The 274,337-nt window shown below is 38.3% G+C and overlaps 2 protein-coding genes across 31 annotated transcripts; one reads left to right on the top strand and one right to left on the bottom strand.

Moving 5' to 3' along the window:
• Positions 1-57,439: 57,439 nt before the first annotated feature.
• PDCD6IP (programmed cell death 6 interacting protein) lies at positions 57,440-92,482 on the bottom strand. Of its 2 annotated transcripts, none has more exons than XM_018075686.2 (18): positions 92,141-92,482; positions 85,577-85,631; positions 83,755-83,824; positions 80,346-80,473; positions 79,593-79,746; positions 76,376-76,476; positions 74,640-74,771; positions 71,503-71,725; positions 69,957-70,080; positions 69,059-69,236; positions 68,556-68,667; positions 67,618-67,787; positions 66,633-66,881; positions 65,180-65,314; positions 64,207-64,301; positions 61,414-61,543; positions 60,838-61,043; positions 57,440-60,027 (listed from the first exon to the last, which is right to left on the bottom strand). In XM_018075686.2, the coding sequence occupies exons 1-18, from the start codon at positions 92,344-92,346 to the stop codon at positions 59,859-59,861; spliced, it is 2,637 nt and encodes an 878-aa protein (XP_017931175.1). In that variant the 5' UTR covers positions 92,347-92,482; the 3' UTR covers positions 57,440-59,858. The 2 variants fall into 2 exon arrangements, with proteins under 2 accessions (XP_017931175.1, XP_017931176.1); XM_018075687.2 differs by having other exon boundaries at positions 74,640-74,756.
• A 22,799-nt stretch (positions 92,483-115,281) lies between these two features.
• Positions 115,282-258,857, top strand: CLASP2 (cytoplasmic linker associated protein 2). Of its 29 annotated transcripts, none has more exons than XM_018075232.2 (42): positions 115,282-115,520; positions 126,661-126,739; positions 136,994-137,097; positions 140,450-140,541; positions 140,860-140,935; positions 142,431-142,528; positions 150,518-150,588; positions 170,103-170,249; positions 185,933-186,012; positions 191,176-191,268; positions 191,917-192,062; positions 193,614-193,749; positions 196,951-197,021; positions 198,155-198,214; positions 199,363-199,440; positions 200,008-200,175; positions 202,787-202,842; positions 203,921-204,091; positions 207,392-207,415; positions 210,256-210,273; positions 212,211-212,312; positions 217,417-217,587; positions 218,519-218,626; positions 222,790-222,852; positions 223,543-223,649; positions 226,939-226,962; positions 227,427-227,668; positions 228,270-228,333; positions 230,493-230,495; positions 233,468-233,631; positions 234,841-234,919; positions 235,075-235,125; positions 240,207-240,350; positions 243,973-244,116; positions 244,545-244,651; positions 246,003-246,156; positions 246,874-247,102; positions 251,438-251,631; positions 252,401-252,529; positions 254,108-254,314; positions 255,456-255,572; positions 256,622-258,857. In XM_018075232.2, the coding sequence occupies exons 1-42, from the start codon at positions 115,326-115,328 to the stop codon at positions 256,706-256,708; spliced, it is 4,653 nt and encodes a 1,550-aa protein (XP_017930721.2). In that variant the 5' UTR covers positions 115,282-115,325; the 3' UTR covers positions 256,709-258,857. The 29 variants fall into 29 exon arrangements, with proteins under 29 accessions (XP_017930721.2, XP_029817784.1, XP_017930723.2 ...); XM_029961924.1 differs by having other exon boundaries at positions 227,424-227,668; XM_029961932.1 differs by lacking the exon at positions 115,282-115,520 and adding an exon at positions 115,548-115,608 and having other exon boundaries at positions 227,424-227,668.
• The last annotated feature ends 15,480 nt before the right edge of the window (positions 258,858-274,337 follow it).

The raw sequence follows: 274,337 nt of genomic DNA, 5'->3' as shown, positions 1-274,337 counted from the left end.
TCCCTCTTCGCCCGAGTCCCTACCCCTATTTGTTTCCCTGGTTTTCTGCCTCATGCTCCACCCCATTTTCTGGTGCATTCTACTCCGGAGCTTATAAAACCCCTGCACACTTTCAATAAAGGAGCCATTGCACCTCAAACCTCGCCTGAGCCTCTTTGTGCAGTGCCCGGCCCTACATCCTTCCCCCACGGACCGTGGCAGCTGCATGTGGGACAGAGCAGCAGCCCCAGCAGCACTCAAACCAACTAACCCAAGCCCAGCAGGCTGCGGGAGGGGCTCCTCACTCGCCTGCCACAGCAACCACTCACGAACTGGGTGATTAAAGGCAAATAGGAGCATAGTACAACATCGAGCTTGCATTAATAAACAGGCGAGTTTGCATCTGTTTTGCCAGCATCACCCAACCATGCAGATGAGAGCCTGCAGAGAGTGCACAGAATTGCTGGCATCACTTGAGGTAAAGCCATTGTCTGTCATGGGGCACTGGCTGTCCGTAGTGACCCACTTTTCACTCATTTCATTTCATGAGCCTATTTATTCCTGTGACCCATTGAAAACCAACCCTGCACTCAGCCAGCATTTTGGGGAGGATCTCTTGCATCTTTTATATGCAACAAGAAGTAGTTCAAATCTCAGCCTTAACAGCAGAGTCACGACTAGCTGTTGCCTCAGCTCACTGCAGAGAAAATCCACCCATGTGCCTTTCAAACTCAACCTTCTCTAGTTTGCACTCATGACCTGTTCCCCCCCTCAGTTTTGACCTCATCCAAAATAGTTCCCTTTATCCACAGGACACTCACTTCTCACTTTATAATATTCAGCTGGGTATGTTTTTCATGGTGATGCTGCTTGATCTCCTGTCACAACTCATCTTCCACCCTTTTTTTTTTTAAGTCATTGTCATGTTACCAGCATTAAGAAAATATTTTTGATATGGGATAAATTCATACACTAGCTTGTGCTAACACATATCTTGTCAAGACAAAACTACCAGAAGTGCTATTCTGGGGGTCAATCAGGTTCCTTAATCCCCATTCTCTTCTCAGTTCTTCCTCAGTATATTCTCTTGCAGAGAGCAGCTTCAAGAGAGGATAGGAGAATAACTGGCTCAAATAATGCCCTCAATTCCTTGGACCTTTCACCTGTTAAGAGTGAAATAAAACCTGAAATAACCAACAGGGGGAAACTGGTTCTTACTTGTCTTGCTCTATTTTTGGGACATGTACAGCCCAGAACTGTACATGTAAATTCTTTTCAGAAGCGTGTAGATTTCCATTAAATCTATTTAGAAGCTTTTCCAGAAAAATCTTCCATAGAGAATGAACTTGGAGAGCAAGCACTTCCATTTCTTTCCTCACCTCATTAATTAATGTGGGATCATTGGCTGACTCCCACATAGAGATCTGCTGCTGAGCCAGTTTCTCCAGGCTGTTCTGCATATCGAAGCTACTGTCACACATTACCAAATGCTTCCCACTTGTCTAGATTTTTTTCTAATTACTGATAGAGGAGTAAAAGTATCCTAAATTGACCTTTTCCCTAATTTGACAGTCGCTCAAGTAGTCAACCCCTACACGTCCCAAGAAGATGCACTCTATCTTACCACAGAGTACTAAAAAGAAAATTTCATATCTTCATGCCTTTGGATACAAACTGTTCTCCCTGGATTGAGCCCTTGAATCAGCTTTTACTCCAATGTGCCTACAAACGTAAAGCATCTCTAGTACCCTCAAACAGGAATACTTTCTAGAGAAAAGTAGATCTCTTCCTCTACCCATTGTCTACTTTGTTTATCTGATGGCTGGATATTCTAGAAGTAGTATCTCTTTTTTCCTAAAAACATTCCTCATCTTTCTGCTTGTCCTATGTTTCTTTCTTTTTATGTTCTCACAGGTGTAGCAGGCAAAAAAATTAAGAGTTAGTACTGAGTTTCCCTAAAAAGTCAGCTTTGGTTATACGAAAATTAATTTTAGGTTTAAAATTTGAACGTTTTTGTAGTACCACTCAATTTTCCCCAGCAGTCAGGGCAACTTCCTAGAGATGTGGGAGTCTTAGATTGGAGTCTCTCTCCTGATCCTGAGGGGTTTAATCCATATCTTTTTTGCAGTCTTCAGCCACAACCTGCCTACGGTGCCCAACCGTCCTGTGTCAGTCAAACCCAGCGAGTGTGACACAAGTCACCAAGCAGGCAGCCATCCCTTTGCTCTCTCAATTGATTTTCATGTGTTCTGCATGAGTAGGGATGGTGTCACCAGAGGTAGAAATCCCTTGCTCCAGAGGACACACTCAAATCATGTTTCACGAAGAAATGTATTGTTCTGTTTCAAGCAATGATGTCAAGCCAGTTTGGGTTTTTTTCTTTTTTATAGGATATTTAGTGTTCTTGGAATTCAAGTGTTAACATAATTTAGTTCATGTTACGATGTAATTGGAGTGTTTAAATGGAAACCATCCTGTATTAACATGCATAATCCCATATTCCTAATAAGCAGAATTAACAGTTTAGTCTATTGTTCCTTCTCACACTATAATGGAGAGCATTACACCAGCAGTGGACCACCTGGAACAATACACAGCCTTAGAGGGTATCTGTTTGCAGACTTTGCACAGTTTTGAGGGAGTGAGATTTTAATAACAGTGAACAAGCCTCTATCTTCCCAGCTATTTGATTTGAACCATGACTTTTATATTGATACTTACTGTTTTACTAGAGTCAAATGGGCCTAAACAATGTGTACTCAGTTAATATTAAAAAGAAACAAGCCCATTTTCAATAAAGTTCAGAACTGGAAAAAGATTCAGTTTATGTTGCATAGATCTCCAGCTAGAAATTAAAATATCTGGACTTGGTTTAATTACATTTTAATGTGATCCCCAATAGGACTCAGTAACCTATAGAGTTTAATAACTTCAGCTCATTTAATGTCCTTTCATTACATTAGTGTGACAATACAAGAGCTAGCTTTAAGAACCTAAAACTGTATGCTTCCTCCTGGGCTTTCCCATATGTTCACCATCTTTAGCTCAGGCTCCCAGGATACTCATGCCAAGTCTTATAATATGTTCATAGCAGAAGAGGAAAACATCTTCTACTCTAATTTATATATCTACTCTTTGTAAAGGAGTGGAAAAAATTAATTTAATACTACAAAGTAATACTCTGGGTACCTATAAAGATTCAGTCTCATCTCTGGGAGAAAAGCCAGTCAGAGCTCCTCATCTGGCCTCAGCAGTAGGTCAGAAAAAGTGATAGGGTCCACACCTGAGGTTGAGAGTTGTTTTGTGATCTGAATAGCTGTCTAAATACAGACCAGTTTCAAATTTGGCACTAAATAATCACACAGTATAAAGACTTTTTGGAAGAAGAATCACAGAATAAACTAGACTGGAAGAGGTCTTCAAAGATCACATAATTGAACCTCTGCTCCAAACAGAGCTAACTTGCTGTAGGTTTACTGCAAAAGGCACATATGACCAAAAACTTATGCAGCACAGTGCCACTCCCTTCCTACAGGTTATGGAGTTTTAATTTTCATGTGTCACTTTTAGTACAAGAAAAGCATTCTAAACTATGTGGGGACTCCGTGTTCATACCAGTGGACTCTGATGTCTGGGCTTGCAGAAGAGCCTGGCCTTTTTGAAGGGCATCGTAAGAAAAGGTACCCTGCCATAGGAGCCACTCTCCACTGACACAACAGGTGGGATGCACATCAGCAAACTTCAGTGTCTACACTGCTACTGACTTTAACATATCCACCTACTATCCCTCTAAAATCAGTGGAAAGAAATAAGCCTCTCAGGCATGGTTTATCTGACCTATTTAAGTGCTGCTTTAGGATAACAGGAGTTACACTCCAGGATATATTGATTGTCCTGATTTGATCTCTACTGACTGTAAAGGAAACTCAGTTGTAGGCAGATGAATCCTAGCCTGTAACTGCTTTTACTCACTGCAGACTTTTTAAGCTAGAAATAATGGGCTTATGTGAACAAAGCAAGGCCAGATTGCACCTTTCAAAGCAAATACTACCAAAGGGAAATTGTAAAGGGAGGAAATAGCTAGAGCATTTTTCTACAGAGAAAAACGTGTATATATATATATGTATGTATGTATATACAGGCCTGTCCAAAAGGCTATCTAAAGAAGCAGATATTTCTCAGAGATTCTTCCAAGTATAATGTTTGCATCCCCAAGCATCTGCCCCCTTCACCACCAAGTGTGAACAGAGACTGGGGTTCCACTGATTCTGCCACCTTCAAGAATTAACCAAATTTCCTGTGCTTCTACCCTACTCAATACTTTGAGGAAAAATGCAACAACAATATGTAGTCCTTAATTGTTTTTCTATAATATGTTAAAAATAAACTGAATTCTTATGGGCCAGAAATAGAGAAGAGGGCCTCTTCTCCATGGGTTAGCAACACTCAGTACAGGCTGAAGTCCCAATGTGGTCATGCTCCCACATGTGTAGCCACCTTCATGTCCCACTGTGGAAAAATCATGATATAACTTCTAAACTGTACTAAATAAACCATGAACTGTTAGAAACAAAAAGACCAAAATTCTTCTGACTCCTACCTACTAAACACTGAAAACCAGTGCTATATTAGTGAAACCCTCCAGCAGTTAACATAATGCACTGAGTCCTGATGTACAGCTACCATGGGGTGATGGTGGTTTTTTTCTCTGATGTTTTTCATGTTCCTGTAAAAGCAGCCATAAGGAAATGGATCTTTTCAAAGTTCAAGGCCTGAAGAAACATTAGAATTAACCAACTTCTCCACTGGGAAATCAGAAAAGCAAGCAAAATATTTTTTGTCTTGTTGGGACCCTCAGTGGTAAGAGGAAGTTGACTAAAAACAGCATGGAAGGTATTCCCTAGGGAAAAGCTTTCAGCACATAGGAGATGTTTTTATGCTTGGTAACGCTGTGAACAAAGAAAACTGTTAATCCCAAGTATTATTGACATACTGGATGCTTATACTTAACTACATAACACAGCCACTAGTGCAATTGCTTTGTTTAGGATCACAAAGGCAAGGTTACCTAAAAAGTCTAGTGCTGAACAGCCCCCAAACTCTAAGGATAAAAACTGGATTTTAAGACTGATTCCTTCCTCGAATAAAATGAAAGATAATAATTCAAGGTCCAGACACTTCAGATCTGATATTGGTTTAATTAAGAACAGAATTTCACATCTCAGACATATGCCTAATTTAGCAGAGTCATAGGTGAAACACCCATATTGTGAATACCAAAGGAAGTTTCTACTTGAAATTACTCTGCCCCATGTCATAGGCCAAAAAAGACAAAGAGCTCTGATGATGGAAAGCCCCACAAGAGAAACAAACATTTTTGGGTCTACTTAAGTAATTTATGTATATAAACTTGGTCAAATACATCGCTGAATTATTACCAGATCTCAAAAGAAAGGAATTCCTCAGCTGTGCAAAAATGACCTACCACTTGGGCTAACAAATGAGCATTTGTATGTGCAGCAACAACATCTGATTTATGTAGTTGTCAAGTTCTCTTTAATTCAGGAGAATTTGATAACCGCATCAGATCTTGCTGCTGTGACAACAATCCTTTTATATTAATCCAAGTAGCATCTGTTGATGGGGGAAAAAAGTAGACACACCATTCCTTGACGATGCAGTTTATATATTCCCTACTAGAACTGATTTCAAGTAGTCAGAAGTTTAAAGAGGAGCTGTTTTGTGTTTCAATTAAGAAACAATTTGAGTCAAACGATCAATACACTTGTTTCTGAGGAATTACGTTCTCAGCACATATTTTTTATTGCATCCACAAATTGCATTCTGTGCTCTGAGTTAAGCTGTTGTGTGTATATAGTTGGGTAGCTGCATGCCCATGCCTTTGTGAGAAATCACAAACACCATCTCTGTCACGCTTGGGAGCACTGCACCCAGGCAAATGCCCCTACAAAGCATGTTTATATGCCAGTATGCCATGGCAACGCATTACACCACCTCACAGTTTTTCATTCTGATCTCTTTTCCTCTCCTATTCACCCGTACTGAAGGCATAATAGTGCTTACATTACTGTTTTAAAGTAGATACTAAATGAATCAGTTCAGGACTCCCTACAGGTTTTTTTCTTCTACCCAAGTTCTTAAGAGCAGTAAATACTCTCTTCAACCTCGCTAAAAGAGTAGAATGGTACAAAGGTGAGGACAGGGATAACTCTTAATGATGACAAGACACATCTTTTAGTTAGGCATCAAGTACATTACAACATAATTTACATTTAGGTCTCTCTCTTTAGTGGCCTTAAAAGTAAAAAAACAGAAGCCAAATACTATTTAAAAGTTACATCAACCTGTCTAAAAAATTTTAATTTTTATAACCTACATAAGAGTATTTAAAATGCAAGAAGCATATGACTCTAGACATAAGTATACAATGGCTCAATTCAACACAAAACAGGCCAGGTAGTTGTCATTACTGAAGTTGCAAGAGCAATTAACCTTATAGGACAATGACATTTGAAGTGTCTATAAAGTGGTAATAAAGATGTTCCCACATCGAGGGCCCATGTAAGACTTCGACAAAGTTTTATTTTCTGAAGGTGCTTTGTGTTTAACCGCACTGCATTTCTGGAGATAGCATCATGAGTTAAACTCGGCACCTTAATCTGTTTTTAAGGTTACCAAGAAATAGTCCAAATTTTCATTAAAAATAATTACTGTTCTGAAATTGTGATCTTTGACATCACTTGTTCACATCACTCCTACTGAGATAAACTCTATTACAATCTGCTTGTGGATATTCTTAATGCCACATTAATAATAGCGATCACAAGTCTTCTTACTATCACAAGCAAGCATACAATATTTCTTTTATTAGTTTTCTCATAATTTGTGATGTTTTTAATAAAAAAACCTAAAGTATCTTTATCTCTAACTGTAGCTAATAACCCCACAACTACAGCTGATGTGCTGAGAAGCCACCAGCCTCAGGTTTCTTTCCCACACAGTGAGAATAGCACTTCCTTACATTTCTAAATATGCAAAAGTCCCAAGAGAAGGGGGAAAAAAAACCCACAAAGCACTCTGCTACAGTTCCTGAAAGAGATCTTGAGAGCACAAAATGTCTGACCAAAAATCCAGGTGCAGAGATAAGAGGCATACCAAACCTTTTCATTCAGAAATGAGTATAAAGAGACTACTTCAGTTTCACAAGCAGCAAATGGACCACCATGTTCATGAAGGGGGAATGACTGCAATGGCCTTCATGCTGCAAACTACCAAAACATCACACAGCTGTCCAGAGAGCACAGATGATTGAAATAACGAACAGAACTACCCAGCTTAGTACCAAAGACTGTCCAACCTAGCCAGGAATTCAGTGTCACTGGTACAAAGTTATCTTCCAGGCAGCTTCAATAGCTACAAACCCCAGTGAAGTGAGGTGTTCTTCCATGGCAAAGCTTCCAAGGAAGAGCAATCATGCCAACACCCTTACAGCCTTTGATGGGGGCAAACAGTCTATCCCACTTTACTCTTCAAGTGCTGAACCTGATACTAAAGCGTGGGTCACCCACCAGCCTTTGATATTCCTGGGATATCAGCCACAAGGCAGACCTGGAGCAGAAGCCGGAGACTGGGTGGTATAGCTTAGAACATTTCAGATAAGGTCTCTTGTGGATGTACAGGCAAGTGAATCAAGTCATTGTTGCCCATTATGAGAATTTGGATATCATACATACATCCAAACTTGATTGAATCCATATATTCAATCCCAAACTTGAACATAAAAGCATGCTCTGTACTAGCTTCCAGAAACCTTCATTCTGGTGTTCAGGGCAGATGCCAAGCCTGGGTTTCTTTTCTACAAGTGTATAATGATCCTTACAAACTCTTGACTCTTTTATTCCCAAATGAATGCCTCTTAAACAAATATTGGCAGATCTAGGCAAAGTTTCTGTGGCTCTCATTGCCACCTCAAAAGTATCTTCCTTCTGCCCATTCAGATTCAATGGGCTGGTGCAAGGAACAAGGCCACAGCACGTATACAAAGCAGACTCCTTCTCAGTTGTCCATCATCCAGAGACAGCAAATCAGTTGTTTCAAGTCCTTGCAACAGAGTTAGCTGCTCTGTGGGACTTGCCAGGATGCCATGAATTCTGCAGCCTTCATTAAAGATCAAAACATTCAAAAGGCTGCTCACAAGCAAGGAAACTTGCCTTTCAAATTTACCAGTAACTAGGAATAGTTTTGTGTGTCCTAAGCATTACATATTGGTATTTTTCATTTCCCTCTGACCTTCTTATCCTGTACATTTACTAGGACACTTTAAACTGTCATCAAATAAAAACGGAGATAAGAGGCTTGTGGCATTACTGGTACCTAGAGCATCCCTCTCAGGTAGGTGACTGAGCATTTTACTGAAGTTAGTTAAATTAGACCATGAAAAGGCACTTAGCAGGATGTATTTTGCCCTTTTATATCTATGCAGATTCACAAACCTTTTTCACTTGAGAAATTAAAGACCCTAAGGCTAAATGGGAGTTTATGCCATTTTTTTTTGATTGTGCCCATGCCTTATGTGAAATTAGAGTTGTGATGCTTTCCAGTGATGACTTCAGGGATCCTATTCTCTCCCTGCTTCCTCTCTTCATAGCAGCATTGTCAAGTCCAATTTAATCCACTTTAAAACTATAAGAACTACACTTTCTTTTAGCAAAGCATAACAAGGGTGCTTTGCTAAAGAAGAACAACATTAGGCATCATAGTTCAGTCTTCAATGAGAGATCAAATCATATGTGCTGAAGATTAACCGGAACAAACCTTTTCATTGTAAGTGGTCACATGCAAGTCCAAGTGTTTTTGGAAGCAAATGACTGGCTTGCCTGGAAATACACATACAACAATTACAAGTTATTACTACTGCTTGGTCAGATAAAAGAGCCTATTAAGAATATTTATCTTGATTCCACCATGAGTTTCCTCTTCTCTAAAGAATTTGTTTGCATTACACTAACTCTAATCAGGGTTGCTCCGTGGTCAACAATATTAAGTTGTTCAATAAGAATAAGTTGCAAAGCACCAATAGCATTCTCCTCTCATCAGCTGCGCTTGAAGAACTGTATTTGTCTGGCTGTGAAGGTTAAATCTCTTTGGATAGGTTGGAAAGAGAACACACTGCATTCTATACAGCCATGAAAGTTCAGTGAACAGGGGACAGAAGAAAATGGAAATAGGAAAAAGAACCCACCACTCTTCTGCAATATAACTGTGCAAGTAACTTGCAGCAAAGAATATGGAAACTCTGACTTTGTGTCACCTGTCCAGCTGATACTTCCAAGGCAGGCAACAACCACTGTGGCCACTGAACAGCCCAACAAACTTTGCTTTTATGCAACCTTACTTTCTGTAACTGTCTTTATACTGCACCAGGGCTTCACAAATAAAAACACTCATTATCAACAGAGCAAACACCTACACACATAAAGAGAAGAAATGGAGTCCTGACCCAGAGAGAAAGTTTAGAAAGTTTCAAGAACTTGGCCACTAAATTTGAAACTCAAAATCAGAGCCCAGGACTGAAATTTCCTGTGCAGCACAAGCAGGTTCCCTGAGGCTAGCACACCAAGGAAAGACAGGTTATCTGCTATCAGTCAATAGCACATTCTTAAATGGAGGATATAGCTGAAGTTACTTAAACTTAAGTACCTCCTTGAAGTCATGAGTATCTAAGAAATCAACAGCCTAAACTCCTTTGAAATTCCCTCCTTTCCTTCATTCACTGTTATACAGACAACAAGCCCACTGTTTCCTGAAGGTGGTGGAGAACTGTGCAAGTAATGAAGCAACATCTTCAATTTGCACAGCTCTCCAGGAAATGGTGAATCTGGATTCAATTACCTTAGCTTGCAAACACTCACAACCACTTCTCCCACTTTCCATTATGTTTTTAAATAAGGTCTGCCTCGGAGCCTTTATCCACCCCGGTGATGTAGATGCCCAGGGAATACTCAACCCCTCCTTGGATCATGAGGCTAAGTGTGTAGTGTAGGTCATTCTCTTTTCATTGGGACTGAAGATCAGCTTATCACCCACTGCACCTTGTAAAATACTTTTCAAACTCAGTTTGTGAAATTTCAGTGTTTCACATTTTTCACCAGACAGATGGCAAGTTCTAGGTCAAGTTCTTTTTAATCCAAGTTTAACTAGCATCCTACCCCAGAAAAATTGTCCTTTATAAATGCTGATATGCCCATAGACTACATATGTCTTGACCTTCCTTTGAGAAAGAAAGAAGAAAAGACATTTTTGTGAAATTCCAAAGGAAAAGCAACATATGCATATAAAAAAAATGCACACTGAACCACAAAACACAAAAGAACTTCACATTTGACAATGCAACCTCAACTGCACATTCAGGTCAGTATTTTCAGTTGTTACTAATGTCTAATTTATTCTGGATAAATGCATGTTTGTGCTAGTCATCTGCAAGTTTGTGCTAGTCATCTGCAAGTTTGTGCTAGTCATCTGCAAGTTTGTGTAGTGACATTTTGATTTGGAAAACATGTTAAGATTGTTTGGTTGCACAATGAAATTATGTAATACATCACTATTTTCAAAGAAAAAACAATCATGTCCTAATATCATGTTTGATCTTTCAAATCATTTTCCAGGGAAAGCAAAGACTTTTTCAGCATGGCTCATCTTGTTACCAGAGTAAAAACTCTTCCAATTCTTCTTTGTTATCCTTATCCTCAGGTATAGCAACTTGAAATACTAACCAAACACATGCATACAATTCTCCTGTATTGCTTCTTATATGACCATTTACGTTTGTTGCTTACTAACTGCAGAGTTAGCCACAGCATGTTACATCTACTTTGCCCTGGTGCTAGTGATTCTATGGAAGTTAAGGACTCATCCTTCTAGTGGCTTGAGACTTAAAGGCCGTTTGGGGTTTGCGGTTTTATTTACAGCAACTGCCTGTCCTTTACTAACTGGCCATCTAATATTAGTGTCATGTAAGGTACTATCCAAAGCTAGGACTGTGGTTTGAGGAGATTACCTAATAAGTGGGCTTTGCTTAGGACATTTATTGTCCTGTTACCTGACAGCAAATTTGATTTGAAGCTAATGCAATAAGAAAAGCCATAATCACAAAAAGAAAGTATACAAGCACCTCTGTGTCTTTTCATTTTGTTTTCATGGAGGATATACCTCTTAGCACCTATATCATATTACCTTCTGGAACCAAACAAGTGAGAGCATAAAGCAAGATCAGGTTTTGTCAATTATAAATTAGACGAACATGTAAAATAGGCAAACATACACAGAACACACTCTTTTCAGAAACAAACAAACAAGCAAAGGGCAAAGACCACAGATATCAATAACAAACTTTAGTCGATTCTGTGTGTCCTCTCTATGAACTCTGTGCAGTAGTGGGCATGCTTGTGTGTGTTTTCCGGAGCATGGGATGCATCAGTCAGAAGAAGGTCACAGGCCCAAATACTGACAGCTACATGGCATGTAAAGCACACAGCCCAAACATCAAGACTGGGACTCTCCCTCAGGCGTAAACGACCCAGCAATCTTAGTGCTAGCAACCACCAGGTCCTATCAAAATGAAATTATCCAGCCAAGGAGCAGCCTGGAAAACAAACCAAGTATTTACATCTGCGTTCAGAACAGAATCCAGAAACGTCTTTCTATATAAAGATCATATTTTCTGACTTTAACATGTCCTTACTCTCCTTTTCGGAGGAGAACATGGGCTAATCAAATCTCCATTTCTGTTTGTTCTCCAACACTGATTTCATTTCATTAGTTGACAAAGAGTTCTTGATGTTAAATATTAATTAAATCTTCCACTCTCTTTTTACCTGTTGTACCAGAGTTCTCAACAGATCTTCCTCAGGGCTTCGCAATGGCCAGAATCCACCTTTCAACAGAAGCTATACATCTTATGAAAAGGGAGATGTTATTCTTTGTACATGACACATTGAACTGTATCCTCTGGGAATAGTCATAAGGCTGACCTGCTCCCTTTAGTCACAATCTTACTAAAAACACAAAACAGGAAAAGGTTGAAATTTTTTCCAGTGTTCTGTCAGCTTCTGCTTTGCAGAAAGAAAAGGGTTGCATTCAATTAATATGGATTCCTACTGAAGAGTTAAATGAACTAAGGCCTGCCCTCAGGGAGTCAGGAGTCTCTGCTCAACTAAAAGCTGTGCCTTCTTCCTCCTCACTAGCAAGTATCAACAGTGAGTTCTTTTCTCTCAGGTCTTGAAGTCACTCTTATGCTGTTACCCACACCAGCTTGAAGCTTCTTTTAATACCTGGCAAAGAAGCAGACCCTTCCAGGTCACCTTTAGCTCTTCTGCTCTAGTCTTGATTAAAGTAAGTGGATCCTGCCTACCTGTAAAACTTTTCCAGACCCAAGGCTTCTACCTCTTTTCCTATTTAAGAGATGTTGATGCACACACTCTTGTACTCCTAAATTGCCTACACTCATCAGCAGTCTTAACTCTCACTCAGTTATGCAGAGTGGTCAAGAGCTGCTTGCTCAATACACATTCTGCTTCTTAGCTAACTTTGAGTGCTGCTATTCATTCCACAACTACCCCACATGCTCTGGGAAAAGGCATAAAGCTGTAGGCACCATTTTACTGTGAAACATTAAAATAAAGCCTTGCTTGTGGTCTTGCACAGAGATTTCACCCCCAGGAAAAAAAGGATGTAACTAATCTAAGGCTTTGCAAACTCCTCTAAATGGCAGGAAGCTACGTGATTTAAAACATGGACAACCTCAATTGTGTCAATGTACAGAGAAGGAAGTCTGGTAACACAACTTTTCAATTAGCAAACCCAAATTGAATCACTTTAAGGGAACTACTCTTCATGCCCAGAGCATACAGGTAAGCACCTGAAATTTCTCATTTGCTTGAATGCAAATTCCAGGTTTCTGCTTTAAGTATTTCTAGATTGGGTATAAGCTGCTGCTGATCAACTTTTTTCAGAGCTTATCTCCTGATTTGCTCCATAGGAGATGCAAGTCTTTCATGTCACAGCTGAGTTTTTTCAGCTCCACATATAGATTTGGATGTGTTTGGCTGAGGAAAGCTATAAATCATTCCCAGACGTGAACTAAAATAATAGGTTCTCAAAACAAAGGTTTGTCTTTGTGTCCCTGTTATTGCCTTTTTTCTGACCAGATACCACCAGATTGCTTTAGTACAGGAAGCATTTTACAGCTGAAGTGGCATAATAGTAGCTTTGCATCCTTCTACATAGGCTTCAGTAATTCCACAGAGCTGAAATGCAAATCAATACATATTTCTGTATTCATCAGAGATTGGTGCCTTGGGACAGGCACTAGGAGTACTGTTGGGGGAGAACGGACACAAAATGGCAGTACAGAAGATGATTACTTGACAATGTATCAAGGTAAATCCCATCTTCGCACCAGGTTCGTGTCCTGTGTTCCCCTGAGGCATAACATTTCCCATTCAGATTTCTTTGAAAAGCATACTCTATGGTTACAGACCTCACATTTTTCCGTAAGCCTGGTCTTACATGTTGCTTTAACTAGTGTTGTTGGTCCTTTTTTGATCTTAAATTCATTTCTAAGACTTAAAAAGTGAAAGTGAAAGGCAGCTTCTGAAGAACAGAACACAATATTCATATGGAAAGTAGATTTCTGGCTCTTACTAATGTACCCTTCAATCTTAGATAATAAAACTGATAGGTTCTCTCCCTTCTTCAGAAAAGTTAGACAGAGATATCATCCAGAGTCTACAAAACGGGGCTTCAAAGAAATCTGTTCTGCCAAATAACAGAAAAAGCAATGGTGACTGATGGATGGGAATTGGTTAAACTGATTTCTGGGACACATTATGCATTAATAAATCTGAGACTGTGTGTTCATTGAAAGAAGTGTGGGAGGCAACATTAAAAACTTTTCAGGGAATGGGAAAAAAAGTTAAACATTATATTTCAAAAGAACCTACAGAAGGATTAGTACTAAGATCTTTTTATAAACACTAATTCTGAGCACTTACATGAAGATCAAGAAAATAGGCATCTCCACAGGAACTCCTGCAACTTATTTTTTGTTTTAGAAGACACTGCTGCTTTTCACTGCACTTAACAACAACCTTGTGCTATTTCTGAGGGTCCCTCTGCAGACCACAGCAAAGGTATTAGTGACAACACTGGTCATCAATTATAACACTGAAAAAAAAAAAAAAAACAAACAAAAAACCCAAATGCTCCTGCTTATAAAGAACAGAATCCCAAAAACTGAGAGAACTTATGCACCGAAAGTGAAATCAAACATGTGCCTCAACTAGGGGTCCTGAGAGGTGCACATTTCAATACCAGGCACAGGAGAGGTTTGGAGCTCTGAGGACTCAGGTTTGCGGATTATATCAGTTCTATCTCTGGCCTCCCAAGTGGCTGGCTGGATAAATTAAGATTAAAAAGTCAGGTAGGAAAAAAAGACTCCCAATCTGAAAAACCTGAGCCCTTGCAGCTCTCAGGAACAGAGGACTCACGTAGGCAGGTTGCTTTTCCTCAGTATGTTGATTACAGATGTAGGAATCTGCGAAAAGACTTCCATATGTAAAAACTCAACACCCTTTGGCATTTTCTGCATTCAGGCAAAACCTATTTATGCTGCAGAAGTGGCTTTTATTCTTCCCCTTCAGACACAACAAAAAAAAATATGTTTCTTCAGACTCATTTACAGAGTGACCCTGCCGGTACTGGCACGCTGAAGGCACTGTTAGAGGTTAGAATGCAAAATGATTAAGACAGCCAGAGAGCAGCTGTATGCTGGGGAAGCAATGTTTCAGTTGATAAAACAAGACTGCACTGAAGCCTGTGAACACAAGAACACACTGTTCTGTCAATAAACCCCTACCCTCTTTTCCTTCTTTGTTCCAGCTCAATTACAAACACATAGAATGGATGTTTCACGGTAGAGCAGGCTTATATATCAGTAAGTTCAAGTAGTCAAGCTCAGGTTCAGCCATGAAAACCTCCATGTTTTCAGTAAACTGGAACAAGCTTAAGTGAAGACAGAACGTGTCCTGCATTTTCTGTCGTTGTAATGTAATTCAGTTAGGAAGAAATCCTCATTTAGGCAGGTCCAGATGCAAGGGTACTTGCAGCAGTGGACAGGTTACACCACAAATTGATTGAAACTATTCGTGTTTCAAAAGCACATTATTATGGTCTGTGCATTTTAACAGAGTTGTTTGTGTCGTACATTCATCCTACAGCCTCGTAGAAGATGCATTTTCTAGGAAGCTAGACATTAGGCAGCATTCTTAAGATGAAGGGCATGTTATTATATGCTACATACTTGCATAAAAATGTGATCTGGGACAACTAAACAAGAAATTAAGAAATAACTTGTAAGCTTTATAAATAATTGAAAAGAAAATGTTCCAAAGTTTTGATGTGTCATAAAAGCTAAGTTTAAAAGGTGGAGAAATTATTTCAATTAAACAGAACAAATGTCAGCAATGAATGCCTAAGCATTTTAATGAATTCATCTGTAATACTATGATGCATGCTGAGGCACAGAGCCATAGGGGTATACACATACAGACAAGTTACTTGTGAATGTAATTTGTACTCTGTATAGAGACAGCTACTCAGACTGGGGAAGAATTTCTTGAAACAAAGTCCGCAAGAGCTCCAGAAATTTCTCTGATACCAAAGATGGATTGCAGAATTGTGATACATAAAGATGAAGCAGCAAACGGGTCCAAAACCAGGGAACCAGTTTGGTCCAAGTAGCTAAAAAAATTCCTTTAACTTGATTCCTAATACATATAAAGGATTTTTGCATCCTAGCAGTTCTTCTGGCTTAAATGGCAGCACCTCCCACCCTGCATGGGAGACATAATCTAAGCTTCTTTCCTGCAAAGTGATGTATTAGAAAAGTTCTTAATCAGCTGAAAGACATTTCTGCCTACGAAAAAATTAAGAGGGCAAAGGAGTATACACACAACAAACACAATGAGTAAATAGGCTGGTACCTAAATTATTTCTTCTCAAGAAAATGTGATTGGAAAAAGATTTGAAGGCAATAAGTTTTAAATTAAAACAAACAAACAAACAAACAACAACAACAAAAAAAAAAACAGTCTGCTGCCGGTCCATGGCAGTATCTGCATTTCAAAGACTATCACTGCTGGGACCCCAAAAATCACTGTCAGCGCTCCAGAATGCAACTGATCACCCACTGGTTGTTTCATCGCTCTTGAAGACATTTTAGTTCTGGATTTATTGTTATATTTGACAAATCATAAGCTCATCACATCATGGGTGATTAAACAATTAGAGATTGTGTCCAGCACTCCAGCTCTTTGAATCCAAAGAACCCAAACTGCAGGCTATATCCTATGTATGTTACCAGTATGCTGTATGGCACACTGTTTTATTGAGTATCATCTATGACACATTTTATACTTGGTTAATTATTTTTTCCCATAGCAAAAACACATTCACCAGCTATAGTAATTAGCAGCACCACAGACACAGCTCACATTATGAGCTGCTAACCTACAGATGTTACACTGTGAATTTTCCCAGCTACATGTTCTCCTTGTACAGAGCCATACACGTATTCCATAGCTCGTTCTTAGTCCTTTGATGTATTACTGACATCGTGCTCCTTAACCCTCTATTTCACTAACTGATCCTCTCTAAAAATCTGCATTACCTCAGTGGCACAGATATAGTAATTAGATTTCATATTTTTGAAACCTTCAATTATAATCTACAAATAAAGCCTTAATCAGTGCATTGCTGAGCTGTGAAAAGCATTGCCATGGAGGGTTTGGGTAAGGATTAACAGAAAGAATGATGTAAGCACACACAGTAACCATTTAAAAGTGTTAGGGATGTGACCTCTTCACATCTCATGATGTGAAAAGTACCAGCGGTACATCAGAACTAGCTTACAGGCAACTTTGTGTTCTTGCCTTCATTCCTGGAGAGACTGTGATATGGATCACACAATTGGCAGTTTACAACAATTCCTGAACTCCTAGGAGCGCTCAAATGGACTTTGAGTTAGGATAATCAAAATGACAAAAAAAATTTCTAAGCTCGAAGCACTTACAAGGAATATTTAACTTGGTATTTAGCATGACTATTTAACCTTTCCCAATATTTTCCAGCATTTTGTCAAACCAAAATAAGAGTTTTCAGAACATGAAGATAAAGCCTGACTCTCTTACTCCACAAAGAATGAGAATTATACTGGACCATGAAGACATATTTTTATAGACATCATTCCTCCTGTCCTCAGAGAGAGGATTTGGCATTACTGCCTGCTGTTACACTGCCTTCACAGGTTCCTGAGAAAGCTCAGTTGTCTTCCTCTGTCCTTCAAACACAGCAGGAGAAATGTCTGCAAATAACATCTTTCTTAAATTCTTTTGGCAAATGAGCAATCTAGGCAGGTACCCCCCTCCACCACCACCCCACATCATGAAGGTAGAGAGAAAAAGTCCCTCCTAAGAGACTGTCAGGTGAAAGATAACTCATGAAGTCCTGGAATCATATTCACTAAGCAAGATCAGGCCTGTTGGAGGCTTCACAGGACACAACTGGAATACCAAAGGCTTTAGAAGTAGGAAAACTGAACTCTGAACTAAGAGCTGACTACAGTGATTACAAATAGGGAATGGTGGAAGCTGCTAGGAAATCAGCACGAACAGAAAGTGAGCAAAACACTACACAGTTATTCAGCAATTTGTAAGGAATTGTGACTTCTGAGGAAAAATGTGAGCTACATGGACAAGGAATTATTACGGATCTGGCAGGCTACAAATAAAATTCTCCTTTCCTAGATTCAAGTGGTTAATTCAAAGTTGAATCTTTGAAAAAAGAAACTAGAAGGTATTGCACACATAGAGGAACAAAGTCTGATGCTTAAAATGAAGAAGCCATTCAACAATAACAGATAAGTCTGAAGAATAAGGAAACAAAACCAAATTTCCTCTTGTTTTTTAACTGTACATTTGAGAAAACTCCATCTTCTCTACAGCTCTCTGTTAGGGGATGGAAAGGCTGCAAATAGATCCCTAGATCCCCACCTTGGCTAAACCAACCCATGTACTTCACTCTCTCCAATATGTCTCATGGTCCATCCCCTCATCACATTAATATCCCTCCACTTGCCTCACTCCAGTCTGTTTCTTACACTGTAGACATGGGGAAAAACTGACATGAGGCACTAATAGTATCATATTATTTCCCTCCAAGGAACAAGGCCTTTTAGGAGGTGTGTTAGCAAGTGGTTTCCCCTTTTCATCAATAGAGACACATGGGTGAGGGAAGCAGCATATCCAGCGGTATCTGGTGAACTCACATTTGACATTCCAGTTCCACTGCATCATCCTCTCCACAAGGATTTTATATATTGAAATGGTTATTAGTTAATCTGACACAAGTGGAAAGCTCCTCGCAGCCTCCCCCAGACACAGCAACCCCTGACAGAAGTAACTGTGCTCAGCATCGCATTCTAAAAGTCACAAAACCAAAAAGAAGTGCTGAATAGTTTTAGAAATACAGTGTATGGGGAAATAGAGAATAAATGAACAGTAAATCACACCTTTTCTCGTATACCATGAATTTATAACAAAACAGAAAAAAGCATGTATAAAGGACTTTCCTAAGTTGAGTGACACTGTTCTAATTATACTAGATAATCTGGCAGCAAAGAAGTTTTTCCATATCATGCCTTTAAAGGATTTAAAGAAAAGAAGAAAGCCATAAATTACCTTAAGAACTGAATCACTCTGAAGATTAATGATATTTAGCCAGAAAAGACTTCAAAGACATTAAGCATCCTTCCAAAATCCAATTCACCCAGCCACCCAGGAACAAGCAGGTTGGTTCTGCTGAACAACTGGCAAGGAGAATACAGATTTCCTTGTTTATGGCAGTCAAACAAGAAGTTGAAGCCAGTAGACTTCCACAACAGTTCTGCAGGGCTTACTTAACTGTAGGAAAGAAGTCAACTGGCACTGTAGCTCCAAAAGGAAAAGCAAAGGGATGCTTTAAGCAGAAATCTTAAGAATTCTCTTGAGTTCAAACCCCTTCCCCAATATCCTGCTGCAGGCCACGGAGATTTAATTTTTTTTTTGCCTCCTGCCAATCACTAGAAGACTCCTCTTCCTCTCAGGCCCCAGGAACCAGCTGCTGAGCCAACTCTTGCAACTGGTTGCTCTGGATCTTCTGGAGCATCAGCTCGAGATGCGGGGTCTCACAAAAGCAGTTCAGTTCCCTTTTTAAGCATAAGAAAGCTGATGGGAACAGCACCAAGCTTTGGTAGTTGTTGGTTACCTTGACACCACCATTAATACAAGCCAAGTAAAAAGCAAAGAAATAGCTGACTTACTGAAATCTAAAAAACAACCGCCCCATTTCTAATGTCGTGAAGGACAAGTGAACAGAAATAAATGTGTGATTTTTCTCTTTTATCCTCTCATCCTAGGATGAGATCTAAGAGGCTTCTTACTCTTTGTTATACAGTTTTAGATGAGACAAGTGTGTTGTGAAGGCTCCGCTCTTTGAACAAGCCTTCAATCCTCACATTTCCCTCACAGCAGGAAATATACACTGAGGAACATGTTTGCCATAACACCCCATCCCTCCTGTGTTGCCTCCAGCTAGATCCAGATCTTGGTCTCTTTCTCACCCTTTAGGACTATGGTGTTTAGCTTAACTGAGGATGCAATTTCAGTAGGTTTCCCCCAACACCACCCTTCTCCCCTCTTCTGATGACTGTCCTCACTTCTTTGGGAATGCTTAAAGTACAGATTGATGAAATCCCTGTGAGAAAGCTATTAAAAAAAAAAAAAAAAGAAAGGGGAACATAATATTATTTCCATAGGCAGGTTATGGGCTGAAGAGGTTAGTACTGGATTAGAAGTACTTTTGACTTCTTAAATCTGTTTCACAGCCCACACCAAATATCCTGCTGCTCTGAGCCAGCCAAAAGATAAATTGGGGGGGGAGATACAGTATAATCACCAAGCAGAAGGAAACTGTAAATACAGCCATATAATGCCTCTCCAATACTGTAGTTTCATGCAGATAAATTCATTTTCTTTGCACAATAGAGCTCAATAACAATACCTTGAGATAAATACTGCAAACAATATGCCACTGCAGGAATAACCTAGTAGATTAGAAACAGAAAGGATTATGTAGAAGAGCTACATTGTTTATTATTATTTAGTGTGTACAGCAGGTTCCTGAAGGCCTCCAAGGAATGATAAACTCTGCACATTTAAGTGCTGCTTATTTCTTATACCACTGAACAGGCAGCCACCCTGTGACTGCTTTGTTGTCTCCCCTGGTAATTTTTTCTGGCATTTTTACACTATGTGGCATTTTCTTTAAAGTTATGGCTGAAGTTTTCAGATTACATAAAGAAAAGTTTTATCCTTCATAGAGTAACAAAAGTCTTGAAAATATGAATGCTTTTAGAATTAAAATGAAGAACAAAACCAGAAGACCCACAACGCCATACACACCACTGCAGGAGGGCAATGACATAGTGACACTGACACCTGGCAACCTTCTCTTCGGCTGAGGACCACACAGTTATCAAGTACTGGCTTATAATCTTTATACAGGTAGGTACATCCATAACAAGTTCCTGTAATATCAAGTATTTTTATAGAAAATAATATATACGTTCAAACTGAGTTGGATGAAAGGCCTCTGATAGAAGAGCTGCTTCAGAAGGGTCCCTAAAGCAATTTTCTAGGGATGGAAAACAAAGCCAAACACACACAAACAAACAAAAAACCACACACACACAAAATGTCAGTGTTTCTCATTAACAGGGCTAAGGATTTTTTAGTGCTGTAAGGAATGCTGTCTTATAGTATCCTGGGTTTAATTTGGTCATCTCAGACTCAGACATCAGAGAAATGCTATTTTGACACAAAAGCTCTAACTTCATGCAGGACACAAGGCTAGAGACGGCAATATTGGGCCTTTAGAGAGCTCCTGCTAAAGTTGCAAAATTCAATGAAAAATAGTACAGATTTTCCTTTTTGATAGGCACAAGGATTATCTTCCATCCCTAGAAAAATCTATAAAGTGATACTCTGTGAGAATACCTTGAATTGGTGTTTCAAAGGGCTTCTTTGGAAAGAATGATTTATAGATCACAAAGACCAATGGGTCTTTTATCAAAGAAAATGGATTCCTTTTCTGAACCACAAAGAAAAGATTGATGATATCCTTGATAACATCCCCATTTGTGAGAGATATGTAGTGCCAAAAGACAATAGTTACAGTCAGTTAATACTTTACAATACCCCAAATAACTCACGTACTAATTACAGATGAAGTGTTCATGGTGTTTTATGGAGGTTAGAAAGCAAAATTATAGCAGAGGGAAATTCATAAGGTAATTGATGTTATCCCCCACAGTATGTATTAAGGATGCCAAGGAGGGTTTTAAGTAATAAGTACACACGACAAAATAGCAAAATGGATAAAATGTGTCGGTGTGTTGTCTTATTTCCTTACCAGGACTAAGAAGGTGCATATATGTAAAAGTATGTTCCATGTATGAATGTTAAGATACTTCAAACTTGATCATACCCCTTTCTCAGCTAAGTGAAATTCCTATTATCTCTGTATTTAACGTACAGCATATATGTACAGGCTTTGCAAAATTATTATCCAGATAGGAGAAAAACATGTGAATTATATTACCTACAAGGTTTTCTAGAGGAAAAATAATAATAAAAAAAAACTAACAACAGCAACAATAATAAAAAAAGAAAATCTGGCTCCATTATTACTGATTTTTTAAAGCATTACTTTTCCACAGAGACAGTACCTAATACTTTAGGTGACAGATAACATTTATTCAGCCCCAACAAATATGAAATGCTTGTGTTTTTATGCAGAGGTAAATGTTTTTACACAGAGGTAAATGCAAGAGAGTATGGAAGAAAGTGGGCAACCCACACTGGTATTTACTGTTGTTATATGCTGTCCTCAGCAGGCACAACAGATCTGCAGAGATCAGAAACAAAGAACTTCCCAGATGGATGAGACTTGCCAAGAGCTGCACCACGCCTTTTAGTCCTCCCAGTGGTCAGTGTAGTTGATCTAGTGTTACCATCTCATGTCCATTTGCTGAAGCCTTACACATCACCAGAGGTGGGAGATTTTACTGTCAGGTAAAATACTGTAGGTATTTCCTCCATGCCTCAAATCCCTAACCTTTCTCTTCACCTTGTGAGCTTGTGATTGAGGCTCAGTCATGACCCTTGGTACTGAACAACTGAAGACTTAGCGAGTAAGAATTAATAGCACGTTATACTAAAATAGTGCAACCACACAATACACAGGTTTTCTGTTAGCTAAATCAGCTAGACTTTGTAATAAAAAAATAAAATTAAGAGTAAATATTTTTTCCACAGTGCCTTAAATTCCCACAAAAATTCAAGGATAATGCTATCTGTCATTAATTTTATCAGTGCCTGTTTCTCTAGTGTTGTGCCACTGCCATTGTGCAGGAGGTAGAGCCACAGGTGATAACAATTCTGCTTCTCTACTCTTTCCTTTTTTTCTTTTCACTCTTATTCTTGTTGTTGTCATCTCTGTGCTTTTTTCTTTTGGGTTAATGCAGCATGTCTCCAACACAGCCTTGGCAAATAACTATAATGTGATTTGGGTTTAGTGTCATTAAACCCGATTAGCAAGGAGTGCTCATGAAAATCCATAATTACCTCACAAAACAAAAAAGACATTTTTTTTGCAAGGGCACTACGAAGAACTTTACTTCCATTTAATTATTTGTGCTACTTGAGAAAAGCTATTGTCACATTGTTTTCATTTTGCACTTTTCTGTGTCTTGTAAATATCATAAAATACCAAGATCTGCTAAAAACATCAATCTTCTCTCAAAGCTGATTTCTAATCTGAAACCAAATATACAGTCTTTATTTTGAGAAAATAAAATAAAAAACCATAGAGAGCAAAATGCATCGTGATGGATGTGCTAGCACTTTGGGTACAAGGCCAGGCTTTCTGATTAAATCTATAATGATAAAAAAATTCCTAGCTGGATAATAGCACTGTGTGGCTAATACACACATAGCTAAACTGTTAAGCCTCCCAAAACATTAGTGTTGCAGAAGGTATTGCCCAGTAGTTTGTGTTGGGGACTACCCCACTTCAGCATGTCTTTGTATTTATTTTTGAGGGAGAAGAGGAGAATACTGCTCTAAATTTTGTGAGTAGAAACATGAGAAACTTTCATCTAAGACACACATCTAAGACATTCTTCCAAACCTTCATTTTTACTTAACATTTAGTAGAGGGCAATCTCTGCCTGTAGGTTTTTCTATCTGTTTTCAGTTGCAAATTCAGTCAAGATCAGCCTTTGCATCAATTGCTACTTGAAAACCTCATAAAAAAGCAGGCAGAAAAAGAGCCTTCCTTCCCTGCAGCATCAGGAAAAGGATCTGGGGCAGCTCTACTGCTGCGCTCCATGGGCAAGTATTCCCACAAACCTGTCCCCTGAGCTTTGCCGAGTCAAACGGCACTCTTGTTTGATTTCTCCAGTAATGCCTTCCTCAGAGAATGACCTTGCCTATAGCTGGCATTAGGAAAACCCAGCTTTCATTTGCACTATTTTAAGAGGTCCCCAACCTCTGTAGCTGTGTTAAATTAGAGGCTTGCTGACCAAAAGCCTGGTTGTATGCTGTTGGGTGTTCTTGAGCTGTGAATACCACACACTTCTTCCCATATAGCTCCCCTATCTGTATCCAGAGCTGTTTGCCACTGGATTAGTATTTCCCCATCTTCTACACAGGGACAAAGCAGCAATGCCTGTGCAATGGTTGTGCACATGCTGAACCCTATTTAGAGGCTTGATTAAGTATCCTCTGCACCTGAATGACATTTGGGTCCACAGCGTGGAAATTTGCCCTTGAAGTGCTCTAACGTACAAATTCAGAGATAGGGGTAGAAACACATGCTATAAAATAATATTTGAGGAACTCTCCAGCTCTAGGCAGCAAAGGTAAAAAACACTGACAATTTCAGTAGTAAATGAGAAATGTAAGAAGTAGACCAAAGTCACCTTCATGGAAGAAACAAGTAAGTAAACTCTGGGTTGTTCATATTAGAAGCAGGTAAAATTTGACCCACATGCTTGCTCTCTATATGCAATATGCTCATAATATCTAAATTACAGAAATAATAACAGGTTTACTTCAAAAGGTCTCAGGCTTCCCTGCATAGATTTATGGGTACACACAATTTCAACTGATAGAATACCTTGTTAAAACCCTGTGCTCTTTCCCTTCATTCCGGCTTTGATTAAGCCAGTAAAAAACAAAATCTACATATTAACACTTTGGCCGTTTTCTTTTTTGCTCCACCATACCAGAGGCTTAAAAACTCGGAGTCAAGCTACGACTCGGAATCATAGAAAGAACCTATGGGGATCATTGAGTCCAACTCCACGCAGAGCAACATACAAATTAAATTGCATATCAAAACCCTTGTCCAAACACTTCTTGAACATCAACAGTCTTGGGACTATAGGCACTAGGGAGCCTATTCCAGTACTTGGCCATCATCTCAGTGAGGAACTTTATCCTAAAGTCCAACCTGAACTTCCCCCGACACAGCTTTAAGCCATTTGGTCTCATACTGTAACTGGACACCAGAAAGAAGATACCAGCATCTCCCTCCCTGCTCCCCTTCATAAGTGAGTACTGGACAGCAAGGGAGGTCACCCTTCAGCCTCCTCTTTTCTAAGCCAAACAAACTTAGTATCCTCAGAACCTGAGACATGCCCCCTAGTCCTCTCTCCATCTTTGGATGGTTTAGTTTGGTTGCACGCCTTCGGACATATTCTTGTACTTTTCCATCCTTCCTATACTATGGAGCGTAAAGCTGCACACAATACTTGGAGGTGAGGACACACCAACACCAAGTATAGTTATACAGTCACTTATTTTGACTCGTTAGCTACATTGTGCTTAATGCATCTCAGGATAGGGTTGGTCCTTTGGGGCACCAAGATACATTATTGATTCATATTGGGATTGCCATCAACAAAAACCCCAAGATCTCTTTCTGAAGGGCTTAACTCTTCTTTCCCTATCTATACACACATCCAGAATTACTCTCTCCCAGGCACAGAATCCAGCATTTGTTCTTGTTAAATTTATGCACTTGGTGGTTGCCCAGCTCTCTAATATATCAGGATCTCTCTGTAAGGAATCTCTACCCACAAGGGAATCAACAGCTTCTCCCAATTTAGTACTATCAGTAAACTTACTGTGCAGTGAACTCCTATGTCTGGGTCACTGATAAAAGCACTAAAGGAAAATGGCCCTAAAATGAAGCCCTGGGGAACACCACTAGTGAATGGCTGCCAGCCAGATGCTATCCAACTATTACAACTCTCTGAGCCCAATTCTTCAGCTAATTGTTCACCTGCCATATTGTGTACGTGTCTAGCTGTATGCTGGACATTTTGTCCAGAAGGATATTGTGAGAGATAGTATCAAAAGCTTTGCTAAAATTAAAAATAGAAAAAAAAAAGAAATCGCATCCAATGCCTTTCCTTTCTCCACTAGGAGGATAACCTCATCATATAAAAGGATAATAAGTTAGCATAACTTTCCCTTAATGAACGCATGTTGAGTTTGACCGATGACTGCATTGTCTTTCAAGTAGCATTTTCAGTAACTCCCAGAATAAACTTTTCCATAATTTTACCAGACCCCAAAGTGAGGTTGACAGGCCAGTAATTATCAGGGTCTTCCTTCTTACCCTTCTTGAGAATTGGAACAACATTTTCTAGTTTCCAGTTGACTAGGACCTCTCCAGAATCCCAAGATTGTTGCTAAATAACAGAGAGGTCTCTCAGTAACATTGACCAACTCTTTCAGTACCCTGGGATGACTCCCATTGTGTCCCATATATTTCTGAGCATTCAGATGCAGCAGCAAATCCTATACCAGTTCAAAGTCAGCTGGGAGCTTATCACTCCCCCAGTTTCAGGCCTCCAACTTTAGCAGTGCCAGGGTCCATCAGTGTTAAAGACCAAGGCAAAGAAGACATTAAATGTCCCTGCTTTATCTTCATCCATATTTTTGAGGTGATCAACTTCATCAAGTGACAGATCAATGTTTACTCTAGTGGCTCTTTCATTGTTAACACATTTTTTTAAAGAGCTTTTTTTTTGTTAGCCACAACAGTACTGACAAGCTTCAACTCCAATTGACCTTTGGCCATACAAATTTTCTCCCTACAATAACGAACAGCATCTCTCCAGTCCTCCTGTATAGCCTGAACTTGTTTCCAAAGGTACATACACTTTCATTTTCTGCCAAAACTCCAAAAGGACTCTCCTGTTCAAGCCAAGCCGGGCTTCTGCCCTGCTTGCTTGACATTTGAAACATTGTAATTGCCTGCTCCTGCACTCCTAAAGACGGTTCTTAAAAAGCAACCAGCATTCATGGACCCCATTACCCTTGAAAGCAGATTCTCAGGGAACCTTACTAATTAGTTTTTCAAGCAGCCTGTAGTCTGCTCTTCCAAAACCCAAGGTAGAAGATCTGCTGACAGTTTTTCTTATATCAAAGATTTTAAAATCAAGCATTTCATAATGACTTGTGGTCAAGACAGCCACCAATTATCATCTCACCCATGAGACCATTTCTGTTGACAAATGACAGGTTTAGGAGGCTACCTCTTCTAGCTTGCTCCCTTAGACCTCATATCAAAAACTTATCCTCAACATGCTCTGGGAATTTCCTAGACTTACATTTGCTGTATCATAATCCCAGTTAAAATATGAGAAACTGAAGTCTCCCGTAAGAATAAGAGCAACTTATCTACAGATTTCCCTTAATGCCTTATAGAATAATACAGTGGTGTCATCGTCCTGGTTGAGTCATCTATAGACTCCCACAGTAGCATCCACTTTATTAGCTTTTCCTCTAACCCTTACCCAGATGCTCTTAACCATGTTGTCCCCAACAGCAAGCACTGTACAGTCCAACCCCTCTTTTGTACACAATGCTATCCCTCTGTCTCACCTGCCCATCTCTCCCAAAGATCCTGTAACTGTCCATCACAGCACTACAGTCACAGGACTCTTCCCACCAAGTGTCACTGATACCAATTATCTGTATCTCTGGGACTGACACAAAGCTTCTGTCCTCTCCTATTTGTTCCTCATGCTGTGTGCATTAGTGAACAAACATTTCAAATGTGCTCCAGTGTACTCAGTACATCATGGAACAGAGTGAAAGCCATCATTAGCACACTATCTCTCAAACATTGTCATGCCACCTCATTGTCATGCAATCTCACCTGATTCTAGTCCTTTTCCCTTCAGAACCTAGTGTAAAGCTTTTTCAATCAGTCCCACTAACTTTCCCCTACTGAGAAATGTAAATCCCATAAGCCCCAGCAGGTCTAACCTCCAAATTCTGTCAGAACATGAACTTAAGAGGCAGTTGTGGGTAAGCTAGGCCCACTTGTTGTTATTCCCTACTACTGGGAGGGATAAAAAAGAATACCACCCATGCTTCTGATCACTTTACCAATCTCCTCAAGGCCCTGAAATCTCTTTGGATCTCTTATGGACTTCTCAGCACAGCTTCATTGGTACACACATGAAAAAGCAGTAACAGATAATAATCAGAGGGATATACCAGGCTAGGAAGTTTTCTGGAAATGTCTTTAACTAGAGCCCCAAGGAGGCAGCAAACTTCCCTTAAAGGTGTGTCTGATTGACAGACTGGGCCCTCTGTTCCCTTCAGAAAGGACTCACCCATGACAGCATTTCTTCTTCACAGACATGGTCATGAAGTAGGGGAATAGGCTGACATGATCCCACCAACAGCTCTAGTATAGAATCACACAGTTTTGTAGGTTGGAAGATCAGCAAGTCCGACTGTTAATCCAGCACTGCCAAGTACTCCACCAGTCATGCCCTTAAGTACCACATCTACATGTCTTTTAAATACCTCCAGGGATGGTGACTCAACCACTTCCCTAGACAGCCTGTTCCAATGCCTGGCAACCCTTTCCATGAAGACATTTTTCCTATATCTAACCTAAACCACCTCTGGTGCAACTTGAGGCCATTTCCTCTTGTCCTATTGCTTGTTCCATGGGAGAAGAGATTGATCCCCACTTTGCTACAGTCTTCTTTCAGGTAGTTGTAGAGAGCAATAAGGTCCCCTATGAGTCTCCTTTTCTCCAGGCCAAACAACCTCAGTTCCCTCAGCCACTCCTCATCAGACTTATGCTCCAGACTCTTCACCAGCATCACCCACCTCTTCATGTCCCTTTCCTTCTAATTGCAGAACCTGCTGTCTGTTGTACAAGGGCACCTGAGAAGGCAAGGTAGACAAGAAGGAGCTTCTCCCACCACCCCAGGTAGAGATTTGTCTCCATTCACTTCTATCCATCAAGTCATTACTTTCTGCCTGGCGGGGAGAGGATGTAGGATGCCCCTTGCCATGTGTTCTACCCAGTTGACATTTTGTTTCAGAGAAGGAAGAGTATGGTTCTACCAGTGAACACTTAAGAGCCTTTATCTACTTTCCAGTGAAACCAGTAGAAAGATTTCAAAGTAGAAGCTGAATGGGGCACTACTTTATGATGTTAAGGTGAATATTACAAACCTGTAGAGCTTTATCATACAAACTGGGTTGATGGGAACATCCTTTACACTTATCCTTTCCCTGTCATCTAACAGCATTAAACACAAATGAAACTCACCTACTGGATTAATGATGAGCACAGACAAGGGACAGTCTCTTGATTTAGTAGCAATTGGAAGTTTAATACAACCTTCAAGTGTCATCAGCAAAGGTAATTCAGAAATTCTCCCTCTTTCATGACACGATTCTGTCAATTAGCTGAAAGCAGCAATTACCAGTCCTTTTCTCTATTATTTGTGAAGAATAAAACTTTCCAGGGATGATAAATGGCTCCTTGGAAAATACAATGCTCAGTTCTGCTAAATTTGCACTTTCCTGTTGGTTTTTGGTTTGAGGGGGTTTTTTATTTCTTTTTTCTTTTTTTCACATGACCTGTGAAAAGAAAACAGTAGGGGTTGATGGGGAAAAGAGGAGAGATAGGACACACATCATGGAAGGAAAATGCAAAGGGATGGTTTAAAGGCGAATACAGAGTTTTTCTCATTTAACTCACTGACCAGGGCAAAGATGTTCCCACACCTTCATTAATTAAACAGGAAAGTTAACATTGTTAGCAACATTAGGTACAAAACCTCATTTAAACTATTCTGAAACAAAACAGGGAAAAAAGCAAATGCATTCAGAGGATGACCTTTGAGAATTCTGGCTTCATTAACATTTCAAACAACACAAAATTAAGATAGGAAATAGACTGGCAATGCTGTTTGACTGCAGAAATATATATCATTAACATGCCTATAATTAACAGTATACCAATGTTTGTCCCATTGTTTCTGCTAATAATGGTGCAACATGCAAATGGAATTTCTCCTAACAAAATTGAAGGGGATATTTTAAGTTTATTCCACCTCTCAAGCATACTGAGTAATGCAAAACGAGGCCCTTTTTGCTCTTTGAAAGAATGTCCTCCATGCCTGCCCTCCCACACTCACATAACAATTGCAGAAGGCCAGTCATCCTTTCCCATCTCACAGCAGCAAGCTAATTGGAGAGCTACTAGTGACCCACGCAGGTGTTACAGAAAGCAGTTCAGGTGCTAACACCACCCCTTTCATGCAACATCTTAATGTTAGCAGTCCCAGTCCTCGGAACAGGATCATTTTCCCTAAGACATAACAGTAAAGCTCTACCCATTCCTAGTTGTTCAAAATGCTGAGTCCCTGTGCTGTTGCTTGGTGGCTGTCATGTGCCAGTCAGAGATGACCACACTGAGCATAATCATATGCCTCTGATATTCCCCACTTCTCCAGGGTGGGTAACTGAGCCTGCTCTTTGAAGTGCTTTGGGGATTGGGTTCTAGGCATAGTAAGAAAAATAAGCTATCTAAAACAAGGCTGAAAGGCAAATGCAGTAGATTCCCCTCTGTCAGGGCAGACCACCACTCTGGCTTGGTGGGCTTGATTCACCATAAGAGGAACACAGTTTGGTGCAACACAATGAAACTAGGCTGAGCTGAGGTGCCACCAGCAGTGCCACAGGTGGATCAGGCACAGCATACTTGAAGGTCAGAGCAAGATCTGGGAGAAGAACAGATTACCAAATTGCTCCTGGACTTCCCATGAACTTCAGCCTCCTCTTGGATAAATTAGAGACAATATCCATCTTCATGAAATAGACCTAGACCCTACCTTAAACTGTAGTCAATTAACTAACATTTTAATTGTTATATATGCATATACATAATTGATTTTCTATATTATATATATATTATATGTATATATATACTTGATATTTTAACAATTTGCAACCCAGAACAATGTGCAGCCCAGGGAAGCAAATGCTCCTGTAGCAAGCAGCTCCCATCACAGCCAGCTTAGCTGGTCTGCTCATCTTTGTTGCCAAGATAATGCCTGTTCATTCCCAATGGCATGGTATTGCCCTTTATGGGACTGTGTGATGGATTTTCTTTTTTTAACACTCACACAGAGACCATATGTAGCAGAATTTCTGCTGCTGTTTTCCCAGAGGTATTCTACAGTCTGTCAGACCTCACTGCTGGAAAATATCGACCTGATATTCAGTCTAGACTCAATTTCATTCTGTGTTCCCATGTTAGATCTTCTCAAATAATATTCATCCCTGTACTCCCAAGCTGTTGCAACTGTAGGCTGCTTGGTCATCAACTGGCAGGTTGTAGGATTTTTAATTTCTCTCATGTCAGATCAGCTTGAAAATATGATATAAGCGAGCCCTGCCTGATAGTAAGGCAAGATGCAGTAAGAAGTTCTTGACAGGGACCTGTCTCTTCTGACGGCAGAATGTGACAAACTCTTCAAGTGTCACTGCCAGTACTACAGTTCTGTGATTAAGTCAAGTTGCACATTTTCAATCTGTTCCCTGATTGTTCCTTTTCTATGCAGTCAAAGATTCTGAAGTAATAAGAAACACAGCTTGCTCTCTGGTAGGGGACTAGGAGGATTATCTAACCTCCTTCTCTTTGTATTAAGATATCATTTACATTACGAGTTTGCCCACAAAGTCACAGAAGGGGCAGACAGATACTTAGCCTGCTGATTATTTTGGTCATGTAATAAGTATGGACAAAAAAGTCCCATCTTCAAGCTGTTATACAATTACTGCTGCACCACAGATTATATTGCCACTCTACTAAGGGTTCAGGAAACAATTATTGTGGGGTGGAGAACTTAGTAAACAGTAAAGTTCAGGGATGAACCAGACTTGTTGATCTCAGCAGAGAACTACAATTAAAATGTAATATCAGTTAAGATGTCATATTTCCTGAAGTTCCCCTCCCCTTTACTGTTTATCAGTATTAAAAAAGGCAATTTTTATTTCTCAGGTCTCTAGATCGGCCAATGTATCTTACCAGCAGGAAAGATCAAACTATCTACCACAACAAGCTGCCCTTTCCCCATTCTTATATTATCAAAACCTATTGAGATTAAAGTCATAGGAAACTGGATAAAATGCATTGATTTGCTTCAAGTTCACAGGCTTACAAAGATTTGCTTCAAGTTCACAGGCTTACAAAGTTAGATTCTTACACAACTATAGTCACTTTTAATAGAAAAAGCAAAATACCAGAAGTCCCCTCAGTGGTAGTGAGAGAGTTTGAGAAACATTATATGCATTTGTTGAACAAACAATATAAAATGGTTTCCCAGGATGCCTTAAAACAGCAGACACTCAGAGAATAAGCATTTCCAGGGCTGATCTGTTTAAAGAGGAAAACTACTTACCACATTTTCCAAAATCAAAACTGGCTTTGAGCAGCTTTTCCTTCCACAGGACTCTTACCCAGTGTCTTCTGAACATACCAGTCAGCAGAGTGGTCTGAAGGTGAGGGATATTTCAAAATGCTTCACTGCTCCTCATACCATCACTCAAAAAAACCACTTATGACTAAACCTCAATACTACAGCTTTACCATACAAATTACATCAGTAATACTGATCTCAATGTTCCATGAGCAAGATGCTTCTAGATTGGTTAGCTCCTTCCCAGGTCTGAAAACCAGGAAAAGTTGCTGCATCATGCAGCCACCTCATGAATGTTCTCCAGTCTGATACTCCTGTTCTCCATTCACTTCAAACTGCACCAGTCATTCCACTTGTAGATCCTCTAGGACCAGAATAACTATTCCTTATGTGACAGAGTACTCCTTGGCAATTAGTTGAACTGATTTATTTGAAAAAATATCTTGGTACTTTCCTTGGGGTTGAACAGAGACTATAAAGTTAGGGATGTCCACAACAGAATTTTAAAAAGTAAATACATCAGTATTTCCAGCTAGTTCAACGTAGCTATGGCCTTTTCACAGGCAAGACTGAGCACTCTGAAGGGATTTGTACCTGACCAGAAGCCAAAATTCGTGACTTGGTTCCAAGTGGTGTTGAACACTTGGGGTAAATCACAACAGCTTGTGCCCCAGAGCATGTCACCTAGCAGATATATACTGTTTATTTAGTCAGCACAAGATCACTGAAGTTGCAAAATTCCCTGGGGCCTCCTGACACAATGCTAATGGGAGCAGCCCAAGGGACAAAGGAAAGAATAAATGGCTGCACAGAGAATAGTGCTGCTGGGAGCTCTCTGTGGCACTCTGTGTCAGAGCCCAGGTACACACCGCTGGTTTTTTCAGTACTGTCAATAAGATTTATCTCAGTCTTTCCAGAATTGTGCTCAAAAGCAGAGAAGTGACCCTTCCAAGCTCAGAACCATACAGGGAAAGAAGGCCCTCTAGGATTCACTCATCTTTTTGTGCTGCCTCCACAGACCAAACTCTGACTTTGGACGATCACTGGCACAAAATCCTATTAAACATACAGTGCAAGGAATTTAGGGGAACATTTTTCTTAGAAGCCTTTACTAGATAACCTTTATCATTCCTAGTCAAAACACCTTTCTTCTACTCACTAAAATCCCCTGCTACTTAAAAAGCAGAACAGCCTCAGGACAGATGTGTCCCTACAAAGAAACCTCAGAACAGAAATTTGGTGTCCATCCCTTCACTGATGAGTCATGTCCTCAAGGGTGACAGCCAAACACAGAGAAATTAAAAGCTTCCACTGCTTAAAGAACAGTGTGAAAAGGCAGAAAAGTGAAAGAGTGAAGGGCTGAAAATATTCGCACCTCAAAAGGGTTGATTTTTAAATTCTCTGCTTTGCCCACGTTAAGCAGCAGCATGAAAATTTGTGTATTCAGATGTATGTTTCAGCCAAGAGGAACAGGCTCAATAAATACAGCAGCCAGCAAGCTGCTGAGGACAGGTAGGCATAATTCTTTTTACAGCTGTAATCTGCTAACTGATAAAGTATATGACTGCTTGTGGTTCATTTTTCTATCCCTTTTAATAAGGATAATGCTAGCTACACATCCTTATGAAACTCTTCAACAGCTTTAAACTGCAGGAGCTGGGAATTGAGGGAAGTCAAACCATGAAGTTTCAGAAATTGGAGCTGGGCAATGATCTAATCCTGTGCTCTTGTGACTGCTATTTTTACAGGGTAGAGCTCTAGACAGAATCTAAATCTAGATGCTTCTGTTTCAGATATGGCATTTTCTCTGCCTTTTTCTCTGCCCATCTTCCCTCAGCGACTTCCCTCCCAACCTTAGGCCTGGCTATCCACACTGTAGGCTCTGTTAGAGGAAATCTTTGGTTAGAACAAGCAGATCAAATTGACTGCTGCTGCTGTGCTTAAGCTCAGCAGTGACCCGAGGTGCCCAAATCACAGTACCGCTCCCCTACACAGTAAGAGTTCACTGCCTTTCACAGGATACTCAGCTCTAGATTTCACTGTCAGTGTAACAGCAGCTCTCCTTTGAAGCTGTGCCCACTTAAAACTCAATCAAGACCTCATCCCGATGATGATTCATTAGTAGCAACACAGAAAACCTAAAGTACCAAAATGGATTCCTCAGCCCCACTCACATTTTCTAAAGGGAGCACTGCTAAAATATGTGCACCTCTGTCATGAGATTACCTTTCAATACTGGTATAGCAAGATGTATTGGTGAAAACCATTTTTCAGTGAAGGATTCATTTCCCCAAGCAGACAAAGACTGATACTACAGAAGCCAGCTTATAAAAAAAAGAAAAGAAAAAAGCCACTATGAAGAATAGGAGACCTTTTTCTTGGTAGGATTCAGTAAATGGTATGTTACTGCAAGACATATAGTTGCTCAAGCCAAGCACAAACAGAAACAAGGAGACAAAGCCAAGAGAAGACCAGTAAAAGTTCATGGGGAGCTTTTACACAGCAGCAGGGCATGTGTGAGATTCACAGAAAAGCTGATTAACACCAAACCACCTCTCTAAATTCACAGCAATGTCATATTTAATGAGCAGAGGCAATGCCATGGCAGCAGTAAACATCAAATCAAAATAGCCACAGCATTCCAGGAAAAAACTCAGACCTCAAGGGACACAGGCTAAGAGTGCACCAAAACACATCACTTATCCTATCTGCCCATCCAATATTTTTCAGCAGCAATGAGCAGAGTAGTCATTCTAGCTATCAAAGTATATAGGAAATGACAGGAGAACCAAAACCAAAACAGTTTCCAGGAAGATATATTCCTAAAAGAAACCCAACAATAAAAAAAAAAAAAAATCCCCATCCATCCCTTTTGACTTCAGAGTTCAACTCCATGATCCCTGTGTATCCCTTCCAACTCAGAATATTCTGTGAATTCTGTGATTGTTTTTAGAACCAGTTTCCCTGCAGAGATGTTAATGGACAACAATCAAGAAATTTAATTCTCACAGACTTCAAGTGTTCAACCCTAACCAAATATACTTACAGCAACATAAGGAATGAGAAAGAAAAACAAACACTGTGTTATGACAGACATCCATCCATAGCACTTTCCTGGTCAGGTTAACAGCTGGACAACCAGCAAAGAAACCAGCTGGGAGATAGCCAGGCTTGTTATCCTGCAGCAAAGCTGCTGTAATTTAGTGGGCATCTAGAGAAATCTGCAAGATTTGAGACACCTGAGAGACCACAGATATTTTGTGAAAAAAGAAGAGGAAAATCCCAGTATCTCAAGTGACAAATGGAAAGGGTAGAACAGTAGTGCAAGCACCTGCAGACATCAGCAGCTCTGCCAGCCCCTTCATACCTTTCGTGGGAGCTACAAATTAATCCACAAGGAACTGGTATGCAGGAGCAGTGAATCCCACCCAGGCTCTCTAGTTCTTAAATGAACTCTAAATGACTAATTAAAGGCCAAATAGTATTATCATTACTCACATTGCCCGGTATCTTACACCATGATTGGTCCCTTTGGCTTCAATTAGTTGCTATCCTGATGGGTGCCGACTAAACAAACGGATAAATGCCTACTCCTGGCAAATCCTGAAGTACTACCTTACTGAGTTTTCCTACCAGATGCCTTGTTGTTTTGCAGTTAGTTACCTCACTCAAGGTGAGCAACTCAGAGCTTTGAAAAGTCTCAATGCCACTCTTCTTGATTGAGAAATCTGCTTCTTCCTGGAGGCAAACATTATGAGTCATACCTGTACAAGCCTCAGCCTGACCTGGGAAGCAGCTGGCTCAGGTCACCAGAGGGGCTGCAAAGTCCATGGAGCACCTTCCCTCACCTCCTGACAAGGTGCCTGTTTTAAAAGGCTACACTGCTAATAAACAGCAGTATTTGGACTGTGACCTGGGGGAGCACACTGGAGAAATCCTTTTTTTATGTTTCAATTTTAAATTTTAAGAGAGGTGGGTTAAAAGCCATAATGTCAATTATGCTTCAGTGCAGAGCCCCTGATCAGAAGCCTACAAAACATTTCAAAAAGGCATTTTTTATCTACTCCTCTTATTTTCTTCCATTTTACTACCTTCTGCACAGGGCTGAATTGTGAACATCAAACATTGTGAATGTCAAACATAGTTCAAAACAAAAAGACCTAAGTTATTTATAAACCCCCAGGAAGGAAAATTTGTAAGAATCACCTGTTGGTTTTAATTTTGAAGCTTTTTTGGTACCTTCGGAAAAAGGGGAAAGAAGTTTTATTTTTTATGGCTTCTTGTATCTTCTGTTGAACACAGATCAGATGCTTTGTATTTCTTACACGGTCATTCCAGTTTACACTGGAATAAGACATTGGTTTGCATTATTTTTTTTTACCCTAATATCTTCATTTATATATAGCACTGGTCTTGCTCCACAGCAAAACCAAATTGACACAATGTTCTAGAAAACTTAATGTCTTTCAATTTCAGAAAAATAAAAGACCAATTTCCTTTTAGATTTTCCTCCTCCTACACCCCCTACTCAATAGACAGGTTTTCCTATGACCTCTGTGAGCAGAGGCCATCAAAGGGCTTTTGGTAGAGCAAGCTTGGGGGCAGCAGCATGATAGGAAAAGTTAAGTTATTTGATGAGAATTTCCCTTTTTCATCTGTAACTTCAAACTGTATCAATCGCTTTTGTCACCATGGATGACTAAGCAGACTGGACGTCTTTCCAGAATGCTCAAGATGACCCTGAAGGTCCTGTAAAGTTCCAGGCAACACTGCTAAAGCAGGGGAGGACCAAGTGCAGTCCCAGGAGCTCCCACGGAGACCAAGCAGTCACACAGAGCTCATTTTCTCATTTCCAGCTTTGCTGCTGGGCTTATTTGGCACTTGGGTAAGAGGATTTGTCTCCGCTGTGGTAAGTAGGGAAGTTACAGGGGAGCTCAGATTGTGGAAGTTTTAAATATCTCGTGAGCTTTTTTTCAGCTTGAGCCTTAGCTAGTTGTCAGACAAGCAGCAGGTGCCTTTGCTAACAAGATAGAGTGAAAAGGGTGAAAGCACCCAAGTGAAATAAGAGAAAAACAGGTTTAGCTCACCCTCTCATGTTCCTTTTTCAGATCTTCCCTGGTTGCAGGCTCAGGGTTAGAAGCCAGAATGACTCCACACCAGGGACAGCAGCCCTGCTCACCTGCCCCACCTTGAAGCCAGCAGTTTTTCTTTTCTTTTTTTTTTTGTGGTTTTTTTTTGTTGTTGTTGTTGTTTTTGGGGTTTTTTGTTTTTTAATGACTTAGCCAGCAGCCAAGAAATCTGTCAGTGAAGATCTAGAGGTCACATTAGTGTTGCCACCTGGGGTGAGGGAACACAGCTGATTGAAATGTGAAGTAAGTGTAGGCACATCTGCAAAAGATCATCAGAAGGATGGGAAAATACAAGTTATTCAAAGCATGAACCAGGCACTTCCTAAGTAGCCATTCCTGAAAATAAATGGTCCAATTTTGACTCTCAGCCATTCGTAATCACAGAGAAGAATATAAGTCTTGTTACTTTTGAAGACTGTAGCCATTTTATCACACCAAACCTCATAATTCTTGAAAAAAAAACCCCTATCAACTGGCCTCTTTCCTCAGCTATTCTCTCCCAAAACCCTGAACCTCAGACTGTGCATGCACAGCTCAGTTCAGAGCAGACCTGAACAGCCCTGGCAGCAACAGAGCATCTTCCTAACTCACAGAGGACTTCAGATGACCCAGGAAAGCTCATAAAACAAGACAAACATAGCAAAGATTTTCCTAATTAAATGGAGACCATCAAAAGTAATTTAAGTTTTTAAAGAAATGTTACAGTGTTTATAAAGGGAAGCTGACGCTGTTCAAATGGCTCCTGAGAGGACCATACCAACAGCAAGTTTGCAACATCTAGAGTATGTTTGTCTACCAGATACTTAGTAATATATCTATGTACACTTATTAAGTGAAAACATACACAAATCTTGGCAGTCTAGACAACCACCATGGATTTAACACATACTGTTCCTAAGTCTATTTATTTTCTCACATGCCTAGAGCAAGCCCAGAAGGCCTCGAGCAAAACCTTCTAGGGTGCAATACCACTGCCACAGGCAGAGGCAGAAAATAAATGACTTCGGGTGCTTTGGGAACATTAGCAGTACTGCAGGCAGAGAGGCAGGCAGTGGAAAATAAATACAGCTTAACAGTTGGAAATAGATTAGTTTTGCTCCTTCTGGCTTCCCACTGGGGAAGCGGATGGCAAATACAAGCCTGGAAAAGGCTTCCAGTCACCATTGCCCACAAATGAAGAAACTAGCCTGTTTCCTTTTAAATTCTTCAGCTCACGCTGTTAACATTGTGAAAAATAGGCAACAAGCTGGGGAGAAATCCTGCACTGCTACCGCAGCCAGCACCCTGAGAACACCCAGTTCTAGGGCCAAGACAATTTGGTCATCATGAAAAAGTAGGACAGAAAGGAATTCCTTGAGTTACAAAGCAAGCTCAAAGGAGACTGGTGGCTTGTAGACCCTTCATAAGCAGGCAGCCTTAGAGGCACTGTCATTCTGTAGGCTGGAGAAAGTACTTATTCCCACTTCCTTTTCAGGGATCCCATTTGAATCCAGTTGCTGAGAGGCTGGCATGTCCTGGGGGGAGGCATTGTTTCCACCTGCTGCTTCTCACTTGCTGCCTGTGGTCTCCAATGAGAAAGATCCCAAACAAAGCAGAGTTCATGTCTTTTTAGAGTTGGGCATGAGGAAAAAGGCCACTTTCTTGATCTGTCCACAGGAGTGGACAGGCCATGGGCCTGCCCTTACAGAGGTGGCTGCAGAAGTTTCTGCATTTGCTGTGGATGTTGACTGGGAACCACCTTATTTGGTTGTTTGCAGTTGCATCTCTCCAACCTGCATTCTTCAAGAATCAAATAAAATTCAAGTCCTCAGAACTGGCCTGGTACTTCTGTCTGCTCTGTTTACCAAGCCTTTTCTACTTGTTTTTAATAAAATGTAACTTAGAGATATTAAGAATGATTTCCTGTCTTCCATATACACTTTGCCAGCAAAGTATTTCCAGCTAAGTGAACATACTGCACCTAAGAACAGTTAAACTGCTCTAAGTCAATGTTAATCTGCCAACGCGCCTCATATCAAAGGCTCTATGAGTCCATTAAGTATCACAAAACAAAGAACAGCTTTTGAGCAGTGCTAGCAGTATGAAAACTCATGAAGAGAAATCTGAGTGTGACTATAGTACTACCTACCCATCTCAGCATCCAACATCATGCTAGGGCTTGGCTGTTCTCAATTATTTAAAAAGACTTCTGACTCTTCAGGCTTTGATATAATCAAATAATTCTATGGGAGATTTAACCACCTTTTATGATGAAAGAGAGAAAACATCCAGCCTTTCAGGCCTTAGAAAATATTCCCACACAAACCTCGAAACTCAGAGCAGAGAGTGAGAAGAAACAGTTCAGTTCTTCTCTTTCAAACTTCATGCTAGGCCAGCATTTGGAGCTGCCAGCACACTCACAAGCCATCAGCAGAGAAGCCTCACTGAGTGTTGCAATGTGTTATACTGCTGGCACAAGCAACAGAAAGACAAAAGGAAATACATGGCCTTTCCTCAATTTCTTCCCATGCTCCTAAGGTCTTCCTGAAATTCATTGAACCAAAGGAGATTCTCCATTAAAACATAAGTGACTTAAAAAGTTGTGAGTTGTATTTGATTTTTAGCCTTCTTAATGGAGAGATTTTTGAAGTAGCACTGTAAAAACACAGCAAGGAATTTTAAAAAGTAGTAGTTTGCATTATTAACATGAATGAATTTTAAAACTCCAGATTTACTTTTAACTTCTATGCTCTTCCATTATTAACTTTGCTGTATACTGTACTTGGCACAGCTCTATGTGGAAATATGCTGAACTAATTTAATATGAAGATGAAAAAGGCTTGGATGGTTAGGACAAGTTCACATCCATCTGTAGAAAAAATGTTCTTGCAATCTTTTTGACAACCAGGAATGAAAGAACATGCCTGTGTCTATTCTTATCTGGAGATCTCGGAGTAAGTGAGGACCTAGCAAGGTTCAGGAGGGACTGTTGGCATGACCCTAAGTCAGAGGAGTGCAGAGCAGTACAATCCATCCTCTTAGTAGCAGCCAGACCCACCTTTACTCAGAAGAAGGTACATCACCCCATGCAGGTGGGCTTGAAAAACAGGTGTCTGCAAGGGAAATGTTAGATAGGAAAAGCATCATGTTTGGGGTCCTCCGGGAGCACTCAGCAGTTGCCTGTCCTTGCTCCCAAACTGGCTCTGACTCCAGATGCTCCCTGTCAGGGGGATGTGGCAGGTTGGCACCCTCCAAAGCCTGGAGGATCACATCAGGTCATATCACAAGGCGAATCAGCCTGGGTGTCGTGCTATCAGAGCCCACTTCTTGCAGTTCAAAAGCTGTCCCCAGCTTTGGAGCAAGGTCAGCTGCTGGAAGCTTGGGGCTTCCCACGTGCAGCATCACGGCATGGCACAGGCAAAGTGGAGAGAGAGTGGGTGGACATCCAGCAGGGTGCAAGTGGAGAAGAGCTTCTATAACTTAGAAAAATAAGGTTTCACTGCACCATGCTGCTAAGGCTCAGCAGCAGTGAGGCTGAAACAAACTGTGTGTGTTTAGGGATCAAAGGAGTTTTATTTTGGTATGAAAAAGGGAGGAAATACTCAATTTATTAAAATTTTACTTTTAAAACTGCCTCTCATTTGGAAGCAGAATATTTAGTAAAATAAGATATGGCTGTATTGTGGCCAAGAGTAGGATGAATTCCTCTGCAGCAGGCAGAAATTTTTTGTTTTCTAGGTAAGAGAAGGTTAAAAAGGTCTTCATGTGGATGCAGGAAGACTTTATGGCATTTACAGAATTAGCACAGAAGAAAAATCTACAGTTCAGGGTATTTCTAGGATAGACTGCAGCAGAACTGCAGGGAAAAAAGAAAAAGGAAAAAACAAAAGCATGAAAAATATATATAGTTAAGCTACCTAAACAGCCAAAACCCAAAACACTTGGAAGCTGTAAAACTCTTCACATTGCAATGGTTTAAACAAAAAATATTCAAAAGGAGATTTTGTACTGTGTTCTTTGCCAAAATAGAGCCAACATTAATTAGTGGCTATTCAAGAAGGGTACTCTGAAAATGTTAATTAAAAAGGGTTTTCAATTAACAGAATGCAGTTTATAGGGAGATTCCTTGGAAGAAGATTAAGCCTCTGCTTTTGGGTGTAACAAAACAGTCATGAGGTCTAGTCTGGAAGCCATAATCAGCCTGTGTTGCTCACCCCTGATCTGCTGGAGTTCTTTGGGGGAAAAAGATGATCCAAGCCTTTCAACACTGCAGAGCTTCTGAAGATCTCTGTTACCAGAAATAAGACACTATTAGGCTGAACTTTCAGCCCCAGGTGAGTCACAGAAGAGAGAGATCAGCATTTTCTAGTCTGAGCATTTGATCTGAGGCAGAATTGCCGTTTGCTTCACGAGGAGCTGAATCCAATCCTAAATGCAACACTCCCATTCTGCACAACACATTCCTCCTGTTGGTCCTGACACAAGTTTGGCACAGCCATAATGAAAAAGACTTTTAAAAGCCTTTTTAAAACATTTTAAAAGTGAGTCCATTTGCAGATGAGATGTCATTCGAGAAGCTGCTTTCTGCTGTATGCAGATGCATTGTATTGCTGTATATATTGCTATATCTACATTGCTGTATGCAGTGCATTAGAGGAAAATACATGGCACAGCTAAGTTCAGACACCGGGATCATGGTGTAGCTCTAACAGGAGGGAAAGTAGGGCAGAGGAAGAGCGTCTCCTCTCGAGGGAAAAGCATTCTTGGTGATGAATGAGACAAGACGATTAATAGTCAAGGAAAGCAGATCAAACACTGAAAACTAAAATCAAAGCACTAATACTAGCTGCCTAGGCAGGTGCCACAAGCACAGAGTGTGGTACACAGACCAGGGCAGGCAGGATGGAGAGCAGCAAGCTAGCTTACTTCCGACTTCCTTACCAGATGGGAGAAGAAAAAAACCTGAAGGTCAGGCTGCAGCACGAAGGGGTGCAGGAGGAATCAAAAGCTACAAAGTCCAAGCTGAACATGTTGCACACAGGTAGGAGTAAGGGTCCTGTCTTTGCCATTTCACAGCCAATCCAAACGAGGACCCCAGCTTCACTAGCAAAAGGCACTTCACAACCTTTCCTCAGGACAAAGAACATTTGAGCCTCAGGACACTGGCACACTCAATTATGCCATGATCTTGTGTCTGAGAGCTGTCCACCTCCCAGGGTAGGCTTTAGGAAGCTTGAAGACTTACTGTGGAAAGGCAGAAGGTTTGATTTCAAAGCTGACACCGGAACTTGCACCAGAGGGTTTGAAGCACAACGTCCTTTAAACAATCATGCTGTCCTGCACTGGACTGTTAGTAACAAATATACACTGGAGAGAGAAAATGCACATCTCCTCAACACTGCTGGGGCGAAAGGCTCTGTGAATGTCATCAGATGAAACAATGCGGGTTGCAAATGTGCGTGGACCTCAGCCAAGACAAAGTACAGCAGTATCTTCAACAGTTCAAAAACTCGCATGTGAAACATAGAACTCACATAGGTCTTGGTACTGAAGTTTAACAGTACTGTTTGAACCGGATGCAGCTGCTGATTGGCCTTGAGTTTTGTACACAAGAGGCACAAAAGCTGGAGAATTGTCTTGCCAGGTACGCATTCCTGCTAAGTAACCCTGATTAATCCATCAAATAATGACAGCGTTCTGAAAGGATGAGCAATGCTGTGAACTTCACGCTTCAAGGCTTCACAGTTGAAAGAAATCATCTCTTGTCAGCTTACTGCGGGTTCAGTCAACCCCACAGATACCATATCACATAGGTTGAAATACCTTTCCAGTTAACAAATGTCCTTGTTGGCTGGGTCTAGGAGAATGCCTGTGAAAATTTATGAATGAGGTATTCCGTGCTGAACAATGCTCTCGTGCATGGTAGTGACTTTGAGGGATGCACAGACAAAGTGAGAAAAATATTCTAACTGCTGGAAGTAAAGCTGAAAGGTCATAAATGTGATCTAAGTCAGAAGTGTACGATGTGGAAATCAAAATATTTACTCAAGGGGGTTAGAGAACAGAGCAACATGGCATGTGGGATGTGCTTGCAGAGAAACCACAGTGTGTCACCACAGTCTTTCCTGGTTGTTGAATTTTCTCAATACCACCAATACAGCCCCAAGCAGCAGGACAGAAACCTGAGTTCATTACCTGGGACTGGGACTGGATCCCCAATGCTGGATACCCAGAGCTGATTTAGACAAAGAAAGCCAACACGTATGAACAATAACCATCTAGCTGAACTATACAAACAACAGGGTTTTGTACACACTGCTAACAGCCACAAAAATAGTCTTTATTGCTTCTCACCTCCCGTGTAGCCTGCCTACAGATGTTTTCATTAAGGTATTAGGTACAGCTCATTATAATGGTGTCAGGATACTTGATCGAGCATCACTGTTTACAGCACAGGAAGAGCACTAATAAACAGGAAAATTGGAGGTTCTTTTTCAAAAACATGGTGCCTAACAAATTGTTGAAACCTATACTCTGAAAAAGGCTTTGTTTTTAATAAAGGGAACAACATGACCCCATTGTGGCAATATGGATGTTCCCTCATTTTGCCTGGACTGCAGACACCAAAACAGTTCTCAGTGTAACAGCATTTATCTGGTTATTTTATAGTCTGCTGATGCAAAAGCATTCCAGATTTGTCAGATTCACTGAAGTTCATGCTGAACAGCCAAAAGACCTTGGAGAAAAGCAATGCAGTAAGCTCTCGAGCAACATCTTGGAAGTAAAGTCACAAAAGAAAAGCATGGCATAATAAAGACAAACTTGAGCTGTACTTGAAATCTAATTTTCTGCCAGGGAATTATTTAAAGTTTCTCCAAAACACTTTTTAGCAAAGATACTTTAGATGCCAGAGGTATAAGATGCATCAAGATACAGGAAGGTACTCCAATTAGTTGTACCTTTCAGACATCCCTTAACTGCAACAGGTAAGCACTGGCCAGCCTGAAGAGAGCAGCCAAAGAGGACCCTGCTTTAGGCTTTCCCTCAAACTGTGATACCTGCAGCTTATCAAGGTGACACGTTGAAGCTTCGTGGGTCCCCAGTTTTCCTCGTTTTTTGCTCGTCAGTTTACAGAGGCTGATTGCATTTACAGCTTTGATGAGGTCTGTGTATTTGTGAGACCACAAATTAAATACTGCTTCAGCCCATGAGGGGATATATGTAGCCAGTTTGGCACTTTGGTGTTTTACACCCACTCCAGCTCAAGGATCACTTTTCCATCTCTCAGATACCTTCTTTGTTAGATCACAGTGTATATTGCATTAGGAACTCACTCCCTGATCTGTAGTAAATTGCAACTTGCATATAGTAAGAGATACCTGGTCTGGGAGCTCTCTCAGATGGAACCTGCTTAGGCCCCCCTGCAGTAGTCCCTCCACAGTGATCATAGGACAAAGTGGTACCAGTCCTACACCAGTCCACGTGTACCCCTTAGAACAAAAAGGATGCTCCTTGCCCTCTCATCCTATTTTGGTCATAATCCCATAGCCCTCCCCACTACGGTTTTATTCCTCCAGCTCCTACCTCCTTATCCATACACAGACACTTGCCTGCACCTAAAGCCTGCAGACCTGGGCCTTGAGAGAAACATTTTCACCCCAATTGGTCCATGGAAGCACTGCTCATGCTGAGAGAGCCTTCTCCTGCAACTTGACAGCTACAGATGACTGAGAACTGCCTCCTCTTGTGTTGTGAAGCCCTTTCTAAGAAGGATAAGATCTAATTTTTGCCCTTGTGCTGCTGAAGTAGCAAAACCCCAAGCAAGGTAATTGGCAAACAAACGCTGAACCACTGGACAGGACATCCACAGCCTCTCAGAGGTCTGTTATGCCAGATTCATGAGGTGTTGTCTGGAAAGAGGCACATCAGCTGAGGGGGAGCTCTTATTTAAAAAAAAAAAAAAAACAAAACACAAAACTGTATTGAAAACAATATTGTAATATTATAGAAGAAGGTGAGGGAATTGTAGAGTACAGAAAAGGAGGTATAACAGGAGGTCTACGAAAGCTCATTGGAGGCTGGTTTTCTTATCACACATGAGCCCTGCCTGTTTTGTCAATAGAGCCTGTACCTGCATCCAAGCACAAAGCAAACTCCCACAACTCATCTGTAGTGCCGCTGGGTAACTTGAGCTTGGTTTAGAAGATGTTTCGTACCAAGAAAAAAAGAAAACATAAATATTTTTTTGGCACAGCACACCAATGCACTTGCATGTCTTGCCTGAAGCCAAAATGTCAAGCAAGACTGTAATAGGCAAGCTCTTAGATTACCTTGTTTTGAAATTTGGTTTCCTGAAAAGGGTCTGTGGTTGGTCTGAAGGGGGCAGAATTTGCAAGCAACTTCACTGGAAAGTTGCTAAAAAGCATCTCGCAGAACTGCCAACTGCTCATCAAAAGGATGAGCAGTCAACTCCAATGGATATACTAAGGATTTTACTGACTTTTGCATGACTTTGTCCAACAGGAAGTAGGAACGATACTTGTGTTTGGAAGAGGTGAAGGGATTGTTATGTTTCTTTGTTTCATGTGGAAGAGCCTGAAGCATATCCAATGACACTGCATTTTGCTTACCTTTGAACTCTAAATTTACCTCTTGGGACCTTGAAGGTCGTGCTGAGAAAAGAAAAACAGCAGAAGAAAGAAGCTTCTGAACCACATCAAAATACTTGAAAAATCTGATGGGAAGGGAAAGAGCACAGGAACTCGCAGTGCAGCCTTCTTCTCAGGGGTCTTTCAAAAAAGATAGATCTGGTAAATTAATGTTACTGGGATGATAAAATTCATATCGTACTGGGAAGGAAAGGGAAATAGCCCAGTAGCAAAAACAGAAAAGGTGAAAATATTTTAAGAGTTCTTCACTGCAGCACTTTACCTTCTTGTAATGTTTTGCCCACATCTCTCTGTACTGGTGTCTTTTGATCTGAGTGTCCTCTCTATGTTGGTTCGCAGTGGGCTGTAAGAAGACACACAGCGCAGAGCAAACCATAGAGCTTACACACAGACTGGAAGGAGATGGGGATTCAGGCTCCAGGGCTGACACAGCAAGAGTAAAAGGTGCCTTGGCTTTTACTACTGGCACCCTGATGCTGTTTGTAGCTCAAAACTTTGAACCTTAAAGCATTTTCATCTGCATTTCAGGAGTGCCTGTGCTATTCATCTGTCCAACTTGAAAGCACCAACTAGACTGCTCAGCTATTCATGCCAGCTACTGAAAGGCACGTTTGCCAAAACAATAAGGCAGAATCTAAAACCAGTGATGCTTCAGAGGAGAAAGAACTGCAACAATGCACCAACATTAAAAGGCCATCTGGAGAGAGAAAGTGGTACTCCAATCCCACCAGCACTCAGCTATCACAGAGTACTTACACCATGTTTTCATCTAATGACTGCATTAGGTTCTGAAATTTTTTTCTTCTTTTTGTATTTTTTCCTTTTTTTTTTCCTCTATTTTTCTTTCTTTTTCTCTTCCCCCTCCCCTTTTTTGAATCTGGGACAGTAACAAGCATATGAAAGTAATTTCCAGCTGCACAGTCTAAGTTCACCTGTCTAACCTTTGCCAACCTGCCAGCCCCAGCAGGCTGCACAGGCAGTGGCAAGCAAATCATCATTCACTCTCCACCAACAACATGTTTCCCAGACTTGTGTGTCCCAGGAGGGTCTGCTGGGAGATGTGTTCCTTGTGATCTATAACCAAAAATCACACGATTACCTTCATATTGAACCCAAACTCATGCCTGGCACACTGCTGGCTTAAATATTTAGTTATTGTTAGCACAGGTAGCAACTCTTCCCAACGCATTCGGGAAGAAGGAAGAAAATCCAAAATAAAGATTCTTGTGGAGGAGAGTCATTCCACATGTGACCCCGGGTGGTAAAGAGTCACAGTTACCAGAACTTATGCACGTGGCTGGAAAAATCCCTTCAACTCCTTGTGCAAGCAAGCTGCTGTACCGATGACCCAAAAGGTAATTCGGCAGCAGAATCAAGCACTGCCCAAACCTGCTCTGCTAAGGAGCAAGATTCAGCTGCTTATCTGCGTATTAACTTTGCCTTCAGGTTGCCACAGAATGGTGCCCTAAATTCTGGCAAAGCTGCTATACCTAAGTGAAGAAAAAACGTGAGTTTTTTTCCGACCCCCAGTTCTTCAAACTGGCCCCAGAAGGTTCAGCTCTTAGAGGATCAAGGCTGCTGTTCACCTGGCACCCCCTGCAGCCCAAGCCCTACAGCATCCTTGTGAGACTCTTACAACAGTGCTGCAGAGGAATGAAAGACTTTGTCAGGAATAAGCTAGCCCCTTCCATCGAGAAATATTGAATATTTTTGATAGTCAATACAAAGGCATTTGAAATCTCACTGCGGCTTCAAGTGCTTTAGCATCTGTAAGGTTAGCTCAGTGTATTCCTTCAAAGGTTTGCAGGTGCAGAATTAACCGAAATACATCGTCTCTCTTACAGGCATCGCCGTTTCTGATATCTTCAAGATAACCGCATGGATCAGGAGGATTATTGTGGCATTAACTGCTCTGATTACATTCCCTACAGTTTAATAACAAGAGCAGTGAGACTATGGGTGTATCAACAGTGTTTTGGATTTGTGAGCAAAGAAAGTTGGGGGTTATTAGCAGAAAGTGAGAAAAGAAAAGGTCACGCTCAAATGTGCCTCTTAGGATACAGATGACATTTTGTGGGGCAAGAAAAGTGATTTCTCAATATAGCATCATGGGTTTTCTGATAAGAAGCAACAGGGACTTTGTTAGGAAAGCTGTAGATCCATCTTGTTACATCCCATCCAGATTGCATTGTCTGGGAGCTTAACCTATAAAAAATAAGGCAACCACATTTTTTAACATCTACCTTTTAAAGATAGCAGCTATAGTGTGTGCACATTTTATGTTCCTATTTTTCTGCTGGTGTCTACAGTGCTGGTTTTGGATGGGGTAGAGTTAATTTTCTTCACAATAGCTAGCATGGGGCTATGTTTTGGATTTGTGTTGAAAAACGCAAATCCAAACAGTGGATAATTCAGTGTTGCTAATTCAGCAATGTTTTAGTAACTGATGAGCAGGGCTTACAGAGAATCAAGGCCCTTTTCTGCTTCTCATACAACCCCTCCAGCAAGCAGGTCGGTGATGCACAAGTATTTGGAAGGGAACAGAGCTAGGACAGCTGACCCAGTTGACCAAAGGGATATTTCATAATCTATGGCAGCTTTCCGGTATATAAAGCTGGGGGAAGAAAGAGGAAGTGGGGACATTTGGGGTGATGGTGTTTGCCTTCCCACCGCTATATGTGATGGAGCCCTGCTCTCCCAGGGATGGCTGAAGACCTGCCCCACCCATGGGAAGTGGTGAATGAATTCTTTGCTCTTCTTGCATGTGCAGGGTTTTGCTTTACCCATTGAACTGTCTTTATCTCAACCCTTGAATTTTCCCAGTTTTACCCTTCAGATTCTCTCCCCCATCCTGCCGTAGGGGGAGTGAGTGGCTGTGTGGTGCTTAGTTGTCAGCTGAGCTTAAACCACAGCATAACTGCACTAGCTCCTGGATTTTTTTAATCATTAAGAGGAAACATACTTTCATTGGATATAAAAAGCTAGAAAATGGGATCTCAGCAAAATGGTGGCTGTTAACTGCACTGTTGCTCCTTCTGTCTAATGTTTTCCATAGTGAGGTATCCTGCCCTCTCCACAGAAAGTTTTTGGTTCGTACTTAATGGAGGAAAGCAGAGAGATAGCTGAAGAACCTTACAGCTGAAATTACGAGCTACCAACGAGATTAAACATATATTTCCCAGGCACATTTACCAAAGATAATACAGAAGAAGTTTACAATGCTATTGTTCCAGCTCACTGTGCTTGTTAAAGTGCAGAAGACAATCTGTAGTTGCTTATTTTGTATCTAAGCAACTGTCAGACTCTATCTCTACTAATAAGAAAGGGTATAATTATATGCTGCTCCTTTAATTAGCAGCAGATGCCTATGTTTATGAAATAAAATGTAAGATTTTTCTAAAGTGCAGAGTTCTGTTTATATGCAAGTTGCAAGAGCACTTTTGTAGGCTTCTAAAGGCTTTGTTTCACTGTGGCAGCTTGCTTGAGGCAGGGCACGGGGCACAGGCAGTTATTGGTGCACATTAGACCACCATCTCAGAGCCCAGCTGTCCTGAGCACCCGTTTCTGAGAGCTGCAGGGCAAGGATAAATTGGTGTCTAATGTGCCTTTTTCAGACTCCCAGTGCTGGCATGAAGCAGGTTCTTGTCCCTGATTCAAAGACCAAGAACCAAGAATGCACAGCCTGCTTTGGGCTAACTACTGCAGTGCTCCAGAGGCTGCTTTCTGCAGGATGTGGTCGCAGAGCAACCAACACAGGGACAGAATCCTTAACATGAATTTCTGATCTCATCGAGGTGCTTCAGCAGCACATACTGATGCAATGCAGCATTTTTCTTCAGAAGGAATAACAACAGGGGCTACTGCTGAGGGTACTTCTTTGCATGTAAGAGAAAGAGAGTACCAACAAAATAAAATAAAATTTGGTCTTTCAGAAACTCATGGAGATATATGCAAACAGAACGTAGAGGAGAATAACCTTGTCCAGGATAGAAAGCACTTGTTAGATGAGTCTCTAATTTCCATTATTCAGTATTTTTATCCTTGTTTCCATGGAAACAGCACTTGTGCAATGATGCTGTCCTGCAAGGGAGTGAGTAGATGTACACATGTGTAAGTACATATGTGTATTCTTTCTCTGGCCTCCAGCAACTTTGAACAAACCTGCTAGTAAAACTGAGGTTCCAAGGAGAGTTAGATAGAAGGAGTCTTGTGAAACAATCCAGCTAAGGGAGAAGCAATCTTGTAAGTTCTCCAGCCAAAGAAATCTCATTAGGTAGTAGAGAACCTGCACAAGAGGAGAACAAGGCCATGCCTGTAACTGCTGCATCCCCAGAAGACGCTTCAGTAGAAAAGCCCATACTTGCATGGATATCCAACACCATCACACACAAGGACAGACCCATGGGAAATCTGTTCTTGGGTTTGGAAGTCAAGGGTCCTGTTTAGAAACTGTCAAAACACAAGAACATCCTGCCTGAAGGTTTGGGAGGCCAACAGAATAACTAATATCTGTCTTGTCTGATTGTCCATCCCTTGGGGTGCCTTGCCCTGCCACCTGCACCCAAAGAAAATGAAGCAGGTAACCAAGTTGGGCCCATCTTTTCATTCTTTCAAAATAAGCTATCCTGCTGCTGCAAGGAGCAGGGACAGGTCAGATCATCACGGTAAATTAAGGAGAAAAACTGAGCATCCATCAGGATATTCCTCGTTTCAGGAAGATAGGAAATCCTTCAGAATACCTTTATACTCATAGTTTTTATGCCCCTCTGTCACAGTTGGCAATCTAATTACAAGAACTAAGTTGACACAAGACCGCACCCTAGCAGGCTGCAAGAGCATGCAAGCGTATAACCCGTACCTTTGTCTTCTTTTACTACTCTTTCTAATCTCTAATCTGCTCTCTGCAAGAACTGCCAGCCATTTCTCTGCTCACTGCGGTAGATGCTGTCAGCAGAGACACACACCAGATGCTTTCCCACAGAGCCTGATTTTGCTCTTGTCCTCACTCTGTGGCTCTCAACCAGAAGTCAAGGTCATTCTGATTGCAAATTTCTGTTTGTTTTTGGTCTTCCCTGTGCACATAATTCACAGTATGCAAAGCAAAGCTGCCACAACAGGTATCGCTCAGAGCACACATGGAGGCAGAAGGATCTGTTTGAAGGAGAAACCTGCAAGCTGGAGCATTTGCATTTATTCAAAAGCTTTAGAGACTCATTTACTATGTAAGATATTTGTGACAAATATGTCTTAAATACACCTTAAGAAATCATACATGCTTAAGGCTAGCTGTATAAAATCACTGTGACCTGTATTAATCAGCATTCTAGAAGAGGAAAACTCTATTTACACCTATGGTCATTTTTAAAATGACTTGTTGAACAGTATTTTAGGATTATCCTCTTCACAACAGGGGCATGTAATTCCTGCTATACACATCGTTTCAATAACCTGCGTGCAGGTAACATTCAGTAACAGATAAAAATCTACTGAGCGTGCTCCACATGCCTGCACATTTTCTGTGCTGTGTGATATGGATATTATTGCAGCTGTGCAGGGAGCTGATCGCCTCACACCACCCCAAAACACAGTGAGCACAGCTCAAGGGAGGCACACCAAGGCACACGAAGTTTCGACTTGCATTACCTTGAGTTTCCAGCTCACCTCCTCATGCTCCTTTCCACAGTGGATGAGAGGCCACACAAAACACAGCCACCATGAAACCATAGGAAGTAAATGATTAGCCCAAGTACATTCATCCTGGACACACGCTCTGCCATAACCAGCCTATTACAGCATGTATAATATTCAAGGTCCTACTGTCACCTTTACATCGTAGCAGAAACTAGTACACATCCAATAGCATGGTCACCTTTCAGACACTTTTCTTTTGCTACCCAAGAGCATAAACAGCTATCCAAAATTGTGGCACTTGCTCAGATGGGAGGAGGAGAAAAACTCCTGTATATGCTATTGCCTCTTCTTCAGAGATTAGGAGACATATCTTCTACTAGCAAGGTTATGAACTGATGATGTCGGTCATTGCTATCAGTATTTCACACAACCTTCTCTCCTTCTGCCCCTTAATTAAAAATAATGGGCGCAAGGTGTTATTTCACAGAAAACTGGAGTGGGGGTGCAGAGATTCCATTATTATGCCCCACTGACAATCCCTGTAGTGAAATGTCATATGCTTAACATAGCCAAAGCTGGGGGGGCAGAAATCTCTAAATACAGAAAACCGTCTTCTAGAGACTTATAGGTAGAATTCCAATTTCTCTAATATTTTCAGAACAATGTCTTTCTGTAGCACAGCAAAACTTTTTCTTCCATCAGCTTGCATCATTTCGTCTTGACTCTTAACAATGCAGTTCAAAATTTTCCACACAAAGCCGATGATACTGGTGAGATGCAGAGATTTAACAGCAGTGCAGTGCATGGTGGATGACCAGGGTTTATCTTATGTCTTTCCATATAATGCCATCTAGTGCTAAGGAACTGCCAGGCATGCTTGGTTAGGTATTCCTTCTCTACATTCGGGGATTGGAAGCACCCTGCAAAGTTTTGTTTACTTCAAAGCAACAAGAAAAATTGTTTCAATGTGGCCATATAACAACACTGGAAAACAGCAAGGCACCGGGCAGGTTTTTTTTTTTTCCTCTGGATCTACATCTGTATCTGTGATAGATCATGTACTCCTTTCCTGCTTATGGAAATTAATACTTGCTAGAAACTGCTGGCTAATGAAAAATTTACTAATAGAATATGAAATGCTCCTTCACTAATGAAATGTAACTAGTGGCAGCAATAGGCTGAATAGAGAAGAAAGTCAGCCTTCTTACTTAAATAAGGAACTCCATTTGCTTTGAGATACTCCTATCTACCACCAGGACTAAGCCTCTTGTACCTTGACCTGCTGTCTCTCCTTTCCTTTATAGGCTGCAGGTTCACATCACCCTTTGTTGCCTCCAATACTGGAGACTGCCACATAAGCACCTACCTTGATTCCTCTACTCAGATTGGTCACTCCACGGATGATCCTACTCATTTCTAAGACATAAGTCCCCATTACAGCCAGCCTGTACCAACATTGTCAAATTCACGTGATCTGCTGTGTCTTCCCTCTTCCCTTCTAAAGAGCTTCTCTGCCCATCATCAACCCCCAGCTTTCACCCATTCTCTTTAGATCTTCAGACCTACTGGAAAAAAAAATTAGTTTCCTTCACCTTTAAATTCCTTTTCTGAACTCTCTCTCTCTCTCTACCTGTACAGCTAAGGCTCCTTTTTCTCTTCCCTTTACCACCATTGATTTTTCTTCTGTTTCAGTTAATTCTTAAGCCTTTCAACTTGAATTCAGTTTTCCTTGCACCACCTAAAATGTTATGATTTATAATTTCATGCTGTCAAAGTCCTAGGGCCTTTCTTCCATGCTTCCTCTGTTTCCTAAACTCATTTGATTTGCCTCCTGTTTCCTACACCATCAGCTGTCCCTCAGCTTTCCTTCCATTTTCTCCTGGCTCTTTCTCCTCTCTGACCACTTTGACATCTCCCCTCTCTGTGTCTTTCATCCTCTTGGTGCAACATCTGCTGTTAGTGTTGCAGCCGCCCCACAGTGCCAGAGCTGTTACTGCTGACACGATTTCCTCCTGCCAGCAACACGTGATCCTTTTTCCTACTCCCACTCTCAGAATGGGTTATGATAACACCCACCATCCACTTTGCTCCACTGTCACCTCATTGCAGCAGCTGTTTAAACCTAATCAGATAATTTTGCACAGCTCCAGGTAAGGAGCCATCTTATGTCAGATGTGGGGGTGAGCTCAAATCACACTGGATATATTCAGAAAGAGGCTGTCCAGGTATGCAAACTAAAGGTAGAAAATTCCCAAAGGCTGCATAATTCCTGCAAACCAATAAAACAGTTTAGGATGACCAAGGTCTTACCTAGATCTTCACCTTCACAGCACAGCACTCCGAGTTCGGTTTGCAGCTGGTCAGGACGGTGGATGTAGGCAGCTGATGTAATTCTCCCTGTTCTTGGCTGATTTCACAGTTCAGGCTCCCGGTCATTAACCATCAACACGTACATAAAATTGACGACGCCTAATTAAAAAGCTATTTGCTTGTCCTTCCAGCAACATGAACTTCGAATCTCTTTTCACATACATTCGCACCAAAGAGATCTGTTGGTTACACGGTTTCAGTCTGCCCTCTGCTGCAGGCTCAGCACACAACTCCGTGATGCTGCTGCACGGCCTGGTGCTGCTCATCTTCTGAGAACACTAACAGCACAGCCTGGCCGTGTCTTACAACTCAGATATTATGCATGTGAGTAATATATATATGTGCATATATGTATATTGGACTCGGAAGAGTTTAAGCTAGCAAAAAATAAGAGGTGCCACCAGGTATGGCAATGGGGGGACTTAAGAGTCTCTGGCAGGAAATACAGAGCAAAGAAACAAGAACTCTGTAGGCACATCTTCAGGCAGACAGCACTGCAGTTAACTCTCCAGGTGTAAGGTAGCTGGCATTTACACCTCAGCCTCCCACCTCTCATGCTATGTACTCTCTCACTAACACACATTGAAAAGCAGGCAGACCGATGGCAAATCTTAGTTAAATAAAATAATCTGTAAATGTTGTACATCCCAAAATACAGGGCAGTCATCTACTTCAGGCAACCACTCCATTCCAGTGAAAGTCAGTGTTAGCAAAACCTCGACACACGTGCCACAAGCAAGAGCCCTCCCATCCTCTGCTTTGGCCCCAGGGTTGTAGGTCCACAGAGGAACCCACTGCCAATGTTGAAGCTGGAGGGATTCCCACTGCTGGCAATGCACTTGAGGTAGGGTGGGAGAAGTTGGAGCTCAGCCATGGCAGAGGAAGCCATTTGCCCCCATACTGCTCATATAACAGCCCGTCGCTCTCTGCCCAGATCACACAGTCCTGCTTGATCCCAGCAAAGACATATTTGCAGAGTGAGCCCAGGCCAGGTTGTGTCATGGGACAAAGGTTACTTGAAATCAAAGATGCTTCAGGTGGGAGGACAAGAGCTACTTGACAAGGCAGATTTCCACAACAAGACTAGTCTGGCCTTTATCACAGGACAGCGGTTACTTGAGGCCAGAGGTTACTTGAGATCACAGGACAGATGTTGCTTGAGAACAAAGGTTAGCTGAGGTCATGGGTTACATGAGGTCAGAACACAGAGGTTATGCTAGTTCAAAAAAGTCACTTGAGGACAAAGGTTACTCAAGATTAAAGGTTTCTTGAGGTCACAGGACCAAGGTTAATCTATTCCAAACGTTAGTCAAGGTCAGTGGACAGAGGTTAGTTGAGGTCAATTGTTACTTCCAGTCAAAGGTTGAGACCACAGGTTAGTCAAGGTCAAACGTTAATTGAGGTCACAAGGCAGAGGATCCTTAAGGTCAAGGGCTACTTGAGATCAAAGGACGGATGTTCCTGAATGTCAAAGGTTCCACATCGTCAGAGGGCAAGTCAGTCTAGGATAAAGGTTGATGCCAGGGCCAAGTCTCTAGAGTGTTTTTGACACCTGGATGCTGTCAGCTGCACACATGGACAACACGTGCCCACAAGCAGGGGCCAAGGCCAGCTGGGTAGCAGGGCCCATACCGTGTGCTTGCTCACCACCTCAGCCTCCAAGCAGGGGAGTTGCAGGGAGCTGCCTGCTGGGAACAGCCGTTCCACTGCCCTGCCTGCCCAACTACACACCACACTTGGCTGGAAAAAGTGCACTGCTTCGAACAGGCTGCCTTCACACCAGCAAACACTCCAGCAGCTTACCAGCCCAAGAACAGCACTCCAGAATTCAGGAATGCTTTACCTTAGAAGTGGAAATGCAGACAGGTGTCGCTGTGCAGAGCTGCTGAAGGGATTAAAGGTGAAAGGGCTGAAGAGACCGATAGCAGTAATTTGTGGTGAAGCCCTGGTGCTGACTTTGCAATGTCAGTCATCTTTTCATGCTTGAGAGTAAGCAGTTTTTCTTTACAACCTGGTTAATACAATCGGTGGCCAGCTTCTCACGAGGATGTAGAAACAGTACTCAAAAGAAAAAAAAAAAGGAAAGAAGCACGATACAACTGAGATACAATTGAGGGTATGGGGGATTATTTTACTCAATTATGGGAATTGAATGCAAGATTAAAGTCATCATTTCAGATTAACACTAACTGTATGCTTACCAGTAAAAGATACTATAGTTCCAAATTTGAGACCCAACCACAAAAATCTCAACCCAGCTATAATGTTTTTGAAACATTATTACATTTTTTTTAGTTTAGCAGTACTATCACGACAAACAGGTCACTTATTTAAAAAAATAAACACTATTTCAAATATACCTTTCAAAAGTCATAGTAAACCTAAAAAGTTAGCATGTAACACTAGTCCAATGTAACAAATCCTTCCCATAAACAATACAAAAAAAGCAATTTGGGTGTTGTTGTGCTGTAATAGCTCATCTTTTCAAGTGCTGAAACTTTAAAAACAGTTTCTTGTAAACATAACGAACTCTTGAAAATTCAGGCAGCTTCATTCAACCAAAACTCAAACCCACAATTGGTCAGCTTAGTCTATTTTAATGTTCTGTTAGGATAAATACATGCCAGAAAACAGTTTCTGAGATGCAAGTCACTTCAGAACTGAATACATTTTAGAAGCAAACAAGTGCATCACTCAGCTAATGCAGACAAAAAATTTGCTTTCCAAAGAATTTGATTTTCAGCTGACAACAGGTGAGGTTGTTGCAAAATGTCAAGTTCATATACCACTTCAAAGTACTTTGAAATAGCAAAGGACTACATTCAGTGTAATTGAACCTAGGTCCCACAGATCAGCCCTAAAAAGCACTTAAAATAATCCTTCATCTCATTTGGGATGATAGTAAAAAAACTATCATTAGCTGGCAATGTCAAATTAGTAGTCAGCAAAGAAGTTGCTTTTTCACATGGACTGAAATCACACTAAAAAACAAGAAAAAGCAGAGGAAAGACCTACTAGCTCTGCAATAGTTTGGTATTTCACTCATGATCTGCAATCAGTTTGCTTCCTAAGACCTGCTTTTCTCATTAATTGCACTGAAAGCTTTTATGCAAGACAAAATAAATGCTTGACTTCAAAGTCTCCAAAAGGTCGTGATTGTAAACTTTTCTCTCCACACAGCAACTGCAATAATCATAGTATAATACAGTCTTTTTCTTTAAAAAAAAAAAATTAAAAAAGAAAAAAAAAGATTGACTTCTTGGAGTGTCCACAGGGACCACTTATCTGCTGTTAAAGTTAGCTGCCCTTACAATCCCTTAATTATGTTGCTACCCATGCTTTAATACACATGCTGCTGTGAGTCTCACGAAACCCAGCCTAACATAAGTTCATAAAAAACAAACTTTGAATCCAAGTTTCTGAAGGCACCACCTTACCTTTTCCTCCTCATTTAATCAGAAGAGAAATATGCTCCATCATCTTTGGAAAGAAACACAGCTACCAGGATCTGAACCTGGCTGTTATTGCAGAGTAGCTGCTGCACCGTAAAGCACCTGCACACACACAGGCCATGCTGTAGTTGACACGTCTTCACGACAGCACAAACATTCTTGGGGGCCCATAACTTATTTCCATCCTTCTCAAAATAACACTTGTCTGAAGCCAAAGGACTCAAGAGAAACACCATGAAATCAGGTTTTCTAACTGATTTTTTTAATAAACTATAGAAGAACAAGATAACATTTCAACCAAAGTCATGACAGCTGCATGCTTAAAAGCAGATACATAACATGTCTCTGGATTTTTCGGTTCTCTTAAGGAAAAAAAAAAAAAGGAGAAAAACTGAAAGTTGAACATAATGCATAGATTTCTACACATATTCAAATAATATCAGACTAAAGCAAGCAAAAACACAACTGGAAAAAATGTCTTGACAGTGATTCCAGATCTACAAAATTTTAAAAAGGAAATTTCATTTCTAAGAATCTTTATGCTGAACCAAGTTACGTTTTTATACAGCATGAAAATAAGTCTTATCAACTGAGGCACTAGAGACAAAACTTACTTACACAATAGCTCAAATGCATCTAATGTGTGAACTGAAAAACCTACAGGTCACAGCATACTAAAAATTTAGAATTTAAAGGTTGCATTAGACTTGCACTTGCTCACATTGACACAGTGAAATCAGTGGAAAACTACTGTTTTTTCAGTTAGAATGAAATCAGGTTCTGATTGTTATTTCCAGTCAGTTATCTTCCTAGCTTTTTCTCATTGTCCTCGCTTGCCTCTTATGCATTCTTATCAGGAAAAAAAATTGAGAGGTTCCTGTGCCACCCCATTCAACAGTGTTTATAAGGAAATGCAAAGCACCTGTCCTTGTGCACAGTTTCATCTGTGGTGCTGCAGTCTCTTACTTCATCATGTTCCCCACATCACCGAGCTTCTACAGGCTTAATAAATTTGTTTAGAATTAGATACTCATGTTCTATAAGGAATGCTTATTTCTACCTTTCAATTCGCATTTTCTATGGGTGTTAGGGAGTATTAAAGACAAGGAGTTTTCACACAGTAACCGGAGTGATCACACAGCAAGAGGAACTTGAGACAGAAAGAAAGGAGCTCATATGGATATGAATGCTGCTTTCTTTATGAGGAAGAATATTAATGATCCAGCGAGGTTTCCACCCAGATGCTACAATAACTGGCACCTCTAAACACCTACATTAAAATATACCTCGATATCTTAATCAGGCACTTAAATAGAAAAACAAAGGAATAACTTTTAACATAGGTACTATGGTAGTTATTCTGTAAGGCCAGAACATCTTGTATGAAGCACTCAGAAAATAATTGTCCCACAGAATCAAGTAACTCACATCAGGGGCTAAATGAATGGAGAGTCCCTCACTAGACAAGCCTGTTTTAAAAATAAAGACTGATAAATGGTTAGCAAATATTTGGTAGAAGCCATTAACCCCAAACTTAGATTCTTCACTATCTTATGTAAAATGTAGTGCAAGGCTATTAATCCCTTGAGAAGATGGATCCAAAAGTAAACATTCAATGTGCTTTAATTTACAAGATTTTCTTTTTCCCCACAAAAAAAAGTTTCACCACTGATAACAAGCTCCCTGAGGGAATACATCAATTTTTTCAAGGGAGAAAAAGCAATCATTTAAAAACAGAATCTGCAAAGCTCCAACAATCAATAGTTGCTCTATTTTGAACCATAACACATTTCTCATCAATGTTTCTTTGGAAAACACAAGTTAGAACAACTATTCACTGGTCCTGTAAAAGAACCCTGACCTCCCTTATTTTAAGTAGTATCCTGGAGATGACTAATCGTTGTTTAAAAATGGTAATGAATGTATTTTAGTTAAATACACTCCAAAGTTATAGGAAACTCCACCTGCGAGACTTCATCTACCAACACTTAAATGGTTAATTATAGATTCTGTCACAAAAATACAGAATCCAGGAAAAGAGATGGAAATTCACTTGTAAGGCTAAACTCTTGAGAAGTTATTTATGTTATGAAAGTTAAGGGACAAATGAAACATCTACAGACACATAAAACACATTTTTATGGTAATGAAAATGCCAACTGTTTAAACCATTCTCAAGTAATTTATTTTTTTTACTGATGATTTACAAGGCCTTGATTATTAGACAAAATAGCATATTTTAACTAAACTAAAAAAAAAATACAAACCAATAGAGTATAGAAGGAAATGCTATATGGTTCTGCAGAATATATCACACCCAGCGCACACACTGCCTCATTTTTCTCATCTGAACCTATCTGTTACTTACAGGATTTTTCAAACAAATATTTTGGTCTAACCAACATGTAGTGTACAGTTTCAGACTGTTGAATTAGGCTCTAATTCTGGCATTAGTCTACAGTCTAAACCACTGCAGTAGATCTTTCAAAGAGTTTAGTGTAATCAAAAACTGATCTAGACATTTTGGAGCAGTTAACAAGAGATAGGAGTTATAGCTGCATACAGTTCAGTATGGTACATTAACTGAAGCTAGAAGTTTTAGTATGCTTATTGCCAATTTCTCCCAAATTTTAACAAGCAGAGCTTCTTTGCAGACACATTATTGCTGAGGGTAATAAGGCTGTTGAACAAAAGGGTATCCAGGTTGCTGAGGTGGCGGATATGGTGCTTGTCCAGGGTTTTGATACATAGGCGAGGGTGCATATGGCAGATTATACTGCCCATACATGTACGGATTATAGCCCATTGGCATTGGCATCTGGCAGTACCTGCATGGGGGGGGGGGAATAAAAGCATACTTGAGTTGCAAAACATTGACAATGTTAATTTGCAAAAATAACTCATTAATAGATACAAAAAGACACGCAATCTCCATAAATGTTTTCTTTACATTTTCCTTTGAGTGCAGCAGGAAATGTGGTAACTTTCAAGGAGCAAACATGAAATCAGTTACAGTGCATGGAACAGAAATACAGGTAGAAGGTGGAGTAAAGGCAACCTGCTGGAACTAGAACTGATCTCAATTGATTCTCTTCTATTTAATAACATTGTGTGTATTTTAACATTTGCTGAGCCTGCTACTGAAGAAGACCACAGCTACCTTAAATTCCTTGGGATAACACCAGGAAGATGGAAAAAGGCATCAGAAGAAAGCACACTACTCAAGTGGAATTTTCTGTGTATTTTTCATCAAATTAGGCATGATACTAAGATTTGAAAAATTAGATATGCCAACACTTTTGAGATAAACACCACCAAATGATTAAGCAAGGGTTGGCAACAGTCAAGAAACCACAGTTAGAGGACTGCAGTCCTACCTTCCTTCTCCTTTAAAAAAAGCTGTAAAAACTCGAAATGAACCCTCCCACAAAAGGTACCAGCAAATGATTCCTACAAGAGTTACATGATTAAAACTAAAATTAAAAAAAAAAAGTCTTCTTGCCTCAAACACTAAACATATCTTCAACTGGAACAATAACTAATTTTAAAATGTAACACACTAATTTTAAAATGTCAAGAAAAAAGTGCTTTTAAATGACAGGATAATGAAAAACTGCTTAGGTACTCCCATAGCTTACCCTGGGTAACCGGGATAAGTTGGGTAAGGAGGTCCCTGTGCCTGTGAAGGTGCAGTGCTTGCTGCAGGTGCACTGGCTCCTGGAGTAGGAACAGGAGCAGCAGCAGGAGCTGCAGGTGCTCCAGGGGGTGCTGATGCAGAAGAGGAACTGCTTGTCTCTGAAATCACTGGTGGTGGTGGCCGTGCTGGTGGCTGTGGTTTAGTCCCCTAACAAGAGAAAGTGAATTAAGTTGGAGCTTCTTTATGTAAGTCTTGGAATCAAAAGCTGTGGTTATATGATTAGTTGATTTTTATTTTCCTTTTAAACAGACATTCTATATTTGGTCTATACAGATAATAATGCAAAGCATCTAAAAGGCAATAAGCTTTTCATTTCAAATCTATAAATTATTAACCCCAATAATACACATAATATACCTCTCTGCAAAGTCTTTAATTTTGCCCTCTATTTCACTTCAACACATTTCCAACTACACCACTATGTTGAGGAGTGATATAAGCAAATTATAGAACAGTTTAGAGTTCTAAAGTATGGACCTTCTACTTTCAACCCACTAATTCCATAGCATATATTTACCACCATGGTTCTTGGTGCTGGAGTAGGAGTGGATGCCGCTGGCTTACTTCCTCCTGCTGATGTGGTCTGATATGTAGGCAGGGGAATAGAGGGAGCACTGGGTTCTCTAGCAATGCTTTGCTGCAAATCTCTATTAAAAAGAAACCAGCAAACATACAGCTTAGTTTAAGCATTGTTTGTTATGGGCTTCAGCAAGCTAAGCCAAAAAGATGCAACAGAGTAAATCTAATATTTAAAGCATGATCACTGAGCTAGTTCAAACTAAATCTGGAGTCTAAATCACTTCCACAGAAACTACCCTCTAGCCAACCCTCTGATTAACTGTTATATTTATTTTCAATAATGTCTTTATGTTGTAACTCAATACTAGGTATAGATCACGGAATTAGCCAAAAGTTTTGGGAACAGAAATTACAGGATCATCAGAACATTTAGCAACTTGGAAGCTTTCCAGAGAAGCTAAGGAAACCTCATGTCTATGGAAAAGGATAACAGAAGAGTAAAAAAAAAAATGCACATGAAAAACTGCAATATCATTTATATCTGAGTAAATGTAACTATCAAAAAAAAACCTGAAAAAAACTTGGATGGCTCAGCATATGAGCTTTCAAGTTCTCTACTCTGTTACCTCTGGTGTTGGAATAAGCCTTGGTAAGTTACTTTTCATATCTTACTTTGGGTAAGATACTGGGAGGCTTTGGTGTCATGTTGTACTACAAGCTGCCATTAGACAGCATAATTTTGCACTTCACTTGTCATGAAAACTGCAAGGAAGGAGTTCTAAGAGGAATGCAAATCTCAATGCAAAGATTCAGTATTTGAGATGGGGCAGATTCTTCAGAGAGACTTAAAGAAGCATTTAAAATTTCAGAAAATTTTGCATAAAAATATCTGTGAGCAGTATGTAACAGCTAGAACTTGATAGCTGGCACTGTGAAACAGAATAAAGAGAAGACTGACAAATGTATACAGTCTAGTTAGCAGCAAAATACAGGATCCTATTACAAAGCAGCAAAGGTGAGCTCCAAAGAACAACACTGGCCACTTTTGCAGAAACTTCATAGAAAAACCCAAAACTGAAATAAAAACTCCAAGAAAACTGTCCTCATCATTACCCTGACAGCAAAAAGGAATGATGAGGACAAAGCTGGAAATACTGTCCTGATATTCTGTTACATATGTGTATGTATATCTGAAACTATTTCTTGTAGATAGTGAAGCAAGTATTCAACACCATATTATACAGAAACTAAAAACCCAAAACCTAATATCTTAGATGGCACAAGGGATGTAAGTAGTAATTTGCAATGTGATTTTAAAAGACAAGACCAATGTCTTACAGAACACGGGTGCCTTTCAGAGTGAAGTATATTTTGACCACAGAGTGACCAACTTCATTAAACATGAAGCTTAAAACACTATTACAACTGATCCTCCAACGGGCAATCATTATGGTGGGGGGAAAAAAAAACCCACACTGAAGTTCTAAATGAGAAACTCCCTAAAGAAATTTATTTCCACTAAGATGCAACCCACAATCAACATTTTTATTGTAGTTGGGAGGGAAGGGGGCAGGGAGAAGAGGTAAAACATACATTTAATTCCCTCAAGCTGTGGGTTGGGTGCACTAAGAAACACATTTTGTAGAAGCACACTACACATATCCCAAATGTGATCATTGCCCCTAACTGTGACTGAGTTTCATGTAACTGAACAGTTAACATGAGGCAGTAAAATATATCATGGAAAGACTCAGCTGAATGTTGTCAACACTAATCCTACAACTTTGACACTGAACATGGAGATGTGAGATATTCAGACCTATGCCTTGGTTAGGCAGCCTTCAGCTTCCAAATTACATGAATGTGTGAAGCCAAAGAGAGGCAGAAGGGGTTGTAATTAAGAATTCATTTACAAGCACAATGCCCAAATAAAAAAGAACAGTTCTACAAAGGATCAAGTTAGGAAAGGTAAAAATTGAGGGCTGAGCATCCCATTCATGGCACGCTACATGCATAGAACAACTGCAGTTTCACCAATTAAAATTTTAGTAACAACTACCTCTTTTTATAAAAGACTATGTGCTCTGCTAAAGAACACTAAGTAAAAGGTAAACCTTTTCAGTTATGCTTTCCTCTTAAGAGGAGAGCCCAAAAATCACATCTGAAACACACTATACTAGGCCAGATCGCATATGGGGGACAACAACAAATACTTTTCCTCATATGAAGGACAAAATCTGCTGCTCTCCCCAGCAGCGTAGGCAACCCACATATCTAAACAATGATAAAAAACCAGACCAGACAAGATCAGACTACAGAGCAGAAGTGTAATATCAGTGTAGAACAGTTTTCCCCCCATCACACTGGACACATGGAAGGCAATCATATGATGAAGCATTTATCTAATTTCTCAAACTAAAATGACAGCAGGAGCAGGGTGCAGAAATCTTTCCTCAAAGGAAAGAATAAAATAAAATGACTGAAACATACATGCCAAAAAAACCCCAAGAGTGAAATCATAACATGAAACAGATTCATGCTGAACTGTACACAGGAAAACCACAACAGACTTCAAAGATTTCCCTATTTATTTCTCCTATCATTGTTCTTGTTTTTCAGGGGAGGGAAGAGTAGGGTTAGCATTAAAGCAAAGAAGAGTTGAGAATCTTAACATACCTGTTCTTCCTTCTCATTTCATCAAGTACCATAATAAATATATCCCCAAAGATTAATTTCTGATAAATACTTAACCATTTCTGCAATGCTTTTAAACAACGCATTGAAATCTTACTTGAGCAGTTCATCTCTTTCAGTCTTGCGAGCAAAGACAATGTCACTGCACTTGTTTTGGAATTTCAGCAGGATTTCTGTCAGCTCATTGTAAAACTAGTAAAGAAAAAAACAAAAATCCAACAAGCTCAATCAACACCTTCAGATTCCATGCTAGTATACTTCTACATATTGATCCAGTTATGAGTGCTGTATTATGACAGTGCCAAGAACCTGCCATTCCAATAGTTTTCTAGTGCATTCTATAAGGCTTTTCAGAACCAAAATTAGTCAGCTGTTGCCCATCCCTGTAACATCATACTATTGTGGGGGTTTATGTGTGTGTATTTGTGTGTAAATATAAAAATAGTTTAAGACAACTATAAAAACGTATTGAGACCAGAGAAAAACTAGATCACTGCTGATGATGAATTATTTATTTTTGTAAAGGATTTTTTTTTCTTTTTCTTTTAATTTTACTGCTCTCAGTTTCATGCATTTCATTTGTATTGATATCTCAGAGGTTGGGGTTTTTTTCCTTTAGTGAGTTATCAATAAATCAGAAAAAAATACTTAATATAGAAGCAGTAAACTTAATACAGAAGCAGTAAGACACCTTCCAGAAGCCCCTCATGTATGCAGTATCAACATACAAAACACAAATTTGATAAGGTGATTAAATACCATGAGAGAACAGATTAATGAATTTCTTGGATAAAATGGCTCACCTGGGTGCTTCAACATCCTTTACTCAGCTGTAATTAACAACTTTTCCTATTGCTCAGAAAAGCTTACTTTTCAGATAGGAACAAAGAAGTATTTCACAGCTGTTGAAACAACCAAAATTCAAGCAACTCGCTTCAGCAGTAAAATCCTCAAACACATATCTCTCAGCTAGCAGATCTCCAAATTTTGTTATTATTTTTGATTCACATCTCATTGTGTAAATTTAAAAAAAAACAACAATCCTTCCAATCCCTTAAGCATCACCATACCTTCGTGCCTTCTTTTAAATTGGCTACAAGTTCCACAAAGTTGTCATTTGCTATAGCCAAGTTCTTCAAAACTTCTTCTCTTAAATTAGATTCGTTGTTTGATTGTTTCATCTTTGAAAAATCTTGATGTGCATTCTTGAAAGAAGAAAAAAAAATAAGCAGTGAAAATAATGCAAGCTAGTTCCATGTAAGATTCTGCGTGTTTTATCTTGTTTTTCCTCTTATTCATTGCTTCTACCTGTTTTCCTCAATACCTGCTTTTCCTCACCTTCCATCCACACACCGTACGTCAATACTTGTCATCTGCTAAGCACAGTGGCTATTATAATATATCTTCCAGAACTGTACAAATGTTAACTCACTGTCAGTAGACACCAGTTAATTATCTGTTCTGTTGTGGGCTGCCTTTAATAATTCTGAAGCTCATCCTGCAGACTCTTTCGGAGGCTATACTAATTAGGCTCTCTCCTGTACTAGCCTACATTGATATTCATAAAATCATACTGAAAGTTAGGATTTTTAAGAAGTATTATTTCAAATTTGGTTGACATTGGCAAGCTATTCGAAGGACAGGAAAGAGGAAAACTCACAGAAGGATCACCTACCTACATCTCATTTCTTTTGGGAAAATAAACAAACAAGCAAACTTAAAAAGACTACTCCAGCTGCCAGAAGCAGACAAACTTGAACTCCAGGACATTAAAAAATTAAAGTAATATCCATCAAGATGTCATAAGTATATTGTGTTAAAAGATATTCAAATATTAAATCCTTGATAAACATGGTGCACATGGTCATTTAAAAAAAAATTTTCCCTACTGTAAAAAGTCTCCATCATTAATCAAGCTGCTATTGTAATTTCTCCAAGCACTAAGACTCTCTTTTGCTAGGTGTTTCAGGTACCTGCCTCTAGTTTTACTGACAAATTAAGACTGAATTTATAAATAAACTTCAGGAAATTCTATTTAGTTTTACTTTGATGAGTTTTGCACATGCTGGAAGTCAAGCATATTGTAAACAGCAATTAGGAATAAACCAAAATATACTTCAGAGATGCAAAACTTTTTCTAGTAGACAGTATGGACAGGTCTCCTATTATACCAGAAAGAAGTATGAATGAAGGGAAAAACCAAAACAAACCCAAAAACTTCTAAATTCTCCAGTTAAGCTTCTTTCAAGGACAAAACCCTCTGCAGAACCAGGCCAAAAAAAGGTCCAAGAGAATTTACAGTGGAGCTCTGGGAGTATCTACTAAAAATTCTTATTATTTTTCAGTGAACACAGACATCCCTGTATTTATCAGTGATCAAGGAGTAAAGGAGTATCAACTGGCACATGACACAAGAACAAGCAAAAGAGAGGAGAAAGCAAAGTGAGATTTCTCAAGTACTACAGAGGTAGAAGTATCATTACTCTTAGTTTAAGAGGATGGAAAACATGTAAAGTGTCGTACCTGAATGTTTTTGAGAAGTTCTTCCTGTTTTTTCAGAGACTCTTGCACTTTCTGTGTGTAACTCCCATAGATTCTGTCCAACTCAGTCACAGAGATAGCCTCCTCATTTATTGCACCATCCTGTGCAAGTGCAGTAAGGAATTTGCTTGTCATGTCAAAATTTACGGATTTCAGATCATTTTCCAGCTGTTCTCTCTCCTTCTTAACTTCATCCAGATTGGCCAGCAAAGTTCTTAAGACATTAACAACCTAGGCAATGAAAATTGTCAGAAGTTAGCAGGTTTAGAGGAATTATTACGGAAGTATACTCTACTACTTGTTTCCATCTTGCATTCCTCACTGTCCTGCACGACTATTCCTTTATGAATGCGTTTAAGATCACAAACCAGGACAAAATACAACAAAACAAAGATCTTCAAGCATTTCTCAAGCTATATTCTCATCTAGAGGTTTGCTTTCACTAATAACGCTGAATTACTACAAAACGTTTAATTCTTTTTTAAGCTGATCAGATACCTTCAAACAGGATATTCTAAAATGGCAGTCAAACCCACCGACTTCAAATCACTATGAGAAAAATAATAATATTGCTGTAGATGAGCCATTAATTTCTTGGAAAGCAAGTTGGTGAAATTGCCTAGTACTTTAAAACACTGAGCCATATCTTAGATTGCTTATCTGTCCCAAGAACCCAAACACAACACCCCATCTCCATACATAAAAATATTCAAAGATTGCTCCATTTATAATAGTCAACCAGTCTTGTCTATGTCAATTGACTTTGTTCACACTAAGTATAACAAAATATACTCAAGCAGATTTTAAACATAAAGACAATTTCTTTTCCAAATGTTAGTTCCACCTGTATCAAATGTGACAGAAATAAGAGCAACTAAGGATCAGCTTCCACACCAATTCATGTAAGTTTACTTTGTCAGACGAGTAGCACTTCTTTTCAAAATAGAGACAAATTTCAATGCTTTACCTCATTTCCTTGTAATGTTTTTGCTGGGTTGGCAGAAGGAATGGCTGCGTTGAGTTCTGCCTCTGGCTTACACAGAAGTGCAATCGTATCCCGGTGAGACTGATAGCGCTCTTTAACCTGCCCATCTGCTTGCATAGCTCTGTTCATAATATTGTGGTAATTGGCTCCCTCTGGGGATGGGAGGACAAAAAAGGGTGTTTATATCATTTCTAAACTTGTTTTTATCCAAGTTTTGCACCTGAGCGGTTTTCATGCTTTTCAGCAAGTCTTCGTATATTTTTATGAGCCTGTACATTTATAAAGTTATTTACTAAGACTTTTATAAAACATAAGCTTCTAAGTTATGTTTTAAATAGAGTATAAACAAAGCACCTATAGTAATTCTCCAGTGAAGCACAGAAAGGAATGAACACTGGTTTGAACTACACCCCAGATTTAAACCCCCATAACTTTGCTCAACTGAGGCAGTGGTATCCTTACTAGCTTCAAAAAACAACACATATTAGGCACACATAAAACATGCTATAGTGATGGTCCTAAGTAGTTTGACTAATTGCTGGGGGAAAAAAAAAAACCAAAACAAAACACCACATTAAAGAGACAAAATCACGTTGATGGGAAATAAAAAAAAATATGTTAATATACAAAGAAAAATTTATTTAAGAGGTATTTAAGAGGTAACTGCAATCAGATCCTTAGGACAGTCATTTTTTACTACATATGCTTTCTGAAACTTAAGCATGCATGTACATGCCAAGGGTGAAAAAGCAGCACCAAATGCACTGCTATCACATCTCTCAACTCCAAATAATGGCACAGACTGCAATAAGAACATTTTGGCATAACCTTATTACCAGAGCATTGAAAACTACTTTAATTTACACTATAGACACCTTTAGAGGATCCCCAAAACCCAAAGCATGAAACATGAACTTTACCTGCCCTTAAAGATTTATAGAGTTCATTGGATGGCGTTCTCTGCCAACGCTCCTTGAATTTTGTTCGCAGGTCATTGTCTGTAGTTTCTTCTTCATCTAATAATCTCAAAGACTACAAGAGTAAAATGTTACAAGCATTATAAGCAGTTTTAAACATGAAATAGCTTCAAAATATGCAGCTAGTGTAGAAAACAAAAAAACGCTTTATAAATTTATAAATCCTTTATAAATTTAATTTAACAAATAAAAAACAGGTATGAAAGGCACAAAAATCACCCAAATTTCTTTAGAATGCTTTCCCCCTCCCACCCAACAATTTTAAAAGCAAAATACTTGTAAGGAAACATCCACATGTGACAGCACAGTTTTTGTATGGACTGAACACTAAAATAGCATATTTTTAAAGTACTATTAACAAGCATTTGGATAATTGTGTATTTTTTTTCTATTATCATTTAAAGAAAAACATTCAGTGGTGATGTTTTTCAAGATCAAGTGCTTACTTCATCTAAAATTTCTTTGTTCCTTTGCAGCAGTTCGGGCAGATCTTTGATCAGCTGATCAATAGTCTGAATTCCTCCCTGTTCAATCACAGACTTAGACTTGTTCAAAATAGACTGAGGAACAGTATCACCAGACACATCTTCGATAGCAGCAGGAAGATTGAGGGAAGCCAACACACTGAAAAAGTCAACATGTTAAATAAAGAAATTGTTTGTAGTTTTATCCTGACAACCACACTGCTATCCAAACAATCAATCACACAGTCAATTATAATGGAAACAAAGTGTAATGTACTTTTAGGCTGAAATTTCAAACTGAAAACACTACATTTATTACTAGCGTACACCTCACTAAATATATGTTTCAAAGCTCTTAAAAAACTAAAGAAATCCTAGTCTTTTAGTACTTAAATATGGCACACATATTAAGTAGTAACTGTCTGGTAGATAAAAGAAACAACTTCCTTGAGTTACATTCCTATCTATCAGCTTGAGATTATTTTTTAATGTTTATTTTTTTTTAAAGAACAAAATTTGGGGGGGGGAAACATAATGTATTCAGTAACTGATACAACACAATTAATACAAGCTGACCATTGGAATATGAAAATTATTCTAGATTAATGGTACTGGAACTTTTTCTAAGCAAATGTTGGACTCCTAAAAAATGAGGAAATATTGAAGAACAATAAATGCTACTTTAATAAGCTTTCAATTTTAACACCTACAAAAAAGTAGTTCTAAATACCACTTCAATTTTTTAAGTTGGCCAGTCTGCCACACAATAATGAAAAAAACCCACTGCTGTAATCTGGGTACCTGCAGGCTGCAAGGCAAACAGTGCATATAAGCTGTTCCATGACTCCTCTTGAGAAATTTAACAAGAGGCCATACTTACCCATTTGCCAGATTTGTGGCTTCTCTCATCTGGGCTATTGACCTGTTTACCAGATCTGCCTTCCTCTGGTTATAAACACTCACAGACTGCTGCACTTGCAATGGAACCATCTTCTCAAACAGGTCTGCAATTAAAGTAGTATAAATTACACAAGCTGCACTGTGAAAGTAAAAGGACACAAACATTTTCACAGTTCTTTTGTTCAGGTTGTATTACTGACCTAAACAGTTTAAGATACTCTTCCTCACTCCCCCACTTTTTGTCTTAAAAACAAAAATCTATTTCTACAGGTCTTTAGATTTCAGTTTTTAAAACTGAATTTGCATTGGAAATAATTTAAAGGCAATATATTTAAATCAGTTGTAGGATTGCAAGTCAGATTTTCCTTAAGACTTTATTTCTAATTTTGTTTCTTTAAAGGAAGAAGATGAGAAAGGGAAGAATCATTTTTTCACAACTCTGCTGCCCAGTCAAACTGAAATTTTTCAACTTTACAGAAGAACAGCAACTAGGTTAGTTAACACTGATACTGTTCCTTCTGAAATTAAAAAGTTTGGTTTAATACAGAAAATACAACTGCTGAGAAAATCTGAGAAATATCTTTAAGAAAATTGTACATTTCAGGTAATTTTCAACCTGTGCTTTATTACATTTATCATCAAGAACAACAACAAGAAACTGAAGAAGACAAACAGCAGCTTCAAGAACACTGCTGAACACATAACAGAATTCAAAAATTAAATGTTTATTTTTTCACATGACACATGAACTTTGGTGGCCCCATGTTTCACAAGGTAACAACCCATTGTAGCCAGGAGAATGCTGAAACTGAAACCAGTACACTGCTGAAAGCTCAAACAAAACAATATTTATTACAAAGAAGCGGCCAACAAAATGAGAACTGGAGGGAAAGAGGAGGGAAATAAGCCCTCGGTACAACTCCCCACTCACTCAGGTGTTACTTACCCCGGAAGCCTAGAATTCCCCATAGCAGAAGCTGCATCCTCAAGTGTCAGCAGCCTCACAAGATAGCGGGTGTCCCCGCAAAAGGCAATGTTGTCCTCCATGTGAAGCCTGATTTCACTCCCAGCAAGAGCTATCTGCTTTTTTATACAATTAACCTGTAACATCCACCTGAGCAAGTGTGGCCAGCATCACCCAGCTAGAGGCCTTTGGTCCCTCCCCCTGTTATGTAAGTGGTATCTCTTCTGCGCACACACGTATACATTGGAATTTCCCCATGCCTGCGTGCTACACCTTCAGGGGGTCTTTCCTAAACAAGTCTGGGGGCTTACTTCATCCTCCTCCTCTTCACTTTCTCTTTTAAATGCCCTTGGAGGGCTGTCAGCCAATAGTGGGCCCCAATTAATTTCAGTTTATACAAGATGCTTCCTTCTAGGATGACGTTCTCGTTATCAGTGCTTGTTTTCTTATAATTCAGCAGAAAAGAACAGACCCTCACAGGTGGCTGGGCCAAACACAGAACAAAAGTAGCAATATCTAATTAAGCATGAATACACCCATGCAGTCCACACACTTCACTTACCAGTGAATTTCTGACTGAGGGGTACAACAACTGGAGTAGACTTCACAAGACTGGCTTTTCCAATGGACTCCAAATCTTTCAGGTCAGGAACCCGGTCATGGTAAATGAAGTCATTGTCTTTTTTGGCAGCTGCAAGAGCACGGTTGATTTTGTCAACCAGATCTTTAACATTTATATATTCATCATAGCGAGATGCCACTGTTTTCACCAAGTCTGCTGCATGCTAAAAAAAAAAAAATTAAAATACAGTAAAAATAATAACTTTTCTTTCTCCCTTTCATATATGCTTAGGAAAACAGATGAGCTTCCCAGTTAGCCAAGTAACTACTATCAACACGTACGATCAATACTATTATTCCCTTGAGAAAATATTCTCTCCTCTTACATATCAAAAAGAAAAAATATTTTACTCATTAAAATATCATCTCATCAGGAAAAAACAAACAAATAAAAAGCAACCAAATTAATAGCTCACAATAGCCTCACTGTGACTCCCCAAAACCCAAAATAAGTGCTCCTGAGTTAGAGGCAATGATATCTCAAACACCTATTCACCAAAAAATCCAAATGTCATCATGTCATTTCCATGTTGTTTCATAAAACCCTTGCTTGCTTCCGCAGGGACTGCAAATTGCTCCTCAAGCCTTGCTCACATCCACAAATGAAGAGGTCAGAATCCTGCTTTTCACATCTGCCACTACACTGAGCTCAGAAGCTACAGAAGGTCTGCAGTCTCTTCATTCCTGCCTGCTCAGCCAATCCAGTTTTCCTACATACAGTTTATTCACATTTGTGTTGTGAGTGTGCAAAACCAAAATACTAAGAAGCAATTCAGTTGACATTTGCATAAACTCACAATTCAAAAAGTCAGACTTCTTGGGATTGTGAAGTGGAACCTGACCTACATTAGAAGTGAAGTGTATTTGAAGTTTGCTGAGACTTTTTGACACTTTCCATTGTGCCATAGGCCACACAACAGTAGTTTTGGTTTGATACAATGCTACAGTCTAACTAGCATTTGCCAGAAACAAAATGAGAGGAGAACAAACAGCATTAAAGCATATATAAAAAAGATATTACACCATTAGAGAGTGTACAAAGGAGGGCCAACTGATGATCCTGATGGGTCCCTTCCAACTCAGTATATTCTATGACTCTATACATACTTTTTAATTTGAAAGAATTTACATTCATGTTGGATTCCAAAAATTTGGATATGAGAAAAAGAAAATTGCTAGGTTTAAACAAAAGCCTTGGGTTGACAGAGACTGGGAAAAAACTTCCATCTAGAGTCCAGACAAGGATCCATTGATGTCAAGGGTTTGGAATGTCCTGCCCAAGCCCGGAGAAACCATGCCCTGATCTCATCAAACCTGTGCAGAAGACCTTTTGTGCTTTATCTCCCCCTCTGTGTTACCTGTTCCCCTCATGTAATCCCCCTAAGACAAAGTGGGTTTTCCCCCACGAGGTAATTCCTAAGACCCCAAGAAGTGTAACTTGGATTTTCCCCTGATGTCACCTCTGTGAAAACCCCAAATTGGGTAAGTCAGGTTTTTTGCTTACGTCATCCTCTTAAACCCCCTGTTTGTAATAAATTGTAAGAGTTACAATCCCCTGTTGAATATGTAGATGTAGATCCTAAACCCTTTAAATACGAACTTGTGAGTCCAATAAAACATTCCAGTTTCTTGCCTCCAAACTGGGATCGTGTTAGTTTATTGACTTCCACACATTCATCTCTCCCCCACCTCTCAATCAATTATTATTCTACCTTTTAAAGTGGGAAATAAAAAGAGAGATTACTTTACAGTAACTGAATTTTTCAAAAACTCAAAAAAAGGGTACTAAACCTCTAATTTAAATACAGAAGCAGGATTTTAATCACTGTGGAGAACAGGATATAATAATTAATACATTCAGTAAGCTATAAGTTAAGACAACACTTGTGTTTTAACTTGTGGCTAGGTGCTGTTCATGAAGCAGTCCTAAAATAAGTAATAAGGGAGTATTTTCCCTCAAGTTTCATGAAAAACAAACAAGAAAAATAACCCACACCTTTACTACTCAACATGAAGGGGTACTTCCTATAACACAACGTGAAGAAAAATCACAGATATAATTAATTTGCTATACAGGTTAACAATGACAGTAAATTTGATATAGCCAAACTTGTCCAGGGTAAGCACTAAAAAAAAAAAACCAAAAAAACATTAATATTCTATTACAGTAAAGTCCTAGAAAAGGAGGTCTGCTAGGCAGATTCAAAACTCAAGAATAAGCAACAGATACAGCTTCATGTATCATGTACTAATGCAGCCATAACATAATAACTTGCTATTAGAAGTTATAGACACTTCATTGTTATAACAAGCATATGAAAAGAAGTTTCAAGCTCCAACCTTCACCCAGTTGATAAGTGTAACAGTAACTTTCAAAATGTCAACATGATCATCTTATAGCCTTATATAAGTCTGTCAACTCTCCTGCACACCAGTAGATAGATATTGCACATGGATTCTACAAATCAGTCCAAGTGGCACTTCACATATTTATTTTCTCAAGCTTTAGGGGACTTGAAGAAAGGAGTTAATTTTAGCCATTTTTCCTCTATTGTGCTTAAAACATGAGAAGATCTTACTCATTACAACATCTATATCTGAGTCCCTCTAGAAACCAGATATAGAGGCAAAAACCTGTTAAGAATAAAAATAGAACTGTTGGTATGTTTTTCAAAAATTATTCAGATTTAAATCAGAATGGCAGCAAAGGAGTTATGTACAGACCAGATAGAATTTTATTATTGGGGGAATTTTTTTACTAACATTAATTAGGAAAATTTATTAACAAATCTGTCATATTAGCTATACTGAGATAAGAAGCCTATGCAATTGTAAAGATATAGATTTACAAGTCAAGCACTATCAGACTGTCCAAAAATCATTAAAATACATCTTTATAAAAGCTACAGAGATACCTCTCCTCTATGCAGCTGCTAATAATTTGATTCATGTGATAAACATGCTCTGCAATTTCTGAATATGTTTCATTCTTAGTTAATTGAATTTTAGAACTCTGAGTTAGCTTTTCAGGATTTGATGCTTTTCCATATTTTTCAGAGAAGAACGCGAGTTACTCACCTGTAACCTCCCAATTTCTTCACCAAATTTCTTCTGCTGCTTTGCCAGAATAGATTGATGATACTCTGCATTGGCCTGCATAATGCAGTGCTTTGCAGCCAGAACAGGAAACACCTCCTGGAAATAAAAATACTGACCAGGGGAAAGTCCAACCACATTAACCACCACAGACAACATGGGATGCAGGAAGAAAAAGGAAGAAGAAAAGGAAATTAGAATCACCCAATTAATGGTTTAGATAGGTTAAAACATTAGAGGTAAATGTCAGAGACCATGTGACTTTGCATGGATTGAATATTTTTTTTAATCCACTATTGTAAAATTCTTACTGTCCTTTATTGTAGATGAAATACAATTTAAATTCAAGCCATGAAGTCACAACATTTACTTCAGAGATTAGAAATGCATGCATGTATTAGAAAGGACAGTTGCAAGAAAACACCCAAATAACCCCAAGACAAAGCCAAGACAGTGCTCTTGAGAAATAGAGGTGAGTGGAAAGATAGGTCCTCTGGGTTTTTTTGATTTCTTTTTAATCAAAAAAAGTAATTACACTTAATACAGCAGCAGACCTTATCGAGAAAGTAACTCTACAGTTATGAAAGGAAAGAACAATTAGAGAGGACCGATAACAACTGACATGGAAGGCAATTTAGACTTCTATATAAATGCACTTATCTTTGCAGGAGTATCAACAAAGACATGAAGAAAACATTATGCTGCAGTTCACAGTAGGGACATGGTCTTAGATCAAGGATTTTGCCTTACTGTTTTATTTCTTAAATCAAGGAGCACTGGAAAACCAGAGTGATGTTTTCCCCCAGAGATGAAAAAAAATAAAATTAAAAAAGGGTAAATTTGGAAGAGAAAGCTGTCTGGGAGGCCTTGCAACTGGAGTTCGACACACCAAATCAACCTCTATGTCACACTCCTAAACATTAACTGTTCTCAGAACTGGTATTAATCAGCAAACCTTATTATATTCTTTGAAATAATCGAGAGATTACTTTGCAACTGGAACAGGGAGCACATCTACTGCTTAGAAAGGTACACAACAACAAAAGATAAAATAGTGGCCTCACTGCCTCTCAGAAATCATCATAAACATAATACCTAAGTGTGAAATATTCTAAGAGCATGAAAAAGAGATCTTTCTACCTCTTCCAAAACCAACAGCATTCAAACAGTCAAGACTAAATGGGATAATTTACAAGTATCAAGATTGATTTGGGGTGGAGAAAGAAGAGGAGGCAGGCAGAAGGACAGAGGACACACACTGACTTCCAATCATGTTTTTCACTAGCAGGTAAGTGAACAGCACCACTGTATTCATGCTAGACTCAACATGAGAGCAAATTTCACACAAAAACATTGAGACTAAAAGCCAATTAAGCCTCAAGAGAAAGTGTTAGTTTGAAAACAGATTTAGTAAGGCATTAAGTTCTAAGAACGCATCCCTAAATACCACCATAAACATTTCAAGTTCACTTTAATGAAATGTGTTACAAATAAACACACTTCATGTAATAAGATTTTACCTATTTTAAAAAACACACTACCTTTTACCCCCTAGATTTTTCAGTTTTTTCAAATTACAGTTTCATTTTCCTTAAATGTAGCAATATGTCAGCTCTTCTTGAGGATATATTTTAAGTGTATTTCATCAAGTATATTGTAAACAATAACAGTTATTCACAGTAACAACAGGTCCCACATTATTTCCATGAGTTACTAACCTTGGGCAAAGTATCTTTATATTGACACTGTTTGTAAGCATCACCATAGTAGTCTGCAGCTTGATTTGCTAGTTTAGCTATGATACCATCTTTCATTTTATCTGAGGGAAGAAGGAGAAAAAACAAAGAACAATTAAGATTATCATCAGTTTTTACAACTGAACAGGTGCCTAGTTCATCTTCAAACAGCAACAACTGCATTTTAAGGGTATAGCTTTACATTATAACTCCCAGTCTTCTCTCTTGACATCCAACAGCAGTTTCCAGAATTTCTACTTCAGTCATGACACTGAAGGTTCAGTCAGTTGTACCAGAAATCTTCTGGCAGCTGCTGGCATTTATGCAGAATTAAGAGAGATACTTCACCTCAAACCAATGCAAGCTGCCAATAAAAGATACAACAATCCCACTCTGAACTCTGGCAGCTTGTTCCAAGCCCTTCCTTGTGCCAGGACAAGCACTTGTGCAGCCAGTCAAAGAATTTACCTGATATCTAGCAAGCAAAACACAGCTTATTTTCAGCAGGATCTGTTCCTAACCCAATTCTATGTCAGAACTCGCAAAAACTGCAACAAGAGAAGAAGGGACCGGTCCTTTCCATTGCAGTCCACATCACTGTTAGCTTACAGCAAATATAGAAACACCATTCCTAGACATAAACCACAATTACTTCATATCAGAGCTGCACGTGCCTAGCAGCAGTGGTACTCCCTGCCTCACATCCTCACTCTGTTCCTGAAGCCCAAACTGTTAAAATAGGAACATTCTGCAAAAATCATTATCTTCTTTTTCATACAGGAGATAGGTCCTCTTATAAAGGAGATGAAGGTAACCTCTGGCCTGCACCAGCAATTCAACCTTCCAAAAGAAGGCAGGCAATCAGTGCAAACACAGGCTGTCCACTCTAAACAGCTGCCCTCACAAACAAGCATCCTCTGACTCAGGTCATTCTTAGGTACTGACAGACTGACGAGCATAAGTGGGGACATAAGGGGAGATTAGGAATTCTGCAGAAATTAGTCTGCCAAAATTAAATCAAAATAATTCCTAAGTGGTCTGTTCACACCAGCATATTCACACATCTATTTACAATGTTTCAGGCACAAACTATGATGTAATATATTTACCTTCTATGAAGTAAGTATGTTTAAGGTATGCCAGAAAGATCTTTTCACTGTGAAGAGGGTTTAGATAACAAACTACGACAAAGAATATCATGAGATCTACCAACTTACTTCTTTGCTAGAATGTTTCTGTCTGGTGCAGTAAATATTTAATAAAACCAAAAAAAATCTAAAATCTACAAAAAATTTAAACGAAATCTAAGAAACCTGTCCTTCTAGCTCCACCAAGTGTGCAGTAGTTGCATCTTCCTACATACAGCTTGTGCTTTAAAAAAAAATAAAAAATACTGGCACACTAACTGCATTTGCATTAATAAAGGAAATGTTGGAGGAGATTCATTTGTCCACGCAGACAGCTCAAAAATCTTTCACCATCAGAAAGGAAAAAACTATCCAACTTTTCACTTTAGTTTTTACTCACGTGTCTTTAAAATATTGCAGCTACAACGCAAGCCTTGAGACAGAACAGGAAACATGTGCAGACTTAAAGGCATTTAAAGAAAACATTAAGAAAGGCTCAGAAATAAAAAAAAAAAAAAAACTATCTGTAGTTATGTAGGGGAGTTAGATTTGACTGACCAATTTAGCTTTTGCCAAACACATCTTTTTTCTTTTAACTTGTAAATAAATTCAGTTCTATCAGAAATACCATTCCAAGTAAGATAAATAGTCAATGCAGCAAGAAACTAAATTTCAGTTTTCAGATCAAACTTAGAAGGATTTCCACTTGAAAAATAGGTTTTTGAAGGTAATCATGTTGTCAAACACAATTCTTCCCAAAATGTCTTTCCCCCCAGGAAAAAGAACCTCTAAATCTGGCAAAATCTACAGCCTTCATAGTCAGATGATTATTAACCTTTCTGTCCTTCAAGCACTGCCAGACTTGTGGTCTTAGGAGTAATCACAAAAATCTTCAGTTCACCAGGCACATCTGGTGTTTGGATTAGACTTGCTTTGTCTTTTTCACATTTTGGAAAAGAAGAAATCAAGAAGGTGACAGAAAAATCTATTTGTCATGCAAAATGAGGGAAGCATCTGCTCTGTCCTGAAGGAAAAGTTTCAGACATTTGTTATACAAATTTATTTCAGAGTAGAGACTAAAATACCTCCAGCAACATGATAAAGAACATAGACATAATTTATCATTTTGCTGAAGGACAACAGTTTCTTGTTGAGATTCTCTAAAGCCGGTAAGGCTACAAGAATTTTCAGAGATCTTCCCCATGAAAGAAAGAAACATCCCAGTTAAAATAACTCATGTCTTTCTCCACTGTATTCCAAATGACGTGGGGAGAGAGAGAGCCATTTGTGGGCAATTACATATGACCTCTATGTCCTTAGTTCTACTTTTACATATCTGTACATTCTAGATGCACAACTTCTTCTAAATAGAGAGAGAAAAGCAGCAAGAGATCTTGTATCAAAGATAGTACTGTTTCACAGGAAAATTCTTTGAAGCATAAGTTCTCTAATAGTTGTATTAAAATACCCAGACTCTGAATGAGTATTTCACAATCAACCTTTAACAATTAGGGAAATAATTTTTTGTTCTGCTTCCAGAATTTCCCTTTCCAGGATAAACTGGGCATTCCAAAAGTTAGACTTGGTCAAAGAGTTCCCCCATTAAAAGTAGGAGCAAACAAACAGAATTTGTTTCCCTCAAACTCCTAGGAAATTTCCTTTGTTTCCTAGCACAGTCATTCCTTTCTAAATTCTCATGAAATCACTCCCCAGATGAGATGGGGAGTACTTGCAAGACCCCTTATGCATAATTTCTAGTACTCTTACTTCTTTAAGACAATTTCTTTTGTTCTCAAGAGGGGAATGGAAAAAATATAATCCAGCAAAATCCTCTGTAAAGATGAAGACTAATGGTTTTGGACATAAAAAGGCAGATGGGACAACTGCATTGTCAGGTGAACCTTGGAAAAATTCTTAAGAAATATCTGTAATTCGTGTTTCATGACCTGCAAGGAGCAAGGGGAGAATCAATAAAGGCAAAAATAAAAGCTTCAGAAAGGTCCTTTACACACTCTTAATAGTGGAAGTTGTAACGTGAACTTAAATAGACAAGCAAAAAAATTAAAATATACCTCTTGTTGCTTTCAAAAAAAAGACTTCTTGGGCTTGAGCCAACATAATAAGACTGAGAGTCCCAACTGTGTCTGGAGAGATGTCCACTGTAGGTTCTCGATTCAAGGCTGACAAAACCGTGTCTTTAATGTGTTGAAAAGCACCACTCGCAAACTAAGTAAAATAAAATAAAATAATACATTACCATTCATTTTTTTCAGATTTTCTCTCTTACAAATATAATACATATAAAAATACAAGAAAAAAAGTCTTTGGTATATGGTCTCCCATTTATTTTTTAGCCACTAAAAATAGCTCCTGGTGACCTCTTGTTCTTGGAGCCACTTACACTGAGACACTTATCCTGACAGGGTATAAATAAAGGTATATTGATTACACCTAACGGCATAAAAACATGGAAATTCTAATGCATTCCATAAAGAAGAGATTATTACTGTATAACTTGTTAAAACTAGAACTCATACTAGCTAAAATTATTAAATCTTAAGCTGAAGGTTATTAGTTAACCAACATGCTTGAGGGAAGGAGTATGGGGAACCGTACAGAACTATATGCTCCAAATCTGGTAAAAAAATATGAGACAAGACCAGGTACATAACCAATCCATCTTTGCAATTAAGAGCAGGAAAATACATACAGATATATATTTTTTTATGCATGTGTATATATAGTTTTAAAAATGAGAGATACTTATTTGATGTTCTAAGATTACTAGTTGTGAATTCACAAGCAGAAGCAGGGAGCCTCTCTACCTGATAGTGCTTAGCTGCAGCTTTTAGTCCTTCATCGTTATCCAGATTCTGTTCTGCTGCAATCTGGCTTGCCAATGCTCCACAGTTGAACAAAACGCAGGTCTTCTCATATCCCAAACTTGCCAGAGCTGCAATCAAGACAGACAGTTACCCCAACTGTAAAAAAAATAATTTCAGTTCTCCAACATCCTACAGCCGAGGCCAACACTACTATTATCTGTAAAGGTATCAAAAGTTTCAAGCAAAAACAAACTAACAAAACCCCAATCATACTGAACTTTTAAAGTCTAAGTCATCTTCATTCTGAAGGCTTTACATAGGCTAATTTAGTACTTCCACAAAATGTTTCCATGTGAGGAACTACAGAAAGTGGCCTAAAGCATGAAAGCAGTAGTATGAAAATCTACACAAAATAATTTTCGAGTCTTTATAAGTAGAGTGCAGCTTTTTGGTTCTTGAAGCATTACTGAGAGATAATCTGAAATACGAACTTCCACACATTAATCACTTTGTAATAGCTGTCCAATTACAAAAACTTTTACATGGTCTGTCTTCCTAGCTATTGAAATATAGGGAATTTTTCATTCTCAAAGCTGTTGTTTTAGACTGAAAATTCTGAAAAATATCTTCATTATGCATGTACTGAAACACTTAAGGATTTACTTAACTAAAACTTGAGCTCACTAGACAGCAGTGTAGCCTGTCCGGATGCAACTCCTGCAGTACTTCACAGCCCCAGAGGATGGAGCCCACACTTCTAGAACTAGAAATACCTGAACAGGAGCCATTTTGAATATATTAATTGCTTTAAAAAGCTTATTTGCCATATGCAAGTGCTGGAAAAACCAAACACTGCAGTTATTAGTCTCCTACTGGTGTTATAAAGTGTCGACACTACTCTTGGAGAATACAGAAGAGACAACTACTGAATTTTCAGTTTCACAGACCCAGGTACAGTTATCCTTAAAACATGAACGCACTAAAGATGCACATTTGTTTCATTTCACTAACATCCAGTCTCTTTATACAGGTACAAATTCATTTAACACATCTCTGAAGTTTCTCTGTTAGAGCTCCCTGACCTGCACTCAACTCTCAGACAAGCAGGCATAAATCTGACACGCCATTTTTCCCATTTTGTTTCCCTGAGTGGAGTTGCACAGTCACTGTATCTCATGAAGATAACTTATCTAGCTATGTCTCTTCTGAAGTTTATTTTCCAGAAATTTTCTAAAAATAAGATCTTGTAAACTTAAACAACATTGAAAAGACTAAAAAAAAAACACAAAAAAGGAAAGAAAATATGGCTTTAAAGTTTCTGAAGTGCAAAACTACCTTAAATGCAGAATTACTTCATACTCTGGACTGCACCTCAAGTGTGATTTACTACAGTGAGAACAGCTGTTTACCAGTACAGATATTCCACAGACTCATCTGTTTATAGCACTACCTATTAACTTCGTCAACATATTTCAGATTACATGCCATGCTGGGAACTCAGTCACTTCCCAAGCAGTCACAGTATCAGCTGCCAGTGTCAGGTAGTGTCAGCTACCACTGTGATACAGACTTGGGATTCAGGGGAAGGTGGGAAGCAAAGAGTTCACCACCACAGCAAGAGTCAGAACTCTCAAGTCACATCCCTGCATCTTGTTCCCATGGAAGTCACAGGAGTTTTACACTGAATTTCTACCTGAAGACAGGCCCACCTCCTCTTAGAAGTCAAGAGGAATTTTGCTCCCTCAGCAACTGAAAACTTTGCTTTACACTGGGAAACCTCTCTGCTAATTCTGATCTGAAATAGAGATATACACATGGTGTAGTTAATCCGGATAATAGCATCTGGATAAACTGTGATACATCACTGTAAAGATATATAGTAAAAGACTTCTTTTGTTAATGTCTTTCCACTAAGATCTGCTTTAAAGTTTCAAAATAAAATTTATTCCACTGCCTGTTACCTGAGGATTTCTCACAGCTCAGTCAAGAATTTCTTTGGTATTTCACATGGACTGCTACATAAATCTCTGGCCATCTGCCTCACAGATTATTTAGACTAGCATATAATTAACCTTCAGACAAGCAAGCTTTCTCAAGATGCTGTGACATCATATTTATTCAAATTCTCAGGGTATCCTGAGAATCATCACCATTATGATTACTGATTTTTTTCCTCACAATTATTATAAATCTCTGGTGATTCACAAACTATGTTTAAGTCATAACTAAATATTCTGAACTTTACTATGAAACAGGTTCCATCCTCATTAAATGTTAGCCCCAAAGAAGACAGGATGAACCAAATTCTGAGAAAAAACCCACATCATCTTCATGAAGGTCTCCAGTTATCCCGAAGGGCTTCTTAGAATAGTTAGAAAAGAAAGCCAAGACTTGTGTATGCATACAAACGTGGTGTATTGATACTCGTACAGTTCACATAAGCACAACTTCAGCAGGTGAATGCAGAACATAGAAAACTGCAAAAACTTTCAGTGGTTGTTGACAGAGAACTATAGAAAGGATGCAAGAACTTTAAAAATAAAAACAGAGTAAGCACTCTAGCATTTTTTTCAGGCTTTGTCTAGAGCTTCAAAATTGCACTGCTCATCTTGTAATGTTAGTCAGGATGAACACTTAGGTATAAATAGAAATACTAAAGAATGATGACACATGACTGAACAGCTCCTCATTTAATTCAAAATTATTCATTCTCACTTCTCTATTGGCAAGTGTCCCAAATCCATTTAATGATCCTGAATTTGCCGTGCAGAATTGCCCCTATATGACTAAAACAAATCAAACCCCTTAAGTTTGCAGGAAACAAATACAATTTTTTTTTCTTTCCAAGTTTTCAAATCTGTATGAAAATATTTTTAAAAGAAGTGACAAAAGAATAATTTCAGAACATGGGCAAATCATTCTACTCTCTTGAACAAAATGTGGTATCAAGGCTCGGTTACTGAAGCCAGCTACCAACACTCCCCTTCTGGAGGGGACTCACTCACTCACAATCACATTTCATAATGATCTTACTAATTTAAACCAGTAAAAGCTGGATTACCAAAAACTTACTACTGAATCTTAATGTTAACACGAACAACTTTGATTAATATCAATTGGGGTTGTTCCCAGAAAAAGTCTGAGAAGGAGACAGTACAACTACTACCAGGTTGCAGATCTCTTTGTACCTCTGGGAATCTAATATTAATATCAATTTTATAATAATTCTTTGCATGGTGCCTATTTGTTCATTACCAATGTCGAAGTGATTAATTCATTACTAATATAGTTGAATTCATTGAAAGGCTATGTTGAAAATACTAGAAAGACTATTACCAATTCAACTATATAAAAATATTCTCAAAAGTTTAGTATCATTAATACTTGAGTTTTCGATATATTCACATACCCAATTTGGCAGAGCCTCCAAAAAGTGATCCTTTATCAAAAGCATCTTTCCAGGTAAATGTTACACAGACCTGAAAGTTGAGAAAAAGAAAGATCTTTACCTCTAAAATCAAAAACAAAATCTTCTTAAAATATCTCAAATTTACATACTTAGCCCTTACATTCGAATTGCATAAAACTTTTCATTCATTTGTGGCACTACAAACATTATGGAAGTTTTAGAAAATCAAGAGTTATTAAAAAAAAAAATATTCTATCTTTTTTCCTTCCTGCTAGTTTGCTCAAAACATTTCAAGTAGACAAGACAGAAATTCTCAGAATTATCTTTCAGCTCTGTTAACATTCTGAGCAACAGATAAATTTGTTTCCAAACCAAGACATTCCTTTCCCAATAAGTCTGATGGTTTGGTATAGTCACAGTTTTAAGGAAACAACCCAACCAGACATTTTCCACTGTTCCAAATTACTAGCCTATTTGGATCTGTTTTGTAATACCAAAATCCACTCATTGTTACGAGTGAATTCAATAGCAGCATTATCAGGAAATGCCCTCGGGAAAGAGAATAAAACAGTGTGTATTATTTATACTTCCAGCATATATTCCACAGACAATGCAAATGCTTAATAGAATCTGCTTTCAAGTTCCACAATTTGATTCCTTATTCAGCTGATCAACAGGTAGGCAACTTGTATCAAACCAGAAAAGACAGCAAAAATCCTCAGTTTAAAGTGCTTGGGGAGAATTACTTCAGAAGCTACAGGGTACTGTTTGATAATGTATTTTCCTCTAGCAGCAATGCTAGTAAAGGAAGTTCTGGTCCCAAGCTGTTCATTGCTGCTTCCACTGACTACTTCTTCCCTTGAATGGAACAGTTTACAGATATGGCAGATCTTGCTCTCTAAGTTCTCCAGTTTTCCTTATCCGAAGGGTTTGCAGATCATCATATCAAAACATTTGCACACTGAAAATCAAAGTGCTGTTCTTGGCTACAAGTGAATGCAGCTACACACAAAACTCATGTAGAAGTTAGAACAGTATTAAAATTATTCCCTTACTTATAACCTGTAAGACAGAAAGAAATTTTTCCTTTTAATCACAGTATTACCATTTAAATATGATTTAATGCAGAAAGAAATATAAATTCTGTCATATTTCTAAACACACCCAAAGAAAACCCACACCTTTTTCCACCAAAATACAGGAGCCTACAGATCTATTCGTTTCCTTCTGAGGAAGACTTCAATAGGCTACTACAGAGAAGTTCAGCTGAATTTCTCTGTAGGTTCGGGATTCTAAAAAAATGTGGCAGAAAAAAAACCCCTAAACCCTAATGAACACCATACCTATATAAAAACTATGTCATTTGTAGATACAGAGGCAGGAATACAGTGCTAAGCTCTTACATGGCTTATTCTGTTAGGTGTTGTGAATGAAACATCTGTGCTTCAAAAACCAAAGATCATATTCCATTCCATAGAAATTGTGTCTTAAAAAGCCTTTAGAACATAGTATGAAATAGACTTCTGGAAAAACAGGAATCAGCACAGCACAACTCTTTCTGACCTAAACAACAGTGATCACTAGCCAAAACCAAAATGTTTCTGAACCTGTACAAAGGCAGTTATGGTCACTAGAGGGGAAGTTTCAGTATAGACTATATGCAAGCACCAGCTAGAAAATAACCAGAGATTAAGAAAATAAGGCTCAAAGAGATTAAATGCCTTGTCTTAGAGAAGTACCCTGTAGAAGATTAGGTACAGGCTTGGAAGTCATACATCGTGGGTGCCACCATTCAGTTTACAGGTTTGGTAAGTCTTCTTACCTGATTTTCAGAGAATGGAAACTTTGGTTCAATTGAACACAGTTGATCATAGTATCTATAAAAAAAAAAAAGAAGAAATAGCTATTAGATAAATCAAATTAATAGTTTTGTTTCTTAAGCTGGTACGTAAGGTAAGGAAAAGAGCACAAAAATCCTACACACAACTTGTGAAGCTCATTTGTAACTATGGCAGATTTACAGGCCAGACAGAATTTCTGCCTAAAGGGATTTTTTCAGTAGAGGAACAAGTTCAACAGGAGGTAGTCTTTCACAGATAATGTGGAAACGCTGTCTTACTTCGATGTAAAAGAGTATCACAGACAAAGCTGCAGCAAAACTGACCCATTCCACTACCTGATGGAGGGTGGATTAGAAGAGAGTATCATGCACAGGAGTACATTAAGCCATGCTGCAAAAATAAATCACATACAGCACTTAACATTAACATGCTACACTGTACTCTCTTGATCTGAGCATTATAACCCACTCCCCTGCAAATTCAGGCTCAACCATTTCAACTTCAATGCCTTTGAAATAGATGCCGTTTGTCTTGCACGGCACCAACTAGAGAGCCTAATCCTTGATAAAACTCTTTAGTTGTAAACTTAGTTTTCATTAGAGTATATTCTAGCACTCACAGTGAATCAAAACTATAAGTTTCTCTGTGCCAATGTTTTGCCTAGTCACAGTGGAAGATGTTTATGAAAGAAGGCCAGAACGATAATACAGCAAGTATAGCATAGTCCTTCCCACAATCCATCCAGGCAACAGTAAGCAATTCAAAGTTTTCCAGAGTGGTACCCTACACCTGCACCAGTTGTTTAATATAACAGTCTGGATGCAGAATTCAAAACCTTTCAACTGCCAGCTGCTAAGAACACATAATACGTGAAGTCTGCTTCCTATACTCTTCCTGTAGCATATGCCATATGGGCGAACACTCAACATTATATTGGTCAAATTGTTTTTAAAGAATTTATATTCCCAATATACAAAACGCCTTCCAGTGATGACTTTCACAGTCTGTAAAATAGGATTAACATTGTTCCCGTTTCCTTACGTTATTAAATATTGATCACTACCGATATAGGCACAAAGCACATGCACAAGACCTATGTTGTGCAGTCAATAAATGTTTAAAATTTCAAGAAGCATTTTCAAAACTCATATACAACAATAAAAATAGGTTTCGTATATTCTTCAGTTAATTACATCTACTAGTGTATATAATACTACTGGTTTCTGAGTTCAACAGAGCCACTACAATTTAAGACACAATATACTAAGCCATATCAATATACTAAGCCATATCAAAAACTACAATAATCTGCAGGACCCAACAGGACCTCCACTAATAACCTTGTAGGGTTACAAGAAAAAAAAAGAAAAAAAAAGGAAAAGGAGAAAAAAGTCTGCAGATATTTACTGTGACAGCAGTTTAAACAAGATTAAACAATTTATCAAGTATATGTGAGAGGTATAGTTAAAAATAATAACAACCACTGAAGATCACTGCAATTGCTACATTTAAACACACTTTCTTCATTGCCTTCATCTGATCTCAACAGTTGTTTTCGCATCATATCCCAGAGAAAAGGAGACTTTGCATCCTGTTCATCCTGCCTCAATTTAATTTGTTAACCAAAAGCCACCACTAAAGCCAAGCTGTCTTCCCACATTCCACGATTACAGTGTCCTCATCTGCCATGAGGACACAGTCAAGAAGCAAAGCTTGTCAAATGTCCTTGGGAAGCCGGGTGTGCCCAAGTCTGAGCCGCCTGCAAACAGACTATTCTTTGTATGTCAACACAACCACAGAGAAAATAAGCTAAAGAGGTGTATGCTCCTCCTAAACACGCACATTGCTGCATTTAGCATCAATAAATACCAACAACATAGGGCTTTTCATTTGGTTTGTTTTAAACAAGATCAGAATTTATATTACTATTTTCTTTACTATTTTAAGCATGCAATGTCATTTCTTTTTATTAGAGAACTTAAAATTCTACTCAAGATTTAAGAGCTCTTTAAAGCTCTGAAGACAAAAAGAAAAACAGAAGACAAACGTGACATTTTCTAGTTTTATAAATGTAAGCAGTATAAATATAACGGTATAAACACATAAAATGGTAAATGAAAATGTTAACCCCAGGACAATGTAAAACTAGCAGTACAAAGAAAATAACTACAGAAGAAAAGACCACATTTGATGCACAACTCAGTTACACATAGAAAGATGAGGGTAAACACAAAGGTGTAATTTAAAACTAAATTTACAGTACTCTAACTAGCAAAACACAAAGAACACAAGGCACAACACAGCTGAGTGTTGTTTGGCTGTGCCAGTGATGAACTAGAGCTACAGCAGGGGGGGCAACACAGATCTAATGCTCAAAGTACAACAGTCTCTCATCAAAACAGGCATTACACACTTCTAAATGCTAATAAAAAACAGACCTCAAATGAGTTGGAAGGTTTAAAATCAGAATTCAATTAAAATATATGTATTGCATTAAGAAATTCAAATTCTGTTCCTCCTCCAAACAATCATAAAGAAAAATCCCCTTCAAAAGACTGTGAGAACAAAAGATCTATCTTTGCTCTTCGAGATAAGAACCAGAGTCCCGAACTCCCAGCGGGAAATCACAACTGCAACTTTTAGCTCTCAGAGAATTCGAACAATCAAAATAAAACCATGCACTACCCTTTCCACGCCCTCTTTCTTTTTTTTAAAAAACAACTGCAGGAGTTGTTAGCAAAATTAAACCAATTAAAGTTGTACCACCACCCCATGTTTCCAGAAAAAGGAAATTAAGTCCAGGCTAGCTTTAATATTAGAGGAAGCAAGGAACCCCTCGAAGCTATAATTATACTCAGAAGGAAAAAAAATAAAAAAGACAAATACCACTAAATCAAATCTGCTATGACAGAATTTAAGGAGAAACATCTGTACCAAGCACACCTACGTCACCTTCAGAGTGCTCAGATTCTCTCAAAACAAAGAAAGCTTGGAAGCAGGCTGAGGTCTTTCCCAGTTACACTATGCTCCTTTTCACTGGGTATCTCAAACACTTCTCCAAGACAAGCTTTGCATTCAGGAGTTGAACAACAGCACACCACTCACTTTTAAAGTTTTACTGGACAGTCTAGGAAATGTGGCTGCACTGAGTTAATTTCTTCCATAAAAGAAAAAAAAATCTGTAGTGACTACTCATCAAAACAAGGCTTCTAAAAATTACAAAACCAAGGGCAAATCCTAGATTAGTTAGCAGAAGATTAAGCCCTCATTTCTTAACAGCTACATAGTCTACAATGCTCTACTAGGTATTAGGGTCTATAAAAAGCCTCCAAGAAGTAAATGTATGCAAAGTAACATGTAAATCCATGTTTTAATTAGCTCTTCCAACCTTACTTCCTTAACAAACCAGTTTTAAACTTCAACTTCAATGAAAATCTTGCTGAAGTTGTTACTTAAACATAAGACTGAGTACCGCTCTTAAATAGCACCAGGAAAATATGAGAAATTGGAGAGGTAAGGAAATTTTCAGAGGAAACACAGGGCACCCAAGCATTTGTGTTCTTTGTATCATAAGCTCAGACAGATACTTCAAACTTCTGAATGTGCAGACAGACTTCTTAAAGCAACTGTGCCTTGCACAATAATTAACAGAATATATGTCAGAATAGTCTTAACGGTGTAAGAGCAAACTTATTTTCCAGCATATAAATATATGAATATAAATGGTCAGACGGGAACAAGCCACCCATAACTTGTTCAGAAATAAGGGAAAACATACATCTGATTGATTTATTTTCTCTAACTTATAGTTAGTTCAGACCTTCTCACTTTCACTACAAAATAAACAAATATTCTCAAGCAATACAATTTAAAATGCAGATGTTTTAAGAGAGGAGCTTCTGCATGGAAGGGATATCACTTCATGTTTACACTGGTGCAGAGCCACATTCAACAGCTCCTGACTACTGCAAGAGCATCTGGACCACCTAAATTCATCTGCTGGTCACTGATCACCAGCAGAGAACAGATCACTGCATATGGAACTGACTCAAAACTGGTAATTATGAAATTGCAAGTGGTTTCCTTTCATTATTCAGAGAGAAAACCTGAGGTGAAGTTGCACAGTATGGATAAATTCACTTAATAATTTGCTGGCACTAAAAGAGGGAGGTCCTGCTCAGTCCCTTGGCTTTCAGCAACACTACTTCTCTTTATTTTGCACCAGCCCTGATGTTCATCTGACCTTCCACTGAACTCATTCAAGATGCTCAGAATGCCATGTACACACTTTGCCTTCCAGAAAAAGCATAAGGACCAGAACTGAAAAGAGGGCTGCCTTCTTTTGGTCATGTAGAACAACTGCTAAATAGGATGAAATGATAAGTGTGGCTGGGCCAAACAGGGATTTCAGACAGAAACTAATGGCAAACCTGACTGGTACCTTCAGAAAAAGAAGCTCATTTCCAGCATTCAAGGAAAGATAATAATATGCTTTTCAATTTGGCTGGCAAAGTCCCTCTTTCAGTTCATAGATGCTCACAGTTTCCCCAACCTTCAACAGGCATAAACACAAGTAGCTTCAAAAGCATACACAGCAATAAGACAGGAACAGAACAGGAAACTACAAAGATACTGTAAAACATGATCAGTACAGTCATAGTTTTTATAGTCCAAACACCCACTGAAGGGCTGATAAGCTCAAAAAAATCAGTAACTTATTTCACAATACTTGCCTTCTTTTAACAAGGCACTTGTTTCTTCTCCATTTCTCTTCAGTTTTTAAATTTTATAAATAAGATATTCTAGTGAACATCAAGTGTATTTTTACTTGTTCATAATATTACAGAAATGTGTCTACAAGTATCACTTCTCCCTATAATAGAAAATTCCTCTATCTTTTTTCCTTTAAAATAAAAAAAACAAGTTGCTGCCACTATGTAAAAATGCATTTTTGATAGTGCAAATGTTTGATCCCAGCTTTGTAAATAGAAATGTGTACTTAGTATTAATCTAGTGAATGAATCATAGTGACCTCAGTGAGCAGATGAGCTGCAAATACATTGGCTCAAAATATTTCCAACACAGAGAAACAGAACAACGGGCTTACCACAGTAAGGCACAGAATTCATAGGATTGGAAGGGAACCTCTGGAGATCATCTAGTCCAACCCCCCTAGAGTATGTCACACAGGAAGGTGTCCAGATGGGCTCTAAATGTCTCCAGAGAGGGAGATTCCACCACCTCCCTGGACAGCCTGTTCCAGTGCTCTGCCACCCTCAATAGAAAGAAGTTCTTACACTTTAGTTTTTGGCCATTGCTCCTCATTCTGTCACTGGGCACCACCGAAAAGAGTCTGGTAACCTCCTCTTGACACCCACCTTTGAGTTACTTATATGCATTAATGAGATCCCTTCTCAGTCTTCTCTTCTCTAGACTAAGCAGGCCCTCCTGCAGTCTCTCCTCATAAGAGAGATGTTCCAGATCTCAAATCATCTTTGGATGGATAAAAACAATTACTGGACCCTCTCCAGTAGTTCCTTGTCTTACCTGTCAATACTGCAATCCATAAATGTTCTGTAGATAGGAAAGAGCGACTGCTTTTGCAGACGATGGAGCAGTTTGTCCTAACACAGGTTTTATGCAGATTACCAGACAGAAGGCAGTGATGAATCTTTTGCTCATGATAACTACAGCACCACAGAGGCCCCACTAAACTTTCTGACAGCGTTAAGTAGAAAAAAGAGGATGTGACTTTACAAATAAATCAAGAAGCTGCTAAACATAGCAACAAAGCAACAAAAACATCAACACGGTAACAAAAACCAAAAACAAACCCACACTCAAAACTGAAAGGGAAGTGAAAAGAAAGCTGTAACAGCAAAAGGTAAAAGTTTTCCTCTCTCGGAAAAGCAAAATGGTCTGTTGTGGGTACAAACAAAGAGAGAAAATTTATGTCCGATATTAGGAAGAAATTCTTTACTGTGAGGGGGTTTAGACACTAGAACAGGTTGCCCAGTGAGGTTGTGGATGCCCGATCCCTCACAGCATTCAAGACCAGGTTGGATAAGGCCTTGAGCCATCTGGTCTAATGGAAGGTGTCCCTGTTCATGGCAGGGGGGGTTGGGACGAGATGATCTTTAAGCTCCTTTCCAATCCCTTAGCATTTTATGATTTTACGATTTCTTGATCCAAGAGCTCCTAGCACACACAAACACTGGGAAGGGGACGCTAATGGGGACAAGGCCTCCCCCCCCGCCCGCGCTGCCATCATGTGACATCCCACGACACCCGAGCGGCGCGGAGAGGGCGGGGGACCCCGGGATGCTGCAGGACACCTGAGCGCCAGGGCGCCTGCATCCCACAGGCCGCCGGAGCCGGCCCGGCAGCCCCGGCCGCTTCTCCCCGGCAGAAAGGGCCGCCCACACCTGGGCCCGCCCGCACCTGGCTCCGGCTCCGCCACGCCCAAAGGCCCGCAAGCGCCGCCGGGGCCCCACAGGGCCCCAGGGCTGGGGGAGACGGAGGAAGAGGGATGGTGAGGGCCCTACCTGAGGAGGGTCTCCAACGCGCTCTCGTGCTTGTCGAGCGGGCGGCCGAGCGCGCTCTTGCGGAGCCGGCTGAGCTCCTCGGCGGCGCGGCAGTGCTCGGCCTGTGCCTCGGCGCCCGGGTAGCTCTGCTGGATGAACTTGCACAGCGGCTTGGCCAGGTCCACCTCCGAGGCCTTCTTGAGCTGCACCGAGATGAAGTTCGTCATGTCCGTCGCCGCCCGGCGGGCAGAGCCCGCCGCTGACGCCGCCCCGGCCCCTCTCACCGGCAGCGCAGGGTCCCTGCCGCCGCCGCCGCCGCTTCCGGGAGCGCGCGCGCACGCGGCACTGCTCGCCCCGCCCCCCGACCGCTCCGCCCGCACCGCCTCCGGGGAGGGAGGGAGCGGCGTGGGGAGGCTCGGGAGGACGGGATGGCTGTGGGAGAGGCTCCCGGGGGGAGTCACTTGCGCTGCTGTGCGCACGGCACGGGGTAGGGGGATAGCCGAGGGAGGGCTGGCTCGGCCGATCATCAAAACTTTACGCTATCTGTACATTTTAACAAACAAAGGCATCAGCGTTCGTTAGTTCTATATTACATAACTTTTCTATTAATTAGTACTCCAACCCCTATTTCGTAATTATATCTCTCTCTTCTCGTGCTAATTAGTCCGCAGGGGCAGTTCTTCCCTCCATTTGAATCTGGCGTCCCTTTTGAGTAGGCGGTCAATGAGTCGGTGGTTGCGATCCCGCTGCTGGAATTACCTTTCCCTCACTTACCGCTCAGTTCTGTTGACTTCACTCCTGCTGTTTCTTCCCAGACAGCCCATTCATCTTGGGATTGTCTTCCCTTATCCTTAAAAGATTAGCCAAGTGTAAAAACACAAAATCACGGAATTGTTAGGGTGGGAAGGGACTTCTGGAGATCATCTAATCCAACCGTCCTGCCAAGGCAGGGTCACCTAAAGCAGGTCACACAGGAATGCATCCAGGTGGGTTTGTGAAGTCTCCAGAGAGGGAGACTCCAAGACCTCCCTGGGCAGCCTGTTCCAGTGCTCTGTCACCCTCAATTGAAAGAAGTTATTCCTCATATTGAGGTGGAACTTCTTGTGTTCTAGTTTTTGGCCCTTGCTCCTTATGCTGTCGCTGGGCACCACCAAAATGAGTTTGGCACCATATGAAGCTCACAATGCAATTACTTAATCATAGCTGTTCAGCTACAGCTACTGATTAACAACTTAAAAGAAGGCACAAAGTTTCACTCAAACCTCTATCCAAACATTGAGGGACTCAAATCTTGAGGGGCTTGGTATCATTACCCCTCTAAGGCTACAAGACGAGGGGCTTGGTATCACCGGGCCCACTGCCCTAGGGGAAGCAGGAACCACGCTCCACAGATGAACCCTCCTATCTGTCCAAACCGCCAGGAGCCTCAGGAAGGCAGCGAGCTTGAGTGCTGCATGGTGGGAGTTGTGACTGTGGAGCTCAGCTGTGGAAAGGGAAAACCTCACAAGCTGTGACACCGTGGTGAAAGCAGTGGCTACTAGAAAGGAGTGGAGCTGTCAGGCATTTAACGCCTTAGAGTGTCCCATTCTCAAGCCCTGCCCTAAGGATCAGTGTCTTAAATAAAGCGAAACGCGGCTTCTCCATAGCAAGCATGGAAATGTGTCTATTGGCAGTATACGGTGCAGATTCATGTGTTGTGTCGTCATGGATCAGCCACATTATGCTTGAATTCTGCTGACTCAGCACAGCGTGGCTCAGACAGGCAAAACAGGCACTCTGCCCGCCAGGCTGGCTGGTCTGGGGACCAAAAAGGGATATTCAACCCATGTGCTCATCTCTCCCTTTCCTCTGCCACTTGTTCCAGACAGCTAAGGCTCTAAGCCTGCTATTTTCTTCTTGCATAAGCTACCAGGTGATGACACCACAAAAAGGAATGGTAAAACTGCTTTTAAAATTACATATTTGTTCTCATGTTGTAGCAGACAACGGGTTTTGCTGTAAAGCAGGTGATCCATCCGTACTGAAAGTGTGCTTTACTAGGTAGAGCTATCTTTGTCATCTCATGAACATCTAAAGTAATGTGGCATAAGAGGAAAAGGATAGAGCCTGGGAAATCAGTCTTAACCACTCCTGTCACCACTGGGAGGGGCAGCTTGTCCAGGATTAAATGTCCTTGTACGCAATCCAGAGATGCTGTGGCAATGGCAGCCGGGCCTTCCCAGGCACAGCCATAGGGAAGGAGACAATGGAGTTGTCCTCATTCTGCTGCATCCAGTCACTTTCAGTGGGGCCCAAGTGTGTACCCTTCAGAGTCCTGCCAGATTGCTTCTGTTAAAAACCTTTGCTATAGTTACAAAAAGTGAATATATGTGTTATCAGTTCCTTGGGACTCTCCTGGCTCCTGCGCTGAGTAAACACCCAGTTGTGTTTTTTATAGTTCAATCAGAACTAATTAATAGTTGACTCAATTTTACATTAAAAAAAAAATGTATCCTACAATGAATACAAAAAGTAAGCTGTCCTGCCATACTCATATCTGAGTGCATGAGTTTCTCCTGGGTGTATATTTTCCACCGAGATTTTATTGACCACTCACACTTGCAAGTATTTGGTGTCTTAGCTTGAGTTAGCCTTGCACTGGGTGCACTTTCCTGTCCTAGAGAACACCTCCACCCTCACAAGCTTGGATTCTGATCAATTTTAATACACAGTCTTAAGTGTGGGCAGTTGCCTTCGTTTCTTTCCAATATCAAGACCTTCTGGAGTATAGTAAGCCTACAAGATACATGGCTGCCTATATATGGAAGATGGAAGCCATCAATACCTTCCAGCATAACACTCATAAACATGGAAAGGGTGTGAATAGGGAAGGGCAAAAACTGCAGCTATGAGATCATAGTTCTACTTTAGAGCCATAGTGACCTTTAGATGGCTGTTGCTCAACAAATGCAATGACTGATACTCTGCATTCCTAAACATCCACCACCACAACACAGAAATTTCACTTTGTCTTAGAACAAGTTACTAGAACTTCAAATGTACAGGTGATTTGCTTCTTTCCTACATATTTCTTGTTAAATCAGTAGTCCTCTGAAGGCTTTATTCTGATTATTACAATTATAATTTTATAAGCAGTAATGACTTGTTTCCTTGTTACCTCTGACTAGTTAAGTACTATTTCCCAATTTAGATATGAGGAAGCCACACAGTCAGGAGTTATCAGTGCTGGGGGCATAATCTACATCTTCTGACTCACAGTCCTGTGCTTTAAACAACAGACCATACTTCCCTCTTCAACGAGTTTATGATGCTATCTAAGGGAACCACTTTAAAACAGGTTTCCCCAAAATGTTTGAAATGAGGCAGCATAAACAAGTAATAGCCATTGATAACATTGCATTATAATGTAGACCATTAGATGTCCCCAGCTTTCCTCTTTTTCCTAAATAACCATCATGCATATGTAGAACACCACAGTTTTGCAAAAGCACCTCTAAAAGTCAGATTTGCTTTCAGTACTCAAACCAGCTTTTCTTCAGTTTCTTGGGGTTTATCTACCAATTTTAGATAGAATAACTTTCATTTAATCACTCAGATCCAATCCCTAACCCTCATACCCTATTTCCTGTCTACTGGGGCAACTATGCTTAAGAAGAGGTGGATGTAGTAGGGAATATTATTGTAATTTAATCCTGAGCCAATTATACAGCTATTTACTGAACCCAATCTTGTGTATAAATTTCTGGAATATCCAAAGCCAGGCATGCAAAGTTTGACTTAGATTTTGGCATAGAAACTCTGTAATCAACAGATTTTGTTGCAATGTTTATGGTGTGCTGTTTGAAAAAAGTTCAGAGCCTTCAAGTCCAGGTTGGATGGGGCTTTGAGCAAACTGGTCTAATGGAAGGTATCCCTGCCCATGGCACAGGGTTTGGAACAAGTTGATCTTTAAGGTCCCTTCTAACCCAAACCATTATATGATTCTATGATTTTAAGTTTGTAGAAATAAAGAAAAGGTTTGTCCTACTTTTGTTTAGTGTTGAACCATTGGTGTGACTTACTAAATCATTAATTCTTTTTACATATATAAATTACGGAGTTTTAAATAATTTTTACTCCGAGGAATGGAAAACAAGGTAACTACCATATTGCATTATAAGCAAATGAAAAATTAAAAGTCTGCTTTTTGTGATAATGGACTAAATTTTCCCTTACACTGCACTTATTCTTGCTATGAACATTTCCCTGAAATGTCACAGGATTTCAGAAGCCCCAACAGGAGATGGGTAGTGTTCTAATGTTATCACGTCTTTAATTAGTTATTAAAAGAAGAGAGGATTAATGACCTTGAAACACAAGTGTTTTGCAATATAGCCTTCCCCTAAATATACCATGCTTTTGTTTCTTCTAATTTTAAAACAATAAATAACTGAATTAAAGTATGTGATTCTTTTTTCATTCCAGAAGAAAGAAGAGTTTTTTATTTTACAAATTGTTCTTACAAGCTTGGCTGATTAAGTTACCCCTTAAGATCTGACAGTCAGAAAGTTTTCACTTAAATTCTATATTACTAAATAATGCAAACATATCTGTAATAGAAAGTAACAAAATAGATGAAAGATATCTGGATAACTTTGAATCTCTTAATTATTGCACTATGGGGTGTACCTAAAGCAACAGCTTTATTTTGTTCACTTTTAAACATTGCTTGCTTTATTTAAAGCATTGTATTTCATATTTTAAAATAATTTTGTTCAACTATGTCATCAGTTCAATCCAAATATTTTTTGAACCAAAGAACAGAGTAGCCTTCAAAGAGGCAGAAATTAATATTTGTCCTTTGTTGTTATTTACAATATGTAAACAAATTTTATATTGGTTTTGCCTGTATATTCAATGCAGGAAAAATACCTTTTCCTGTTTATTACTCTACAATTACAAGGCTTGACTAGAAAACTCCATGTATAATTTCAAGACTACTATGTTTATTACATTGAAGATATGAAAGAAATTAAATCTGGTTAAACTGAGGAAGATTCTTTTGAAGTCATCATCAAATCAGCATATTTCAACAGTATTTTTTATTCTGAAATAGCTTTTAAATTATTCAAATAGAAATAATTTTACAAAGCTTGAAATACACCTGGATGGAAGTAGGGAATTAGGTGGTCAGTCATTGATACAGCATAATGGTTGCTAGTATAGAGACATTGTTTCTTGCTACATGGAACAGGCAGGACAGTAAATAAGATCCCAAAAGAAATACCTCCACTTGGTAAATTCAACTGAAAACCAGTGCTGAAATTCAGTTCTGTCATTCAATGGATGCTAAGTAATCCTTTCTATTGACAGTGAAGTTTTTATTTTTGGTGTTTCAGGTGGAGAAGGGCCTGTAGGTTGCAGTTCAAATATCTAAAACTCCTTTACTGCACAAAACAGTCTTGTTTTTTGAGAAGACAGTAATAAACTTTGTCCCTCCTATGGGCTGTGTACATGTGCTCCAACAGGGACAAGCATTCTGCTCATGTGTGAGGGGGGGAGCATCTGTCATTTGGCTGGGGGCATTTACCTCTACTCCTGTGCCTTTAGCAGCAGCTGCCCAAATATGCAGTTCAGCTCTTCACTTCCTGCCACATTATTTGCCACCTACTTACTAATTCAGATGAGGAACATGCTCTTCCCACTCAGTGAAGTGGTGTTGAGGTGTTTTGAACATTTATGCTCATACGGGCTGATCCTCTGTATCCACATCTGTGCATATTGCCATTGTCACTGTGTAGATGGAATCTATTGTGTAAAAGCATCTTGCAGGCATGGGGAAGAATTTCCCATTCTGCTCTGGATAGAGCAGAGTCACACTGCTGGAGGATTGCATCTCTAGGAGATGACAACAGGGGCCAAGGCCTAATTTTAGGTTCAAGGGGGATTACAAGCATGTAAGGAGGAAAGCAAGGACCTGATTTAAAAGCTGTCAATTCAGAGTTGCTCCTTCTAACATGGCAATTGAAAGAATCATTCCCCAGGACCACGGTCCAGGAAGCATGGCTGTAGTCCTTATTCTCTGGAAACAAGAAACTCAGGTTCACAACAGACTGAGACCTTACAAAAAATGGGAAGATCAAATGAAAGATGGAAGACCCTGATGAGATCAGGGCTGTTCCATGGTCCACGCAGGGAGAGATTTATGACTTTTCCCGTTTCAAAACATCTCCTTAACACATGTACTGACAGGCTTACAAAGAGCCACTTCTAATACTTTCTGAGAGCTGTGAAGATCCTCATGTCCTGCTGTTAAACTTTTCAATAATATGAGGTTTTTATCTTACACATTCCAAACATAATGAATCAGAACAAAGTTTCTCTGTTATGTAATGTAACAAATGCCAGTACAGGCAGCTCTTTGAAAAGTTTGGTCTGACCACAAAAATCTAGGGATAAAGAAATGGCAACAGGATTTGCTGACCACACTGCCAGAGGATTCCTCCTAAAAATGCATACTTGGCAATGCTCAAAGGAGAAATTATAGACAAACTTGTGCTGGTACAGTCTGCAAAAGTAAGATGCAAAAGATGTGGTTTAATCTTCTATTTCTTCATTCTCCTGGCTGATCATTCTTTTGTCTTGTGAGCAGGCAACAAAATCCAGCATTAGCAGAGTGCTTTCGCACAAAAAATGGAAGGAGAGGATGATTTGGTCACAGGCATCTTTACAATATGTGCCTTTTTCTAATTTTTTTTCCATCAAAAGAAGTAACAGGCTCACATTGTTTCTAATTGCGGTAGGACATCCATAGGACGTCCCATAGTCTGACTCAGACATTAAAGAGGAGAATCTGAGAGACACTGGATGAGCCAGTTTCTGGTATGACACTGCACTTCGGTCAACACCTTTGCAAAAGTTGCATAAATTAGGGCAGATTTCAGTGTACATTTGTCATATATGATTCATCCTGGCATAAAGTATCTGGATGGGGTTTGACTAATACCAGTACCTGAAACATTACTGTAAGGAATTTTTCATGCAAATTATATTTTACAAGCTCCTGAAATTATCCTTAATACTCCCTGAATTCTCAGGTTGCTCTACCTGACATTCCCTCTGAAGTTCCCAAAAGTTCTTAGTGTCATATAAACAGACTGAAATTTTTGTAATGAGTTTCTTAACTGGTATTTTCTTCTGTAGAATCTGACATTCAACTGATTTGTATCTGCTACTTTTCTTCCATTTAGACTGACATATAAACTATAATGTTACATTCCTTTCAAACTAGGTATGTTTGTGTGCCTAGCTACTTAACCCTGTTTCCTCTCCTCTCAGATACAGAGGTGGTGACATACACAAATAAGATAATCCAAGGAACATGAGATAGGTTATTCCTACTTCAAATATTATGTTCAAATGCATGCTTAATTACCATCCATTCTCTGTGCAAGCATTGACAGGCTTATCAGCAATCATTTTCACAATCAGCTGGCACTACCCCCAAACTACTTAGCTAGGATTTTGACTATGACTAGGTAGAACTGACATTAAATTGTCCCTAGGACAATTCCTATCCCTATCTCTATCCCTAGGACAGTGACCTTCACAAAGTAAAAATCAAAGACTGATCACTTCTTTACCGATACAATCCTTTGTGCTTCTGTAGTTCTGATAACACCAGACGTGCATGCATCAACTTTCAGCCCTCTAGTTTTGTGTATTCCTTCTGTACCCCTATGTCTATATGAACTAATAGCATCTGCTTCCTCCACTTTTAACAGGCTTCAAAGCATATACTTTGGATTGGTTAGCTAGATGTGAGTCATCATAGCAGATCAATTCGTTTTCCCATGGTGTGTTTTGTTCTATTTCATGACTGTCACTTTTTCCATTTTGATCATACTGGTATTACCTGCTTGGCATGGCAGTATATCAGTGACTGTTTTCAGGGATGAAGCAGCTAAAGAATTTTTTGTTTACTATGTAGATGATTCAATATGACTTTTCATTTAATGTACCTAGTGTTTATATGCTAATTATTTAAATGTTATGTTTTATTGGCCAGAAATGTATGCAGTGATTCAATGGTAACCATCTCCATTTGTATCAAACTCATATATAAAGTATAAATACATGCACATCAAAATACAGCTCAGAAAAGCAGCTCAGTGAGAGGTGGGAAATTTTACTTGAGATATATTGTTTGTTAAGAGCGAAGATAAAAATCAAAGATGAAAATTTAGGGTTCACCAGAATTTTTTTTTCAGAAGTGCTGTAGTTGTACCTAATCATCTTCACTCTTGGGCTATGACAGCTTGCTGACACCATGTCTCATCACTGACAAACAAAAAGGTTGCTTCAACTCATTTCCTCTCCTTTTCTCCTTTGCTCAGATGGAATAATAAACCATACTTGAGAATGGCATGTTAACCAGACCATATGCAGGGAAACAGAGGAATTAAGAATGGTGATTCTTTAGGAAATGGAAAAGGGAATGCTGTAAAGAACGGAGGACTGTAGGCAATTACTGGAAGCTGAGTTGATGACTCAGAGTACTTGGGAAAAGGCATCAAGCTTAGGGTGTCCTGATCATGGTGAGTGTGAAATATTTGGGGCTTTTGAATGTTCAATGAGGAACATAAGGAGCATGGTTTTATTTGCCATACTACCTAGTAAATAACTATAGATACATGCAAGGGTCTTTGCAAACACTGAGGAACACTTTGCTAATTAGGTTAGACAATAATTAAAGCAATTATATTTTAATAGACCTATCATAAACACACCAGAGAAGTTATTCGTCAGAAGAACTCTCATGCTAGGCCCACGAGAAGAACCAGGGATTTCTGTTGTAGTAGAATTTATTAACATATTGTGGTCATTAGCTGTCTCTTCCCTTTTACTTCTCTTCTCATTCCACCTGCACCAGAAGAAGTCTTCCTACAAAAATGAACAAATTACTAGACTGGTAATATTTGCTAAGGATCTTTCCATGTGTGAGGCAGCATGAGAGCAGTCTGAGGCGTGGCTGAGATGTGCTTCAGTACTTGTCATGCATAGTGCTGAAAAGTCCTATGGGAAACACAGCAATTATGGTACAAGTTAGGGCAACTCTTAGGGTAGATGGAATTTTTCCAGGAACCAAACTGGCCTGAGGCAACTTTGGAGTGGAGATAAATACATATTCCTTGCATTTGCTTTCTGCTCTGTACTGCACCTGAAAGGAACTAAATTGTCTGAGCTGTCTCAGTTTTGTAGTGTCCTCAATATTAGCGTGCTGCAGAGGAAGAACACAACTGCATGAATTAGTGTATAAGCAAATAAAAAAATGCTGTCTGAAGCACCGTATAACTGTAAACAGATGAAAAAAGATGGAAATGTACAAGGTCACTTACTTAACACACAGTGCAAAGATTCTTGATGTAGCCCCACCAGAAGTGCTTCTCAAAACAGAAGCCTCTAGAAGGACTGCTGCAAGCCAATTAGGTCTGTATGACAGCACAGAGGTAGCTCTCACACCATACTGTACAACCCACAACGTTGTTACCATCAAGGAACAAAATGCACTCTTAAAACTCACTTATATAAGGGAATGAAAAAAATTTTAAAAACAATTACCATGTGAATCACGTTTCCACCATTATCCTCAGCTCTGCCTAAACAAATAGGGAATACAGATAAAAATGATAGGAAGCTCATTTTTTCTAGCCACAAGATAAAGCCATGATTTTGACTTATTTCCTGAGAGGAGTAATGTATCTCTTGAATCTACTACCAACTGCAAATGCCATGCTGACAAAATTTATCTCTCAGAGTGAAAAGACTGTACCGTACAAAGCTATTATGTATTAATTTAATATTAAATTTTCTCCTTGTTGCAGGATCAGCTCTCTATCTTATAATTACTAACACATGCAATAAAACACAGTGATGAGAACACATTTGAAATTAAGTTGAATTTTATCATATAATGGACTTTCATCAGAGCGGGAGAAAAATAGGGTTCATAAAACCAATATCTAGTTAGTGGTTATGGAAAGAAAGTATATATCTGCAATTAAATGATAGTGGTGGTACATTAAATAGGAGTGACTAATGGTAGATGAATGTAAATCTGGAAATATTTAAAATATCAGGAACAGTTTTATAGTGAAACCACATGATCTGCTTCGGCTTGATTACTCTCAGAAGGCCTGCTGCTGTACAACCCTTTAGGCAAAACACCTGCTGAGATCCATATGGTTATAAAGAAAGATTACAGGCAGATTTTAAAGCTGATAAAGACTGGATTCAAGCAACAGTTGCATAGCTATTGCCCAGTTGTGTGAAATACAATTTACATTATCTTTCCTCTTTGTGGAAAAATATTACTTGCTTAAATAGTCGTTTCCATGTACTACTGGACACAATTATGTTTTGTGATAATTGTGTTCTTGGATTTTCATGTAATGGCCATGCCTTGACATGGAAGGTAGCGTATACATAAAACTATGTTTTGTGATAGAGGTTTTGTGATCTCACCTGTATTTCCATGTTAGACTGTACACTGCCTGAGGCCAGAACCCCTGACCGTCAATTATTTATGCACACGCTAAGCACTGAGAGGGTAACCTCATTAAGGCAGCAGAGGATCCTCCTCACATGTCTACCAGTGGGTGCAATGAGGAGGTCTGGGCTGATCTGCTCTCAAGCCCTGCAGCTGGGACAATTACAGGGCCACACTACAGCCTGCACTGCCAGTGCTTACCTTCACCTGTGATGTGCATCTTCAGATATTCTTGCAGCACAGGTGGGATATTCAGCTGTCTTGTTTGCTAGGCTGAGTGCACACTGACAGGGCATAGGAGAGAACATCACGCCATGCTCCAGCTCTGGAAGGGCTGAGCACTTAGTGAGTGATAGAGCCAGAGTCTGCCTATCACCTACAAGAACAAAGCAGTGCTGGTAGTAGACAAACACAGCCACAGCAGCTGTACCTATGTTTTCACTTTGGCTTTCACCTGCAGCTGCAGGCCTTCCTGCAGCAATGCCAGCCAAACACCAAACCCTGGGATACCAAGCACTGCCTAGCAAGTCTCTCTGAGGCTGACTGTGACAGGCTCCAGCTACTCGTGAGAACAGCAAAAATATTTGTATTGAATAACACTCTTTGAATAAAACTCCTGGCCTGGTCAGAAATATGGTCACATAACCACACAAATACCGTGCTTTCTGCAACGGTGCCTTGAAGGCAGCTTTTGGTTTGCAAAAACACACATCTTGAAATACATAAGGTTGCACAAATATGCACTCAAAAATGCTTTCAAAGCCAAAAGGTCTGGTGTCTTTTTCTGATATAACTATAGCATATCCCTATGTATGGACATCCCTGGAAGCACGCTGCAGTCTGCAGTGTGAACATGGATAGAGTAACCTGAAATGCAGAGTAGACATAGCCAGCATATCTGCTTCATTCTCCAGGCTCAAGTTAGCACTTCTTGAAGCAGCACCAAGATATCGATTACATTGCATCAAAGAAGGAAAATGTTGCTGGTCCAATTTGCCTCTGTGAAACCGAGAGAGTTCAGTCCTTGTGAAACTTCCAGGATCCCAGGGAAAACAAAGTAGTGCTACAAAATGTGAGGAATGTTGTAAATTCTCTGAAAGTCTTCAGTAGCAAAATCTGACTGATTGAAGTGTTAGCTTGAAGAAATAAAATGGATTATTGGAAAGCACTTTCTTTTCATCATGCATACTTCAGAAAAATAAAATTGGGAGAATAATACATTCTCTATTGAAGTATGTCTCAACTTGTTTTTCCAAAAATACATATAACTGGATGCTAGTTTTGAAAATGTCATCATGCCCCAAGATTGCTTTCGTAAATATGAGGAATTGTAGCCATTGCCAAGATGTGCTTCATTCCTATTTTTGGGCATACTTTGAAAGTTCAGATTTAAGCAACTCACTGCACTCAAAGGAAGTTGTGCTTAGGTAAGGACTAACACTAAACCTCATCATAACAGGATTTTCTGGATTTCTGAATCTCAGTGCAAGTCTGTAGCTAAAATTTTGAAACTAGTCCTTAGACTTATAATGGTCCACAGCAAAACCGCAGAGATAAAGAAAAGTGAACTGTGGGTGGAAAACCAGACTCTATGTTGAAATTTTAGGTGTTGTCATTCAGGTCCATCTCAGATCTCTAGTTCAGATGGACTGGTTCTACTGCTCTTACCCCTCCTTTACCACATAGCTTTGTGACAGAAGTGGGATGTAAGTTTTACATTCAGATGTTTAAAGAGTTTAAGACAAAAGAACACTACCATTCTCATACACATAAAGAAACATGTATTTTTACACTTCAGAAAATAAGAGAGCATATACAGAGGTAGGAAATTAGTTTATTTTAATTGCAACCAAGAAATCAGAGACCAGAAATACATGATTAAATCCACAGTATGAGGATTCTGGGTGCATTCCCCTTGCAGAGGTCTGACTGCCTGTTCTGGAGGCCAGCAGTGATGTGGTATAGCTGTGTAACCTTGGATCAAAAAGCTGTGAAAAGCTGGTGAGTGAGAAAGAGCTATGAGAAGCCCCTCTGGAGGCTTCCCTGCTTCACTTAGGAGTGGTATTTAAGCTCCAGTTCTCACCCTGGGCCCATACCTGAGGTACAGTGTGGCTGTGGTGCACCCAAGCCATGCACCTCACCAAGTCAAGAAAAACACCTGGCTTGACCTGGGACCTGCCTTTGTGACTGCAGACCTGTCTGGCAGCCACCAGGCTGTTGGCTGACTCTGGGCACTTCCAGAGGACTGCTCTGCTTGTCTTGCTCTGGCACAGGGCACAGTGAGGCCCCTGCTCCGACTTGGTCGGCTGGTGGCTTTCCTTCCCTTAAGCAGCAGCCTGCTCTGGCTGCAGTCCTCACTGCAGTGATCCCTGTGCAGTTCACAGGGGCCCTTGGGAACCCCGAAGAACATCCTCTTGGTAGCAGGATCCTTGAATAAAAGTTACATTGTCAAGGCTTAAGAATGAAGAACATTATTTTACTTAAAAAAAACCCCAAAACTATTCGTCACTACATTGATATTATTTTAGCTGAAGTTGTGCAGTCTTTTCTTTCCAAAATGATCAGGCTGTAGACTGGGATTTAAACTAGTTTAAAATGAGCCAACATGTTTAACATAAGCAGGTATCTAAACTGAATGAACTAGAAGTCTGGTTATAGATAATCTTTTAGCTAATCACTCACTTCTATACATTCTTGATTTGCTGTAAGTGTCTGGCGTGACATCCATTAGAGTCAGCAAAGGGGATGGTTCAGACATCCACTGCAAAGACAGGTGCATGCCATGCTGGGGGTTTCCCTCTGCTGTCACTCTGAGTACTGACATGCTTGCTCACTTGTGCATTGGGTGTATGTTCTGGAAATCCATAACACTGGATACACTGGTGTGCAGAAACCCCCTCATGCAGAAATTTTGATTTCAATGGGAATTTACTTCTAAATAGGCTGGTTATTGTCTTCAAATGCTGGCAATGAATACAAGAATGTCTGTGCTATGAGTCATACAATATGAAAAAAAAGGGAATTCATAATTGAGACATCACAGACATTATAGTTAAAAGTAGATTAAAAAGAGTCTCCTTTTGCTGCCATGAATTTGCATAGTATTACTTGGGGTTTTACGTATAAAAAATATTATACTATATTCTTGTCTGTATGATGACATATTTTTCTTAACTTGTCTTTAGTGAAATAGTCCCCCAGACCTGCTGTGTGGATTAGTGAGTTCTCTCAGTGGAAAGATAGATGCTCTAAAAGGGGAACAAACCCCCTATTCATAATCTGACTCTAAGAAATTTTATCTCTTCAAAGTTACTGTGTTTCAAATCTGTACATTCACTTCTCTAACGATTTCCATTCTAAAATGTGAAAATGGTGAAGTACCTAAAATTTTTAATAAAATACCCATAAATTGGCACCTAAGAATTGATTTATGAAAGTTCTAACTGCAACTTTATGGATTAGGGCAAATGACTATCAAATTCTTTATACAGATGTGTAAAAAGGTGTCTGCTAGGATCAAACAAATTAGAATCATAGAATCATTTAGGCTGGAAAAGACCTTTAGCATCATCGAGTCTAACCATTAATCCAGCACTGTTGAGTACACCACTAACATTAATGGCTATAGAATTTACTGGGAAGTAAACTGAACATATACATGGGTTTAAGAAATACCAAAGAAATGTTAGAAATTGTCTTGAATAATTATTTGAAACATATTGGGTTTTTAATTAAATTTGTGCATGTATGTTTGCAAAACAATTTATCTTTTAAGTTCTGACAATTACACTACATTTTAATTATAAGAAACTTTTACTAATTTCTGTTACTTCGAGTAATTATTATTTATTTCCACATGTTTTCTTTAAGAGATCCCATCAGTATACATCACATCAGTACCTTGTCCTCTTTCTGGAAACATTAAAAAAAAAAGAAAAAAAGCAAGCCCAATCCCTGATACTGGTCAGGGTCATAGGATCTGAATCCAGTCTCAGTTTTCAAAAATTGCCTGAATTTGAGCCACTTGGATTCATACGGTTTTGTTACTTGTTTCCCAGTTAGATAACTATATATGACTAAAAGATGTATTTTCTTGACAGAGTGCTATATTTACTGATCATTAAAACACTATGAATTCATTTAATATACATTTAATTTAAACAATGCAATTCAGAACCCTCATACACAAAACTAATCTTACTGTCTTCCCCCATAATCTACCTTACTTTTCCCACTACTTTACTTGATTTACAGTACTGTTATTTTCAGAGCTGTATTTATAGCTATTATCTCATTTAAATTTTCATTCTAAAATGTATTATTCTGTCCAGCTTGGGACATTTGTACAGGCTATCACTTTAACCGTAGGAAAACAGGGAGAATTGGTGCACTCTCTGTGTTCTTAGAAGCAACCTTCACACTCCCTTGTGTCGGCTGGTGCAGAGATACCAGAAAGAGTGACTCAGCATCTCTCACAGGAGACGCAAAGAGCCAGCTGCAATGACTACACCACGTTGTGCAAGAGGTTTGCAGGATTTGTGACTGCTGCTTTAGTCCCTGATGCTGCAGATGCACAACTTTTCCCAGGTGAGGCACAGGAGGCCAAGACTTGGGGTGGGGGAGGGAGGGAGGAGAATGTCTGAAACCTTTTTTTTCCGAAACCCTTAGAACGCCTCCTGCACAGAGTGGGTGACAGTTCTGAACTGCAAAGCAATTTAATAGACACACACCCTTGTACAGTATAACCCCATAACAGTGTGTATTTGGCCAAAGATGCTGACGGTTGTAGTAAGTACAGTCAGCTTTACACTGCAGGTTCAACAGCACCAACCCAGATACAAGAGACCCCAAACTGTTCTAGACAAGGACAATAATTTATTCTTTTCAAGATAAAAAATAAAATCATCCATGACTTTTTTTCCCCCTAGGACACAAACGAATACTTAAATTTTTTTCATATTCATACTCATTTGCAGAAATTCCCCCCAAAATACCAACTGATATTTGCATTCATACAAACCAGTAGGTTTCTACGTGAGAAGGGCGGACAGCCAAACAAAAAAAAATATGATCTGCAACAACAGCTAGCTTGGATTCTTTCTGTTGCTGCACAGCGTTATCGGTAACAGATACGGTAGGTAAAGTTCCAACGATACGCCTTCGGTCGGGAATACTTGCGAAGATCTTCCAGGAAGGAGTATTTACCACGAGAGGGAGCTCTCAAGCAGCCAGAGAACTCAAGCAAACCGCAGAGGAAAGCATGTCAGAAATAGGCAACAGCCAAAAAATTCGGTCACCTTTATCCCGACATTTGAGTACAGATGAGTGCAATATTTTATGGGGAAAAAAAGCATTTTAAACTATATGTATGTAAATGTCTGTATTTTTTAAACAATATCTGTATAAAGAAGACTTCCTCTTGTTTTGAGAAAGAACCCTTCAACTTCTTACCTGAGAAAACCTTCCTTGATCAATACTGGTAATTAATGTCAGAGTTCTTCAAGTAGTAAATGACTGCTGAGTCTGTCCTATTTATAGCAGGGCTTGCATTACAAAAACAAAAGCAAGCCAAACCATGGACAAACAAATCAGACTAGAAATGTTTTTCCGTTTCCCTTCTAATTCCCATGTAGTGAGAAGTGGGTTGCTTTGTGCAAACGGGGGCAGAGTCTGGCACTGCACTAGTGTTACTAGGATGAGTATCACTACACTGCCTGGTTTGGAAAGTTGTATCTATGTGATGAGAAAGATGACACTCTGCACATTTTTTCATATTCTTCAGTGCATTCACTGTCTTGCAATCTTCCTGCAGATAATAAAAATGCTGTGACTTATTTTGCAAGAACAGAGATTTTGCCATTCCAAGGCCAAAATGCACCCAGCTACACGTCCCTTGATACTGCTGTGCAGTACACTGTGTGCCCACTAGTTTTTACTTTTCAGGTCAGATGAAACAAGTATTTTGGATTCTTTCCTAGTTCTTTCATACTGCTGTTACAAACAGCAGCATGACAATACAGAGGTAATTGCATCTACATTGAAGTATTTCTCACAGGTATTTTAAATACAAATTTAATCAATTTATTAAGTTTAAAAATTTAGAAAATTTTATATTGATGGACTGAGCTATTGCATCCCAAATTTTTTCCAGCATGACATGAAATCATTATAGAGCAACTAAGCTTTTACACACAACACTGGCATACTATATTCCACCACAGAAATTTAAAGATATAAAAATATAATTGATAAAGGTCTCGCAAACTAACCTGCTGCACAAGAAATGCAATCCTTTGCTTGACAAACCACAGTTAAATACTTATACCACTAGAGACAAACATCTCTGTCACTGTGCAAAGAGGACATAAAGGATACTAAGTTACGTAGCAGTGCTTTGAGTAATTATATAAGGCATGGTAGACTAATATGATAAAAGAGAAGTGGCAACTTACACGTTAATTCTGACACTATTTTTTATGACCCATAGTTTTTCATTTGTTCTTCCTCCTCTACATCACATGAATCAAGAAAATTAACAAATGACTCATAAAAGATTTATCAGGGTGAATTATTTAATTGCAGCGTCTACATGTTAAAACACATTTGACAATAAGGAACAAATTAATGCCTTGGAGTAATCCAGTAATCAGGCATTGGTATGATTTCCCCTCACACCCCATTTCTGTAATCAAATGAACTTAGTATGTACAAGAAAAATACCAGATTACTAGTTTCAGCTGCTGTTTTACAAATAAGCATATGAGTGCAATCTCTATTAAATATGTAATTTCAAGAAAATTCATGGCACAAGCTGAAATGTAGCAGAGTTCACCAAGTACATTTTTAATACAGTTACATTTAATTTATCTTTAAGGCCTTGTGAGAAAAATGGGCAATACTACAACTAGCTTGGTACATATATTGCAACATCATCATCAGAATGTTCCTTCATGACTTATTTATTTATTTTCAGAAGATATTTATTACTTCATTATTCTGATATTATTAACCTCAGAAGGAGGAATTGAAATGATTCTTAAAAGTTATTAATGGTGATAAATTCAGCTTGAAAAGATGCACATCATCCTTTTGCAATTAACGTAACAAAATATGCAGAATAAATATCTATAAAACATGGATAACAAAACCTACCACTTTTCTGCTTAAAATAGCTTACAAAATATGGCGGTATTTTACCTCCTGGCAGTATTAAGAAAATTCTCAATGTCCTGATCTCCAACCTACAAACAAGTAAAAGCCTATGGGTATTCCAGAAGACATTAAAAGGTAGTATATGACTGAAGGACACCACCTCCAAGACGCAATCTGAACATTTGCTTCAAGTTACCAGGGTGGAACATGATGTAGAAGTGCTGTCCCAGCTGCTGAGGAATCCAACAGGAAGGACAACTTTCTCATGGATTTCTTGAGTGTCAGCCTAGGCTACATAAAGTGTAATTTATCAGAGCTTCCTGAGTGACTCATGTTTAAATTCACTCTTTTTTTTTATGGCCTATGTTTGCTATTTGTAATAAAGAGACCTTTTTTTCAGAGAGTTTTTAGGGGATTTTTATGGTTCTTTCAGAGATGGGGTTATAGCTTCTCTGTGGGAAGGATTTCTCAGAAGGGGAAGTCAGTCCATGGAAGTAGCTTTTCTGCTGGAATGACCGACAGGCTTGCTACAGAAGCCCCATAACTAGGTTGCATGAGATCCCATTCTAGTCTTCTGCTAGGCAGGGAAGGAGGGTGGAAACAGAGCCTGAAGCACAGCATGCGCTCTCTTATCAGTCAAAGGAACGAAGAGCACGGTATCCTCCCTCCCCAGCCCGTGTGTGCCATTCTTGCCTTTTTCAGAACAGGAGGGTACGTACGATAATCGCGCAGCACAGTCGTACGGGATGGGGGTGTAGGAACAGGTTGGGTGTGCAGTTCAGGTTGGAAACGTGCCTCACTGGATTAGTGTCGTTTACCTCAGCTCCTGCTGTAATTGCCCTGGTTGCTGGCAAGTCACAGTGAGAAGACTGAAGAAAATTTTGATTCTCCATTCAATTACTACAGGGCTTAATTGCTTTACAAAATATTATGCATCGTACAAATACACAAGAGTAGTGGATTTATGCTCACATGCTTGCATATCAAAAAGAAGATTGCATTCCAAAGGAAGCAATCTCCTTAACTGAGAATAAGAGGCTTGAGTGAAAATGCCTTCTTTTTGGAGCCTAGCCCACATCCCTAGGTCTAAAGTCCACCAGGACCTTGTGAGAACATCTACAACAAAACTGTGTCATTTGTCCTAGCGGGGAGTCTGCTCTAAATTCAATGTTGGAATGCTACTTCTGCCTTGCTAAAGTAGGAAATGAGCAACTAGAAGCTCTATTTGCCAAATCAAAATGCTATTTGTCTGCAGAGGAAAAAATCAAGAAACATTTATTTATCCCACAAAAAAAAAAATTCTTCTCAGTGCTAAGATTTCAAATGAAATTGTCTTGATCTTATCAAGCACCTCAGTGATGAAAAGGCTACCAATTTTCTGCTGTTACATCATTAACAGTACATCAAACAGTGTATCAATAATTAATACAGTATAGAGGCACTAGTCATGTCAGGCAGTAACAGGATGAAATACAGTAGTCTAATCCTCTGATTTTACAGTGAGGCAATTATTTTCTATTGTTTTCTAAGAAAACACTCATGTGAAATGGGGAAAAAAAATAAAAAGGTAGGCCATATATTCCAGCATGACTTTTTGCCCTTAACATAGCTTTGTGGTGTCGTCTCGGGGTTGACAAAATAGTTTCGATATTTCAAGTGTGTTTCTTATTATACTTTGCCCTTCCCCTCAGCTTCAATGCTATTCACAGCAACTAGATTACCTAATCAGTATATTTGCTTTGAATCAAGAGAAATTCAAAAAAGCTTGTACCATGAGCTTTACCCTCTCTTTTTGCTTAGGATTTTATTTCTTCAGAGACTAACATTAAATCGGACCATAATGAAAAGCAAATATTATATCACTTGGGGGTTTGTTTTTGGAAAGTTGTTGGACAGGACAGGAACTGTTCAGAGTTGTTGATACTTCAAGAGTTCCATATCATCTGCTCAGGTCTTTTCTACTTAGCCAATGTTACTAGATCAAGTTATTTTCAAAACTTTCACAGCAAGAAATTTGATTTTCAAACTTATGACACCAGTGAATCAGATTTGAGTGCACTGAAAAAAAACCATAGCAAACCAGTTTCATTTTTCTGATATTTATTTTTCCATTTCTAGAAGTTTCTAGGGTTCCATTTTCCTATAAAAGCAACCTGTAATTCCAAACAGTTTTCATAATCTATCTTTGTAAATGACATTGCACACACAGGATAAGAACTATTCAGCTCCATCCAAAATTACATTTTTTTATATGTGCACAGTGAAATCAAATCCATTGTGAAAACATGATGAGCAATCTGTAATATTTTTTTAAGATTATAATAATCTCAAAGTACAATACATACATTTCTGTTTTAAAGGCATCTTTAATGTTTTTAACCATCACCATTACTGTAATGCCTAGGGATTGATGAAGCATGGGATCCTCAGTTTGCCACATACCACCAAAGTCAACAAAAGGCTGCTTGTGGTCTTGCCTCCTGCCATGCCTGTGGATGGAGATCTCTTTGTTTCAGGTTTTTTTTTTTTCCAGATCAGTGAGACAGAAGGAAAGTGTAGAATTCCTGAGAATGGAATTTGTGAGAAGCAGGCAAGTAGGAACACTCTAGTACCAATTTAGTTTGGTTTACACTGCTGTGAAACAGTATTTGCAGGTGTGGTTCCTCAGCTTATACCTGTCTAAATCCTGCAGCAAATGAAGGGAGTACCCTGCTTTCCTGCAGGCTCACCCTTCTCCAGTGTTAAGACTAACGAGGCAAATGAGACAGTCAGACTGTGCTGTCTTGAAACTAAGCTGAGGTTTCACGACACAAAGGCTGTTATTGAATGAGGTCCCACCAGCCTCTGTCTGCCCCATCCAGCATCCAGCTATCTGCTTCTACTTTCCCTGCTCCAACTCTGGCTTAACCCCAGAGTGAGAAAATTTAGGAATCTTAATCAGCGCAATCTCCCTGAACTGTTTACATGAATAAACACCACCTCTGTAAGGAAGGGAAGAATTGTGTATATGAGAGCAGGGGAAGAAAACGACTGCCTGTAACAACAGTGGCTTCCAGTTTAGTGTAAGGTGAACCCTCCCAGTATCAGAGGGGCAGGAGACCAGCATTGCTACCCATTGCCATTGTGCTGGTTTAAAAGTTAACCAGCAGGGGGAATGAACCCAACTCAAAGGAGAGATTATAAGTCAGAATAACAATTTATTAAAATAATACAGTAAGTACAATAATACAAACAAACAATTGGTCTCAACCCACAAAAACCCAAATGTATAACCCAGTACCCTGGGGCCTGAACAAAGTGCTGTTCCTTGGGCCCTGTTTGAGTCCAAAGTAAAGGGAGAGGGGAAGAACCTGCTGGTGGGAGAGCTGCTGCAGTCTGGCCAGAACTGGTGATCGCAGTCCAGTGGTGGTCTAAGTCTGGTTGAGAGCGATGAGATGCAGCCATCCTCTGGATCCCACGAGTGGGTTGAAAAATGTTCCAAAACTCCAAGATTATATATCCTCCAGTTCAGGCAGGAATGCTTGGTACTCTCCTCAGGGCGGGGAGTTTCACAAAGGGTGTGAGGACAGAAACATCTTCCTATCTCACAGGCCTCTTAACACCTAGTTTATAGCCTGAGGAGTCAGGCTCTATGGGTAGAGGGTGCGAATAGTCTATTGACAACAATAGTCTAGTTTCTGGGAAATGACATGGAAGGCTATAGAATACAGTTTTGGGTTACACCCACCATGATGAACTGATCTCAGCTGTCCTAACTAGGACAGCCATTGACAGGCATTGTTATGCTTCCCATCTTCTGAATCCTGTGCTTCCACCCATAGGATCCAAGAGCCAGCCCAGCTCACTGACTCCAACTCCGTAATTTAGCCCATATTAAATCAACCCAAGTGGTCAGTGCATGCAGGGTCCAGCACAGGGGTCAAGTAGAGCAGCTTGGGTATGAGGAGGGGGAAAGTGACCTCCTTGCCTTTCCTTTCCCAGCATGTGAAAGCCACAACCATACCTTCAGAGGCCACACAAACACCCCAAGGCAGAGGGAGGGAGAGAATAGAGCTGCCTTTCCCTTCTCTAACATCAAAGGTGGGTGCCAAGAGGATGGTGCCAGATACTTTTCAGTGGTGCCCAGCAACGGCCACGGAGGAGCAATGGCCATAAACTAAAACACAAGTTCCACCTCAGATGAGGAAGAACTTCTTTCCATGGAGGGTGGCAGAGCACTGGATCAGGCTGTCCAGGGAGGTGGTGGAGTCTCCCTCTCTGGAGACATTCAAAACCTACCTGGACATGTTACTGTGTAACCTGCCCTAGGTGACCCTGCCTTGGCAGGATGGTTCCGCGGGAGCCTCCCCCCCTCACACCTGAGCACGGAGCAAGGCGAGAGAGGCTGCAGGGCATCGCTGGGCAAAGCCGGGACAGCGCTGGGAAGGGGAAGACAGGCAAGGAGGGAGGAAAGCACCCGAGCACCCCGGCACCTTTCGCACCGCTTCCCCTGTTTCTCCAACACTTCTCCATTCTCCCCAGGGCACCGGGCTGGCACAGCGGCGAGCAGCGCATGCGCCTCCTGCGCCTGCCGGACACGCGCGAGGGGTCTGGCGGGGGGCAGTCGGCGCGGGAAGGGCGGTGCTACCATCCGTCGTCCATCTACCCATCCCCCCATCTCCATTCCCGCCGCCGCGCGGGAGCGGGACGCGCAGCCACGGGCGCGCGCTCTCCAGGAAGCGGAGCCGCGCCGGGAGGCGGGGCGCGCGGGCCACGCCCGTGGTGTGTCCGCCTGGCGCCGGCCCGGGGCGGCAGCGGCGGCGGGAGGTGCAACTTCAGCGGGACGGAGGCGGCGCGCGCGGCATGAGCCCGGTGGGGGGAGCGCGGCGGAGGTGATGCGGCTCCGCAGGGGGACTCGCCCGGTCCGGCCCGGCCGCAAGTGAGGGGAGCGAGAGGCGCGTGAGACCCGCCGCGGCGAAAGTTTTGGGAGGCGCCCGCGGGGGGCAGGAGGGGCCCCGGAGGCGCGGCGCCCATGGAGCATGAGAGTTTCGCGCCGGCCTCGCGGTGCCCGTGAGCGGCGCCCAGGAACGCTCTTCCTCCTGCGCGGAACTCCCTGACCCGCGGCCGGGTGCTGCGAGCCCCTGCAGCCGCAAGCGCCTGTCCCGGCTCGCTTTCCCGTGCTCCTGGCGGGGAAGAAGGAGGGGCTGGCACGGCGGAAGCCCCTGCCGGGATCCTCGGGACGCGCGCGGAGCGCGAGCCTGGAAAGCCGCCGCTGCCCCAGTAGGGACGGCTCCTCGCCGACGGCCCTCGGGCCCGCCGCGCCCGCGCTCCTGCCGCCGGGAGGGCTTCGCCTGCGGAGCAGGAGGCGGCCGCCCGATGTGCGCTTGGGAGGCGGCGGCGCGGGGCCGGGGACGGAGAGCGACGGGAGAGGCTCCATGAGGCACGGCGTCCCGCTCTCCTCTCCGCCGCCCACCCTGCCCCTGGCCGCAGCTCCGACCCTGAGGCCGCTCGCTTCGTCTCCGAAAAACTTTTCCGCAGCGTCCGAAGATGGAGCCCGCCGGTATGGATTATTTCTGCGACCAGGTACAGCAGAAGGACGTGGGCCGCAGGATGCAGGTCGGCCAGGAGCTGCTGGAGTACCTGAGCGACCCGGCGAGGTCCCCCGATCTGGAGCAGGACCAGCAGCGCCTTGATAAAGTGATCGACGAGTTAACAGCGTGGGTCAACTCCAGTAATTTTAAGGTAAGGCTGCTCGGCTGGGCTTGGTGCGGGAAGACCATGATTCATCATGGTAGGGGAGGTTCAAAACCCCGGATTACTTTTTAATCAGGTAAGAGCAGAAATAAAACTACATTTGTACCGGTTTTATCCCTTCCTCCACAAAGGGAAATTCCAAAATTTTGAAAGGGTGGTTAATGTTTACTTGTTTCTATTCCTCTGTCCTAAAAGAAGCAGTAATGCGTTTTTTGGTTTTGCTTTTATCACTGGCTAAACGGTGTTTTGGTTTTGTTTTGTTGGTTGTTTTGTTTTTACACACAACGTTAAAGAAGTACACCCGCAACTGTAATACTCGAGTCGTGTTTCTTATTCAGAAACAAGATAGGTGATGATTATTTTTTTTCAGTATCACTCCCATTCCGGGGTCCCTGTACTTGGGTGTAATGTTTCGTGGGATTGCCATCGTTTTCTGCAGGCCGTAAAGAGTGGTGTTTCACGGGATCTGTATCACGCTGTGTTGTATTTCATATGGTTTTAATGAATAATTGGCTTCTCGGGGTTCCCGTTGTAAGTTTAAACTTGTTTATATCGTCTTTAGGTGACTTTCCTGTGCGTGGGAAGTTCTACGGTATCTTTACAGCAGCCCGATGATGACTCACGTTTCGCTTTTTTCTGTGTGCGTGTGTCTTTTAGGCTGAGCTGCAGGGAAGCAGCGGTCGCGCCCGCACGCACAGGGTAACGCTCGCGAATTGTTCTGACGTCGGTCGGCCGATAAGGCGATTGACAGCTCCGTTTTATTGCCAAGGACGATCGTGTTCGCACCGGCGGTTTTGTAAATTTCTTTTTTTTTTTTTTTTATTTTTATTATTTTTTTTTTTTTCCACCCTTCCCTACCCCCCCGCGCGGTGCGGCCGGGGCAGGTCCGCGCCGCCGCCGCCTGAGGGCGCTGCTGGGCCGCGCTCGGGCCAGACCCGCCCTGCCCGGCCCTCCTCTGCCTTCCCGGGCCGCTCGCACTTCGGACCTTTAAACTCCCTGCCATGAGCTTATGGTCGGGCTTTTTCTGTTCTCCGACACTCAGGAGGCGGGCGTAGGGCAGTATGTTCCTGAAACGGGTATATTTTTTTTTTTTCCCTCCGTTGACTTTACAACTTCAGGTTGGGTTTTGTTGTTGGTTTTTTTTGGTTTTTTGTTGTTTTTTTTTTTTTGGCACGTAACGCTTCTGAGTTTGAGCTCTGAAAATAAATAAGGCTTAACTCCATTTGCGCATACGATTTATTTATTTTGGAAGCGTGTTTGTCGTTAAAGGTCAGGTTAGCTTGAGGAAATAACGTGTGTTGGACAAATACAATTTATTCGCCTTTAAATTCATCATCTGAGGACAGCTGTTGGGGGTAATTGATTACTGCGAAGTCTAGACAGATCTTTAAAAATACCCTTCTGCTTGAAGAGGGCTATCTACTTACTTAACAGTGTAACGTAAAAGTCTCTTTCTGGATTTATAATTTGGCAGAATTGGGCATTAATACTGGAAAGTTCCTTTTCGAAGTGAATTTTTCATAGTGTAAGACATTTTGCTTGTTGTTGATGTAAGGTGACAGAACTCCTTAGCTGTTGGGATTTTAGGATGAATGAGGACTACTCAGTACTCCACAAGCCTCAGTCACGGAATCACAGAACAGTTGAGGCTGGAAGGGAGATCAGCTAGTTGAACCCCCCTGCTAAAGCAGGTTCACCTATAGCAGGTTGCGTGGAATCACAGCCAGGCAGGTTTTGAATATTTCCAGAGAAGGAGACTCCACAACCTCTCTGGGCAGCCAGCCTGTTCCAGTCCTCTGTCACCCTCAAAGTAAAGGAAGCTTTCTCTCATATTCAGATGGAACTTTCTGTGTTTCAGGTTGTATCTGTTGCCCCTTGTTCTGTCACTGGGCACCACTGAAAAGACTCATGCAAGATGAGTGTATTACAAGTTCTAAGGTTTTAAGGAACAGCTTGCATAATAGTTAAAGTATTTTCGTTATCTCTTTTCTATGTCCCCTTACTGGTGGCTCTCTATACATACAACATTCTATTTCAAAGCATGTTATACGCATTATATTAATGGCAACAGCACAACATATTGGGTGTTTTGCTCATGATCAATTCCAGTGTTCCTGGCTGCAACTGCCAACATGTGCTGCTTCAAAATGAAAATGAAAAATACCTGGAAAACTGGTTTGTGTCTTGCAAGTGTGTTTTTTCTTATGCAAGCAGACATGTAACACGTTTAAATGTTACATCTTAATTTGTTACTAAACTTGGGGCCTGAACAATATAGAGGAATGACTGCCACAGACTTCTGAGTATTCTCAAGAAAAATACTGGTGATCTATTTTGGGTTACTGTATTTTTAATAAGTTGTTGGTCACCCTTTCCTTTACTGAGGAATGGATACGTAGAGCACTTGGACAATTCTGCTTATCATCTCTTTCTTCTTGTATCTTGCTAAAGGTCTTAGAGGTCTTCAGAGTTCCAAAGTAATGAATCCTTCCCTGTTGACATAACTGGCAATATCACAAGCAGTGATAATGGCTGGAGACTGGCTTATTTATCAGAACTGCTGAACTAGATGAATTGGAGTTACAAGTGGGGAATTCTGGAGAATGTTTTGAAGGGGAGCATTTTTCCACTCTTGGTGATGGATATGGATAATGAGGGGATAACTAATGTGACTTGCCCAGGTTGTGCCATCTTTCCTTCTGTATGAAAACTGTTCTTGCATGCAGTGTGCTCTGCTGACCATACTGGAAAGCGAAGAGACGTGATCTGAGAGCTCTGTCGCAACTCCTGCCTGTAAAGAAAAAACCTTCTATGATACGCCACTCTAGAAAGTTTTTGCCTCACATAATCAGAAAGGAGAGGATCTGGAGGGAAATGGAAGGGCTGATTTGGCAGACTTGATAATGACTGGGAAAAAAGAGAATAGGTGTTCAGTTGGACTTAATGATCTTAAAGGTCTTTTCCAACCTAAATGACTCTGTTATTCTAAGTATGGGCTTGTTATGAGCAAGGTTGAATTAACTCGTCTCGAAAAGATTTTGGCCAGAAGATGTGCGTAACTTAAACTGTTATTGTGGATCTCATTAGAATGAAAGAATTCCTCACTGAACTGAAAATTGTTTGCTTGGTGATCTGGTTTATTTAATATTGGTTGGGACTGACCTCTCTTCTCCTACAATATAGGGCTTTGGTTTTTTGGGTGTCTGTCAATCCCTGTCCCTCCTCCCCAACTGTTTTGCTAAGGGTGTAAGGAATTGGAGTAATTAAATTAAATACAAAGTATAAAAAGTTGAGTGATGGTATTATTCTGCTCATATTCGTTCTCCTCAAGCTCTGAAATACTTGGCAATCTCAGAAAATTGGAACAGTGCTAATATTTGCATTCAGACTCTGCAGTGAACTTCAAGCAGTAAATTAATTCCCCCTTCTGAGGTTATGGCTACTGATTGATATTTGCTGGTGTTACTGGGTTAACCTGGGTCTTCATCTGTGTATACATGAGTTTTGATTAATACATCTCTTATTTCTCTCTTGTACTTGATAGTTACTTGAAATAATTACAGTATTATCTAACTGTACAGTCTGGTGACTCAAACTGTTCTGTGTCTGGAAATCTGTTTTGAACTTCTGCTGAAGAGATGTGGGATGGAGAAATACTGCTTTTCAAGTAGAGCCTTGCAAACCTACTCATCACTGTTAGCCTATTGTAAGTTTTTTTTAAATTGAATAGTTACCCTCATAAAAATTATTTTTTGAGCAGTAAAGCCACCTCTTGTTTCTTTACTTTACCTGATCAAAAGTAATAAAACCCCATGGTAGTTGCTCAAGGTAATTTTATATAAAAAGAGTAATTAGGAATGTTTGTGACTGTGAGTCACCTTTGAATTTCCTGCCTTTGTGGTCAGTATATGAGTTTTTATTCCTCAGATGCAGTAGAAAAATAATTAATGATTGCTAGTTTTATGTCAGAGCAGCAGTTTGTTTGCCATGGAAAGAAGAAAGTCGTATTTCACACTGTCTGTTTCTGATAGTGTGGATAATATGTTTCTTTGAGGCGAATCCTTGGAATTATCTTTTATTCTATGCTTCCTGCAAGAGTGAGATTTTTCTTAGCTTTATTTGTCTCAACACCAAATACCAAAAGATACTAACATACCAGTAATGTTACTGCCCCATTTTTGTATTTTCTTGGTTTGGCAAGTATTGATTTTGGTTTGTCTTCAGTTCAACAGAAGGCCAGCAGGAGGAGCTTTCAATTTCCAGAAAGGAAGAGTCGATGTGAACTGTAGTTGTGCAAATAGTTAAAGACAGGCGATTAGAATGGTTGTCTGAAGTTCTTGCAAAGAGATAGGAGCAGTTGTAACTTCATTGACTACATGTATATGTGCTAAGTGCAAGCTACAATTTAAAATTATTTGAACAAAGTAGAGATACTGAGATCTGAAAAAAAGAGGAGAGTTCAGAGATAAGAAATGTGAGGTTGTACATTTCAGTACAAATAGATGAATGCACAAATGCAGGATGTGGGGTATGTGATTAAGTAGCAGACCTTTGGAGGAAGATGTGTGGGTTATTTTGGATCTGAAGTTGAACACAAGCCAACATATGCTACACAAAAGGCAAATGCTGTAGGGAATTGTAGGACTGTAACTTGCAAGACAGAGAAATGGAATAAAAGAGGACCCACCTAAACCTTTATTTTTCAGTTACTATATAGATCCTGGTATTTCCTTGGTCTTTGTCAGTAAATAGTGGTAATTTAAATGTCTTTGGAGGAGAAATGTTTGACTTTGAGCTCTTTGCTGAATTTCATTCTTCCTTTCTTCAAGTTATTTGTTTGATCTTGGCTATGTGGGAGTTAATTCCCTTATTCCTATATAATGAGAACGTGGTTTGATCTGTCCACGTATGAATCCAGTCTTACTTTTAAAGCTCAAGGATTCAATTCTGTCTTGAGTAATAATTACTGGTTTTTTTCATATATTACATATGTCCTGTTCATGGAATGTTAAATCAGCTGTTGAATGTTAGCCAAATAATGAAGCAGATCTCCAGAAGACAAGGGACACTAGCAAGAAGTTTTAATTATTTTAAGTTTAATTAAAACCAATTTTGTCTGGTCTTTAATTAGGAATGTGGAATATGTAGTCTCAAAGACTCGGGCATCTCCTCCAGAGGTGGAATTGACAATTCTCAGTTGTTTTTCAGCTTCAGTTTGTGTTACCCAGCCTAAGTGTAGTCCCCGTTGAAATAGCAGCTCTGCTGCCCCTGTGGCCAGGCGTTCTCTGTCATTCTTGAGGCAATTAACTTTTTGTTGGTGTTGAATTCATTTTCCGGTGTTTCAGCAAGCTGATTTGACTCCTGTTACAGGAGATTTAAGTGTATCAGATCAAATATACCTGCAAATCGAGAGGGGTAACAGCAGTGTCCCTTTTAGCCTGTGGTTTGATTGATTTGGGCATGAATAGAGACCCTTTCCAAGCTCTGTGCAGTGTGTAAGAGGAGAGGTGCATCCTTCAGAGTGGAACTCTCAGCAGTCAGTGCATGTGAGCTGTACGTGGTCCAACCTGCGTTTTTAGCGGCATTGCTGATTCAAGCAGTTTCTCTCCCTGGCCGCAGAATGGGGATGGTGCGTCATTCCTTCCTTGCTCGGAGGCGAGTGCTTGTGAGGCTGCACAGTAAACAGGCTTGGGGAAGAGACCTGGCTGAGAAGATGCTTTCTCTTGTTCATTTGTCAGGCTGGTTTCCTAAAGTGGGTTACCATTCAGCTGCATGAATGCGTTTCTCTCCACAGTAGAGGAGCTGGTGCAGAGGTAGGAGTAAGTAGCAGAGAATGGGGATCACTGTATGTTTAATACAGTTTAAATAAAAGGAAGTGGGAAAGGAAATAAGAGACCTTGGGCACAAAAATAATTTTATTCTTCTGGAAGAATGAAGTCCTAAAATAAAGGGGTTTTTGTTTTGCTCCATCAATATGCTTCAGAAGGCTTTTGAGTATAATTTTCTTTAGGGAGAAAAAAGCTTTCTTTTTTTTTCAGTATTTATTATTATTTATAAATACCATACATCTCATTTGTCTTCCCACTGCTTTTAAAGAGGCTCTCTTGTCACTTTTTTCACTGCAACACATGAAGTTTAAGCCACAGTCTCAAGAGGAAAACGGCTTAAAATGTTGAGTGTTGCTGCATTGTATACTTTAGTTTTATGTTCACATCCTTGGAACAATACCTATGAAAAATTTATGACAATAGATAAGAGAGGAGCATTTAATGTACATGTAAAGCAAACTGTAGATATTCCTGTAATGTCTACAGTTCAGGATCAAGCTGGAGGCAGTACATGAATTTTGTAATACTGATCACTGTATTGTCCACAGAATACAGAATAGTTTGGAGATCATGCTTTCAGTCCCTATGCAAGTCACTTTGAAGGTAATGAGAAATTTTGAAATAACAGAAGGTTGTAAACATTTTTTTCCAGTAACCATTTTGAGTTCTTCAGAATTGGCTAAATGTTTCTTAATTAGTGCAAGGTGAGGGATGATGGGAATGTTAAAGTTCCCAACTTGGGGAAAGGGCATTAAAACATATTTTCATTTTTTATAAGCTTTAAAGTTTTTATGAGAGCATTATGTTTGCTTTTTCTGGCTACAGTACAGGAGAGGTCAACATAACATCGACCTCCCAGAATTCTGCCTGTCAGGAAGGTCCTCTGAAGAAGCCAAGCCTTTTCAGTGGAGAAATACACTCATCAGTCTCTGGATAAACATGGGCAATTCATTCAGCAATCCTCTGGTAGTGTAGGTACTTGGACTGCAGTGCTGAAATGTTTTGTGGTTTGTCCCCACAGGAGAATTGTGAAGGGAAGATTACCAGAAGAAATAGTTTAGTAGTCTCTACCCCTTCTGAGGCAATGCGGGTTGCATCTGATGTGTATTTTTAATAGTAGCGAATCTTGGATACTCTAGAAGACTCTTACCTTGTTGATAGTTTCAAAACATTGTTTTGAAGTGAGTAACCTTGCATTTTTAGATAAAGGAATCTCTACGTTTGATAATGAACTTGGACTCAAGTTGTTGAGCTTGAAGACTTTGTTAGATTACCAGCAATTCTGTCTCTCTCCTTGCAATGTGATATGATATATGTTAAAGTAAAATACACACTATTGGAATTGGAAATGTGTCATTTGTACTCTTGAAGATGAAAGAAGCAAGGGAATGGAAATAATGCTTTCTTGTCAGCTAAAATAAGTATAGATGATATGTGGTACCTTCAGCAGCTGGGACTGCAGTTTTGGCTGCTGTCAGCAGAGGCAGCTGCCCAACTGCTGGTAGGTGGCAGGGAGAATGGAGTCTGAAGGTAACATGGTGGGACTGAAAAGCCACATGGGTTGAAGAAATGACCCAGGAAAACAAAAGCTTCCTTCTGCCCATGGAGCCAGGGGCACTTTTTTTGTATCTGTGCAAGCTTTTGTCTTAAGGGAGGAAATGGAATATGGGTAGATCTCAGAAAAGTGGGCAAGGTGGATAGAATTGGACTGGGAAACAGTAAAGGGAGCAAAAAGTGATTGAGCATCCTGTGCAATAGGAGAGCAGAAGTGTATCCAGGAAGATGAACAGAGAGAACTAAGAATGTGGAACTTTAAGAAGCGAAGCACAGGTGACTGCATGTTTTTATATCACGTTGAGCTACTTGCAAGGTGCTTGAGATTACTTGAGAATTGAGAATGTGTACTTTTGGTCTTGGCTGACAATACTTTTGAAACAAATCTCCTGCAGTTCTTGCATATGTCTCGTTCCAGCATTGCAGGGCTGGAACAATGCTTGTTCTTGCAGGGCGTAGTTGTTTGGCATGCTCTTTTCTGTTTGTCAGTAATTGTTAGTGATACCACAGCTGTCCCCATGGTGACAGGAAGTGCAGTGCCTTAACTTCATTCTTTGGAGTTGCAGATAGTAACCTCCATAATTACCCCATTAGCTTCTCATGACTAGTTCACAGATTGTGATCTGCAGAATCTGTATTTCCATGTACAATATAGAGATCCTACGACAAGGGCATTCATATTAAGGTCATTTGGCAACTTAATGCAACTAGAGATGGTTTCCTGGTAATGTCCTACCCCTAGATGGCCCCCACAGGCATGGGAAATTACAGAATCACAGTAAGCATGCATGGTTATCTGGGTATGGTTTGAAGAACAGTATTTCTTTTCCTAGCGAAAACAGAGGTTATCCAGAGAAGAGCAGGGGCAGTTCTGGAAAGCACATGTAGAAAGAGAACTGGAAAAGGAACAAGCTGCAGAGCAAGAACAAGTTCAATTACTAATCACTGGTTCAATTCATAATTGCATTTTGTTTGAAACGTCTTGATTTCACTGAAGAGTCTGGTCCTTTTTTATCCAGAACAGATAAAATATTTCTCAGTTGGTTTGGCAATTTTGTTATGGTCTGAGAAGTCAAGGATGGTCCTTAACACTGGGTTGTTAAAGAACAGCTCAACAACTAACCACCTCCAGTTCAAATGAGCCTAAATTTCTTTTCCCCTATGAACCTTAAAAGCAGTGTTTAAATGCTTCAAACAATAGTGAGCTGATGAATCAGTCTCAACATACAAAGGCTCTTTCTAGGCAGCAAGCAGAAGGCTTAATGAATGCAGAGTAAGAAACAAATCCATTGATTTTAATCCCAGAAGGCATTCATCCCTCATTGAAGCTGGTGGGGAAAGAGCAATGATGCTGGTGAAAGGTTTTTCTATTAATAGTGGAGAGCCCATGTTGGTAAGTGGTCCCACATAGTGTCTCAGAGTTTGGAACCTCTTTGTTGCAGATCAGTTCTGCCTCAGCTTAGGATTTTTTTTTTGAATGCTGCTCATGTGACCCCATATAAATTGTTAAGGGCTCCTTCCAAAGGGCTGCTTGAATACTGCACAGATGATACCTACCAGAAGATGCTGGAACTCAGAGCATTGTGTATCAAAGCAGAGACATGTTAAAACCAATTTACAAAACTAGTAAGAGATAGTTAACTAGTTAACTTCCTATACTCTGTAGTTGTGTGGTTCAGCTGACTTGTAATGTGGAATGAGAACCAATTTTGTAGCTAGAGCAGTTTTACATTAGTTCAGCTTGTGGTCATATCATACTTTCTTACTCTCCAGATATTGTGACTTTTCATAGCTATTATCTTTCTGAAGTTGCAGACCATAGAGGGCTTTGTATGAGCTACAGATCACACATGCATGCCTTGCTGTTTTTAAGTTTCTGAGCAGCACTTGTTCAAAACAGTAGAAATCTTCCAGACAGATTTTAGAAAAATAATCAAATGTGTGGAGAAGAGTGAGAGACTCTTTAACCTTCATAGAAGGAAAGGCTGCTGTTCGTGCATTAATAGACCCCAAAATATTTGCATGGAAAGGTATCTTAAAAGTTGTCACTGGAAGACAAGTCTAAGCTGCGACTCGAAGGCAGGAAACAGAAGCATAGGAAAACAATGTATATCCAGAATGAATGTCTTATTTCTTTCAGGCATTGTTTTTTTAGATAGAGATTTTGACTCTGGTTCCATACAGCTTGACAATCTGGAAAATAACATTAAAGGAAACAGTTTGTGGGAAGTCTTGAGAGTACTATAAAAGCTGATTTTTTGGGGGGGGTGGTGTCTAAGTAAGTTATTAGTTATAGTATTCTGTTTTCTCATCCTAAGCTGTAGATACAGTCACTTGTTGGTAATATATTAATTTAAGCCAGTGATGTCATCCACTTATATTTACTATTCTTTGTTCTAGTATGTAATAAAATTGCATCCAAGTAAGTTGTACTAACTTGGAACTAAGTTTTATGCTTCCTGTTAAAAAGAAGATCTATTGTACTAGTACTGAATTTATTCAGATCTTCTTAATTATGGAACTGCTTCTGATCCTAGGTTTTATGGTGGCCTTAATTGTCTAGTTTCCTCCGGAAACAAGGCTCACGTGATCCTATGTGCATGGGCCATGTGTATGCACATGCATATCCAGTCAGATTTTTTTCTTGGCCTGCTGTCTAGTGTGGACAATCGTGGCAGATAAGGATCTTAAGGAAACAGAGTTGTCCAAGAAAATATGATTTCAAGTTTTATGAAAGTAAATAGCTAATAAAGGGGAGGAATTCTGCTCATGAGTTCATGGGGAAAAATTTGCAGTGCATGTCTTACTTGAAAATAAAGAGGAGGAAAAGCTGTTGGGAATGCCCAAGCTTCAGGAGGTTGTTCCTTTGACAAATGGTTGTTCCATTTGCACCTTCATGGGCAGTAAATTGAGTTAACTACAAGATGTGAAAATGCAAGTTCTGGTGTTCCTAATGAACTATTATAGGAAATTAAAAATGAAATCTTGGAGCAATAGGTAGGATCATTAACAGTGAAAAATGTGTCCTGACATTAAAGTAATTCAGTCTAACTGATAATTTCTGATCGTGTTTTTGTGTCTATATCAGTGGGTATTGTCCTGTCATCCAGCTTCCCATAGATGGGAAATTCCTCACAGTTCCAGTAGTATTTTGAATTTTTTTCTGTTTTGTTTTGTTCATTTTTTGGTTTTGTTCTTGTTGTTGGTTTTGTTTGCTTTAATTTTTTTTTTTTTAATGAACAAATGAGAACTAAAGCTTCCCAAGCTTAACAAGCAGGTGGACAAATGGTACGGTCTGAACTGCTAAGGAAAACAGTATTAGCTTCTGTCAGTTATTTTCTTTGGGGAGTTTGGAAAATGATGTAATGACCTTAGTGGATGAGCTAAGTAGCCAGATTGAAATAAACTCTAAGCATCTGGGAAACCTACTAAACCTTGGTTTTGTCTGGGCTTTGTAGCTGAAAATACAAAACCACTGGATTTCTAATTTTTTTTTTTTCTGAAAAATCTGAACTGCTCTGCTATATGTAAATAAACTTGATCCATTCCAAACATATTCTGATAACTTTGTCTTAAGAAAAACTTTGAAGGAATTATCAACTCTTTAATTGAAACTTTAATTTAGGTTAAGATACAGTCTTTCAGAATGCTTGAATTTATATGTCTAATTTATGTGAAATATATTCTAAAAAATTCTTTAGTGATCAGTTTTATAACATGTTTATAATATATTTTTGTTTCACCAGGTAGCACTACTGGGATTAGATGTTTTAGGTGCCTTTGTCGACAGACTATCAGGACGCTTTAAAGCCTATATAGGAACTGGTAAGTGAAGTATAACTTCTTTTTTAAGACCAAAAAGTAACAGACACTTTCTCCTTCGCCCTTAGCAGATGAAGTAGAACACGTTGAAAACTTTCTGAGCTAATTATAATATACTGGTAGGCATTTTACTGATGTTGTTGGAATTGCAATAATTGTATAGTAACATATCATGATTCACTTGTCATGCAGTCACTGATTTCTCTGTGGTTGGGATTTTTTAAAGGTTCCAGGAATGTCTTTTCAGTAATTAGTTTCATACTGGGTGGTTTCTAACCACTTCCTGAGATAGTCATCTAAAAATTACATTGAAACATAAGTGTTATCTTTGATTTGTGTTAAAGATTGAAGGTTTTATTTGCAGACCACTTTAATCAGAGCCTTATGCCTGCTGAAGCCTGTAGTCTCCGAGGATTATGTGGTCCACCTCCTGTTAGATAACGGACTGTAGCTTTTAGTCGTATAAAGTTGTTACGGGATGAAAGAAAAGTACTGACTGTTACTCCTGTGTGAAATGTTTACTCGAATGAACTTCACATTAAGAGATCCACATGTGCCTGAGCATGAGACAGTTGTTCTGAGAGGTACAAGCAAACTAGACTGCTCAACTCATTTTACTGCTGTCCTTGAAAGGAGATAATGATATTAGGGCAATAACATTGATGTTATATTGCTGACTATTTTTAAGAGAAGTTTCTAACTTAATGTCCTTTTTCAAAATTTTTGTGAGTTACCTTACGTCATGCTCCCAGATCCCCAGATATCTCAAATTGTCTGTCAAAATTCTAAGCTTTGTCTTCTTTCCATATCTGCTTTTATAGAGTGCTACAGAATTTGTGTCTATTTTGTGTCAGAGTGTTTTTCTTTGGCTGGTTAATTTTGTATTGGAGTGGTGGAAGAGAACTGGAGGCATACTGTGCTATGCACAATATTGATTTCTGAATAGTCTCCATTTATAGCTACAAACAGTGCTAGGCTTCAGAGTTTCACTCTGTTTTGATTTCTAATTTAGTGGTGTGTAGGACTTAAAATTACAGTAACTTTGTTAAAAGTTGGAAAACTTTTAATTTCTTTTTAAGAATAAACTTTGAGAATAGTTTGAAAACACTATGATTTGTTGATATTTTTTGTAGTTTTTTTGTCCCAGTAGTTAAGTAGTTTGAGATTATGAGCAAATTAAAGATTTACCTTTCAGTACTTAGTAGCATTTATATTAAAAAATCCAGAGTAGTGGCATTGAGTGACCATCAAAAGTGTAATATCAGTATACATTTAGTTAAACTGAGTTAGTAGTGCCTTTAGCTGAAGTTGGTCCTCTGAGAATCTCCAGAATCAAGACCTGTAGAGTACATTGTGCTGAATATGCAAGTTACTGTTGTGCACGATCAGCTTATATAAAAGCTTAACAGACACTGAAATGTTAGTTTTACTAAAGGCAGAAAACAATCTTTATTTTAGATGACTTTTTTAAAGATTCTCTTCAGTTGGTAGCTGTCTCTCCAAGTCTTATAACAAGACTGGGTTAATTTTCAGTGAAGCAGTAATACAAAAACTTTTGTGTAAATGTTTAGAGTTTGTATAGCCTAGGGTTTATGAGAGTAATTAAAAGCACACTGGTGAACAAGAAGACTGCTTCCTTCAACAAAACTTAAAGAACCAGCAGTTTCCTAAATCATTTCTTGATCAAATAAATATGAGTATATTATTTTTTGAAGACAAACGTAACAGAACTTTCCCAGGCAATTTAATTATTGCTTTGAAATACTCAAACCTATAGTTAACTTCTCACTTATTGCAGTAAATTACTGTAGGTACTTGCATTTTCACAGAAGATCAGGATTGCACCATGACTGTAGTGAAGGATGATGTATATGTAAAATACTTACTGAGTCTGTTCTCTGCCTTTTTAAAAATACAGTGAATCCTATTTTCTAGGTCAAGTTCCATTTCTATAGCTGGTTGTTTTTTTTTTTAATAAACTACTGGTTTTTTGGTCATAAAAATGCCTGGAGCCCTAAATGTATTTTTGTAATAAAGAATGTTACACTTTGGTGACCCTGAGATGTTTTTATTCGTGACTCAGATCTCAGTAAATGATGGAAGTATAATAATGTATTACTGGGCAAAACATATTCCACCCCACCCACCTCCCCCAGTCCCGATTTAATTTCCTGTTCAGTTATGATGGGGATAGAGTGAAGAGAAGAACAACTAATGTGACTGAATATTCACCTCCATAAGTGTGACAGGCTTTTGCTATGAAGTGAAAACCACAAATACTCTATTATTATTTCAATCTTTACAACTACATTTGGGCAAAATCAATACAATAGTTGTAGGACAGATGTTTTCCAAAATTTCAAAGACCATGTTAATTATCTTTGTATTGAAGTGTAATGCCTGATAAGAGACTTAAATCAGTTTCCTAGGCAACAATCTAATGTTGCAGTAAATTTCTTCAGAGGTGTTATCCTTTTATGATTAACCACATTGCACATTCTCTGCAGCTGGCATCAGTGCCCTGGAAATCTGGACACACAAATTCAGAATCTTTCTTTTAGCACTTGCAGTTAAGATTCTTGAAAATACTTTGGAAGGGATAAATATCAGGGTATGTGTTCATTCATGAGATTATGTGTCTGTATTCTGGGACAAATAAAGCAGTGTTTAAGTGTTAACACCTTTTGATATTTAAAACTACTGCTTGTTCTGTGATTAAAAGAGATTACATAAGAGTACATAATTACTCTGTCACAATCTCTTTTCCCAGGTGATGGCATATAAATAAGAGAATATTAGAATTATAGACGTACGTGTCCATGTGATAAAATTTCTGGGAAAAGTCTTTATACTTGTTTTTTAAAACAAGTGATGTTACTTTGCTCTCTTTGTTATTGTCAAAAGGAATGGGAAAAGAAAAATATCATAAAGGTATATGGAAACTGTTTCCATTTTAATGCAGAGTGTATTATTATGACATTTTTCTGCATATATTGAACTGAATACAATATATTGTTATATGTATACATATATGCATATATTCAATATATATGCATATATATATTGAATTGTCCTTTAGTCTATTATATAACTATATTGTCATTTGCTTTCACATGCAGCCTTATAAGATGTCACAAAATATATTTTGCTTATCTGCAAATTAAAAGAAATATATTTGACAGTTAAAAAGATCTAACACAGATACCCAGGTTATATTTGTGTATGTACATATATGTGTAAGTGTGAAATAGGGAGACACATTTTACACAGAAAAACTCCATATGTAAATATGTGTGTATATGTTTAAGGTAATTTCAAATTCTTCTTACTGTAAAAAGAAAACACAGGGCAAAAATAATTTTGGAAGATAGTTGTAGTGCCGTATACTAATATGTGAAACCAATTTGAAGTGTTTAAATTTTTTACCAGGTAGCTTCAAGAAGTGTTGGAAAAACATTTAAATTAGATTCCTTGGAACAATTTCAATGTTCTCTCGAATTTATAAGCATACAAACATGGCTGCTCATGGCCTGGATGGCTGAGCGCAGAGAGTGGTGGTGATTGGAGGTAAATCCAGATGGTAACTGGATTCAAGTGGTGTTCCTCAGGGCTCACTGTTGGGGCTGATTCTGTTGAATATCTTTATCCATGATCTGTACAAGGGGATGGAATGCACCCTCAGTCAGTTTGGAGATTAGACCAAGTTGGGCAGAAGCGTTGATCCCGATGGAGGGTAGGAAGGCTCTGCAGAGGGATCTGGAAAGGCTGGTTCAATGGGCTGAGGCCAATGGTGTGAGGTACAACAAGGTCAAGTGCCAGGTCCTGCATTTGGGTCACAGCAACCCCATGCGGCGCTACAGGAAAAGGACCTGGGGTGCCTGAACATGAGCCAGCAGTGTGCTCAGGTGGCCAAGAGGGCCAATGGCATCCTGACCTGTATCAGGAGTCATGTGGCCAGCAGGACTGGAGCAGTGATTGTACCCCTGTGCTTGGTACTCGTGAGGCTGCACCTCAAATCCTGTGTTCAGTTTTGGGGCCCTCACTATAAGAAAGACATTTGAGGTGCTGGAGCAAATCCAGAGAAGGTGATGAAGGGCCTGCAGAAGTCTGATGAGAAGCAGCTGTGGATTATGTAGCCTGGAGAAAAGGAGGCTCGGAGGGAATCTGATTGCTCTCTACAACAACTTGAAGGTTGTAATGAGATGGAGGTCAGTCTCTTCTCCCAAGGAACAAGCAATAGGACAAGAGAAAATGGCCTCAAGTTGCCCCAGGGGAGGTTTAGATTGGATATTAGGAAAATCATCTTCATGAGAAGTGTTGTCAAGCATTGGAACAGGCTGCCCAGGGAAGGGGTTGTCACCATCCCTGGAGGTACAAGAAGTACTTTTTTGAGGACACCCAAGTTCTAAATTCTTGCTTTTCCTCTTGCTTAATGATTGAATTTTTTGGATGGAAAATACTTAAATGTGCAGTTTATTCAAGATGTGACTTTTCAATAGGTGGTTTTGATGTGGTATGGAGAAATTCTTTGAACATCCATGAAATCCGTGAAAACCAAAAATTATATTAGTCTGAGCTACTATGGATATATATAACATGTAGGAAAACACTGGATATTCCAGTTTTATGGCCTGACAGATCTTTATTCTCATTTTTCATCTTTGTTAATTTCATTAAAATGAATTGAGACTAATGGCATGTTCTACTGGGGATTCAAGGTTACAAATGCTTGCAGAACAAGTAAACATAAAACCTGGAATAATTAAGTTGGAAGGGACCTTTAAGATGATCTGGCCTATGTCTTTGCTTTAAATATGGCTAAGCTCAGGTGTAGAAAACTTTGAAATTAAATCAAATAATTCAAGAAATTGAGTTGCTCAGGTAATGTAAAGCAAGCTTTTTTTTTATGTATGTGAAAGAAGTCCTGTCTCAAGGATGCCTTGTTGCATCTAAATGCAAGTCATGTGTTTGTCTGATATTGCTGTTTCATTTTATAGCTTGTTGACCTCAGGAAAAGCAGTTTTGCATTGTTGTAGGATTTTCTTAAACAATAAAATGCAGACAATTTCAGATTTTTTTTTTTTAGAAAGGGCTTTTAGAGGACAGTCCATTATTTGTATTTTTTTCCTCCATAACATCTGCTTTTATATTTTCAAATTTGTTAAAAATATGAATTTACTACAGCATCTCAGAAAATCCTTAAATTTTCTTTGGTTCCCTCTACAGTTAATGGTCACAGCTAATGGTCATAACTGATTTAAGCTGCAACTTCTTTTCATCTTGGTGAAACTTTAATTAAAAAACTCTAAAACTTTAATTAAAAAAAAAAGAAAGAATCTATGCAGCCTTGCAGTGCTTTTTTTTTTTCTGTCCTGACTGGCTAGCACTGGAATTTTTTTAGTAGTGAGGATGAATTTTTCCTGAAGCAATCCATGTTTGAGTGATAGGCTGTGATTCAAAGTACCAACTGCTTGCTGCTCATGGAGTTTTGACTGTATGACACCTAGAAATGAAGTGCTGCTAGATCAGAGTAGAGAAATCCTAGCTTTTCTTGGTTTCTGTAGGATTCTAATTAATATTAGTTCTCTAAAAAACCTAGCCTAGATCTTAGCCTAGAGCTAAGAATATTTCAGAAGATGGCATGAACATTTTTCTTTACCTTCTGGTTTTCTTTCTAGTCTAATACATCTCTTGCAATTCTCTTCTCATATTCCGAGACTGACACCTAGATAGATTCATGGATGTATCATATTAAAAAATGTGTTTGTTTTTTCCCCTCTGCTACTGATGATGAAAAGTATGTCTCATTAATCTCATTAATGCTTTTCTTAATTAGCTCCTAGAGACCCCAAGAAGCTCATTATTAATGTCTGAGATGGCTTTTGATTAAACTGACTGTGACCTGGACTTTATATTGAGGAGGGGAGCAGTGAGGACCTCTCTGAGAGTCTGCTAATGGTTCTTTGCTTAGAAGTAGCCCTTGGCCACATGGATCTGTCAGACTCAGCCTGTTGGTGGCCCCGTAGGAGCCCCTGTAGGATTCCATTATCTCCTGTGCATCTTGCCCAGAAGAACAGAGACTGCTCTAATTGCGGAGGCAGCTGTTTCCTTCCCTCCTTTCTAATGACAGCTGTTCAATGCTGCTGCCTGAGCTGGCAAGGTTTCTGAGGAAACGAGGAAGATATTGCTGCCTAGGTTTAATCTGTTTCTGTCCTCAAAGACTTTTCTTTTTAGTAGCAGAGTTTTTAGCAACACCGATGATGTTTCCTCGGTAAAGATTCTTACTTGCTTAATGCCTTTTTGTAAGGCACAGATATACAAAGAGCAGGTATAAGTAGTCAGGAGAGAAGAAAAAGCAGTAATAGAAACTGAAAAGCTCCAGAAGGAACTCTTGTTAAAGTTTAACAAAAGGAAACTGTTTGTGCTACCTATGTCATTCTTTGCTGCATGGGTCATATAGTTAAGTCGTTAAGGTTTGAAAAATACACTGAGTGCCACACTAGGCACTGACTTCTGTGATTTACTTGTTTTATCACCCTCAGTCCTGGTAGAGGAAATAAATTTTTAATCTCTCAAAGCTGTATTCTGACTTGAAGGCTGGTTTTGGACTTAACTCATGCATCTAGTGTCCAACTAGTGGTGATAAAATTATTATGTGAATTTGTATAAAAAGAAAATTTGTTTAGGTTTACCAAGCCAAGAGAAGGAAGACAATGGAAAAAGAAGCCGATGGGATAATAACCTTTGTTAGGGATATAATAGAAAGTAAAAAGGAATAAGTAACAGATCAGATGTAAATAGAAGGTAAATCTGGTAGAATCAGTGTGCTATAGAATATTTTTGCTAACAGTTTTAAATTTTTTTCAGTAATCAAAATGTGTAAAACTGGGGTACAGCAATGTAGAAATCTTAACAGACAAACCTCAGGAGTGGTTGGAAGCAGTAGAAAGCTTTGGCAATATCCTAAAATGTGGCAAAAAGGCAAGTTGGAATATAATGCTTTGCCAAAAACATACAGCAACTGTAGAAGGAATCATGGTCTCCTAAATTTAGTGTAATGTTTCTCAGCATACTAGCAGAAATAAATACCAGAAATAAAGATGTCATATGTTATTAGGTTTTCCAAAATCCGTTTGAAATAATTAAAGAAACTAGGCAACAGAAGACGTAAGATGGATAAGGTTAATACGGAATTGTAGGAATGTGTGAATCCAGACTGAATGTGACAAATTATATACTTCACTGAGTAACTTGTTAGGAGGCTACCACTTTGAATACAGCCTTCATGTATGGTCCTACTTCTCTTTCCTCACCTTTCTTTTAATTCCAGCATTTATTTGAGGAGGCAGAGCTGTTGCTTTCATGTAATAGCACCTGGCTTACCTTGATGTAGAGCGAAAACCTGTGTTGCACTGTCATCCCTGATGCTCGGCTGTAATTGCTGCTTTGGGCTTAGGTGAGGTTTCTTATGAGAACTCAAAAGATCCTTGTGCTCTGTGATTTTTGGCTGGGTAGGACTACAGAGGCACAGGGAGAGGCCATGAGACTTAGAGTTGGGACAAGAGAAGGGTGATGAGCAAAACAAGATGCTGGGATGGACCCAGGTGTTTCAAACCTTGTCAGAATTTTTTAGGTAGGAACATGTGTTTCCCACTCATTCATAGGCAGGACATCTAATATGATTTCAGCTATTTTTCACTGTAGTTCTCCCTAGACATGCCTTAACATTTGGAGAAAAAGTGATAAAGCCATGAGGAATTCAAATTGAAATATGTTTGGTGAAGTTCCCGTTCTAGTTGAGCGTTTTGAAACTTGATCAATAGACAACCAACTTCAAATAATTTCCTATTGGAGCTTATTCTGACAGAAAAGATGAACTACCAAACTGAAAACCAGCTGGTGGTTGCCAGCCTTCAGCAGCCTAATTTCATTTGTCTTGTGCAAACAGAATATATCATGTCTTATATGGGATCTTAGAGAAACTTGAGATTTAGGAGGAAAAAAAAGCCAAGCCTGCAGACATTTGGGCCCTTCAACAGCTCCCACAGCCAGTTGTCCTTTGCCTGAGCTCCACAAGTGACAAGTGTTCAGTAGCTGTGCACACTGAAGTCTGCAGGCTGTGTCATAGCTTAGTTTAACTCGGTGACCTCATCTCTGTTCAGCAACTTCTAGGAGCTGTTCTCTGTGCTTGCCTCAGTGATCTGAGCGGAGCCCTGGTATCTGCAGCTCCGTCAAATGACTCAGCGTGCTAATTAGTCACAAAGGAGCCGTGTTCCCACAGGACTGGCACTGGCTGTTTGTTTCCCTCTCTGTAAAGCTAGAGTTGCCTTCAGCAACAATCAGGCTAATGTGACAGACCTCGCTAGTAATGTATGGTGTGAGGACAAGGTCGGTTCAGAAGAGCTGAAAATGGTCATGAAAAGTACTGTTGGCAAGGAAAATGTAATTAGTAGGTATAACAGTGATTGGAAGTTTGTGGGAGGGGTCAAGTGTACTCCCAAAAATCACTTGAGTTCTGGATGTTTCTTCTTCATTCACAAAATGGAAAAAAAAATCCAAACCCAACCACCAAACAAAACAGAAGCACCCCTTAAAAATCCTAAACCAAACCATTAAGGCAATACCCCACGCCATCAAAACAACAACAATCCAACTCAAACAAAAAAACCCTAGACTCTTCTCTTTAAACAGTAAAATGAAAGTAGCTGTAATAATTTCTTCAGAGGAGAAAGGGAAGAGAACCTAGATGAAAAACCTTGATAATGGTGGCGGGAGATGTCAGTGGAATATCCAGAACCAGTAGAATTAAATACTCAGATTAGGACAATAAGAAAGTGTTCAGATATCACTGGAGGGAAAATTCAGGCTTGAGCAATGTAGTTGTCCAGTAAAAATCATGGTACAGAAATGGCTGCTGTTTTTAATGTAGGAACAGAGGACTGAGGAGACCTTCTGAGTTTGATTCTGTTCCCTTTCTTTTGCTGGTGAATTTATTGTTTAGTTATTGCTATAAAGTTATTAAGTACTGATAAAATTATTTCAGATCTCATTTTCAAAAAGTGGTGTGATATAGTTATTTCTTCTATGAGTAGAAAAGGAAAATTAATTTTTAGCATCTTAACTAGAGTGCAGGAGCAGAAGGATGAGCTGGGTGAGTGTTGTGGGCTGTGTTGAGTAAGTTCCACCTAAATTATGTGACTGATACTTGCAGCTCTTAGAAAACTTGATCAGGTCAGAAACAAGAGCTGATGCAGAGGGCTGAGCTGTCAGCAGGTAAAGGTTACCATTAGCATGTAAACTGGCTTTTTCTAGGTGGTGTAACACCTGCTTATACTGACTTCAAAGCAGTTGTCCCGCGGGAGATGACACCTCCACCAACTCCATGTCAGTTGTACTTCCCGAGGGAAGGCAGTGCACTCTGTGTCATCATCCCTCGTTTTGAAGCAGTGGTACCGAAAGCACAGGGGGGAAGAATCTCACAAAGTGTGTGTTTAGGCCCCAGGTGGAGGACTGGGCACTAGTATAGAAGGATATCTTGCAAAACACTGATCTGAGTGTCCATTCAGATATCTTTCCTAATACTGTAGCATTAATTTCTTTGATGTAATTATAGACTTATATCTGGCAAAGCAAGCAAAAAGAATTAGCAAGTCCTTTGATTTTTTTTTTCTGACTCTTAGGATGTGAAGCATGATCAGCTATCATGCAATTTCAGTTAAATATTATTTGAGGATGCTTATTTTAAAATAGTAACTTTTACTGAAGTAAGGCAGAGTTTCTTGAAAGTACACTGTGTGAATAGAAGGATTTGAAACTTCTAAATTTCTTTTTAATTAACAGCAAAATCCCACTAATTTTAAAATAGTCCTCTTTTCCTATTCCAATTCTTTGCCACTCACCATGCCCACCATTATTTTTCAGAAAAGCCAGATATTCAGAAGTTACTGGCATATTTTTTGAAGATTAAATTGAAGTCGTTCATACAGTTTTTAAGATGGGAAGATTGCTTTCTTTTTAACCTGTTGGAGGATACTATTTTCTTCCATTTCAGTCCAATGCATTTGTTGTTAGTCTTGTAAAATACTCAGAAATTCATTTGAGACTTAAAAATATTTTGACCTATTTAAAATCAGCTTTTATTTTTGAATGACATATATATCAAATCTGTTTCAGGGAATATCTTTTAAAAATCTCCATTTTAGAAATCTCCAGGTGTTTAATCTTTTGTATTTTCTTTTTTTTTTCCCTCTCCTGTAGTTCTCATGCCTTTGATAGATCGTATGGGAGATGCCAAAGACCAAGTTCGAGAGCAAGCACAGAATCTTATATTGAAATTGATGGATGAAGCAGCACCACCCATGGTATGATTACTTAATGTAGATTCAGATGTAGGCCTCCAGTGAGCTTATGACTTATGTATGAACTTTGACTATGTCACAATGTTATGGTGACTTTTAATGGTGTAAATAGTATAACTTTTAAAGGTACTCCTAGTGGATTGACACTAATGCATTGTTCAGCTAAAGATAAAAATCTTGGCATTGTGCGATTGTGTGTTTTTTGCATACTGTAGCTAAATTCTGAGTAGATGTTTTCATGTCATGTGACAGAACTCTGTTAATTAAAGCACGTTCGAAGCATCTCTTGGGTTTGTGTTTGCTTAATGGGAATAAGTGAGTTTATTTGGCTCCAAATTTATTTCAGACTTAGCTTTGCACTTGAGCACGTAGGACTAGTCCTGTAGTTGAGGTGCAGATTTTCTAACTTAGAGATGCTCTCTGAACCTCAAATAAACTGAGGTGGGGATAAGTTGCTCTCTGACTTGTAGTCTTTGGTTATAAGGAGGTTTGCTTAACTGAACCTTCAGTTCTTAGCATTATGTGGCTTCCAGTTGTTTAATCTTGTATTTCTTCTCCGTGAGTCTTAAAAATGTAGGATTGTTTAACAAGATTATAGTCTTGAGCAGTGGTGTTGTTTGGAAGTCTGGAGATGCTGGTCATGAGTAGGAACTTACTATGTGAGTTTTTAATTTCTGAAGAAAATCTATTTCTGTGTGTAAGTGCAAAGGTTAATAGGGAAAAAAAAGAGTTTCTTGTGTGTGCTACTTCGTGGCTTTTTTTATTCCTAGATAAAAGTTTGAATGTTTGTGCACAGGGAATAAGATGTTGGAGACTTGATCTGGAGTAAGAAAATTGTCACTTGCTTTGTTTACCTGATAGAAAGAACAGGTAGCATGTTAGACAACTATAGAATGTGTTAATCTCCCTTCCAACATGAGGTGTTTTCTCACATGATTTGGTTACAGATTTGGCTGGCATTTAGGCATCAAGGTCTAATAGTGTCCTCCACAAAGACATGGTTTTCTCTTTTTACAACCTACAGTTTTGGTTGTATTCACTGACAGAGGGATGTTGCAGCATTTCTTTGTGCCTAAGTGTCAGTACTTCACAAATTATGTGTTCCTGTGCCCAAGATGCTCCTAAGTACATGGAATACAGACCAGAACCTCTCCAGCAATAGCATTTGGACAAGTGCACAGCTGAGCATCTTGGAGATACCTTCATTTTGAACAGCTGATGATAAAGAATGTGATGGTAGTTTTAGATTACTGGTCCATCTTTCCATTTGTGCAGAGTTGTTAGGTTGTACACAGAGGTGATGGAAGGAAGTTTCCATCCCCTTTGAAGATTACTCTCAGTGTCAGAAAGCATAGAAGGTTCATGGGGTCCATGGAACAGCATGTGTATGGAGGAGAACATATGGCTCTCCTGGTAACTTCCCCAGGGTGGGAGAAGCCTGGCTTTGGTTGTGTGCTCTCAGGACAGCTTATGGATCATTAAAAATTTGGATGAAAAGTATCAATCATCATCACAGCAGGGACCAAACCAGCAAAGTCTTTCCCGTGCCTCCAACACTGAAATACAGAGCTTTAGGCTCTCTTTGCTGCAGAGGAACATCTCCTTAGAAGAGCTGGATGGAATAATTTTTTGAGAAGTCCTGTAAGTTTCTTTCCACTCAACTTATCTTGTCCTTTCTAGAGTGTTGTTGAATAACACTTAATTTGTCCTGTTGTTAAATCCCTTTTCTTGTTTTAGATGTATTTGTTGGTTTTGGTTTTTTTTTAATAAGCAAGAACTAGATGTAGCTGGTTATGGGCAGGAAGGCATAAAAATACAAGTGGTATAAATGTGCATGAATGGGACAAAGGGAGGTCGACATGGATTGTTGCTAGCAGCTTCTGAGAGTTGAAACTTCTAAGCAGCCATTTGAATTTCTCTGATTAGAAGAATTTAGTTCTTAAAGAAGGGTTAATTTAGTGAAAGCCTAAATTTCTCTTCAGTCTGATTTGTTTGTTTCAGTACTCTACCGTTCCCTCTCTACCTGTATTTTTTTACATCTAGCAAGGAGATTTCCTTTTTCCCATGTTTGTCCGTGACAGTGAGTTAATTGGAAGGATGTTTTCTTCCGTAAAATCCTGTTCTTTGTTGTTAAGCTGTGCAGTTTTGGCAAACCATATCCTGCTTGTCTAAGGTTTGTTTTCTCTAAACCCAGTGAAGTATAAAACAAACAAACAAAACACCACAGATGGGACAAAATTATCAAGCAGGGCTCTAATTGGAAAATTTTATGTCTGCTGTGAAGTGTGCTACCTCATTAATGAAGAGGATGCATATTCCCTGCTCTTAGTGTCTCTCTTTTCGTCGATCAGTAGCTGTTTCTGAGGGTTTGTTGTTTTTTTCCCTCAGGAAGGCGAATGCAATTGCAATAATTAGTGTCTGATACATTTTAGCAGGTTGGTATGGCGTCATTATAGGTTGCAGTTGCACCACTCCGGGGTGCAGTTGGGAAGAGGGAGGTGCCTGGGCTGCAAAGTGTGCAGCCCTTGCCAGTGTGCAGCCGTCCATCGCTAGGCAACGCTCCCCGGATGCTGGCGGGGCTGTAATGGCAGCGCTGCAGCTGGGGCCAGTTGCAGCCCGAGTCTGTGCATCTGCTCCGAAACACCGCCGGGAATCCCCGCTCTCGTAAGCTCCGTGTTTACGCTCCTTACACCCTAACGTGCAGCTAGGGATGGAAAGGTAAAACGGTGAGCCGAGGAGGGAAGGAGTGGAGGCAGGCAGTGAAAAACGAGTGCGCAAGAAGGTAAATGAAGGGTTTAGTGAGCCGGAGGGTAGTACTACAGGAAGCAGCACCAGCACGGCAAAGGAGAACCGAAAGCAGAGCAAAAATGGAAGCAAAGCAATTAGAACAAATGGGCAAGAAATAATCCAAAAATGAATGAAATTTAAAGCAAAAGTAAGGGAGAAGTGGGACAGTAGGAGTATAGATAAGGGCAAGCTAAAATGGATGAGAGGAAATTTTGGCAGGGAGACAGAATATGAAGCAAAAAGGATATAGCAACTTCTGCTTGAGTCAGTAGTTTGTACTGTAAATGTTTGTTTTGTGTGCGTTAACTGTAACAATTCTGTATGTTTTAGGAGCTGTTTCTTAAACAATAAAAATATTCACATGACAAAGATGTTTTATAGGAATGGGTTTTGGCATAGAATTCATCTGTGTTGTGTTGCACATTGTGCATTTCATAAGTCAATTTTATCACTTTTCCAGTCTTCTGTTATTTTTTTGCAACTGTTATGAATGTAATTATAATATATGGATAGAATTACATTGTGTTTTGCTCCTGGTAATTAAAGACAATTATTTCTGCTTTTATAGTACATTTGGGAACGCCTTGCTGTTGGTTTTAAACACAAGAATTACCGATCCCGAGAAGGAGTGTGTTTGTGTCTTGTTGCTACCTTAAACATGTAAGCTTTTTGTTTCTATGGAGATGTAATGGTTCTATCCTTCTTCTGAATGTCGTTTTCCTCTGAAACTAATACTTTTGGAAGTCTGATTCAATTACATTAATACATGGGGAAAATCAAACAACTAGTGAGCTTTCTGAAAGACTAAAGTTATGGAATTTTTATCTTACTTAAAATTAGATAAGTGACTAGTAAGAGACAGACAGAGCTTGATTGATGTCAGTTTGTGTTCTGTGAATGCTAAGCTAAAAGTTCACTTCTGCATAAATTATTTTGTTTTTCTGTAAAAAACACACTTCTTTTTTTTTTTTTTTTAAGTTATGGTGCGCAGCCATTAATCCTCAGCAAGTTGGTGCCACATCTGTGTATAGCGTTTGGTGACTCCAATAGTCAGGTAAGGATTTCATTACTTACTGGTCCTTAAACAACTATACTTTGACAGAGCAATGAAAGCAAATTAAATATAGGCATTTAAAGACAAGCTGATAAAGTGCTTGTATACAGTATACCATTAGTTTCTACCGTGAGAAAAAATAAGCCCATTTTTTTCTTAATCAGTCCATCCACTGGAAGATGAAAGTAGAGTTGCAAAGGCAGTAGTATTGCAATGTACTTGTCCCTTTAGTTTAATCTCCAGAGGTTGAAACTAATGATTACTGAAAGTAGTTGTTTCTTACAGAGCATGTTGACAGAAAATAATTAAAAAAACGTTACTGACACAAAGAATTGCCTCCAGAAGCAGCCCCTATATGAAACCTGCAATAGTTTGCCAAATTTGCTAAAGATAACATTATTGTGTGTAATTATTTTTCTAAGTGGAACCCAAATGGCATTTGAGAACATGCGAGGACTGTTGTTAAAATCACCTAAGTAAGCAAAAACATCTGCAGTGAAAATCAAGATATAGTGCATAATAGCGGCATCTGAAGCCTTCAGAAAGGCTTCATATGGAAATGGATAAAATATCTCGATTTATATGCAGTTGTGTTTGACAGAAAAGACTAAGAATACAGTAAGGGAGAAGATAACATTGGTAGGAGATGGTCTTATAAACAGTTTTGGTTTTTATGCCTAATTTCTGAATGTGGCAAAGTTCTTGTCTCCTGGATAACATAGCGTTGTTCTGTTGAAATTGTGTAAAGAATTTGTCCTGTTTGCTGATGATTAGTAAAGATGCCGTTCATATCTTCTGAGAGCAATTATATGTTTAGTTTGAACTGCTGCAAAGAACAATATTCAAGTCATTCCAGTCATTCTTTATAGAGAATAATGGCATATACTAAAATGCATTTTTGACAGTTGTTATTGTGATGACTATGGTTTGAATTTTTTGAAGAGGCACTCAGTCTCTTTGTTTTAAATATTCTTTCCCCTTCCACAATCTTGCCTTATTCTCTTTCTTGTGCTGATGTCATGCCACCTGATTCAGGCTGAAGTAAATTAAGAAAATGCTGATCACTTTGGCCCACTCTTGTGGGCAGTGAGGTCCCTGGTTTTCCAGAACTCTTCCGTGTGGAGAAACAGATGAAAGCAAATGAAGTGTCAAGACTAAGTGCAGGAACTAACTTTTGGAAGTATTGCCTGCTGTGATAAGAGTCCTAAATAAAGTACATTTTTTCCACAAATATTATTCTTACGTCCATCCCAGAAATTCCCTCTAAAGCCGTTACTTTTAGCATTTTTTTACCATCTGGGAATGCTCTATCTTAGAACAAATACCATCTTGAAATAACAGTTGTATTTCCTTTCCTTTTCATCCTCACTGTTTCAGCTGTTTTGTGAAATGAATTGGCATGCTGGTCAGTAGAAGCTGGAAGATTAGTGGGTTGTCAGCAAATGTTATTTGGCTTCTGTAACCCTGAAATTAACAGTTCAAACTGCATTCACAGGTGAGAGATGCTGCCATACTAGCCATTGTAGAGGTTTATAGACATGTGGGAGAAAAAGTACGAATAGATCTTGCGAAGAGAGGAATTCCTCCTGGAAGGTGAGTTAACTGTTTTGATTTTGTAATCCTGAGCCCTTACGTGTTATTGTTCTTAATCAGAATTTTAAACTCACTAAAAACTTTGGGTTTAAATTATTATAATTTTCCTTTTGTTTTCTAGTTAGTTTTGCTTCCAACTAGTGTTCCTGACTGTGTAGATTAGTTTATATGAAATAAAAGTAACCATTGTTTTGTTGCCCTTTGTGGGAATGACTATTTATTCAATAAAATCTTTCAAATTCCTTATCAAAACAATTTACACTTTTAAATATGAGTTAACCCCCTATCAATCAACATATCACTTTACTCTGAATTGTCACCTCACTTCTTGATTTTGATAAAGCGGAATATATTGGCTACTTGGTGTCAGAGAGAATTATCAGAAGGGATACTGTGCCTCATCAGAACCTTCTTGAAAACTAAGAGCCCTAGTTTTTAATGATTATTTATAGGATATCAGAATACAGCTTGATAATATATCAAAATACGTGTTCAGCTGTGGGGCCCCTGACATGGGAAGAACATGTTAGTCCAAAGGTGAGCCACTAAATTGATTAGGGTGCTGGAATACCTCTCTTATAGGCTGAGAACTGGGATTTTTCAGCCTGGAGAAGAGAAGCCTCTGGAGAGACCTTAGAGCACTTTGCAGTACCTAAAGGGAGCCTACAAGAAAGCTGGAGAGGGACTTCTTATAAGGACATGTAGTGATAGGATAAGGGGGAATGACTTTAAACTGACAGAGGGTAGATTTAGATTAGATATTAGGAAGTAATTTTTAATGTGGTGGTGGTGAAATACTGGAACGAGATGCCCAAAGGAGTTGTGGGTGTCTCATCCCTGACAGTGCTCATGGCCAGGTTGGAGGTGGCTTTGAGCAGCCTGGTCTAGTGGAAGGTGCTCCTGCCTGTCCTGGAGCAGTTGGAACTAGATGATCCAAAACCGTTCTGGGATTCTGTGAAAATGTTGTAGGAGAAAGATGTTGAATTTATTGTTTCACATTCCAGGCAGAGTTCAGCATGTTTAGAGAAAAGTTTACTCTGCCTTTGGGAATGAGAAGTTGTACACACTTTTAGACTATTAATAGATTATATGGTCACCATAGAAGTTTAAGCCATATTACTACAATTCCAAAAACTGGGTTTCCCAGCAGATAACTGAAACATACCAGAGAATATCTTTCTGGCATTAAGATACGGCCTTGGACATCATTTGGAACAGAGAATAAAAGATCACAGATAACACAGCTTTTGTACAATGAGTGTTGGGTCTGACAGTAAGCGTAGGTTCAGCACTCACTGTTCACAACTCCTTGTGATACAAACTAAGTACATCTTGGGATCCAAATAGGATTAAACACCATAGGTGCTTTGTATCCTCGGGGCAATCAACAGCTTCTAATTTAGTTGCAGTAGTGTTACGACCCGCCCCAGAAAAAGAGAGGGGGGGGGTAACTCAGGTTTTATCAAAAATTCCTTTGGGGTGGATTAAAGCGAAGCGACGCTAAATAATCGGTGTATGAAAATATATAAGATTTATTTCAACAGTTTTGTATCAACAGGTAAGTTAATAAGATTTATTTTAACAGTTTTGTATCAACAGATAGGTTAACATTTTTGGGTGCTGTCATAATCAATAGGTAAACTAACACTTTTGGGTGCTGTCATAACCTTTCTGGGGAGGAGAAAAATGCATAGGGGAGAGAAAGGCAGGATAAGAGCCAGGGAGAGTAAGGGAAAGAAAAGCTGAGAGTAGACAGATGTCCATAGTCACCGCCCACGGGGTCCAGCGATGCTTGAGAGTGATGGTCTTGATTCGCAGGCGGTGGGGGAGAAGAACTCCCAAATTCCCAAAGTCACCAGTAAGTTTATATGCTCTGGCGCCTCTCTGGAGTCCTCCAGAGGCACATTGTCTTTTCAGTTGTTGTTTTCAGGACAGTGTAACTAATCGCCCAGCAGAGGTGTCAATAGGCAAAAGCCTGCAAGGTCGACTCTTCATGGGCTATCAGAGGTAACTAATCGCCCAGCAGGTGTGTCAAAAGCCCAAGGTCAGTTGTTGTTTTCAGGACAGCGTAACTAATCGCCCAGCAGAGGTGTCAATAGGCAAAAGCCTGCAAGGTCGACTCTTCATGGGCTATCAGAGGTACAGTGTAACAGTCAAAGGCCCGCAAGCTCGGCTCTTTTCAGTTGTTGTCAAAAGCCCAAGGTCAGTTGTTGTTTTCAGGACAGTACAGTGTACCTACTAAGCGCCCAGCAGGTGTGTCAAAAGCCTGAGAATGCATAAATCATCAACTATCTCAGTCTCTGACAAGTAGGTGCCAAGTTGTTGTTTCTACTGTCTGAATCAGCTGAATACAAAATTACCCCGATCTGAAAGCAAGCATGGCTGTATCATTTGCATTTACATAAAGAAGCTAGACTCAACTTGGTGCATGTTAAATGGGTTGTTGCCACTGAATCTCAGTAGTTTTGCACCTGACAGTCAGGGCTAGTGTAAAATAGTATGTGAGCTGAGTCTCAGTGTTGTGTCTTCTGTGGTAATTTTCAGGCTGGGATAAAGGCGGGAGTTGGGATTTATTTTAGTTGAGGCTGCTAAGTCTGTCCCATCCATCACTGACAGAAAGCAGAGCTCCTATAGTCTCTTCTTACTGCTTCACTCAAATAAGAAGGCGTTTGACAAAGCTCAGGAAAGACAGATTAGCTCTATGGTAGCTCAGACTGTTGTTCCTTCAGAGGCAGACCTAATTTAAAACATTTCTTCCCCAGTGCCTGTCAGAAGCTTTCCCTTTGCTTGGATGCATTAAAATTTTCATGTGGTTATGCAGCAGCTATCATCTGTGGAAAAAAATCTTTGATGTTGAATATTCACTATTTTGAATAGTGAATCTCTGTTCATATTTGTGTGTCTGTGTAGGTTTTAAGGGGTTTTAAGTATTATAGATAATCTGTAGTTCAGACATGGCTGCTTTCAGCTGTTGAGTTCAGCCTTAAAAAACTGCACTGCAGCTCCTTCACTGCATGTCAGTGCACTAAAAATTGTGTGTGAACATAAATATTAGCAGAAAACCCTATTACTTCAGTATTTGGTGCACACATGAATTAATACAACACAGGCTTGTTTAGTTCACATAAAAAATTACACATTAGAGAGCTGTGTGTTGCTGCTCGAATGCACTTGCTCTTAAAGCACAGAAAATAAGAGCTCATGTCTGCTGAAAGGAAGGCAGGAAAGTTAATCAAGCATTGTTTTGAGAAATTGTTCAACTTCCTTAAATATGCAAATGGTATATACATGTTGTGTCTATATAAAGCCAAATATAGTTAGTAATTTAATAATAGTAGGCTTAAAAGGTTTTGTAATCTGCACCTGGTAGGGTTTGCCTTTGTGGAAAATACTGGATTTTCTAGGGGGGGTTATTGGACCTGTTGGAATCTAGGTAATGAATAAAATATGGGATCTTACCTTTGCAGTTCAACTCTACATGGTACTATTTATTTTTCTTCAGTGTATTTCTGTACTTTACTAAGATTAATTTGAGTTTGTTTATAAATAAAATCGATGAGTTCCTCTTTGTATTTATTATTTTTCAACTTATAAATCTCAGAATAGTATTGTGCTTTTTGCTTGAAGCACATTCTTTTTTTAGAAATCAGTATCAATCTGTGGTTGAAAATTTGGATGTTGTTTTCCCTTTTGTTAAAGTTGCTGCCAAAGAGGTTTGACAGTCTTTGGTATCGGGCCTGGAAGTATTAGTGTTAATATATTTGTGAATACTGAAAGTTGATGTTTTATTTCTTGTTCAGTGAGCCAAGAAAAGTCAACAGGTTTTGTTCTATACGGGCCAAATTCAATTTGTTATAGTATGGAATCTGTGTGGCTGATCTTCCTTGAATGGAAATAGTATATGTGGCTCTAGATAGCAGTTACTTAGTCTGAGTGTTAAAAGCTTTTATTTTTCAGGAATTCGTCTGACAGATTTCCCTACTGTTACTTGAGAAACATAAATGTATAAAACCAGTTATTTGTTTAGTTCTTATGTCTAGGGCCACAACTTCATGTCCTAAAATATTGAAACATATTGCAGTATGCATTTCTGAATACCACATTTTATGTGGTAGGCACATTCTGCTTGTCTGTCTAGTTCATGTTGTAGATGAAGTCCATCTGGGTGTCCAGATGTGGACACATGTCTGCAAGATCCTTTTTTTTTTTGTCCTTGGAAAAGGAAAATATGGAGAAATAAGTGCAAGGTTTCATATGGGCCATTTCCTGCTTTAGACTGACTTTGGACATGAACAACAAACTTGTTACCACCCTTTCTTCTTCTTTATCCTTCTGCTATCCTTCTACTCTTTTGCCTCTTTATCACCAGGCTTAAAGTTTTAGGTATCCCCCTCTGCCTATTATACGAACAATTGAACTTCACCAAGCATGATATGAATTAACGACTTTTCAGTCCAGAAGTGTAGTGCGCATTCTTTGGGAACATCCACGTTTCCACGTGCTGTGTCAGCTCAAGCTGCGTTCCTCTCATGGCACATCACCACCATAATATGGTAATACTTTGACAGAGACCTGCCTGCCGGAGGAGAGGGTTTAGCAGGTTGCCAGGAGCCCCCATTTAAAGTGCTACAACCTCATACATTCATTCATGCAGCGAGACAGCCCACGCAGAAGTGACCTGCTGTCCTGAACATGTGTTTTTTGTCAGTGGGGATTTTTCCTTCCATATGCGAAGTTGCAGAAGATGTGTCTGTGTCTTTTTGGAGAAAGGAGATAATATTTGTGTCCACTGGTGATGACATAGTATTTCTGTTGATTGATGACTTCCGTGATTGATTACAATTCCATATCCAGACTTGGGCTTAGAGAGAGGAGATAAAGGGAGTAATAATGCTGCTCTTCTCAAAGAACATTCCTCATTGCTGGTGAAACTGGTCTTCATCCAGCCACGTAAATGTTCTTGGATTCCTCTTGGCCGGGCTCTCTTTTGCCAGGAGCTGGATTCCTGTAAACATCCTTAAATTGATTGTGGTTGCAATAATTTTAGAGACTTTAGCCCATACTGCCTTACTGCCTGTGACTCTGTGAAGAAATATGAGAAGAGAAAAAGGTAGCAAGAAGAGCAGGGTGGGAGGAGAGGGAGGAAGAAACTTGTTGTGAGAGACTTTGCAAAGTAGTAGTTACTGTTCCTGTAAGCTGTACTAAAGAGAGGGTTGGATCTACAGTAGTGCCTTGCCTTTCTGACAACTGTGTTATAATGGATTTTTTGGTTGTTGTTGTAATTATGACAAATGCTGTACAGTGTGCTGCTGGTCATAAAGACATGCTTTGGAAGTTTTAAGAGTGGCAGTACTGTGTGTTGTTCTGCAGCCTGCACTGCTGACGACATAGCATGCAGTGCTGACAAAGTTTTTTATTGTTCGTAGTAGTAGTTTATCAAATATTTTGCCCAGAGTGAGAGGCAACATGTGTATTATTATAACATGTTTATAAGGAAGCATTTTGTTTTTACCTTCTGTTTAAAACACTCAGGAAAGCATTTTTGAAAACTAGGTTCAAAAGAGCAGGAAATACTTTTTTCTTTTGAATTCTGTAAAGTATGTATGCGAAATGGATAACATCAGCTTTACAGGATATAAAAATTAAAATGAAATTTCAAAGGAAATCTGTTAATCTCTCTAGTCATGTTCAGTTTTTCTCAGGATAACAGTTTTAGCCCTTCAGATGTAGTGTTAAGTTTTTCTCATTAACTACGTGCACTGTTAATGCAGTGTTTGCAATGGAATCCAGCAGTGTTGAGGGGAACTCACAACCACTGGTAAATGTTAAAAGTACTTCCTATGGTACATATGAAGCAAACACATTAACTTCTTGTTATGAAAGCAAGATGGCCTGATGCATTATTATGTGTATTGATTCTTGTGTGAATTTTTCACTTTGTACGGTTGAAAGCACATGGCATGTTAATGGGATTCCATGTGTCATTAGTAAATGCTGGTACCCATAAAGCATTTAATTTCAGAAGTTTTGCTTTTCCGAGTCTCATGTGCAAAAAAACCCCATTTCCATATAACTTGCCTTTGGTTTACCAACTGATCTTTTCATTAAAAGACTTGAGGTTTAATATTAAAGCAGTGACATATGTGAATGGCTGCTGTTTCGGACATTTTGCTGTGGCAGCAGTGGATGTAAATGCAATGGTGGTGCAAAAGGGAGAGGATAATAGGTTCCAGAGAGAGGCTGCCAAGTATGTTAGGGAAAGATTAGGCAAACTACTACTGAGCAACATATAGTTTTGAGATAAGTTGAGATCGTAGAAAAACTGCTGGTTTGTGTTACGGGTTATTGACTTAAATGATTAAGGGGGGTTTTGGTTTTGTTTTTTTAGATGCTTGCATCTAGAGTAGGCCTTTTTGTGGAATTCTCGGCTAAATCCGTGTCGTTCTTGTTGTGGGCCTGCTAAGTCCAGGACAAATTTGCTCTGTAGCATATTGCTTTTAGGTATTTGGAAAGTAAAAGTAACGTATTGTGAGAGTCCTAAGTTGTTGGAAGGTGCAGGGAAACGCTCAAACTTTTTATATTGCCGTCTGTCTGCATTTCATTATTTTATCGCAATCTTCATTATTAGATAAATGAGGTCCCAGTGAGTGAAAGGGGCCTGCAGTCTCAGAGAATGTAGACTCTGCACAGTGAGAGTGCACAGCCTCTCTGCACGGATCATTGAGTAAAAGTGGTGTGTGCACTGGGAAATGTTGAAGTTAAAATCTTTGTGTGTCCTTGACTTTTCTCCTTTATGCCTTGTAAGGATTTTCGTACCCAGGCATTGTTCTTACACGTTTTTCTAGGTCTGCCTTAAAATAGTTCAGATTGTGAGTTGTAAAGATAGCCTTTCAGTGCAAATTTTTAGCAAACTTGGAATTGGGTAATGTAGTCTCTAGTTCTGTTAATGTAACCGAACTGTACCTGTTTGAGATTTGCAGACTGTCATGTGATTTGTAGTTCATAACTTTGTTCATTTAAAATCAGGATTCGGTCCTGATAAACTTGGAGCTAAACATTCATGTGTGTTACATATTCTGAGTACTCTAAATGCAAAAAAGTCTTTGGAGAAATGTAAGAAAATGTTCTCAAGTGTCTGCAGCTGAACAGTGTATTATGTCAGTACAAATGTATTGCTAGTGCGTGGGTCACATTTTTTCTGTGAGATACTTCCACTGCTTTTATTGAGTTTTCTGCAGAAGTGATGAGAAATGGCTGTTGAAGTGTCAGCCAGCTTTCTTGCTTGAACACCATTTTTTGCCTTATGGAACTAGATTGCAAATGGAGAGTTTTGGAGGTTTTTGTTTTGGTGTGTGTTTTTTGTGGTTTTTTGGTTTTGTTGTTTTTTGCTTTTTACATGCAGCAAAGCATTTGCAGAGGTTTTTCTGTTGTGAGAGTTAAAATCAGTGGTGTGCGTGTTGGACATAAGTAAAGTGTTTAGTGTATCTTAAGTTTAGAAAAAAGTTGTTTTTTTTTTCCTGTGGATGTGCTAACTACCACAAAAGTATTTTCATAACCAGTCTGAGGAAATTTTGAGGAATAAAAGTTTTGAGGAAAATTAGTAATTGTCTCAGAATAAATTAAATAGTGATCCATATTTTTTTTCAACATGAACATTCCATAGTTCAAATTGTTACCTTTTGTTGTTGTGTCACAGCTATCTAAACCCAATATATACTATTATTGAACCTGAACTTTAGGATGTCATATTTAATCATGCTAATAACAATGCTCAATTTTGTTCTTTGCTAAGCTGACTTAGTTTTCTGTGCATTTGTGTGAAGATGCTCAACTAAAGATGAATCCTTTAGGAATTGTTTCTTGATACTCTTAATCTCTTGTATATTCTGTATTACTGCTTTAAATATGCTAATAAGCTGATTTGTTTTTACCAGTAGCCAGTGAGATTTCAAATGCATAAAAATACTTTGTTCTTTTTGTTCTTCGTAGGTTGCAAACAATCTTTACAAAATTTGATGAAGTAAGAAACTCTGGAAATATGATTTTAAGCAGCGTCAGTGGTGAGTATGAAAGACCATATGTTTATAATCACCTTTAGATTAATACAAGATAAATATTTGAATGTTAGGATTATCAACATGAGATGGATGAATAGAAACGTGTAAATGCTGAGAAAATGAGACATTTGGTGAAACAAGCTTATACTGTTTTACTGGAAGTATTTGCTGGACTGCGGTCAGAATACAATTGGAAAAGGTGTTGAAACTGCATGGAAACAAGCAGTGAATATTTAACAAGTTGCAGATGTGCTCAGTAGAGGATAGAAGAATGCTGCAAAGTGTTCATGCACGGGAAAAAAGATCAGATGAACCTTTATCCTATCTTACCGTATGTCTCTAAAACAAAATGGTACTTTACTGATGAGTATGTTTGATACCTTCTCAGTTAAGATGATGCATCATGATTATAATACATGGAGTTTTAAATTATAGAAATAGGTGCCTGCAGCATTCAAAGACACTTAAATGTTGAAATTAAGATTTCATTGAGTTTGAGCTCCTTTTTTTTGGTGTATTTCAAGAAAAGAGAACCTGGTGTGCAGGGAATCCTTGTTGCTTCCTACTGGTTTTCTGATGCAGTTTTTTATAGTATGAAAAAGCAAAACCATCATTCTTTCTTAAAACTATAAATTGAGAAAAGTGTTACATAACAGCGCAACAAGGGAGGTGCAGTGGCAGTGGCTTTAATGTAATTGGTTTTGAAAGCTTTGTTATCTTCTGTAAGGAATCAGTAGATCACAAAATCACAGAATATGCTGAGTTGGAAGGTACCCACAAGGATCATCGAGTTCAACCCTTAGCCCTGCACAGGAGCATCCCTAAGAGTCACACCGTGTGTCTGAGAGGATTGTCCAAATGCTTCTTGAACTCTGGCATGCTTGGTGCGGTGACCACTTCCCTGGGAACCTTGTTCCAGTGCCAAACCACGCTCTGGGTGAAGGAACCTTTCTCTAATATCTAACCTAAATCTCCCCTGACACAACTTCAGGCCATTCCATTGGGTCCTGTCATAGATCTTGTTTTATAGGGGAGGATTTTCTGATGATAATTTTTCATTCAAAGTAACTATGCTGAGGAGACTCTGCTAGATTTAAAAACTGTGACCATGCAAGAGTAGAAATACTTTGAGGGATGCATGTGATTCCTTCATGTACTCAAATATACCCTTTTCATTTTAAATTTTCTCACCCTTTTCTTGTTGGTATGAAAGCAGAAGGGACTGTAGGTTCAAAGGAATGTGTTTTTCTAACCTTTCCTTTGAGGTAGTGAGAATTTCTCTGCTGCATTTTGCTTTGGAATAAAACATTGCTATTCTTCAACACTTAGTTCTCAGGAGAATAGAGAAAGTTACGTGAGGGAATATAAGTGCATTGAAATAATTTAAATATATGAAAATATATTTACAACATTGCTGGACTAGTTAACGTGGCACTTCCGTCCTTTTTGTCTCTATTTCAGAGAGTTAATAAACCTTATTTTTAAGCTGATTTTATCTCGTGTAAGACACAGATATTAATGCTGATCTGTGGCAGTATAAACCATGTTTTGTCTTGTAGGTGGCAATTTCTGTGCAAAGTTACTATGATTCTGTTTTGGTACCACAGACAGAATCCCTCTTAATACGTTGTTCTCAGTATTTTTGCTTGAACCTAGTTCATCTGTTGCTTCCATCTAGGCAGTTTTTCAGTGTTATTGAAAAGGTATTCTTCCATTGTTAGTGCTTTATCTTGGCTTTGTGCTTTATTATTCTCTGAAGGACAATTTGTATTTACTGCTTGCGGTGTAGATTGAAAGTTACTGTTGAACTTCTGTACCTTGTTAGCAACTTTTCTTTCAGGAGCTTTATCCACCATCTCTGGATAAAGGCCAGATTTTAATGTCTAACACATCTGTTACAGTGTTAAGGATTTTTTTTTATTTTTTTTTTAGTGCTTTGGATATTTTGTAGTAGGGTTTGGGAAAGTGGGGGGGAATAGGGTTATGTTTCCAAAGTATGTGTTGGAGGCTGTGTGGAGAGGGCAAAAAACTATTCAACTGGCTTTAATATAATTAAACCTCATAGTGAGCCTTCTTACCAGCAAAAGGAAAGGCTTTTTGCCAGATGGAGTTAACTCTCCCAAGTAAGTTGACTATACTTATGAGGTTCTCTTCAGCATGTGATGGATAGGGAAGGACTTGCTAATATAACTATGGAAAATGTCATCTTCTTCATCGTCCTGACTGACACTGCTGCGGTAGTAAATGTTTGGTATGTTGACCTAGTTTCTGAGAATCCAGAGATGTGACTTAGGATTTTCTTATCAAATAATACTGAAGTCAGATCTTCAGTCTTTTTATTCATTGTGTACTTAGGAGGGAGAAAAAGAATAAAAAAAGAATAAAAACTCAAAGCTCGCAGCTTTAAACAATCTAAATACAAACTGTTTTCAGTAGTATTTTAATAATCAGAACAAATACATATTTAAAAAATATGTTTGTACTAACCTGATTTAATGCTTGAGAGTTCTAGAAACGTTGTGTTGTTTGTAATGCTTTGGTATGTGGGAGAAATACAGGGAGGAGAGGAAAAGCTATCCTACCTGCACTCTTATGCACACTGGTAGATTTAATATCTTATTATCCTCGTGAGTGTGCTAGAGGGGATCTAGCAGGAACAGTCCCTTTAGTCTTGTGTTACCCTCTTCCTTTATTGAATCTGATCCCTGATGGAACTGTAAAGAGGAGGAGGAGGGGAACAAGTTACTATTAGAATTACATCCTCTTGGAGGGTAGATGAGGTGGAAAGCACATTTAAACAAGTATGGGTGGAATAATTTGGGCAGGGTGTAATAAGGAGTTTTAAAAGCCAACAGATGAAAAGACACCATGTCTAACACGGAAACTGAGAAGGAGTCTTAGTGCTTTTGCTTGATAAGAATGACTTTCAGCCTTAAATAATATCCCACTGCTAGCTTGCCTCTCCAACTGACCTTTGTTTTATTTTTTTTTATAATTATTTTCTGGCCATTTTCCTTTACCCTCAGCTGCGGAGAGTAAAACCAGCGATCATTTCTTTAATGTGAATTATGTGAATGAATGAGCTGCTATGTAAACCTTGGGATTTGTTTACATTCATAATGATGTTGCATATTAAGGGAACCATATCAGGATGTTTGTCTGTCAAGCAATGTGCTTAACATGTGCTGCTAGTTTTGTCCTTTCACTCCAGAAGTACATGTAGCCCTCCAAACTGGAGAAGATTCTTTAAAGCACCTCCCCGTTTTCCAGCAAATGAATGTTCATTTCTATGGAAACAGAACTGGCAGCCAATCTCAGTGTTGCAAAAGCACTTGTTTCTGCTGCCTGAAACTTGTAAATACTGTTTTCTCTGAGAGAATTTAAGCAGATTCCTATATCAGGTAGTAGTGTAATTTTTGAGACAGGATATTAAAAGAAAGTAAGGAAATGAATAATATTGAGCTCTCTGCTGTCTTCAGCAGACAGAATGATTTGAGCTGAATATAAACTGTACATCTCTATTCAACCTGGGAAGTTTTTCCATTTTAATGTCTAATGGCTCATAGGGTTGTCTTTACAAACATAAAATGTGACAGGTACGATCCGATACAGATGACGTATCACAGCGTAAGGGAGCTGTGTCGTGGGTGATAAAGATGCAGTTGAGATAAATGTTCTCCTAAAAAAAAAAAAAAGGAAGGGGGCAAATAAAAATCCATAGCACAAGTGTGTATCTGTTTTTCCACATTACGCTATTGTTTTTTATTTCCCTTTGCTGTTTTCTATTTGGAAATATAGTTACTATGGAGACAATGACGACATACTCTAATGGAGCTCACCAGTGCGGCACAACATGAGTTTATATCGTTTGGGAATACTGTGATAGCTGCCATGATTATTTTATGGGGTTTTGAGCTGCATGTATTTCTTTTGCTCACTCAATGCAAGTGGTCAAAATGTAGCCACAGTTTTCAATTTCAGCTGCTATTCTTCCTGGTTTATCATTTTAAATAGGAAAATTTACTGACTGATGAAGCGTAATGGTCAGTTTAAGCCCATTTGGAAGTAAAGGGCCTCATTAGGCTGATTCTTCCACTTTTTTTTTTAAGGAATTTGCATGAGTTTTTGGATTATTACTATGGGGAACAGTGCCCGGCTCCTGCAAATGGAGGTTCTCACACACTGTGTAACTCCATATGCTACAACCTTTCTGAATTTTAAACTTTTCTATGGCCAAGACAAAGTAAACTGGTACTACTTGCTATTCTTTTTTTTTTTTAATCACTTTATTGGATTGCACTCTTTCTACCTTTACTATGTCCCTTAAAAACGTTGATTCGGGAACAAACTGTAATCAGAAGCCCAGGTTTTGGGTGGGGTTTCATTATAATTCCCATAGTGCTGCAAAACACTCCCCAGCATGTGATGCCCACACACCTTTTGGAAAGTGTTTCTCTTCACAGTTTCCGAGGGGGTTTCCAAAAAAAAAAAAGCCTTCCGAAAACTCACGAAAAACCAGACAGCACCTTTCTTCAACGAAACTCCCATCTACTTCCCGCGGATTTATTGTTTTATTTTGTGGTATGTTATGCTTTGATTGATCTCTGTTCTGCCCGTCCTAACCAAGGCTGCTGCTTCTCCTGCTTCCTTTGCCGGGGTGGGGGCAGGAGGGTTAAAGCCTCCCCCTGGGGGGTGGGATGTCACCGTCTCAGGGGTGCGGCCGCGGGGATTTCCCGGCGGCACATGAAGGGCGGGCGCGGGGCGGGGGCGGCCCGGGGGGGCCGGGCGGCGGGCCGGCGCGAGGGTCCCGCGTAAGGCGGGACTGCTATTTGAAGGCGGAGCGGCGGCTGCGGGCGGCGGGATTCCGTCCGGCTGGGAGCCGGGATCCATCCGCTGGCGGATCGGCTGGGAGCCGGGACCCCGCGGCCCGCCCCTCCCGCGGCCGCCGGGCATGATGGCTGTGGGGGACGTGAGTGCGGGAGCGCCCGCTGCCCTTCGGGGGTGCGGGGGGTTCTCTGCGCAGCCCTCTGGAGGCGCGGGGGCCGGGGGAGGTTGGAAATGGCAGGTTGGCATCTCACCCTGGCGGGGTTGTCTTCCGCCGCCGCCGGGCGTTCAGGGATGGAGGGTGAGCGCAGCAGCCGGAGGGTACCGCGGGCACCCAGCGTGGCAACTCCAGCCTTTTCTGAAATTTTAACCATGCCTGGGTTTCTGGAGTGGCCCGTGATCTCAATTATTTACTACTCTGGCGGGTTCCGCTGTGCATTTTTATGTTGGCGTTGTGTTTACCCCTCTCGCCTCAGTGTTACTTATGTTATAGCTACCTCTGCAAGTTAGGGCTGAATTTACTGTACACCGCTTAGTATACAAGCTTGTGTTAATCTGCCCTGTTTTGTGAAGAAATTCATGCTAATTCAGCGTAGCCATAAAAGAAGAGCTTTGCTGCTAGGGCTGGGGATGTATATTTAATAGACAAGGAATGTTACTATGTTTCCTTCACTGCACAGTGTATTGTTACACAAACCAATGGAAAGTAGGTCAGTAAAGCAATTCAGACTATATTGTTGTGTTTTCGTTAAAAACTAGACATATGTTTTACCTTTATAACACCTCCTGGGTTTGCGTGACAGCCAGGTTCTTTGAGCTTAATACCTTGATGACTTTCTATACATGTGTTGTTATTTTCAGAGAAACTTAAGCGTTCATTGGACTTGCAGCAAGTTTAGGGATGTAGTAGGATAGCTGTGCTTTTACAAATGATTATATGTATATATATAGTTTTAAATAACGAGGATGGTCTTATAAAGATCACGGATTAAGGTTAAATCTATTGTCTGAATTGGCTAAAACAGCAGTTGCAAGAGTGCTGAGAGAGACCCTTTCTTAAGGCGTCCTGAAGTGTATGTTTTTCACTTAGTTCTTTCGTATGTTGGAGACTGAAAGAGATAATGAGCATGACTACAGCAGTGAAATTACAGCTGGGCTGTACAGTCTAAATAAAATTCGGGCAGTTCTCTGATGTTTATATTTTTGTTTGTCATTGGGAAGGTGCAAGAGGAGTCGTGGTCTTTGTAGAACTGAATATGTTGTAAGCTCCCTCTTGTTGAGATTTTTTTTTTTCCCTGGAAATGTTTTTCTCTGTCTTTTGTTTGCTTCCTGTGAAGCAACACAGTTCTCCATGGTGTAAACATGGATTGTGGTAACTTGCAGATTAAGGATGCAAGTTGTAGCATGTTAAGAAATAACTGCATTCCCTAGGCAAAGCCATAGGATTTTTGTGGTTCTGTAATGGTCGAGGTTTATAAAGTGAGGGTGGTTGTGGAGCTCTCTTCTGTATAATTTAATTCGTCATTAACAAAGGCACTAAGAACAAAGTACTGTTCAGGCAGTCAGCTGACATTCTGTGTAGGAGCTTTGAGCAATGATGCCAAATACAATTAACAGTGTGTAGGATGATTATGTAGCTGTTGGTCTCTCTTAAAACTACTGCTTACCACATTTACGAGGAATTCAGTCTTCTGATGTTATGTTATGAAACTGCTAGGGAAAACAAAACCTTAGTTACTATTAAGAAAACTTTTTGATCTTTTTTTCTAATTTAATTAAGGTTTACTGCCATTCTGTACATCCTCCTTATATACGCAACATAATGTTTTAAGGTTAGTGATTCTGCAGCCTTTGAAAAATGTCTTTTCTTGACAAAATGTCACTTCATTGTGTCCAATATGTATGTTAAATTTGATATTTTTAAGACTAGGCTGAAGGCATTGTGCATATACTTCAGAGAACAGATTTTTTTTACTTGTCTTACTTGGTTTGCTCGTTTAATCAGCTTAGATGTGTTAAAAAATTGCAGAGTATGCTTGGACATGTGATACAGAGGTGGTAATTTCAACATTCTATCTTGAATGCAAGATACTGGCTTATTGGAACCTTTTGGATTTTTTTCAGTTTTCTTGAGCACAAGCAGAAATGTAAATAAAACATGGTGCTTAACAGTTGAATCTTAATCTGATTTCTCAAGTGAAGATTAAAGGGAAGAGACAGATTTTCTGTTTGCCCCCATCTCAACTGTCTCAAGCTCTCCAAGCTTTTGTTAGAAGAATGTAGAGGGGAAAAAAAAAATAATACCGTGCTTGTGGCCCAGCAAACAAATGGACCGTAACTTCTACTGTACTGAATGTGTGCCAGTGGGAAAGCATGCGCTGTCTCAGTCTTAAAGGCATTTCGCAGACTTGTGTGACTGCCTTGTCTGTGTTTGACCTGCAAGTTGTGTTCTTAGGCTGCTGAGGAAGACCAGCCAGGAACTGCTCCTTGCTCTGGTTTCCTTGTTCCTTGGAGAGGATAATGCATTTCTGCCATGATCCGCTGGTAACCAGATTAGGCTGTTTAGGAGGTGGCTGACAGAATTGCAGGGCGGCACATCGCATTGTGCCTTCTCTTCAGGGTTTGTAATTCAGCAGCTTCCAACAGTGTTTCCTCACCTTGTTGACACCTGTGCTGTTAGTCTGTTATTTCATAGGTTAGGGACCGCTTTGATCCCAGTTGAACAAGGTTATTAGGATAAGAACAAAATCATCTGCCTAAAACTACAAACGGCCTTGTAGGGAAGATTAGACATAGGTTTTCTTAAGATGCACTAAACATATTGCACTACCAGACATAAGGTATTTGAGGGCTATCTAAAAGCATATAATCAGCTTTGTAAGAGGACATATTTGGTGCAGACATTTGCTGCGCTAGTATATACTAAGTATGCTATTTTTATTATATAATAAGCACATCTTTATTTATTAGTGTATTTTTATGTAAATGGCGAACAGCGTAATGACGTTGCGTGACTTGTCAGATTTCATATGATAAAACGTATGTGACTGGTTTATGAATAGAAATTATCCTTCTATCTTAGTACATATGCATATCAAATTATGGGTTTTGTCTTCTTGCAAAGTGCTTCATTAATGTATGTATAGTCCTAGAGCACGAGAACAATTACCTTTCATTCCCTGATGTTCTTCTGAGGGAAGGCTGTCTTCCTAAGTCTTTAATCTGATTAGTAGTTTCTGTGAAGTGTGGGTGCTGTACAGCTTTAATACTTTACTTTTGACTGAAAAAGAGATTGGACATATATTAAATGTACAGAGGCTACAGTGATGTTTGAGACATTAGCTTGATTTAAAAGGTATATATGTGATTGTAGTACATAAGGATTTCTGAGGTGTATTTCTGATTTTTCCTTTCCTTTTGGTAGGAGGCTTTTTAAACCAACAGAGTCCTGTGAGTGATGATAATCAAGCAATTACTACACTGGCCTAGAAATTGGTCGGGCTGTAACTGTGTGCTTTGTACCATTGAGAGCTGTCTCCTGGAGGTGGGAATATAGATGGCAGCAGAAGTTTGTTCCTCTTTCTGTTCTTGTTTGGGCCTGTGTTTTTTTAGTGTGCTGACTGTGCCTGCACTGGCTCCTTTTCCTGTCATTGCTCCCCACCACTCCTCTTCCGTTATTAGCAGTTGTTGGGCACATTGGTTCAGGAAACGTCTTTACTCACTGTGCCTGGAAGAGAGAGGACAGATACTGTGAGCTGGAATTCGATTGCTGTTCCCGACCAAACCAGTGCAAAGCTTTTTTTCACAGTAAGGTCATATGCTACTCCCAGTGATTAACATAGATTCTGACTAGTGTTTTGTCTATAAAGTGCACGTACCGTTGCTAATAGCAGTAAAAGAACAGTGGAACAGTGAAACAACTGAGTGGGAGAGGGAGGGAATGTGTAAACAAGCCAAAGGCTATATATGAAAAGACACAGTTTCTACTCAGAGGATGGATGAATACAGCAAGGTTCAAGACTGATGTGAATAAAAAAGTAATTCAAGGGAGAAGTATGCAACTCAGAGCTTTTTTTTTTTTTTGCTTAAAAAAGCTGCAGACATGACAAAGCACAGTTATTTTCTCAAAAGAAGCATAGATTCTACTGTGATAAGTGCGCTTTTATATATATATATTCTAGAGTAATAGCTACAAGTAAGCTTCGTCTTTCTGTTTCTAAATGACATTTTTAAAGTGTTAAGGACTATTTTGGTGTTCAGTTCCAGGGAACTTGGTAGTGATGCTAGTGGTAGTTGTTTTCACTAAATATGAAATATGAATCCACTAAAAAGATGTCCAGGTATGTTTAATCTATTGTCCGAAAGTGTTGGTTGGTTGTAGTGTTGGAGTCTGTTTCCATTAGTTTTTAAGAACAAGTTACATAATTTAAAAATTCCTTTGGTGTTATCAGTTTGTATCTGCATATTTTTGATTAATCTAGACTATTGCTAATATTGCATGGGTGTTGGTTGGGTTTTTTTATTATTTTGATTTTTAAAAGGGTGCATTTTGAAAAACGACATTAGAATTGCCGACAGCCACAGGAGAAACTTAAAGCCTACTGAGGATTTTCTTTGAAAGATGTTACAAGAATCTTCCACTTGACTAATTGGATATTTGCCTTGCAGGGTTTATTTTCATCTTTGTTATCTATGAAATATGAGGAGTATTTCCTTATTGTTGCATGTTATTTTTAATAAAGTCTTCCTGTAATAAATACTGATGAGCAAGTAAACTATAACTGGATCATTTCAGACACCTGTCTGAAATGCCTTCAGATGTGAAGGTTCTTTCATAGTACTGACCTGAATAAGAAATTCCTCTGTATATTGTATTTATAAAAGTATTCTTAGTTTTTAAAGAATTGTGGTTTAGAGTTTGTGTGTTCTTTCCTTGCCCAATTTCTTCATCAAAATACGCTTTGGTAGCTCCCTAGCTATATCGCAGGCACTTCAGATTTTCCAGGTGGGATGTGAGTTTTTTAGCTTCTGGGATGCTGGTGGATGAGAGGCTAGACATGAGCTGGCAGCCCAGAAAGCCAATTGTGTCCTGAGCTGCATCAAAAGCAGTGTGACCAGCAGGTTGAGGGAGCTGATTCTGAGCCTCTACTCAGCTCTGGTGAGACCCTACCGGGAGTGCTGTGTCCAGCTCTCTGGTCCCCAGCATAGGAAGGACCTGGACCTGTTGGAGCAAGTCCAGAGGAGGCCACAAAGATGATCCTATGAAAGCAGGCTGATAGAGTTGGGATTGTTCAGCCTAGAGAAGAGGAGGCTCCAGGGAGACCTTGTAGCACCTTCCAGTACTTAAAAGAGGACCTACATGAGAGCTGGAGAGGGACTTTTTACAAGGGTCTGGGGTGATAAGACAAGGAAGAATGGCTTTAAGCTGAAAAGGGGTACATCTAGACAAGATCTGAGGAGGAAATTCTTTACTATGAGGGTGGTGAGGCACTGGAACAGGTTGCCCAGAGGAGTTGTGGAAATGCCATCCCTGGAGGTGTTCACGGACAGATTGGATGGGGCTCTGAGCAACCTGGTCTAGGGAAAGGTGGCCCTGCCTATGGCAGGGCGGCTGGAACTTGATGATCTTTAAGGTCCCTTCTGACCCAAACCATTCTATGGTTCTTTGGGGAAAAGTCCAGTTTAAGAAGAGTTTGTCCTCTTAAAACCACCAGTTTTATCACCTGTAAGTGAAATGGCAGCATTGAGAGTAAAATAAAGATAATTTGCCATATTTTCCTCATCTCCACTTCTGAATACATGAGGTAGAGATCAAGCTGGTTAGTGTGCTGAAAGGCCATTTACAACTCCTTTCATTCTGTGATGTGGTGTACACGTTTTCATGTGCAGATATTAATATTTTAATTCCTGAACTGCATGGACCTAAAATTCAGAAAAATAAATCTCTGTACGTTTTATCTGCTGTGTGTTCATATTAGACTTTCTCCTTCTAGGACCTGTGTTTTATTTGTCAGTCTGCCTTGCCATTTTATATTTTCAACATGCAAATTGAGTTGAATATGCAGAAGTTGGCCACACTAAAGCATAATGCAAACATTACTACTAAAATGGTCTCTCTGATGACAGAATTAAATTTATCACTGTCAGCCTCTAGTAGTAAATCACAGTTTAAGCTCACTGTTTGTAAACCTTCCTGTTAATATTATATGATATACGTCACATGGCCCTTCGTGATGACATATGTTTGTGATATATGTTAAACATGAATGAACATGGTATTTATATCTGCCTCTCTTACCCTTGCTGTGATATAATTGGTAATTTAAAAATTCAAATCATTAAACTCAGGTGTTTCTGTGTGACTGTATTAAGTACTGGAAATGTCATGGATGGATATCTGTTTGACTGACTTAGCTGCAAATACTAATATGGTGGTCCTTTTTCTCACTCTTCTCCTCTTAAATGCATCAGTAGTCTATTCATATTGTTGCAATTTATGGATAGTGGTTTCTAAATATAATGTGTTTTTGTGATAAATACATTGGTTTTAAAATAGGTCATTAGATTCACTGGAGAAAATGCTGGTGCTGTTGAGAGTAGATAATTGATGTACAAGCAAAGGGAATTTGTGAAAAAAGAAATAAAATGACTTCTGGAGCTGAGATGATGAAGACACTAATGAAACCAGGCCTATTGAGCAAAGACTAGCTGTTGGCTTACAGAATATTTTAAATGTGAATAGTGGAGTTTGTACTTCAAGAAGATATTTGAAGTGGTAGGTTTTTTAGAAGGCAACAAGCAACAGAGTGAAGTGTTAGGCCACAAATGAGGTCTGAATTCAGATGGACGACAACAGTTCAATAAACCATCACTTTTGATAGGAATTATGAGTCTTTTGTGTGTGAACTGGCTCACAAATTACCCAGGCATGAAGTAAAAACTCTCTTCAAGCCTTTTCTTTTTTATTTTTTTTTCTTTTGTTATCACTGTTTTAAGTGAACTGCCTCCTTTCATTTTAATGAGTGTCTGGATAGGGAGACTCTCTAGGGGAGTACTCATTCATTTACTAGAAATCTTGATTGCTTCAGAAGTTACTGCCCTTCTCAGCTTTAATTCTGACATTTTATAGTGCAAACATCTGTGCTGTGTTAGACATATTTTACTTTGTGCTAAAACAGAGGAGAATCCCATCGGTTTCTATGTTACACTGCTAAATCAACCTATAATGTGTTTAAATTGTCAGAAATTTTCAGTTTTTAACTTCTTCTGTGAGGCATACCTGTGTCCTTACTAGACCTTTTTTCCTTTCCCCTGCCCAAAAAACACATGACTTGTTAACATTTCAGCATTGGATATAGTGCAGGGAGGCCCAAATAGCATGGCCTAAAGCAATAATATGGTATAGATGTTGAAGAACAGTAACAGTATGTGTTTTATTATAAATCTTGAAATTTAGTCTTGTATCCTGTTTTAGGTGTTCCTTGTCATGAATTCTGGAGAACCTGATTGTCTTTCCCCTTTTTACTGATAAAATTGTACTTTGCTAATAGATTATAGACTATTAGATGTTGATTTAAAAGGCTGTTGAACGTGCCTGAGAAAAGTTGTAAGTAAAGTGAAACTGATGATTTTTAAAATACGGTAATAATATTGACTGCATCTTCAGTTTTCAGTAGGTTGCACTGAGTAACATTTGGGACATGTATAAAAAAGGAAAGTCCTATTGCAAGAATTTAAAACTGACTAAATTATTTGTTTATTAATTTAATCAAATTTAGCTGAACTACAAAAATAATTTTACAGATGCTATAAAAGTAAAAAAATATGGCAAGATTTGCAGAAACGATCTTAAAATTTAATAGGTAAAAAGTAGAAAATTACTTATGTTTACAGGAGATATTCTAGAGCTAGAAATGGAAATGAAGCTTTAATTAGGAGCAAAATTAGCTCAGTTGCTTATTTTGGCTTATTGCAGCTTTATTTGAAACCTGTAGTTAAGTCTTGTCTTTCGTCCAGACAATAGTAAGATGAACCGTAAGAGTAGCTTTACTTTGGGGTTAGGAAAATAATACGGGGATATGTTATATTTTTTCTGAATTAAATCTTTTCTGAACATATTCCTTCATGAAACTATGGAACAAAATGGATAAATTATTAGTGTCATTAGCAGAGGTCTGTATTAAATGTGGATAATTATTGTGGCATATGCCATTGCCGCTCCTGAATAAGTCTGTCAGGTTTAGTGTCTATTTTCCAGTTTTCCCTTCTTCTCTTTTGCTCTGTTAACTGAGAATCGTGTTTTAAAAAAAAAGGCCAAACACACAAACTAGAACCAAAAAACCCAAAAGCACATCTGGTATGAACCTCTCTCAGTGTGCTGTAGCAGATTGATGGAATATAGCAGAGCTGTGTTCTGCTTTGCTTGTTGAAAAGTTAGGGCAACTTTATCAGAATTTAAGATTGGATCAACAGCAAATTTTAACTGATAAATATTTACCTTATTCCTGTTACTGACTCTTGCTCTCCTTACTAAGGGAGCCTTTTTTATTCTTTTTGTTCCCTGGAACTACCTGAAAAAATAACATGTGAAGGAATACGTTTGGCTTTAGTACATTGGGGGATTTTTGAACAAAGTTTTGTTATTTAGCAACTGTTCTCTGGTATTTTTTATTTCCCCTAACCCCTGTGAGGTTACTGTCAAAAAAGGAGTCTCTTGTGGTAAGAGTTTGAGATTTTGCTGATGAGCATCAGAATATATTGCACAGAACAAGAGAACCACTTGCCAGCAGTGAATCATTGGTACAGTTGCCTCCTTCAGGAATGCAAAGAGAAACGGAGGAGGTAACATGAGGTGAAGTTAAATACATCGGGAAGTGGCCTTGTGTTACTTCTGTGCCTAAAGTGTTGACTCCTAAAGGTTCATGCTCTGTTGTTGAGGGAAGCAGGTTTTTGTTTGTGAATGACAATTTGTCTCCTAATGGTTCAGTATCCCTCTGCCTGCTGTGGCACAGGGAGAATGCCCAGGAATCATGACTTTATGGTAGATCTAAAGCATCTTTGGTGTGATCCATCTGTCCAGCCATAGGTGTCTTGAGGTACCTTGCAGTATTCACAGTAGCCGTGTGGAGCAAAGAGGCGTGACACGAGACTGGCAAGAGATCTGTGGCCTTCTGGAATGTCAGCTGGCCACCAGACAGGATACCCAGGACTGTCTAAACTGGTTTTAGATGACTGTGCTTAGGCAAATGAATCCTATCCTTTGTGTTAGGACAAACAGATTTGGACTGTATGGAATGCCTGATGTGTAAGGGATAAAATGCTCACTAAATGACGTGGGACATTGGCTTGAAGTATGGATTAGGAGGATCAACTAACTTGATGCATGTGTAGTGCTTGCGGCTTCATTTTCATGCTTGACAGAAATTGTTGTAGGCCGTACCAGTTCATCTGGAATTGAGCTAATGATCCAGTCCCAGATGTTCCAAGTAATTGATGCAGTCTATGTTTGTAAGTCACTGAAGGGGGACTGGCAGTCAGTGTCTTGGTAGGCACAGAGTGTGGGATGACTTGGAAAATCTAAGGAGTTTATGTACTCACCACTGTTTTGCTTGGGCAGGATTTTGCAGTTGTCATCATAAACAGTTTGTGGTGTGAAAGAGGAACTGTTAGCACTAGTTCAAAACCACTTCGTATCTATTAGCAGTACTTGGAACCAAAAGGCATACAGAAAGGGCATGTTTTTAAGAAAAGCAGTTAAAAACTAGTTTTATTAAATATATAAATATTAAATATGCTGTGTTGTCTGGTTTGACTAATTATCAATCTACAATGAAATGCTACAAGTTGGTATTTACAACTCCAGGGGTGTTAGATGCGTAAGATGTTGCTTCTGATAACAGTATCAAGATTTGCCTTTACTTTAGTTCAGTGTTACTGCAGGGGATCCAGTTTTTTCCCTCTACGGTGTTACTTGGGGATCTGCTTTAAGGTCAGTTAACTTCTGATTTGCTGCTGCTGAGTAGCACAGGTAGAATATAGATCTTGTATTTGGAAAGTGGTGTCGGTGATACTGTGTTTCTTTCTTCTGTTACTATGACTTACAAAATGTTAGCTGTTAAGAGTCAGGTTAATTCTATGAATTAGAGGCTTGAGTTGCATTTTTCTCTGGATATGACAAGCTCTAGATTTCTCTCTAGAATCTCCTCACTGGATACATCTGTAATTATCCTTACTACTCTATAGCCAAATCACAGTAAATAGATTGTTTTGAAGTTTTAAATATTGGTAGTACTAGAATGTTCTTTGAGTATCAAGTTTTATTGTGTTTGTCCTTTGATCTCTCCAAATACTTTGGAAAACATACACTACATAGTTGTGATCTGGCCCCCAAGAGTAATGCTACAAGGCACGAAGATAGCACATGTATTCTGTTTATTTTTAGTTCAAATTGTGTTGTTTGTTTCGTAAGAATTTCAGTATTTAAACCTTTGCCGTAGTTCAGAGTTTTAGTCTTCCTGGATTTAATCTTAGAATAACTTTGAATAAACCCCAAGTTTTGAAAGTGTGGTACACTCTAGCTTCTGTTGTGCCCTGCAGGTTGGTGTGGTGGGTCTTTTACTGGAAAAGTTCCTTTGACAACTCTTGAAATGTTTTGTAGGAATGCACAGCAGTTCATTGATACCAGTTCACTTGCTGCGTTATACCTACAGAATGCTCCTCTGTGGTACAGATCTCTGCCTTCCATTAGAAGAGAAGACTTCTGATGCTCAGACATTGAGTCTTGTGTTTGTAGCTTTCTGAAGATAATGAACAATCTTTTCTTGAATTTTTTTTTTCCTGAAGTTGTTCATCTGAAAGAGAACTTGCACCAGAGTGAGAGCATCTGTTGCTCATCAGGCTGCTTCAGCAGCTTTTGGCAGTACTAGATTCCAAGTTCTTCTCGTTATGGTGCGCTTACCTCCAAAACTCTTCATACTCAATATGATTTAAAGTCAACTGAGTACAAGAACAGTGTTGTGAGATTTAACTGAGGCTCAGTGTCTTTCATTTATTGTGTTTTTCCTTTGAGATGTTCCGTGTGTTACTAGCAATTCATACAGCTTTTTATTTTTAGTACCTTGCAGCTTTGTTGTAAAATGCTGTTTGGTTAGTGCTTTCTCAGCTGTCAGATGTATTTGCATATGTAAAATCTGATACTCTGAAAGTGTTAGGCCTTTAAAATTACCTGGAATGAAAATTTATCTAGCCATTCTAGAATGGAAAAAGTTTGCATCCTTCAGATAGCTTTGTTTCGAAATAGCAATTACATTTAGGCTTCTGTGACTTCTGTTGTAGAAATCTATTTTGTTTGTAGACAGCGTAAAACCAGCAGTGCCATCACAGTTTGATACTGACGGTACAACCATCATTGTGTTCTGCATGTTGACAGTCAGGAGCTCCATCCCTGGTCCTTTTGGCCAGCCAAAGGCACATAGTAAACACGTTTGGCTCAGCTGGAATTGCACCTTGATTATACCCTGTGGAGCAGCAGTTAAAACTCAAGCTGGGGCTCTCCATGCTGAAGTACATGGAAATGCTTTTATGAGAGCTACAAACCGAGTGTATCATTGCAGATGAGTGAGAGCGCATGGGAAGCACATCGTACAGGAAGCAAATAAAATGCTTTGGTGTCATGAAGTGCTATAAACACAAACCTCAGGTTTCAGATTTTCACAAACACCGTTGAGCGTATTTCTAGAAACGGAGTGTCCCTGAAGTTCACTCGGGATTTTGATGTTAAATCCTAAGGTAAAAAAAGGGTAAAGACCTAAAAGGGTGAGGGAAACCTCTGGTTTCTTTAAGAGATGGTACAGAATTTTCCTGCTTATGTTTATTTAAAAACAAACCAACCCAAACCAAAAGAAACTCAGCTACATTATCACTTTAGCCTTAATAGAATTAAAACAGATAATTTTCAGCCATTAATTTTATATGCTTATGGTTCTGTGCTATTATTTTGGAACACTTAAAAGTAACTGTACCACAGTTTTTAATTTATTTTAACATAAACCATGAAAAGTCCAGTTAAGAATGCCCATGTATCAGTGGTTAAGATAGTTCGGTGTATCTCAAAAATAAAAGTGGGAATTTATTTTAAAAGCTGGGTTTCATGTGGACTGAAAAATTATGAAACTGTTTCATAGTGTAGGTTTTTAATTCAGTGTTAATAATGTTTTAAATGTATGAAAAAAATACATTCTTTAACTAGGCAAAGTAATTTGACAGTATTCCCAAGAACATTATTTAATATATCGTCCTCTAATGTACGCAACAGGTCAATACCTGGAAATACTTGCCTTTGCATTTTTTCTGAAACTCTGTTTGCACATTTTGGGGTTAAGCAGTAACTTCTACAATTCCCCATCTTTAGTATGCCTTCATAATGAACAGTTTGGTAAAAATGGAAAGTCCCAAAGTACACTGTTGTTTGGGTTTGTTTAGATTTTTCTTCATTAGGAGGTTTTGCATAAGTGAGCAAATGCTTACTTTCTATTTTTGAGATTGTGTTGCAAATAACTTTATTGTTTCAAAGGCCTGTGGTGCAATATTTGTTTATCAGTGCTGCATTGTAGAGCTGTTGGGTAGTAATATGAAAGTCTTGCCTGTTTCTTCATCAGATTTGAAATGCAGCAACAAAACCATTTTTATTTGAAAAGTGTGTTTTCATTTTTAGTCAGTTTTCATGATTCCATACTCATGTGTCAGTGTTGATCTGTTCACTCTGTTTAAAAATCTGCAAGATATTTCTTAATGCTATTTTAAAATTACCTGTAATGCTGCAGGTATCCTAGATATTAACCATTGCTGTTTATCCTTTTATTATGGTGTTTAGCTCAGTGCACTTAATGTGGCATTTGGATCAGTGGTTTTCCTTGCTCAAAAATCTTGATGTCTGGTTCTATTTAAGATACTGAGAGTAAAAGCATCAGGAATCAAAATGTATTCTGGCTCACCCGTATGCTGAGCGGGAGTGCTGTTTCCATGGCAACTCACAGGACACTGAGGGGGAAGGCTGATGCCTTTTCCCGATTCGGGAGAGTTTACAGATCCAAACACAATTATTCTTAGCATGATTCTCTTAAAAATGAGTGTTTTTAGGAGAAAAGGAAATAACGTTAATGAAAATTGTTCATATACATCCATATGTTTCTTGTGGTGGCTTGTTCCTTTAATCATGGAGATTCGTTAGTGCTAACACAGCTTTTGGCAAATGCTAATAAAATGTACTAATTATAGCAGCAGTGATCTTGGACACCTTAAATGAAGGGTGTTCCAGCATTCGATGGTGCTGCAAATGCTGCTGGACAAAACCTTGCTGTACCCTTTTAATGCAGGCTGAGTTCCTCTGGGAGGCTATATTGTTAAATATAGTTGACATTTCACTGGGAACAAGTTCTGAATAAGCAAAGGGTAAACAGTGACCATTCCAGAGATGATAAAGCTTTGCCATTAATTTTAGTTTTCTTTTAGAAATGGCAGGTTTTAGAGCAGGTAATATGCTAAATTGGTCTTTCATTACTGTAATGCAGCTGTGTCTCAGCCTCGCCCATTTTATTTATTGTAGGAACCATGGACTGATACATTTTCTGTGCTCAAGCTTATAGATAAATCCTTCTTCCCTTAGTGGGTTGAGAAAACCACTTACCTTCTACTGTTGGAATATGTTGGGGTTTTTTTAAGGCAAAATATTTTGTATTGAGACTGTTTAGTCACTAGAGATGAATTTCTCTCTTCATTAAAAATACACAAACCTGAAATTATAGGAGAGAGGAGTGCAAACCCCAGAATATTGTCTGCCTGTCTAATTTTTTTTAACGAAGGATTGGAATAGTGGCAAATACTGTGTGTGGGAATTAATTTATTTGCATGGAGAATTTTCACCTTTTCCTCTGGCGTTGGCTCCCAGAAGATGATGTCACCTTGCAGCTCATTGGTTGTCAGCACCTAGTGCAGGGAAGGGAGAGAAAGATGCCGGCACAAATCTCAGTGGTGGATCTAGGGTGTTTGCGAGCAGTTTTTGATGGAATCTTTGATTAGTATTAAGAATTTACTGCATGTGGCCATGTGAGGTGCTGGGTCCGTCCTTGGGTGAGGGGATTGAAGAGCTATCAGAGGAATGAGGCGACTGATCTGCAAGAGGATCTGTGATTGTAAGTTGAAAAAATCTGGGTGGAAGGAAAGAGACAGGGAGTGCTAGTTAGACACATTGTGGGAGGATGTGTAGCAGAAAATGCATGCATGAGTAAAAGAAGAAAAAGGAGAAGCATTTGTTTTTGGTAAACTGGAATGATGGAAATTATATGAAGGGCTTTCCTTTGGGGAAAATATTAAAAAATGCTCAAAAATATTCAGTCTGTGTGAATATATTTTCCTTTTGTGGGAATGGATGTGTAGGATTCATTTTTGTGCTCAGTTTTACTGTGGTTAATTATGAAGGAAAAATAATCTTTTATAAGAACTTAAAATGTAGAAAATGCTGTTTATTTCTCACTGTCATTTTATTCCTAGGTCAGAGACAGGACAAAGTGATAAATACTTGCTTTTATTTATGCATTTTGTCAATTTCTGTGAAATGTGAAGCAAAATAGTTGATTAGGAAATGAAAATACACCCATTCTAATAGCTGTATTTTTATTTAATGTATCCTTTTCTAGACAAAAGCTTTGATGATGAAGAGTCAGTGGATGGAAATAGGCCATCATCAGCTGCTTCAGCCTTCAAGGTTCCAGCACCTAAAAAGCCAGGAAATCCTCCAAACAGTGCAAGAAAGCCAGGATCAGCTGGTGGGCCTAAGGTTGGAGGTAATGTAAAGCAATTCAGATTCTAATCACTGTTCCCACAAACCTTGCCAGAGCAGGCACAAAACAGAGAACTTTGGAAGGTAATGTTTAATTCATGACTGCAGTATTTTTGCAGAGACAGAACAGTAAGGGACCCTGTTTTATGTAATTATTCAAATGTAAAGGTGTGTGCATGTCTGTCTGTTTTTGTGAGTGTACATTGAGCTTATAAAGGCCTCTCATAAATAAAATTAACATCTGGAGATAGCATTTGTGTTGGTGAAATGAATATATATATATAGAGAGAGAGGTGTTTCTGCTGGGATCTATGCTACGCTTAATATATGTATAAATAAACTGTGAAAATCTGTAGTTGGTCTGTGTAGATGAAATTTTTACTGCAGGTCTGCACTGTTTCACGTGGCTGGAAAGGACTAGCCATCACCCACGGACCTCAGCAGGGATGTATATTACATCTGAGTGACTTTTATTATTATTCCTTTAACTGTCAGAGTATTGTGAAATTGGTTGTGAAAGATAAAAAATGAAGGCCAAAACCCTTGTCAGGATTTTTTTGCATGGTATAATTTCAAAGGAGTATAATGAAGAATGCTTACTAATTATGATGTTAGAACAGGGAAATCCGCAGTTTTTTAGGGCGGGGGTAATCTAACAAAAGCAACTGTTTACTGCTAAAGAAGTGACAGCTTTTTTGATGGTTCTTTTGCACCTTCTGAAAAAAATACATAATTCAGTGGAAATACACCATACTTTAGGTGTGTCTTTTCTATGAATAAGAGGTTATTTCAGTAAGGGGTTTTTGTTAGATTAATTTTTTCGTGTTCTTGTTCATGTAACATTCCCAGATGTGATCTGCAAAGGAAAGATGAAATTTGAAAGAAGATCCACATGGCAAACAAGCTTTCTTAAGTAATTTCACATTACTAAGATATAGCTAATATTTTGGCAATTTATTGTTTCTCAGTTGTGATCTTCAGAATTCCTTATAAATTGGAAAGATTTCCATAGGGTTGGATCAACACTGTCATAATATAACTGAGAATTGATAGCAGTATGAATCAGGAAACACCACCCAAAAGACTTTGTAAAGGAAATTCTCTTTAAACTGATTCTTAATATTTATTATTATTACACATAATAGTAGTAAGAGTAAGTAAATATAAATAAATAATATAATCTCCTTTAACCTGAAGCATGGTGGGTTTTGCATGCAAGACTAACATAGTACCAGAGCTGAATGCTCAGGATTCCTGTTTATTTCAGTATGCGCTTATTTTATTAAAAATAAATGGGTTGTAATGTAATCTTTTTTTTTTTGCATGTAGAGACTTTAGATTTACATGCTCAGCAGTAAAAACATGGAGATACAAGAGCAGGTGAGGGGAAATAGGAACAGAATAACCACTCAACTGATATTTCAGTTTATCTAAAAATTCAGTAGTAAAGAAGATTTTTAAAAACCCCCAAAATTATTACATTGGTTTTTCTCATTTTCCTATTTTGCCAAACTTGAAAAAAATAAATTAAAAAATAAATAAGGACAAAATTTAAGCATGCCAAAACCAGACTACGTTGGTCATTCCTTGCTTTATACCATTTCCTTTCAACTCTGGAAAATACTGGGGAGTGTTTACATATGCATCTCTTTTTATTTTTATTATGTAGTATGTCTGTAGTCAGATTTTTGAAAATTTAGGTTTAAATATTAATATAGCGTTTACATATCCTGCATCTTCTAGCCTAATCAAGCACATTAGTGTAGATGCCAAATGTATTTCTTAAACAAGTCAATAATGTCATAGTCTCTTCCATAAGCGAGGAATTTCCCATAACAATATTCATATGAACATTGACAGTAGGTCAGGCAAGAGGTCTGTACAGTCCACTGTCCCATCTGACAGTGGTCAGAAATGGCTACTAGGGAAATGCACATGAATAGAGAAAATGTCTAGAAACACACTGTAATTACAGGGCAAAATGCTGAGTTTAAAAAGCTTTATTGCACAGAGAATCATGGTCTTCGAAGAGTCCGGTTAGGGCATCCTGTTCTACTTATCTTAGGACTTTAGGGATATTTGACTACAAACAAACCTTGATGCTCTTTCATAACCACTTTCTGTAGGATCTACTTTTCAGGTGCCTAAAGGACACCTGAGATTTTTCTTCATCCTCAAAATTGCCATCTCTGTAAACGTATAGTTCAGGAAGTTGTCTGTACTTGCTGATTTCTTAAGGCTCTGCCGTATCCTCCAGTCCCAAATCCTTCTGCTCACCACTGCATTCCAAGTCTATAGTGAGTGGGTGTGTCATTTCTCGCCTTTCCCTCATGAGCACTGGTTGGGTATTTCAAGCTTTCAGTGCTCACCTCGTGCTTCTGCCACCTGTTGGTCCTGCTTGCCAGTTTTCTCTGACTCTTTCATGTATCCATGGGTCCATATTCAGAAGTTACGGTTCACCTTCGGAGAAAGAAGTAGCAGCAGCTCCGTGAACTGTGTTGATTTTTCTTCCCTTTTCACAAAAATCTCCCAAGTTGTGTCAGTGACAAGAAGTTGAATCAAGTCCTTCACTTTTCTTCAGACTTCTGCAACCAGGCAGGATTTAGCAGAGGTAGAAATTGTGCTGAGCATAAGCTGAGATTATTGCAAGTTCCATTCATTCAAACTGCCTTTTACATTCCGAAGATTCTTTTCCTAGGGTGTTGATTTACAAAAATGTCTTTTCCTATCAGCTGTAGGTGACAATAAAGTAACAGCTTTTTCCTGTCTCCTAAAGGGAGTGGAGGCTATCTTGTCTTGAGGCTGAGCAAATTAAACCCCTTAGCCATGCTGTTTGCTTTCTTGCCTGCTGACACCTCCTAAACTACACCTCAGATGCATTTGTGCTTGGCTTTTCATTATATACTCCATGGAGAAGTTTCTTACTGAAGAAATGGATAATTCCACCACCGCCCAGATACTCTTTTGAAGTGGAAGGACCCATCCAATATGCAAAATAAGATTTTTTCATTGCGTTGGGCACTTCTCGTTTAATGTAGGAAATGCACTTTGGTGACATAGGAAGTGCAAAGTCATTGCTTAGGAAGGCAGGTAAAACAGGTATGTACCTGAGCACTGGCAATGTCCTGCTTGGGCTGGAACTCTCTCTTCTTGTGCTGGGAATGACGCTGCAAGACATTTTCCTGTTGACAGTGGGGATAGGAGAGCTTGTAGAACTGACAGGTGTGATCAAGCCTGTGGAACACAGCTTGCCAGAGAAGTATCAGAGCAGGCAGCTGTGGTGGGAGTAAGGAGTCCAGTTTTCCTCTGACTTTACTGCTTGGAGATGTTCAGACACTGGCCTTCTTGCTAGTGATGAATGAGAAGTAATAAGTCTTCCACTTAATGGACAGTGCTTTGTTTGGCATATTTCTTACTCCATAATCAATATGCTTCCCCAAGTTAGTCCTTTGCCAGGAAGCACACAGCAGATCTACTTACTTCTGACACACTGGCTTTCAACTCTTCATTCAAGTGGCAGAGCCTCTGGAAATACACACTCTGTGTGTTCTGCCCTTGCAGAAATGGATACTCCTGGGCTTTTTCTTGGCAGTATGGCAAGCAGCTTTTCGATTGTAAGGGGGACACCATAATTTACAGTAGGAAAGGACTTCAGTATGTCAGCCAAATGAGCTCTATTCCTATCCCTGTGCTGTTTGAGATCTCTTATAGGTCTTTGGCAAGTTCTCTTGCAAATGTGAGATCCCTGTTCCAAGTCTTCTAGGGAATTGCTTGCTTTCATACTATTCGGAAGCTTTATATAATCTAGATGTTAATAGGAAACCTCAGTCTGTGCCTCAAGAGGAAGTCTGACCTCCTCTCTTTTTGCAAAATGTAATTTTAAGTCATCAGTTTTTAAAATTGATTAAATATAGGAATGGTGATAGTTCAACAGAGCCATGTGGCATTTTGAAGAAATGCTTGCTGATGAAACCCAACCATGACAGAAGTTTGTATTAACTTTCTGTTGTGTGTTTTATGACAACTTCTCTAGGACTGGGATGTTATTCTTAGTGTTGTAATTTTAAACAAGATGAACTTTATACTTTTTGCAGTTGGTTTCAGTAGGAAGACACTGCATGATGTATTTTAATCTATGGTTCATTGGCTTTTTTAAACCTCTAGCGTATTGGTGGACTGGCATTATTATACATTACTTCCTGTTTCACACTAATAACATTGTTATGCTTTTTGAAACAACCTGTGTTGCTGTAGGATGAATCATCCAGAAACAAACCAGCAAAGGGGATGCTGTTCATTTAAATTTCAGAATTATTGTAACTGCCGTTTAAAAAGATAATTTTGGAGTAAGAATGTTGTTGATTCCAAATGTGAACTATATGAAGTGAAACGCAAAGGACATATATTTTTATTAGTTTTATTTTTAAAAAAGTGTGCATGCAAAAAGCTTTTTTTTATTCCCCAACATAACAATTGTGATGTTGCCACCTTCTCTTAAACTGTTCAAAGGATCTGATCTGCAATGAAAACTGCAGCTGTGCCAGTTTGAGGTTTAATGCTGGCATTATTTGAAAGGACTTTGTTTTAGAATGGTCTTAATTCTTAAACTTAGGAAAAAAAATCCCTTTAAAGCTTGATGATTGCCAAAAAGACATTAAAAATATCTCCTTTTAGGTAGAAATCAAGTAACTGGAAAACTTTGGTGAACCAGGTGAACAGTCTTGGCAAAAGAAGGCTATGAAAACTATAGTAACACCATCCATGTTTTACGTAACTGCAGGAACTGAAGGAAACTATTCCAACTTCTTTGCTTTTCTTTTAGTTCTGTTTCCTAGTAGAAGACATTTTGAAGCATTTAGAGGCTTCAGTAGGAAACAATTTAATTGGAAAGGCTCTACATAAAACAGATGTGATACTGAAAAATAGATAGGTGAAATCTTAGCCAGTTGAAGTTAACCTCATTAAAACTACATACTGTAGGTAAGAAACATTTGTGCTAAAAGAGCTTCAATAATTATGGAAGTGTAAATACGAATTGTTAATGAATAGACTTGAAACAAGATAGACTCATGCTCTCTGTATCGATTGTCTCCAGACTCAAGAAGAGGGTTCTGTCTTTACTAAATAAAGGCTTTGTAGTAATCAATTCTCATGGGGGTTTTATAACTTATAAGTTCAGGGGTCTTTCCTCTATTATTTGTTTAACCCTCATTAAGTGATTTCCAAAGTGCTGTATTTGTCATATGAAATACACTAGATTTTTTTTTACCATACTGGTCCTTTGTGTGTCATAAATCTACTTTGAAGTGATATTGGTCAGCAAAGCATCCCTGACATTCTGTGGCACTTGGTTTCCTTTTTTGGTTTCCAGATTGTTGAGAAATTCGAGGATTTTTCTTCAAAATCCCAGCTGAAATCAGTCTTTCTGTCTTTCTGAGCAACCTTTGAGATTAGCCTTGGGTATCAGTCTGAATCACAGGATTTGCTACAGAATGCCTATTTGCTTACTTTCTCCCACAGTGAATGTCAATTAGCTTCCATCCCAAGAGATCTTTGCCCCTGGAATTGCTGGTTGCAATCCTGTAGTCACGAACTACAGCTATTTTAACCTAATCTGGAGTTCGGGGAAGTAGGAGGACTTCCAGCTTTCTGGGTTCTCTGAGAGTTGTTGGATTTTGTTGTTGTTAACGTCAGTCCAGGTTAGGGTTCTCTTGCACATGATTGGTGATCTGTTCCTGTTGGCCATTATAAATACTGTGCCATCACTGGGTTTTCCATTCCTGTGGCAGATGCCTTCCATTGCAAGGAAAAATCCACCTTAATGAGGAATCTGAATGAAGATAAACATGATAAATTATAAATAGATATATGAATACGCACCTATACATACACCTTCAGAAAATATGTGTACATAATACTGTTCATTAGTCTTTGTTTTTTATGTGTCACCCAAGTTCATACTACTGTATTTTGCACTTAATTTCTAGATGTTTCAATTAGATTGTAGGATTCATTATGCTGGTATAAACATGATACTGTATCAAATGGTCTTCTCTCAAAAGCCTCATAGTCTGGAGGTTGCCTTATAAATGGCTCAAATAGGGAGAGAGTAACAGTGGAGCACAAATAAAGAGATCTGGAGATAAGGGCACTCTAGAGTGTGCAACCTGCTTTTGACATCTCTACCCTGTGTTCTGGTCCCAGACATCTTACTGGCAATCGTGGTCATACCAGACAGTGATGAGAATAAGGAAGACAACCCGCCCCTTGGTTAGTTGCTGACACCGAGTACTGATTTTTTTTGAAGCAGTAAGAAGGGGAAGCAATTTGTTTATATTTTCATGCGGGTGAATCTAGAAGGAAAAAGAGGAAGGAGGGAGCGGGAAGATGGACTGAAATCAGCTGACCCTGCCACTTGGAGTCCTTATGGACTGTGAACTGTGTTGAAGAGTAAGCAAAGACAGCCATTCCAAAACATTCCTGCATTGCTGCTTTGCAAAGTAGCAGGTGTGATTCCTCTTTATAGGGTGATGTGTCCATGTGTGGGAGAAGTGTCTGTAAAAAACCTGTTTCATTTCTTTAGATTATTGTGTATGCTCTCAGAGAGAGAAGCAGGGAATGCAAGTTATTTTTGTAATGTAAGTATTTTCACCTATGGCGCAAATATTTTTTCCAACAAATAAATTTAAAATATATAGAAAAACAATACATTAAAATCAAGTCACTGACATCCTGTCTTGTCCTAGTGAACTTTTAGAAGTAAAAGATAAAGATGTGTTTTCTTGTAAAAATTGTAATTGTGTAGTTTGCAATGGCAGGTTATGTGAATTCTAATTGTTCTTAATACAGTGTCTATTTAAATTGTTTCAGAAAAGAATGCACAAATGAGAAGTGACACCAGTAATGAAAATTCTGTTTTACTGTGACTATTACACCACACCTCCTCCAAAAAATCCATTCTGTTTTGGCAACACAAATTACAGATCATACAAAGGAATTTTGTTCCTAATTGTTCTCAGTAATTTCTGGAATACAAAATAATTAGTGCCATTTTCCCTGTTAAGGTGTAAAACTAGGAACAAATTAAAATGTAAATAGGTAATTAGAAAGCTGTATTAAAAACTGAAAACAAGACTAATGCTATCATGTTCATAAAATTAGTATAACTTCAAAACTCACCTGTTGAAACTGGATGAACAAGCCAGGGTCTGAAATTTAGGTTATTTTAATTATTTATGAAAAATGAGTGCCAATAGAGAAAAGAAATACATGAGTGCCTTGAAAGATTACCACATGAGCGTGAACATTGTGCATGAGTTGAAAGATGACTGTATGAGCTTCCAACTGAGTAGAAACCAACAATAATCAATTTGAGATAAGCCTAAAAGAAGTCAGGCGTCTGTATTCTTGCTTCTCATGGAACTGCTTTTTTTTCCTCCACATTCAGGGTTAGGTCTTACCTAATGTGTCCTGTCCAGACCTTGTACTAAGTAAAACACTATTAATTTTTCTGTTGTATAATTGTCTTATTTTTCTGTGTGCTTGATAAATGCTTATAAATTAAATTGATCTACACAACATGCCTGTGAAGAGGTAGTATTAATAATCTTTTATACTTATGAAACTGTACATCAAATTTTAAAACTGTGCATTCAGTATTAAGAATCAGCTTCAAATATTACTCACTAAGTTTCTCAGGGCATGTAATACTCAATGCATAATTCCAGAGGTATGTTCATGCTCAAGAACAGCTTCATATTTTAAGGTATGCATGCTAGTGCAGTCATCCTCAGTCCACATAAGAATTATTTTGTGCTTCCTTTTAGTACAGGAGTCCTGTATTTGCTTCTGACTAAGATGTCACATCTCATAGGTTGAGATGTGCTATCCTAATAGTTGAACACTCGCACCACCTTTTTCCTTGTAGGCACAGCTGACTCCTAATTTCTGCTTGTCCCTCCTGCTCCTGTTCTTTCCTGTGTTGACTAATTGTATGGAGAGATCTGTTTAACATCTCGGTCCTCAGAGACAGCCCATTTACTTGTGTAGAAATTTCTGATCACGTGCAATGTCTCTGGCATGTAGGGGGAATGTTTCCATGAAACAGGCGCAGTACAGGTGGGATCTCTGGGGAAGTTCTCTAACCGTGTCTGCCAGGTTTCTGACATAGGCAGAGAAAGTAACGAATACAAGGTATTGTCAAGGTATTTGAAGATATTTTGCTATTTTGTTCAGTTTGTGCAGCTGTTCCAGCTTGAATGATTTTCTAGGTGCCTCAGGAACAATGACTTTTGGCATTGGAGGAGCTGAGGTGGACAAATCAGTTCAGAATGAATGTCAGTCACTGGGGATAAACATGACAGAATTCATCTGTTGGTTTCCTTAAAGTGGGCTTTCTAACAAATGCTTTTCTACTCTGCTCAAAGTCTCTTGGTTATAACTTGAATTTTAGGCTAAGTTATTAAATCATGAACTGGAGTGACCTATGAGACCAGTATGTGTTCCTTTTGCTGTTTCTATCCTTCTCTCTCCCCTATGTAAAGGTAATAACTACCCTCAGACATATGTTTTTAGCAACTCAATAAGGTAATCTCCCTGTGAAGTTTTATTTGTGAGGTTTCTCTGGTAGACAAGATGTATGCTTGCAAAAGCACTGGGAATATGGACAAGTTTATAATAACGGAGAGGTTTAGAGAATGGGCAGTTACTTGTTTGCAGATGCAGTTGTTGTTTTCTCAGAAAATGGGTACAAGGCAGCTGGATGAAAACTTTTGTCTAAAGTAGAATCACTGCAGCTTTTCATGGTTTGGTCTTCTCCAAAGTTTTACTGTCAGAACCATGGCAATTAGCAGCACACTCTGTTTCTTGACTTGTATAGCAAAGCCAGTAAGTGATGCTAACAGTTACACCAGAACAATTATTCATTGGCTGCTACAATTTTTGGTGTCAGTAGAACTCAGTACTGGTTATTAAACTAACATAATTTTATCTAAATCTAATTATGTCCATCCTATAGGATTTACCAGTGTAACTATCTAAAAGTAAATGCCTTGTTTAAAAGAAATCTTGTCTAATGTTGATTAGAGTGTTTTTTACTGGAGCAACTGCTACATCTTTGTTGCTCTCAAATGTTTTCCTATATTAAGCAGGAAAGCTGAAGGCATCTATACTAGACGACTCAGTCACCTGATAAAATTACACCTTTATGCTTCATATAGATATTTGAGACTGAAGAATAGTTATATGCTTGTTTTATGGAAGGTTTTTATTCAATTTTTCATTTAAAGTCCACAGATCAAACATGGAAATAAGAATATTTAGAACATTAGAATCTGTTAATATATCAAAGTGTGTATGTACAGTATATCAAATTACTTTAGATAACTCAATTATTTAAAACATGAAGGGAATTTTCAAAAATTCTCAGTCTTCAGCCTCTTCTTCAGACATTTGGTTCCTGTTTTACAGAGGCAGATTTATGAAAAGTGTTATTCTAGACTACTTTAGTAATCTTAGGATGCCTGGAAAGATAGATTCCTTACTAAGCTAGTGAGATTCAAATCTGTCTGTACACGAGAGCTTTTATCAGAGACGTTGTCTTAAAATTCACCCTTGCCATCTCAGAGAAGTTTACTCCCCTGTTTACTCCCAACAGATGCCATTATAAAAGTAAGCTGTCAATTTTATCGTGTAATAATAAGCCTGACCCAAGGATAAATGAGTAGATTTTGCAGAGACTATCTGAGAGGTACAGAAGATTCAGGAAGCATCTCAGTTTTTTCTGCTATTCTAACAAACAGAATGTATATTCAGTGAAAATTAAATACGACCTTTGCATCATCTGCCCACTAGGACTGGGAACAGAATGTGGCTATTATTGTGAATACCACGCTGAAGAAACAATTACATTTTGTGTCTTTATCACTGGTAGGGTTGTTGTCATCTCTTATTTGTAGCTTGTGTGTGTACATCTGCATTTTTGTTTGTTTGGTTTAGTTTGGTGTCAGCACTTTCTTTAGATCCACACCTCATGTTTAGTGGTAAAGGCTGTCCATTCCACCAGGTAGCCTTTGCAGTTGTCCTTCCTTGACTTCAGCCTGAGTATTGCTCTACTCCCCTCAGCCTATACTTAGACTTTCAGCAGTTGTACTTTTTAAGCTACCTGGACTAATTTCCTTCCTTGTCTCCACTAACTCATTTGTATCCTGAGTCAGCCATTGGATTGCGCTGTCGCGGTGTTTGTACAGCCCCACAGTGAAGCAGACTAGGGAACTTGCTCAGTGAAACTATTCATTTTGGCCAGTTTATTTTATTCTCAGTTTAGCCCCTCCCTGTTGTAACTTACTGTTCAGCTGTACTAGAGAATGAGAGAGGTCAGTAGGAGTGAGTGGGAGTTGCCAGTTAACCTATTATATGAAAAGCTGAGTAAGTACTTGAGCTTATCCTGTCCATTTATCCCACGCAGAGCTGAAGCTTCTGTCTGTTCCTAATTTACAGCTGAGTGTATATTAACCTACAAAGCCAAAAGGGTAACAGTAGTTTTCTTTTTTCTTTGAAACCAGAACGAGCTGCGTCTTTTGCTTCTGTCTCTGATAGACAAGAAATTAAGCTTTTGAATTAGCTGAGGCAACGGTTTAGCTTTTTGTTGTCTTTCAGGAAAAAAAATTGTAATCCCCATCATTTTACTCTAGATGTGTTGCTCAGTAAGATACTATTATGCAGTTAGAGATTTCAGAGGGATAAAAGACATCTGAGAAACAGTATCCTTTCACAGTTTACTAATGTTAAATTTGTGATGCATGTTGTATCAGAAAATAGTTTAAAAATTTTTAGGGAAGCATTTTGAGAAAAGCATTGGAACAAAAACTGAAAGGAAGTTTTAGAGTTTTTGTTACTTCTAAGTTTCTGTACCAGTTTTGAAATTCCCTTTTTTCACTGGGGTATTTTTTGGTTTGAAATTTTTGTCGAAAGCCCATAGAAGTAGAAAAAAACTGAATTGGGCTAGTAAAGACATACTACCAAATACAGATTGAGCAATTTTTTTGTATTTTTAGGCCAGCACTTTTGTACTTTATTGAACAGTTAGATGTGCTTTAATTAAACAGTTCTTCATTTCAAAACAAAAATACCAGTCCAGTATCACTCTCAATATCTTTCTTCTACTATATGGTGTTGTCTGATTGTTCTGTCATCCAGGAGGTACAGTGTTGTAGATACCAGTGGGGAGAGCATCAAGGCAGTAGAGCAAGCGAGCATTCCAAAGTTATTGTGATAAGTTGGAAGGATTTCAAATGTTTCAGTCTGAAGAGGGGAAGATCTCAACCACAGGAATTAACTCCTGGGTGAAAAAAATTATTTTGCAAAAGTCTGGGTAATTCCTTTGCTTGCATACTGGTGCATGATACAACAAGGACTCCCTGAAACAACATCTCAGCCTTGGCCATATTGATTGACATAACTGGTCTACTCTGGCCTCCAATCTGGAGGTCTGGAGACACACCATCTATAACGCTGCTGCTTCCTTTGAGAAAGCACACAGGGTCACTCTTGAGGAGAAAAGACAACACAGAAAGAATCGTGTCTTGCAGAATATACCACCTAAGGAGTCTTTCTGCTGCACCTTTTGCAATCGGATGTGTCTATCTCGTATTGGCCTTTTTAGCCACCAGCTAAAAAGCCTGTAACAAATGTGGGTAGAGCCCTTCCCAGATCTTCGTTCGCGAAGCCTAGCCATGATGATGATGATGCTGGTGCATGCATTCCTTTGCATGCTTTCTGGTGTTGAGTTATTCTTAGTGCTGAACTGAGCCTTATGACTGGAATAAACTTTGTTCAAAAAAAAAAAAAAAGGACTCCTAGTGCCTTGCAAAATGTTAGAAATCCTTAAATTTAACTCATGAAAATGTCATCTCTCTTACCTCTCTACCCTCACCTCAGGAAGTGAGGAGTTTATTTTCTTTGCCTCCATTTCCAGACTCATTGAACTTAAGTTCAAAAACAAAACAAACACAAGACACGCACACACACCAAAAAAAAAAAAAAGAAAAAACGAGAAATCTAACAAAACCTCAAAACCAAACTCCCCCACAACTCCACTAATGAAACTCAGAGGGGCTTCAGCTGCTGGATTTCTTCCATATCAAGTCTGTCTGTTTCATTTGGTAGGTTCTTACCAGCTTCCTGAAGTAGAACTCAGGCTTGTGGGTCTCTCTATGAGTCCATCTAACTAGAGGGCTTGAAGGATAAGAATAAGTAAAGGCTATGAGTGAAGACTAACAAACTCTGTAGAGAAATGTCTTGTGTGTATTTTAGTTCCTCTCCTTTAAAGAATTTTTTCTTCTGTGCCTCAGGTGAGGGAAACACAGTTAGATTCAGTGGGCTAAGTCCAAAGACCAGGGTAATGTAATTACCGAGTTGATGAGGCTCTGGATTTTAGCTATGTGCTGAGCACTTAAAGATGTTAAAAATGCAGTGGGGTTAAAGCCCCTTAGAACTGTTTATAGTATTCTTGCCATTAGAATGCAGTGGCTGAACTTGTCCATATTTGGTCAAAGGATTATGTGTTCTGTGGGGAGCATTGAACGTGCACTATTGAGACGAAGGCATTAATGCTAGAGAGAGAGATCTAAGAAATTTATAATCACAAGCTTGGTCTGAGAAGGTAAGCAACAACAGCAACAAAACAGCTTATTAAAATGTGTGTTCTGTCAGATGCATTGTTTTTGAGTGTGGAGGCAGTACTGCTGAAATGAGAATTTTCTAAAGCTCTGCTGTTGCTTTTGTGGAGGAGAGTCAAGCCTTACAAAAACATGAGAGGTTCTTTGAAGACATCTGCATGTGTGTGACTATTATGTTTCTTGTTAGCACAGTAAAATACTTTCTCCTGAACTGGGAAACAGAGGGTGGAGTTCTGTCGTTTTTTTGATTAGTCTCTACAGAAACAGTGACTTGGTAAGCAGAATTGCTAAACATTCCTCCAGGAGATTGGGAAGGGAAGGAAGAGATTGAACAGCATTTTTCTTCCTCAGGCAGTGTAGACTTCTGACTGGTATACAACATGAAGAGAAGAAAGGTACATCATACTTAGTTTTGGTATGCATATGTGATCATGCAGCTGAGGAGAAAGATTAGTGAAATAGAAATGAAATGTAGTTTTACAGATAACTTTAAAAAAGTGTAACTGGCCTAAAATCCCACATAACCTTTTTTTACTACCAGGCAAAGACATAATAAAACAATTTTCTGAGAGTATTAATTTCAAAGAAAAGTGGTTTGTGGAATTGAACTAGTTGTTGAAACTAAGGAAGTGCTGTGTGTCTTGAGTATGTCAAATGGATTTTAAATAGTAGTCTGTCCCTTGTCCTTCTCTTTTTAAAGTAAAAAATTGTTATTCTTCACATAAAGGATTTTCTCTTACTCCTCAGGCTGCATTACTGGATGATGGTTTAGGTGCTAGATATATCTGTCAGGTAGCCCATGCTATTTTCTAATTTTAAAAAAGATGCTTTAAGGCAGGCTAAAGACGACAACATCTACTTATTTAGCAAAGGCAACTTCATCCTCTTTTAATCTTTTCTTTATAAAATACAGGAATGCTATGAATACTTGAAATCCAAACATTTTTTCCTGTATTTTTTATGTTCATGGCCTATGTGTGTCAGTTTGTAACATTTTATTTCTGTAATTTATTCCCTTGCTAAAAAATTGGTAAGTAAAGGATGGGAATGCAAAGTAGTTTTTTTGCTGCTGTAACAGAGGCATTTGTGTATTTATGTAACTGAATAATAATACAGGACTTGTATAAGCTTACTTTTCCATTTCTTTATCGCTGAGTATGTATTGCATATTGACTGTGATTGTTTTGGTTCTGTGAGACTTTCTTGGAAGCCAGAGTATTTGGGGAGGGACAAATGAGGTTGTGAACTGAGCATCTAAGTAGCTGTTTGTATCACCTAGTTTAGCATGGTGCCCTTGGGCCAAATTGCTTTTTTTCAAGCTTTCCACAAAATTCTGCTCTGACCGGGGCATCCTCCCTTTGAGGAGCTGTACAAGTTTGTGTGGCAGAAGGGTCTGTTCTGGTTGTAAACAGGATCTTTCTGTCTTAGTTTTTTTTTTAGCTGATCAGATACTTACGAACTTTATGGAAGGACTTGTTTCCTCTGCTCTGTGAAGGGAGGAGAAATAGGTGTTTATAACTTCTTCCTTCCCTTCTGGCTGCCATTGGCAATTATGACAGATGGTGTTGGAGATACACATGTAGAAGTGTGTTATGTACAGCATCTCTTTACAGCATCCTTGAGCTAAGACAGTCAAAATCTATTATATGTTCTATATCATACTGAAGGTACCATGTCCAAATTCTCTGACCCACAAAGGCATGTGGGAGATCTTGTTCTTCATAGGGTGTTGAGATCAGTTTGTCATCAAATTTGTAGTAGTAGTGGACCCTCGTGCTAGCAAACTACACATGTATACAAACACAGCAGACACAATTTCCTGCACTATAATTAGGAGATCAGGAACTGTTTGAGTGCAGCCACTGAGAATGTGATTTTTTCAAAAATTGGTACCTTTTTGTTCTAGTTGACCACAAAGCTTCCTAACTGCTTTTTCCATATGGTTTTTATTTGTTCTGTAATTAGTAAAATATGTGTCTTCTCTGCCTGATGCCTTCATTTCAGCTGTACTCTGCCAGCTAGGGAGGACATTCTGCCATCTACCCTGTGGGCCTCAGTCTGAAAGAGACACTTGTTCCTGAGTATCCATATACTGCAAGAGATTGTTTTTCCTCTCAAGAAAGAGGAAGTGTTCAGCTGGACTGATTATCTCCATGTAGTTAACCTGTTTTGTCATATTATCTTCCTAATGCAATTATTGAAGATATTTAAGGATTCTGCGAGGCTTCACCTTGTGCTTGGAGTTCTAGGCTTGTAGTGCAACCTGGACTTGTTGACTTTGTTCTTTGATTTGATAGCAAACTTGAATGCATTTCTTTAAAAAGGGGCTTTTTTGGTCACTGGAGTTTTTCCAAGAAAGTAAAATCCAGACACTGTTTTCAAATTGTTTTCTTCTTTAGAGTTGTCTCAGTTTCTACCCATGATTTTAATTAATTTACAACCATATGTGTGAAACCAGCAGGTTACCAGTTAGAATTCTTCCTTGATCCTTTTACTGAGAATTTGGGAATTTTTGCCTGTTATGTGAGAACAGTTCCATCATGAGTGGTCTGAGAAGAAGGCTACCAATCAGGGAAGTTCAGACCTTGCTCCGACACAAATTCTTTTCACTGTGTCTTTGCTTTCATTGTTGAAGTTCTTGTAGCTTTGAGAAATGTACCTCACACCTCTTAGCTCCTTGTGAGAATACTGGGAAACACCAGGCTACTACAGGATTGGCAAACAAAACATGTTTCCAATTAAACACAAGAATAAAAGTGATGAAGCCATTAAATTTGTAAAATTGGAAATTGCTTGGAATTAAAAAAAAAGTTTGATTTTTTTTCTTACGGTGAGATCAGAGTTCAAGGTCTTGCAGTTCTACACGTGATGTGCAATTCTGCACAAGAATTCAGGATTTTTGTAAGTTATGTTAAATGTCTGAAAGTAGGTATGGTGAAAAATGCTTATGTCAGTTTTAAAAACTTCATGGAGCTTACATACTGTTTAACAGTATTTTACATTTATTTAGGTTCCTCTAAAGAAGGAGGAGCTGGAGCTGTGGATGAGGATGATTTTATTAAGGCATTTACAGATGTTCCTACTGTACAGGTAAGATGCTGTGTATATTCGTGTTTGTTTTCAGAAATATACTATTTGCAATATCTGTTAGCCTGCTTTTGAAACTTTTGTAATTTTACAGTGTTCTAAGCAAGTGTCATTACTTTTACTTCTTCCTGAATTTACAGTCTCCATGGAAAGGCCTTTACTTTTTCCAGTTAGTTACCAAAAAAACCCGCCTTTTCTTTACTGTTCTACAAATCATTATCACATTGTATAAAATCCATTATTAAAATAATGGATTAAAATAATCCAAGATTATTTTTCTTAATCTTTTCAAGGGAACGACAGAAAATAATTGTGTGTTTTAATAAGAAAAAGATTTCCATAACATTTGGAAGTTTTAGGGCTGCAATTTCAAGGGATAATCAAGTAATAATAATAGAGGCAACTGATTTATAAAGCAAGAGTTGTATTTTCAAATGTGCCTGAATTGTAATGATGTGTGTCTGGCATACATGTCCTCATTCTAGCAATATTTTAAAACATGAAATCTGGTCCCTTATTTTCATACTAATGAACTTACTGGATTCCGAGTTCTTAATTGAAAGATCACATTTTAATTTCTATTCTTTAAGCGTGGGAATTGCACATATTTGGTACTTTCACACAGTTGAGTCATTTAACATATGTGTAGTTTCCTAGACCTATTTTGAATAAGTTTTCCTTGAGCACCTAAGGTGTGGAAGGCAACCAAAAATTAAGTAAGCCATAGTTCCCAAACAGCAGAAGGATTTTGTAAGACTCTCTTTTCTTGATATGCACTTCTGTTCTATTTTTATATCCCAAGATGATAGCATAGTTATTTGCTAGATCTCCTTCTGCAGGCAGAAATACTGTCTGCTTTCATGAAGGAACACTCAATCTCCATGATCCCTGTCACATAAAGGAAATCTTTGTCTTACAGTGTAAGAGCTTTTATGTTTCTTTGACTCTTCAGACTGTGTTAAGAATTCTTTGGAGGACAAAAACATGCAGCTCTTAATATTATTTATCCCCATTATGTTAAACAGAGCCATATTCAACAGTACAGAGATTGTGATGCTTGTAGTTCAGTGCCTTAGTATTTGCAGTCCCAAGCAGAGTTCTTTAATCACTCAGGCTGGTTAATAACATTGCCAGAACAAAAGTGGGGTGATCAGCACATGTGATTTTCTGTCTGACTGCTGGATGGCCTGAGAAGGTAGATCATTCCCTAAACTGCAAGAGATAAAGGAGAAAGACACATTTGTCTTTACTAATCTACCCTTAGTTGAATAGGAGGCAGGGGAGAAATGTGTAACTGACTCCAAAATAACATATTTTTTTCGTGGTTGAGAACGTAAGGAAGAAAATGTGACTTTTTTTTTTTTAAGTGTCCTTAGGAATAATGACTTCGTACTGTCCAACTTCATGCTTCAGGTTGTGGACAATCTCTGATCTTTCAAAAAAGAAAGACAGGTTCCATGTTCTGAGACCATGTTAATTACGAAAGAAATTTCCATATTAGACCTGTAAAGAAAGAATGTTTATGCCCTGTAATTTTCCAAGCTATTCTAAAAGCAAAGGAAACTTGTTAGACAGCATGGAAAAAGGGAGTTGTTTGTACGTTACTAGGCCCATTCCTGTGTACCTTCTGTTTTCATTACATTTATGGTTCTCAGTAGTGTGTTCATTGAAAGAAAGGAAACTATATTATGGAAAACCAGATCCAACTCTGGATTAAGTGCATCTGGATTAATCAAGTAATTAGAGATTACTTACAGTGTGTGTATGTTTTAAGTAATTCTTAAAAGCCAGTGGTAGATCTGACTTTCCAGAAAGCTGTTCCTATGCCTGCTCATCTTTTTTTAGGAATATCGTATTGTTTACTCATACCTAGTTTTTAATCCCTGTATTGAAAATACTTACCACCTGTATAGTTATGACTCTTACTTGTGTCTAAGCTTTTAATTTGTCTGTCTTTGATGTTGCACTTAGCTTCAGTGATGCGTGTGTATGTTGCCCTCTCATGGATAGCAGCAGTTACAGCGAAAATGGGTGATTTTCAGATGTAGTCTGGTGGATCTGTGTTCCTAAAAGAGAAGTACTGTGGTGACAGGATTGTGCCTTGTATTTAAGATTACAGCTATGATGTTTTTACAGCTCTGTTTGTTTGTCGTTGCTGAAACTGAAGAAAATTCTGTGTTCAAATTATTAGGAGTAACTGACATGAAGAGCTAAAATATGTTATATAGAAGTCTGATGTGGGAACTTAAGAACAAAACATGCATTATGTCATTGCCTGAGCACATAATTTCATCTTGGCCTTCTAAAAGCGTAATTAATGAAGGTCGGGGATGAAAGAAATTATTAAAATATTGCCTTTTATTCCTATGAAATTAAAATAGGTATGGACAACCTTGACAAATTGGGATTTTTCAACGGAATTACGGTTGTCATTTCATGACAAGCTAAAATTATACCATTTATTAAATTCCTCATTATTATGCCAATTTCAATATGCCTAGGTCCAGTACTGTTTGTGCCAGGTAATTATGGAAAAAATTAAATTCTTTGTCTAGGAATGCTTATAGTGTGGACATAAACCCATTGTATATGTTGCTTCTGTGTTTGTCCATTGCCTAGCATGTTTTAATCTTGCAGCCATTACTATAAAACATGGTTTCTGATGACACGCAGGCTGACAACAAAAAAGTCCTGTTTTCAGGGTTTGCTCACTGAAACTGTTTGCAAAAGGTGTTTGTACCGTGACCAGGACTTCAGACTAAGTTTTGAATGTGTATTAAACAGACTTTAGTTAGATGACACCAAAAGGTGTGGTCCTGCTTCCCTTCTTGTTACACTTCATTTCTTTATGAGAAGTTGACAGAAATGCTGAGTTGGCAGGGAAATTTTTGCCTTTACACTTGTAGGGATAAGCTTTTTGTATGTTAAAGCTCTGAACTGAGAAGGTGAATCTCCAGGTAGGTGATGGTAAAGAGAGATCCTGAGGAGGTTGAATCATGTCACGAATTCTGATGACATTAAATGTCAGCGTAATATGAAGTTGCATCTTGAGTTAACCAGTGACTAGTCCATTATACTTTTAAAGAAAAATAAAAATTTTCTTTCATAATGAAAATTTAATTTGATAAAAATGCTTACTGACACTCATATAATACTTATTTTTAAGAGTATGGTACTTATAGAATTAGTGTTAGAGTAAACTAGGGTTGTGTAACAACTACTAATAGGCTGCCAGTATACACAAATATATTAAATGGTGACACAAAACTCATATTTGATTTTGTCAGCAGTGTAGTAGAAAGTCTTGTTACGCTTGGACCCGCAGTTGTCATTAAGTCATTTGCTCATTTTAAATAAGTTATGCATCAGATGTTTAATGACTTCCAATCAAGAAGAAAACAGTAATCATAAGAAATAGCTTTCTAGTTTTTATGGGTGCAGTCACTAGAAATAGCTTTCTAGTTTTTGTGTAGAACTGCAGAGCTGCTGCTACAGTGTACCTTGGAAAAGCTCACACAGCTGTGTGGTAGTAAGAATTTCAGTTTTGATGGTAAAGCATGTTCAGAAATTGTTTTCCGTGTGATAGTGAAGGTGGCCTGGGTGTACTAATTGGTCTACTTCTGAAGAGGTTTCTACTCTGTTTATCCTATAAACCCAGTATGCAGGTGGTTTAGAGTATGGATGTCTTTCATCTCCATGTTCTGGCATGGAATACAGAGGCCTCCATAACCATTGGAAATGCATTGGAAAAAAGTAGGTTCCAATAGTCAAGGTCCCTTATCTTCTCTAAGTTAAAATCATTGGATATGCCCAGGAAACTGGAGAACTAGATTGTGTTTGGAATAACCCTCGTAGTAATTTGAAGTTGCCTGGGAAAATAATATGTTTTATAGAAAATCATTTAGCTTAACTGTAGAGCAGAAGAAAGACATTCCCTCTTTTTTACTGTAAAATAAAAGACCCATGTATACATGCAGAAATCTATGTCTTCAAAAGACTAGTGTCAAAGCTGTTCAGCAATTCATGCAAAGCCAGTTGTCCTAACCACTGACCCTTGTTTCTTCTATGTGCTCTTGCACGTGCAAAAGTCATGTCTTGTACTTAAATAATGAGGGAGCATCAGGCCCTGTTATGTAGGTGCTGTGTAGGTTATCATGCTGGGCTCCAGGTTTCACTGTAGGAAGGTATGAGTTTCCTTGAAGTCCTCACCTATATGTGGCTGCCCCATGTGAATGTCTTGAATGTGTCTCAGGTGACCCCAGATGCTTGTGTATGGGCAACTGAGTTTTGCCCAGTAAATTTTAAATGTATGTAAAAACCCTTTCCATCCAAAAAAATTGGCAATGTTTAGCTGAGAGTATGTGTCTTGAAAAAAGCTCTGGCCAGATTAAGTTTTGGGTTTGTAATCTGCATCACATCCTCTTAAACCTGTTCTCAAACTAGGGAAAAAAGCATAGGCAGAAAAAAGCATCCTGTGACTTACATCCAGAATAGAAGGGAAGTCAGTTTATTTGACAATAATATATTTACATGACAAGTTTATTTTTTTTTCTTCTCTTCTTTAGAAATCTGCTCTTGTGCAGTTACCAGTAGTGCATTAATTCATGTTTAACCAAATAGTGACTGTTGCATGACTAGATTGTTCAGGCTTCAGTTTTGATGGTCTTACTGTGTAGTGAGAATTCTGACTAGAGGTGACTCCTTATATTTATTTACTGACTGTATAAGTTAATAGATTATAATCTTGAAGTAATAATACATAAAGAAGCTGTGGAAGCCTTAAATTTATTTTTTCAGACAAATTTTTATTTTCTGTTGACTCAACCTAATTAGGTCCTCAGAGAGCCACGCACTCTTGTAATGCAGAAGAGAGCCCCTGCTCCAAAAGAGTTGCGTTGGGTTAAAATGTTGGTCATTTCACAATGGTGAAAGGTAAAATCTTGAGGAAAATGATACTTTTGTTTTAATGATATTCAGTACTCAGTGATATCTTTACAGATTTGTCTTAAAATGCCTATTTATGCCTCTTACACAGTTCTCTGGAGCTTTTGGGGGAAGATTTTCAGAATTAGAATTGTATTTTCAGTCTTCTCAAGCTATTTTCCTTCATCTGGTTACCTGGAATATTAATATGAATTTTCTGATTTTTTTTTCTTAATACTGCAGATCTATTCTAGTCGAGAACTTGAAGAAACGTTGAACAAAATCAGGGAAATTCTCTCAGATGACAAACATGATTGGGATCAACGAACTAATGCGGTAAACTTTTTATCTGGTTTCAGGTTTGGGTAGGTGAATTTCGTAAAGCACAAGCAGTCAGATATTTTAGCAGTTTTGTCTTGAAGTAATTGCACTCCAGATAATTGACGAAATTTTCATTCTTAAACCTTGAATTTCTGTATGCTGAGTAAGTTTGAGCAAGTATTTTTAAAAAGCCAAAATACATTTTTGCTGATATTTAAGTGGAAGCTTTTCTGAAAACCATCATATATGTTTCAGTTCAGCATTTATGCAAAATTACGTGTTCTGCAGGCTAACTGCTAGCGTTAGTACCTCTTATATGTGGCCATGATAAATTTCACTTGCAGGATTAAAACGTTTGTGTGTATCCAGCATTTATATTTTTTTACCAGGTTTGTGGCATCTCAGTGTTTAGAAACAGATATGTGAACAGAATTATGTCTTTCTGTATTTGAAGACTAGGTTCTGAGATTTTTTTAGCTCTAGAATTTAAGTAATATAAATTTGTTACAATTATTTTAATTACAGCCATATATTTCAAAATTGCGCTTTAAAGACATGCCTGCATACATTTTTGCATAGTGAAGCTATTCCTTTTTTTTTTTTTTTTTTAATTTTGAAATGCATATTGCTAGTGTCCTAAACTAAATGCCTTAATCTTTCTAGCTGAAGAAAGTTCGATCACTGCTTGTTGCTGGAGCTGCACAGTATGATGGGTTTTTCCAGCATTTACGGTTGTTGGATGGTGCTTTCAAGCTGTCGGCCAAGGATCTCAGATCCCAGGTGGTTAGGGAAGCGTGCATTACTGTAGCGTAAGTATGGTTCATGTGCATTTGTGTGCCCTGCTGGATGGTAGTGGGAATTTGACTTAGAGGTACTTTATCAGTGTTGCAGGAAAGATTATCTTGGACTGCTGTACACTGTGACTGATGAAGACCTAAGTCAGCATCTGAAACCTTAGAGAAAAATAAATGGTTAAAGGAATTGGTTCTCGTAGGTGATACATGTAGTTGATAATCCTGTAGCAGATTCTGTGTGAATAACAAGTCACCGTGGTTACACTGAGTACTTGATGCAAGTTAATACACGTTGCTGTGACTAATATTGGGAGCCAGTCTTAGGATCTCTTACGCTTGGGTGATTGGCACAGAACTTTAATGGGACTGCTTGAAATAATAAAGTGAACTGGCCTGTAGTGGTTTGAACATCATGCATTTTGGTGAGGTAATGTCTTTCATAGAATCATAGAATGGTTTGGGTTGGAATGAACCTTAAAGATCATCTAGTTCCAACCCTTCTTTGTGGGCAGGGACACCTCACACTATAAAGGGTTGTTCAAAGCCTCATCCAGCCTGGCCTTGGACATTTCCAGGTTTGGGGCATCCACAACATCTCTGGGCAAGAGAGATGTCCACGATAATTTTAGAAGCCATGGCTAAACTGAAATGGGATCTTCACTCTTGCATCTTGTGGTCTCCATTAAGTTCAAGGGCGGAGAGGAAAGACAGAGTAGTCTTTCTCACTTCCATATTTTTTTTTCCCTCTGGAAAGGCATGAATGTAACAACTGATTTTTCAGTCACCATCTGAAACAAATACACCTCAGAGTCTACCATGGCTATTCTCATCTCCTAATTGAACAGACCAAGAGGAAATGTTGGAACATACAACTGTTCTTGCCAGGGAAATTGAGGCTTCCTAACATGCAGTCAGGAGTAGTGTAAAAGTACTGTGTAAATGTTCTCATCCAGGCCTAAGAGCCTGGAGTTTTTCTTGATCCCTAAAACTTAGGTATATTTGATGTGTCATTTGCTGCCAGCTGCAAATGCTTTTTTTATAATCTCTCTGCATGAAAAAAGTATTTGTTGTCACCCACAGACAGCTGAATTACTGTGATGTATGTGTTTGTATATTTGTTAAAATTGAGAACCTAACCTTTAATATACAAGGAAGTCAAATTTTATGGTTGGCTAATTGTGATGAATTCAGTAGTTTTGCCTGCATTCAAAAGGCAAAAGAAACTAAAACAGTAATTTATGTAAAATTTTCAATTTTTATGTCTCTAAGTGTGTTAAAAACAGAAATACAATGATATTTTATGGGGATGTGAGAATTCAGGCTTTCAGATTTTGGTATTTTTTCATTATGAAATCAAGTTACTAATGTTTGGCTTCGTAATGTATCTGCTAACTAACAAAAATGTTCCACAAATCCTGCATTTCTAATGAGGTAAGGACTTGGGAATCATGAAATTGAGAAACTCTGTGTTGAAAGATAAATTTTTAAAATCCACTGTGAACTTCGTTATTTTAAGACTAAGAAGTTAGTTTCTGTTAACAAGTTGTGTTTCTTTTCCCGAAATAGCCACCTGTCAACTGTTCTGGGAAACAAGTTTGATCATGGCGCTGAAGCTATTGTGCCTACTCTTTTTAATCTGGTTCCCAACAGCGCCAAAGTGATGGCAACTTCGGGGTGCGCAGCCATCAGATTCATTATTCGGGTAGGTGTAGCTCTCTCACTTTGCTGGCTACAAATCGTCAGGTAGTGGCTCTTGGCAGAGATAATAACAATTCTGATAATAACAGCAACAGGCTTGTAAATCATTCTTCAGCAGAGAAGTAACATTTCTCACAGGTGGACAAATATTATTTATCGATGAAACCAACTGGCAGCACTGTCATAGTAAAGACAGAGGAATAGGTATGAAAAGCAAGTCTCTTTTCATATTTGTTTTCTTTTTACGGTAGTCTGTTAGTTGTAAAAAGGCAGGTGTGTTTCAAAGGGTAACTGCTTTTAACTGATGTTTTAGGAAAGACAAAGTTAAGCTAGTACTTAGGAAGCTAGTGAGATAAAAAAAGAGATCTGAACAACAAAATAAAGCTATTTCTTTCTGCATGCACACTCCTCAAAAAAAAAATCTGAAACCATGAAGTTAATGACAGAGTGTTGAAGAGGCCAGACATAGGTGGATCAATTCAGAAAGCAGAAGTTCGTGAAAAAATAATCCAATAGAGATTTTAATCCTTGGGTTTAAGAACTTTCTAAGATGAGTCCTTAAAGCTATAGCATACAGAAGAGAGGAGTACTGTATACTAGCTGGTTTTTACTGTATGTTCCTTAAACATCTTCTGCTGACTGGTGTTTGAGGCAAGATATTTAGATTTTTGCGACTTGTATTGATATTTTTGTGTTTCATATGAAAGTGGGAGGTTGCCTGTAGTTTCTGCATTAAAAGTTGTGGTGTTCTTAATGCTAGGCACTTAGTGCTATTCACTATGATCTCATTGGTGGTTTTAGTTTTGTAAGTTGTTGGAAGCCTAAGTGGTTTCATCACTCACACCTTTTATTGCCATCCTCAGTGTGTTTTGGAATCTGTACTTATTCTGTCTGTCTATGCCTTTAAGAATGTGCTTTGAGACTTCTGCATGCATGAGCTTTGTATCAGCACTTGGAGTTAGATAAAATCCCTCAGCATTTTTTCCACAGACTCTTACACTGCACTGTGAGGTGACACAGAGTTGAGTTACAGAAGAAATACACCTTACACAGGATCATTAAAGTTATAAGAGAACGATACCGTTTGCAGTAGTCTTAGACGAGCTCAGGCATGTAAGAAACTAACCATGTCTTGTTCATAGGAGCACCAGAAAAGCAGCATGAAATAAAAATTCACCAATTTTATTAAATCGGCTTTATCGGTTCAGTTCAGTTAGAAGACAAGCTTGCACATCAGCTATAGTGGCCCTGATTTTGTTTAAATTTATGTTCTTCTTAGCTGTAGTTTAACATATTGTCTTAGAAGCACAAAAGAAGAAAATCCTCTCCATAGTGTTTAAATACCCAACCAATAAATGGCTTATGGGATGGCAGAAAATTCATGTTTCAGTGGAAAAAGAAGTAAATATCAGAGTCAAACAGAAGTGCAGCCCCACGCACCCTTGGACTTTTATCCTTTGGACTAAATGAGTGTTGATCTCAGGGTGTGTGTGATCAGTTGAATATTTAGAGCCCAAGCTATTGCTTGGAGTCAGTGTTTTGTTCAAAAACTACTACCAGAATCCAGGGACAACCAGTTCAGTTTCTGGTGCTTTAGTGTGTAACTGCAATGAGAGTGAGTCTACATAAAAAGAGAGATGCTGTATTATACTGGTGATCTTGAAGAGCTTCATCTCATCTTTGTGCCTTTATTGGATTTCATATTTCTTCTCCAGGTAGTTCTTAGTGTAGTCCGATTTCTCTTTCTTCACTCTTAGTAAATCAGGAAACCAATTAAAAAAAAAAAAGTGTGGGGGGTTGGGGAAGGAATCATGGAGAGATGGCATGATGGCAGAAAATCTTTTCCAGAAGGAGGTGGGATTCATGTTAGTCAACTGAGCTGCAAGGTAGTTTGGGAGGAAGCATGTATCATTACAGCCTCACAGAAGTAACAGATGAAATGTGCAGTCTTAAAGCTGAATGAGAAAGCAAACCTGAGGCTTTGATTCCTTTGCAAAACACTTTCTAGAAATAACAATGCCAATAGCTCCAAAGACTTGAAATGTACAGGTTTCTTCAGCTGTAAAAGCATTTTATTTTTATCCCTGATATTGCCTCCTGTCCCTTTCTGGCAATAATATACCTCTTTTCAATTTGCGAACTATGCAAACTGCAAACAAACTCCCTAAAATCGTGTTTAAAAGTATATCAATATGAACAAATGCAACTGTTAGACTGTTCCACATTTTTGATTAATTCCTTCCTAATTCTGAAGTTGGCAGTATTCTGTGAGCTGATCATTATCTCTCTGCTTTTATGGTGATTTGTGTGTTTATATCCTGCAGGTATAACCTAAGGACAAAGTATGATACATGAAATAGTACTTTTCAAGCTGTTGTTTGTTTTTATTAGCCTGCAGTTTCACACTGTATTGGGGAGTATTTTAAAAGTTACTGTAGGTATTTAATAAAGGACTCAAGAAATTAACTGAAAATAGATTTGTTGAACCACGTTACTCTTCCTTGGAATTAAGATAGTAGTACTTTGTGCCTACGGTTAGTTAAGATAAGCTGAAGTAAGGCTGCTTTAATTCTGAATTCAAGTATTTCATTTGGATTTAATGTAGTTTATCTTATCTGCCTTAAGTGGTACTTCAGTAGTTTTCTTTTCCCATCAGAGTGTTAGGTGTTTCCATATAGGTTATATATATAAGCTTGCTTATGTTATGTGTCAATGCTTTTATTACTTTATTGACATATTTTGCATTAAAGGGAATTTGGTCTTTGTAGCGCGAAATATATTGATCCCTAAAAGAATGCCCATAGTTTCAGGTTTATTGATTTACTTTTTGTTCCATAATTGATTTTTAAGACTGCTATTCCTTTTTTTTTTTTTTCCTGTGGCAAAACTAGAATAACACCAGCTTCCAACTCCTTTGAGACAGCTACATTTGAACCTTCATATATTACTTCTGATGGCAAAATATTGCGTATCATGATGTGATTGTTGATGGCATCAGAAGTGACTTTTGCTTGACCTTTTGGAAAAAATTAGCTTTAATCAATTGGTGTGCTAGCAGCAGTCTGTTATTTAATAGTATTCTATGATTTAGTTTTGATAAGCATTTTATTATGTTGTTAATTCTCTTTGACTTAATTAGTACAGTACAAATTCAGAATTTAGGAATGCTTTTGTCATTAACTGCTTTGTCCTTTTTTCTTGTTAGCATACTCATGTGCCACGACTCATACCTTTAATAACAAGCAACTGTACCTCAAAATCAGTTGCAGTTAGAAGGTGAGTACCTTATAAATAAAAAGCAACAGCTTTAATAATTTTCTAAAATATGGTTATCAGATGTTGAAAATGAACAGATTAGAAGATTTATGGCCGTTAACGCTGAATACACAAAACTGTTATCCAGAAAACTACCAAATTAATTTCAGCCACTTGCCTCCACTTGCAGTGGCTTTACTGAGGAACATTAGACAGTAGGTGGCTTTGGTACTGTGAGCATCAGTGAAGGCAGTGTTTCCATGCTGCTTTCATTCCTTTGGAAAGACAACAAAACACTAGATTGGTTGCAATAGTGAAAAGCCTTTCAGGGTTTCTTGCCCTGCCTTGCTGGTGTCCAAAGGATTTGAGCAGAATAAAAATAAAATCTGTCCCTGCAGAACAGGTCAAAGATGGTACCTAACCAGAAAAAGTCACAGTTCCAGGCAACTGAGTCTACTACATGTTTGAAAACTTCTGTACGCCTCCCTAATCTGTGTCAGTTTGATTTTTTTCATCATAATGTAACTTTAGACATAGTTTAAAGTATGCCTGTTGCTAATGGCTGTTTGCTAAATTGTCAGGATTTCCAAATTAATAATGTATATGGTTATATAACTTCATTTGTACAGTGCCAGCAAATCTTTTGGAGTGCTTTCTGTATGCAGAGCCCTGTACTAATGATCTCAGGTTTTCCTTTATGCTACATGCTCAGTAATGACAGATGAAAGGATGGGAATAGTGTTTGGGACAGAAATACACTACTAGAGAAATATTATATTGTGTCTTTAAGTATTTATTTTTTATGTTAAGATTTTATACTCTGTACAGTTTTTTTAACTTTATTGAGTTTTGTCTGTTATTTTGGGGCTACTACAATTAACTTAGCATATGTGTAATAACATGACTTGAGCAGTGCATGGTTAATTGAACTACATCTATTATTTTGAAGTTTAAGATTAATTAGCCTGCATATTTGTTTTCTCTACAGAATATTTTAACTTGCAATAAGGTGACCGGTGTCCTTCCTTACTTTACAGAAAAATGTACTTTTATTTCATTTATTTTCCTCAGGGGGAAAGAATAAATTTAGTGTTTATTCCACAGCCACATTAGAGAAGTGAGTATTAATTATAACTTTTGTTCTGTCTTTATAGGCGCTCCTTTGAATTTTTAGACCTGTTGTTACAAGAGTGGCAAACACATTCATTGGAAAGGTATGGGCCAGTATACTTTTTTCCCAAGAATGAACTGCTAATGCAATTTAAGACAAAAATATTGTCATTGAATCCTTTAATTGGATTATGTTCAGTGTTGGCCAACCTTTCAAGCATAGACAGCCTTTCTGGCACAGCAGGTCACATGGCTCATTCAAGTGCCGGGGAAAGGAGAGCTGTATACTCCAGCCTTGGCTTCCTGTTGCCCCCTCTCCTTACCCTCTGCCTCTTCTCCTGTACTGCATGTGAGCAGTGCATACACAGGTAAGCATCTGTCTTTTCTCCTGGAAGGAGGAAACTTGTGGGTTTGCTATAAAACAGGGCAGGTGAGATTAGGCTGGAGGACATTTTCTGGTAATGAGTAAGAGCATGCTGTAGCTTCTCCAGAGAGATGGGAAAATACTACGTGCATCACTTCTGCAGGATGGTCACTGTAAACACAAAGTAAGAGCAGAGAGACTAAAGGGCATCCAGAGAAGGCTCTGAAGAGTTCGTCCAGCTCCACAGTCACATTCTATTCCTCAAGGTGCTCCTGAGAAAGGGAGCAATGGGGAGTTCATTTGATTTATGTCAAAGTTTCTAAAAAAAAAAAAAACAAACAAAAAAACCAAAAAAACCCAACAAAACACACACAAACCCCCAAAAAACCACCTCTACCTTTCTCCTCCAAAAAAGCAGAAGAGCAAACCTCCCACCCAAAACTTACCTTGAATTAAAATTTGTTTATCGTCACAGTTTTGGTCAGATTTAGAATTCATACGCCAAAAGCTTTCAGAGCCAAATTTCCAGTAAGAGAACTTGCTATTCTTAACTTTTCCCTTTTTCTTACTATTAATATAGTAGTGGAAAAAGCTTCTGCATTTCAGGAAAGCAGGTGTCTTAAAAAAAGGTATTTAAAATAATTTTTTAAGTGTGATAGGTGGGCGTATATCAGAAAAGTAGATTAAAATCTGTATGGATTGAAGGAGGAAGCTGACCTGAACCTGTACAGAAGGTGCAGTTATGTTATCAGTGTGCTTAAGTGTTTGTTTACTGCATACCTTGGAAAGAACTACTATTACTTGGAGTAATGTTAATTAAAGTGTAAAACTACCACTTAAAATAGATTTTGGAGTAGCAAAATAGCATGAAGAGTCTCTTTCTTCTAGGCATGCAGCTGTCTTGGTTGAAACAATCAAGAAGGGCATTCATGATGCTGATGCAGAAGCAAGAGTGGAGGCAAGAAAGTGAGTTTTGACTACATTTTCCTCTGAATAACTGTATGTGTTAGATGAGTGGTAGAAGACTCTAATCCAAGGTGAGCTGCTAACTGTGGCTTGATAGAAGGACGTAAGTTTGCTTGAAAATTGATGTTTCTGTTCTTCAATTACAATCTCGTTTCTTTTGCAAAAGACATTCTGAAAGCTGAGTCAGTCAATACTGTTGTGCGGCATTTGATGATTTTACTGAAACAAGAGTTACAAAGGCTGATATTGCTGCATAATCATTCTTCACCCATTGATTAAGCACTTTGACTAGCTAGAAGGTCAGAAAAGAATTCCTTTAGCTTCCCCACAGGACTGGTAAGTGAATGTGAGAAATTCGGAGGATAGACTTAAGTTATTTTGAAAAGATTAATTTAGTCAATGTAGCTGTTTTCTTTTATGATTTGATGAGCAGTATTGTATACATTACATATTTTCAGTCTGAGTTCCTTTCCCTCCCATCCATGGTTCATTCTGTAATCTTTACTTCCTGGCTCCACACTTTAAAGAAAACACAGAGCATTTACATGTGGTTATTCTCTTTTGCAGGGCTTATATTGGTCTTAGAAATCACTTTCCTAGTGAAGCTGAGACTCTGTACAATTCTCTGGAGCCACCCTATCAAAGAAGCCTTCAGACGTACTTGAAGAATTCTGGCAGTATAGCATCTCTCCCTCAGTCAGACAGGTCATCCTCCAGCTCACAGGAGAGCCTCAAGTAAGGGACACTTAACTGTTTCTGAGCCAATAAACAAGTGCAAACTGTTCCTCGAGAGCAAATGAGCCAGGTTCCTGTTATATACAGAAAAGCTCAAATTTCATTTTGTCACTTCTTATTTTTTTATTGTGTTTTGCTATGGGACAGTATTACCCCAGCAAGGTGAAAAATAAGGGCAGTCATTAACTGGATTTTAGCAGATTGTTCTTATATATATTTATTCCTTAACAGCCTCTGTTAACACAGAATATTTTCAAGGTTTACATATTAATGTCCGGCATTCTGGTGCAATGAATAAATCTAGGAAAGGTATAATGGTGTTCCTCCTATTTTATCCCTTTTTTTACTGGCAAGCATGAGAAAGGGACATCAACAGTGAAATTCATTCAGATTGGAGATCATTTCTTTTTCCTTGTCTTCACAGTTCTGAATATGTATTAGCAGTAGTTTGCAGCTATTGTAGTTAGTAGAGGATTGGGTCTGTGCTGCAGTCAATGGTGTATTAAAATGCGTAGACATTCTTGAGCTGAATAAATTAAAGTTTGCTTGGATACCAATAGCAAAATAAATCTACTGCCTTTTTAGTAAAAATGTGAAGTAGTAATAGTATGTGGTGATTTTTTTTTCTTTTAAATTCTAGAGAGCTTCCTCAAAGTATTAAAACCTGTTAAGATTTCAGTTCAGATGTTTCATTACCAAAGCCAGAGAACTTTTCTGCTTACTTTTGACTTGAAAGCAAAGACTGCTTCTAGCATATTGAAGTTAATTTTTTTCTCCTTTTTTTTTTTTTGGTTGCTACCTTAAATACCAGAGGTTTATCTTATCTTTCCTATGATGCTTGTAATTATAAAAACCGTTTTAAAAAATAGTCTGTGATGTAAGCTGTGATGTAAGTCTGTGATGTAAGCTAGCACTTCTTTGGCCACAAAAAAATGTTTATTCAAAGATTAAATGTTCTTCTTTAAATTAATCTATATTCCCCATCTGAAAATCAAAGTGCAGTTAATGAGTTGCTAGTAATAAACTGTTAAAAACTAAATTACAGGGAAATTAGAATCTTAAAATACTCTTAAATCTTCAAGTATTGGTTCCTATATTGCAAGACATGTAAGTGCTACACTACAGAAAGTGAGGAGTAATGTAAGAAATGAACAGACGAGATTATGCTATTAGAAATTACTTACATTTTAATTGATTTTTCACTGGTTTTGCATTCAGATGGATGTTATTTTTACCTTGTTACCTAGAATTTTATTTCTGGCTTTTAATATAGATGCTGAATTCCCCCTGTGTAGACTAACTTAGGAAATATGGGAATGGTTTTTCTGAAAGTGTGATCCTCTGGGATTTTTGAACCTCTGAACTTACAGGTCTCCCAGATCATTGATCCAAAATGGTTTTAAAGAGGATGATGGCACGAGAGAAATGTGGTGACTTGTGCCTATCTATATGAAACAGCTTATAAAATGTTGTTCTTAGTGGTGACAGTTGTCTGGGACTTCTGTTTGGAGCAAGCTGTAAGATCAGGATGCACCCAGGAGTTCTACTTCAGCCTCTTCAACTTACTCGCATCAGAATGGCTTCAAAAGACTAGCTAATAGTGTCAGAAAAGCAGATTTATTCATAATCAGCTGCAAATACATGATCTTCTGTGAGGAGATAGGTAATGGTGCTGACCTCTATATTATCCTTGAGCACCTGAGCTGGTAACTGGGATAAATATACCATATTAGGTATCTCTTTTTTCTCTGCTCTTAGGTTTAAAAGTAGAGAGGGATTATTTTTACTAAAACTGTGACTCTGACTCAGTTTATAATTTGACTACTGATGAAATATTCAACTATTTCAGCAAACACAAACCTTCAGATACTCAACCAATGAATAAACTATCATACTTTCTTCTAGTAGTCCTTCACTTTTCCCTGGTCCCTCTCGTTGCATTTTACCCTCCGAACCAGGCCGAAGGATGCGCTCGCAGTTAAACTTGAGTAGGCAAAATGATTTTGCTTGGTTTTGCAATGAAAAGGAAATTAAGAGAAAACATAGAGAAAAAGACATGGGATTTTTCTCCTTTTGTAGATTGTAGAAGCCCTCTAACATTTGAAGAGGGGAAATGGAGTCTAGCTGCTTGGAAGTTTCAGCTTTTCCCTTTTTAATTTGTAACTCAATTCTTGAGACATACAGGACTGGAAGAGGCTTGCGAGTTGTACATCTTTTTTTTCTTGTTACTGCAAACACCACTTCGTTTCTGTTGTAAATAAAGCTTTTTGGTTAGCTTCCCCTATTTTTGTTTGACAGCTGATTTATATGGTCAGGCCTGTGGTTGTACTGACTGTCTTAAATGTTTCTGTGACCGAGTCTGTAATGCCTGAACTTTGTTAGCAGAGTGTGCCTGTAAGTGAATGATGAGTGCTTTGTGATGAAGATGTAATTTTACATAAAGGATGATTCTGTTTTTCTTATCATTCTGTATTTAAAATGTTTATCTAAAGTATACTGAGAAGGTTGAAGGGGAGAAAAAACAGAAGATTTTTTTTTCTCTCTCTTTTTTTTGTTGACTTTTGGATCTGATACATGGAACTTACTTATTGGGTTTATGGACTTTTTTCAGTCGACCTCTATCTTCTAAATGGTCTGCAGCCAGTCCAGCAAGTTTTGCAGGCAGAGGTAAGGTGTTAGCAATATGGCATAGTGTATAGTAATTGATCTTTATATTCTTTGAATTAAAAGTTCTAAATGCAGCTTAAAATTTTACTGTCTCAGCATTTAGCCTGTTTCCAAGTTAAATAATGGTATATTGCCTCACACTCGCTTCGCATTTTATGTAGTTTCAGTTGTTGGAAGTATAAGACATAATTTGTTATTAATTGATCTTCTCTCCTGGAGTTTTGTCATGGAACAGTCACTCTCAAAGAAACAAAGCATTATTCTTTGGTCTGTTCATGATTATTAGTCTTACATCAATTGGAAATAAGACTCATTGTCCCTTTCATCTGTTCCCGTGTAGCTGTTGCTCTTTATTAAAAAAAAAAAAAACAAAAAAACCAAACCACATATTTGTGATTCAAAGAATTTAATTTTGTCTTGAGTTTTCATAATTTAATAACTTCAGTCTCTTTTCACTGTGTCTTAGTAACTCCTTGTGGAGTAAGTCATTGAGCTGCTTTTTACAAATGGCCTGTAATTGAGAGTACTTGTTTTTTGGATACTGAAACTGTGAAGGGGAGTCAAGTTTTGAAGACCTGAAACAATGGTTAAAATTAATTGAAACGAGTAGTTAAAATTCAGTAAATAATAGTAGGAGAATACGAAAGTACAGAACATTAGACCCTAAAGGTTTTAGAGTATGCAGTCAGCTTGCCTGGGGCTTTGTCTTAGCTGAAGTGTGGGAATATTTTCTTCAGTAACTCAGGGGATGCTGTGAATTTTCTTATGTTTGTGAAGCGTTTACTAATGTAATAAATCGCATAATCGTTCATTTGTACTACGGAGGGAACACACAGTTGCGTTAAATAATGCTAAAATTTCATGCAGAATGAAGATAAGTACTTACTGTGAAACAGACTGTCCTTTATATGCATTTCATGGCAACACCTGGTCTAGTTTGCTTTTTACTCTCTGTAATTACTTGGTTTCTTAACTTCACTGAAACATTTTAGATAGTTTTCTCTGCTTTCTGCAAGTATGTTGTGACAGTAGAATATGTTAACCTGTAATTTTTTTGGTTGGTTGGTTTTTTCGCTAGTTTCAGGCAGCAGCAAGGGTGTTCCAAGCCCTGGAACCCTGCAGAGGTCTCGCAGTGACATCGATGTCAACGCTGCCGCAGGCGCGAAGGCCCGGCACGCTGCTGGACAGACAGCTGGAGCTGGGCGCTTGTCAGCTGCTGGTCTACCTCCAGGATCCTACGCTTCGCTAGGTAAGGGGAACATCTGCACTCTGCTGGGAAATATTTTGTGAGGTTTTTGGTCAAAAAGTTACAGCACAAGACTTAGATGTTTGAAAAATTGTTGTCATTTTTAGTAGGATTGGGAGTATGGCAAAAGAGATGATGTTCTGAAGTAAGTTACGGACTTTGCTAGATGTTTTAGTTTTCTTGTTCTGGAACATTGCCAGTGCAAAGAATGTGTTCATACTATGCTCTTTAAATGTCTTAATCTCAAATTAATACTAAGTACCTTTACTTAACAGCATATGATGATCATGACTTTTTTGTTTCTGAAAACAGTAGGAAAATGAGTGTCAGGGCTCTTGATTTTCCATTTTTCTCAGCTCTTTAGCTGACTGTTTTACAACAAGGCCAAAGAAACATCCTGGCAGGAAATGTTTTACAGAAGTGTTTTACATGATAATATACAACATTGAGTTCATAGATTTCTTTCTGAGGATGTCGGTGGAACTATGTGTATATGTTTTATGTAGGTGACAGTCTCGATTGATAGGAATGCTTGCTGTTAAACATAGAAAGTGCTAGAAGTTATAAGAATGCAAAAAAGAATTTGGTAGTGTTGGTGGTGTAGATGATAGAATCTCCACTAAGTGGGGACAGTAAAGGAATATGGGCATATTTTTGTTCTTTTTAGGTTATCCGTGCTGTAGGGATGGTAATGGGGGGACGCAAAGTTCAATGTTCACGAAACTGTTGTTTTTCTTCTCAGCTTACGTGGCAGCTAGATCACCAGGGAGATATGTTCTAATGTCAGTATGACCATAGGTGATCACAAAAGACAAAGAAACTGCGTAGTTCTTCTGATTTACCTTGTGTTTGGGGAGATGTTAGCACATATGTAGGCTATGGTTTTCAAAGGTTTTGGTTGTGCTTTCTAAAATGAAAATTTAATTTAAAGACTATTTCAAATGAATTGATTCTTTTCATCAGGGCCTACTTGAAATGGTTTGAACAGCACTGATTTTGGTGTTAATTTTGTGAGTGTGAGTATTCCTGAGTTAAAGTAGTACTTTCCTCTTGGAATAGCGATTTTGGGTGTGGGCTCCCTCTGGTGCCCACAGAAGGGGCAACAGAACATGGTGGGTAGCAGGTGGATGCCAGCGTTAGGCTGCTTGATGGAGGGGACATGCCTGTGGTTCCCTAGAGAAGTTTTGGGTTCCCCATCCCTGGCAGTGTTCAAGGCCAGGCTGGATGGAGCTTGGAGCAGACTGCTGTAGTGGAAGGTGTCCCTGCCTGTGGCAGGGGCCAAATGATCTCTAAGGTCCCTTCCGAACCAAACTATAGGAACTCTCAGTTCCTCCTAACATAATGCCTAAAAACCTGAAATATGTGGGGTGATTATTTTCCAATTATTGCCTGGTCTGTTTTGCTGTGCAACAGGACAGATTTTGAACCTCAGACAAAGCTGGAGTTCAGCTGCTGTGAGAAGTAAAAACCGGCACAGAGCACAGTGGCAGAAGGGAAAAAAAAGTCAAATGGAAAACGAGAGAAATCTTGCTTTGTTAATCTGTCTTCTTCGTGCTGCTGAAATGAAGGGACTACTTTGATCTTAAGAGTTTCACAGAAAATTAGCTCTTGATTAGACTATCGGTTTGCTTTAGAACATTTTAAGGAGTATGTGATTCATGCCCAGACTTATGTAAGCAAGGGTTGAGAAGGGCAGAGGGGTTTTCAGTGAAGTAAACAGTGGAGGTTCTATGCAGGAAAATATCAGAAATAAAGAAATGGCTTATTCTATGTAGTTTAGAGATTTGGTGAGTTAGGGTGGACAAGACGAATAATAAGCAATATTCTTGGGAAGGATTTGGGTTGCTGGAAAGCTTTACCTTGGTACCAAATGCAGTCACTTTTGGAGAATAGTGTAATGGTTGTTCAAAATGGCAAAGTAACGTAATACTGGCAGTGTCTAGTAAAGTCAAATCCTAGAGCAGACAGTGTAGGGGCAGCAGTAGCCTAGGAGACCAAGGTTTGTTTGCAGTCACAGAAGCAGTACTGCTTCACGGATCTTGGCCGAGTCTCCTAACAGTTTTTGCATTGTGGTAAGGTAGTTTAAATGGCACATATCTGTCCACTCTTCCCCATGTAGAGAGTGTGACTGTTGTTTGTTTGGCTGTGGAGAGACCATGGAATCCACTTCAAAATATTGTTTATTCCTAGTTGTCAAAAGGTAACCTTAAAATGAATGGAGTGTGAATCCCAGCAAGTGCCATGTTTCAGAAGATGGGCTAATTTGTAAACTTCTCGCCTCTGTTCATTTTAAGTGGTTTGTTTGTACTAGCCCAAATATGTGAAGTTAAATGACAGAATTTTCAAGATAATGCTGACAAAAGGTCTGGAAAATGTTACTGTATTTCCATAATGCTTTCCACATCTCTCAGGTGTTGCAATTAGTACCAAAATAAATAACATTATCTCCTAGAGTTTGAATTATTTTCACCCTTACTTGCAGAGAAACATCCACCTTTTGCTTAAACAGCTACCAAATTCAAAGCCTCAGAGGGCTACAAGTTTATGAGCATAGTAATCTATAATTATCTCCAACCACCTCTTCCCTTTTTATTATTAATAGAAGAACTCTTGCTTATGATTTTTTAAAAGACTATTCTAGAAGCAGGAGGGCATTCTCTAGTTATTTTAAATGTTGGCTGTCTCGGACATCCTTAAGTATTAATGTCCTTGTTGAGGAGGAGGCTTGAGCTGTAATTATATATGTCTCATGCTAAATATTTTAATTTTGATTGTTACTGTCAGAATATTTATGCATTACCTTCCAGCTGAACTAGTAAATATTTAATGCTTTTAAACCAGAGTGAAACTTTCTCCCACTTGTCCTCTGTCTTGCCTGTGGTATTTTTTTCCCTCCTGTCCCTTACCACATGTGGACTTCATACTCAGTAGCAAATTTCATAAGAAATATAAATATTGTCAATAACGATATAAATATGTACTGATGCTTCAGTAACTGTTTACACCAAGCATGAAAGCATTTCTAAATGTTTTACTGTAAGGGTTTTCTCAAATCTGGGTAATACAGAGAGATTCAATATCTCTCTCCAAGGTGCTTGTACCCTATTTTGTAATTTTGTACCTCGGACTGAGAGAAACCAACTTTACTTAAGTTAGCTTATACATGCATGAATCAGATAAACATGTCTACTGTATTTAATATTAATGTATTTTCCTTAATTAATGTTTTATGACTCTGCTGTGAACACCTTTATGCTAACACACTAAGTTTTCCATGTTTCTTTGCCTGCTTTTTCAACAAAGAGGATACTTCTGACAAGATGGATGGTAAGAAATTGTTTAGTCTGTCCTCTAATTCTCTTAAATATTTAATAAAGTGTCTTTTATGTAAAAGTATTGATGTTTAATATATTTGTCTGTTCATTAACAAATAACTATGCTGTTTTCATTAACCCCTATGTAATCTTGATGTCTCACTGTATGTGTTATTGCTGTATTTGTCAATGTTGTGAATGTTCGATCTGTACAGCAGCAGAAACTTCATCAGAAATTGGGCATTACTCCTATTTTTTGAAAGAAGCTCAATTAACTACAGAGCAATTCTGTAATCAATACATGCTGCTTTTTAGCTAATCTAGTTCCAGCATGTTTCATAGTTCAACATGTAAAGTCAATTTTTTTTACTTGCCAGAACAGCACTGGGAGAGAAGATGCTTGACCACATAACTGAGGATTAAAAAAAATACTACTAAACTCTTCTCTGTAAAAATCTACTCTACCTATATAATTTTAAGTGCTTGTAAATCCTGTAATACAATGTAATTCAATTAAAGAATCATTTGGGAAGACCTACCTGTTAAAATAGGTTACCAAGTCTTCCACCTAAGTTTTAGCGGTTACTTTTTCTTATTTCACCCTATTATAAACACATGGAGGGACTGCAAAGCAGTTGAGAATCAGGCTTGTCATAGCAGTTTTCTGTTTCAGGTGTAAGCAAATAATGCTTCACATATAATGCCTCACTAGCTTCTGAGCTGATGCTCAGAGTCCCAACTGGATGCCCAAAGATTCTAGTTCTAATTTATTGCTTGGGGGCACTTAACAAGCACTTTAAAAGTTTGTGCAAACACTAGTTTGATGCTTACTTCGTAGTTCGTGTTTATTAACAGTATTAACAGGTACATGTTTTGAAGAGTGAGTAGTTTACTGGAAGCAAAGCAGGTGATATTTTTCATAGAAATGAAAACAGTAAGAAGGTAGATCTCTAAAACCCAGAATTCTGAATAATTTTAAAACACAGATGTTTTTTGAAAGAATTTGAGCCATTTTTGAGCACTGAAGATGGCAAGCCTACTTTAATAAAATGAGGAGGGGTTTACAGGGGAATAGTGTCTCTATCACTTAATTTCGCATCGTATTTCCTTATGTTGCATGTAATAGGATTTATTTATAACTGTTTGTGCTAAACACTTAATCTTGAGCTTTTGCACGTTGTCACTGGCACCTTAGGACCATGCGTGCAGGCTTTTTCTTTAGTAGCCACAGCTCATGATTTTGCACATATATCTGTTTAAAAGTAGTAGGGGAAATGCTACACAATTGATCAGAGTAACAGGGGCTTTTGTTTTCTAAGGGGTATCTGTAGATATGATGTGCAAGATGGAATGAACACAGCTTTGTTCTCCAGCTGTAGTTGTTGGATATAGTTGTTCTGATCTAACCCACCACCAGGAGGAACTAATCATTTTTCCTTTTCCTGCTAACCTTGTCCACATGTTTTTATTACTTCTTTCATTAGTGCCTTGTAATATTCCATTATCAGTCGCTGTAGGTGAACAAGCTCCATAAAACTGATTTCATAAAACTGTATAGTATTCTGTTATTTCATAAAACTGTGTAGTGTTCTGTTATTTAGCTTTTGGAGCTACTAGTAAGCCTTTAGCCACCCTTCTGTGGTAGCACAAGGGTTATGAGGAAGGAGAAACAGAACCACCCCTTCTAGGAACAGCTATCTGTTAGTCTGGCTTAGGTGTTACATAAAATCTGCCTTTCAGGATCCAGCTCTGGAAGAATGTTGGATTTAGAGGGGGAGTTCAGGGTTTGGGGGGTTGGCTGTGCGGTTTTTTGGCTTTTTTTTTTTTTTAACAAATCGGCAAATTTGATCTGGAAAACTTTGAGGCACTCCTACATATGTATTACTGTAACTGATTTTTGTGAAGAAGCACTGAAATTTACACTGAACTGATTTTTAGAGGGATTTTTTAAAAAATACTGCCTTGAAGATACTTTAACTTGAGAAAGCCGTAGCCAGATTTGCTGAGAAAGTTAAGTTTAGGCTAGCCAAAGGCACTAACAGCTGTTTTCATCATTGTATTTTCTTGCAAGGCAGAAATAGCAGAGTGTGAAAACAAAATCTGAAGTACTCTTTGATTTTTTGCAGGGCATTTAATATTTTTATGTATATTTTATTCCATAATGAGATTTGTTTCAAAGTAGCCTGCCAATTAGGCAGCTTGCCATCAATTCCTAGGTACTGATGTCAGGAAAAAGACCTGTCTGACCCTCCTTTTGTCAAAATCAAACCTTGTTAAGCTTGGCATACTTGTTCAAGTGTTTTCTGGTTTCAGCAAGCTTATATTCTTTTCAATTCTCTGAGCAAAACTTGATTTTGTGCATGTAGATCTTCCAAATAATCATGGGCTTAATTCAGAAAAATCCTCCTGGCTGGCAGTTCCTATCAAATTATCACTGTCCAGTGTGGGAAACACTGTCTTTGTGTTTTTCTCTGAGGCTATGTATAATAATATGTTTTATATTTTCAGAAGAGCTTGCACTCTGTATTTTTATTGTCTGTTTTGATCTGTTGTGTCATTTTTTTGACTTATCTCATAAAAGTATTTTTTTTCTATTGATTGTTTTTGTGTGTGGTTTTGTAACAAGTTTGGAAGGCAGTACTGTGCATAGTGTTCTTGTAAATCCCTGACAGTGTAGTATGGATATTTCTTGATAATTTTGCTTCCGTTCAATTATGGAGTTGCAACGCAAAAGCTTTAATTATCTTGACTTGATTAAAATTTGTCAAGATTCCTAAGATTAATCTCAAAAAGGAATTTGAGAGACACAGTATTGTTTGGAATATCATGTATTTTATTATTTTTCCTGTTTAGGAACAGCTTCTGAAGATGGTAAGAAAATATTTTGTTAGACTAGCTAATATTTTCGGCTTCATATTTTCATTGATACAAATTAAGCTTTGAAAGTAGAATATGGTCTTTCTGGGGCTTTGTGGAGGTTCATAACAGACAGCTTATGCATCTAATACTTGGTTGTCATGTAGTATTTTTAAAATTCTTTTGCTTTTATTTTATTTCTCAAGTAATTTTCATCTGCAGTCTAAGTCTCATTGCTTAACATTTCTGGTGTCAAAATGTAGGGGCTTTATAATTTTGCATTTGTTTTTTTAAAGCAAATCTCGTCTCAGACTATTTCATTAAATGTGTTCATGCTCTGGGAAGCAGGTGCTACTATTCTTCATCTCTTCGAGACTTGGGAGCTAATTTTCAGTATGCTATTAACATTTAAACCTGTCATTAGTGAATGGAACGTAGAGACTCCAAATGAGTTAACAGTTCATTTGCCTCACAGACTCAAACTGGTTTATTTTACATTGATAAAATTGAACCAGGTTCCAAGTGATAATTTAACATACTATTGAAATAGTGGCACTCTGCATTCCTACGTTTTTGGGCCAAGTTCTCAATGCAGTTACATGCCTTGCAACCTCACAGCACTCAGTGGGAAAACATTGCCATTGCACGGGGATAACTAGTAGAGTTTGGACTAGTCAATTTAACCATTATTGCTGGCGTATTGTTTTCTAATAGCTTAGTGAATAACCTCCTTTATCCTGATTCTCTTCTTATAGACTCTCATCTATGACTATTCCTTCTACTTGGATGAATAATATTAACTTGGTTGGTCTCCAAATTCTGCTGTGGCAAGCCTAAAGAGGCTAGAAATAAATAATAGACTGTGTACTTAATTTTTCTGTCAAATATTGACTCTGCAGGTCTAGAAAATATTTTAATTATACTGGGTTTAAAAGTGGACTACTTGTTGAACTAGATCCACCCTGTACAGACTTTTGGGATTTTGTTCTTGCAACTTAGGAGAATTACGGTTAGCATGGGTTTGGTTTTGATTTCATTTTTCTGTTGCTTGAGAGGTTGGCTTAGGAAATGTGGTACACAACTCCACTGTTTTCCTCTGTGAATGATCTTTCAGTTACCTATAATTCATCCAACTGGGATCTTCATTCTTTTGTAATTCCATTGTATATGCTGAATGATTTGAGAACATGACTAACAATGCAGAAGGGTTTAACCCAAACCCAAGAGGGTTTGGCATTTGAGAGAGAAGTGAATCTATTGTTTTATTTCTAGATACTCAGTTTAACCTGTGTCTTCCTTGGTTCTTTTATCTGCTTAGGACAGTAGTATTTCTTTATATCATGTTGTTGCTGAGAAGTACTGAAGTGTACTTAGACTTTGCAAAATGCTGTAAAAGGTTTGATGAATCCTTTAGGACTCTATATGACCACGACCAGGAAAACAGTAGAATCTTCAGTAATAGAAAAACCAATATTCAGATTCTAAAAAGAGGAGCGAAGTTAGGAAGAAAACTCAGAATTCAATTCGAAAAGGGTCAACATAATTTCTGTAGTTTTACGACAGCAAAAGTAGAATTACAACCACAAGTAATCATGAGAAGACTGTATCTGATAGAGCCACATTAGCGTTTGCATTGCCTATAGTATTTAATAAACTTCCCTTTTTTTAACGTAATCAACCTATTTATGTAGGAAGAAAGAACTAGCTAGCTAGATCAGAGTGGTAAAGGGATAATGTTTACTGAAACATGTAGCATGAGAGGAGAAGTATTAACTATTAAATCCTTCAAGGTGTTCAGTTTCTACTAATTATCCCGAGTGAATTTTCACCAATTGAGTTACATTGCGCTTATTTTATCTGAAGAAACTTAATAAAATATTAGTACATGCTGCTGTTGCTTTGCTTCCTACATGACTGTGAAAAACTGATTTAATACCATTTTTCCTTTATAGGTCGTGTACGAACAAAACTTTCAACCCCTTCTGTTGGTATTGGAAATTCTAAAACAGATTCCAGAGGACGGAGTAGAACCAAAGTGGTGTCACAATCTCAGCGTATGTATTTTCTATTTGTCAGCTATACCTGATAAAGAGGCCAAATACTTAAGCATATATTCATTGACCAATGGCCACAGTCAAAGTTAATTTTAAAAAGAAAAGCTACATACTGAGTTGTTGTTCTGTGCCTTAGGTTCATCATCGCCAGACCAAAATGAAGGTATTTTTTTCAGTGTTTTGGGTCAGTGGTATTTGCATGCTTTCCTAATTCATGTTGTTTTTCTCTGGACATAATACTAGGTTGGGTCTTAGTTTGCCAATTAAATTAGATAATGTAACAGGAAGTGAAATCTACCCTTAAATTCTGTCTTCAATTATAACTTCTCAACATTCTTTTCCCCCCTCTTCTGACCTCCCCAACACAAAAGACCAGTAAACTTAGATATGACACATGGACAAGTAATATAGCAGAATATATAGGCTGAATGATATCCTCAATTACCTGCAAAACCTAATTCTTCATTTTTAAATAAGTCTACATTTTTTCCAGAAATACCATTTTCACTTGAAGTTAGGCACATGCCCTAGCATTTTTTTTTACCACAGCTATTACCTTTACTTCAGAATACTAAACCTTCACTTTACAATCAGTTACTTCACTTATGTTGAGTCAAAGGGTTAAAACAACCGATTTAATGTGTGTCAGCTAATCCACAGTAATTTTCTATGTGTGTTTAGTAACCAAAGCAGATGCAACATTTCACATGTAGCCAAGCGCTCTGTCAGTAATTAAAAAGACCTGATTACCTCACATTCTTTGGCACTGGCTGACCTACAGCAATTTTCCACAGATCTGATGTCTCCAACAGACGTTTTCTGACTAAGCTCTGTAGCATTTTCAGATTCCTACCTTTGTATAATTAAGTGAAATGCTATGAAATTAATAAAAGAAAGACAAATTAACAATAAAATTAAAATAAACTACCCAGTCCTGTAATTTGCCAAGTTCTAAACCCAGTAAATTGTACCGGATTGGAAATTTCCAATACAATTATTTTGCTATCACTAACCGTATCCATTTTGTTTTAATAAAACACCTTAATAATGTGTTTAATGGCAGAAACATCTGTCTTCGTAGCAATGACTACATTCATCATAATTAGAATGATTTTAGAAGTTAAAATACAGATAGAAGAGTTTGGGATTTTTGGTTTTTTTTTCCTGTTAGAGTACTTGCCATTTAGTTTTGCATTACTTTATTTTCCAACAAGTACAGTTGGATCAAACCTGATTCAGGGCTTGCAGGTTTTGTGAAATAAAGCTTTAAAACACTGTGAACAGATAATTATAACATAATAAAATCCAATAAGAGGAGTTCCCTTAAGAGCTTTGACAGTGCTCTAATCCCACAAGTGTATGTGAGATGAGAGCTTGAAAATAAGTCTAGTTATTGGCTGTAACAAAAGTTGTGCAAAACTTGTTTTACATATTCAGTGTTAAGATACCTACACTATATCATAAGCAAAGAATAAGTGAATTAATAATTTAAAAGGGAGGGAAGGTAGCAGTTCTGTCAAATCACTTTTTCCCCCACTATAAAAAGATATAAACAGTGTCTGTAACACTTTTTTTTTCATTAGTGCTAGGAAAGTTGTGAATTAACACTTTTTGAAAATACCTTCTTAATTTGAATAGCTTTGGTATATTCTTAAAAAGTGAACATGCTTGATAAATGTCTGGGGGAGGGGTTAAATTTAGGTAGCAGGATAAGACTTCAGTGATGATCATTCTCATATAATATTAACTAAACTGTATATTCAGAGAAACAAATTGAAGCCTATTCAGCTTTTTTACTAATAATGACAGAGGTTTTTTTCCAAGAGAATTCATTTTTGCGCAGTATTAATATCTAAAGAGTTAAGTTAAATTGATGTTAAGTAGATCTGACTACGTGTGATGATGTATGAAAATTAAATGCATGACTGCATCTTTACAGCCTTTTATTACTACTTCTGTTCAGAACCGATTGCCTCAAATAGCTCACTATAACCTGTCAGTGGGGGAGAACAAGAATTCTGAGATGTTTTAAGGAAGATAAACAGGGCAAATACAAATGGACAGGCGAAGGAGAATTCTCAGGCACTGTATGCCAGCTATTTGGGTGATGCTTCTTTATGTGACTGAAAATTTTCACAGCATTGTGTGAAGAGTGATGCTTGATGTTTCCATACAGGGGATTGTTTTAGTTCCCCAGCTTATGTAATGAGAGACTAGCTTCATATTAGATTTAAGCTTTTATTTTTTTAAAAATCACTGTAGCACAGATGCTTTTGTTAATTTTTGGGTTACAGCTATCTTTTGTTCAAAGATCATTTTATGAAAGACTTGCAAATTTGAATGATTTTTAAAAAATACCTTTATAGGCTTTCAAAAGCCCTTTACTCTTCCTCTTCTATTTTTAAATTATCATAATGTAAATGTCTCATTATTTTATTCTTATCTATGGAAAAAAATGGTTACATTTTTTTCCTCTCCTTTCCTGTTTGGTTGCCAGGTAATTCAATACGGTGTTCTAAAATTGCATTACAGTCTTCATTCAGAGAATTTCTGAATGGAAACAAATTCTTACTTTTATACTCCAGATGAATTTTAAAGAGGAAACCCTTAAATTCTATGCAAGTCTTTTCAGTTGTGCCATTGTGAGTTTGTTTTTTTTTTTTGATCATCCACCGCACTTGCAGCTCAGTTCCTTTACTGTTGTGTCTCAAAAAAAAAAAAAGTTTTGATCTTGTGTGTAATTTCTGTTCAGCTTTTGAACTTTTTGAGCCTTTTTGGCAATGTAATATTCTTTTAAAGTAATATGCAGGCTACAGTTTCATGTTTAATTGAAATTTAATTCTTCAGTGTTACCGAGTTGTTGATTAGAAAGCTGAAGAATTGTAATTTGCTTGTGCAGCTTTGCTTCATCTGCTTTGTACATAGCATCTAAGTTTAATTCTTCAATTGTGGAAGCTACTTAAAAGCACTGCTTTAGCATAACCCCCTTGCAGCTTTTTTTCCTGTGTGAAATGACTAAAGCTTTCTTATTTCCATTTGCCATCCATTTTTTAATCTGCTCTGCTCCCTCCCTCTTCATGGATTATAAATCCCTACCCTAATCCTGCCTTTACACTTGTTCAGGATCACAGTCTGCTAACCCCATTGGTGGTAAGAGTCTACAGAATTTGTGTATACATCATTGTTTGATCACCTGTTTGACATATCTCATTTAAGGACCCTATTCAGCAGAAATTCTGGCTCGCTTTTCTCCTTGTGCTGCACATGACTAATTGGATGTAATCCTTATGTAGAAAACAGTAGAGGTGGGAGGGGTTTGTCATTTTGGAATACTGCCTTAGTAATCTTTCTTTCATCATTCAGTTGGCTTAGATGTACTACTGGTAGTAGTGCTGACAAGAGGATACCAGTGCTGTTACTAGCATAATGTTTTCAGGATATTAAGCTTCATTTGGTTTATTTACGCTACACAGTGGTACACTTTGCAGGTCTGGCTGTAGAAAGATAAACTATTAGAATGAGAGGTTGCATTTCTTCTGTATATTCTGAGAAGAGTTTAAGTTTTTCAGGTTTCTGACCTATTGAAGAAAATCTCCTACAACTCTCTGGCACACTGAGAACTTTTACAATGTTTTTATTGTTTTAGAGATAGAAAACAGGAAGAAGGCATAGTAATATCAGGTGTAAGTTGAAGTACCCTGATATTAAGAAACTTCCAAACCCTTAATTTTTGCAGCAATTTTATAGCTTTGCTTATTCTTTTGTTGCTGTAGAAGTTGTGCTTGTTTTTTCCAGGCTGTGTAATATTTTATTTATCATTTCTGCTGAATAGGTCCATAGTTTGGAAAAGGGATTTTAGTAAATAATCATTTCAAGTTTGAATTCAAACAATGAATCTGAAAGTATATGCATGGTACATTGTTTTAGATTTCTTCCTTCCACCCAGCATATATTTTATTTTGTTTGGGATTTGTTTCTTTTCCCATATAGTCAAGCTTTAGTCAACTTGTATCTTTTTTTAAATATGCCTCATAAGAAGTAACCCATGAAACTCACTCGAGATGTTGCATGTTAACTCTGTTAATCTGATAGCATCGCTGTGGTCATACAGTTACCTGATTATTTTTTAAAGATTAAGGAAGGGTTCAAATCAGTATGTAATTAATCTTTGGTTGAAATTCTGTTTTGCCTTTTATTTGGTCAGATTTCTTGAATTCTACAGCTGGAAATTATATATTTATATCAGCTGGTGGCATGAATCAGTTATAGCTAGAGAAGAATGAATTCTTTGTTATGACTTAGAACTTTAATTTTCTGTAACTGAAATATCAAAATTAGGGATCAGTGACCCCAGTTTCTGGTAGCCATGAACAGTATCATGGACATTTATAGCACTTTGTAATGTACAGTTTTGATTAACAAAAGTATAAAACACTTAAATATGTCTTGACCAATTTTTTAGCTTGTTTAAAACTAATTGAAGATTTTCTCTAATTTGTGAGGTAACCGCCACAGTAATGAATGTAAGTGTTCGAATCACTTTCAGTGACGTTTTATTTAACTTCAGTGAACAGTGCTTGAAGACCCTATGCTATTAAAAGCAAGGGAGAAGAGTTTTAATGTTAGGAAAATAATGTTGTTTTGTTATAACATTGGTTACATTGGAAGAACTGGGATAGTGATGAAATAGCTTAGTTTAAAATTGCTCCCTTTGGCTTTCTAACAGGTTAATTTTTTCTATTTTTTAGTAGAAAATGTGATTAGTGAAGCCACATAACTTAAAAAGATAGGAACACAGCAGTGTTTGTGTTAGGGACAGTGGAACTCTTGATGAAGTCCAGAAATATTATTTATGGTTTCTTGAGGTTATCTAGTTCTAAATACCATGTCAAGTGCTTCCTTGCATTGATAATTTTAACAACCTTGTATGTAGCACTGGAAGAACTTGGACCAAGGCATTCTATTTCATATTTTTACCTTGTAAATTTTTCCTGATCATTTCAATGTACCACCACTTTCCTACTAACTTTAAGCATTATTTTCTTTTTAACCATGATTGTTTATCTTTTATGCTGTTGCTTATATTTATTCATTTTATCTTCAGCTGGCAGTAGATCTGGGTCTCCTGGAAGAGTTTTGACAACAACCACACTTTCCACTATGAACACAGGAGTTCAGAGAGTGTTGGTGAATCCTGCAGCTGCACAAAAGCGAAGCAAAATCCCACGAAGTCAGGGATGCAGTAGGGAAGCTAGTCCTTCTAGGTTGTCAGTAGGTAAGAATCACCAAATAACTCTTGGTTTCTTTATAGCTAAGTGCTGGGAGGGATATCAACAGCTTGTATAGTTATAGGTGGATGAAAAAAATAGAATATTTACTGATATATACTGATAATCTAAAATGTGACTGTTCTCTGAGCCTAGTCTTTGATATACAAGACAGTTTTAAATTGAAGCTGAAACTTTAATTTTTTGCTGTCAGAATGCAGTAGTTCCTTACCTCACCTCCCTTTTCTCCTTCTTTCACTTTTTTCACCACCCCCAAAATACCCACATCCACTGAATTAAAGTGTGATACCATTTTGAAAATATTTTCTTCGTTACTGTGTGTGTCTTTGCAATATGTGTGCGTGCATGTGTATACTGCTGTGATACTAAAATGAATGTTATATGTCTTAAATCTCACAGTATAATCTGATTGCACTTTATCGCAAACAATATTATTGAAAGATATCAGTTGTTTATAATGGTATTGCTGCTGTTCTTTATTTTGTACTTTTGATTTTTATGTTAGTTGCATTAATTTTTTATTTTCCTCCTTTTAGAAAGCTTTGAGTTTCTTTGTTCGTGTTACTGTTGATTAACTTGTTCTTGAGCCCAAATTCTGAATCAGTACTCAAATGTTGTTTGTTTTCTCTCCATCCTTTCCAAAAGGTCTTTCAACCATTGTGTAAAGAGTTGGTAAATTCCCATTTTATGCTGTGCAAAGAAATAATTTCATTGAAGTGGCTACACTTAGAGTAATCCAGCACAATCAGGAAAGTCTGTAGGAAAGGTTATGACTTATAAAACGCCACAATCGTCAATGTCATTTCTTAGGAATTCATCTGTGATCTTACTGCGAAACAGAATTGCATTAAAACTGCAACTTTTCTTATGTCTTCTCCCTTCTGTGCTTCTGTTTGTCTGTACCCTGAATCATACTAGCGCGAGGCAGCCGCATTCCTCGGCCTAGTGTGAGTCAGGGGTGCAGTCGGGAGGCCAGCCGTGAAAGTAGCAGGGACACAAGCCCTGTCCGCTCTTTCCCACCCCTTGGTAAGTACTCGGAGCCCCTCGTTGTGCATGGCTGTCCTTGCCCTTCGTTATGTGCTCCTAACGAATCCATGCCTCCTTCATTTAGCTTGTAGCTGGCCACCGTGTTTTCCCTTCCTTTGGCTCTCTTCCCCACTTACTTCAATGGAGAATTGACCAATGTGTGAATGCGTTGCACACTTGAAATATAAAGCTTTGCTAGTGTTAGTCTTAAGTACCAAGTTTAGAAAGGTATGTGATAGGCAGCATCTAGATGCCTTTTCTGGAAAGGCACTTTTGCTTTTGAAAAGCTGTTTTGAAACGATGTTTCTCTTTTTATTAGAACACTTATTGCTTGGGTGCAGTTAGGTAATCCATTTCTCACTGAGCTGCCAGAGCAAAGAACATGGTGTGGCCGTCATCCTCTGCCTTGGCCTGCTTCAGCAGCTGGGATCAACTATTATTCAAAATTGCTCCCTAGTCAATGAATCGTTTTAGTGTACAAGAAATACACTTCATTATGTCTCCTTAGCTATATTGTCATGACTGTATTATGTGAAAAAATAGTAAAATTTTAACTTGTTACCGTGCAAGTAAATATGGTGGTGCAGATAAGGGACTGATCTACTGAGACAGAACTGTATTGTGAGGCTGCATTCCATTTTCTAAAAATGAACAGGGCAAGTAGCAAAGTCCTTTACAAGTAGATCAACAAAGTACAGTTCTGAAGTTTCCGTTTAGTCTGTATAGAACAAGTGATAATTGAAGTAGCAGCTGTTGTTATATAAAGAAGAGGAGTTAAAAACATTTAATGTTCACACGTGCTTAGTTACATTCAGTTTCTACAGCAAAAGTTTTGTTTCCGCTTAGTATTTCAGCTGATTGGTCTGACACTTAGAAGATTTTAGGAGATTGTCAAGTTGTTTCTGTCATGTCACTGAGACTTGAGAATATTAGCTTATAATTACTTTAACATGTTGGTTAAGGATTAGGGAAGTTTCTCATCTCCCATGTAACTTTGTCAAGGATACTATGAAGTTGGCAATAAGTTTTGATTCAAGTATTTTTACGTATGGGGCTTATGGATTGGGGTTTTTTTGAATGTTTGGTAATACCAAACTATCTCCTGTACAATTGTATGTGAAACTGATCTTTTTTGATGTTACCTTTGTCTGAAATAGTCTTCAGTATATTTCTTTCTTATTTTGTTTGGTCAAGTGTAGCTTACAGTTAAGGACTTTATAATACGAGCTGTTAAACATAGTCTGAAAATAGTAAATCCTTGGTTTGTATCTCAATTTGAGGCGCCCAACTGTGCTCCTAATTAGCATTGGATGTCTGTTGTGGTCTGTTAGGACAGTATGCTTCCTGTCAGCCATGGTTTTATTGGGAGAGTGCAGATTAATTGAATGAAAGCTGTTTCAATAACTAATGCTAGTTTGCCCGGATGCTGTTTAATTGGGAAATTATACTAAAAGTAGATGTTATGCAGAATGCATTAGTAAACTTGCATCTTCTACTAAAACATAGCTGGAAGACTATGTTGTAGTATACCATACCTTATGTTATTTTCGAAACAAAGGTATTTTGCAGATGTTTTTGTGCTTCTTTAGCTGCCTTACACCTTGATTTCAATTGCTTGCATGCAAGATCAGATTTACATTTTATAATTGGTCAAATGCTTGCTATCTTAAGAAATCTGTATTATGCCAATACCATGAAGTGTGTGGCTGGGATAGATGCCACTTGAGGTTTTATTTTTATTAATGTAGTTCAGTTTTATAATACAGATGTCAAAACAAGTACCTATACAGATAAAATAGATGGAATTGTCTGATAGCACAGAGAATGCAAAGTAACATTTATAGGAATCCAGCATTGTTTTAAAAAAAAACCCCAAACAGTTACACTTGGAAGAAATGAGGATTCTTCCTAGTGTGACTTCTTATTTGAATAATTTGAAATGTCATTCAGTGTTTTGTTGGACCAGTTTTATCTTATGGGATGCTGTTAATGTCTATCAAAAATACTAAATTTAATGTTTTTCAAGGGTGCAAGTGAAAGATGAAATAAGGCAAATTCAATTCTGTGTAGCTAGAGACAGTTTGACACAGGATTGCAGGGGGAAATGTAATTTATATTGCCTCATTCTCAGCACAGAAATTTTTGCTTACAAATGCAAATAAATAAAATGCATTTTATCCCCCTTCAGGACATAAAATGACCCAAATGCCACATAATTGCTTTGCTGTATACATTGATATGAAGTGTTTATGTAATCTCACATCTCATTACAGCGTTATAAGCTGGGAGATAAGAACCACTGAGAAGTGATTTGTAATTTATATAGAAGTGTCTATTTTCATTACATATAGTTAATACTCAATATCAGACTAGTGTCATTTCTGTATTTTAGCTAAGAAATTATCTTATTGTGAGTCCATTTAAAAATCTTAATTCATCTTTTAAAAAAAAAGGAACAGCAAAAGTAAATTCTTGCGCAGTTTCTGCAATTTGAGTTTTACAAAGAATATTCTTGAAAATGTGCTTTGGAATGAGGTATGTTTCACCCAGTATAGTTCTTCCCTTAACTGTCTTAACTTGTCCAGCATATTTCAAACTTATGTGGGGACAGGATCATTTCAATTTGCATGCCTGAAGTTCGAATTTTCAACTGTACCTTTTAATTTTCAGGGCTCATTGATGGAAAGTAATAGAAAGGTTTATCCTGTTTATGTTTGTATTTAAAGAGCTGTTAGCTGTGATGCCTATGTTTTGATATCCTCTGTCCTGTCTCCTTTTCCATGCTGAGACATAGTTTCTAAAGAACTAAATATTCCACAAAGCATTACTTGGAAAATAAAATGCTGTAGGTCTTCATGCAGGATTGGTTAATGATAAAATACATCGCTGTACTTTATGTAAGGAGTAGAGAACTTTATGTGGAAGGACACAGTGTTGTTTCTTGGGATCTTTACAGGAGTTAGGCTCATTTTGGAGTACATTTAGGTTAAGAGGTGTGCTTCCCCAGATGTCGTTTGGTCCATGTCAGGGTTGCTTGATTCGAGTCAGACTCTTAAATGTTTTGTTAATCAGAGTAAAGGATGATTAATTTGATTCCCGATTTGTACTTATGCTACTTTATGTATCCAAAAGGTTTAAAATATTTGCATTTACAGTTATTTATTAAATCACAGGATTATATCTGAGGTTTGTGCCACTGTGAGTGGACATTTGAATTCAAGTTAAAATTATCATGTTATGTGGCATTAAAAATTCCAAATTAAGTGAACTGAAGAAAGAAGATTAATTGTTTAAAAACATTTAATTTAAAAATTGCGCAGTTTAAGGAAGAAAATACTAGCAATGGTGAGTCAACTTCTTTAGAATCACTGAAAAACCAGTTTTATACAGGTGCCATAAGGAGAGGGGTACTCAGTTTTATTCAAAAACCCTTAAAGATCTCTGGTTTCCAGTTTCAGTAAGTTTAAAAAATCTTAATGAGCTATAGTAACTAACACAAGTGCTTAAATTTGTCATTTTATTTAAATAAAACAATAAGCATGGGGATTATTAATTGTATTGACTCATTTTTAACTTATAATTATAATTGGACAATTTTAACTTTCTTTTACATAGTGGTGAGTTTTAACCACGCTTGAGTTATCTCCACATAGGCAAGAACTCAATTGTATATGGATTGTCAGCTGCTGACACAGTGGGTTCGTGCAAAAAAAACATTTTTGCAGATAATGTTTGATACATGAGGTCTTGCTCTGACTTGAGCACTTAGGATTGAGTTAACTCTACAGTGGAACACCAGCATCAGTGTCAGTATGCACTGATAATCATCAAAAATACCTGAAAAGTTCTGTTTGAGTGTGGGTGTCTGCATGTGTGTCTGTGCACCTTTTCTTCTTTGAATTTAGGCATACTTGCTTTTACCCTGCTCTTAATCTTTTAAATTAAACAAAAAATTATGCATGAAATGTCCAGTGTACATAAACCTATATAATCATGTTATGTATAATCAAAGAACTTCTCTGAAGATTTTTTGCTGCTGCATAATACTCAGTTTCTGGTGCTTAAGCTGAATCTTTTAAATATTCTCTTGTTCATCTGAGCAACTATTGCAGCACTTTGATTCCATGGTCATAGATAGGCTTTATATAATCCTGTTATTGCAGCTTCCAGACATCACTCCAGATCTACTGGTGCCCTCTACGCTCCTGATGCTTATGGGGCCACAGGTGAAGGATGAGTACACTTTGCTGTCATCTGTGCAGTCATCCTGGATTATTTTTTCCCCACCCACTTGGTTATTCTCATAGTTCAGTTTTAGAAGGCATTATTTATATTAATTTGAGTTTTGTGGTTTTAATAACCCAGATAGATGTGTTTATGTTGCTAGATTTCGTCTCCACCCTCACGTTCCAATGTTAACCCTTTTTTTCTTTAATAATAATAATTTTATTTTTACTTGCAGAAGAACTTTTTTTAGTTTTTCCATATTTTTTTTAGTATTTGTAGAGCATTCTTTATGCATGTAGTTTTCTAATCAGCAGTCTCAATATCCCTTCTATTGTATTTGCTTTCTTTTTAAATGAAAACAAAAACCCAAAATGAAGAAGACATTGATTAAAAAAAATTAAAAAGCAAAGGTTCTTCCAGTTAAAACCATTGGTTTTTAGGTTTTTTTTTCGATGTAATATTGGAATAGAATATTTGTGGATGACTGGTTTTTCTGCTTAATCTCTTACTTTTCACTGTACCACTAAGACTTCAGAATGAAAATAACCAGTGCTTTAGCCACTACATGATTTACTGAAAATATTAAGCAAATGTTTTTCTTCTGCTTGGGTTTTTTTTGAGTATGATATTAATGTCCCAAGATGCTATTCTGACTGAATTTTTTATATTTATTTGTGTTGTTGTCACAGGTACTGGCTTTGGAATTAGTCAGTCGAGTAGATTGTCGTCATCAGTTAGTGCTATGCGAGTTCTGAACACAGGTTCTGACGTGGAAGAGGCAGTAGCAGATGCTTTGGTAAGAATCTCACACTTACTTTTTGTAGGTTGTAGGCTCTTAAAATGTTTGGTACCTGTACATTAAAGTATAAAAAAGAACTTGTCATTTGTTATTTTATTGGCTTCTTGGTGAGGGAAAAAAGAGAAACTGAGTTGCTGGAGATGCAAGTATTTGAATTTTCGTTCCCTACAGAAGTTTTAATTTTTGAGTAATGTGCTTTTTTTCTGTGGCAGACAGGAAATAGTCTTGTACTACTCTATTGGAGTGGCCCAAGGAGCCACTTGCACAGGTAGCACTAACCAGCAGTTTCCTATAACAGCTAGTCGAACTTCTAGATAGGCTGAAGGCTTGCTGGAGTTGGGAATGATGACAGCAGAAGCCTTCTGCTTACCATAATCCTGGGTACCATTTAAACTTTTTCTGTCTGACAACATATGAGATTGATGCTGAAGAGAGAAACTGATGGCTGGGCAGGTGATGTGCTTTCATGCCAGCCAGCAATCAAGCCCCACACAGCCACTCGCTCACTCCACCACCAGCAGGATTGGGGAGAGAATCAGAATGGTAAAAGCTTGAAAACTTGTGGATTGAGATAAAGACAGTTTAACAGGGAAAACAAAAGCCACACACACAACCAAAGCAAAATAAGGAATTCATTCACCGCTTCCCACGGGCAGGCAGGTGTTCAGCCATCTCCAGGAGAGCAGAGGCCCATCACACATAACAGTTACTTGGGAGACAAACGCCATCACTGCAAATGTGCCCTCCCTTCCTCCTTCTTCCCCCCATTTTATATATTGAGCAGGATGTTATATGGTCTGGAATATCCCTTTGGTCATTTTGGGTCACTTGTCCTGGCTGTGTCTCCTCCAACCTCCCTTGCCAGCATGGCAGTACGAAAAGCAGAAAAGGCCTTGGCTCTGTGTAAGCCCTGCTCAGCAATAACAAAAACATCTCTGCGTTATTAACCCTGTGTTCAGCACAAATCCAAAACACAGCCACGTACCAGCCCCTGTGAAGAAAATTAACTCTACCACAGCCAAAACCAGCACAGAAGGCAGCATTTCATAAGATTAATTTTTGTTTACTTTTGTTTTCTAAATGTTACACTGAAGTTAAAACTGGTTATGCCATTCATTTTCTTACCTTTACTGTTCTTTAAAAGGGTGGGTTTGGCTCCTCTACCTCCCTGCCCCAGTTAGCAAACTGAACACATCATTTATTTTGCTATTGTGACATTCATGTCATTAAATACTTGTAAGTACCTGTTTTCTAGTTATCAGAATGCTTTAAGAACATTGTAATTGCTCTGTTTTAAGAAAAAAATTATTTGGAACCTTAGTAAAAAACTACAAATCAGACTCTAAAAAGATAATTATAGCCAGACATAACTCAATAGAGGAAAACAAAATTTCAGAGGAAAAGGTCTGAAGAATCGTATTCTTAGTACGAGGATTTATTGATTTCTTGATTTATGCTTTTTTCTTGACACCTAAGTTTAAAATTTGTGTGCCTTCACTGGCATAGAGATCAGGAGGATATCTCTGATATCTTGCCTAAGAGACCACAGTGTGATTTTTTTCCCTTTCTGATAGTATCAACTTGCAAAATGTTTTCAGCATTGATGGGGAATGCTGGTTAGTAAACTGGTAATCAGTCTGGATGTTGGAATACGGAACAATCGAAAACCAGGAAACAATAGAAAAACAGTCCATGGAACATTAACATTTTCTGGCTATAATTTGAAAACTTGTGCTGTAGATTTCTACACGTTGGTGCTTCACGAAGAGTGTCTTTAGTACTTTTAGCAGCCTTTTAGCTTACTCAGATTTAACTGGGCAAAGTATGTAGTAAGAAGAGAAGCTGAGGAGAAAGTCATGTTTCCAATGACTACCCTTGAGGCTTGAATGTGTCCTGCTTCGTTGAAGCAATAAAGTTTCTTCGAAGAAACTGGTTTGTATTACCTGGATCCAAAATAAATGATGCCTCTAGAAATGTTAGAGGAAAACATTAGAGGAAATGTTAGCTTGTATATTTTAGCTGGAATCTGACATGACAAGGATAAAGAACTGCAACATTTTATTGTAGCATTTGCATGCCTGGTTCCTTGCCATGCTCTAAATGTCCTGTAGAAATATTGTCCTGTAGAAATGGCTCCACTTAGATGGAAATCTGTTTATAAACACTCTTGTTTTATCATAGACTGAAGACTCACCCTCATAACAGTGTTTTTAAAAGGTAGAATGTAGAGTCCTGACAGATGTAATATAAAAATAAAAAATATTCCAGATTGTATTGCCATTTTTGATATGGAAAATACTCAACTAGTTTTAGTACTGCTTAAGCCAAAGGGATGTCAGTCTTCTGGCATGAAATGCAGCAATAATGGTGATCTTTACATATTTTTATGTCTTTTACTTTAGTACAGTCCTTGGCATTTCAGATTCATTTCTTTAAAAAACTTTTTTTTTCCTTACGGTGTCTCTTTTCAAAATGTGTGTCTTTGTGATTTTTCCCTTCCTTTATTCTCTTACACATTGTGTATGCTCTTTCTGTTGACAGTAAGCCTGCTTGTTATCTGATGTATTAACTAATTTTTATTGTGATATCTTTTAAGTTATTCTATGGTTAAAAATGGGAACCCTATGTAAATTGCAGTAGTAATTAAGGGGAAAACAATCACTTATGCTCCTGCTTCTTTGAGTATGTAATTACCTGAATTTTTAACTGCTAGCTTCAAAATTTGAATGGCAAGAGCTGTTTTGCAGAGCTGTATGTTTTTTTCCTTTAAGGATAAATAGCTTTTTTATTTTCCTCTGGCCATTGGCATGTTGTATTTTGTTTTGTTGGCCTGTTCTTGTTTTAAAGGGGTTTGGTATTTTGCATTATGTAATTAATTTTTTTTGTAGAACATTGCTGTAGTAATTGTTGCACTGACAAAATTTAGTTATTGAAGTTAGAGATGGAGAAGTTGATGAGAAAATAAAGTTTAAATGAAGGTTTCATACTTTAATAACAATTGACTGTGTGTGTTAAGTCTTCATTCTCAAATATTGCTAACACAAAGATTTTGACAGAGAAGTCTTTGTGACCAATCAGCAGGTGATATGTAATATTTCCATCAAAATGGAAGCAAACTACTTCTTGGCAATGTGCAATATGCTGATTAGACACAGAGAGCTAAGAACAAAATTTACAATACATCTGTGTGTTGTCCAGTGGCAGGAAGTTTACTAGTCACAATGCTGCTATGCCTTACCTTCCTGTTCTCAATTTCTGTTTCTTTTCAATAATTTACTGCTAACAGCTCTTAGGAGACATACGGACTAAGGTATAGAAACTATTTTTCTTCTTCAATAGTTTAATAGTTTGCTATTAACATATTTGATGCAAAGTAAGTTAAAATGATAGAATATATGGATTTAGACCTGATTCTTATATTCTGTAACATATATAAAGCTATTAAGTGAAATAACTAACTTTAAACACAGAGTCTTTGTTTTTCTATCCTGCAGTCTTATGGGTTGTTGCAGGTAAACCTAAAGTTAAACATTTTGTCAAACATGTCTTCTCTGTGTTTGCTTTGCTTTTATACTTGGAATACTGTGCAAGCCATACTTTAAAATATTTTTATTAACTTGGTTTGACCGGCTGAACAGTTGGAGCCATTTGTCGCTGCAGGGAATAGGGGTCACACCAATTATTTGAGCTGTTGGTCTTTCTATAAATTATGGGTGTGTTATACTGTCTCTTTGAAAATCAGCGCTTACGTGAGTTGTCTCTGTGCAATAGAAGAAGCCTGTGCGAAGAAGATATGAGTCCTATGGGATGTACTCAGATGATGATGCCAACAGTGATGCTTCAAGTGCCTGTTCAGAAAGGTCCTATAGCTCTAGGAATGGAAGCATACCAACATACATGAGACAGACAGAAGACGTGGCTGAAGTCCTGAATCGCTGTGCCAGCACCAACTGGTCAGAGAGAAAAGAAGGCCTTCTGGGCCTGCAGAACTTACTAAAGAACCAGAGAACTTTAAGGTAAGAAGACGTGTTAATAGAGAAAACATTTTATTTCAAAGTTGTTGAGAGGCAAGGGAGAGAGGAAAGGCAGGGTGTGTGTCTCTGAGAGGAAGATGGGGGAAAGAATGGGAAAGCTTTTCTCACTTCTGGCAAATAATGTATATTTACGATTTTACTAATGTCTATAGTGAATTCAAAATTTAGGAATTTTTGTATTGCAAGAATACTCTTGAGTCCTTGCATCTAGTATTGATGGAAGGCCTTTCTTTTATTTATATTATAATGAATTTTTTTGTTATTATTATAATTTGGGGGGTATTTATTCAGAAGAAACTGTTTACTACTCGCTGCTAAGAATACCTTTTTCATTATCTGCTCCATTAAAATAGCTGGGAATGGCATAATGTATGTGACAATTTAAAGAGACATTTCTAGGTTAAAAGTCTCATTCTTGATACAGTCTTTTACATTTTTATGCATGTCTTAAAATGCCTTTCTCTACCTAGTTTAGTAGATTATTTGATTCAATATTTACAGTTGATTTTGCTGATTGCTGTGCATTAGTGTTCCAGTAGTACTAGCAAGGGAGTTGACTAATGTGTTGTTGTCACTTTGACAGTCGTGTTGAGTTGAAAAGGTTGTGTGAAATCTTCACAAGAATGTTTGCTGATCCTCACAGTAAGGTATGTTTAGGTATTTCTTATTTTCAGTAAATGTTTGAAATTATCTATTACTAGAAAGGCAGTTATGATACGTTATGTTAGTGATAATTGCACATGTAGAATTTGACAAGCCTAAGTAGTTAATGGTATCACTTTTCAATTCATTTAATTTGCGATTTTGAACAAGGTAATCTTCCTCCTTTCTCTGTAGGATCATTAAAATAAAGTAAAGGTTAGTGTAAAATAAGATATGTTGAAGTAGTTCAACAATTTGTACTCAAAATTTGCATTTTTAAGTCATGTTGTTTACAGAGGCCACTTCAACATGAGTAAAGATTTTCTCAGTCAAAAACAAAAGGTTCTGCAGTAATATAAATTATAAAGAAAGCGGTCTGACTAAATCGTGCATAGTCTGATGAACTATGCCAGCTGTGTGCTCACTTATTTCCCAGGGTATTTTGTATTATCATAGCTTATGATGTCTTTCTTGAATTTCATAAATAGGACTGGCAGTTGAGACTGGTGAATAATTTTTACTTCATTGTTAGTATTCAATAAGGAGACTATACTTTGGTATAAAAGAATATGTGATGTTTTATTTAGTTTTTGCCTAGGTAAAGACTCAGTATGGATGATATAACAAAGAGAATAATCTGTTTTCTAAGCTGACTTACTTCACTTGATAGTACTTTTACCATTTTTTTGGGAGGTGGGTTACTAGTACAGCTTGATGTATGTCACAGTTTCTCATAGCAGAAGGACTGCAGGTAAGTAAGGAGCTTAATAAATGGTATCACGTAAAAATAACCCACGTAACATCACATTTTATTAGAATTATAGGCTTGTTTGGAAGAAACCTTACCTTTTATGTTGAGTATAACATGTTCCATTTTGTGTACATATTTCAAAATTGATAAAATTATAACCCAGGTAAATTCAGAGCAAAGTATTATTTCAGAAGCATTGGCTTTTCCCAGTAGAATTCTGAAAAACTACTTTGATTATGCAATACATTTTACATATGTTTAAGTCTTCCTCATTGCTGCTATGGAAAATGAAATTCAGAGTGGTGGGAAGTCTTAACAGTGTTTATCTCTCCTTATTTTTCCTGCTGGAAAAAGTGACTTAGCTGCTATCTCTGACAACCATGTATTTTGGTAAAAACTTGCGTTCAAGACAGCAATATGATACTGAAGTTACTGACATACTGCAGCAGTCCAGAAGAAAAGACTAAACCAAGCAGTTTAAGAGAAGAAAACATTCCATAAAGAGAAAATTTGAAGAAAAGGAAATTAAATGTTGACATATTACTGATTTTTAAATGAAGTAGTGACAAAATTGTGAATACCAGCTCAGTTTAATTTTACCTTTTCTGTGTTAATTAATATTGCAGCAATGAATATATCAGAACTACCTTGGAGATTTCTTTTGTAGTGGGAGAGCCAGGGAAGGATAATGAAAATGTTCCAAAACTTGTGTCAGAAGAACATTTTACCTTTTCATTAAACCTTTAGGAATGTTACATTGAGTTGTTCTAGTTGATTGTTGTGTTTGTTCACTGGGCATTCTGACGTAAAATAACATTACTTTGAGTTTGAAATTGGGCCTGTGTTGTAACACATGTGGTACTCTTGTTCCAGTCACTGAAACCTTGCCTGCTTTTTGGTATTGCAAAACTATTAATAGTTACCCATATATTATCAGGAGGATCCTTTAAGTATTAAGAGTTCATGAGCTATGATTTTTTTTTTTGTTACATACATACGGCTACATAAATCTCATCTTAGATTCTATTTAGGTGTCTGTAGGAATTACTCTGTCATCACTTTTGTGTTGGTTTTTTTTAAAGTTTACTTTAGCATGATAGCTGGATGTAGGGAGTTACACAGAAAAAGAGATTATTAACATTTGGAGGAGAAAATGGGAGAATGATTTGAAGGACATACCAAGTGCTTATTTTAAAAATACATTGGGTATCCCAATAAAATTACTAAATTTATCATAAAAGTTTTGAAATACCTTTTTTGTTTTATTTTGTTTTATATTCCATACAGGAACTTTGTATTGATGGCCACTAATTTGTGTGTTTTTATCTTTTTCCCTTTTCTGTTGTTCTTTTTTGTTTTGTTTTGTTTTTGTTTCGTTTTGCATGCTGTCCCCTGTGTTGGAACTCTCTTTAGAGAGTAAGTTGGTTCAATATTTGTTGGAAGCCTAACCTTACTTGCATGAATGTGCAATTAACCCTTTTTCTCTATTTTTCTTCCCCAAAGAGTTCATGCAGTGTCAAGCCTTTTGCAGTCATAAAATGCTATTTACAATTAGTAAACTGTGTGGTAAATTTTCAAGATGTGCTTTATCTACTAATTAACTGACATTGTTTGGTTATGCATTCCTGCTTTATATTGTGGTGGTTGGCACATCTGAAATAATTCATTTTAAAGGTAGATCACTTATAGTTATTTTCATATCTATTTTTTTTCCACTATCAAATTATTAAAACCTTCAGCTTTAGATGGTTAATTTCAGAATTTTAATTTGCTCATAAAAATGGAAACTGCAGTTTTTGCAGTATCCACATACATTGTTCAACATATAGGTGGTTGAGTTCCATTTTCCATTCCAAGTTCATCCTTTACCTTAAATACTCTTTCAGCCTTCTTAAATTGTTCACACTTTGGTATAAGAGAAAATGGTATGATTAGTTGTTTGTTTTGGTTTTTTTTTTAATAAAACAAAATGACTCAAATGAGTTTTCTCCAGACATTCACTATGGTAAACCGAAAAACAAATAAAGCATGAAAACAAAACTGAGTCCTCAGTTAGGTATATATTTAACAGCTAAAACATCAGCACAGGATCTTAAGAGTACTTTTGCCAGTGGTTGATAATTTGTTTCCATAATGATTTGAAATTAAACCACTTTACATGTTTGAAGTATCATAAGTAGTCCACATTACTCCATCAAATAAGAAGTTGTAACCAGTTTGTTCAGCCTTCGTGTTTTAATGGAGAAGATGTGTGTGTCAGTGTCTGCAAACTCAAAGAAACAGATTTAAACAGGTTTAAATTCTGCTGACCTGTGTAGTTTAATTTGAAGGGTTTTGAATATAGTTTTAAGATCCCCCCGTGTAATCTTTATAGCACTGGAATTTTTTTTTTGTTACTTACCTAAGTCCAGTATACCTTTCCCATATTTTAGGGCTGTGAAATCCAAAGACTGTCATATTACAATACAGAAAGTAGTTAATTGCTCTGGTTTACCTGTCTTGTAATTGTGTCTACAGCTTTGTGCATCCACAAAGTGATTTACTGTTTCAGTTTAGCCTAATACAGAAGATCTTTCTAATCCCAAGCATAAAAATTTCGTCCCAGTACTGGCAGGGTAATTTGTCAAATTCAGACCTGAATACAGCAGGGAGTTGGCAATTTCTCTCTCTTTTTTTTTTTTTTTTTTTTTTTTTTTTTTTTTACAATTTCTAATGTAGTTTGCCCCAAAAGGGAAGTTAATTTAAGCAGCTAATCATTACAGGCTTTATACTGAGTAGGATTTGTATTGTTTTGTTTCTAACATGGATCTTCAGTATTTAAGATGTTTCTTAAAGGGTTCTCCGTAGTCTTTAATGGATCCTGAGAAAATCATAGAATACCTAGATAGAAGGGAACCTCAAGGATCATCTGGTCCAATTTTATTTTTTATTTCTAGTGCAAATTTTGAGGCACTTCTTTAAAAGATACTTGTGTGGATTTTTTCCACTTTATGGTGTGCATTTGCATACCCTGACTTGATAATCAACTTAAGAGATCAAATTTCCTCAGCGAAGAAGGCACACAGCAGCATGCACCACCTCCTTCAAATTTGGATCAGTGTTGTGGAAGAAAGTCCACTTCCATGGGCTTGTTTCTGCAGCCACATGAGGTATGATCACAGTATGGGATCATGCACCCTCACAGACAGTAGCAAAATTTGATCATATGACTAGGCAGGTCAGCTGCAGGAGGATGTGGGGTTCCAGCCCTTCCTCTACAGCAGCAATTTCTGACCATGTGCCCATGTCAAAAATACTCAGGAGGCAATATCTCTCCAACCTGCTTTGCATCACAGCAATATTTCTGCTTCTATACCCAACTCTGTGCTGGAGCTAGAGTGTGTATCAGTTCTGAAGGTAGTATTTTCAGCCCAGACACCCATTTTTCTTGTCAGAGAAACAGGAAATCTATGGGCCACACTTGTATAGAGCATATACATTCTGATTTCACTCTGTAAGTCTTGAAAAAAAACTTAAAATTAGTGAGATACACTAAAAGAGTTGTTTAAACAAAGTTACCTATTTGTCGTGCCCTCCTTTACCCCTTCCCTCTAAAAAGCCCTTCTTCCTGGTGTGAGTGCTGAGGTTACTGTAAATACAAAAAAATACATGGTTTTGTTTTGATTTTTTTTTTTTACCAAATGCAGTCTTTTCAACATTATTTGTTGAAAAGAACACAATGGATATCCTGTTTTCTAAAAGACAAAAGTACTTCTGTGTTTTAAACACCTGCCAATCTGAAATGCATTCATCGTGACTTTTTTCCCCTACTGTGGTGAATAATTTTGTGTTGGGATACCTGCAATAGTAGAAGAATCTTGTTCTCTTCTACAAATATTTTATGTAAAGGAATTGGCAAATTTTCATGATTTTGCAGTATTTAGTAATGCATATATTTACAATTAATATTTTACTAAACAATTGTTGCAGCTTTTTTGGTTTTAAAGAGAAAGCCTTTTTGTAGTCTTTGAGGAATATGCCAAATCAACTCAATGATAAAGCTTGAAAGGGTAAAAAATTAAGTTATACTGGAAAAATTGAGGTTGCGCCAGCCATCACAGTAAGCATTTCTTTTCTTGACAAAACTGCATGGAATATCTAATTGTCAAACTTCTACAGAAGTCAGCTAACATTTCCAATATACTCTTGTATCAAAATCCAATGAAAAAGCAAGGCAGATTTCTTTTCTTTTCCTTTGTTTTTTTTTTCCTGCTTGGCTGCAAAACACTGCCTTTCTCTGCCTTTGATTCCCTTACTGCTTTCTTCTTTGTTTGTAAGTTCAGCATACGTCAGTGTCGTTTCCTCTTTTGCCCCATCCTACCCTCTTTCCATCTTCTTCTGCCTTTTAGGTGTTCAGTATGTTTTTGGAGACACTGGTCGACTTCATCCAGGTCCATAAAGAAGATCTGCAGGACTGGCTGTTTGTACTGCTGACACAGCTGTTGAAAAAAATGGGCGCTGATTTGCTTGGATCTGTACAAGCAAAAGTTCAGAAGGCACTTGATGTCACAAGGTAATGAGTTGTTAAAAAGTAACAACAATATAGTTGTTAATAATGGAAGAAATTAATTGTTAGAAATAAAATAAAGTTCTTAATAACAAAAGAAAAAAATTCCAAACCCTTACTTCCAGGTTATTTCTTTGTCTTCTTTTTTTTTTTTTTTCTGTGTGTTTTATGATTCTTGGAAAAATTCAGAGCTCATAACAGATTGTGAAACTTCGGTAAATCTTGGTACTTAAGCATCTTGGTTTCCTAAGTGATTCTCAGTTGAAAGGGTCTGAGTTTTTAATGCTGAAAAACTAATATGATACTACTTATCTGATTCCAAAATGTGCATCTGAGCCATGTATGTTTGTTGTCTTGCCCCATATTTGGTGATGTAGAAATTGTGTTTAAACTTCTTTATTTTGTTGTAAAAGTCTTATTGGAATATTCATCTCTCAGTGTCAGCATAACATTTAATTATTATGGCAGTAATAGGTTTGCTGTCTGTCTTCCCTCTGTTGTCCCCAGACTTCATTAATAGACCAATTCCAAAATGATCTTCATGATTTTGGGGACCATCAGAGATACCCATCCCTGTCTAGTGTTATTTCCAATTGAAAACTAAGTCTTTTGAGTAGAGTTGGAGGGGCTCTGGGACTTATTGTCGTGCTCCATTCTCTGAAGTACAGGACAGTCTAAGCAGTCCAGGCCTCTGCTGAGCCTATCCACGTGCCAGATGGGCTGGGAAATCTGGGGAAGAGTATGGCATATGTAGCTGGGAGACAGAATTTTTTTGCTGCTGCAGGAGACCCCTTGAGGATCATACCTGGAGATGCAGTATGGGAGAGTAGAGAGCAGAATGGAGCAGGCTAGTTTGGAGAAGTATATGGGAGGGGTGTGGTGTATAACTTCAGCAGTACTGCTGCATATTGACTTGGGGATCGCAAAAACTTAGAATATGATACTACCATATCATTATTGTATGATTCCTTATTACTTGCATTATCTATTATAGCTGTAATTGCTTTGAAGCAGGAATTCTTTTAATTTTGTCCTTTACATACCAAAATGAATGTTTCTGAAAAGTCAGATACAGTATCAGCAAAACCTGTAGAAATTTCTTTTAGAAGTACTAAAGCTTTTCTTCACTGAAAAGAGTGAGGGCTTATTTAGCATTTCTCAAAAGGTATTAAGAGAAAATTTCACATAACCTAACATTATTTTGTTTGTTTACAGGGAATCTTTTCCAAATGACCTCCAATTCAGTATTTTAATGAGATTTACTGTTGACCAGACCCAAACACCTAGCCTGAAGGTAAGACTTTTCAGGCTTGCTTTGAAAACAGAAATCTTCATTCATAGACATTCGTTTGTCTTAATATTTGAAATTGGATTGTTATTTTTGTTTTGTTTAAAAACAAAGAAAAAAAAGGTTTTCAATTAGTGGATTTTGTTTTTGTAAACTTTCAGACAGTCAAGCCAGCACTACAGGACCAGCTTCGCTCTTTTTGGAGCTCAAAGGTTTTTGTCTGAATTATTGTCTTTATTCTTTAACCCTATGTGAAACTCTTACAGTGTTTTCAATAATTTTTATTTGAATGCATTCATATGCTGCTACTAACCTTTGCGAGAAACTTTAAGCATGCAGATGTTCAGTTTTAAACATGACAATAGTATGAAAATGTTTGCTACAAGAGAAATCTAATAAAACCACAATACAGTAAAAATGAGCAACAAAAATGTGGCTGCCTAACATCAAGCTGGTTATGCAAACTCACTCTATCAAGTCTTTTCTAATTTTATGTTTGTGATTTCCCAATCTTCTTTTCCTAGTTCATATATATATATAGATTTATTTTCCTGTGTTTGGCCTGATAGGTCTTCAGTTATTTTAAATTATTCTAATATTAATATGAATTTGAGTTACTGTGTCAAAAATCAACTCCCTCTTTGGTACACTTTTCTGAAAGCAGTGTGTAGTTTTATAATTACACACATTTTTACATAAGAATCTATAGTCCAGTCAGACCTGTCAGCAGAACTGAAAAGTAAAAATGTGTTCTGTAATACATTTGCAGTTCCAAAGAGAGTTGATTTTAGTATAAATGCATCAAATCCTAAGAAGATTTATGAGTAATGTGAAAGGGGAAATAACAAGCATATGATAACTGGCATTTTCTGCTCTATCCTGCACGAAATACAGTTTGACACTGCACAAGAATATGACTTTTCCCAAGCTATGTTGAACCTAAAGTCACATGAATATGCCTTTTTTGTCTACAATACAGTAAAATTTACATTTTTAAGCTTTTGAGGACAGTTGATACGTTGACCACTGTTGCTTCGTAGAGCTGTGTTAAAAAGGGACTGCTGTCATTTATTGAAGACAGCAAATGAGGTAGTAAAAATCAGTTTGTTGTTTAAATGAATCCTTGGAAAAAATGATCTTGGTTTTATTTTACTTGGTTTCCTCCCCAGGAAGGTGGATTTGATGGTTGAGGTAGTCTTTTTTTTTTTTCCCATACAGTAGTATAGGTAGTAAAGGTATATTGAGCACGTTTCAAAGTTGAGAATGTAGATTTGGAACAGGACACAGACTCCTACTTGACTGAGTTGGGGCAATGCTCAAGATTATTCACTGTATGGCCTAGAACGAATTAAGAAATATGTAACACTTCATGGGAAAACATTCTGAAAATAATTTCCAGTATTTGAGAGAGACTTCTGAAATCAAGATGTCGGTAAAAGTTACCTCTGTAGAAGGACACGTGTTAGTTTGAAACAATATCAAGAGTATTTAAAATGAATTTTTGGGGCAGTAAAGTATGTTTAAGAGAAGGTAAGCTTTTTTCTAGAAGAAAGTGGTATCTCCTCCCTACTTCTGTCTTTATATGGTAACTACAACTTCAGGATCCAGACATTAAAGTTATTGAGCACAAGTTGCAGAAGTATCTATTTAATATCCACATTTTTAAATACTTTTACTAAACCCGTCTTCAGTGCATCCAGATGTCTAACAGATTAATTGATAATCCTAGGGCACTACTCCAATTCTTGAAGTCTTCAGCTTTTGTTCTTTGATAAATTATTATCTTGTTTCACAGTGTGCCTTTGGGCAAGGAATACTGAGAAGCGGCAGTCACTGTGACAGGAAAAAGTCAGAGAAGGGATTTTCAGCATCCTTAGAGATGGTCAGATATAAGAAGGAATAGTATATCAGAAATTTGTGCCGTGGAATGATTGCCTTCTGCAAATTACTTTTTCCTCTGGTTTTCACATGGTAGTAAATAATCATGTTCCTTTGGAGTAAACCATCATTATCATTCTTACCCTTAGAAACACAGCTAAGTCTCAGACAATAAAACTTGAGCTTTTAGAGCGGCCACAGAGGTGGATTTGGATAGCTAGGCAGTAAGAGGACCAACCATAAAGAAGATAGAATTCTACTGACCAAATCTGCAGAGAATCCAGCGTAGTATACTGTGCAGTATTTGTCTTAGTTCTGTGGTAATTTTACGTGTAGGTGTGGTGAACTGCTGAAACTCAGCTTAGAGATGTCAAATGCATATATCTATTTTGGTCAAATGTATAGGTGGGCATAGGAGCCAAATGTTCTACACGGGATATAATATGTTAAGCTTATTTTTGCAGGTGCAAAACATACAGTTTCCAAAGAATGAATGTTGTCCTGAAATACACTTCCAGTCATTTTTCTTGGCTTGAATATCAGATGGCTCAGACTCAGTGAGGAATTGATTTAAGCATTGTGACCAGAGCTCACATTTCTGAATCCCTCTTTCCTTTGAAAGTACTGATTAATTGACAAAGGTTTTTGCTGCAATTGGATCAGAAGATTTTTTTTTTTTACAAAGTCAGTATTAAAATTTCTGAATTAAAAGAAAACAACCAACCAACCAATGGCACAGATTTGCAGCAGTGAGAGAGCCCTTCAAAATTCACCTTTAGTGTACCTTTTAGTAATTTTTTTAAATAATGGCAGAGGCAGTCACTTTTTAGTATCCAGTAACTCGGAGACAGACACCTGGGGTGTAAGCAGACTGTTTTCAGGCTTGAGGAAAGCAACTTCTCTGTATTCCTTTCTCCTTTTTTCTTTTTTTCCTGTTACATGAAATGTTTCTGTTCTCTTACCCTGATGTAGCAAAAGAAACCCTGTACATCTCACATTTTTCACAGGACAGAAAAACAATTTATCCCCTAGCACTGACTCTGTAGCATTCTTACAGTAGTTCATGAATTTCTGGAGGTAGTTGCACGTATTTTTGTGCCAGAACTTATTGTTTCGTTATATGTGAAAGATATTTATGAAGCACTTTAATTCTATTTATGTCTGATCTATTTTTTTGTGAGTCATAGTGCTAATCGTGACTTGATCTGTTTCTATTTCATCTCACTTACTGCAGCAGTGCTGTTCTTAAACAAAATGCCTGTCTGTGTTATATGCTGTACAGGAAAAATGCCTCAGTGTTTATAGTCCAGCAAAAATGCAGTAAATTCAACCTAGAAGAGTACAAAGAACGTCAGGACAGTGTTAAGCAACTTCACAAAGAGTGGTTTCAGATTAATGCCAGATATTCATTGTAAGAATTCTAGAGATGCTTTCATTGCAGTCAAAAAATTTTCATCTCCTCTCTCAGAAAGATTAGATGGATTGTTGAAAGAGAACTGTGCTAGACTTTTTATTCCTGAATTTCAGTTCTGTACATCTTGTTGTAATAAGCAAAATATTAGCTATGTTGTAAATACTGGCAAAAAGTATTGGCAAAAATACATCTAAAATAGATTCACTGCTCTTATGGAGTTTACTTCAGGGTGGGATTTTTTGTCTGTAATAATACTGTTTCATTATATGTGAGCATAGAAAAGTATAGCCCTTCTAGAATTTCTTCTCTGAAAAACAATTGGTGAAAAACACTCTTTTTCAAAATAGCTCTCAAATTTAGCTTTGGGAATGTGTCTCACTGTGAAAAGCTTTATTAGTGTGAACTCTCTCCATTCATCTTCTGTTCAGTGCTCTTCTCTCTCCTGAGAGCCTCCATCTTTCCAGAAGTCTGTGCGATTTCCTCAGGGAATAGTTTGAACACTAAATAATACTCCTCTCTCAGATACAGTACTTCAGAGTTTTTTCAGTGGGAGAAATGCCTCTGGGTGTTCTAAGTGTTACAGCTCTTAAGAGCAATTTTTTGGAAGTGTTATATTAAATATATTTATGTCCTAAACAGTGAAACATAGTGTTGTCATAATGGTTTCACTTGGTAATGTAGAAATTTTAACTACTACTTCATACTTGGGAAGTCATGTGGCCTAAGGTTTTTTTACTCCAGAGGTGTTTGTGGTTTATTTTTTCCTTGGAAAGAATCTAGCAAACAGTGTGGGTTTTACTGCATTTGTTGATACTGATCTGCATAAGATGAAAGCCTCCAGCTGTTAATTGTTGTGTAACTTCAAAGTTGAGCTTTAACAACTGCTTTGAAAATGAAGTATTCATTATTAATCCTCGTGTGTGTGCCAATGTATCTTGAGTTTTTACTAGCTTGCAAGTTTCATGACCAAGAGAAATGTCTGAATAGCTTTGCTCAGAACAGTTGTACTACAAGCCATGAACAATCAAAGATACACCCAGAACTGGTTTGGTTTCTGATTATGATGGATGTAGGTGTCTCCCTCCTGATAGGTATTTCTAGTTCACTGTAATTATTAGTGGAAATTAAAGCAGCCAAGTCAAATAGGTGACCTAAATAAATGTTCACCACTTTTGTTGGTTGGGTGACAAATCTCTGAGGCAGCAGGAGTTGAGGAGGTAAATATTATAGAGGCATAGTAGCCTTTTGCCCAAGTAGGGCAGTATTGGAGAAACTAGAGAGAGGCTGGGATGTACAAAACAGGGATTCTGCATAAGGAGTAGAGGGAGTTAGTGGAGTAAAAGAACTGTGATAAACCTTAGATAAATCAGGGAGGTCAGCAGCTTTTCTGTCCTCCGGGTAAATCCATGTCTCTGTCTTCTACATATCTTTAAAAAAAGTGTGCACGTGACCCCCCCCCCCCCCCGAGTCTCTTCTAGAAATTCCATTCCACATCTTCTTAGTATTTAATGGGAAGATTCCTGTGGCTTATTCCCAAGGACAGTGACTGCTCGACTCTGGTGTTTTATAAAAAAGTACTGAGTATTAACTACCTAACTGCTAGTAGGAACTAGTAAGAGCTGGTTATTGGTTCATCAAATGATACTCATTTTTCATTTTAGTACTTGAAAAAAGTTCATAATAATTCTGAATAAATCTTTTCTTTCTTTTTTTTTTTAAATACAAGCTTCTGCGTATGCAGTGATTTATGTGTCTTTTAATTGCAGTGAAATGTAAGCTTTCTATGAATATTTGAATTTCTATGGAATAACTCCCTTCTTTAAATGTTTATCCACTTGTAAATTGATTTGTTATAAAAAGTTTTATATCAATGCTTAAAACATGTCTAGTTTAATTAGAGAAAAAGCAGTCTTTATTTTAGGGAATACTCCACTCTGCAAGCACACTTCTTCTTGTAGCACACCATTTTTACTTTCCACCTGACTCTGTTTCTCTTTGCAGGTCAAAGTTGCAATCCTAAAATACATAGAAACTCTTGCACAACAGATGGATCCAGGAGATTTTGTTAACTCAAGTGAAACGAGGTTAGCAGTGTCTCGAATCATCACCTGGACCACTGAACCTAAAAGCTCAGATGTTAGGAAGGTATGTTTGTTAATGTGTCCTTAGCATTGCAGTACATTCCAAGTACATTGGCAAATTAGAGAAGGTGATATTTCTTGCCTAAACAAAAAAAAAAATTCCTTTAAAAGCAAACTTATTTCTTTCGTAGAGAAAAGATACTTTTATATTGTTCTCAGTAAATGCATCTATTTTTTCTGTATAAAGCATCAAAAGTGAAAAAGTAGATTTTTACCAAAGAAGTAAAAAGTAAAAATTTTAAATTAACACATCTTGAAACTCTCCATTAGGGTTATGTTTTCATGTATGTTAATATGTTGAGATTGTTTCATAATACAAGGAATAACTTTCACTTCAAGCACTATCTAGTATCAAAATTTCTTTTCTATACAGTTTTAATATTACTTCAGAGACCACCCTCTGTGATGCTAATAGCACATTTGTAACCAGAGCGAGTGGTAAATTTGGTAGCAAACTTGGTCTAATCTCTGTTGGATTTTCTCAAGTCCTTTGTGTTTAACAAAGATAGGTAAATAGCTGTTGAACCTTTGACAAAAGAAAATTTTTACTTTAATAAGGTAGTGTCAAAGGTTTGTTCTTGTAGTGCTGCTGTTCCAATGCAAAGCTCCTTTTTCCATCTAACGTTGTGAAAATTAATATTTGTGAGCTACACAGATATAAATGTACTATTAATGCAGGCTTTGGAAAGGGTTTCTAAATAGTGCTTCAGCTTACAGATAGCAAACATTTTCTAATTTTGTTTGCAGTTTGGTGGAATTGAGTTTTGTTCTGATTGTCACCAGCCATTCTTTCATAGCTGCCATTGGCAGCATGTTAACACTTTTTGAAGGCTAAATAACCATACTAACTTTATGTCTCATCAGTGCAAGTGTCTTTGACACAGAAAACTAAAAATAAAAATAACTTCCATGACTTCTTGGTATCGAGAATGCTTGTAATATTCACTGAAAAAAACACAGGAGAGTTTATATTTGAGATACTGTTTTGGTCTTTCACTTCTTGTATAACTTTGTGAGTTTGAGAAAGCTGTAGTATATTATATCCAATGGACTTTTCTTGCCTGATATCATGTTCTAGTGACATACAAAAGACCATAAAACAGGAGGTGAAGCAGCGCTATCTTCTAAATCAGTGAAGTTTTAGTACTAAGACACGTGGCAAGCTGTCTTATCTGATGGTTCATATGTCTAATAAGCATTTTTATGTCAATAAGTAACTGAATCATGGAAAGAATTGCCAGTGAGTTTAATCGTCTGGAACACCTTAATTATATAAGTTTTCTCATTTTATTTTTTCTTTCCATAACACAACTGTCAGAGGCAACTAGCGGCCAAAATCCTTTTATAACTCTTGACAATAAAATTTTACCAATAAGAAGTCAAAAGAGTTATTCTGATTATACAAAATATTGCATTCTCTTAACAGGCTTCTCAACCTGCTATTACAGGCTTTTTAATTTTACTTAGTTTAATAGACTTTATAGCATTTAGTATGATTTCTTTAAATAACAAGTATTTCCCAAAGTACTTCTGTATAATTCAGGGATTTGGTTTTTTCATTATTAAAAACATTTCCAGTGCCAAGTATTGTGAAAAATCTTAGTTTATTAGTCTGCAGTTGGGCGCTTCTGGTGTAGTTCAGTGACATGGGACTTCTTGCTGGAGGGTAAAATTGTTTTTCAGAACTCAGATTTCTTCTAAGATTAGAATGCTTCTGGAAAGAGTTAGAATCTTCTTAGAGCTCTTCTAAGAAAAAAACAAAACCAAAGAAATACTTCTAACCCTTATTACAGTCTTTAAAGTTGATCTCTGTATGACTGAAATATCAAGAGAGAGCTTATGCTGAGGAGAAGAAAAACTTCCCAATACTCTAAAATGTATATAATACTCTAAACATAACGAAGTTTCTGTGTTCAGGAAAAAAGAGAGAAAACATATAATTGCATAGTTGAAAACCTTCTGAGAGTCAGTATTAATTTTGATACTTTGGACAGAGCTTCATTTTGGGCAGACACAATGGTATTGTTTTCTGATATGACCCTGGACTGTCCATTGTGTCCTTTTATTAGCAGCTTAAATAGACACAGTGTTATGGATTGGAGACTGGATAACAGGACAGAAAAAGGAAAGTGGTAATTCCCAAACCTTTGCTCAGTTGATGAATTTGTTTTGATTTTGCTTTGTGTCAGTTTTGATTAAAAGACTGACCATAAGAAATAACAAGGACAAGAGAAACATCAAAGACAGATTGCAGAGGGCATTCATGGTGATCACTTAAAGGGAAAGCTTGTCACAGGGAGAAGGAAATAAAAGTTGAAGAAAACAGCTAGTCACGAGCATGGAAAGATAATTTGTGGCGATCTAACATGCTCGGATTTTTGTTGTTAAACTTAATACTGAGATGTGTGCAGGTATGTGTTCTCATACCTTGGCTTTCCACTTTTAATTAAAAAATGCTACAGTTCATTGCTCTGGAAGCAAAAGGAGGGAAATAAATGTCTAAAAGAATTTTCTAAACTACTTGCTTAGAGTATGTTGCTGCTTAAGCAGGCTGCCTATCATTCTGTCTCACATGAGGCTCTGGTTCTCTCCAGTGCATGGCAGACCTTGGTGGTGAGCTGTATAAACTACACATAATTGGTTAATCTTACAATCAGAGTTTCTTACTACAAAGAAGCTGTTAATTCTCAAACTTTCTCTAGCTCTTCTTTGCACGTTAGTTTAGTTACGATGTTAACAGGTTTGTGACACTATCCAGTGAATCTTCATCAAACTGTACAAACTCTACTAATTTATGCAGTCAATATTCCTTTACTAAAGGAATACAACCATTGTATAGCTTACTGTGTTGCTTTGTTAGTGAAGAGCAATGATTTTTTTTTTCAGGTAAAAAAAATGTATGTAATAAAACATGCTGTAGAAAGAACATGGTGTTAAAGATGAACTGATAAAATTGAGGGTGTGGGAGGTGACATCCAGTGGACTACAGACTTAAGTTGAAAACTTCAGAATACGTAGCCAGCTAAGTGTTTGCCTATCCTTTAAAATGCTAAAAGGAAGCAGAGTGGGAAGTGGGGGCAAGGTTAACTAACTAATTTGGCTGTAGGATACATTATAAAGAGTATCAAGTGCTGTGATCACTACAATCTTGTTCCAGTCAGGGTGTCTTGTTTGTTTGGGATATTTTTAATTTCTAAAGTGGTAACTGTTCCTTTTCAAGTAAGTGCGTTGATTAGCTATGATCTGGAATTGCTACTTTCAGTACTCAGGAGAAGGGAGCACAGGCTTGTTCCTGCCTGGTGTGTTCCGTTTCTCTTTAAACTTGTTCAACTTCCCAAACCCCTTAAAAGCCATTTTGCAAATTCCTTCAGGAGAGATCTGGGTTAGGGGAATTGAAAAGTGCATTTCTGAAAGACTGCTTGTTGTGTGCCTGAATTTATAGAAATCAGAATTTCAACTAACCAGCAAATATGAATTGCTTTTGTTCCTATCTGTTAACATCTTTATTTAAGCTTGATCAAGACTTAAGTCACATTTTGTAATTACCACTCATTATACATTTCTTGCTGATAAAATTACTTTGAAACTCTTAATTAATGTCTTCAATTTGGATTTTCTTCTTGTAGGCTGCACAGTCAGTGCTGATTTCCCTTTTTGAACTCAACACTCCAGAGTTTACAATGCTATTGGGTGCTTTACCAAAAACATTTCAGGATGGAGCTACAAAGCTTCTCCATAATCATCTCCGGAATACAGGCAATAGTGGTCAGGTATCTTCACCTCTATTATTATTCTCTCTAAAGTTATTGGTGTTTTGAACATAAGCACATTTCAGTAGAGTTATTTGTGAGAGCAAGAAGGTTGGTAGAGGAGGAAAGGTAACCCAAATCTATGTAGAAGCCCATCTTAGTAGCTGATGGAATGCCTTTTCTTGTTCCTGTAGAATTAAAGTTTCTTAGTCTATATTGCTTCCAGGTGACTTAATAAGTTTGAATGTGCTTTTTAAGAGTACCTTATCTTTTACTGTCTAATTTCAAAGTTACACAGGATTAAAGTTGCTAGTAATTGTTTAGCCAATCCAAGAAATTAATAGAAGCTCTTTAAATGTTTCTGGGCACTAGAAAATAAATACAATAATATAAAAAGGGAAGCTGAAGTCCTGCTGGAGTATCTCTTCTCACCTCTCCTCCTTCTCCAGGGATCGATGGGAAGTCCTTTAACAAGACCTACTCCACGCTCCCCAGCAAGTTGGTCAAGTCCTCTCACTTCCCCAACCAATACATCGCAGAACACTTTGTCACCAAGGTGATGTAGGCTGGTGGTGTTACAGTTCTGCATCCAGGGTTTCATTGCACGTTATCCAAAGTTGTAACCCCAAAGCATGAAGAAAACTCAGCACAAAATGACAGATGCTTAAAAATAGTCACCTTTCCTCCGTAGAATGATAGCACAGTGAACTGATAGTACATTGACAAGTGCCAAAGCTGGCCTTAGGTGGGAAAGGGCTGTGCATTTTGGTATGCAAATGGATTAGCAAGAGAAGGAACAGAAGTATTCACCTCTGACAAATGTTAGAATATGTCAGCTGAGTGTCATGGTTAAACTCCAGTCAACAACTAAGCCCCAACGCTGCCACTCACTCCTCCTGTGGCAGGATAGGAGAGACAATCAGAATATAAAAGTGAGAAAACTCAGGCAATTTAATAGGTAAAGCAAAAGCTTCTTGTGCAAGCACAGCCAAACAAAGAATTCATTCACCTCTTCCCATGGTGGGCAGGTATTCAGCTGTCCTCAGGAAAGCAGGGCCCTATCACTTGTAACAGTGACTTGGGAAGACAATTGCCATCACTCTGAACATCCCCCCTTCCTCCTTCTTCGCTCTGTTTTATATGCTGAGCATGACTCCACGCAGTGTGGAACATCCCTTGGGTCAGTTGGGTTCAGCTGTCCTGGTTGTGTCCCCTCCCAGCTCCATGTGCACACCCAGCCCCACTCACTGGCAGGGCTGTGTGAGGAGCAGTAAAGGCCTTGGCTCTGTGTAAGCACTGCTCAGCAGTAACTAAAACATCCCTGAATTGTCAGCCCTATTTCTAGCACAAATCCAAGCATAACCCCCTACCAGCTACTGTGAAGAAAATTAACTCTTTCTCAGCCAAAACCATCACATTGGGTCGTGAAACCAGAGGAGAATAAAGAATTAAGAGTTTTAAATGGTTTTTGTGGTACCACTCTTGCCAGTGAAGTGGACTTTGTAATTTTGCTTTTACCAGTCAACTTCCTGTTGAGTTTTATCAATCCTCCTTACTTTGGGACTTCCTTCAGAAAGATGATGGTATAAAACTTCCAGGTGTTTCATACTCAGCAGAGTGAAAAAGCAAAAGAAGTTCATTTATTCAGGCAGATGCTGCTACACAATGTAGCCTTTCCCTTGGCTGCTTCTTCTCAGTGCTTTCTGTCAGTGGCAGTATACCTGCTAAGACATACCATAATACAGTTTTGTATTGTGGAGAGCCAGATTGCTTTCTTAATGAGTTTCAAGAAAAGTGATAATTTTATTAATACCTCTTGAGTCTCTGTAGTTGTATGCTAATGTGATTTAAAAATATGAGGTCACAAAATAAATCTTAATTCCTGTGTCCTTCTTTGTGGCCCACAGTGCATTTGACTATGACACTGAAAATATGAATTCTGAAGATATTTACAGCTCTCTTCGTGGAGTCACTGAAGCCATTCAGAATTTCAGTTTTCGTAGTCAGGAAGATATGAATGAGCCTGTAAAACGAGATGCTAAAAAAGATGATGGTGATTCGGTGAGTATTTAAACTCAGTGCATCTTGGTATCAGCAAACTAAAGCCAGTGTCTGATTGATTACAGATGATAAAGCATCTGTGTCAGGAGGTTTATGTCTTACGACTTCTGAAATTGAATGTTTCTTCCGAATTGAACTTCAGAGCTTTAGAAAAATATGTTCCTAGTCTTGAACCACATTTTGAAAATGGAAATACTAATTCTAAGTAGCACTGCCTGTTTATTTTAAAATGTTAACAGATTACAAACAGATGATCTTGCAAAACAGCTGGAGTTCAGTTTTTGAGAAGCTTGCACTCTAATATATGTTTTCCTGAAGGTTTTATTTATTTTATATAAAACCTGTGGGTTTTTCAGTGCTACGTGCAGTGTTTAAAAATTCTGCTTCTGTGGAACTTTGGCTTTCAGATTTGTTGAGCTTGCCAAATATGCATATGCTTAAACACATTTTTAATTAATTTGCATCAAACTCATGAGATTAAAATACTGACAGCTGTTGCTAGTTCATAATTTTTTTTTGACTATGTACACTTTCCTTTTTTTGGTTTTTGGTTTGTTTGAGGTTTTTTGAGAAAAGCAAAGTTTAGGGAACTGTTTCGAAGACTTCTTATTTGGAGGCTAGTTTGAAATTTGTAAGCTTTTGCTGCATAAATGAATTAGTTATGTAGTTAGTTGAAAGGTATCCATTTCATATGTTCATATAATGTTTCTCCTGCAGATTTGCAGTGCTTCTGGAATAGTAGACATACGAGCAGGAAGTGGTGTGAGCGATACAGGTCGAACAGCCCTCGATAACAAAACGTCATTACTCAACACAATGCCTCCCCACTCCTCACCACGCTCACGAGATTATAACCCATACAATTACTCTGATGGTATTGGTCCATTTAATAAATCTGCTTTGAAGGAAGCCATGTTTGATGATGATGCAGAGCAGTTTCCTGATGGTAAGCTTCAGATTACATTCTGTGTTGGAGGAAAAATTATTAGATTTTCCATCTTCGAGTTCGATTTCTGAATTTATTATTAGCAGTGTATGTGGTGACAGTGCCACTTCTTTGAGAGGTTGTTACAAATACTGTATTTTGAACTAGTTTACTTGTTAGTAATCCATTTGAGTTACATTGTTGGATTTCCTGGTATTTGTAGAGATTAAGGGCAAAAAATTAGGTAAATACTGAACTATATTGTACAATAACTTCTGGTAGCACATCCTGTAGCAGTATTGTCAGTATAAACTTACTTCTCAGATTGCTTTATGATTGAAATTTAAAGGGGGAGGGTGGGGAAAATATTTACAGCAAGGAAATAAAACTGGATCAAACCAGTTAGGGAATGAGGTGAAAGATTAAGTATTTTGTTAGTAATATATTTGTATTTGAAACATGACATTGGCATTTTCTATTGACTAAACATTCTTTTAAAACAAAACAAAACAAGCAGGCTTTTTACCAGGAAGGTGGTTCAGTTAGCCCATGTAAATCCAGGAACTTGGGCTGCTGTTTTGGAAGATTCTAGAGCCTCCTTATAATATTTATCAGTATATCTTTGGGTAATTTTTTGTATCTAAATGTTGGGAAGGTTCCAAAGTGATAGTACTATCATTATTTTAATAAGCAGTCAATGGTTCTCATAATCTGGTATTCATTGGTTTTGGTATTTCATATTCAGCTATAGCTTAAGTAAATGTATTTCTTAATAGTGAGGGACAAATTAATTTTCCCCTTTCTGCCTGTTTTGCTTCTGTCATCCAGCTGTGTTTATAGAAACTGTTGAAAAACAAAGTTGTTTTCTGACACGGTGTTTTCTTCACTATTTTATAAAAGTCTTTAGGTTTGCATTAAATAAAAAAAAAATCCAAGTAAGGTACATTTCTCTTTGTTTTCTGTTTTATGAAGAGGCATATAGTATAGCCAATTATTTTCTGAAAAAGACTGAGGGAAAGCAAGTTTTTACGAATCATGTCATGTACATATTAATAATTAAATAGCTTTGCCATGCACATACAGGGCCAGTTTATGATTGAGATTCTGTATTACAGGGATCCCATTTTACATGGGGGAAGGATCTTTATACCTTCTGACAACTTATTTTTGGATATCGCATTAAACCAAATGCAGTCTGTGTTGCACCAGCACGATCTGGTTTTGTAGAAACTCATGACTGGCTGGAATGAAGCATCCCCATCCAGTATTAGTTTGTCCTGGCTGGAGAAGTACTGCAGTGCATTATTTAGGTCTTCTTTTTAATAAATCTTAATAAAGTACCTGCTTTCATTCCTGTGTTCACCCTTAGTATTTAGTTATATCATGTCCATTTTGTCATTTGTGTGTTGTTTTTAGAATTTCATCTAAGATAACTTGGAAAAAGTCTTCATGAGAAAAGACACGCTTGGCAAAATACTTTGTGCTTACAGTTCCTCAGTTGGGAGTTACATGCTTTTCCCATAAACCTAAAGGGCTCATTGAACATCAGATTTCAGTTTTCAGAAGCTCCAGAGAATTGCTGCCTGTTCATGACAGAATTATGTTAGTATTGGACTCCCAGCTATCCTGTTGTCTATTACTGGGAGAAAGATGTGGAACCAGGGATAGATGGGAAAACCTTAGCTACTGATATAGTCCTGTCAGCAGCACTGGGATACAAACGTGTATTCTGCAGATGGTTTGTCTAGAAGTTGAAAATTTCCAGTAGAGGAGATGTCATGGTGTAACTTCACATGACCATTTGAGTGTTTTGCCTCTCTTACCATAAAAAGGTTTTCAGAGTAGCAGCCGAAATCTTCCAACCACTTGCACTTTGTTTTTTCCCCAGGGGAAATGCTGAAGCGTAGGGAAACCTGGCTTTCAAAGTCACTTCCAAACTCCTTAAAAGCAGTTCCCAGTGTCTGTTTGAAAAACAGTGTTCTTCTCTAAAGAAACTATTTAGCTTATTTCCATGGATTGTGTTTTCCAAACATTTTCCTTTTTACCTGCCACTTTGTATATGGGCTTAAGATTTCTGCTTTTTGTGTCTCGCCTTACACTTAGCATCATTTTTTCTTTCAGACCATTACTTGATTTATCATGATAATTTTCAATTTTTATCCTGTTCTCCAGAATGTTTGCAGTTGTTTTTAAGTTGATGTCATCTGCATATTTAATATTCATTCTATACTATTTAACAAAAGCATCAAACAGAACCAGGCTCTGCACAGACCTGAGCAAGGACATCACTTGTATCCCCCTAGATTAATAGAAAGCCATTTATAGTCCAGTCACCCTGCAAGTAATTCATCAAGTTTTGCACCAGCTTCATTTGCTTTTGCTTTTTGCAAACATGGCCACCATGTTTGCATGCCTTTTGTATTAAGATGCTATGGGTGACAGTAGGAAAATCTTTCCTAAACTGAGGATCTACCTGTATGTTCCCTTTGAACCTCTACACTGTTTATCCTGTCAGAAAAATATTACTTGATTGGTTTGAGAAGAGCTCTTCTTCATCAAATATTTAACTCTCTAATGCATAGTTTAGTTAATTCAAATGAAGGAACTGCATCTGCTCTTGTTCATTTGTGGGTTTTTTTCTTTCTGAAAAAGAAATTTTGAGAGTAGACTTTGAACATGACTTCTTTCCTGCTTCTCCATTCTTATCTGGAGAATGTTTGGAAATCAAACACTAGGTGCGAAGTCGTACAAAGGAATGGAAAATACAGGCTGTGAAGGCACACCCTTCTTGGTTATCTTCATGTTTTTCAGGAATTTCAGTTATTTCCTCAACTAATGAAGCTTCTTTCCTCCCTTTACTTCTGCATGGGCATGGCTGCTACATTCCCCTGTCTTTACCCCTTCCCTCCATTCATTAAAGATGACAGACACCACAGTGAAAATACTTTATTTAAACTGATATGGGTAGTTTTGCTAATTAAGTGGCAAATGCATTCCCTGAAATAGGATTTGCTATAGCTGTAATCCTCACAGTTTGGTAGAATATGCATAATAGTTCTGGCAATAAAAATAATGATCTTGATTCTGTAAAAGCAATTGTCCATTCTGCTCATCTCTGCTAATTAATAACTCACCTAATGCAACTTCACTCTGTCCTTTAGTCAAGCATTAACCATCCATTAATATAGAGATAGCAGAAGTGCTTGCAGTTTGCTTTCAGGTGCTTGTGCTCCTGTTTATTCATGCAAAACACAATGCAAATAGGAATGTGGGGTTCAAAACCAGCATGATTTTCATGGTAACTGACGTGTGATTTTAAGATACTTGATTCTATGGTATTCAGTTTTTTTCTTTGTGCAAGTCCTTTGTACAGTATTTACAAGTTACAGTATTGAATACAAGATGTTCAAGGGCTGTGGTTTCTCAGTATGTGATATAATTAATTTGTTATGGAGAATGTATTTTGTGTGTTAATAAATGGAATCATTTCAGAAAAGATGCAATGCAGGAACACGTTCATTTTATGCCAGAAATTTCAAACTGTTTCCAGAAAAAAATGCATGTTTCTGTTAAGTCTCAGTGCAAAGATGGAAGCTATATGCTTTTCTTTCTTACAGGCTAAGTGGGTCTCAATGCTGGAATAAAGGCAACAACTCGATATTTAATTTTCGTTAAGACTCATTTTTAAATTTCGTAGCTATTTGCAGATACCTTTGTTTGAAGTCCAGTGTTTATAAATATGGCATGTGCCACCAATACATTTGTCCATCATCATAGAATCCTCTCTAATCAAAACTAAAATCTAGGGCCATCTCGTAATTGCTTGCTATTGGGAGTTTCCAAGGGACAGATGGCCCGATTTGCTTTTATTTCAGCTATTTTGTACCAAGCACCATTGTTGTACATTTCCCCCCCCATCTTTGTGTTAGCAGCCTAGGTATTGTTGTGGGATCATGACTTACAAAATGCTAAACAGTTCTGTAATACTAACAGAGAAAAGACAAATTTTTCATCTTGGATGGAAGGGTCGTAGGGGAAAGGTGGCTCTTCAGTGTAGGTCAGATTTGGATACTGCAAGCATAAAAACTCTAGCAGTAAAATAGCCTGCAAGGGTTTGCTTTTTTCACAATATCATTGTAGGAGTTTTTTGGTGATTGTAAGCTTGTTCAGGAATGTTGGCTGTACTGAGAAAGTGGCAGCCAAATTGCAATTTTTGCAGACAAATTTTGGGAAAAAAATGGGAGCATGCTAGAAAGCCAGCTAGCCATCATAGAAAATATTCTTGAGTTGTACAACATGCACTAATATTTATTTGCAGTGATCCGGGAACTGTGTCTGTGTATTCCTTTTTGACAGAGCCTTCCATGGACCATTCCGATCTGGTTGCCGAGTTACTGAAAGAGTTATCAAACCATAATGAGAGAGTTGAGGAAAGAAAGGCTGCCCTGTACGAGCTCATGAAGTTAACTCCGGAAGAGTCCTTTAGTGTTTGGGATGAGCACTTCAAAACAATACTACTTTTGCTGCTTGAAACTCTTGGAGATAAAGAGGTAAATTTAGATTAACCCAGTTACGAATGTTAACAAAGCACATAGCTTACTTTCAGTATCTTTAAAATTTGAAAGGGCACAAACTCCAATGAGGGTTTAAAAAAAAACCAAACTGTGGAAATACAAAAATGTTATGAAGTCTGAGAGCTCTGATGGTGAAAAGGGCATCAGTGATACCTACCTTCTTCAGTATTCCTATTTGTTGCTTCTGACACGATAGTTTGAATGAAGTGTTTTTTCCCTGGGCTTCAAAGCTGGCCTGTTAATAGCCTCTGAAGGAATCTAGAGTATCAAAACATCATGTGTGGCAAGGCATTTAAAAATATATTTCTAAAACACAGTAATGCTTATTGTTAAGAGACTGAGTTCTGTCTAATTGTTCTCTGCAGAGGCCATGTGTTTGAAATTACTGAGAATCAAAAAGACACTAATGCTTGTGTTTAATTTTTTTAAAAAATCATATACAAAAATGTATTTACATGACAGTTTTGTCAGCCCTCGTGTTTGCAACTTCTGGGTAGCCTAGATAATTCAAATTAGTTTAGCAGTGTGTCTGTAATATGCCACCTGAATTTCCTGCAAAAAAAAAATTGAGAAGATTTTTTTTTCCTAGTTTTATTTGTTAACAAAAAGTTCAGACTGTATATATGTGCAGAGCATAACCTGATATTTTTCCATTATTAAAGACTTTTTCAGCAGCTCAACAAATGTTAAAGCATTTGTCTGTTTAAAGATACGTAACTCATTTAATTTCATATTGAATCTTTAGCATGCAATTAGAGCTTTGGCTCTGAAAGTTCTAAGAGAAATTCTAAGAAACCAGCCAGCAAGGTTTAAGAATTACGCAGAGCTCACGATCATGAAGACATTAGAAGCACATAAGGATCCTCATAAGGAGGTTAGTAATCAGTTATTTCATTTGTTTAAGGTTATGACAAATTATTACAAGATGAAACAGCTGTCCAGAAAATGTCTAGCTCTTACTGAGGAAGTAATTTGTTTAATAACAGGCATATTATTATATATTTAACATGGGTATGCAAGAAAAAAAAAAAACCTGCAGTTTTAAAAGTGATCAAATGGTTAATGTCAGCCCTAACAACAATTGCCTTAGGTGCCATTCAAGAGTACAGTGTAACCAACAGTGTATCACTATAGCTCTTCAAGGAGTAACTCAAAGAAAGTTTTCCTTTGTTTGGCATCTTAAGCCAAATATAGGTGTTCTGGAGCTTTGTAACAAGCTTTTGGATTTCATTAAGGTTTATGGTTGAGAGATGAGACTAAACATGACAAGGAGTTGTCAACCCTTTCCACTTTCAGCCAGCTCCACACCATTTGAGAGCATGGCTGCGGATGGTGTAAGGGGAAAACGCACAGGAAGGTATCCAAGGAGGAGTTGGTTGTAGCCAAGAATAGTGAGGGGGTTCAGAAGAAGGGTAACTGTAACCTTGCTCAAAAGTATTTGTGATGCCTGCCTACACAGTAAAGGGTAATGCATGTGGATATAAGAAACACAAATACAGTAACCAGCCCACTATTAAGCAGTTGACATCAGTGTCACTGATGCTGTGGAAAGAATCCAGGTTTATTATTAAATGAGTATGTCTTCCCCATGCAAGGGCACTTACTCTGTGAAACTTAATGTGGAGTTTCAGGTTTTGAAGTCAATTGCGATTCCTTCCATGCCAGTTGACTTTATCACTCGCCTGATACTCGTTCCTCTTTTCCCTGCACCCTCTTGATTTGTTTCATGTAGTGTATTTATTAAATTGTCATGTCCCCATCATTCCTTCTCTATGGCTGTGCTTTTTTCTCTCTCAAGGTTTCATGTGTTATGAGTGAGAGAGAGTAAAGGGCACAAGGATGGAAAGAAACAGTTATGGAGGTTTTTGTACATCACTGGTGTACAAACCACCATCATTTTGTACAGTGGCTTGTCCTGCTAGATAACAGGTGCCACCACAGCACTAATATCAAGATCAGATGTTAATTTTCTCTCTTATGCCTATGTTGTGTCTTGAGCTTGTGTACCTTTCGACCTCCTACCTAATTACTCTCGTTGTGCTTGTTCTTCATATTCTTCAGGATTAACGTACTCTCGTCATAGTTTCTTTCAAAGATAGAGGGGAAGAAGAACAGCTAGATTGACTTCTAGAAATGGCAGTCTAGGCATATCATTAAACATGCTTTTGAAATGAATGTGAAAACATGTTTTATCAGTGATCACCAACGTAACAAGCAATAACAAATGACAAGAAATTACATGCCAGCAAAGGTAGTATGGGAAAGAGTTGTGTTTTTAAGAAATTATGTCCAACAGTTGGAATCAATTACCTCTTCACATATTTCTACAATATTGTAGAGCTCTTGATAGGAAATGTTTATACTCAAAACCATTTAGTGCCAGACAACAAACTATAGTGTACCAGTCTCATATAACTCATTTTTCTATGTCTTTTACTTATTCTTTCAATAGGTGGTGAGATCTGCTGAAGAAGCTGCTTCCATGCTGGCCACTTCCATTAGCCCAGATCAGTGCATCAAAGTTCTCTGTCCAATTATCCAAACTGCAGATTACCCCATTAATCTGGCTGCAATCAAAATGCAGACAAAAGTTATAGAAAGAGTATCTAAAGAAACCCTTACTCAGCTTCTACCAGAGATTGTGCCAGGTCTAATACAGGTAAGGAGAGAAGAAAGAAGAAAAGAGAGGAAAACAGACAAACCAGAAAAAAACCCGTGTATACCTAAGAATTGCAAAGACTTTGCAAATAGTATCACTTGGTTCTCATGAAGGATTTCATGTGTCTGATTGTTGATGGCTGCCTTAACCCAAAATAACTCATATAGTGGGAACAAACTCTTTGATTAGCAAGTAGCTAAATTATAACTGTGATTAGTACTCAAAGGAAATATCAGTGGGATATAAAGCACTGGTTATAGTTAAGCTTGGTAGATACTTTTAGTTACAAAATAATTTTTGTTGTTTGTACCTTTTTCCAGGTTATATAATTTGGTCTGAAATTCTCCATGTTGTATTTGTGTGTAATGTTGGGTTTTATCACTTGGGGTTTGGGGGAGGCGAGAGGAAAGAAGCAGTTGTTTGGGGATAGTTAAATAAAACAAGAAGAATATCAGAGGTTTCTCTTCCTTTGTCTTTAAAAATAAATTCTTTCCTACCTTATCAAGAGCCAAAATATTCCCTCTGATGGATAAAGACTTTTCAGAGTTGACAGCTGAATTCTGCAGATGTCTGCCTTTAATGGGTGTGATCCATACATCTGTCTGCAGGAAGGTAGAGGCAGAGAAGAGACCCCCTGAGAAGGGAGTCTGAGTGAGACAGCCAGGCATGGGATGCTAGCAAAGTGGCAAAAGAAACAAAAATCATTAAAGAAAGAGATGACTGTTAATAAAAGAATCTTTAGCTGTTATGAGAGTTCTTCTTTCAGAGTTAGGAAGCTCTAAACTGTGAGTGGTCTTCTGCTTTAAGTAAATATCTGTATAATCTAGAACAGTTCTCTTAACATACTCCCCTATTGCATGACAGCAGCTCTGTTTTCAGTGTAACTTATGAACAGGATTGTGTGGGTTTTAAATTCAGCCTGGAAAGTGATTATCGATGGTGATTAATAAGCAGCCTACTTTTTAACTGCATGCTCTGTATCAGCAGTGTTTGTTTTGTTGTTGGAATGCTTTATTGGGCTACACTAGCATTAATTTACTGTACACTTCGATGTATTTATTACAGTAAATAAGTAAATAGCTTTCTGAGGCTTTTAATCATTAACTGATAAGGTATTAATGTTAATTTTATTGCTTTCTAGGGTTATGATAATTCAGAGAGCAGCGTTCGTAAGGCATGTGTTTTCTGCCTTGTAGCCATTCATGCAGTAATTGGTGATGAACTAAAACCACATCTCAGTCAACTCACTGGCAGTAAAGTAAGTAAAAGATACCATTTAAAGAAATCTGGGTTCATAATTGCATGTATGCATTTGCATTTTGGTTGCTATTGCCAGAAAGTTTCAATCAATTATGTACTTGAAGGAGAATATCAGGGCTGCTGAAACCCTCTGAGCATTAATATAACTTCACCATAAAATATGGAAAACTGAAAGTCTGTATGTATTTATTTATGCAAGAGTACAAACTTTAGCATCAAGATAATTACTAAGCTATATTTCTTACTGCTTTTTAATGTGTTTTGTTACTTGTATGCAGGTAGTAGGGATAATGGCTATACTCAGTATGGCTTTTCCTATCAATGTTTCTTGTCTTGTTTTTTATGCAAGTTCTGATTGGAAAACAAGGAATGTAATATGTAGATGTTAAACACAGAAGTTTTATTTATCCTTCCTCCTTGTTATTTTACTTTCATCAGTCCTTTCAGTACCTCTAATTTGAAATAATAGTAATGAGTCTGTGGTCCTTTTTGTTTCAGGGTATTTATGATTTTATTGACATTTCTTACATGCAGTTTTTTGCATGTAAACTGTTAATTGTGAATTTCTTTGTCCTTGGGAATAAAGCGGGACAATTAATTTTCTGTATCTGTAAAGACTGTTGTATCTTAAAAATACTCTCTGGCAATGATTGTATTTAAAGTGATTCTAGGCAATATTGGAAGTGTTAGTAAGTACCAGCATCAACAACTCTGACTAGAGGCTTAAACCGTAATATTAATTTAAAAGAAAAAATCAACATAATCATATTTAGAACAGCATTGTAATTTGAGGAAATTATTCCATCTATCTTAATCTAACTACCTTAGATAATACTCTTCTTTATATCCTTGAAGAAACTTGAGCACTTTCTTTGTGACAAATTTTGCTTGTGTTTGATGTTTTCATTTGGCAAGTATGTTCCCTTTGAATCAGCTGTGTAAAATATAATTTTTGGGGGGAAAAGAAAAAGGATTAATGTACCATTCCTGTAGTCTGTCTGTAAGTTTGAAAATAATAAACAAAGTCAATTTGTCTTAAATTTGCAGATGAAATTATTGAACCTTTACATCAAACGTGCACAAACAGGCTCTGGAGCAGGAGATACAGCAGCAGATATGTCTGGACAAAGCTAATGAAGCTGACAAGAGTTACCCAGGTCTCCTAAAGCAAGGGCAAGGCCCTCTTCAGTGAAAGGAAAATCCTTACATACAACTTCTGGAACTTTTTTCTTGGGTTTATTTTTTTCCCCCCCTTTTTTTTGTTTTTGTTTTTTTTTTTCTTTAACCAACGGCTGTCCTCAGCCTGCATGTGACTGTTGCAATAGAATTATTCCAAATCCAAGGAAAAACAGTATTAACATCAGTTGATCAAAGCAGAATAAAATTTTAAAATAATCTTATCCATCAGTTACCCTGTTCATAATCCTCTGTGTCTTCCCATTAACTTTTGCCAGTGTTACTGTATTAAAAAAAGATTTTTTTAATGCTAATTAAAAAAGTATGCTTTAAGCTTCAGAAGTTAAAATATAAATTCTGTTGCTTTACTCAGCTGCAGATAACATTACTTTTTTATTGCTGTTTCCTTTGAATATCATGTCCTTCGCTAGAAACAAGAAGTGATGTGAAACAAGGCTGAACTAGTCTGAACTGCAGTGAGACTCGTTCACTGTGTTGGTGGTTCATCATCTTATTTACAGCTTGTTTGGGATATTCTGGAGATTGAGAAATACGCCTATAAAAAGAAAGCTGGATTGATCCAGTTCTGTAAAAGTGATATTGTTCATTGGTTGTATGTTTGTTGCATAAATAAGAATTTAGTGTGCGCAGCAGAGGACTGGTACAACCAGTACCTCTTAATGTGGAAGACAGCCCTGCCAGGGCAGCATTGCCGACCTGGTGATAGCGTGGCACTCTGCTATCGAGCAGCAGAGTTAATGGTCACTTGATGGACGTGAACCATCCTTGTCACCTTTCGTTCTTCAAGCAGGATGCTTCAGAATGGAGTGCTCTGCCCAAGCATGCTCAGTATGTACTTATCTTTATCACTAGAATGTTTCCTCTCAACCTAATTGCTGGAACAAGTAGTCTTGTATTGTAACTCACATGGGATTTTATGACAACAGTGCAGAAAACTATTTATTCCTTACCTTCCTAAAAGCACCAAGATTTTCTGCATTGAATTTAAATGGGGGGAGGTGGGGGAATAGTCACAAATGCTATGGATCTTGCCACCTTTTAATTTAAAGAAGAATATATATTTTGGATGAGTAGGAAAAGCTGCACCAAATTATTTGCATGGTTTTCTTGAATAGCATCCTCAAGACCCATCTGGATTAAGGTGTGGAAATGTTTCAAGGGTTTGTTTTTCCATTTTTGAAAAAGAGTTAGTATATTGTGAATAATGGTTCTTTGTATTTATGAAGTTGATAATGGAAAGAGAACAAAGATAAGTAACTGTGTCCCTAAATGTTGTCTTTTTCTTTTTTTTTTCTTTTTTTATTTTCATGTTTTTGATATAAGCAGCAAGCTGATTTAACTGAGAAATGGGATGAAACAGTGCCCTTCCCAGGAATGGTGGACCTTTTTTTTTCCTGACTTTCTTCCCTTTGATTGTGATGTTGTCTAGTTGTAGGAAGTGTATCCTGATAAGAGAGAAAATTGTGGTGCCAAGGATGATGATCTATGCTAGGCTAAAATTCTCTCTACCTCTTCAGGGTGACTAATTTTTGACTGAGCTGCTGCATATAGCACCCAGTAGAAAAACTATCTACAGAAAAAAAAATCTTCTTTATTTTTGTTTTCCAAATTATCACTTAATGTGTATTCCGAACTCTGCTCTTCAACATTGCAGCCAAATATCATAAGAAACTACTTACACACTTTACTTGCTAGGAACCCTGAAAAACAAAACTGAATAAAAAAATTAAGTCAGATGCTTGTAGTTACATGAAAGGTTGTTTTTACTTTAGTTTGAAGTGAATGCAATAGAAAGAGCTAAGATGTGGTTATTAAAGAAGCAATGCCATTACAGAGATTTATTTGGAGGAAAAGTTGTAGAAATATATGTAAAGACTTAAAACCAAGACTGTCATAACACATTGCTAGCCCTTTTTAGCAGCTACATCAAGAAAATAGTATCTCCTCTTTCTTTCCTTTGTTACGTGTAACATCCTTGTTGTTTTCTACTGTTTAATTACATTGTGTATTTATAGTTCTATGCTTACCATTGTGCATATACTGGCAATAAAATGTACATAACATTACTTAAAAGATTAGCAATGTATACATTCTGGTTTTCTGCTTTATTTGATCACATGCTATAAGAAAAATTATAAATGTGATTGATACAACATTGGTTTTAAAAAAAAATTATCTTAATCTTCATGTTTTGTGTGTCCAAATGATGTTTCTTTATATACTTTTGTTACTAAATCTGACTTGGCATTTGAGAACATGCTGTGAATATAGGTGTGCTAGACAAATTTTTTAAAAATTGAATAGAGTCTTTATGAACACAGTTTCTTTCATCTAGGCAGGTTTCTTGTTTATTATTTCATTTGTTTGCACATTATACATCATTTGCATTTTATTTTTTTAATATTTAAAAAAATATTTTTCAGTCTACAATCCTGTAGTTGTTACATTTTGATTATACAAAAGGTCACTTAAAAAAATTGCACAAATTCTAAGCTTAATAGTCCTTCCTGTATGTTATTCCTGCATTTTCTGTAGGTAATATTTCTTTTCAGAGGATCATTGCAAGATGACTTTATTTGTCATCTTTTTGAAGATGCTATTTCATACTGAAAATATAAGTTATTGAAACATACAGTATATATTCTGGATGAAACCTAGTTTTTTTATGTGTAAACAAAAGTTGGTAAGAAAGAAATGGTCCTGTATGACTGAAAAATTTTGCTCCAGGTGGGGGGGAGAAAGATATTTACATAAAAGTTTTTTCATTAGTTTTGCTTTTAAGCCATCTTTAAATGGAGATATCCCATGTATTAAAAATCTGAATGCAATATATTTAAATTAATATTTTACTCATGATATGACTAGTTCTGTTTCCAACGAAGATGGGGTTGCTATCTTTGTAAACAGGTGGAATCTGTTTATATTACATGAAGCCATCAGCATGTAAGAATTTGGAAAGAAAATTATTTCCACGGCAGCCAGTTATCAGATTCACTGCATTGCTTTTGCCTTCATTTCCTATATTATAAATAGACATTAGCTCAGTTAAATTCAAGCAGTGATTAGTCATGCCTTATGTTCCTTCTGGAGGTGGTTTCTCTAATGGATTAGCATAAAGATCTGGGAAAAACTAGGACAGATATAAGTTGCTGTTCTTTCAGAAAGGGGTTCTGTATGTTCTCTCTAATATCCTGTCAGGATAGGTCATTGCAGTCATTTGGATACCAAAATGTAAATCTTAAAGGTTGAGTTTGGGCTTAAAACAAGAAGGAGAAGGAAAGCTACATGCAGAATCAGGATAAGAAATGCATATCTTGGATGTCTCAGACTTTGATGTCATTTGCTTTAAAGAATTTTGAGTAACACATTATGTTCAGCTGAAGCAAGGAAGTTGGGATAATAAATGTAAATTGAAAGGAGAGCTGATGATGTAAATTTTCCTGAGTTGGCTTGCTTGTTTGTTTTTGAAGATAAAGGTTGGAACAGATTGAGTTGTGTTTATTATTTGCGGTCTGAGTCCCAGAGCAAAAAGAACAAACATTTGTATCCTGAAATACTTACATATTCTTAGTAGTTTCTATGAATGCTTAAACATTTAAGTAAATTCACAAACCTACCCATGTAAAAATTCTATTGAGAATGCAGGCCCAAACTGCTCATGGTTTTAATTTTCAGCAGAGGAATTCAAATTGTGCATATGACATTGTCCCTTTTCAAACAATCAGAAAAGCAAAAATAATCTTGGGGAATAAATATGTTGAATTACTCTGCAGTTACTCCCTGTGGTAGCTGGTGAGAATGGTTCCACTGGCTGTGTCAGGTTGGGATTCAGCAAACACACAGAACACAATAAACATAAATATGATGAGGATGAATAGGCCGTTTGGGAACTGCAGGATTATCTAAAGAATGACAACTAGTACTTTCTCCCAATTAAAACAGTAAACAGATTTGTAGTTCCAGTCTACTTCCAGGTAAGATGAAAGTCAATATTCATACTACATTCACTGAAGAAAACGTCTTAAATTTTCCTCCTTACATTTCCCAATTAAGCTTTTCAACTCGTTAAAAGCACATACTTTGAAGATTTGCTTCATAATTTATGTATGTGTTCCACCTTCTTTTTTGTTAAAACAAGGAAGATTTTCAGTAATGTGGGAAGTTTGAGGAACTAATTATGCTAGTCAGGCAGGTAAAAAACTTCATTTACTCTTTTTCTATATTGCATATACATTTGTATGCTTAAGTATATTTTAAGACCTCAGGGTTCCCAAGCTGTGCAGCTTGGATTATGCCAGCTGAAGAAGTGTCTTCCTTTGCTGATAAAATTTTAGGATAATAAGTGTATTTACTAAGAAGTTCTCTACTGAAGGGACAGAATTGCAACTCTGTAAACTGCTGCTTAACAGTAATTCTTGAAAACTTGGAAAATGGTGTTTTGCAAGCAGTTTTGAATATGATTTCTGTTGAATATAAAAATTCTGTAACTCTTGATGTATTTTAGGTAGATAAAAATGTTCCTAGTGGGGATATTTTGAGGGAGTAAGATTTTTAAAATTACGGATAATGAAACATGGAAAATATTTCTTCAGTGGAAAAAGGAACATACCTTCATGTAACTGTTTGATAGCCAGTTACAGGGATATCAGACCAGAGTTAGAAAGGTAACTAAACTTGATCTTGGACATCAACATTTTTACAAGTTTTCTTTTTCAGTGTCCTTTCTTTCCTAGATCATGATATTGCCCACCAATGCTCATCTTTGGACCTCTCTCAACTCATACTACAACCAGGACTGGAGATGGTTCTTGGAACTATATGTCAGGCTAGATTCAAAAGTAGTGCCCGTCTGTCCAAGAAAGATCTGTAGCAGTAAAAGCAAGCTGTAGATTTAAGTTATGCAGTAGACAGACATTCTCAAAAGTCAGCTGGACTGGTTTAGGTATTCCCTCACCATCTATTCATCTCTGCCCCTGGCAGAGCCAACAAAGTACTTTGTGGGAGCTCCCCTACTCTATTCCTCACAAATCAGATTGGGGAACAATCTCTGGTCCTCCAGCAGCACCCTGGGCTCACAGAGATGCTGGCAAAATGAATGAACATCTGTTCTGGGCTTTGAGGGTCTGCCTGTATTGTGGGGGGAAGAAAGAGAATACAAAAAAAAAAAAAACTTAGCACAGTTTGTTTAACCTGAGCACATGTAGCTCATGTCAAAATACCAGAGAAGACGAACTGTTGATTTCAGTGTAGATAAACAGGTCAAGTGCAAGCCTGTAGGGGAGCTGGATGTGCGTTTCATTTAAAATTGCAGATTAGCATGTTTTAAAATGCTTAATTAATCTATATGCTAGTCTGAAATAACGCATTTGAAATGTAAATAATGGTAGGCAACTGCAAAATGCCTTTAATCTGGAAAAATAGTGATTTCCGGCCTGTTACTTTGTGTCCTTTCAGCATAACTTAAACTGATGCAGATAAAACACTTTTACACCATAGCTCAATGTCATTGTAGATGGCTGCATCTTATATAAAGAATTTCTGAGCTGTTTGATGCGGTTTTTGATCTTCCAGATTACAGCTGTGGCCATGTTGGCCAGCTAATCAGTTGAACTATTTTACCAAGACAAAATTATCTGTTTCCTCTGAGGAATTTTCATGCATTACTATTTATATAGCCTGTATAAGAGGGGAAATCTAAATTTGTTAAGATATAAGTCTTAAACTTTTTAAAAGCTTACTTGAAGTAAGAGTTGGTATCATCAGAGGCTGCCTTTTCTCAGAAGCCACTGCTTCTTGAGCCATATAAGAACATTTTTGCCCTGTTAGGAAGTGGAAAACGCAGGTTTGTTAGAAAATATGAGAAGAAAGACATGGTGTAATATACCTAATTTTAAGCCCCTGTTAACTTGCAGCTATTGTTCTTAAAAACCTTAAAACCCCTGTGTAATTGATAGTGTTTTTAGGAAGGGGGTTTTCTTGGAATACACATCATCACACTTTCTGCTTTGGGAATTAAGACGAAAATAGTGATGTAGGAGGATTTTGTCCACAAAGCCAAGACAGCCTAATGATAGAAAATGTTAGACCTGGCAGGGTACCAAAGCTGCCTCAGAGCCTCAGGTAAAAGGGACTCAGTCCATTAGGAATGAGAAGGAACTGAGTGCTCTTTTCTGTGTTACAACATGCGGGAAGCCTACATGGCTGCAGCACTCTGGGAGTCCGAACACTGATTTTTAGGCTATCAAGTATGTTCACAGAAAGCACAGAATACCAGACTAACAACTACTTGAACTTGTCCACCTTTACAGACTTCTTAGTTGTCAAAAAAAAAAAAAAACCAAAAAAACAAACAAAACAAAAAAAACCAAACAAACAAAAGAAAAAAAAACCACACCAGACTCCACCATTTTCCACAGCCATAAAAATGTGGTAATTTGACTTGGGTATGTGATATGTTAAATCAAAATTTTCTCTGGTCAGTGATGCTGTCTAAATCTCTGTGCCTACAAATGATCTCCATATGATAGGTTTCTTTATAGGCTTTAGTGTTCCTAAAAGGCAGCAGAAGAAAGCACAGGTAATATTTGCGATTCTCCGTCTTGTAAGATGTGAAGTCACTAAGACATTTATTCCTCAGTTCATATCTCAACACCTTCCAGCATCCTGAGATGCAGAAGTAGGTAGTGTGAGGAATATGACTATGGAGAAATAAACCACAGACCAGGAATGCTCTGTAATGGAGACTTCTTTAAAAGGAGATAGACCCCACGAGGAAAGGATCGTGCCCTGCATTCTTCAGAACAAGCCAAACCTATGTTTGTTGTAATCTGACACTTGAGCATTGGAAGCAATTCATATTTCTCTTTTACATATAAAGTTACTTCTTCGAGTGCCCCATATCAAGGAGACACTGAAGCAAGTCCAAGCACAGAGTCTGTTACATACCTGTTTCACCAAAGTGACCAGAAGGGGCTGTTGAATCATTTAGTGTCCTCAGCACTGTTATGTATCAAGCAGAGTGCCATTCTGGTCAGATGCCCTGCTACACGTTACCTTGTCCCTGTGCTGCCAGTGCCCTAAGATTTCTACTGCAATTTAGGAGGTCTACTAAAAGTGCTCTTTGTGAGTGTTTCCATTTCCCCTTTCCTTTTGTTGGCAAGCCTGCTGCTTTCTGTATCACAGAGGGAGGACTGGTAAGTGAGCAGTTCTTGCAGTGCTTCAGTGTTCAGCAGGCCCAGACTATGACATCTAAAACCATCCAACAGTCCAGATTAAAGGTGGCAGGTGGACATGGAGAACGTGCAGGCATTGCTGCTTATCTTTAATTGCACTACACAGACACAGGGCAGTGCTGTTCACAGGCTGTTTATCAGCAGTGACCACGTACTTCTGCCACCCTCAGATGACCAGACATAGCAAAAGAACTGGGCTGGATCAGCCCTTAACATGTCAGGAGATGTGTGGAGAACTGCAAGTCAGTGCAGCAATGGATCACATGCAGAAGTTATTCTTGCTTGTGATTGTTACTCATCAGTGATTTTAAGTTCACTATAGTGAATACAGTCGCACTAACAAGGTATAAAGGAGAGACAGAGAGGTTGTGTGTTCAAACAGTAAGAGGGGCTAGAAATGGGTGTCAGCACCTTTCACATTGATGTATAATGGATTCATAGCCCATGCAAGCAGGCAATATCATCTAGACTTGAATACCTCACTGTTCCACCGTGATCTAGTTGAGCAGGGTCACTGGTGTCTGATTTGACAGCTGTTTTCATTCCAAAGCTACCCTGTACTGGGTAACAACTGTTACACAACCAAAAAGAGTCCAAAAACTAAACAGGATGCATCAAAATAACAATACTTTCTTCTCTATAATCTGTTTTGGGAATAAAGTATACAGAGATTGCTTCTGGATAAATATAAAACTTTCTTTTGATTTTAAACTGATCTGCTATTTTAAGCACAACTAAAAGTCATCACGGGACGGCAAAAACTTCCATTAAATAAAATTTTCAGAATATATACTGAATTCACAGTGTCTTACATTGTACCTGATTAGTTTTTCCATGTATTGTCTGTAGAACAGTTTTCACTTGTTCAAAGAGCAAAGATGACATTCTGTATATATACTAATATTTCAGGTTGTTGTACTTCTCAGAAGGGCAATCAGAAAAACTGTGGGGAGTCTGATCACTATAAAAAAGATTAGTAGCAAGCTGAATGATGCCTTAGGAGACCTCATAATTTTGGATGTGGCTCATGGAAAAAAGTCCAGTAAAGTTTGCAGGCACCATATGCTAAAGTACTTAACTTCAGCACAGATCCACCCATTAGGCAAAACATGAGCCTCCCCACCTTAAATTTCATGTTGGACTTTGCATGCCATACACAAGCCTTAGAGCATGAAATGTTTTAAATAAATAATGTCTTGTTGTTTGTATATACAGTGCTCCTGTGCTGAGATCTGTGAACTTATTGGGTAGATCATAAAGCAAGAAAAAAAAATAGCCCCTTAACAATAAACAGTACGAGGTAAAAAACTCACCTTATTTGTCCCCAAACTTGAAGGACCGTGTAACCACATACCTTTATGTCTGGAGGTTAGTCAAGGGCAGCAGGTGTGGGTGTGGGGAATATACAGTGTTTCACAAGGCAAAATACCAGGATTAAATATAACCTGGGAAGTTTATCCTAATTTAAAAAACTAAGTTCTACTGGACTTGAAGTTTTATCCATATACTGTTTGCAACAAACATCAGTCAAAACACAAAACTGAAGAGGAGAAAGAAAAGAAACACTGGATTTTGATTTTTTTTTTGGTAGTATTTAATTTCAGTTTGAATAATAACATTTTTTTCTACATATTCTGTCTATTTAATTTTCCATACAAGGAACTTAAAGCAACTATGAATGATAAGTGTTTTTATCAAACCCCAGAGGGAGGAAAAGACAAGCAAAATTTCCTCTTTCACAGTGCTTTTGCATGGAAATCCACAAGATTTGGTTGTGCTTTGCTTTTCTTATACCACCAGTGGGTGCAGTGGGATAGGATGGTTTGTAGCAGCAGTTTTTGTGGCCACGGTCTCTCAAGTAGGAAATAATTTGCATACCATGAGGGGCACCTGTAACACGGGCCTTGGGACTTCTGCCTTTTATAACAAGCAGGCACTTAGAAACTCAGGTCAGAATAGTTGCCATTATTTCACCCTCCCCTACTGATAAACACCCCATGTTTGCTGTGATGCTCCTGTATTTTATTACGGCCTCCAACTGTGGATGGTAGTGTCAAAGCTCTGTTAACACCTGGGCAAGCTAATGACCAAGGACTGAAATCAGAGAACTAAAGCACTGAGGCCTCACAGCTCTCGCTCACTATCCACACTCAAAATATCTAGGGTGAACCCAGGCCAGTAGCTGAATCTGGCTGTGCTCCCCTGGGTGGTCATTTTCAATGAAAGCAAGTTGTCTGTCGTGATGTAGGAACAAATCTACGACTGATATATTGTGTTTGTGCTATTTAAAAAACATCAACACTAATTCTGAAAGGGCTAGTAACGAAGTCTACTGTTCTCAAGGTGAAAAAATGGGAGTCTCGATTGCTTTTGCTCCCAAGTTCTCTCCTGGACTTCTCAAAAAAAAAAAAAAAGAAAAAAAAGAAAAAAAAGAGACTCATTAAAACTGCAGTGTTCCCAGCTGCTGTTTGACAAACCAGGATCTGTCAAAAGGGACAGACTACTTTTGGGGAGTAGTCAGATGATTTAAAGCCACATCAGCTGTGTGGGATATTTGGAGAGGTGGGAGCCATTCTGTGGTAAGAGACTGAAAGCTCTTTAAGTGAAGAGGAATCTGTGGTGTTACTCCTTCCATTCAATAGAAATACAAGTCACAGAAGAAAACAGATGCCTAACCTCTATGTGGGAAGCTCATATCAACCCCAAGGGAAGAGTGTGAAAGTGATTTGTGAGATGTGTAGTCCTTTCCATGAGAATAATCAGTGCAAAGGGAAATGGGTCTTCCAAATACAATGCACCATACACATTTAACTCCTTTGCCTAAATCTAGGGCTAAAGTGATTCTATTTTATGAGTGATTCTATTTTATGATTTGACAGTAAACGGAGTAAACCAGTGAGCAGGATATGTGTTCTTTTTCTACAGTCACCGAAATCAAAAATTATTAAGAAATTACAACAGTGGTCACTGGGACACATGCAGGAGGATGCTTATTATGAGTATGCAGTTACATATATACACTTGAGTGGAAAAACTAACCTTGAAAAGGCTTGTCCAGCTCTCATCCTTGCTGGAGCAAAGACCAATTTGTGTACACGAGCTGATCTGTGTTATAACAGCCCTCCTTGAGGTACCTATGTACTTCTTGGAAGAAAATAGTCTCTTAGAATCACTAAGGCAGCAGTCCCAGTTCTTATCTGCTTTTGTGAACGGCATCACAAGTAATGTGTATTTGAAGTTTTTTCTGATTGCTGCATATTACTATCACTTTATTATGAAATAATTCCTTTTTGTTTCCCAAAACCTTGCTCTTTGATGCTCTAATTTTCATAGCCTGGGTGTTGCCACAATATTGTAATACCTTTTAGAAGTATCTTTTTATAGTGTGAACTGGTGTTTAAAAAAACAAAAGTAACAAAGCCGCCACTGAACTACTACTATTTACTCGTAGTCCTTCCTATTTCAAGCAGAATGGCTGCCCTCTGCAGGTAACTGTTTTCAGATGAGGATTTTGGATGTGTGCCCCCTCTTATTTCTGAGTGTCAAGGCCTTTGCAGGATCAACCAGTGCTATTTTATGTGTTTTAAAATTGATATTACAATCTTGCCTGCAAAACCCAGCAAACAAATGGCACTGAGATATGTGTGCCAAGCAGCTGTTTTGCATCTGAATGTGATTTTTCCCTAAAGTGAGGGTGTGAGGGTAGTATTGGGTGGGTGTTGGAGTCAATATTTTTCCTGCAATTTGACAGTGTTTTCATTGTTGGGATTTTTATTTTATTCATTGTTCATGACAATAAGGTAGCTATAAAGTTATATTCTGTAGTAGCCTGCTATTTGAATGGAATGAACAGGCAAAAAGGATACACTGCTAAGGCATCTTGCTCACCTTAAAAGTCATTGTATGTTCCACATTTTTCTTTTTCTCTGCAGTCAGTTGTGCCTATGTAGGTTATAGTGTGTAAGTTCTCTGAGTGGACTGTGTGAAGAGGAAGCTCTGTGCCTCTCTGAGGCAGAAGTGCTATGAAGTTGCCCTTTCTCCTGGCTGTGTGACACACAGTTTGCTCAGTGACACTCAGTGTGGACGGAGGGGAGGAGGGAAACGGGGATGGTGGGGAGATCTGAGGTGCACCTGATGTCACATCAGGTAGTAACAAAGCCTTGTAGCTGGGCAGCAGCCAGCAGTGCAGCAGGTTTGGGAGCAGCAGAGTATGTGGGGACCAGCCAAGACATCAGCTACCTGCCTCTTTTGGAGAGAGGGACATTGGCAAACTTGCTGGCAGCAGCTCAACATAAAGGTCTGAGAGGAACCCAGCTGCAACTTTAATCTGAATGCGTGTATTTGTTTTCTCTTTCCATTCTCCCGTCACTGCAGTGACCATCTCCTGGCTGAGCACAACACTCCATCTCATCCCAAGATGCTTTTCTGGCACAGCCAGCCCGAACATTATCACCATCACCAGTATCCCACCAGTAACAACAGCTACTTGCGGTAAGAGAAGAATGGGCATGACTTTTAATCATAATAATAATTATAATTATAATCATAATAATTATAATCATAATAATAATAATAACAAGAATGCAGACTGTATGGCCTTTGCTAATTCACAAGTTCAAGCCTTCAAATAGAGCTGGTTATTTGAAAATAATTTGTGCAGTACAGTCAACATAGTGGAGATTTACTTTACTACAGCTCTACAATTTTCACAAGCCATGACACCACGTGTGCTACTAACAGTGATAGGAATGTTTTGCTGCTTAATATGATACAGATGTGGTATTTTTTTGTTTATTTTTCTAATTACATTTGCAGTCTGTAGATAAAATCTGTTTATATGAAGTAATACAGACTTAGAAATACCTTGATGTTTCCCATCTACTTTGATTATTTGCTGAAGCTCAACTGATCTGCAGGACTAGGACTATGGGCTGCTTGTTATATCAGTCCAGGCACACTGCCTAAATAAATGCTTTGCATTGAAATTCTGATGCAATGTACAGGTTATTGCATCAGCATATTCCTGTGAGCTATGAACCTAATGTACCTCTTCGTGACTAAAATATTTTTTGTCTACTATATTCAAATTTTTCTTATAATTAAAAATGATTATGCTTTGACAAAAGCTAGGCTCATAAATTCCTGATAATCTTGACGTTAACTGAGTTTCAATTTATAGTGTGGTCTACTCTTTTTATTAAACTTTAGCTTATTACTTTTTGGCTAAAAATAATGTATGTAAACATGATAGTGTGTAATCATCTTGACATGGTTCTTTCTGTGGTGGTAGTTGCACACTGTTGTATCACAGCATTACTTCTGCTCTTGTCGAACTGTTGAGTAGCATGTTTTTATTAGAAACGTATTAAGTTTTAGATTTTAAAACTAACAAACAAACAAGCAAACCCCAAAGGAATTGAGGGTTCCAAAGTGTGAAACTAATGAAACTGCAGTGGCATTTTATAAAATCAATCCACCTCAGTACAAAGGCCAGTTGAAATTTAGATTGGCTAACACAAATACATAGCAAACACAATGCTGTTTCTATTGACTCAAGCAATAAACCAGAAATGAAGGACAGGTGCTCAAGTTCCCTGATGCAATCCTGTTTGCAAGTGACATGCACAGTTCCCAGGGCAAAAGGAACCAAACCACCAGGGAAAGTGAGGATGTCCACTCACACCTCCAGTCCTCCCTCTGTTCAGCCTCACGGAGGTGTGTCCCTTCCTAGCTTTCCTCAGGGCCGAGTTCTCTCTCAGGGCCTGTTTTTCACTATGTCCTTGTCTTTCTTCATTGCTTCTGTTTTCCCACCCTTATCTAAAAATGTGCCATTTGAGTCTCTCTGAGGATGCTCTTCCCACACGCTTTTGAGCACCTTCCTTTAGTTTTGGAGGCAGCCTGCATCTGTGTTTTGGTATTGAAATACAGTATAGGGGGGATACTTCTATCAATGTAGATAGGCTGTGTACAGGAGCTCACAAGATTGCCCTTTGAGGCCGACTGTTTTGAGCAGGAAGAGCACAAACCAGCTCAGGCACAAGGCTTCAGTCTGGTCATAATCGTCAAGTTGCTTGGCTCTGTCCTTAGTGCTTTACCCTCAGCGAAGCACCACGCGTCAGTCCGACATCCTGACGTCAGTAAGGTTTATACAGAAGAAGCATTTGACTCAGGGGAGGATGCCAGCCAGCATTAGTGATGAGCATATGGAGAAAGGAGTGTCCTAGGATCCCCACATCCCAGCAGAACTACACTTGGAACACCTTTATGCAGATATGTCTGCAAAATGAGGCTCCCGCTGCCCGCACTTGCTCTCTGTTAGATCATGTCTCCAATTCCCGTTAGTGGATCTGCAGAAATGGAACAGCAGGGCCACAGGGAATGTCACCTCTGACAGGTTAGACCTGTGGATTTGGCCTGCTCAGAGTGTTAGAGAAGCAATTTGAAATCTCAAAATTCTTAACCCCCGTTTTAGACAATTACACCGGGCACATAGAAATCTTTAGACATCTGTCATGTCACCAAAGCTTGGGAGAGAACCAGGAGGAAAGCTGTATCATTCTAGAAAGCATATGGAGTCTTCTCTGTCCCACAGTCTCTGCTCTCAGCCGTACCAATAAGTAAATATTTAACAATTTAGGCAAAAAATCTGCAATCTCAAAACTGGTGCAGGTACCTAACTTGTGGGACTCTGCATGGGGCTTATATTCTCTATGTTGCAGAATATGAATTTTATTAGGGAAAAATGCATAAAAAAATCTACCAAATGTGCATAGCATGTAGCTTTTCAGATAAAAGAAAAAATGTCTTCACTTTAATATTCATATTTTAACAGAAAAAGGACACTTTGTGTCCTAAAAATACCTAAAGATAACATCTTCAGAAATGCTAAGTCTGTTTATCATGGACAAGCTACACCCAACTTTTTAAGACTGAACTGCAAGAGGATGGGTCTCACTGTATCCACTCAAGATACCCTTAGGAGAGGCTGGAATTTATGTCAGATAAAAACCAATTCCCAGTATAAAGTTCTCACCAATTTATGATCTTGTAACTGCTATATAGCTATGTTAATGCAAGTCTAGTAAGCAGATAAACCAGTTTTGCTATGCATAAATCAATCTGTATGTGGATTCTCTGGTCTTGGATCCTGTCTTAACTTATCTGACTGTCAGAAGTAGAAAGTGCATTACTTTTAGTTTCCTGCAAACCACCACCTTCTTTTGTACAATTTACAAAAGTGGGTTTTAGTGCTATTTCTGCTACCTTATTATGAAGTCCACTTTAGGTCCACACAAAGTCTGAGTTCTCAACTAAAACTCTAATCCTTCAGTGACAGGAGTTTTAGCTAACTTGGTAGCGACTCCTGTTGTATGCTGAATAATGCCTACTGATTTATTAAGTGGACCATAAACATCTCATAATAGTCAATGGAATTAATTAACGCCATCATTTGGGTTGTTGCCACCTTCAGAAGTGCTTCCATCCTAATAGTAAATTAAGGAATTCAAGGTATTCTTGTCAGGCTTAAAAGAGGAATTTTGCCTGTGGTGATTTCAGTTCTTCTCACTAATAGCTGTAACGTGGTAGCTAGTACCTATGCTAATGACTTGTCCATGAGCCCATGCCCTCTTCATAAATTTCCCTTTTTAAAGCTTCCCCTTATATGCAGATGAACTATTCATCTGTCCCCAGACAGGCAGAGAATTCTTACAGCAATTACAGCAGCAAAAAATACCAGTACCTTTTTTTGGAGAGGCTGGCAGTTGTGTTTTAACTTAACAAATTGCCTTTAAAGATCATAAATCATGGTCTGTGTGATTCTCTTTATCTTTGAGGATGTCATATGCACATTTTGAACAACAGCTAGTATTTTGTTAATCATTAATGAACTTAGGGCCTTCCTGACTTTATCTTTTGCAAAACTTGTGCAATTGTACTTAAAGCATGATCAAAATATGTTTTACAGTCTCAGTACTTTTCTGTAGTTTGCTCTCTGGATCTATCATTTTAATGAAACATCTCATAAAATTATTTAATTTTATGAGATTATAATCCTCTGAATTATTAATGCATGATGGGTTTTCGAGAACCCTTCTTTACATCAGTCATGGGTTACTTACCCTATTTGATGACAAGAGGGATCAGAATTAGGATTATAATCTAAATCACTGGCAGTTCCAGCTCTTACTTGCATCCCTCCTAGTTTTTCCAACTGCCAGGCCATTATGATCAGTAAAAATTATTTATCAAAAGCTTAGCTGCCTCTTGGGACCTTTCCTTGGAGAGTATAGAATAATCAATTCTAATAACAGCATAAAATCAATCAACTTTAGTAATTTTTACAATTTATAAATTCATATCCCAGAAAGAAAAATTTGATGCTACTTGAATATACCTGTATCAAACTCAGTTTGGTCTGTTAAATGCTGGTCTTAATGCAGCTAAAAACCTACAAAATTGACTTAAGTTGCTATAAAATGGGCTGAGAAACAAATCAAAGGCCAGACAGAAACAGAGGAAATGAAAGAATTTTCTTTGCTTGGTACTGTGGTTCTGTGCTTTCCACCCCACCATAGGTGGGTGCATTTCATCTGAAGAGGGTGACAGCCATCTGTGCCTGTCACAGGTCCATTTACAGCTGCTCCCTTCTAGCAATTAGTGATAAGAGGGCTCTGACCTGAGCCCATGCTTATCTGGGCTTTGGTAATTTATGAGGTAGCCCTGCCTGCAGGTGCCAAGTGAGCCTTCACCTCTGTGAACACCTTTGTTTTAACAAGCTGGAGATTGAATCCAGGATGCTGAGGTTTTAGAGTTTTCCCCCCTCAAATTAAGTAGTGTGTGTATTGCTTTAGGTTGTATACTATATATAAAGCATAAATATTTTTCTGCCTCACAGGTACTGCTTTGTCTTTTTATTGATCTTCCTGCAGTACTGACTGGCCATTTAGACTGCAACAGGGTAATCCTTCATAGGGGAGATCTCATAGCCAGTCTACAGCTTCCCTATGACAGGAAGCAGAAGGGCAGGCACTGATCTCTTCTCTGCGACAGTGCCCAAGGGAATTGCCTGAAGTTGTGTCAGGGGAGGTTTAGGTTGGATATTAGCAAAATGTTCTTCAACCAGAGGGTGGTTGGGTGCTGCAAGAGGCTCCCCAGGGAAGTGGTCACAGCACCAAGCCTGACAGAGTTCAAGAAGCATTTGGACAATGCTCTCAGGCACATGGTGTGACTCGTGGAGTGTCCTGCGCAGGGCCAGGAGTTGGACTACTCAGCCCTCACGAGGCCACATCTGGAGTGTTGTGTCCAGTTCTGGACTCCTCAGTGCAAGTAAGACTTGGAGGTCCTGGAGTGGGTCCAGCAGAGGGCAACAAAGATGATTGGGGGACTGGAGCACCTCTCTTACAAGGACAGGATGAGAGAGATGGGCCTGTTCAGCCTCAAGATGACTGAGAGGGGAATCTTATCAATGTCTGTAAGTATCTGAAGGGAGGGTGTCAAGAGGCTGGTACTAGGCTCTTCTCAGTGGTGCCAAGCAATAGGATGAGAGGCAACAGGCAGAAACTGATGCCCAGGAAGTTCCACCTGAACATGAGGAAGAATTTCTTTACTGTGCAGGTGACCAAGCACTGGAACAGTCACAACCAGAGAGGTTGTGGAGTCTTCCTCACTGGAGATATTCAAGAACCATCTGGACGCAATCCTGTGCAATGTGCTCTAGGATGACCCTGCTAGAGCAGGGAGGTTGGACCCACTGTGGTCCCTTCCAACCTTATTCATTCTGTCATCTCTGTGGGTCCCTGCCAACTCAGCATAGTCTATGATTCTGCGGGGTTTCGGGTTTTTTTAGGGGGCAGGCTCCTCAGCGTTCTGTGGAAAAATGAACCACGGAACGGTTTAAGTTGGGAAGGGACCTTAAAGCTCATCTTGTTCCAGCCCCCCTGCCATGGGCTGGGACACTTTCCAGTGGACCAGGCTGCTCAGAGCTTTTACATCCCCGGAGGCGGGGGAGAGAAGCGGGCCCTTTGAGGCAGACCGTGACGAAGTAGGACGCGGGGCCCACCCCGCCAATTCCCGGCGGGCAAGCGGGACCTGCCGCCTTCCGCCTCCTGCCGCCCTCCGCCTCGGCGCGCGCCGCCTTCCGGGCGCGCGCTCACCGCATGCCGCGGGGCGGGGGGCGGGATCACCAGCGCCTGGCACCCGCCTGACGTCACCTGCGGTGAGGAAGTGCCCCGCATTGGCTGCGCGCTTACCCTCTCGCCCTCCGCTTCCCCGCCTCTCATTGGGCCCCGCGGAGTTCCCAGCCATGGTCGGCGGCGGGAGCGGGGAGGCACCGC

Source organism: Manacus vitellinus, unplaced genomic scaffold (assembly GCF_001715985.3).
Source record: "Manacus vitellinus isolate BGI_N305 unplaced genomic scaffold, ASM171598v3 scaffold_3_pilon, whole genome shotgun sequence".
NCBI classification, from domain to species: Eukaryota; Metazoa; Chordata; class Aves; order Passeriformes; family Pipridae; genus Manacus; species Manacus vitellinus.
The sequence above is the reverse complement of the archived record's forward strand: the minus strand, read 5'-3'. Positions and strand labels throughout refer to the sequence as shown.

Bases quoted from the DNA above. Each gene is read 5' to 3' on its own strand.
- PDCD6IP (XM_018075686.2), bottom strand. From the start codon at position 92,346: ATGACGAACTTCATCTCGGTGCAGCTCAAGAAGGCCTCGGAGGTGGAC. The intron at 79,747-80,345 runs GTAGAGAGGCTC...TATTTTACTTAG, and splicing joins CTGCAGCTAAGCACTATCAG to TTTGCGAGTGGTGCTTTTCA. The intron at 61,044-61,413 runs GTAAATATATGC...TTCTCTTGTTAG, and splicing joins CAGCACCAAGAACCATGGTG to GGGACTAAACCACAGCCACC.
- CLASP2 (XM_029961924.1), top strand. From the start codon at position 115,326: ATGGAGCCCGCCGGTATGGATTATTTCTGCGACCAGGTACAGCAGAAG. The intron at 126,740-136,993 runs GTAAGTGAAGTA...CCTCTCCTGTAG, and splicing joins TAAAGCCTATATAGGAACTG to TTCTCATGCCTTTGATAGAT. The intron at 197,022-198,154 runs GTGAGTACCTTA...CTGTCTTTATAG, and splicing joins AAATCAGTTGCAGTTAGAAG to GCGCTCCTTTGAATTTTTAG.